The 283,039-nt window shown below is 46.0% G+C and overlaps 16 protein-coding genes and 1 pseudogene across 20 annotated transcripts in view; 2 read left to right on the plus strand and 15 right to left on the minus strand.

Moving 5' to 3' along the window:
* Positions 1–4,526: 4,526 nt before the first annotated feature.
* On the minus strand, positions 4,527–5,700 carry LOC133128241 (putative apolipoprotein(a)-like protein 2). The gene is made up of 4 exons (XM_061241620.1): positions 5,694–5,700; positions 5,463–5,625; positions 5,088–5,212; positions 4,527–4,927 (listed from the first exon to the last, which is right to left on the minus strand). The coding sequence occupies exons 1-4, from the start codon at positions 5,698–5,700 to the stop codon at positions 4,827–4,829; spliced, it is 396 nt and encodes a 131-aa protein (XP_061097604.1). The 3' UTR covers positions 4,527–4,826.
* Positions 5,701–6,079: 379 nt separating this feature from the next.
* LOC133128242 (apolipoprotein(a)-like) lies at positions 6,080–11,253 on the minus strand (the record flags this gene model as incomplete). The annotated part of the gene is made up of 11 exons (XM_061241621.1): positions 6,080–6,218; positions 6,469–6,631; positions 7,105–7,229; positions 7,480–7,642; positions 8,132–8,235; positions 8,486–8,648; positions 9,122–9,246; positions 9,497–9,659; positions 10,128–10,252; positions 10,503–10,665; positions 11,139–11,253. Coding segments are annotated over 11 exons (1,548 nt in total), but the record flags the coding sequence as incomplete, so codon positions are not given.
* A 9,533-nt stretch (positions 11,254–20,786) lies between these two features.
* On the minus strand, positions 20,787–31,192 carry LOC133128158 (plasminogen-like). The gene is made up of 13 exons (XM_061241481.1): positions 31,108–31,192; positions 27,523–27,685; positions 27,148–27,272; positions 26,514–26,676; positions 26,136–26,263; positions 25,505–25,667; positions 25,130–25,254; positions 24,848–24,962; positions 24,217–24,288; positions 23,346–23,486; positions 22,740–22,846; positions 21,959–22,104; positions 20,787–21,157 (listed from the first exon to the last, which is right to left on the minus strand). The coding sequence occupies exons 1-13, from the start codon at positions 31,181–31,183 to the stop codon at positions 20,993–20,995; spliced, it is 1,689 nt and encodes a 562-aa protein (XP_061097465.1). The 5' UTR covers positions 31,184–31,192; the 3' UTR covers positions 20,787–20,992.
* A 6,276-nt stretch (positions 31,193–37,468) lies between these two features.
* LOC133128243 (apolipoprotein(a)-like) lies at positions 37,469–47,623 on the minus strand. The gene is made up of 18 exons (XM_061241622.1): positions 47,481–47,623; positions 47,103–47,230; positions 46,476–46,638; positions 46,101–46,225; positions 45,470–45,623; positions 45,095–45,219; positions 44,459–44,621; positions 44,084–44,208; positions 43,453–43,615; positions 43,078–43,202; positions 42,444–42,606; positions 42,069–42,193; positions 41,787–41,901; positions 41,058–41,129; positions 39,882–40,022; positions 39,290–39,396; positions 38,524–38,669; positions 37,469–37,711 (listed from the first exon to the last, which is right to left on the minus strand). Exons 1-18 carry the CDS (start codon positions 47,621–47,623, stop codon positions 37,547–37,549), a joined length of 2,448 nt encoding a protein of 815 aa, XP_061097606.1. The 3' UTR covers positions 37,469–37,546.
* Positions 47,624–48,491: 868 nt separating this feature from the next.
* On the minus strand, positions 48,492–56,530 carry LOC133128244 (apolipoprotein(a)-like). The gene is made up of 17 exons (XM_061241623.1): positions 56,449–56,530; positions 55,813–55,975; positions 55,589–55,713; positions 54,953–55,106; positions 54,729–54,853; positions 54,093–54,255; positions 53,866–53,993; positions 53,233–53,386; positions 53,009–53,133; positions 52,373–52,535; positions 52,149–52,273; positions 51,513–51,675; positions 51,138–51,262; positions 50,512–50,670; positions 49,502–49,664; positions 49,127–49,251; positions 48,492–48,658 (listed from the first exon to the last, which is right to left on the minus strand). Exons 1-17 carry the CDS (start codon positions 56,528–56,530, stop codon positions 48,492–48,494), a joined length of 2,409 nt encoding a protein of 802 aa, XP_061097607.1.
* A 138-nt stretch (positions 56,531–56,668) lies between these two features.
* Positions 56,669–59,970, minus strand: LOC133128245 (plasminogen-like). Its single transcript, XM_061241624.1, has 8 exons — positions 59,889–59,970; positions 59,253–59,415; positions 59,029–59,153; positions 58,393–58,546; positions 58,169–58,293; positions 57,533–57,686; positions 57,309–57,433; positions 56,669–56,835 (listed from the first exon to the last, which is right to left on the minus strand). The coding sequence occupies exons 1-8, from the start codon at positions 59,968–59,970 to the stop codon at positions 56,669–56,671; spliced, it is 1,095 nt and encodes a 364-aa protein (XP_061097608.1).
* A 138-nt stretch (positions 59,971–60,108) lies between these two features.
* LOC133128246 (apolipoprotein(a)-like) lies at positions 60,109–102,328 on the minus strand. Its single transcript, XM_061241625.1, has 46 exons — positions 102,216–102,328; positions 98,685–98,847; positions 98,310–98,434; positions 97,674–97,836; positions 97,296–97,423; positions 96,663–96,825; positions 96,288–96,412; positions 95,421–95,583; positions 95,046–95,170; positions 94,412–94,574; positions 94,037–94,161; positions 93,403–93,565; positions 93,028–93,152; positions 92,746–92,860; positions 92,115–92,186; positions 91,277–91,417; positions 90,669–90,775; positions 90,020–90,165; positions 89,055–89,214; positions 79,802–79,964; positions 79,428–79,552; positions 72,302–72,464; positions 71,927–72,051; positions 71,292–71,454; positions 71,068–71,192; positions 70,432–70,594; positions 70,208–70,332; positions 68,713–68,875; positions 68,489–68,613; positions 67,853–68,006; positions 67,629–67,753; positions 66,993–67,155; positions 66,766–66,893; positions 66,133–66,286; positions 65,909–66,033; positions 65,273–65,435; positions 65,049–65,173; positions 64,413–64,566; positions 64,189–64,313; positions 63,553–63,715; positions 63,329–63,453; positions 62,693–62,855; positions 62,469–62,593; positions 61,833–61,986; positions 61,609–61,733; positions 60,109–60,275 (listed from the first exon to the last, which is right to left on the minus strand). The coding sequence occupies exons 1-46, from the start codon at positions 102,259–102,261 to the stop codon at positions 60,109–60,111; spliced, it is 6,396 nt and encodes a 2,131-aa protein (XP_061097609.1). The 5' UTR covers positions 102,262–102,328.
* A 7,103-nt stretch (positions 102,329–109,431) lies between these two features.
* LOC133129559 (12-(S)-hydroxy-5,8,10,14-eicosatetraenoic acid receptor-like) lies at positions 109,432–111,408 on the minus strand. Its single transcript, XM_061243731.1, has one exon. The coding sequence runs from the start codon at positions 111,141–111,143 to the stop codon at positions 110,169–110,171; it is 975 nt and encodes a 324-aa protein (XP_061099715.1). The 5' UTR covers positions 111,144–111,408; the 3' UTR covers positions 109,432–110,168.
* A 1,686-nt stretch (positions 111,409–113,094) lies between these two features.
* LOC133129617 (12-(S)-hydroxy-5,8,10,14-eicosatetraenoic acid receptor-like) lies at positions 113,095–115,987 on the minus strand. The gene has a single exon (XM_061243827.1). It carries the CDS (start codon positions 115,905–115,907, stop codon positions 114,957–114,959), a length of 951 nt encoding a protein of 316 aa, XP_061099811.1. The 5' UTR covers positions 115,908–115,987; the 3' UTR covers positions 113,095–114,956.
* Positions 115,988–118,910: 2,923 nt separating this feature from the next.
* On the minus strand, positions 118,911–120,415 carry LOC133129317 (12-(S)-hydroxy-5,8,10,14-eicosatetraenoic acid receptor-like). The gene has a single exon (XM_061243306.1). It carries the CDS (start codon positions 120,263–120,265, stop codon positions 119,234–119,236), a length of 1,032 nt encoding a protein of 343 aa, XP_061099290.1. The 5' UTR covers positions 120,266–120,415; the 3' UTR covers positions 118,911–119,233.
* A 577-nt stretch (positions 120,416–120,992) lies between these two features.
* si:ch211-140l13.3 (centromere protein J) lies at positions 120,993–132,109 on the plus strand. The gene is made up of 17 exons (XM_061241626.1): positions 120,993–121,002; positions 122,172–122,313; positions 122,497–122,596; positions 123,401–124,580; positions 124,720–124,846; positions 125,424–125,541; positions 126,265–126,480; positions 126,910–127,047; positions 128,250–128,393; positions 129,580–129,610; positions 129,752–129,846; positions 130,023–130,145; positions 130,578–130,643; positions 131,004–131,144; positions 131,224–131,308; positions 131,428–131,548; positions 131,655–132,109. The coding sequence occupies exons 1-17, from the start codon at positions 120,993–120,995 to the stop codon at positions 131,842–131,844; spliced, it is 3,027 nt and encodes a 1,008-aa protein (XP_061097610.1). The 3' UTR covers positions 131,845–132,109.
* Positions 132,110–132,978: 869 nt separating this feature from the next.
* On the minus strand, positions 132,979–137,501 carry ttll2 (tubulin tyrosine ligase-like family, member 2). Its single transcript, XM_061243886.1, has 2 exons — positions 137,484–137,501; positions 132,979–135,814 (listed from the first exon to the last, which is right to left on the minus strand). Exon 2 carries the CDS (start codon positions 135,789–135,791, stop codon positions 133,950–133,952), a length of 1,842 nt encoding a protein of 613 aa, XP_061099870.1. The 5' UTR covers positions 135,792–135,814; positions 137,484–137,501; the 3' UTR covers positions 132,979–133,949.
* Positions 137,502–143,906: 6,405 nt separating this feature from the next.
* Positions 143,907–150,952, minus strand: LOC133129169 (protein unc-93 homolog A-like). Of its 4 annotated transcripts, XM_061243059.1 has the most exons (9): positions 150,758–150,880; positions 150,362–150,548; positions 149,895–150,076; positions 149,082–149,311; positions 148,796–148,918; positions 147,703–147,914; positions 147,104–147,239; positions 144,870–145,001; positions 143,907–144,749 (listed from the first exon to the last, which is right to left on the minus strand). In XM_061243059.1, the coding sequence occupies exons 3-9, from the start codon at positions 150,050–150,052 to the stop codon at positions 144,541–144,543; spliced, it is 1,200 nt and encodes a 399-aa protein (XP_061099043.1). In that variant the 5' UTR covers positions 150,053–150,076; positions 150,362–150,548; positions 150,758–150,880; the 3' UTR covers positions 143,907–144,540. The 4 variants fall into 4 exon arrangements, with proteins under 4 accessions (XP_061099043.1, XP_061099042.1, XP_061099044.1 ...); XM_061243058.1 differs by lacking the exon at positions 150,362–150,548 and having other exon boundaries at positions 150,758–150,952; XM_061243060.1 differs by lacking the exons at positions 143,907–144,749; positions 144,870–145,001; positions 150,362–150,548 and adding exons at positions 145,008–146,482; positions 146,958–147,007 and having other exon boundaries at positions 150,758–150,952.
* A 690-nt stretch (positions 150,953–151,642) lies between these two features.
* On the minus strand, positions 151,643–157,741 carry LOC133129581 (protein unc-93 homolog A-like). 2 transcript variants are annotated; one of them, XM_061243769.1, is made up of 8 exons: positions 157,627–157,741; positions 156,772–156,953; positions 155,942–156,171; positions 155,657–155,779; positions 154,598–154,809; positions 153,830–153,965; positions 153,088–153,219; positions 151,643–152,967 (listed from the first exon to the last, which is right to left on the minus strand). In XM_061243769.1, exons 1-8 carry the CDS (start codon positions 157,711–157,713, stop codon positions 152,681–152,683), a joined length of 1,389 nt encoding a protein of 462 aa, XP_061099753.1. In that variant the 5' UTR covers positions 157,714–157,741; the 3' UTR covers positions 151,643–152,680. The 2 variants fall into 2 exon arrangements, with proteins under 2 accessions (XP_061099753.1, XP_061099755.1); XM_061243771.1 differs by lacking the exon at positions 157,627–157,741 and adding an exon at positions 157,243–157,307.
* A 6,812-nt stretch (positions 157,742–164,553) lies between these two features.
* On the minus strand, positions 164,554–170,082 carry LOC133129692 (protein unc-93 homolog A-like; annotated as a pseudogene).
* A 2,830-nt stretch (positions 170,083–172,912) lies between these two features.
* On the minus strand, positions 172,913–179,176 carry LOC133129671 (protein unc-93 homolog A-like). The gene is made up of 8 exons (XM_061243910.1): positions 179,003–179,176; positions 178,137–178,318; positions 177,292–177,521; positions 177,002–177,124; positions 175,909–176,120; positions 175,298–175,433; positions 174,590–174,721; positions 172,913–174,469 (listed from the first exon to the last, which is right to left on the minus strand). Exons 1-8 carry the CDS (start codon positions 179,087–179,089, stop codon positions 174,183–174,185), a joined length of 1,389 nt encoding a protein of 462 aa, XP_061099894.1. The 5' UTR covers positions 179,090–179,176; the 3' UTR covers positions 172,913–174,182.
* Positions 179,177–205,267: 26,091 nt separating this feature from the next.
* LOC133129352 (afadin-like) overlaps positions 205,268–283,039 on the plus strand; it is a 116,172-nt gene continuing 38,400 nt past the window's right edge. Inside the window, 22 exon segments of the mRNA XM_061243369.1 lie at positions 205,268–205,614; positions 251,498–251,693; positions 252,782–252,891; positions 254,840–255,003; positions 255,732–255,892; positions 257,470–257,627; positions 260,361–260,472; positions 260,999–261,145; positions 263,532–263,576; positions 264,574–264,668; positions 265,917–266,176; positions 269,911–269,980; positions 270,481–270,572; positions 271,484–271,545; positions 273,615–273,820; positions 276,380–276,400; positions 278,290–278,435; positions 279,412–279,506; positions 280,205–280,470; positions 280,734–280,877; positions 282,239–282,328; positions 282,330–282,441. Of these exon segments, the coding sequence (XP_061099353.1) occupies positions 205,513–205,614; positions 251,498–251,693; positions 252,782–252,891; positions 254,840–255,003; positions 255,732–255,892; positions 257,470–257,627; positions 260,361–260,472; positions 260,999–261,145; positions 263,532–263,576; positions 264,574–264,668; positions 265,917–266,176; positions 269,911–269,980; positions 270,481–270,572; positions 271,484–271,545; positions 273,615–273,820; positions 276,380–276,400; positions 278,290–278,435; positions 279,412–279,506; positions 280,205–280,470; positions 280,734–280,877; positions 282,239–282,328; positions 282,330–282,441 (2,854 nt within the window). The 5' untranslated portion in view covers positions 205,268–205,512.

Consider the following 283,039-nt stretch of genomic DNA (forward strand, 5'->3'; position numbering starts at 1 on the left):
TGATTTTCCCCGTGCAACAAAATGTTGATGGTTGCCAGTCTGGTGTGTACGTCACATTTGAAGTACATATTATTGCACAGTGAAAATATGTCAGGTATGTCCTTGTTAAGGTTTTTTATTTTTATTTTTATCGCAGGCCTCTTTCTCTCCAGGTTCACCAGCGCCGTGGTCTACCAGTTACCAGTTAATCAACTGCACGTCGCTCTGGATAAGAGCGTCTGCCAAATGCCAATAATGTCTGCCAAATGCCAATAATGTACCAGTACCTCATCATGTGACTGGGAATTCTGGGAGGTAACGTCTACATCAACTTCCTCATCTCTGGATTAGTGGAGTTTCCCGCTGCCTTCCTCATCCTCTTCACCATCGAGCGAGTTGGGCGCCGAATCCCTTTTGCCTCAGCCAACATCGTGTCCGGGCTAGCTTGCTTGATCACTGCTTTTATACCAGAGTGTATGTTGTTTCGGCCTCTGCTGTATTTTTTACTGAATATTTTCTTGAATTAATTGATTTTATTAGATTTGAGATTGTTGCATAAATGTACTTTTATTTCTTTTAAAGGTATGTTCTGGTTTAAAACAGCAGTGGCGTGCGTGGGTCGCCTGGGTATTACCATGGCCTTTGAAATGGTAATGTTTGTGAACACTGAGTTATACCCAACGTTTGTACGGTAAGTGCAAGCGGATCATCGGGTGAAAATAATATTTTATTTATGTTACAAAAATTCGAGGGATTTCTGCCTGACGATTAAATGGTAAATGGTTGGCATTTATATAGTGCCTTTGTCCAAAGTGCTGTACAATCCATGCTTTTTACTCACCCATTCATACACACACTCACGACAATTGGCTGCCTGCTCATCAGGAGCATTTGCAAGTTAGGTGTCTTGCTCGGGGACACTTCGACACACCCAGGGCGGAATCGAACCGGCAACCCTCCAACTGCCAGACGACTGCTCTTACCTCCTGAGCCAATGTCACTTACTCGTACTATGCCCCATATGCATGGGGATGTGAGTCTGTTTTGTTTCCCTCACACGTTCTTCATGCTGCTTCACCTGCAGAAACCTAGGTGTGTCTGTGTGCTCCACGCTGTGCGACATTGGAGGCATCGTTGCGCCTTTCCTCCTCTACAGACTGGCCGTCATCTGGCTGGAGCTGCCGCTCATTATTTTTGGCAAGGAATTGCGACAGCTGTGCACTTTCTGTCTCACTCTATTTACACTGTCAAATATGTGGATGCTAGGTGCATCATCTTTCAAATATACGTTGGCCTTATTCTACCCTAGATCCCAATCTGTGGTTTAGAGCTCCCGACTACATAAAACTCGTAAACATGAATGTTTCTGAGCGTGTGGATGGATCAAATCTATACTTCAGTAGTTTGAGCGTTTAACTTTGAGAAATAAATTAGTTATTTAAAGTTAGGAAAGTTTGACATTCCATATTTAGACCAAATTGAATCCTTAGAGTTGTGTTTAGAGGCTATGGTTCCAGATCACTTATAGTAGATACTTGTGTATTCTGTATGCTGTATGAAATCCTGAATGAAGTGCACTTGGACTAATTTTTTGTTTGTGTCTTAATCAGGTGTGATTGCACTTATTGCTGGGGGATTAGTCCTATTGTTGCCAGAGACCAAGGGAGTACCACTGCCTGAGACAATCGATGATATTGAATTCCCAGACAGGTAAGGCTGTCTTCTGAAAAAATCTCTTTGGAAACGCATATTACATACATATTTCAAAAGGAAAGCACAGACTATTTATTTTGTGTGTAGTGTATAGACGTAAAAACAACAGATTTTTGCTTTTGGTCTGTCAATATGAAGTCACATGAAGTTACAATGAACTGGCATTGGAAATTATTTTTTTAAAGATAGATATGGACTGCAAATGCTCATCCTTCTTCAAATGCCTGAATTGGTTCCTGTTTGTTGCCTTAGGAACAAAGAAAGCCCCCTGAAAAATCAACAGCTGATGAATCTGTTGCCCTCAGATGTGACAACCAATAAGGAAGCCACAATGTGATTTAGTAATTATCCATCCATTATCTGAACCTGCTTATCCTGAACAGGGTCACAGGGGGGCTGGAGCCTATCCCAGCATACATTGGGCTAAAGGCAGGAATACACCCTGGACAGGTCGCCAGTCCATCACAGGGCACACACACCATTCACTCACACACTCATACCTACGGTCAATTTAGACTCTCCAATCAGCCTAACCTGCATGTCTTTGGACTGTGGGAGGAAACCGGAGTACCCGGAAGAAACACGCAGACACAGGGAGAACATGCAAACTCCGCACAGACAGGCCCCGGCCGACGGGGATTCGAACCCAGGACCTCCTTGCTGTGAGGCGGCAGTGCTACCCACTGCACCATCCGTGCCACCATTTAGTAATTATATTCCACTAATAATCGATAGCTGAACTTGCTTTTATAAAATATACTGTATAATATCTTTTATATATATTATTGTAAAATTGTATATTATAGGGGGCGGCACGGATGGTGCAGTGGGTAGCACTGCCGCCTCACAGCAAGGAGGTCCTGGGTTCGAATCCCCGTCGGCCGGGGCCTCTCTGTGCGGAGTTTGCATGTTCTCCCCGTGTCTGCGTGGGTTTCCTCCTGGTACTCCGGTTTCCTCCCACAGTCCAAAGACATGCACGTTACGCTGATTGGAGAGTCTAAATTGCCCGTAGGTATGACTGTGTGAGTGAATGGTGTGTGTGCCCTGCGATAGACTGGCGACCTGTCCAGGGTGTATTCCTGCCTTTCGCCCAATGTATGCTGGGATAGGCTCCAGCCCCCTGCGACCCTGTTCAGGATAAGCGGGTTAAGATAATGGATGGATGGATGGATGTATATTATAGGACCTAAACTAAAGTATCTATCTGTTATTATTATTCATAGTAGTAGTAGTCTTTCTGAATGTGGTAGGGACTACAACTTCCACATTCCCACAGGAAAATTCCGCGACGTCCACCACGAATGACGTCTAACTTGGTTCAGCCAATCCCGTAATGGCGGGAGCAATAAACGGTCCCGTATAAGAGCAAGACACGTTCTTGGGATCTCTCTTCTCTCTTCTGCTTTTTCTGCTTCTTCTCTTCGATGCACCCTTTTTGGCCTTTCGCTTCAGCTCATCTGCTCCGAGATTCCGGACAGAGGCTGAATGCTGCACAGCGCACTACCAGGACTACAGACACACCCAGTTACCTCGCGGTAACTACGTGGCCTATAGTGAGTGGAAATTGTTGTGCGCGGAACGCTACATCAGTTTACCCCAATAAAGCTCAACAACAAAACAGCAACGAACACCTGGAAAAGGACCAGCGGATCAGACGACAACGCGCTGCTAAGACGGGAACACCCCAGCCTGCGCATCCGGACACCATTCACAGCACCTTCGCCGCTTCTACAAGGACAGCATGTCTTTTGGATCCAGCAATGCGTATGCGACTCAGTAAGAAAACAAACATTCAGGCATAGCCAGTGTTTAGTTTAGTCTAAACTGTTTTTGTGAATCTGTGTTTCAATATTTACCATCCTACCATTGTAATGTGTTTGGTTAGCTACATGTATATGTACGTGAATTGATTCGCCGTCTTTTGCGCATATATAGAGTAAAACTACGCAAGTAGTCCCTTCTCACAGCTAACTCTAACTCATTACCACACCCAGAACTCTAGCTTACTCAAGCTAGCTACTCCCACCTTTCCTTTGTTCAAGCGACACGCGCCCACACACACATACACGCCCTAACTTAACCTACTAACCCCCTACTAATTCCCGTTAGTTTATCTGTTATGTGTTTCTTTGTTTGTTTAATAAATATTTTAAACCCCGGTGTCCGTTTTGGAATCGCATTGACATGAGAGCCGAGTTAAAGCAGTCTTTCGAAGAACTTCCAACCTTCAGGTTATCGGTATGTTTAATCATTAATATTGGTTACTTTAATTAATTAAAATACTAAATTTGTGGTTAGATATTTCTGATAAGTCATTTTGAGTGATTACTTTTTGCAGTTCTACTGCTACACAACGTTTAACTGGCGCCCCGATTTCGTAGAGCGTAAAATCCCTGCGTTATTTGGCGGCCCGTGCGAGGACCCTACATAATTTGGAGTCCAGTGTGAGGACCCCTACACTGTGACCATATTTAAAATACTTTTCTCTATTTATTTTCCCATGTGTTTCAAGAGTTTTCTGTTTGAAGGACAACATCTTAAACTTTGTAATAATTTATACTGTTCATACTTATTGTATTTGTAAATGAAAGAATGATAATGAACTATAAAGATGGTGTGTGAGTGAATGGTGTGTCTGCCCTGTGATTGATTGACCCATCCGAGGTGTATTCCTGCCCAATGCATGCTGGTATAGGCTTCAGCACCCCCCAGCATCCTGACCAGGAATAAGTGGGTTGGATAATGGATGGATATAAACATGGTATGGGATAATTATGCAAGCTGTCTTTCATATATAAAGCCTGAAGCTGGAAAAATAAATATCCCACACCCTCAACTTTGTGTTGTCTTTATCTCAATAGACATACCAACCAGTATACTTGGTCATTCCTGGTATACACACTCATTGATCACTTTATTAGGTAGACCTGTGCAGCAGCTTGTTAAAGCAAATATTTAATCCGCCAATTATGTGGCAGCAACTGACTGCATAAACGCATGGAGACGTTAATGTGATTCTTCAGCTTGCGCTGAATTGATTAGTGCAAAATTGTTGGTTTTGCGAGCTTCGATGAAATTGATACCCTTTTGTAGTATTTTGAAGCCAGGCTTTGAACTCCATCTCCCTCTTGTTGTCAGTCATCAGTACAAGGATCAGTACAGGATTCACATCCTCCAACAATTCGGTTAAAGCACTTCCCAGGCTTCACCTTGGCCTGTCCGCACTTCAGACGGGCTGGTTGGTGAACAAGGATGAACAAACTAAAGCACAGTTACCAAACACAGCACCATTACCAAACGACAAAAATTCTGAAGAATCATGGAGATTCATGCGCTACATGTGTCAGACTAGGTTCCTCAGACCAGACTCAGTCCAGCTCGTCAGGGAAGACTACCTGGGACATGCTCATTTCCACAGGTCGGCACCTTGCAGTACTCCCATCGAGTGCCGGGGTCCGTCGTGTAGCACCAAGGCATTCTCTCATTGTCAGGATTTCTGCAGTAATTCGATTTAAGCCCCCTGGAAAAGAATATGTGTTACCATGGATACTGTAGAAAGCTGACTTACAGTTGATTCAACTAAGCAGGGGACAATCCCCCTGGAGCAAATTGAGGTTAAGGGCCTTGCTCAAGGGTCCAGCAGCAGTGCGGATCTAATTGCGGCTACACCGAGGACTGAACCACCAAACTTGCGGGTCCCAGTCACGTACCTTAACCACGACGCTACAGGCCGCCCCTGTGTAAATAAATGCTCATGTGGCAGCACTCACTTGCACGGGTACTTCTCTGGCGTCCTGGAATGCTCGTGTGGATTCTGAGAGGCCCAGAGCTGGCAGGTCTTCCCTGATCCTGTCACGGAGATGGTTCCCCTGTAGGCACTGCCATCCCCGGTGGCACAGGTCAGCTCCTCCACGATCGTGGGAGGTTTAGGGGCTAAAGGCCAGGGGTCAAAGAGTGAAGTGTCAGGCAATTTGTACAACGGATATAACCGTGGATCGAACAGTCCATATTCTTAGTATTGAAAGTATGTGCTCCCCTCTGTTAAACCCGAAACATGCAGTGTTCTAAACCTATAGCTGAAATACAAAACCGAAAAGGTCCTTTTATTCACCAAAGCAGAATGTTTATAAAAGGCATTTATTTTTCCTCAAATTATATGGATGAATATGTTTATTTATTTATTTGGTTGTTTGTATGTTCACTTTATTTTATCTACCAGCTTCCACTAAAGAATAGTAAAAATAAATACTATTTTGGGAAAGCTCCCATTCTTCTATTGATGGGGCAAAGCTGTGATGCCTATTCTGTAGCTCTGTGCTGAGTGGTGTCCATGAAGGAAAAGGCCTTGACTGACTATGGTGGCAGTGAACTCCCAGCCCTGTGCTCGTCAGGGAAGTCTACCTGGGACAGGCTCATTTCCACAGGTCGGCACCTTGCAGTACTCCCATCGAGTGCCGGGGTCCGTCGTGTAGCACCAAGGCATTCTCTCATTGTCAGGATTTCTGCAGTAATTCGATTTAAGCCCCCTGGAAAAGAATATGTGTTACCATGGATACTGTAGAAAGCTGACTTACAGTTGATTCAACTAAGCAGGGGACAATCCCCCTGGAGCAAATTGAGGTTAAGGGCCTTGCTCAAGGGCCCAGCAGCAGTGCGGATCTAATTGCGGCTACACTGAGGACTGAACCACAAAACTTGCGGGTCCCAGTCACGTACCTTAACCACGACGCTACAGGCCGCCCCTGTGTAAATAAATGCTCATGTGGCGGCACTCACTTCCACGGGTAGTTCTCTGGTGTCCTGGAATGCTCGTGTGGATTCTGAGAGGCCCAGAGCTGGCAGGTCTTCCCCGATCTTGTCTCGGAGATGGTTCCCCTGTAGGCACTGCCATCCCTGGTGGCACAGGTCAGCTCCTCCAAGATCGTGGGAGGTTTAGGGGCTAAAGGTCAGGGGTCAAAGAGTGAAGTGTCAGACGATTTGTACCATGGATATAACCGTGGATCGAACAGTCCATATTCTTAGCATTGACTGTTTGTGCTCCCCTCTCTTAAACCCGAAACATGCAGTGTTCTAAGGCTATAGCTGAAATACAAAACCGGAAAGGTCCTTTTATTCACCAAAGCAGAATGTTTATAAAAGGCATTTATTTTTCCTCAAATTATATGGATGAATATGTTTATTTATTTATTTGGTTGTTTGTATGTTCGCTTTATTTTATCTACCAGCTTCCACTGAAGAATAGTAAAGATAAATACTATTTTGGGAAAGCTCCCATTCTTCTATTGGTGGGGCAAAGCTGTGATGACTATTCTGTAGCTCTGAACTGTGCTGAGTGGTGTCCATGCAGGAAAAGGCCTTGGCTGACTATGGTGGCAGTGAACTCCCAGCCCTGTGCTCGTCAGGGAAGTCTACCTGGGACAGGCTCATTTCCACAGGTCGGCACCTTGCAGTACTCCCATCGAGTGCCGGGGTCCGTCGTGTAGCACCAAGGCATTCTCTCATTGTCAGGATTTCTGCAGTAATTCGATTTAAGCCCCCTGGAAAAGAATATGTGTTACCATGGATACTGTAGAAAGCTGACTTACAGTTGATTCAACTAAGCAGGGGACAATCCCCCTGGAGCAAATTGAGGTTAAGGGCCTTGCTCAAGGGTCCAGCAGCAGTGCGGATCTAATTGCGGCTACACCGAGGACTGAACCACCAAACTTGCGGGTCCCAGTCACGTACCTTAACCACGACGCTACAGGCCGCCCCTGTGTAAATAAATGCTCATGTGGCAGCACTCACTTGCACGGGTACTTCTCTGGCGTCCTGGAATGCTCGTGTGGATTCTGAGAGGCCCAGAGCTGGCAGGTCTTCCCTGATCCTGTCACGGAGATGGTTCCCCTGTAGGCACTGCCATCCCCGGTGGCACAGGTCAGCTCCTCCACGATCGTGGGAGGTTTAGGGGCTAAAGGCCAGGGGTCAAAGAGTGAAGTGTCAGGCAATTTGTACAACGGATATAACCGTGGATCGAACAGTCCATATTCTTAGTATTGAAAGTATGTGCTCCCCTCTGTTAAACCCGAAACATGCAGTGTTCTAAACCTATAGCTGAAATACAAAACCGAAAAGGTCCTTTTATTCACCAAAGCAGAATGTTTATAAAAGGCATTTATTTTTCCTCAAATTATATGGATGAATATGTTTATTTATTTATTTGGTTGTTTGTATGTTCACTTTATTTTATCTACCAGCTTCCACTAAAGAATAGTAAAAATAAATACTATTTTGGGAAAGCTCCCATTCTTCTATTGATGGGGCAAAGCTGTGATGCCTATTCTGTAGCTCTGTGCTGAGTGGTGTCCATGAAGGAAAAGGCCTTGACTGACTATGGTGGCAGTGAACTCCCAGCCCTGTGCTCGTCAGGGAAGTCTACCTGGGACAGGCTCATTTCCACAGGTCGGCACCTTGCAGTACTCCCATCGAGTGCCGGGGTCCGTCGTGTAGCACCAAGGCATTCTCTCATTGTCAGGATTTCTGCAGTAATTCGATTTAAGCCCCCTGGAAAAGAATATGTGTTACCATGGATACTGTAGAAAGCTGACTTACAGTTGATTCAACTAAGCAGGGGACAATCCCCCTGGAGCAAATTGAGGTTAAGGGCCTTGCTCAAGGGCCCAGCAGCAGTGCGGATCTAATTGCGGCTACACTGAGGACTGAACCACAAAACTTGCGGGTCCCAGTCACGTACCTTAACCACGACGCTACAGGCCGCCCCTGTGTAAATAAATGCTCATGTGGCGGCACTCACTTCCACGGGTAGTTCTCTGGTGTCCTGGAATGCTCGTGTGGATTCTGAGAGGCCCAGAGCTGGCAGGTCTTCCCCGATCTTGTCTCGGAGATGGTTCCCCTGTAGGCACTGCCATCCCTGGTGGCACAGGTCAGCTCCTCCAAGATCGTGGGAGGTTTAGGGGCTAAAGGTCAGGGGTCAAAGAGTGAAGTGTCAGACGATTTGTACCATGGATATAACCGTGGATCGAACAGTCCATATTCTTAGCATTGACTGTTTGTGCTCCCCTCTCTTAAACCCGAAACATGCAGTGTTCTAAGGCTATAGCTGAAATACAAAACCGGAAAGGTCCTTTTATTCACCAAAGCAGAATGTTTATAAAAGGCATTTATTTTTCCTCAAATTATATGGATGAATATGTTTATTTATTTATTTGGTTGTTTGTATGTTCGCTTTATTTTATCTACCAGCTTCCACTGAAGAATAGTAAAGATAAATACTATTTTGGGAAAGCTCCCATTCTTCTATTGGTGGGGCAAAGCTGTGATGACTATTCTGTAGCTCTGAACTGTGCTGAGTGGTGTCCATGCAGGAAAAGGCCTTGGCTGACTATGGTGGCAGTGAACTCCCAGCCCTGTGCTCGTCAGGGAAGTCTACCTGGGACAGGCTCATTTCCACAGGTCGGCACCTTGCAGTACTCCCATCGAGTGCCGGGGTCCGTCGTGTAGCACCAAGGCATTCTCTCATTGTCAGGATTTCTGCAGTAATTCGATTTAAGCCCCCTGGAAAAGAATATGTGTTACCATGGATACTGTAGAAAGCTGACTTACAGTTGATTCAACTAAGCAGGGGACAATCCCCCTGGAGCAAATTGAGGTTAAGGGCCTTGCTCAAGGGTCCAGCAGCAGTGCGGATCTAATTGCGGCTACACCGAGGACTGAACCACCAAACTTGCGGGTCCCAGTCACGTACCTTAACCACGACGCTACAGGCCGCCCCTGTGTAAATAAATGCTCATGTGGCAGCACTCACTTGCACGGGTACTTCTCTGGCGTCCTGGAATGCTCGTGTGGATTCTGAGAGGCCCAGAGCTGGCAGGTCTTCCCTGATCCTGTCACGGAGATGGTTCCCCTGTAGGCACTGCCATCCCCGGTGGCACAGGTCAGCTCCTCCACGATCGTGGGAGGTTTAGGGGCTAAAGGCCAGGGGTCAAAGAGTGAAGTGTCAGGCAATTTGTACAACGGATATAACCGTGGATCGAACAGTCCATATTCTTAGTATTGAAAGTATGTGCTCCCCTCTGTTAAACCCGAAACATGCAGTGTTCTAAACCTATAGCTGAAATACAAAACCGAAAAGGTCCTTTTATTCACCAAAGCAGAATGTTTATAAAAGGCATTTATTTTTCCTCAAATTATATGGATGAATATGTTTATTTATTTATTTGGTTGTTTGTATGTTCACTTTATTTTATCTACCAGCTTCCACTAAAGAATAGTAAAAATAAATACTATTTTGGGAAAGCTCCCATTCTTCTATTGATGGGGCAAAGCTGTGATGCCTATTCTGTAGCTCTGTGCTGAGTGGTGTCCATGAAGGAAAAGGCCTTGACTGACTATGGTGGCAGTGAACTCCCAGCCCTGTGCTCGTCAGGGAAGTCTACCTGGGACAGGCTCATTTCCACAGGTCGGCACCTTGCAGTACTCCCATCGAGTGCCGGGGTCCGTCGTGTAGCACCAAGGCATTCTCTCATTGTCAGGATTTCTGCAGTAATTCGATTTAAGCCCCCTGGAAAAGAATATGTGTTACCATGGATACTGTAGAAAGCTGACTTACAGTTGATTCAACTAAGCAGGGGACAATCCCCCTGGAGCAAATTGAGGTTAAGGGCCTTGCTCAAGGGCCCAGCAGCAGTGCGGATCTAATTGCGGCTACACTGAGGACTGAACCACAAAACTTGCGGGTCCCAGTCACGTACCTTAACCACGACGCTACAGGCCGCCCCTGTGTAAATAAATGCTCATGTGGCGGCACTCACTTCCACGGGTAGTTCTCTGGTGTCCTGGAATGCTCGTGTGGATTCTGAGAGGCCCAGAGCTGGCAGGTCTTCCCCGATCTTGTCTCGGAGATGGTTCCCCTGTAGGCACTGCCATCCCTGGTGGCACAGGTCAGCTCCTCCAAGATCGTGGGAGGTTTAGGGGCTAAAGGTCAGGGGTCAAAGAGTGAAGTGTCAGACGATTTGTACCATGGATATAACCGTGGATCGAACAGTCCATATTCTTAGCATTGACTGTTTGTGCTCCCCTCTCTTAAACCCGAAACATGCAGTGTTCTAAGGCTATAGCTGAAATACAAAACCGGAAAGGTCCTTTTATTCACCAAAGCAGAATGTTTATAAAAGGCATTTATTTTTCCTCAAATTATATGGATGAATATGTTTATTTATTTATTTGGTTGTTTGTATGTTCGCTTTATTTTATCTACCAGCTTCCACTGAAGAATAGTAAAGATAAATACTATTTTGGGAAAGCTCCCATTCTTCTATTGGTGGGGCAAAGCTGTGATGACTATTCTGTAGCTCTGAACTGTGCTGAGTGGTGTCCATGCAGGAAAAGGCCTTGGCTGACTATGGTGGCAGTGAACTCCCAGCCCTGTGCTCGTCAGGGAAGTCTACCTGGGACAGGCTCATTTCCACAGGTCGGCACCTTGCAGTACTCCCATCGAGTGCCGGGGTCCGTCGTGTAGCACCAAGGCATTCTCTCATTGTCAGGATTTCTGCAGTAATTCGATTTAAGCCCCCTGGAAAAGAATATGTGTTACCATGGATACTGTACAAAGCTGACTTACAGTTGATTCAACTAAGCAGGGGACCTTCCCCCTGGAGCAAATTGAGGTTAAGGGCCTTGCTCAAGGGTCCAGCAGCAGTGCGGATCTAATTGCGGCTACACCGAGGACTGAACCACCAAACTTGCGGGTCCCAGTCACGGACCTTAACCACGACGCTACAGGCCGCCCCTGTGTAAATAAATGCTCATGTGGCAGCACTCACTTGCACGGGTACTTCTCTGGCGTCCTGGAATGCTCGTGTGGATTCTGAGAGGCCCAGAGCTGGCAGGTCTTCCCTGATCCTGTCACGGAGATGGTTCCTCTGTAGGCACTGCCATCCCCGGTGGCACAGGTCAGCTCCTCCACGATCGTGGGAGGGTTAGAGGCTAAAGGTCAGGGGTCAAAGAGTGAAGTGTCAGGCAATTTGTACAACGGATATAACCGTGGATCGAACAGTCCATATTCTTAGTATTGAAAGTATGTGCTCCCCTCTGTTAAACCGGAAACATGCAGTCTTCTAAACCTATATCTGAAATACAAAACCGGAAAAAGTTGAATGCTGCTACATTTGCTCTCAACTGCACATGTTCTCCTCACCACACCGCCTCCTCCACCTCAGTCCTCGTTCTCTGCTGATGACTTTGCAGATCTTTTCGATGAGAAGGCCACAGACATTCTCAGATCCTTTACAACCACCGCCCCCCTCTCTGTGCCCTTCCCCCCCTCTAGGCCCATCCCTTCCTTTTCCACTTTCTCCCCCCTTACAGACTCTGATGTTTCTCAACTCCTGCTCTCCCACCACCCTACAACCTGTGCCCTTGACCCTATCCCCTCTTCTCTTCTCCAGACTATCACACCTGACATTCTCCCATTTGTCACCTGCCTTGTTAACTTCTTCCTGTCTTCTGGCTGTTTTCCAGCGTCCTCCAAGAGGGCCCACATCACCCCGCTCCATCATCCAGAACTACCGCCCGGTATCTCTTCTTCTAAAACCATAGAACGAGCCACTTCTCGTCAACTTTATTCTTTCTTTTCTAACAACAACCTGCTAGACCCCCATCAGTCTGGCTTCAGATCTGGTCACTCGACAGAGACCGCACTCCTCTCCGTCAGTGAATCACTCGAACGAGCAGCCTCACTCTCCTCTGTCCTCATTCTTCTAGATCTCTCTGCAGCCTTCGACTCTGTGGATCACTCCATTCTCCTGTCCGCCCTGTGAGCAACGGGCATCTGTGGCACAGCCCTGGACTGGATTGAGTGCTACCTCTCTGGTCGCTCCTTCCAGGTTGCCTGGGCAGGTACGGTATTGACACCTCGGCCCCTTGCCACAGGAGTTCCCCAGTGCTCAGTCCTTGGGCTCTTTACACTAGTTCCCTTGGCCCTGTTATCACTGCACATGGTCTATCCTACCTCTGCTATGCGGACGATACCCAAATCTCATTCCCACCATCTGATACGCAGGTTTCAGCCCATATCTATGCTTGCCTGAGTGACATCCAGAGCTGGATGGACAACCACCATCTAAAGCTCAACCCAGGCAAGAATTAAATGATATTCATCCTTGCCATTACCTCTCCCCATCTGGATCTCTCCATTTCCCTAGGGGATACCACACTTATGCCATCACCCAGTGCAGGGAACCTCAGCGTGGTGATGGACAGCAGACTGTCCCTCTCCGAGAACATTGCGGCGGTGACCCGGTCATGCAGGTTCTTCCTATACAACATCCGGAGCATCCGCCCCTTTCTCACCCCCTACTCGACCCAGCTCCTGGTCCAAGTGATGGTTCTGTCCTGCCTGGACTACTGCAATTCCCTCTCGGCTGGCCTCCCAACGTCCGCCATCAGACCCCTCCAACTTATCCAGAATGCAGCAGCTCGTCTGGTCTTCAACCTTCCCAAATACTCACATGTCACCCCCCTGCTTACTTCCCTCCACTGGCTACCTGTCATGGCTCACATCAAATTCAAAACATTGGTGCTAGCCTTCCAAGCAGTTAAGGGGTCTTCCCCAGCTTACCTACAAAGAATCATCAAACCCTACACCCCTGCCTGACCTCTTCGTTCAGCCTCCACAGGCCGCTTGGCACCTCCCCCACGCTGAACTTCCACCTCACGCTCACGACTACTGTCTGTTCCCCCGTTGAGGTCAGAACTGTAGAATCTCTTCCCACCTTCAAGCGCAAACTGAAGACGCACCTCTCCCCGTCCCTCCCTACCTCCCTGTGAACCTTAATTGTTGTCTTTCTGTGATTTAATTTTTTGTGTATCAGTATTTTTAGTTTGGCTAGGTAAGCAGTGTTTGGCTAGGTAAGCAGTGTTTGGCTAGTTAAGGGGTTTGGTCATACTTTTGCTTTGTTTGTTTGTTTGTTTGTTTGTTAAAAAAAAAAAAAATTAAAATAGGCCCTGGTCCTTATCTTTGTTGTGCAGGTAGAGGTTGAATTTGTACTTCCCTCTAGGGTCTCTCAGTGCACTTATCCCTGGTTACGGGTATGCACTTTGTTGTACATCGCTCTGGATAAGACTGTCTGCCAAATGCCATTAATGTAATGTAATGTAATATACAGAGCCTGTCCATTTTGTGCCGACTCACCCTTCTTTTCATACAAGACCGTGCCTCTCCTTCTCACCACGCTATTGTCAACAAGGCAAGGGTTTCGTGCGTCATTGCTCCAATGCAGTGCGTATGTCGGAGTACACACGGTTTAATGTGATCTTTCAAATTGTCAACTCATTTAAACTTTTCCCAAAACAAAACAAAACAAAACACAAAAAGGAGTCAAGAGCAGATACCCAGTTGGACATAAATTATACTATGAGGAGAACACTCATAGTATAATTTACACATATTTGTAGCATATATTTATCACTCCAAAAGAGGGCTGTTCAGGAGTCAGAAAAGCAGTCCATGCATACTCCATACACTTTCTGGTCTTGAATATAATCATCCGACCATTAACAAAATTATTGATATAGTTGGTACATACTGGATGCTCATTTTAAACTTCTCATGTCATTATCAAACGAATGGTGATAGATTATGTTGGTCTATAAAAATAAAATGCAAAATGCAGTGCTGAAGTGTTTTCATAATGTCAGCATGAAATTTCACATTTATTGAACACTGGAAACAAAATTTCCAGACTAAATGAAGGGGAGTCTCCATACAAGATTCAAATCCTTTTTTGACTGATATAACAAAACATTCTAGAGCTCTTATTGTTGATTGAGAGAAAAATAACGGTCAAGGGACATGCAAGAAAATGAGTAAATGTGCCGGGAATAATACCTCACATTCTGGAATATTCTTTTTTAGGTTGGTTGTACACACAAATCCACACAAATTAATACATTGATTCAGAATTTAAGGACGCATCCTTCATAATGGAAAGCAACATTCTGAAGCACTTCGTATTTCGATTATTTCAGTTGGGTTACAAAGAGAGAGCTGTCATTGAAACAAGAATAGTCAACACTATTCAACAAATCAATATAAAAATGAGAAATACAAACAAAATTATATTATAATTATAATTTGGCAATTCTTTCACATGTAATTAATGTACATCATATAATGGAGAATGCAATACACATATTGCATAATCAAAGGATAAACATTAAAAAAGTAAGCCATCTTAATGAACAAATTGTCCACAGTGGGTTCAATTGTCATTAGTGCCTTCAAGCCCACTTTGATGTCAGTGTAATTCAGTTTTTTACAGGCCAGAGTGTACTCACCAGCAGATAGGAGGTTGCAGAGTAAGAGACTTATATTGAGTTTCATGTTGTGCCACTGGCAGGCAGGGCAGAGCATACAGCCTTCCTGTACTGTGTTATGTGCTTTTGTTAGTCCAGACAGTCAGGCAAATAACGAGATGGACACCAGTCATCAGTCAATCATTGTCCTAACAAGGACAGAGAGCAGAGGTCAAACTTGGTTTTATAAATGCCCACTGATCCCCCCCAAAAAAGTTCATTTTAGATCCATCACTTATGGTATCTTATCTGTAAGCTAATTGGTGGAGTTTATCACTGTTATACCATGAACACAAATTAAAATACACGAAACACAGGAGTGTGTACATATGTAACCCCCCCCCCCACACACACACACACACACACACACACACATAGCTGAACTTAATTCCTGTAGGAGATTACTCTTGTTATTTCAAATGAATGCCACAATTTGGATTTATAATTTACAATTTAGCAGATTTATTAAATAAATTAACAATTTACGAGAAAAAGATTGTGTTTGTTCTGTGTCTCTTCAACATTGAACGTTTAATATTTAACTGAAAAAGACCAATATCTCCTTTGCTAACACAGCAACATTTATACAATTTACAAAGCAGACTGATCTTGAGTTTTTTTAGTAGAATGTGAGCTAAAATCCTCTGAATTATTTTGGGATAAACTAGAAATATTTTACACAGAGGCATGCTTAAATATTACCAGTTAAAATAATGATTTCAGGATATTTAAAAGTCAAAAACATTTTAAAGACAAGTCAAAGACAAGTCAAATATATGGGTAGGTTGTATAGTGCCAAAGGCTGGGATATCTACAAGCGTAGAATGTACAAAAATGCAGTCCAAAGTTTGGAAAAATGTTCTTAACATCAGAAAGCAAATTAGAGCTATTCCATGTAAAACCAGTAGAGGACCTACTTGCCTAACAGAAGTGCAACTTTAAAACAAGTAGGCCACTGCCATTTCAATAAAATGAGTTTTCAACAAAAAGGGTTAGGTTGTTTGATTGACATGGTACCTTCCAATAATCATTGTTCTTGTTTGGGTAACCAGTAGAATCATACACTGTTGGAGACTATTGTAGCTTAGCAGTGAAAAAAGTCAGCATTTACAGAATGCCCAATAAGTACTTCAACAAAGTTATGAGGCTTCAAGGAAAGCCACTATGTTGTACTTTGGTCCCGGTCCATTGTTGCATTGTAAGTGGTTTGCTGGTGATGAGATCTTTCTGCCAACACTGCAAGGCTCTGTGATTCAAGGCCTACTGATGACGTAATCAAACTGCTCATCAGTGATAATATTTATGGTTAGCAACACATATATGTCACTCAAAAGAAAAACACTGACACAAATGGTCTGTGCTCATTGATTTAAGGTGCTACTCTACAGGAATCATATATTGACACTTCACAGAACAGGACATTTAAATTTTCAGTATTGTTCAGATAGACTTCACTTCAGCAAACTGTAATCTGGAGAAGAATATATGATGCGGTCACATCCGGGAAATGTCCAATCAAGCCTGGAATGTGACTTGGTTCGCAAGTGTAACTGGTACCTATTGGCGCTACTAGACTTATTGTTGCAAAACACTTATGCTATCTGCGTTTCGGATTCCAAAGTATTGCTTGTAATTGGAGAAACTGTAAAAATAACTCAGCCGAAATACGCAACACAGAAATATGCAAAGTTTATAGCAAGGAGAAAGGAATAAAACAGCAGATAATAAATCTGCAATTTCAACAAGCACATGACTCATGAATTGTTTGCAGTTACTGTAACTAATAACGACGGATGAAACACTGTGCGTTCCAGGGCACTGGCGTTTGGAAACTGTGGAAACATGTGCAAGCGATATTTTAATTCAGAATGTTTATATTACTATCGAGTTATTGTAAATATGTTCAGTCGGTATAAATAAGGCTGCAGTTACAACCTCCCGTCATCCCTCGACCCTCCCATCCAAACATTAACAAATAATGTCTGCGGAAATATCGCACGATAAAAGATGCTCAAGACAATGGACTGCCATTATTGTCCCGTCTGAATCAGAACCTCGTTCAGACAGCAGAACCGGGGACATCCAACCCCTGCTGGCTTCTATGGACAATTGTTTGAGAAGCAACGCCAACCCGTATTTTCAGGGCATTTCAGCTTGTGGCATGGAAAACCAGAAGCTTCCAACGGATCCTCAGGAAAGTAATCCCAGCACAAGGCCACTCCCTTTGCCTTATTTAGGCCCCGTGGACCAGGGTCAGCGGGCAAAAGTGGTGGTCAGAGACAGCCCGTCTTTCCAACATACAAGGCTGCAGACAGCACTGCTGCAGGTCAGTAGGGTCAAACAGCGATAGAACTCCTTATAATCAGTAATTGCCACTTTTCGTCTGTAAAATTGTAGCTATAATAGTTCTACACCAAAATGTCATATGACTCTCCCTTTCCTTCAGAGGGGTTGAATATTATTTGTTTTTATATAAAAATGAGTTTCGCTAAGACCTTCTACAGTACCTGCTGTGTATATAAATCAGTGCTGTCCAATCTCATCCTAAAAGGGCCGGCGTAGGTGCAATTGGAATTGGAATTTTTTTTTTCATCGCAGGCCTCTTTCTCTCCAGGTTCACCAGCGCCGTGGTCTACCAGTTACCAGTTAATCAACTGTATGTCGCTCTGGATAAGAGCGTCTGCCAAATGCCAATAATGTCTGCCAAATGCCAATAATGTACCAGGACCTCATCATGTGACTGGGAATTCTGGGAGGTAACGTCTACATCAACTTCCTCATCTCTGGATTAGTGGAGTTTCCCGCTGCCTTCCTCATCCTCTTCACCATCGAGCGAGTTGGGCGCCGAATCCCTTTTGCCTCAGCCAACATCGTGTCCGGGCTAGCTTGCTTGATCACCACTTTTATACCAGAGTGTATGTTGTTTCGTCCTCTGCTGTATTTTTTACTGAATATTTTCTTGAATTAATTGATTTTATTAGATTTTAGATTTTTGCAAAAATGTACTTTTCTTTCATTTCTTTTAAAGGTATGTTCTGGTTCAAAACAGCAGTGGCGTGCTTGGGTCGCCTGGGTATTACCATGGTGGTGTTTGTGAACACTGCGTTTTACCCGACGTTTGTACGGTAAGTGCAAGCGGATCATCGGGTGAAAATAATATTTTATTTATGTTACAAAAATTCGAGGGATTTCTGCCTGACGATTGAATGGTAAATCGTTGGCATTTATATAGTGCCTTTGTCCAAAGTGCTGTACAATCCATGCTTCTTCATACACACACTCGATGATTGGCTGCCAGCTCATCAGGAGCATTTAGGAGTTAGGTGTCTTGCTCAGGGACACTTCAACACACCCAGGGCGGAATCGAACCGGCAACCCTCCGACTGCCAGACGACTGCTCTTACCTCCTGAGCCAATGTCACTTACTCGTACTATGCCCCATATGCATGGGGATGTGAGTCTGTTTTGTTTCCCTCACACGTTCTTCATGCTGCTTCACCTGCAGAAACCTTGGTGTGTCTGTGTGCTCCACGCTGTGCGACATTGGAGGCATCGTTGCGCCTTTCCTCCTCTACAGACTGGCCGTCATCTGGTTGGAGCTGCCGCTCATTATTTTTGGCAAGGAATTGCGACAGCTGTGCACTTTCTGTCTCACTCTATTTACACTGTCAAATATGTGGATGCTAGGTGCATCATCTTTCAAATATACGTTGGCCTTATTCTACCCTAGATCCCAATCTGTGGTTTAGAGCTCCCGACTACATAAAACTCGTAAACATGAATGTTTCTGAGCGTGTGGATGGATCAAATCTATACTTCAGTAGTTTGAGCGTTTAACTTTGAGAAATAAATTAGTTATTTAAAGTTAGGAAAGTTTGACATTCCATATTTAGACCAAATTGAATCCTTAGAGTTGTGTTTAGAGGCTATGGTTCCAGATCACTTATAGTAGATACTTGTGTATTCTGTATGCTGTATGAAATCCTGAATGAAGTGCACTTGGACTAATTTTTTGTTTGTGTCTTAATCAGGTGTGATTGCACTTATTGCTGGGGGATTAGTCCTATTGTTGCCAGAGACCAAGGGAGTACCACTGCCTGAGACAATCGATGATATTGAATTCCCAGACAGGTAAGGCTGTCTTCTGAAAAAATCTCTTTGGAAACGCATATTACATACATATTTCAAAAGGAAAGCACAGACTATTTATTTTGTGTGTAGTGTATAGACGTAAAAACAACAGATTTTTGCTTTTGGTCTGTCAATATGAAGTCACATGAAGTTACAATGAACTGGCATTGGAAATTATTTTTTTAAAGATAGATATGGACTGCAAATGCTCATCCTTCTTCAAATGCCTGAATTGGTTCCTGTTTGTTGCCTTAGGAACAACGAAAGCCCCCTGAAAAATCAACAGCTGATGAATCTGTTGCCCTCAGATGTGACAACCAATAAGGAAGCCACAATGTGATTTAGTAATTATCCATCCATCCATCCATTATCTGAACCTGCTTATCCTGAACAGGGTCACAGGGGGGCTGGAGCCTATCCCAGCATACATTGGGCGAAAGGCAGGAATACACCCTGGACAGGTCGCCAGTCCATCACAGGGCACACACACCATTCACTCACACACTCATACACTCATACCTACGGGCAATTTAGACTCTCCAATCAGTCTAACCTGCATGTCTTTGGACTGTGGGAGGAAACCAGAGTACCCGGAAGAAACACACGCAGACACGGGGTGAACATGCAAACTCCGCACAGAGAGGCCCCGGCTGACGGGGATTCGAACCCAGGACCTCCTTGCTGTGAGGCAGCAGTGCTACCCACTGCACCATCCGTGCCACCTTTTAGTAATTATATTCCACTAATAATCGATAGCAGAACTTGCTTTTATAAAATATACTGTATAATATCTTGTATATATATTATTGTAAAATTGTATATTATAGGACCTAAAGTATCTATCTGTTATTATTATTCATAGTAGTAGTAGTAGTAGTAGTCTTTCTGACTGTGACCATATTTAAAATACTTTTCTCTATTTATTTTCCCATGTGTTTCAAGAGTTTTCTGTTTGAAGGAGAACATCTTAAACTTTGTAATAATTTATACTGTTCATACTTATTGTATTTGTAAATGAAAGATGAAAGAATGATAATGAACTATAAAGATGGTGTGTGAGTGAATGGTGTCTGCCCTGTGATTGATTGACCCATCCAAGGTGTATTCCTGCCCAATGCATGCTGGTATAGGCTTCAGCACCCCCCAGCACCCTGACCAGGAATAAGTGGGTTGGATAATGGATGGATATAAACATGGTATGGGATAATTATGCAAGCTGTCTTTCATATTTAAAGCCTGAAGCTAGAAAAATAAATATCCCACACCCTCAACTTTGTGTTGTCTTTATCTCAATAGACATACCAACATGTATACTTGGTTATTCCTGGTATACACACTCATTGATCACTTTATTAGGTAGACCTGTGCAGCAGCTTGTTAATGCAAATATTTAATTCCCCAATTATGTGGCAGCAACTGACTGCATAAGCGCCTGGAGATGATAATGTGATTCTTCAGCTTGCGCTGAATTTATTCGTGCAAAATTGTTGGTTTTGAGAGCTTCGATGAAATTGATACCCTTTTGTAGTATTTTGAAGCCAGGCTTCGAACTCCATCTCCCTCTTGTTGTCAGTCATCAGTGCAAAAATACAACACAAAGAAAAGAAACCTTTTTTTTCCCAACATTAACCCAACAATGTTGGATCAATTATTTCATTTTATTCACCAGCTTGAATAGATTCAACCTAAAGCATGTATGGTATTGCAGCATGCAGCTCAATGAAGCAGCCTCCAAGGCTTTTCAAATGTATTAATCATTTTTTTTATCACCATTAGAATATTGTATTAAAAAACGACTGATATGAGAATGACGGGGTTATGAATTATTCTTGATCTCTTCTGCTATCCAGTCCACAAATTTTGAGACTCTAGTGTACACCCCCGGCTTCATGGGCTTGGCACAGCCCTCACCCCATGATGTCACTCCCTGTAAGACGAAGGTGTTATCCGAATGGCAGACCAGGGGACCACCGCTGTCACCCTGCAGGAGAAAGCATTACCAGCCATCAGTCGCTGCATCGCTAATGCTAAAGCCTACAAGTGATGAGGACAAACATGGCACTGAAGACAGAAAAAGTCTGTCTTCAGTGTTTTAGTCTTGTGCTGAGGCTTATATTTCTTTTTTTAGTAGAAATGAGCTTCACGTTACTGATTGCCTGATAAGTGAAATTTTCTTAGCATATTGGCAAATCCTGAAATTTATCTCACCTCACTGGCAATGTTTTAGCCAAAATAAATCATAGAAATAAGATTTTAAGTCCAAATATGAGACTAAAATACTTAAGACAGATTTTGGGGTTTCGCAGGGAACGGGTATGCAATAGGAAGCATCAATAATAAGGATTAAACATTGCTGCTCCTTGATCATTAAAGCATTTCTCTATTTTCCCAAATACCCTTCGACCTTGGCAATGTCCACCTGACAAAATGCAACTGGTTTTCAATAGAGGATTGCTTTTTTACATTCAGTTCCAGCAGTTGTAGCTGGAACTTTATTTCACTGTCTATGCTCAAAGCCAAGAGTGAGTCAGCACTGATCTGAAACAGAAAGTGCACGCACGCACAAAATCTCAGCCAGGCACCGAACTGAAACATAGGCTCCACGTTCATAAGGGAGAATACGCAGTACAGTGTGCGGGCTCTTTCATTCTACTCGAGTCAGCAACTATCACCATCATTCTACTGCTATGATAGTTGGTGAAAAACATCTATGCAGTGAAACAAATGGACAGTGAGTTTGAACACGCCACTATAGACGTGTCGCTGTAGTGACCGCGCCCACCTGGCAGGTGTCAGTGCCTCCCTCGATGTACCCCGCGCACATCTCGTGGTCCCTCACTCGTCCGGAGAGGTACGCAGGGCGGTTGCACACTTTGTTTTCGATAACAGGGAGATGGGACTGCTTCAGCACCCCGTCCCCACCAGTGCCTGGGCACAAACCACACACACTTCTGGATGACAGTGTACTATAACGGGTATGGAAATAGCCAAATAACTGAAAGGTTCGATTCCAAAGCTACATTACATTACATTACAGTAATTTAGCAGACACTATTATCCAAAGCCTAGTTCAATAAAGTGCAAATCAAAACCAGGGACAAGGGCATTGAAGAAGGAAAGAAAAGTTCCCAGAGTGATCACTTAGATACAACTTGAACCCTTGAAGATTACTTTCCAACTAGCATACCATGGTTGGGCAGCTAGAATACCTGGAATACTAAAATAATTATACAAAAGTTTTTTTATTACTATAAATAAGTGCTATTATGACCTATGGCATACATATGGTACGCCTGGCTAATTATAGCAGTAAAGAACTTAACCTGAATTGTTTTAGTATTTATCCAGCTGTGTTAATGCTTTGTAAAATAAATGTAAAAAGCTGTGCAAGTCACTGTGGGTAAGAGCACCTGCTGAGTGCCTGTGACGCAATATCTGATTAAAATCAGTCAAAACAAGTTCAGGCCGTTCTGCGCAAATGGAATGATCATTCAAGGCTCATCAATTTTCTCTGGTGCGTCGGAATATGAGATTATAATAATAATGATATTTTATAACTTTACCTCGGGTTACACCCCACCCGGTCGCGTGGCACTCAGCCAAATGCGGCACAATGTAGTCCTTCTCAGGCAAGCAGGCAGGCATCACCATGTCATTTATGATGGCGGGGCTGACACAAAGACAAAATGGCTGCTTTGACCACTTTCACACTGAATGTGTTCATTTTGATATGTGCCACTTTTCCCCCACTAAATAAGTAAGTAAGTAAATAAAGCAGTCCCTGCAAGCCATCATCCTGCTTTACAAGTGGTAAATAGTTACATATTTTTCTGTAATCTTCTTGGCAAATATTTTTATACCGCCATTTGTTGTCTTTTATATTATATGTTTTAATGGACCTTTCTGTCATATTTCTTAGGTAGGGTGGGACTATGTGTATTGATCCTAATGGTATGTAGAGCGAAATGTTTCTGTATCGTATGTCCCATAATATCACAGTTATTTGTTTTGTTTATTAATACTGAATGCACAACCATTCCGTTGTGGGATAATAAAGATTGACTTCACTTTACCTATTTGTTTTAACAGTTGATGGTCATCTACTCAATATCGTGGAGAACTACTCAATATTGGGGAGTACCAAAAACCAAACAAACAGAAAAAGTTACCTGTCTAGTTTGAGCAGCGCAATATCTAAATTTCTGGGTTCCAGAATCAACTTTTTGACGTCTCGTACTTGCTTTGATGCCTCATCGGCTTTCTGTGTGTGTGTTCCAAGATACACCTTGTAGGCAGCTGGATGAGGTGATCTGCAAAAGAATTCCAAACAAGAGTAGCAGACAAGACAAGAGATAATGCAGTAGAGCAGGACCCTGAATCAAAATCCAGCCCTGGGTCTCTCTTCTCTTGGGTATTAAACTGAACAATTAGTGCTACTGATTGGCACCATTCACACCTGACTCCCAGGTAAAGGGAGGGTGGAAAACCAATAGTTTTTGCATTGTGATTTAATGATCCCCGCAACAGTGTATTATGTAAAACCTTACCATATGTCAGTTTCATACTGGTCTTTTTCAGCCACTCTTTTTATATTCCAGTTTAAAACCACTTATTTAATTAAAAAAAACTTTGACATGGATTTGTAAAATTGAGATAAGTGATTAACTGCCACTTATGAATGTCACATTATCGCACTAAAAGGCAATTTTCGAGGTAATTTGCCACATCTTAACCTAATCTGGTTGAGGAGTATTTTGGTCGAGTGTTTGTGGTTAAGGTAACAGTATTTTGGTAGATTGTTTGTGGTTATGGTAACAGTATTTTGGTAGTGTTTGTGGTTATGGTAACAGTATTTTGGTAGAGTGTTTGTGCTTATGGTAACAGTATTTTGGTAGAGTGTTTGTGGTTATGGTAACAGTATTTTGGAAGAGTGTTTGTGCTTATCGGAACATTATTTTGGTAGAGTGTTTGTGGTTATGGTAACAGCAATTTGGTGGAGTGTTTGTGGTTATGGTAACAGGTATTCTCATTCTCACTCACTCCAGGCAATGTGCAGCAGTCACCACCCACTGTGGCTTGATCAGTGTCCCTCCGCAGAGGTAATCGTGGAAGCTGAAACACAAGGTATCCATGGTTACACTGGTAATTCCGTACCAATTTGTTTGTTGAATTTCTTTTCTATATATAAAAATTAGTGGAGGGCCCGCCCTCTATGGAAATGTATGCAATGGGAACCATGGAAACCAATGGAAGAAACAACGGTTGAGTGCAGAGATGTATACTTTGTTTGACAGGCACTTCCGGCAGTGATGCTGAGAGTTTGAGCGGCATAAATACAAGCACCGCTGTCTTTCTTTGCAGTAACTTAAAAACAATGGATGAAAGTACATGTAGTAAAGTGACTGGAAAAAGGAAACCACTCCAACAATCAGAAGGAAAATGTGTGAGGCTGCTTGTCACAGAGAACTATGGGAATTGAAGTGTAGAATAGGCCTGTGATGACCGCCAGTCACCATGGGTGGCCGCTAAATCCACCAAACCAAGGAAATCGTAGATTGCCACTTCAATAACAATTTTATCCTCTAAGTGAGGTGACCAAGGACACAGCCCTATTTAAAAGTGTGGTCACAATGTCGCTGGGAGAGTTGCGTTGGGAGAGTGGTGTGTGTACTTGGTTCGGAGGCTGATTTGCCAGGGCCAGGAGTGGGGCTTGGATTCACATCCTCCAACAATTCGGTTAAAGCACTTCCCAGGCTTCACCTTGGCCTGTCCGCACTTCAGACCGGCTGGTTGGTGAAACATGCATGAGAATGAACAAACCAAAGCACTGTTACCGAACACAGCACCATTACCAAACAACAAAAATTCTGAAGAATCATGGAGATTCATGCGCTCCATGTGTCAGACTAGGTTCCTTAGACCAGACTCAGTGCAGCTCGTCAGGGAAGACTACCTGGGACAGGCTCATTTCCACAGGTCGGCACCCTGCAGTACTCCCATCGAGTGCCGGGGTCCGTCGTGTAGCACCAAGGCATTGTCTCATTGTCAGGATTTCTGCAGTAATTCGATTTAAGCCCCCTGGAAAAGAATATGTGTTACCATGGATACTGTACAAAGCTGACTTACAGTTGATTAAACTAAGCAGGGGACAATCCTCCTGGAGCAAATTGAGGTTAAGGGCCTTGCTCAAGGGCCCAGCAGCAGTGCTCATCTAATTGCGGCTACACTGAGGACTGAACCACGAAACTTTCGGGTCCCAGTCACGTACCTTAACCACGACGCTACAGGCCGCCCCTGTGTAAATAAATGCTCATGTGGCAGCACTCACTTGCACGGGTAGTTCTCTGGTGTCCTGGAATGCTCGTGTGGATTCTGAGAGGCCCAGAGCTGGCAGGTCTTCCCCGATTCTGTCTCGGAGATGGTTCCCCTGTAGGCACTGCCATCCCCGGTGGCACAGGTCAGCTCCTCCATGATCGTGGGAGGTTTAGAGGCTAAAGGTCAGGGGTCAAAGAGTGAAGTGTCAGATGATTTGTACCACGGATATAACCGTGGATCGAACAGTCCATATTCTTAGCATTGAAAGTATGTGCTCCCCTCTGTTAAACCCGAAACATGCAGTGTTCTAAGCCTACAGCTGAAATACAAAACCGGAAAGGTCCTTTATCACCAAAGCAGAATGTTTATAAAAGGCATTTATATTTCCTCAAATTATATGGATGAATATGTTTATTTATTTATTTGCTTGTTTGTATGTTTGCTTTATTTTATCTACCAGCTTCCACTGAAGAATAGTTAAGATAAATACTATTTTGGGAAAGCTCCCATTCTTCTATTGGTGGGGCAAAGCTGTGATGCCTATTCTGGAGCTCTGAACTGTGCTGAGTGGTGTCCATGAAGGAAAAGGCCTTGGCTGACTATGGTGGCAGTGAACTCCCAGCCCTGTGCTCATCAGGGAAGACTACCTGGGACAGGCTCATTTCCACAGGTCGGCACCTTGCAGTACTCCCATCGAGTGCCGGGGTCCGTCGTGTAGCACCAAGGCATTGTCTCATTGTCAGGATTTCTGCAGTAATTCGATTTAAGCCCCCTGGAAAAGAATATGTGTTACCATGGATACTGTAGAATGCTGACTTACAGTTGATTAAACTAAGTAGGGGACAATCCCACAGGAGCAAATTGAGGTTGAGGGCCTTGCTCAAGGGCCCAGCAGCAGTGCTCATCTAATTGCGGCTACACTGAGGACTGAACCACGAAACTTTCGGGTCCCAGTCACGTACCTTAACCACGATGCTACAGGCCGCCCCTGTGTAAATAAATGCTCATGTGGCAGCACTCACTTGCACGGGTAGTTCTCTGGCGTCCTGGAATGCTCGTGTGGATTCTGAGAGGCCCAGAGCTGGCAGGTCTTCCCCGATTCTGTCTCGGAGATGGTTCCCCTGTAGGCACTGCCATCCCCGGTGGCACAGGTCAGCTCCTCCATGATCGTGGGAGGTTTAGAGGCTAAAGGTCAGGGGTCAAAGAGTGAAGTGTCAGATGATTTGTACCATGGATATAACCGTAGATCGAACAGTCCATATTCTTAGCATTGAAAGTATGTGCTCCCCTCTGTTAAACCCGAAACATGCAGTGTTCTAAGCCTACAGCTGAAATATAAAACCGGAAAGGTCCTTTATCACCAAAGCAGAATGTTTATAAAAGGCATTTATATTTCCTCAAATTATATGGATGAATATGTTTATTTATTTATTTGCTTGTTTTTATGTTTGCTTTATTTTATCTACCAGCTTCCACTGAAGAATAGTAAAGATAAATACTATTTTGAGAAAGCTCCCATTCTTCTATTGGTGGGGCAAAGCTGTGATGCCTATTCTGGAGCTCTGAACTGTCCTGAGTGGTGTCCGTGAAGGAAAAGGCCTTGGCTGACTATGGTGGCAGTGAACTCCCAGCCCTGTGCTCATCAGGGAAGACTACCTGGGACAGGCTCATTTCCACAGGTCGGCACCTTGCAGTACTCCCATCGAGTGCCGGGGTCCGTCGTGTAGCACCAAGGCATTCTCTCATTGTCAGGATTTCTGCAGTAATTCGATTTAAGCCCCCTGGAAAAGAATATGTGTTACCATGGATACTGTAGAATGCTGACTTACAGTTGATTAAACTAAGCACGGGGCAATCCTCCTGGAGCAAATTGAGGTTAAGGGCCTTGCTCAAGGGCCCAGCAGCAGTGCGGATCTAATTGCGGCTACACTGAGGACTGAACCACAAAACCTGCGGGTCCCAGTCACGTACCTTAACCACGATGCTACAGGCTGCCCCTGTGTGAATAAATGCTCATGTGGCAGCACTCACTTGCATGGGTAGTTCTCTGGCGTCCTGGAATGCTCGTGTGGATTCTGAGAGGCCCAGAGCTGGCAGGTCTTCCCCGATTCTGTCACGGAGATGGTTCCCCTGTAAGCACTGCCATCCCCGGTGGCACAGGTCAGCTCCTCCACGATCGTGGGAGGTTTAGAGGCTAAAGGTCAGGGGTCAAAGAGTGAAGTGTCAGGCGATTTGTACAACGGATATAACCGTGGATCGAACAGTCCATATTTTCAGCTTTGAATGTATGTGCTCCCCTCTGTTAAACCCGAAACATGCAGTCTTCTAAACCTATATCTGAAATACAAAACCGGAAAAGGTTGAATGCTGCTACATTTGCTCTCAACTGCAGATGGTCTCCTCACCACACCGCTTCCTCCACGTCAGTCCTCCTTCTCTGCTGATGACTTTGCAGATTTCTTCGATGAGAAGGTCACAGATATTCGCAGATCCTTTACAACCACCGCCCCCCTCTCTGTGCCCTTCCCCCCCTCTAGGCCCATCCCTTCCTTTTCCACTTTCTCCCCCCTTACAGACACTGATGTTTCTCAACTCCTGCTCTCCCACTGCCCTACAACCTGTGCCCTTGACCCTATCCCCTCTTCTCTTCTCCATACTATCACACCTGACATTCTCCCATTTGTCACCTCCCTTGTTAACTCCTTCCTGTCTTCTGGCTGTTTTCCAGCATCCTCCAAGAGGGCCCACATCACCCCGCTACTAAAAAAGCCTACTCTGGATCCCTCCATCATCCAGAACTACCGCCCGGTACCTCTTCTTCTAAAACCATAGAACGAGCCGCTTCTAGTCAACTTTATTCTTTCTTTTTTCACAACAACCTGCTAGACCCCCATCAGTCTGGCTTTAGATCTGGTCACTCGACAGAGACCGCACTCCTCTCCGTCAGTGAATCACTCCATACCGCACGAGCAGCCTCACTCTCCTCTGTCCTCATTCTTCTAGATCTCTCTGCTGCCTTCGACACTGTGGATCACTCCATTCTCCTGTCCGCCCTGTCAGCAACGGGCATCTGTGTCACAGCCCTGGACTGGATTGAGTGCTACCTTTCTGGTCGCTCCTTCCAGGTTGCCTGGGCAGGTACGGTATTGACACCTCGGCCCCTTGCCACAGGAGTTCCCCAGTGCTCAGTCCTTGGCCTGCTTCTTTTTTCTCTTTACACTTGTTCCCTTGGCCCTGTTATCACTGCACATCGTCTATCCTACCTCTGCTATGCGGACGATACCCAAATCTCATTCCCATCATCTGACACGCAGGTTTCAGCCCGTATCTATGCTTGCCTGAGTGACATCCAGAGCTGGATGGACAACCACCATCTAAAGCTCAACCCAGGCAAGAATGAAATGATATTCATCCCTACCATTACCTCTCCCCATCTGGATCTCTCCATTTCCCTAGGGGATACCACACTTACGCCATCACCCAGTGCAGGGAACCTCGGCGTGGTGATGGACAGCAGACTGTCCCTCTCCGAGAACATTGCGGCGGTGACCCGGTCATGCAGGTTCTTCCTATACAACATACGGAGAATCCGCCCCTTTCTCACCCCCTACTCTACCCAGCTCCTGGTCCAAGCAATGGTTCTGTCCTGCCTGGACTACTGCAATTCCCTCTCGGCTGGCCTCCCAACGTCCGCCATCAGACCCCTCCAACTTATCCAGAATGCAGCAGCTCGTCTGGTCTTCAACCTTCCCAAATACTCACATGTCACCCCCCTGCTTACTTCCCTCCACTGGCTGCCTGTCATGGCTCGCATCAAATTCAAAACATTGGTGCTAGCCTTCCAAGCAGTTAAGGGGTCTTCCCCAGCTTACACACAAAGAATCATCAAACCCTACACCCCTGCCAGACCTCTTCGTTCAGCCTCCACAGGCCGCTTGGCACCTCCCCCTCGCTGAACTTCCACCTCACGCTCACAACTACTGTCTGTTCTGGCTCCACGGTGGTGGAACGAACTCCCCGTTGAGGTCAGAACTGTAGAATCTCTTCCCACCTTCAAGCGCAAACTGAAGACGCACCTCTTCAAGCAGCACCTCTCCCCGTCCCTCCCTACCTCCCTGTGAACCTTAATTGTTGTCTTTCTGTGATTTACTTTTTTGTGTATCAGTATTTTTAGTTTGGCTAGGTAAGCAGTGTTTGGCTAGTTAAGGGGTTTGGTCATACTTTTGCTTTGTTTGTTTGTTTGTTTGTTTGTTTGTTTGTTTGTTTGTTTGTTAAAAAAAAAAAATTCAAATAGGCCCTGGTCCTTATCTTTGTTGTGCAGGTAGAAGTTGAATTTGTACTTCCCTCTAGGGTCTCTCAGTGCACTTATCCCTGGTTACGGGTATGCACTTTGTTGTACATCGTTCTGGATAAGACTGTCTGCCAAATGCCATTAATGTAATGTAATGTAATGTACAGAGCCTGTCCATTATGTGCCGACTCACCCTTCTTTTCATACAAGACCGTGCCTCTCCTTCTAACCACGCTATTGTCAACAAGGCAAGGGTTTCGTGGGTCATTGCTCCAATGCAGTGCGTATGTCGGAGTACACACGGTTTAATGTGATCTTTCAAATTGTCAACTCATTTAAACTTTTCCCAAAACAAAACAAAACAAAACACAAAAAGGAGTCAAGAGCAGATACCCAGTTGGACATAAATTATACTATGAGGAGAACACTCATAGTATAATTTACACATATTTGTAGCATATATTTATCACTCCAAAAGAGGGCTGTTCAGGAGTCAGAAAAGCAGTCCATGCATACTCCATACACTTTCTGGTCTTGAATATAATCATCCGACCATTAACAAAATTATTGATATAGTTGGTACATACTGGATGCTCATTTTAAACTTCTCATGTCATTATCAAACGAATGGTGATAGATTATGTTGGTCTATAAAAATAAAATGCAAAATGCAGTGCTGAAGTGTTTTCATAATGTCAGCATGAAATTTCACATTTATTGAACCCTGTAAACAAAATTTAAATGAAGGGGAGTCTCCATACAAGATTCAAATCCTTTTTTGACTGATATAGCAAAACATTCTAAAGCTCTTATTGTTGATTGAGAGAAAAATAACGGTCAAGGGACATGAGTAAATATGCCGGGAATAATATCTAACATTCTGGAATATTCTTTTTTAGGTTGGTTGTACACACAAATCCACACAAATTAATACATTGATTCAGAATTTAAGGACGCATCCTTCATAATGGAAAGCAACGTTCTGAAGCACTTCGTATTTCGATTATTTCAGTTGGGTTACAAAGAGAGAGCTGTCATTGAAACAAGAATCGTCAACACTATTCAACAAATCAATATAAAAATGAGAAATACAAACAAAATTATATTATAATTATAATTTGGCAATTCTTTCACATGTAATTAATGTACATCATATAATGGAGAATGCAATACACATATTGCATAATCAAAGGATAAACATTAAAAAAGAAAGCCATCTTAATGAACAAATTGTCCACAGTGGGTTCAATTGTCATTAGTGCCTTCAAGCCCACTTTGATCAGTGTCAGTGTAATTCAGTTTTTTACAGGCCAAAGTGTACTCACCAGCAGATAGGAGGTTGCAGAGTAGGAGACTTATGTAGAGTTTCATGATGTGCCACTGGCAGGCAGGGCAGAGCATACAGCCTTCCTGTTCTGTGTTATGTGCTTTTGTTAGTCAAGACAGTCTGGAAAATAAATAGATGGACACCAGTCATCAGTCAATCATTGTCCTAACAAGGACAGAGAGCAGAGGTCAAACTTGGTTTTATAAATGCCCTTAATTTTAGACCCATCACTTATGGTATCTTATCTGTAAGCTAATTGGTGGAGTTTATCGCTGTTATACCATGAAGACAAATTAAAATAGGAGTGTGTACATATGTGCCCCCCCCCCCCAACCCCCCATACACACAGATATACGCACACACACACACACACACACACACACACACAGCTGAACTTAATTCCTGTAAATACACGAATACATAAAAATCCAAAAACACAGGAGTGTGTACATATGTGCCCCCCCATACACACACACACACACAGCTGAACTTAATTCCTGTAGGAGATTACTCTTGTTATCTCAAATTAATGCTACAATTTGGATTTATAATTTACAATTTAGCAGATTTACTGAATAAATTAATAATTTACGAGAAAAAGATTGCTTGTTCTGTGTCTCAAGTCAACATTGAACATTTAATATTTAACTGAAAAGACTAATATCTCCTTCCAAAACAAGCAATCCTCTACTCTTTGCAGTAAACTCTTGGTGGCATGATGTAGACAGGAGGGATGAAGATTGCTTCGATGTTCAGTCGGTATAAATGAGGCTGCAGTTACAACCTCCCGTCATCCCCCGACCCTCCCACACATTAACAAATAATGTCTGCGGAAATACCGCACGATAAAAGTTGCTCAAGACAATGAACTGCCATTATTGTCCCGTCTGAATCAGAACCTCGTTCAGACAGCAGAACCGGGGACATCCAACCCCTGCTGGCTTCTATGGACAATTGTTTGAGAAGCAACGCCAACCCGTATTTTCAGGGCATTTCAGCTTGTGGCATGGAAAACCAGAAGCTTCCAACGGATCCTCAGGAAAATAATCCCAGCACAAGGCCACTCCCTTTGCCTTATTTAGGCCCCGTGGACCAGTGCCAGTGGCCACAAGTGGTGGTCAGAGACAGCCTGTCTTTCCAACATACAAGGCTGCAGACAGCACTGCTGCAGGTCAGTAGGGTCAAACAGCGATAGAACTCCTTTTAATCAGTAATTGCCACTTTTCGTCTGTAAAATTGTAGCTATAATAGTTCTACACTAAAATGTCATATGACTCTCCCTTTCCTTCAGAGGGGCTGAACATTATTTGTTTTTATATAAAAATGAGTTTCGCTAAGACCTTCTACAGTACCTGCTGTGTATATAAATCAGTGCTGTCCAATCTCATCCTAAAAGGGCCGGCGTAGGTGCAGGTTTTTGTTTTAACCCAGCAGTAACACACCTGCTTATACTAATTAACTAATCGTGGTCTTTAATCAAGACCTTGATGAGTAGAATCAGCTGTCTTAGTCCTGTGCTAAAACAACAACCTGCACGCACAACAACAACCTTTCTGGATAAGATTGGACACCCCTGGCATAAATGATTTATAATCAGCGTCATACACCAGGTGGCAGCAAAACACCGAAATGTCATTTGACTTTTATGTCGCTATTATGTAAAAGCGAGCTTCGCTATACCTGCTCTTCTACCGTACCTGCTGTATATAGACATGACTTTGTAATTAGCGGCATACTCCCTGTTCTTCCATAAATGCTCCTGGAAGGTTTGTCATGCTTGACAAAATTACTCATTACACCTTTCAGATTGTTTGTACTATAAAAATGGTGATGGTTGCCAGTCTGGTGTGTACGTCACATTTGAAGTACATATTATTGCACAGTGAAAATATGTCAGGTATGTCCTTGTTAAGGTTTTTTTTTGTTTTTTTTTATCGCAGGCCTCTTTCTCTCCAGGTTCACCAGCGCCGTGGTCTACCAGTTACCAGTTAATCAACTGTACGTCGCTCTGGATAAGAGCGTCTGCCAAATGCCAATAATGTCTGCCAAATGCCAATAATGTACCAGGACCTCATCATGTGACTGGGAATTCTGGGAGGTAACGTCTACATCAACTTCCTCATCTCTGGATTAGTGGAGTTTTCCGCTGCCTTCCTCATCCTCTTCACCATCGAGCGAGTTGGGCGCCGAATCCCTTTTGCCTCAGCCAACATCGTGTCCGGGCTAGCTTGCTTGATCACCACTTTTATACCAGAGTGTATGTTGTTTCGTCCTCTGCTGTATTTTTTACTGAATATTTTCTTGAATTAATTGATTTTATTAGATTTTAGATTTTTGCAAAAATGTACTTTTCTTTCATTTCTTTTAAAGGTATGTTCTGGTTCAAAACAGCAGTGGCGTGCTTGGGTCGCCTGGGTATTACCATGGTGGTGTTTGTGAACACTGCGTTTTACCCGACGTTTGTACGGTAAGTGCAAGCGGATCATAGGGTGAAAATAATATTTTATTTATGTTACAAAAATTAGAGGGATTTCTGCCTGACGATTGAATGGTAAGTTGTTGGCATTTATATAGTGCATTTATATAGTGCTGTACAATCCATCCTTTGTACTCACCCATTCATACACACACTCACGACAATTGGCTGCCTGCTCATCAGGAGCATTTGGAAGTTAGGTGTCTTGCTCGGGGACACTTCGACACACCCAGGGCGGAATCGAACCGGCAACCCTCCGACTGCCAGACGACTGCTCTTACCTCCTGAGCCAATGTCACTTACTCGTACTATGCCCCATATGCATGGGGATGTGAGTCTGTTTTGTTTCCCTCACACGTTCTTCATGCTGCTTCACCTGCAGAAACCTAGGTGTGTCTGTGTGCTCCACGCTGTGCGACATTGGAGGCATCGTTGCGCCTTTCCTCCTCTACAGACTGGCCGTCATCTGGTTGGAGCTGCCGCTCATTATTTTTGGTAAGGAATTGCGACAGCTGTGCACTTTCTGTCTCACTCTATTTACACTGTCAAATATACGTTGGCCTTATTCTACCCTAGATCCCAATCTGTGGTTTAGAGCTCCCGACTACATAAAACTCGTAAACATGAATGTTTCTGAGCGTGTGGATGGATCAAATCTATACTTCAGTAGTTTGAGCGTTTAACTTTGAGAAATAAATTAGTTATTTAAAGTTAGGAAAGTTTGACATTTCATATTTAGACCAAATTGAATCCTCAGAGTTGTGTTTAGAGGCTATGGTTCCAGATCACGTATAGTAGATACTTGTGTATTCTGTATGCTGTATGAAATCCTGAATGCAATGCACTTGGACTAATTTTTTGTTTGTGTCTTAATCAGGTGTGATTGCACTTATTGCTGGGGGATTAGTCCTATTGTTGCCAGAGACCAAGGGAGTACCACTGCCTGAGACAATCGATGATATTGAATTCCCAGACAGGTAAGGCTTTCTTCTGAAAAACCTCTTTGGAAACGCATATTACATACATATTTCAAAAGGAAAGCACAGACAATTTATTTTGTGTGCAGTGTATACACGTAAAACAGATTTTTGCTCATTGGTCTGTCAATATGAAGTCACATAAAGTTACAATGAACTGGCATTGGAAATTATTTTTTTAAAGATAGATATGGACTGCAAATGCTCATCCTTCTTCAAATGCCTGAATTGGTTCCTGTTTGTTGCCTTAGGAACAAAGAGAGCCCCCTGAAAAATCAACAGCTGATGAATCTGTTGCCCTCAGATGTGACAACCAATAAGGCAGCCACAATGTGATTTAGTAATTATCCATCCATCCATCCATCCATCCATTATCTGAACCTGCTTATCCTGAACAGGGTCACAGGGGGGCTGGAGCCTATCCCAGCATACATTGGGCGAAAGGCAGGAATACACCCTGGACAGGTCGCCAGTCCATCACAGGGCACACACACCATTCACTCACACACTCATACACTCATACACTCATACCTAGACTCTCCAATCAGCCTAACCTGCATGTCTTTGGACTGTGGGAGGAAACCGGAGTACCCGGAAGAAACACACGCAGACACAGGGAGAACACGCAAACTCCGCACAGAGAGGCCCCGGCCGACGGGGATTCGAACCCAGGACCTCCTTGCTGTGAGGCGGCAGTGCTACCCACTGCACCATCCGTGCCGCCATTTAGTAATTATATTCCACTAATAATCGATAGCAGAACTTGCTTTCATAAAATATACTGTATAATATCTTTTATATATATTATTGTAAAATTGTATATTATAGGACCTAAACTAAAGTATCTATCTGTTATTATTATTCATAGTAGTAGTAGTAGTCTTTCTGACTGTGGTAGGGAGTACAACTTCCACAATTCCGCGACGTCCACCACGAATGACGTCTAACTTGGTTCAGCCAATCCCGTAATGGCGGGAGCAATAAACGGTCCCGTATAAGAGCAAGACACGTTCTTGGGATCTCTCTTCTCTCTTCTGCTTTTTCTGCTTCTTCTGCTTCTTCTCTTCGACGCACCCTTTTTGGCCATTCGCTTCAGCTCATCTGCTCCGAGACTCCGGACAGAGGCTGAATGCTGCACAGCGCACTACCAGGACTACGGACACACCCAGTTACCTCGCGGTAACTACGTGGCCTATAGTGAGTGGAAATTGTTGTACGCGGAACGCTACATCAGTTTACCCCAATAAAGCTCAACAACGAAACAGCAACGAACTTTTACACCTGGAAAAGGACCAGCGGATCAGACGACAACGCGCTGCTAAGATGGGAACACCCCAGCCTGCGCATCTCTCCCGGACACCATTCACAGCACCATCGCCGCTTCTACAAGGACAGCATGTCTTTTGGATCCAGCAATGCGTATGCGACTCCGTAAGAAAACAAACATTCAGGCATAGCCAGTGTTTAGTTTAGTCTTAACTGTTTTTGTGAATCTGTGTTTCAATATTTACCATCCTACCATTGTAATGTGTCTGGTTAGCTACATATATATGTACGTGAATTGATTCGCCGTCTTTTGCGCATATATAGAGTAAAACTACGCAAGTAGTCCCTTCTCACAGCTAACTCTAACTCATTACCACACCCAGAACTCTAGCTTACTCAAGCTAGCTACTCCCAACTTTCCTTTGTTCAAGCGACACGCGCGCTCGCGCGCGCCCACACACACACACATACACGCCCTAACTTAACCTACTAACTCCCCCTACTAATTCCCGTTAGTTTATGTTATGTGTTTGTATGTTTGTTTAATAAATATTTTATTAAACCCCGGTGTCCGTTTTGGAATCGCATAGACATGAGAGCCGAGTTAAAGCAGTCTTTCGAAGAACTTCCAACCTTCAGGTTATCGGTATGTTTAATCAGTAATATTGGTTATTTTAATTATTAATTAAAATATTAAATTTGTGGTTAGATATTTCTGATAATAGTAATTTTATGAGACTGATTACTTTTTGCAGTTATACTGCTACACAACGTTTAACTGGCGCCCCGGTTTCGTAGAGAGTAAAATCCCTGCGTTATTTGGCGGCCCGTGCCAGGACCCTACATAATTTGGAGTCCCGTGTGAGGACCCCTACACTGTGACTATATTTAAAATACTTTTCTCTATTTATTTTCCCATGTGTTTCAAGAGTTTTCTGTTTGAAGAACAACATCTTAAACTTTGTAATAATTTATACTATTCATACTTATTGTATTTGTAAATGAAAGATGAAAGAATGATAATGAACTATAAAGATGGTGGTATAGGCTTCAGCACCCTGACCAGGAATAAGTGGGTTGGATAATGGATGGATATAAACATGGTATGGGATAATTATGCAAGCTGTCTTTCATATTTAAAGCCTGAAGCTGGAAAAATAAATATCCCACACCCTCAACTTTGTGTTGTCTTTATCTCAATAGACATACCAACCAGTATACTTGGTCATTCCTGGTATACACACTCATTGATCACTTTATTAGGTAGACCTGTGCAGCAGCTTGTTAATGCAAATATTTAATCCGCCAATTATGTGGCAGCAACTGACTGCATAAACGCATGGAGATGTTAATGTGATTCTTCAGCTTGCGCTGAATTGATTAGTGCAAAATTGTTGGTTTTGCGAGCTTCGATGAAATTGATACCCTTTTGTAGTATTTTGAAGCCAGGCTTTGAACTCCATCTCCCTCTTGTTGTCAGTCATCAGTACAAAAATACAACACAAAGAAACCTTTTTTTTTCCAACATTAACCCAACAATGTTGGATCAATTATTTCATTTTTTTCACCAGCTTGAATAGATTCAACCTAAAGCATGTATGGTATTGCAGCATGTAGCTCAATGAAGCAGCCTCCAAGGCTTTTCAAATGTATTTATAATTTATTTTATCACCATTAGAATATTGTATTAAAAAACGACTGATATGAGAATGACGGGGTTATGAATTATTCTTGATCTCTTCTGCTATCCAGTCCACAAATTTTGAGACTCTAGTGTACACCCCTGGCTTCATGGGCTTGGCACAGTCCTCACCCCATGATGTCACTCCCTGTAAGACGAAGGTGTTATCCGAATGGCAGACCAGGGGACCACCGCTGTCACCCTGCAGGAGAAAGCATTACCAGCCATCAGTCGCTGCATCGCTAATGCTAAAGCCTACAAGTGATGAGGACAAACATGGCAATGAGGACAAACATGGCACTGAAGACAGAAAAAGTCTTCAGTGTTTTAGTCTTGTGCTGAGGCTTATATTTCTTTTTTTAGTAGAAATGAGCTTCACGTTACTGATTGCCTGATAAGTGAAATTTTCTTAGCATATTGGCAAATCCTGAAATTTATCTCACCTCACTGGCAATGTTTTAGCCAAAATAAATCATAGAAATAAGATTTTAAGTCCAAATATAAGACTAAAATACTTAAGACCGATTTTGGGGTTTCGCAGGGAACTAGTATGCAATAGGAAGCATCAATAATAAGGATTAAACATTGCTGCTCCTCGATCATTAAAGCATTTCTCTATTTTCCCAAATAGCCTTCGACCTTGACAATGTCCACCTGACAAAATGCAACTAGTTTTCAATAGAGGATTGCTTTTTTACATTCAGTTCCAGGTGTAGCTGGAACTTTATTTCACTGTCTATGCTCAAAGCCAAGAGTGAGTCAGCACTGATCTGAAACAGAAAGTGCACGCGCGCACAAAATCTCAGCCAGGCACCGAACTGAAACATAGGCTCCACGTTCATAAGGGAGAATACGCAGTACAGTGTGCGGGCTCTTTCATTCTACTCGAGTCAGCAACTATCACCATCATGCTACTGCTATGATAGTTGGCGAAAAACAACTATGCAGTGAAACAAATGGACAGTGAGTTTGAACACGCCACTATAGACGTGTCGCTGTAGTGACCGCGCCCACCTGGCAGCTGTCAGTGCCTCCCTCGATGTACCCCGCGCACATCTCGTGGTCCCTCACTTGTCCGGAGAGGTACGCAGGGCGGTTGCACACTTTGTTTTCGATAACAGGGAGACGGGACTGCTTCAGCACCCCGTCCCCACCAGTGCCTGGGCATAAACCACACACACTTCTGGATGACAGTGTACTATAACAGGTATGGAAATAACTGAAAGGTTCGATTCCAAAGTAATTTAGCAGACGCTATTATCCAAAGCCCAAGTCCAAAGTCCAATAAAGTGCAAACCAAAACCAGGGACAAGTGCGTTGAAGATCCTAGAGGAAAGTAAAGTTCCCAGAGTGATCACATAGATACAACTTGAACCCCTGAAGATTACTTTCCAACTAGCATACCATGGTTGGGCAGCTAGAATACCTGGAATACTAAAATAATTATACAAATGTTTTTTTATTGCTAGACATAAGTGCTATTATGACCTATGGCATACATATGGTGCGCCTGGCTAATTATAGCAGTAAACAACTTAACCTGAATTGTTTTAGTATTTATCCAGCTGTGTTGATGCTTTGTAAAATAAATGTAAAAAGCTGTGCTAGTCACTGTGGGTAAGAGCACCTGCTGAGTGCCTGTGACGCAATATCTGATTAAAATCAGTCAAAACAAGTTCAGGCCGTTCTGCGCAAGTGGAATGATCATTCAAGGCTCATCACTTTTCTCTGGTGCGTCGGAATATGAGATTATAATAATAATGATATTTTATAACTTTACCTCGGGTTTCACCCCACCCGGTCGCGTGGCACTCAGCCAAATGCGGCACAATGTAGTCCTTCTCAGGCAAGCAGGCAGGCATCACCATGTCATTTATGATGGCGGGGCTGACACAACGACAAAATGGCTGCTTTGACCACTTTCACACTGAATGTGTTCATTTTGATATGTGCCACTTTTCCCCCACTGTAAATAAAGCAGTCCCTGCAAGCCATCATCCTGCTTTACAAGTGGTAAATAGTTACATTTTTTTCTGTAATCTTCTTGGCAAATATTTTTATACCGCCATTTGTTGTGTTTTATATTATTTGTTTTAATGGACCTTTCTGTCATATTTCTTAGGTAGGGTGGGACTATGTGTATTGATCCTTATAGTATGTAGAGCTAAATTTTTCTGTATCGTATGTCCCATAATATCACAGTTATTTGTTTTGTTTATTAATACTGAATGCACAACCATTCCGTTGTGGGATAATAAAGATTGACTTGACTTTACCTATTTGTTTTAACAGTTGATGGTCATCTACTCAATATCGGGGAGTACTACTCAATATCGGGGAGTACCAAAAACCAAACAAACAGAAAAAGTTACCTGTCTAGTTTGAGCAGCGCAATATCTAAATTTCTGGGTTCCAGAATCAACTTTTTGACGTCTCGTACTTGCTTTGATGCCTCATTGGCTTTCTGTGTGTGTGTTCCAAGATACACCTTGTAGGCTGCTGGATGAGGTGATCTGCAAAAGAATTCCAAACAAGAGTAGCAGACAAGACAAGAGATAATGCAGTAGAGCAGGACCCTGAATCAAAATCCAGCCCTGGGTCTCTCTTCTCTTGGGTATTAAACTGAACAATTAGTGCTACTGATTGGCGCCATTCACACCTGACTCCCAGGTAAAGGGAGGGTGGAAAACCAACAGTTTTTGGACTGTGATTTAATGATCCCCGCAACAGTGTATTATGTAAAACCTTACCATATGTCAGTTTCATACTGGTCTTTTTCAGCCACTCTTTTTATATTCCAGTTTAAAACCACTTATTTAATTTAAAAAAACTTTGACATGGATTTGTAAAATTGAGATGAGTGATTAACTGCCACTTATGAATGTCACATTATCGCACTAAAAGGCAATTTTCCAGGCAACTTGCCACATCTTAACCTAATCTGGTTTGAGGAGTATTTTGGTCGAGTGTTTGTGGTTATGGTAACAGTATTTTGGTAGATTGTTTGTGGTTATGGGAACAGTATTTTGGTAGTGTTTGTGGTTATGGTAACAGTATTTTGGTAGCATGTTTGTGGTTATGGTAACAGTATTTTGGTAGAGTGTTTGTGCTTAGGCGGCACGGATGGTGCAGTGGGTAGCACTGCCGCCTCACAGCAAGGAGGTCCTGGGTTCGAATCCCCGTCGGCCGGGGCCTCTCTGTGTGGAGTTTGCATGTTCTCCCTGTGTCTGCGTGGGTTTCCTCCGGGTACTCCAGTTTCCTCCCACAGTCCAAAGACATGCAGGTTAGGCTGATTGGAGAGTCTAAATTGCCCGTAGGTATGAGTGTGTGAATGAATGGTGTGTGTGTGCGCCCTGCGATGGACTGGCGACCTGTCCAGGGTGTATTCCTGCCTTTCGCTCAATGTATGCTGGGATAGGCTCCAGCTCCCCTGCGACCCTGTTCAGGATAAGCGGGTTCAGATAATGGATGGATGTTTGTGCTTATGGTAACAGTATTTTGGAAGAGTGTTTGTGCTTATCGGAACAGGTATTCTCATTCTCACTCACTCCAGGCAATGTGCAGCAGTCACCACCCACTGTGGCTTGATCAGTGTCCCTCCGCAGAAGTGCTGGTGGGAGCTGAAACACAAGGTATCCATGGTTATGTACCAATTTGTTTGTTCACATTAAAGTGGCAATCATATGATTTCTTCAGATGAGCAAATAGCATATTTCAGACATATTCCCACTGACATTTATCTAGCAATGACCATTGAGACCATTTGCTTAGTTGAATTTCTTTTCTTTATATAAAAATTAGTGGAGGGCCCGCCCTGTATGGAAATGTAGGCAATGGGAACCATGGAAACCAATTGAAGAAACAACGGTTGAGTGCAGAGATGTAGACTTTGTTTGACAGGCACTTCCGGCAGTGATGCTGAGAGTTTGAGCGGCATAAATACAAGCACCGCTGTATTTATTTGCAGTAACATTAAAACAATGGATGAAAGTACATGTAGTAAAGTGACTGGAAAAAGGAAACCACTCCAACAATCAGAAGGAAAATGTGTGAGGCTGCTTGTCACAGAGAACAATGGAAATTGAAGTGTAGAATAGGCCTGTGATGACCGCCAGTCACCATGGGTGGCCGCTAAATCCACCAAACCAAGGAAATCGTAGATTGCCACTTCAATAACAATTTTATCCTCTAAGTGAAGTGACCAAGGACACAGCCCTATTTAAAAGTGTGGTCACAATGTCGCTGGGAGAGTTGCGTTGGGAGAGTGGTGTGTGTACTTGGTTCGGAGGCTGATTTGCCAGGGCCAGGAGTGGGGCTTGGATTCACATCCTCCAACAATTTGGTTAAAGCACTTCCCGGGCTTCACCTTGGCCTGTCCGCACTTCAGACCGGCTGGTTGGTGAAACATGCGTAAGGATGAACAAACCAAAGCACAGTTACCAAACACAGCACCGTTACCAAAAGACAAAAAGTCTGAAGAATCATGGAGATTCATGCTCTACATGTGTCAGACTAGGTTCCTCAGACCAGACTCAGTCCAGCTCGTCAGGGAAGACTACCTGGGACAGGCTCATTTCCACAGGTCGGCACCCTGCAGTACTCCCATCGAGTGCCGGGGTCCGTCGTGTAGCACCAAGGCATTGTCTCATTGTCAGGATTTCTGCAGTAATTCGATTTAAGCCCCCTGGAAAAGAATATGTGTTACCATGGATACTGTAGAAAGCTGACTTACAGTTGATTCAACTAAGCAGGGGACAATCCCCCTAGAGCAAATTGAGGTTAAGGGCCTTGCTCAAGGGTCCAGCAGCAGTGCGGATCTAATTGCGGCTACACCGAGGACTGAACCACGAAACTTGCGGGTCCCAGTCACGTACCTTAACCACGACGCTACAGGCCGCCCCTGTGTAAATAAATGCTCATGTGGCAGCACTCACTTGCACGGGTAGTTCTCTGGCGTCCTGGAATGCTCGTGTGGATTCTGAGAGGCCCAGAGCTGGCAGGTCTTCCCCGATTCTGTCTCGGAGATGGGTCCCCTGTAGGCACTGCCATCCCCGGTGGCACAGGTCAGCTCCTCCATGATCGTGGGAGGTTTAGAGGCTAAAGGTCAGGGGTCAAAGAGTGGAGTGTCAGATGATTTGTACCACGGATATAACCGTGGATCGAACAGTCCATATTCTTAGCATTGAAAGTATGTGCTCCCCTCTGTTAAACCCGAAACATGCAGTGTTCTAAGCCTACAGCTGAAATACAAAACCGAAAAGGTCCTTTATCACCAAAGCAGAATGTTTATAAAAGGCATTTATTTTTCCTCAAATTATATGGATGAAAATGTTTATTTATTTATTTGGTTGTTTGTATGTTTGCTTTATTTTATCTACCAGCTTCCACTGAAGAATAGTTAAGATAAATACTATTTTGGGAAAGCTCCCATTCTTCTATTGGTGGGGCAAAGCTGTGATGCCTATTCTGGAGCTCTGAACTGTGCTGAGTGGTGTCCATGAAGGAAAAGGCCTTGGCTGACTATGGTGGCAGTGAACTCCCAGCCCTGTGCTCGTCAGGGAAGACTACCTGGGACAGGCTCATTTCCACAGGTCGGCACCTTGCAGTACTCCCATCGAGTGCCGGGGTCCGTCGTGTAGCACCAAGGCATTTTCTCATTGTCAGGATTTCTGCAGTAATTCGATTTAAGCCCCCTGGAAAATAATATGTGTTACCATGGATACTGTACAAAGCTGAATTACAGTTGATTAAACTAAGCAGGGGACAATCCCCCTGGAGCAAATTGAGGTTAAGGGCCTTGCTCAAGGGTCCAGCAGCAGTGCGGATCTAATTGCGGCTACACCGAGGACTGAACCACCAAACTTGCGGGTCCCAGTCACGTACCTTAACCACGACGCTACAGGCCGCCCCTGTGTAAATAAATGCTCATGTGGCAGCACTCACTTGCACGGGTAGTTCTCTGGCGTCCTGGAATGCTCGTGTGGATTCTGAGAGGCCCAGAGCTGGCAGGTCTTCCCTGATCCTGTCACGGAGATGGTTCCCCTGTAGGCACTGCCATCCCCGGTGGCACAGGTCAGCTCCTCCACGATTGTGGGAGGTTTAGGGGCTAAAGGCCAGGGGTCAAAGAGTGAAGTGTCAGGCAATTTGTACAACGGATATAACCGTGGATCGAACAGTCCATATTCTTAGTATTGAAAGTATGTGCTCCCCTCTGTTAAATCCGAAACATGCAGTGTTCTAAACCTATAGCTGAAATACAAAACCGGAAAGGTCCTTTTATTCACCAAAGCAGAATGTTTATAAAAGGCATTTATTTTTCCTCAAATTATATGGATGAATATGTTTATTTATTTATTTGGTTGTTTGTATGTTCGCTTTATTTTATCTACCAGCTTCCACTGAAGAATAGTAAAAATAAATACTATTTTGGGAAAGCTCCCATTCTTCTATTGGTGGGGAAAAGCTGTGATGCCTATTCTGTAGCTCTGTGCTGAGTGGTGTCCATGAAGGAAAAGGCCTTAACTGACTATGGTGGCAGTGAACTCCCAGCCCTGTGCTCGTCAGGGAAGTCTACCTGGGACAGGCTCATTTCCACAAGTCGGCACCTTGCAGTACTCCCATCGAGTGCCGGGGTCCGTCGTGTAGCACCAAGGCATTCTCTCATTGTCAGGATTTCTGCAGTAATTCGATTTAAGCCCCCTGGAAAAGAATATGTGTTACCATGGATACTGTACAAAGCTGACTTACAGTTGATTCAACTAAGCAGGGGACAATCCCCCTAGAGCAAATTGAGGTTAAGGGCCTTGCTCAAGGGCCCAGCAGCAGTGCGGATCTAATTGCGGCTACACTGAGGACTGAACCACGAAACTTGCGGGTCCCAGTCACGTACCTTAACCACGACGCTACAGGCCACCCCTGTGTAAATAAATGCTCATGTGGCAGCACTCACTTCCACGGGTACTTCTCTGGCGTCCTGGAATGCTCGTGTGGATTCTGAGAGGCCCAGAGCTGGCAGGTCTTCCCCGATCTTGTCTCGGAGATGGTTCCTCTGTAGGCACTGCCATCCCCGGTGGCACAGGTCGGTTCCTCCAAGATCGTGGGAGGTTTAGGGGCTAAAGGTCAGGGGTCAAAGAGTGAAGTGTCACACGATTAGTACCACGGATATAACCGTGGATCGAACAGTCCATATTCTTAGCATTGACTGTATGTGCTCCCCTCTCTTAAACCCGAAACATGCAGTGTTCTAAGGCTATAGCTGAAATACAAAACCGGAAAGGTCCTTTTATTCACCAAAGCAGAATGTTTAAAAAAGGCATTTATTTTTCCTCAAATTATATGGATGAAAATGTTTATTTATTTATTTGGTTGTTTGTATGTTCGCTTTATTTTATCTACCAGCTTCCACTAAAGAATAGTAAAAATAAATACTATTTTGGGAAAGCTCCCATTCTTCTTTTGGTGGGGCAAAGCTGTGATGTCTATTCTGTAGCTCTGAACTGTGCTGAGTGGTGTCCATGAAGGAAAAGGCCTTGGCTGACTATGGTGGCAGTGAACTCCCAGCCCTGTGCTCGTCAGGGAAGACTACCTGGGACAGGCTCATTTCCACAGGTCGGCACCTTGCAGTACTCCCATCGAGTGCCGGGGTCCGTCGTGTAGCACCAAGGCATTTTCTCATTGTCAGGATTTCTGCAATAATTCGATGTAAGCCCCCTGGAAAAGAATATGTGTTACCATGGATACTGTACAAAGCTGAATTACAGTTGATTAAACTAAGCAGGGGACCTTCTCCCTGGAGCAAATTGAGGTTAAGGTCCTTGCTCAAGGGTCCAGCAGCAGTGCGGATCTAATTGCGGCTACACCGAGGACTGAACCACCAAACTTGCGGGTCCCAGTCACGTACCTTAACCACGACGCTACAGGCCGCCCCTGTGTAAATAAATGCTCATGTGGCAGCACTCACTTCCACGGGTAATTCTCTGGAGTCCTGGAATGCTCGTGTGGATTCTGAGAGGCCCAGAGCTGGCAGGTCTTCCCCGATCTTGTCTCGGAGATGGTTCCTCTGTAGGCACTGCCATCCCCGGTGGCACAGGTCAACTCCTCCAAGATCGTGGGAGCTTCAGAGGCTAAAGGTCAGGGGTCAAAGAGTGAAGTTTCAGAAGATTTGTACCACGGATATAACCGTGGATCGACCAGTCCATATTCTTATCATTGAAAGTATGTGTTCCCCTCTGTCAAACCCGAAACATGGAGTGTTCTAAGCCTATAGCTGAAATACAAAACCGGAAAGGTCCGTTTATTCACCATAGCAGAATGTGTATAAAAGGCATTTATTTTTCCTCAAATTATATGGATGAATATGTTTATTTATTTATTTGCTTGTTTGTATGTTTGCTTTATTTTATCTACCAGCTTCCACTAAAGAATAGTAAAAATAAATACTATTTTGGGAAAGCTCCCATTCTTCTATTGGTGGGGCAAAGCTGTGATGCCTATTCTGTAGCTCTGTGCTGAGTGGTGTCCATGAAGGAAAAGGCCTTGGCTGACTATGGTGGCAGTGAACTCCCAGCCCTGTGCTCGTCAGGGAAGACTACCTGGGACAGGCTCATTTCCACAGGTCGGCACCTTGCAGTACTCCCATCGAGTGCCGGGGTCCGTCGTGTAGCACCAAGGCATTTTCTCATTGTCAGGATTTCTGCAATAATTCGATGTAAGCCCCCTGGAAAAGAATATGTGTTACCATGGATACTGTACAAAGCTGAATTACAGTTGATTAAACTAAGCAGGGGACCTTCCCCCTGGAGCAGAATGAGGTTAAGGTCCTTGCTCAAGGGTCCAGCAGCAGTGCGGATCTAATTGCGGCTACACCGAGGACTGAACCACCAAACTTGCGGGTCCCAGTCACGTACCTTAACCACGACGCTACAGGCCGCCCCTGTGTAAATAAATGCTCATGTGGCAGCACTCACTTGCACGGGTACTTCTCTGGCGTCCTGGAATGCTCGTGTGGATTCTGAGAGGCCCAGAGCTGGCAGGTCTTCCCTGATCCTGTCACGGAGATGGTTCCCCTGTAGGCACTGCCATCCCCGGTGGCACAGGTCAGCTCCTCCACGATTGTGGGAGGTTTAGGGGCTAAAGGCCAGGGGTCAAAGAGTGAAGTGTCAGGCAATTTGTACAATGGATATAACCGTGGATCGAACAGTCCATATTCTTAGTATTGAAAGTATGTGCTCCCCTCTGTTAAACCCGAAACATGCAGTGTTCTAAACCTATAGCTGAAATACAAAACCGAAAAGGTCCTTTTATTCACCAAAGCAGAATGTTTATAAAAGGCATTTATTTCTCCTCAAATTATATGGATGAATATGTTCATTTATTTCTTTGGTTGTTTGTATGTTCGCTTTATTTTACCTACCAGCTTCCACTAAAGAATAGTAAAAATAAATACTATTTTGGGAAAGCTCCCATTCTTCTATTGGTGGGGAAAAGCTGTGATGCCTATTCTGTAGCTCGTGCTGAGTGGTGTCCATGAAGGAAAAGGCCTTGGCTGAATATGGTGGCAGTGAACTCCCAGCCCTGTGCTCGTCAGGGAAGACTACCTGGGACAGGCTCATTTCCACAGGTCGGCACCTTGCAGTACTCCCATCGAGTGCCGGGGTCCGTCGTGTAGCACCAAGGCATTCTCTCATTGTCAGGATTTCTGCAGTAATTAGATTTAAGCCCCCTGGAAAATAATATGTGTTACCATGGATACTGTACAAAGCTGACTTACAGTTGATTAAACTAAGCAGGGGACAATCCCCCTGGAGCAGAATGAGGTTAAGGGCCTTGCTCAAGGGCCCAGCAGCAGTGCGGATCTAATTGCGGCTACACCGAGGACTGAACCACCAAACTTGCGGGTCCCAGTCACGTACCTTAACCACGATGCTACAGGCCGCCCCTGTGTAAATAAATGCTCATGTGGCAGCACTCACTTGCACGGGTACTTCCATGGCGTCCTGGAATGCTCGTGTGGATTCTGAGAGGCCCAGAGCTGGCAGGTCTTCCCCGATTCTGTCTCAGAGATGGTTCCCCTGTAGGCACTGCCATCCCCGGTGGCACAGGTCAGCTCCTCCATGATCGTGGGAGGTTTAGAGGCTAAAGGTCAGGGGTCAAAGAGTGAAGTGTCAGACGATTTGTACCACGGATATAACCGTGGATCGAACAGTCCATATTCTTAGCATTGACTGTATGTGCTCCCCTCTATTAAACCCGAAACATGCAGTGTTCTAAGGCTATAGCTGAAATACAAAACCGGAAAGGTCCTTTTATTCACCAAAGCCGAATGTTTATAAAAGGCATTTATTTTTCCTCAAATTATATGGATGAATATGTTTATTTATTTATTTATTTGGTTGTTTGTATGTTCGCTTTATTTTATCTACCAGCTTCCACTGAAGAATAGTAAAGATAAATACTATTTTGGGAAAGCTCCCATTCTTCTATTGGTGGGGCAAAGCTGTGATGCCTTTTCAGGAGCTCTGAACTGTGCTGAGTGGTGTCCATGAAGGAAAAGGCCTTGGCTGACTATGGTGGCAGTGAACTCCCAGCCCTGTGCTCGTCAGGGAAGACTACCTGGGACAGGCTCATTTCCACAGGTCGGCACCTTGCAGTACTCCCATCGAGTGCCGGGGTCCGTCGTGTAGCACCAAGGCATTCTCTCATTGTCAGGATTTCTGCAGTAATTCGATGTAAGCCCCCTGGAAAAGAATATGTGTTACCATGGATACTGTACAAAGCTGAATTACAGTTGATTCAACTAAGCAGGGGACAATCCCCCTAGAGCAAATTGAGGTTAAGGGCCTTGCTCAAGGGCCCAGCAGCAGTGCGGATCTAATTGCGGCTACACTGAGGACTGAACCACGAAACTTGCGGGTCCCAGTCACGTACCTTAACCACGACGCTACAGGCCACCCCTGTGTAAATAAATGCTCATGTGGCAGTACTCACTTCCACGGGTACTTCTCTGGCATCCTGGAATGCTCGTGTGGATTCTGAGAGGCCCAGAGCTGGCAGGTCTTCCCCGATCTTGTCTCGGAGATGGTTCCCCTGTAGGCACTGCCATCCCCGGTGGCACAGGTCGGCTCCTCCAAGATCGTGGGAGGTTTAGGGGCTAAAGGTCAGGGGTCAAAGAGTGAAGTGTCAGACGATTAGTACCATGGATATAACCGTGGATCGAACAGTCCATATTCTTAGCATTGACTGTATGTGCTCCCCTCTCTTAAACCCGAAACCTGCAGTGTTCTAAGGCTATAGCTGAAATACAAAACCGGAAAGGTCCTTTTATTCACCAAAGCAGAATGTTTAAAAAAGGCATTTATTTTTCCTCAAATTATTTGGATGAATATGTTTATTTATTTATTTGGTTGTTTGTATGTTCGCTTTATTTTATCTACCAGCTTCCACTAAAGAATAGTAAAAATAAATACTATTTTGGGAAAGCTCCCATTCTTCTATTGGTGGGGCAAAGCTGTGATGCCTATTCTGTAGCTCTGTGCTGAGTGGTGTCCATGAAGGAAAAGGCCTTGGCTGACTATGGTGGCAGTGAACTCCCAGCCCTGTGCTCGTCAGGGAAGACTACCTGGGACAGGCTCATTTCCACAGGTCGGCACCTTGCAGTACTCCCATCGAGTGCCGGGGTCCGTCGTGTAGCACCAAGGCATTTTCTCATTGTCAGGATTTCTGCAATAATTCGATGTAAGCCCCCTGGAAAAGAATATGTGTTACGATGGATACTGTACAAAGCTGACTTACAGTTGATTAAACTAAGCAGGGGACAATCCCCCTGGAGCAAATTGAGGTTAAGGTCCTTGCTCAAGGGTCCAGCAGCAGTGCGGATCTAATTGCGGCTACACCGAGGACTGAACCACCAAACTTGCGGGTCCCAGTCACGTACCTTAACCACGACGCTACAGGCCACCCCTGTGTAAATAAATGCTCATGTGGCAGTACTCACTTCCACGGGTACTTCTCTGGCATCCTGGAATGCTCGTGTGGATTCTGAGAGGCCCAGAGCTGGCAGGTCTTCCCCGATCTTGTCTCGGAGATGGTTCCCCTGTAGGCACTGCCATCCCCGGTGGCACAGGTCGGCTCCTCCAAGATCGTGGGAGGTTTAGGGGCTAAAGGTCAGGGGTCAAAGAGTGAAGTGTCAGACGATTAGTACCATGGATATAACCGTGGATCGAACAGTCCATATTCTTAGCATTGACTGTATGTGCTCCCCTCTCTTAAACCCGAAACCTGCAGTGTTCTAAGGCTATAGCTGAAATACAAAACCGGAAAGGTCCTATTATTCACCAAAGCAGAATGTTTAAAAAAGGCATTTATTTTTCCTCAAATTATTTGGATGAATATGTTTATTTATTTATTTGGTTGTTTGTATGTTCGCTTTATTTTATCTACCAGCTTCCACTAAAGAATAGTAAAAATAAATACTATTTTGGGAAAGCTCCCATTCTTCTATTGGTGGGGCAAAGCTGTGATGCCTATTCTGTAGCTCTGTGCTGAGTGGTGTCCATGAAGGAAAAGGCCTTGGCTGACTATGGTGGCAGTGAACTCCCAGCCCTGTGCTCGTCAGGGAAGACTACCTGGGACAGGCTCATTTCCACAGGTCGGCACCTTGCAGTACTCCCATCGAGTGCCGGGGTCCGTCGTGTAGCACCAAGGCATTTTCTCATTGTCAGGATTTCTGCAATAATTCGATGTAAGCCCCCTGGAAAAGAATATGTGTTACCATGGATACTGTACAAAGCTGAATTACAGTTGATTAAACTAAGCAGGGGACAATCCCCCTAGAGCAAATTGAGGTTAAGGTCCTTGCTCAAGGGTCCAGCAGCAGTGCGGATCTAATTGCGGCTACACCGAGGACTGAACCACCAAACTTGCGGGTCCCAGTCACGTACCTTAACCACGACGCTACAGGCTGCCCCTGTGTAAATAAATGCTCATGTGGCAGCACTCACTTGCACGGGTACTTCTCTGGCGTCCTGGAATGCTCGTGTGGATTCTGAGAGGCCCAGAGCTGGCAGGTCTTCCCTGATCCTGTCACGGAGATGGTTCCCCTGTAGGCACTGCCATCCCCGGTGGCACAGGTCAGCTCCTCCACGATTGTGGGAGGTTTAGGGGCTAAAGGCCAGGGGTCAAAGAGTGAAGTGTCAGGCAATTTGTACAATGGATATAACCGTGGATCGAACAGTCCATATTCTTAGTATTGAAAGTATGTGCTCCCCTCTGTTAAACCCGAAACATGCAGTGTTCTAAACCTATAGCTGAAATACAAAACCGAAAAGGTCCTTTTATTCACCAAAGCAGAATGTTTATAAAAGGCATTTATTTCTCCTCAAATTATATGGATGAATATGTTCATTTATTTCTTTGGTTGTTTGTATGTTCGCTTTATTTTATCTACCAGCTTCCACTAAAGAATAGTAAAAATAAATACTATTTTGGGAAAGCTCCCATTCTTCTATTGGTGGGGAAAAGCTGTGATGCCTATTCTGTAGCTCGTGCTGAGTGGTGTCCATGAAGGAAAAGGCCTTGGCTGAATATGGTGGCAGTGAACTCCCAGCCCTGTGCTCGTCAGGGAAGACTACCTGGGACAGGCTCATTTCCACAGGTCGGCACCTTGCAGTACTCCCATCGAGTGCCGGGGTCCGTCGTGTAGCACCAAGGCATTCTCTCATTGTCAGGATTTCTGCAGTAATTAGATTTAAGCCCCCTGGAAAAGAATATGTGTTACCATGGATACTGTACAAAGCTGACTTACAGTTGATTAAACTAAGCAGGGGACAATCCCCCTGGAGCAGAATGAGGTTAAGGGCCTTGCTCAAGGGCCCAGCAGCAGTGCGGATCTAATTGCGGCTACACCGAGGACTGAACCACCAAACTTGCGGGTCCCAGTCACGTACCTTAACCACGATGCTACAGGCCGCCCCTGTGTAAATAAATGCTCATGTGGCAGCACTCACTTGCACGGGTACTTCTCTGGCGTCCTGGAATGCTCGTGTGGATTCTGAGAGGCCCAGAGCTGGCAGGTCTTCCCCGATTCTGTCTCAGAGATGGTTCCCCTGTAGGCACTGCCATCCCCGGTGGCACAGGTCAGCTCCTCCATGATCGTGGGAGGTTTAGAGGCTAAAGGTCAGGGGTCAAAGAGTGAAGTGTCAGACGATTTGTACCACGGATATAACCGTGGATCGAACAGTCCATATTCTTAGCATTGACTGTATGTGCTCCCCTCTCTTAAACCCGAAACATGCAGTGTTCTAAGGCTATAGCTGAAATACAAAACCGGAAAGGTCCTTTTATTCACCAAAGCCGAATGTTTATAAAAGGCATTTATTTTTCCTCAAATTATATGGATGAATATGTTTATTTATTTATTTGGTTGTTTGTATGTTCGCTTTATTTTATCTACCAGCTTCCACTGAAGAATAGTAAAGATAAATACTATTTTGGGAAAGCTCCCATTCTTCTATTGGTGGGGCAAAGCTGTGATGCCTATTCTGGAGCTCTGAACTGTGCTGAGTGGTGTCCATGAAGGAAAAGGCCTTGGCTGACTATGGTGGCAGTGAACTCCCAGCCCTGTGCTCATCAGGGAAGACTACCTGGGACAGGCTCATTTCCACAGGTCGGCAACCTGCAGTACTCCCATCGAGTGCCGGGGTCCGTCGTGTAGCACCAAGGCATTCTCTCATTGTCAGGATTTCTGCAGTAATTCGATGTAAGCCCCCTGGAAAAGAATATGTGCTAGCATGGATACTGTAGAAAGCTGACTTACAGTTGTTTAAACCGCCCCTGTGTAATGAAATGCTCCTGTAGCAGCACTCACTTCCACGGGTAGTTCTCTGGCGTCCTGGAATGCTTGTGGGGATTCTGAGAGTCCCAGACCTGGCAGGTCTTCCCCGATTCTGTCTCGGAGATGGTTCCCCTGTAGGCACTGCCATCCCCGGTGGCACAGGTCAGCTCCTCCATGATCGTGGGAGGTTTAGAGGCTAAAGGTCAGGGGTCAAAGAGTGAAGTGTCAGACGATTTGTACCACGGATATAACCGTGGATCGAACAGTCCATATTCTTAGCATTGACTGTATGTGCTCCCCTCTCTTAAACCCGAAACATGCAGTGTTCTAAGGCTATAGCTGAAATACAAAACCGGAAAGGTCCTTTTATTCACCAAAGCCGAATGTTTATAAAAGGCATTTATTTTTCCTCAAATTATATGGATGAATATGTTTATTTATTTATTTGGTTGTTTGTATGTTCGCTTTATTTTATCTACCAGCTTCCACTGAAGAATAGTAAAGATAAATACTATTTTGGGAAAGCTCCCATTCTTCTATTGGTGGGGCAAAGCTGTGATGCCTATTCTGGAGCTCTGAACTGTGCTGAGTGGTGTCCATGAAGGAAAAGGCCTTGGCTGACTATGGTGGCAGTGAACTCCCAGCCCTGTGCTCATCAGGGAAGACTACCTGGGACAGGCTCATTTCCACAGGTCGGCAACCTGCAGTACTCCCATCGAGTGCCGGGGTCCGTCGTGTAGCACCAAGGCATTCTCTCATTGTCAGGATTTCTGCAGTAATTCGATGTAAGCCCCCTGGAAAAGAATATGTGCTAGCAAGGATACTGTAGAAAGCTGATTTACAGTTGTTTAAACCGCCCCTGTGTAATGAAATGCTCCTGTAGCAGCACTCACTTCCACGGGTAGTTCTCTGGCGTCCTGGAATGCTTGTGGGGATTCTGAGAGGCCCAGAGCTGGCAGGTCTTCCCCGATTCTGTCTCGGAGATGGTTCCCCTGTAGGCACTGCCATCCCCGGTGGCACAGGTCAACTCCTCCAAGATCGTGGGAGCTTCAGAGGCTAAAGGTCAGGGGTCAAAGAGTGAAGTGTCAGAAGATTTGTACCACGGATATAACCGTGGATCGACCAGTCCATATTCTTATCATTGAAAGTATGTGTTCCCCTCTTTCAAACCCGAAACATGCAGTGTTCTAAGCCTATAGCTGAAATACAAAACCGGAAAGGTCCGTTTATTCACCATAGCAGAATGTGTATAAAAGGCATTTATTTTCCCTCAAATTATATGGATGAATATGTTTATTTATTTATTTGCTTGTTTGTATGTTTGCTTTATTTTATCTACCAGCTTCCACTGAAGAATAGTTCAGATAAATACAATTTTGGGAAAGCTCCCATTCTTCTATTGGTGGGGCAAAGCTGTGATGCCTTTTCAGGAGCTCTGAACTGTGCTGAGTGGTGTCCATGAAGGAAAAAGCCTTGGCTGACTATGGTGGCAGTGAACTCCCAGCCCTGTGCCCGTCAGGGAAGACTACCTGGGACAGGCTCATTTCCACAGGTCGGCAACTTGCAGTACTCCCATCGAGTGCCGGGGTCCGTCGTGTAGCACCAAGCCATTCTCTCATTGTCAGGATTTCTGCAGTAATTCGATGTAAGCCCCCTGGAAAAGAATATGTGTTACCATGGATACTGTAGAAAGGTGACTTACAGTTGTTTAAACCACCCCTTTGTAAATAAATGTTCATGTAGCAGCACTCACTTCCACGGGTAGTTCTCTGGCGTCCTGGAATGCTTGTGGGGATTCTGAGAGGCCCAGAGCTGGCAGGTCTTCCAGGATTCTGTCTCGGAGATGGTTCCCCTGTAGGCACTGCCATCCCCGGTGGCACAGGTAAACTCCTCCAAGATCGTGGGAGCTTCAGAGGCTAAAGGTCAGGGGTCAAAGAGTGAAGTGTCAGAAGATTTGTACCACGGATATAACCGTGGATCGACCAGTCCATATTCTTATCATTGAAAGTATGTGTTCCCCTCTGTCAAACCCGAAACATGGAGTGTTCTAAGCCTATAGCTGAAATACAAAACCGGAAAGGTCCGTTTATTCACCATAGCAGAATGTGTATAAAAGGCATTTATTTTTCCTCAAATTATATGGATGAATATGTTTATTTATTTATTTGCTTGTTTGTATGTTTGCTTTATTTTATCTACCAGCTTCCACTGAAGAATAGTTCAGATAAATACAATTTTGGGAAAGCTCCCATTCTTCTATTGGTGGGGCAAAGCTGTGATGCCTTTTCAGGAGCTCTGAACTGTGCTGAGTGGTGTCCAGGAAGGAAAAGGCCTTGGCTGACTACGGTGGCAATGAACTCCTAGCCCTGTGCTCATCAGGGAAGACTACCTGGGACAGGCTCATTTCCACAGGTCGGCAACTTGCAGTACTCCCATCGAGTGCCGGGGTCCGTCGTGTAGCACCAAGGCATTCTCTCATTGTCAGGATTTCTGCAGTAATTCGATGTAAGCCCCCTGGAAAAGAATATGTGTTACCATGGATACTGTAGAAAGCTGACTTACAGTTGTTTAAACCACCCCTGTGTAAATAAATGTGCATGTAGCAGCACTCACTTCCACGGGTAGTTCTCTGGCGTCCTGGAATGCTTGTGGGGATTCTGAGAGGCCCAGAGCTGGCAGGTCTTCCCCGATTCTGTCTCGGAGATGGTTCCCCTGTAGGCACTGCCATCCTCGGTGGCACAGGTCAACTCCTCCAAGATCGTGGGAGCTTCAGAGGCTAAAGGTCAGGGGTCAAAGAGTGAAGTGTCAGAAGATTTGTACCACGGATATAACCGTGGATCGACCAGTCCGTATTCTTATCATTGAAAGTATGTGTTCCCCTCTGTCAAACCCGAAACATGGAGTGTTCTAAGCCTATACCTGAAATACAAAACCGGAAAGGTCCGTTTATTCACCATAGCAGAATGTGTATAAAAGGCATTTATTTTTCCTCAAATTATATGGATGAATCTGTTTATTTATTTATTTGCTTGTTTGTATGTTTGCTTTATTTTATCTACCAGCTTCCACTGAAGAATAGTTCAGATAAATACAATTTTGGGAAAGCTCCCATTCTTCTATTGGTGGGGCAAAGCTGTGATGCCTTTTCAGGAGCTCTGAACTGTGCTGAGTGGTGTCCAGGAAGGAAAAGGCCTTGGCTGACTACGGTGGCAATTAACTCCTAGCCCTGTGCTCATCAGGTAAGACTACCTGGGACAGGCTCATTTCCACAGGTCGGCAACTTGCAGTACTCCCATCGAGTGCCGGGGTCCGTTGTGTAGCACCAAGGCATTCTCTCATTGTCAGGATTTCTGCAGTAATTCGATGTAAGCCCCCTGGAAAAGAATATGTGTTACCATGGATACTGCAGAAAGCTGACTTACAGTTGTTTAAACCACCCCTGTGTAAATAAATGTGCATGTAGCAGCACTCACTTCCACGGGTAGTTCTCTGGCGTCCTGGAATGCTTGTGGGGATTCTGAGAGGCCCAGAGCTGGCAGGTCTTCCCCGATTCTGTCTCGGAGATGGTTCCCCTGTAGGCACTGCCATCCTCGGTGGCACAGGTCAACTCCTCCAAGATCGTGGGAGCTTCAGAGGCTAAAGGTCAGGGGTCAAAGAGTGAAGTGTCAGAAGATTTGTACCACGGATATAACCGTGGATCGACCAGTCCGTATTCTTATCATTGAAAGTATGTGTTCCCCTCTGTCAAACCCGAAACATGGAGTGTTCTAAGCCTATACCTGAAATACAAAACCGGAAAGGTCCGTTTATTCACCATAGCAGAATGTGTATAAAAGGCATTTATTTTTCCTCAAATTATATGGATGAATCTGTTTATTTATTTATTTGCTTGTTTGTATGTTTGCTTTATTTTATCTACCAGCTTCCACTGAAGAATAGTTCAGATAAATACAATTTTGGGAAAGCTCCCATTCTTCTATTGGTGGGGCAAAGCTGTGATGCCTTTTCAGGAGCTCTGAACTGTGCTGAGTGGTGTCCAGGAAGGAAAAGGCCTTGGCTGACTACGGTGGCAATTAACTCCTAGCCCTGTGCTCATCAGGTAAGACTACCTGGGACAGGCTCATTTCCACAGGTCGGCAACTTGCAGTACTCCCATCGAGTGCCGGGGTCCGTTGTGTAGCACCAAGGCATTCTCTCATTGTCAGGATTTCTGCAGTAATTCGATGTAAGCCCCCTGGAAAAGAATATGTGTTACCATGGATACTGCAGAAAGCTGACTTACAGTTGTTTAAACCGCCCCTGTGTAATGAAATGCTCATGTAGCAGCACTCACTTCCACGGGTAGTTCTCTGTTGTCCTGGAATGCTCGTGTGGATTCTGAGAGGCCCAGAGCTGGCAGGTCTTCCCCGATTCTGTCTCGGAGATGGTTCCCCTGTAGCCACTGCCATCCCCGGTGGCACAGGTCAACTCCTCCAAGATTGTGGGAGGTTCAGTGGCTAAAGGTCAGGGGTCAAAGAGTGAAGTGTCAGAAGATTTGTACCACGGATATAACCGTGGATCGACCAGTTCGTATTCTTATCATTGAAAGTATGTGTTCCCCTCTGTTAAACCCGAAACATGGAGTGTTCTAAGCCTATAGCTGAAATACAAAACCGGAACGGTCCGTTTATTCACCATAGCAGAATGTGTATAAAAGGCATTTATTTTTCCTCAAATTATATGGATGAATATGTTTATTTATTTATTTGCTTGTTTGTATGTTTGCTTTATTTTATCTACCAGCTTCCACTGAAGAATAGTTCAGATAAATACAATTTTGGGAAAGCTCCCATTCTTCTATTGGTGGGGCAAAGCTGTGATGCCTTTTCAGGAGCTCTGAACTGTGCTGAGTGGTGTCCAGGAAGGAAAAGGCCTTGGCTGACTATGGTGGCAATGAACTCCTAGCCCTGTGCTCATCAGGGAAGACTACCTGGGACAGGCTCATTTCCACAGGTCGGCAACTTGCAGTACTCCCATCGAGTGCCGGGGTCCGTCGTGTAGCACCAAGGCATTCTCTCATTGTCAGGATTTCTGCAGTAATTCGATGTAAGCCCCCTGGAAAAGAATATGTGTTACCATGGATACTGTAGAAAGCTGACTTACAGTTGTTTAAACCGCCCCTGTGTAATGAAATGCTCATGTAGCAGCACTCACTTCCACGGGTAGTTCTCTGGTGTCCTGGAATGCTCGTGTGGATTCTGAGAGGCCCAGAGCTGGCAGGTCTTCCCCGATTCTGTCTCGGAGATGGTTCCCCTGTAGCCACTGCCATCCCCGGTGGCACAGGTCAACTCCTCCAAGATTGTGGGAGCTTCAGTGGCTAAAGGTCAGGGGTCAAAGAGTGAAGTGTCAGAAGATTTGTACCACGGATATAACCGTGGATCGACCAGTCCATATTCTTATCATTGAAAGTATGTGTTCCCCTCTGTTAAACCCGAAACATGGAGTGTTCTAAACCTACAGCTGAAATACAAAACCGGAAAGGTCCGTTTATTCACCATAGCAGAATGTGTATAAAAGGCATTTATTTTTCCTCAAATTATCTGGGTGAATATGTTTATTTACTTAATTGCTTGTTTGTATGTTTGCTTTATTTTATCTACCAGCTTCCACTGAAGAATAGTTCAGATAAATACAATTTTGGGAAAGCTCCCATTCTTCTATTGGTGGGGCAAAGCTGTGATGCCTTTTCAGGAGCTCTGAACTGTGCTGAGTGGTGTCCATGAAGGAAAAAGCCTTGGCTGACTATGGTGGCAGTGAACTCCCAGCCCTGTGCCCGTCAGGGAAGACTACCTGGGACAGGCTCATTTCCACAGGTCGGCAACTTGCAGTACTCCCATCGAGTGCCGGGGTCCGTCGTGTAGCACCAAGCCATTCTCTCATTGTCAGGATTTCTGCAGTAATTCGATGTAAGCCCCCTGGAAAAGAATATGTGTTACCATGGATACTGTAGAAAGCTGACTTACAGTTGTTTAAACCACCCCTGTGTAAATAAATGTTCATGTAGCAGCACTCACTTCCACGGGTAGTTCTCTGGCGTCCTGGAATGCTTGTGGGGATTCTGAGAGGCCCAGAGCTGGCAGGTCTTCCAGGATTCTGTCTCGGAGATGGTTCCCCTGTAGGCACTGCCATCCCCGGTGGCACAGGTCAACTCCTCCAAGATCGTGGGAGCTTCAGAGGCTAAAGGTCAGGGGTCAAAGAGTGAAGTGTCAGAAGATTTGTACCACGGATATAACCGTGGATCGACCAGTCCATATTCTTATCATTGAAAGTATGTGTTCCCCTCTGTCAAACCCGAAACAGGGAGTGTTCTAAGCCTATAGCTGAAATACAAAACCGGAAAGGTCCGTTTATTCACCATAGCAGAATGTGTATAAAAGGCATTTATTTTTCCTCAAATTATATGGATGAATATGTTTATTTACTTAATTGCTTGTTTGTATGTTTGCTTTATTTTATCTACCAGCTTCCACTGAAGAATAGTTCAGATAAATACAATTTTGGGAAAGCTCCCATTCTTCTATTGGTGGGGCAAAGCTGTGATGCCTTTTCAGGAGCTCTGAACTGTGCTGAGTGGTGTCCATGAAGGAAAAGGCCTTGGCTGACTATGGTGGCAGTGAACTCCCAGCCCTGTGCTCGTCAGGGAAGACTACCTGGGACAGGCTCATTTCCACAGGTCGGCAACTTGCAGTACTCCCATCGAGTGCCGGGATCCGTCGTGTAGCACCAAGCCATTCTCTCATTGTCAGGATTTCTGCAGTAATTCGATGTAAGCCCCCTGGAAAAGAATATGTGTTACCATGGATACTGTAGAAAGCTGACTTACAGTTGTTTAAACCACCCCTGTGTAAATAAATGTTCATGTAGCAGCACTCACTTCCACGGGTAGTTCTCTGGCGTCCTGGAATGCTTGTGGGGATTCTGAGAGGCCCAGAGCTGGCAGGTCTTCCTTGATTCTGTCTCGGAGATGGTTCCCCTGTAGGCACTGCCATCCTCGGTGGCACAGGTCAACTCCTCCAAGATCGTGGGAGCTTCAGAGGCTAAAGGTCAGGGGTCAAAGAGTGAAGTGTCAGAAGATTTGTACCACGGATATAACCGCGGATCGACCAGTCCATATTCTTATCATTGAAAGTATGTGTTCCCCTCTGTTAAACCCGAAACATGGAGTGTTCTAAACCTATAGGTGAAATACAAAACCGGAAAGGTCCGTTTATTCACCATAGCAGAATGTGTATAAAAGGCATTTATTTTTCCTCAAATTATATGGATGAATATGTTTATTTACTTAATTGCTTGTTTGTATGTTTGCTTTATTTTATCTACCAGCTTCCACTGAAGAATAGTTCAGATAAATACAATTTTGGGAAAGCTCCCATTCTTCTATTGGTGGGGCAAAGCTGTGATGCCTTTTCAGGAGCTCTGAACTGTGCTGAGTGGTGTCCATGAAGGAAAAGGCCTTGGCTGACTATGGTGGCAGTGAACTCCCAGCCCTGTGCTCGTCAGGGAAGACTACCTGGGACAGGCTCATTTCCACAGGTCGGTAACTTGCAGTACTCCCATCGAGTGCCGGGGTCCGTCGTGTAGCACCAAGCCATTCTCTCATTGTCAGGATTTCTGCAGTAATTCGATGTAAGCCCCCTGGAAAAGAATATGTGTTACCATGGATACTGTAGAAAGCTGACTTACAGTTGTTTAAACCACCCCTGTGTAAATAAATGTTCATGTGGCAGCACTCACTTCCACGGGTAATTCTCTGGAGTCCTGGAATGCTCGTGTGGATTCTGAGAGGCCCAGAGCTGGCAGGTCTTCCCCGATTCTGTCTCGGAGATGGTTCCCCTGTAGGCACTGCCATCCCCGGTGGCACAGGTCAACTCCTCCAAGATCGTGGGAGCTTCAGAGGCTAAAGGTCAGGGGTCAAAGAGTGAAGTGTCAGACGATTTGTACCACGGATATAACCGTGGATCGAACAGTCCATATTGTCAGCATTGAAAGTATGTGCTCCCCTCTGTTAAACCCGAAACATGCAATGTTCTAAGCCTATAGCTGAAATACAAAACCGGAAAGGTCTGTTTATTCCCCATAGCAGAATGTGTATAAAAGGCATTTATTTTTCCTCAAATTATATGGATGAATATGTTTATTTATTTATTTGCTTGTTTGTCTGTTTACTTTATTTTATCTACCAGCATCCACTGAAGAATAGTTAAGATAAATACTATTTTGGGAAAGCTCCCATTCTTCTATTGGTGGGGCAAAGCTGTGATGCCTATTCTGTAGCTCTGAACTGTGCTGAGTGGTGTCCATGAAGGAAAAGGCCTTGGCTGACTATGGTGGCAATGACCTCCCAGCCCTGTGCTCATCAGGGAAGACTACCTGGGACAGGCTCATTTCCACAGGTCGGCAACCTGCAGTACTCCCATCGAGTACCGGGGTCCGTCGTGTAGCACCAAGGCATTCTCTCATTGTCAGGATTTCTGCAGTAATTCGATGTAAGCCCCCTGGAAAAGAATATGTGTTAGCATGGATACTGTAGAAAGCTGACTTACAGTTGTTTAAACCGCCCCTGTGTAATGAAATGCTCATGTAGCAGCACTCACTTCCACGGGTAGTTTTCTGGCGTCCTGGAATGCTTGTGGGGATTCTGAGAGGCCCAGAGCTGGCAGGTCTTCCCCGATTCTGTCTCGGAGATGGTTCCCCTGTAGGCACTGCCATCCCCGGTGGCACAGGTCAACTCCTCCAAGATCGTGGGAGGTTCAGAGGCTAAAGGTCAGGGGTAGAAGAGTGAAGTGTCAGAAGATTTGTACCACGGATATAACCGTGGATCGAACAGTCCATATTGTCAGCATTGAAAGTATTTGCTCCCCTCTGTTAAACCCGAAACATGCAGTGTTCTAAGCCTATAGCTGAAATACAAAACCGGAAAGGTCTGTTTATTCCCCATAGCAGAATGTGTATAAAAGGCATTTATTTTTCCTCTAATTATATGGATGAATATGTTTATTTATTTATTTGCTTGTTTGTCTGTTTACTTTATTTCATCTACCAGCATCCACTGAAGAATAGTTAAGATAAATACAATTTTGGGAAAGCTCCCATTCTTCTATTGGTGGGGCAAAGCTGTGATGCCTTTTCAGGAGCTCTGAACTGTGCTGAGTGGTGTCCATGAAGGAAAAGGCCTTGGCTGACTACGGTGGCAATTAACTCCTAGCCCTGTGCTCATCAGGGAAGACTACCTGGGACAGGCTCATTTCCACAGGTCGGCAACTTGCAGTACTCCCATCGAGTGCCGGGGTCCGTCGTGTAGCACCAAGGCATTCTCTCATTGTCAGGATTTCTGCAGTAATTCGATGTAAGCCCCCTGGAAAAGAATATGTGTTACCATGGATACTGTAGAAAGCTGACTTACAGTTGTTTAACCCGCCCCTGTGTAATGAAATGCTCATGTAGCAGCACTCACTTCCACGGGTAGTTCTCTGGTGTCCTGGAATGCTCGTGTGGATTCTGAGAGGCCCAGAGCTGGCAGGTCTTCCCCGATTCTGTCTCGGAGATGGTTCCCCTGTAGCCACTGCCATCCCCGGTGGCACAGGTCAACTCCTCCAAGATTGTGGGAGCTTCAGAGGCTAAAGGTCAGGGGTCAAAGAGTGAAGTGTCAGAAGATTTGTACCACGGATATAACCGTGGATCGACCAGTCCATATTCTTATCATTGAAAGTATGTGTTCCCCTCTGTTAAACCCGAAACATGGAGTGTTCTAAACCTATAGCTGAAATACAAAACCGGAAAGGTCCGTTTATTCACCATAGCAGAATGTGTATAAAAGGCATTTATTTTTCCTCAAATTATATGGATGAATATGTTTATTTACTTATTTGCTTGTTTGTATGTTTGCTTTATTTTATCTACCAGCTTCCACTGAAGAATAGTTCAGATAAATACAATTTTGGTAAAGCTCCCATTCTTCTATTGGTGGGGCAAAGCTGTGATGCCTTTTCTGGAGCTCTGAACTGTGCTGAGTGGTGTCCATGAAGGAAAAGGCCTTGGCTGACTATGGTGGCAGTGAACTCCCAGCCCTGTGCTCGTCAGGGAAGACTACCTGGGACAGGCTCATTTCCACAGGTCGGTAACTTGCAGTACTCCCATCGAGTGCCGGGGTCCGTCGTGTAGCACCAAGCCATTCTCTCATTGTCAGGATTTCTGCAGTAATTCGATGTAAGCCCCCTGGAAAAGAATATGTGTTACCATGGATACTGTAGAAAGCTGACTTACAGTTGTTTAAACCACCCCTGTGTAAATAAATGTTCATGTGGCAGCACTCACTTCCACGGGTAATTCTCTGGAGTCCTGGAATGCTCGTGTGGATTCTGAGAGGCCCAGAGCTGGCAGGTCTTGCCCGATTCTGTCTCGGAGATGGTTCCCCTGTAGGCACTGCCATCCCCGGTGGCACAGGTCAACTCCTCCAAGATTGTGGGAGCTTCAGAGGCTAAAGGTCAGGGGTCAAAGAGTGAAATGTCAGAAGATTTGTACCACGGATATAACCGTGGATCGACCAGTCCCTATTCTTATCATTGAGAGTATGTGTTCCCCTCTGTTAAACCCGAAACATGGAGTGTTCTAAACCTATAGCTGAAATACAAAACCGGAAAGGTCCGTTTATTCACCACAGCAGAATGTGTATAAAAGGCATTTATTTTTCCTCAAATTATATGGATGAATATGTTTATTTATTTATTTGCTTGTTTGTCTGTTTACTTTATTTTATCTACCAGCTTCCACTGAAGAATAGTTAAGATAAATCCTATTTTGGGAAAGCTCCCATTCTTCTATTGGTGGGGCAAATCTGTGATGCCTATTCTGGGGCTCTGAACTGTGCTGAGTGGTGTCCATGGAGGAAAAGGCCTTGGCTGACTATGGTGGCAGTGAACTCCCAGCCCTGTGCTCGTCAGGGAAGACTACCTGGGACAGGCTCATTTCCACAGGTCGGCAACTTGCAGTACTCCCATCGAGTGCCGGGGTCCGTCGTGTAGCACCAAGCCATTCTCTCATTGTCAGGATTTCTGCAGTAATTCGATGTAAGCCCCCTGGAAAAGAATATGTGTTACCATGGATACTGTAGAAAGCTGACTTACAGTTGTTTAAACCACCCCTGTGTAAATAAATGTTCATGTGGCAGCACTCACTTCCACGGGTAATTCTCTGGAGTCCTGGAATGCTCGTGTGGATTCTGAGAGGCCCAGAGCTGGCAGGTCTTCCCCGATTCTGTCTCGGAGATGGTTCCCCTGTAGGCACTGCCATCCCCGGTGGCACAGGTCAACTCCTCCAAGATCGTGGGAGGTTCAGAGGCTAAAGGTCAGGGGTCAAAGAGTGAAGTGTCAGAAGATTTGTAACATGGATATAACCGTGGATCAACCAGTCCATATTCTAAGCATTGAAAGTATGTGCTCCCCTCTGTTAAACCCGAAACATGCAGTGTTCTAAGCGTATAGCTGAAATACAAAACCGGAATGGTCCGTTTATTCACCATAGCAGAATGTGTATAAAAGGCATTTATTTTTCCTCAAATTATATGGATGAATATGTTTATTTATTTATTTGCTTGTTTGTATGTTTGCTTTATTTTATCTACCAGCTTCCACTGAAGAATAGTTCAGATAAATACAATTTTGGGAAAGCTTCCATTCTTCTATTGGTGGGGCAAAGCTGTGATGCCTTTTCAGGAGCTCTGAACTGTGCTGAGTGGTGTCCATGAAGGAAAAGGCCTTGGCTGACTATGGTGGCAGTGAACTCCCAGCCCTGTGCTCGTCAGGGAAGACTACCTGGGACAGGCTCATTTCCACAGGTCGGCAACTTGCAGTACTCCCATCGAGTGCCGGGATCCGTCGTGTAGCACCAAGCCATTCTCTCATTGTCAGGATTTCTGCAGTAATTCGATGTAAGCCCCCTGGAAAAGAATATGTGTTACCATGGATACTGTAGAAAGCTGACTTACAGTTGTTTAAACCACCCCTGTGTAAATAAATGTTCATGTAGCAGCACTCACTTCCACGGGTAGTTCTCTGGCGTCCTGGAATGCTTGTGGGGATTCTGAGAGGCCCAGAGCTGGCAGGTCTTCCTTGATTCTGTCTCGGAGATGGTTCCCCTGTAGGCACTGCCATCCTCGGTGGCACAGGTCAACTCCTCCAAGATCGTGGGAGCTTCAGAGGCTAAAGGTCAGGGGTCAAAGAGTGAAGTGTCAGAAGATTTGTACCACGGATATAACCGTGGATCGACCAGTCCATATTCTTATCATTGAAAGTATGTGTTCCCCTCTGTCAAACCCGAAACATGGAGTGTTCTAAGCCTATAGCTGAAATACAAAACCGGAAAGGTCCGTTTATTCACCATAGCAGAATGTGTATAAAAGGCATTTATTTTTCCTCAAATTATATGGATGAATATGTTTATTTATTTATTTGCTTGTTTGTATGTTTGCTTTATTTTATCTACCAGCTTCCACTGAAGAATAGTTCAGATAAATACAATTTTGGGAAAGCTCCCATTCTTCTATTGGTGGGGCAAAGCTGTGATGCCTTTTCAGGAGCTCTGAACTGTGCTGAGTGGTGTCCATGAAGGAAAAGGCCTTGGCTGACTACGGTGGCAATTAACTCCTAGCCCTGTGTTCATCAGGGAAGACTACCTGGGACAGGCTCATTTCCACAGGTCGGCAACTTGCAGTACTCCCATCGAGTGCCGGGGTCCGTCGTGTAGCACCAAGGCATTCTCTCATTGTCAGGATTTCTGCAGTAATTCGATGTAAGCCCCCTGGAAAAGAATATGTATTACCATGGATACTGTAGAAAGCTGACTTACAGTTGTTTAAACCGCCCCTGTGTAATGAAATGCTCATGTAGCAGCACTCACTTCCACGGGTAGTTCTCTGGTGTCCTGGAATGCTCGTGTGGATTCTGAGAGGCCCAGAGCTGGCAGGTCTTCCCCGATTCTGTCTCGGAGATGGTTCCCCTGTAGCCACTGCCATCCCCGGTGGCACAGGTCAACTCCTCCAAGATTGTGGGAGCTTCAGTGGCTAAAGGTCAGGGGTCAAAGAGTGAAGTGTCAGAAGATTTGTACCACGGATATAACCGCGGATCGACCAGTCCATATTCTTATCATTGAAAGTATGTGTTCCCCTCTGTCAAACCCGAAACATGGAGTGTTCTAAGCCTATAGCTGAAATACAAAACCGGAAAGGTCCGTTTATTCACCATAGCAGAATGTGTATAAAAGGCATTTATTTTTCCTCAAATTATATGGATGAATATGTTTATTTATTTATTTGCTTGTTTGTATGTTTGCTTTATTTTATCTACCAGCTTCCACTGAAGAATAGTTCAGATAAATACAATTTTGGGAAAGCTCCCATTCTTCTATTGGTGGGGCAAAGCTGTGATGCCTTTTCAGGAGCTCTGAACTGTGCTGAGTGGTGTCCATGAAGGAAAAGGCCTTGGCTGACTACGGTGGCAATTAACTCCTAGCCCTGTGTTCATCAGGGAAGACTACCTGGGACAGGCTCATTTCCACAGGTCGGCAACTTGCAGTACTCCCATCGAGTGCCGGGGTCCGTCGTGTAGCACCAAGGCATTCTCTCATTGTCAGGATTTCTGCAGTAATTCGATGTAAGCCCCCTGGAAAAGAATATGTATTACCATGGATACTGTAGAAAGCTGACTTACAGTTGTTTAAACCGCCCCTGTGTAATGAAATGCTCATGTAGCAGCACTCACTTCCACGGGTAGTTCTCTGGTGTCCTGGAATGCTCGTGTGGATTCTGAGAGGCCCAGAGCTGGCAGGTCTTCCCCGATTCTGTCTCGGAGATGGTTCCCCTGTAGCCACTGCCATCCCCGGTGGCACAGGTCAACTCCTCCAAGATTGTGGGAGCTTCAGTGGCTAAAGGTCAGGGGTCAAAGAGTGAAGTGTCAGAAGATTTGTACCACGGATATAACCGCGGATCGACCAGTCCATATTCTTATCATTGAAAGTATGTGTTCCCCTCTGTTAAACCCGAAACATGGAGTGTTCTAAACCTATAGGTGAAATACAAAACCGGAAAGGTCCGTTTATTCACCATAGCAGAATGTGTATAAAAGGCATTTATTTTTCCTCAAATTATATGGATGAATATGTTTATTTACTTAATTGCTTGTTTGTATGTTTGCTTTATTTTATCTACCAGCTTCCACTGAAGAATAGTTCAGATAAATACAATTTTAGGAAAGCTCCCATTCTTCTATTGGTGGGGCAAAGCTGTGATGCCTTTTCAGGAGCTCTGAACTGTGCTGAGTGGTGTCCATGAAGGAAAAGGCCTTGGCTGACTATGGTGGCAGTGAACTCCCAGCCCTGTGCTCGTCAGGGAAGACTACCTGGGACAGGCTCATTTCCACAGGTCGGTAACTTGCAGTACTCCCATCGAGTGCCGGGGTCCGTCGTGTAGCACCAAGCCATTCTCTCATTGTCAGGATTTCTGCAGTAATTCGATGTAAGCCCCCTGGAAAAGAATATGTGTTACCATGGATACTGTAGAAAGCTGACTTACAGTTGTTTAAACCGCCCCTGTGTAAATAAATGTTCATGTGGCAGCACTCACTTCCACGGGTAATTCTCTGGAGTCCTGGAATGCTCGTGTGGATTCTGAGAGGCCCAGAGCTGGCAGGTCTTCCCCGATTCTGTCTCGGAGATGGTTCCCCTGTAGGCACTGCCATCCCCGGTGGCACAGGTCAACTCCTCCAAGATCGTGGGAGGTTCAGAGGCTAAAGGTCAGGGGTCAAAGAGTGAAGTGTCAGACGATTTGTACCACGGATATAACCGTGGATCGAACAGTCCATATTGTCAGCATTGAAAGTATGTGCTCCCCTCTGTTAAACCCGAAACATGCAATGTTCTAAGCCTATAGCTGAAATACAAAACCGGAAAGGTCTGTTTATTCCCCATAGCAGAATGTGTATAAAAGGCATTTATTTTTCCTCAAATTATATGGATGAATATGTTTATTTATTTATTTGCTTGTTTGTCTGTTTACTTTATTTTATCTACCAGCATCCACTGAAGAATAGTTAAGATAAATACTATTTTGGGAAAGCTCCCATTCTTCTATTGGTGGGGTAAAGCTGTGATGCCTATTCTGTAGCTCTGAACTGTGCTGAGTGGTGTCCATGAAGGAAAAGGCCTTGGCTGACTATGGTGGCAATGACCTCCCAGCCCTGTGCTCATCAGGGAAGACTACCTGGGACAGGCTCATTTCCACAGGTCGGCAACCTGCAGTACTCCCATCGAGTACCGGGGTCCGTCGTGTAGCACCAAGGCATTCTCTCATTGTCAGGATTTCTGCAGTAATTCGATGTAAGCCCCCTGGAAAAGAATATGTGTTAGCATGGATACTGTAGAAAGCTGACTTACAGTTGTTTAAACCGCCCCTGTGTAATGAAATGCTCATGTAGCAGCACTCACTTCCACGGGTAGTTCTCTGGCGTCCTGGAATGCTTGTGGGGATTCTGAGAGGCCCAGAGCTGGCAGGTCTTCCCCGATTCTGTCTCGGAGATGGTTCCCCTGTAGGCACTGCCATCCCCGGTGGCACAGGTCAACTCCTCCAAGATTGTGGGAGCTTCAGAGGCTAAAGGTCAGGGGTCAAAGAGTGAAGTGTCAGAAGATTTGTACCACGGATATAACCGTGGATCGACCAGTCCATATTCTTATCATTGAAAGTATGTGTTCCCCTCTGTTAAACCCGAAACATGGAGTGTTCTAAACCTATAGCTGAAATACAAAACCGGAAAGGTCCGTTTATTCACCATAGCAGAATGTGTATAAAAGGCATTTATTTTTCCTCAAATTATATGGATGAATATGTTTATTTACTTATTTGCTTGTTTGTATGTTTGCTTTATTTTATCTACCAGCTTCCACTGAAGAATAGTTCAGATAAATACAATTTTGGTAAAGCTCCCATTCTTCTATTGGTGGGGCAAAGCTGTGATGCCTTTTCTGGAGCTCTGAACTGTGCTGAGTGGTGTCCATGAAGGAAAAGGCCTTGGCTGACTATGGTGGCAGTGAACTCCCAGCCCTGTGCTCGTCAGGGAAGACTACCTGGGACAGGCTCATTTCCACAGGTCGGTAACTTGCAGTACTCCCATCGAGTGCCGGGGTCCGTCGTGTAGCACCAAGCCATTCTCTCATTGTCAGGATTTCTGCAGTAATTCGATGTAAGCCCCCTGGAAAAGAATATGTGTTACCATGGATACTGTAGAAAGCTGACTTACAGTTGTTTAAACCACCCCTGTGTAAATAAATGTTCATGTGGCAGCACTCACTTCCACGGGTAATTCTCTGGAGTCCTGGAATGCTCGTGTGGATTCTGAGAGGCCCAGAGCTGGCAGGTCTTGCCCGATTCTGTCTCGGAGATGGTTCCCCTGTAGGCACTGCCATCCCCGGTGGCACAGGTCAACTCCTCCAAGATTGTGGGAGCTTCAGAGGCTAAAGGTCAGGGGTCAAAGAGGGAAATGTCAGAAGATTTGTACCACGGATATAACCGTGGATCGACCAGTCCCTATTCTTATCATTGAGAGTATGTGTTCCCCTCTGTTAAACCCGAAACATGGAGTGTTCTAAACCTATAGCTGAAATACAAAACCGGAAAGGTCCGTTTATTCACCACAGCAGAATGTGTATAAAAGGCATTTATTTTTCCTCAAATTATATGGATGAATATGTTTATTTATTTATTTGCTTGTTTGTCTGTTTACTTTATTTTATCTACCAGCTTCCACTGAAGAATAGTTCAGATAAATCCTATTTTGGGAAAGCTCCCATTCTTCTATTGGTGGGGCAAATCTGTGATGCCTATTCTGGGGCCCTGAACTGTGCTGAGTGGTGTCCATGGAGGAAAAGGCCTTGGCTGACTATGGTGGCAGTGAACTCCCAGCCCTGTGCTCGTCAGGGAAGACTACCTGGGACAGGCTCATTTCCACAGGTCGGCAACTTGCAGTACTCCCATCGAGTGCCGGGGTCCGTCGTGTAGCACCAAGCCATTCTCTCATTGTCAGGATTTCTGCAGTAATTCGATGTAAGCCCCCTGGAAAAGAATATGTGTTACCATGGATACTGTAGAAAGCTGACTTACAGTTGTTTAAACCACCCCTGTGTAAATAAATGTTCATGTGGCAGCACTCACTTCCACGGGTAATTCTCTGGAGTCCTGGAATGCTCGTGTGGATTCTGAGAGGCCCAGAGCTGGCAGGTCTTCCCCGATTCTGTCTCGGAGATGGTTCCCCTGTAGGCACTGCCATCCCCGGTGGCACAGATCAACTCCTCCAAGATCGTGGGAGGTTCAGAGGCTAAAGGTCAGGGGTCAAAGAGTGAAGTGTCAGAAGATTTGCACCATGGATATAACCGTGGATCAACCAGTCCATATTCTAAGCATTGAAAGTATGTGCTCCCCTCTGTTAAACCCGAAACATGCAGTGTTCTAAGCGTATAGCTGAAATACAAAACCGGAATGGTCCGTTTATTCACCATAGCAGAATGTGTATAAAAGGCATTTATTTTTCGTCAAATTATCTGCATGAAGATGTTTTTTATTTATTTGCTTGTTTGTATCTTTGCTTTATTTTATCTACCAGCTTCCACTGAAGAATAGTTAAGATAAATACTATTTTGGGAAAGCTCCCATTCTTCAATTGGTGGGGCAAAGCTGTGATGCCTATTCTGGAGCTCTGAACTGTGCTGAGTGGTGTCCATGAAGGAAAAGGCCTTGGCTGACTATGGTGGCAGTGAACTCCCAGCCCTTTGCTCGTCAGGGAAGACTACCTGGGACAGACTCATTTCCACAGGTTGGCAACTGGCAGTACTCCCATCGAGTGCCGGGGTCCGTCGTGTAGCACCAAGCCATTCTCTCATTGTCAGGATTTCTGCAGTAATTCGATGTAAGCCCCCTGGAAGAGAATATGTGTTACCATGAATACTGTAGAAAGCTGACTTACAGTTGTTTAAACCGCCCCTGTGTAAATAAATGTTCATGTGGCAGCACTCACTTCCACGGGTAATTCTCTGGAGTCCTGGAATGCTCGTGTGGATTCTGAGAGGCCCAGAGCTGGCAGGTCTTCCCCGATTCTGTCTCGGAGATGGTTCCCCTGTAGGCACTGCCATCCCCGGTGGCACAGGTCAACTCCTCCAAGATCGTGGGAGGTTCAGACGCTGAAGGTCAGGGGTCAAAGAGTGAAGTGTCAGACGATTTGTACCACGGATATAACCGTGGATTGAACAGTCCATATTCTTAGCATTGAAAGTATGTGCTCCCCTCTGTTAAACCCGAAACATGCAGTGTTCTAAGCCTATAGCTGAAATACAAAACCGGAAAGGTCCGTTTATTCACCAAATCAGAATATGTATAAAAGGCATTTATTTTTCCTCAAATGATATGGATGAATATGTTTATTTATTTATTTGCTTGTTTGTATGTTTGCTTTATTTTATCTACCAGCTTCCACTGAAGAATAGTTAAGATAAATACAATTTTGGGAAAGCTCCCATTCTTCTATTGGTGGAGCAAAGCTGTGATGCCTATTCTGGAGCTCTGAACTGTGCTGAGTGGTGTCCATGAAGGAAAAGGCCTTGGCTGACTATGGTGGCAGTGAACTCCCAGCCCTGTGCTCATCAGGGAAGACTACCTGGGATTGGCTCATTTCCACAGGTTGGCAACTTGCAGTACTCCCATCGAGTGCCGGGGTCCGTCGTGTAGCACCAAGGCATTCTCTCATTGTCAGGATTTCTGCAGTAATTCGATGTAAGCCCCCTGGAAAAGAATATGTGTTACCATGGATACTGTAGAAAGCTGACTTACAGTTGTTTAAACCGCCCCTGTGTAATGAAATGCTCATGTGGCAGCACTCACTTCCACGGGTAGTTCTCTGGCGTCCTGGAATGCTCGTGTGGATTCTGAGAGGCCCAGAGCTGGCAGGTCTTCCCCGATTCTGTCTCGGAGATGGTTCCCCTGTAGGCACTGCCATCCCCGGTGGCACAGGTCAACTCCTCCAAGATCGTGGGAGGTTCAGAGGCTAAAGGTCAGGGGTCAAAGAGTGAAGTGTCAGAAGATTTGTACCATGGATATAAACGTGGATCGACCAGTCCATATTCTTAGCATTGACAGTATGTGCTCCCCTCTGTTAAACTCGAAACATGCAATGTTCTAAGCCTATAGCTGAAATACAAAACCAGAAAGGTCCTTTTATTCACCAAAGCAGAATGTGTATAAAAGGCATTTATTTTTCCTCAAATTATATGGATGAATATGTTTATTTATTTATTTGGTGGTTGTATGTTTGCTTTATTTTATCTACCAGCTTCCACTGAAGAATAGTTAAGATAAATACAATTTTGGGAAAGCTCCCATTCTTCTATTGGTGGGGCAAAGCTGTGATGCCTATTCTGTAGCTCTGAACTGTGCTGAGTGGTGTCCATGAAGGAAGAGGCCTTGGCTGACTCTGGTGGCAGTAAACTCCCAGTCCTGTGCTCGTCAGGGAAGACTACCTGGGACAGGCTCATTTCCACAGGTCGGCAACTTGCAGTACTCCCATCGAGTGCCGGGGTCCGTCGTGTAGCACCAAGGCATTCTCTCATTGTCAGGATTTCTGCAGTAATTCGATTTAAGCCCCCTGGAAAAGAATATGTGTTACCATGGATACTGTAGAAAGCTGACTTACAGTTGATTAAACTAAGTAGGGGACAATCCCCCTGGAGCAAATTGAGGTTAAGGGCCTTGCTCAAGGGTCCAGTAGCAGTGCGGATGTAATTGCGGCTACACCGAGGACTGAACCACCTAACTTGCGGGTCCCAGTCACGTACCTTAGCCACGACGCTACAGGCCGCCCCTGTGTAAATAAATGCTCATGTGGCAGCACTCACTTGCACGCGTAGTTCTCTGGCGTCCTGGAATGCTTGTGTGGATTCTGAGAGGCCCAGAGCTGGCAGGTCTTCCCCGATTCTGTCACGGAGATGGTTCCCCTGTAGGTACTTCCATCCCCGCAGGCACAGGTCAGCTCCTCCACGATCGTGGGAGGTTCAGAGGCTAAAGGTCAGGGATCAAAGAGTGAAGTGTCAGACGATTTGTACCACGGATATAACCTTGGATCGAACAGTCCATATTCTTAGCATTGAAAGCATGTGCTCCCCTCTTTTAAACTCGAAAAACATGCAGTGTTCTAAGGCTATAGCTGAAATACAAAACCGGAAAGGTTGTCACGTTTCAGGTCTGTCTCACCATGTTTTATGTTGATTTATGTTTATTCATGTTGTCTTAGTCATGTAGTGTCTTATCATGTATTATGTTAGTCTAGGTTCGTCATGTTGTTTAGTTTATTTCTTGTTACGATTTACTTTCTCGTCTTGTCTAGTTATGTTTCGTTACGATTATATTACCTTGTTATGTTGAATGGTTATCGTCTTAGTTTCGTTTTGTATTATGTTTTGATTTATGTTTATTGTTACGTTAACTGGTCGTTGTTTATGCATACACTTTTACATGTTTTTCCGCAAACCTTGCGTTCCGCCTTTTCTCTCTCTCTCTCGTTCTGTCCTTCACTCCCCTAATGTTTCTATTTGTCTATTTACTAAAACTACTAACGCTAGATCAGGATTGGGTAGAAACTAACAAGACTAATCATGTGTTCATGTTACCTTACGTTTCTCGTGCATGTCATTTACTAATTTACTAATGCTAGGGCAGGATAGGTTTATTACTAACGATTACTAATCTCCTTGTTAAACTTGTCATCCTTCGCACCTGTTTTCCATTTCCTTGCTACGCTCTAACTAATTGTCTACACCTGTCTACACCTGCATTTATAGCCCAGTCGCGCAACTGCTCACTGCGAAATTGTCTGCCTCTGTTTTTTCACGCAACTCTTGAGCATTATTTACTGTTTGATTACACGTTACGATCCACGCCTGTTTACTGACCATCGATTATTGATTTCTGTTTTGTGACCTTCGTTTTGTTTCTCGACTACGTCCCCGCCTACCGTTTTTGTACTTTTGCCCCGCTGATTGTTTCATGGTTTCGACTCCCGCTTCGCCCACGACTACGCCTCTGCCTGCCGTCCGCCTGTTCATCTGCCCCGCTGACAGCTCTCCTGCTACCGGACCTCCCTGCACGCCTACCGACTACGAGATTGCCTCTTCCCTCGGCACCGTGCTTTTTGTTTGTTTTGTATTTGTTTGGCTGGATCTACGTGTATGGACTTTGCTTGTGTTGACTACTCTCCAGGGATTCATCCCGAATAAAGCCCTGAGGGGTCTTTATATTACTATTGTTTCTGAGTCGTGCATTTTGGGTCCAACCCCCACGCACCCGTCTCAGAACAATTTCGCCAAAATGGACCCTGCTGACTCTACTGCCATGTTCCCCGCCCTCCAGGAACAAGGAGCCATCGTCCGGCAGCATTCACAAGGAATCTCCGAACTTCACCTGGAGATTCGTGAACTGTGTGCGGAGATGAGGAGGCTTGCCGTCGCGGTCCTACCACAACCACGGGAGGAGCCTTCCCACCCACCCACATCCCCAGCGCTCAACCCCACGGGAACCTGCCAATTCCGAGAGCCCCAACAACCCCCTCCGGAGAGGTTTGGTGGAGAACCTGAGAGGTGCAAGGCTTTCCTTCTACAATGCGACTTCGTGTTCAGGCAACAGCCCCAGACCTACAACAGCGACGACCGTCGGATTGGCTATGTGATGGGGCTACTCAAGGGGAGGGCGTTGGACTGGGCTACGGCGGTGTGGTCCGGGGATTCATTCCCTCCTCTTTACCCAGTCTTCGCCGATGAGATTCGGAAGGTCTTCCAACACGCATCCAGCGACCAGGAGCCATCCCAGAGACTGATTGCTCTGCGCCAAGGACGGAAGACCGCGGCAGACCACTCCATCGACTTCCGCACCCTCGCGGCGGCTACTAGCTGGAACGATGCGGCGTTGGCAAATCTCTTCCTGGCCAGCCTGAGTGAGACGCTCCAGGACGAGTTGGCGCGACTGGACCCCATCACCCAGTTCGACCAGCTCGTGCACACCACGATCCGCCTGGACAACCGTGCCAGACAACGTCGGTCGGAGAGACCGATCCTTCCTGGCAACCATTACCCCAGGCAGGGGCCAAGTCCTCGACTGGAGGAGCAGCAGTCTGAGGGATCCGAACCCATGGACCTGTCCCGGGCCGGTACAAGGATCTCTACTGAGGAACGAGCACGCCGCAGAACCACTGGTTCGTGCTTCTACTGTGGGAGGCCGGGTCACACCCAGGCTCGGTGCTCCTTCAAGACCAGGAGACCAGTGGAGGTGAGAGCTGTCGACAGACATGAGGGGTCTGACAGAGACAACCATCGTCCCACGCTCACGCCAATCTCATTGACGAAGTTTTGGTGTCTGAACTGAACATCCCCACCCTCCCTCTACCCCACCCTGAGAACGCGCGGTCGCTGGATGGAAGGACCTTCTGCCACATGACACAAATCACCATTCCCTTACAACTGATCATTTCTGGGAACCATCGGGAGATGATCCAGTTCCGCGTCATCCAGTCCCCTAATGACCAACTCATCTTGGGATTACCCTGGCTCCAGAAACACAACCCCACGATCAACTGGAGTTCTAACCAAGTGCAAGCATGGGATCCGAAGTGCCATCTGTCCTGCTTGCGTTCCGCCCCACCACCAGCAGAGGGAGTGCCAGCTCTACCACAGACTCCCAAACCCTCCCTGGAGAGGGTCCCCTCTCCTTACCATGACCTGGGAACAGTGTTTTCCAAGACACAAGCTCAGTCTTTGCCGCCTCATCGACCGTACGACTGCGCCATCGAGCTCCTCCCTGGTTCGTCACTTCCCTCAAGTCGCCTATACAACGTCTCCAGACCAGAGAGGGAGGCGATGGAGAAATACATCCGTGACTGCCTGGCTAACGGACTAATTCGCCCTTCTTCCTCTCCCGTCGGTGCGGGATTCTTCTTTGTTCAGAAGAAGGATGGCTCCCTACGCCCGTGCATCGACTACAGGGAGCTGAACAACATCACGGTGAGGAACAAGTATCCTCTGCCCCTGATGGACTCCGCGTTCCACCCACTTCACGAGGCCACCATCTTCACCAAGTTGGATCTCCGCAACGCTTACCACCTGGTCCGTATCCGCGAGGGCGATGAATGGAAGACCGCCTTCAACACCTCTCTCGGACACTTCGAATACCTGGTCATGCCATTCGGCCTCACCAATGCTCCTGCTGTGTTCCAGGCCCTGGTGAATGATGTTCTTCGGGACTTGTTGGGTCGCCATGTGTTCGTCTACCTGGATGACATCTTAATCTACTCCTCCAATGCCAAGGATCATGAATACCACGTCAGGCAAGTCCTACAGAGACTCCTGGAGAACAGACTATTCGTCAAGGCGGAGAAGTGCGTCTTCCACTCCGACACAGTTGAGTTCCTGGGGTTTATCCTTGAGAGGGGACGGATCAGGGCGGATCCCAAGAAGATTCTGGCAGTTACCAACTGGCCCACACCCACCTCACGTAAGCAGCTCCAACGCTTCTTGGGATTCGCCAACTTCTACCGAAGGTTCATTAGATCCTATAGTCAAGTGGTCTCTTCTCTAACCAAACTCACGTCCCCTGCGGTGCCATTCCGGTGGAGCTCCGAAGCTGAGACGGCCTTCACCAAGGTCAAGAGACTGTTCTCTTCCGCTCCCATCCTGGTACACCCCGACCCCACCCGCCAGTTTGTGGTCGAGACGGATGCTTCCGACACAGGGGTGGGAGCAGTGCTCTCTCAGGTGGCGGCCGCTGACAACCGACTACACCCCTGCGCCTTCTTCTCCAAGAAGCTGTCCCCGGCGGAGAGGAACTATGACGTTGGGAACCGAGAGCTGCTAGCAGTCAAACTGGCGTTGGAGGAGTGGAGACATTGGCTGGAGGGGTCCGAGAAGCCGTTCATCGTTTGGACCGACCACAAGAACCTGGCATACCTCCAGACAGCCAAGAGGCTGAACTCCCGACAGGCCAGATGGGCACTGTTCTTCGGGAGGTTCAACTTCTCTCTCACCTACCGCCCGGGTTCTAAGAACGTTAAGCCTGACGCCCTTTCTCGCCAGTTTAACACCTGTCCTGAGCGTGAGGTTCCAGAGAACATCCTTCCGGCCTCCTGCACCGTTGGGTCCGTCACCTGGAAGATCGAGTCGGTGATCCAGAGGGCTCTACGGGATGAACCCGATCCTAGGCCCAACCCCGGATTACGCCTATACGTTCCCGCAGCCGCTCGGACACAGGTGCTGCAATGGGCCCATTCATCCCTCCTTTCCTGCCACCCCGGCTTTACCCGCACCTTGGCGGTGCTGAAGAGGAGATTCTGGTGGAGCTCCATGATCCCTGACACCAGGCGCTTCATCAAGGCATGTACCACCTGTGCCAGAAGCAAGGCCTCCCACCAAGCCCCTGCTGGTTTACTCCAACCTCTGCCTGTGCCCAGCCGACCCTGGAGCCACATCGGCGTGGACTTTGTTACCGGACTTCCCCCTTCCGAAGGTAACACCACCATCCTCACTGTGGTGGACCGATTCAGCAAAGCGGCACACTTCATCCCCCTGGCTGGATTGCCCACCGCCCAAGAGACCGCAGAGGTTCTGGTGAGAGAAGTATTCCGCATTCACGGACTTCCCTCGGACATCGTTTCTGACCGCGGCCCCCAATTCATCTCCCAAGTTTGGAAGGCATTCTGCGTGGCCCTCGGGGCCACAGCTAGCCTCTCTTCGGGCTACCACCCTCAGTCCAATGGCCAAACGGAGAGGGCCAATCAGGACCTGGGGGCCGCTCTACGCTGCGTATTGGCAAAGAATCCAGCCGGCTGGAGCAAGATGCTAACCTGCGTGGAATACGCACACAACACCTTACCCTGCGCCGCCACCGGGAAATCACCTTTTGAGGTCTCCCTGGGCTACCAACCTCCACTGTTCCCTGACCAAGAAGCCGAGATCGCTGTTCCCTCCCTCGCCATCCACATGAAACGGTGCGCCAAGGTTTGGAGGGATGCCAAGGCCGCGCTGCTAAGCACGGCAGACCGCAATCGGCGTTTTGCTGATCGCCACCGCACTCCAGCTCCAGTCTACAAACCAAGTGACTCCGTCTGGCTGTCCACTAAGGACATTCCCCTCCAAGCCACCTCTCACAAGCTACAACCCCGCTTTATTGGTCCCTTTAAAATCCACAGAATCATCAACCCTTCCTCTGTTAAACTGTCACTCCCTGCTTCCCTTAAGATTCACCCCACATTCCATGTTTCATGTATTAAGCCCGTATCCTCTCACCCCATATGTCCCCCGGATCCCCCACCACCTCCCCCCCGCATTATTGACAACCACCCCGCATTCACGGTTAAGAAACTCTTGAACATTCGTAAGAGAGGCCGTGGGGTGCAATACTTGGTTGACTGGGAGGGCTATGGCCCTGAGGAGCGTTCCTGGGTCGCTCCCAGTCTCATTCTGGACAAATCGCTCATCAGAGACTTCCATCGTGACCACCCTGATAAATTCCAAGGACCGCCAGGAGTCGGTCGTTAAGGGGGGGGTCCTGTCACGTTTCAGGTCTGTCTCACCATGTTTTATGTTGATTTATGTTTATTCATGTTGTCTTAGTCATGTAGTGTCTTATCATGTATTATGTTAGTCTAGGTTCGTCATGTTGTTTAGTTTATTTCTTGTTACGATTTACTTTCTCGTCTTGTCTAGTTATGTTTCGTTACGATTATATTACCTTGTTATGTTGAATGGTTATCGTCTTAGTTTCGTTTTGTATTATGTTTTGATTTATGTTTATTGTTACGTTAACTGGTCGTTGTTTATGCATACACTTTTACATGTTTTTCCGCAAACCTTGCGTTCCGCCTTTTCTCTCTCTCTCTCGTTCTGTCCTTCACTCCCCTAATGTTTCTATTTGTCTATTTACTAAAACTACTAACGCTAGATCAGGATTGGGTAGAAACTAACAAGACTAATCATGTGTTCATGTTACCTTACGTTTCTCGTGCATGTCATTTACTAATTTACTAATGCTAGGGCAGGATAGGTTTATTACTAACGATTACTAATCTCCTTGTTAAACTTGTCATCCATCGCACCTGTTTTCCATTTCCTTGCTACGCTCTAACTAATTGTCTACACCTGTCTACACCTGCATTTATAGCCCAGTCGCGCAACTGCTCACTGCGAAATTGTCTGCCTCTGTTTTTTCACGCAACTCTTGAGCATTATTTACTGTTTGATTACACGTTACGATCCACGCCTGTTTACTGACCATCGATTATTGATTTCTGTTTTGTGACCTTCGTTTTGTTTCTCGACTACGTCCCCGCCTACCGTTTTTGTACTTTTGCCCCGCTGATTGTTTCATGGTTTCGACTCCCGCTTCGCCCACGACTACGCCTCTGCCTGCCGTCCGCCTGTTCATCTGCCCCGCTGACAGCTCTCCTGCTACCGGACCTCCCTGCACGCCTACCGACTACGAGATTGCCTCTTCCCTCGGCACCGTGCTTTTTGTTTGTTTTGTATTTGTTTGGCTGGATCTACGTGTATGGACTTTGCTTGTGTTGACTACTCTCCAGGGATTCGTCCCGATTAAAGCCCTGAGGGGTCTTTATATTACTATTGTTTCTGAGTCGTGCATTTTGGGTCCAACCCCCACGCACCCGTCTCAAAGGTCCTTTTATTCACCAAAGCAGAATGTTTATAAAAGGCATTTATTTTTCCTCTAATTATATGGATGAATATGTTTATTTATTTATTTTCTTGTTTGTATGTTTGCTTTATTTTATCTACCAGCTTCCACTGAAGAATAGTTAAGATAAATACTATTTTGGGAAAGCTCCCATTCTTCTATTGGTGGGGCAAAGCTGTGATGACTATTCTGTAGCTCTGAACTGCGCTGAGTGGTGTCCATGAAGGAACAGGCCTTGGCTGACTATGGTGGCAGTGAACTCCCAGTCCTGTGCTCGTCTGGGAAGACTACCTGGGACAGGCTCATTTCCACAGGTCGGCAACTTGCAGTACTCCCATCGAGTGCCGGGGTCCGTCGTGTAGCACCAAGGCATTCTCTCATTGTCAGGATTTCTGCAGTAATTCGATTTAAGCCCCCTGGAAAAGAATATGTGTTACCATGGATACTGTACAAAGCTGACTGACAGTTGATTAAACTAAGTAGGGGACAATTCCTCGGTGAAAATTGAGGTTAAGGGCCTTGCTCTAGGGCCCAGCAGCAGTGCGGATCTCATTGCGGCTACACCGAGGACTGAACCACCTAACTTGCGGGTCCCAGTCACATACCTTAACCACGACGCTACAGGCCGCCCCTGTGTAAATAAATGCTCATGTGGCAGCACTCACTTGCACGGGTAGTTCTCTGGTGTCCTGGAATGCTCGTGTGGATCCTGAGAGGCCCAGAGCTGGCAGGTCTTCCCCGATTCTGTCTTGGAGATGGTTCCCCTGTAGGTACTGCCATCCCCGCAGGCACAGGTCAGCTCCTCCACGATCGTGGGAGGTTCAGAGGCTAAAGGTCAGGGGTCAAAGAGTGAAGTGTCAGACGATTTGTACTACGGATATAACCGTGGATCGAACAGTCCATATTCTTAGCATTGAAAGTATGTGCTCCCCTCTGTTAAACCCGAAACATGCAGTGTTCTAAGCCTATATCTGAAATACAAAACCGGAAAAAGTCAAATGCTGCTACATTTGCTCTATGGACAGGAGATGGTCAGGAGGGTGTATCACAAAGCAGGATTACTGAGTTAACTGGATAAATTCACTGAGTAAAACCAGAAACCCTTCCAAAACCGGAACACGGACTGAAGTACCTTCCCTCCGTCTCACTTAATAATCCCGCTGTGTGATATATATCCCCCAGGTCAGGAAGTCTTTGACTCATTTTACAAACATGCTGTCATTTTGAGAGATTTTTTTCACGAATGTAAATGTTGAGTTGTTTATTTAATCTGTTTCATCTCTTCAGTTTATTTACGGACATGTGCTGGACGTCAAACTGTCAATTTTAGGGAGGTTATATAATTATCCAGAACATTTAGCTTGTTAGATTCAACATCCATCCACAAAAACAATACCATTACATACCTGTTTTTTTACCAGTGAAACGAACATAAATCTCTCAATATATCTTTCCTTGTATTGCATTGTAATGCTTCTCTACCAAAGTTACACTATGTATCTGCGTATATGAAGCCCTTGATTAAATTGATAAATTGGTATGAACATCTCACTAGATGTGGTATAAATCCATCAGCCATATAGTATCATATCTCATTTGTAGGGGAAATGTATTCTGGTGAATTTCTGCATGTAAAATCACAATCCACTCTAATAAAGTTATGGTGTATGGTACATACAATCATTAAAGACAACGTATATATGTGGGATAAACTATCGTGAGTTCATACCACATTTTAACAACAGGTCTAAACAGGAAGTGAAATTCAAAGCAGTTTTTGACAGGACAAAGTCATGGGGTGGCCATATGCCCAGGGACTAGTGGGGTCTTTCTTATCTGTGATGAAACACAAAAGCACATATTTGCCTGTTACACAAGGCAAAGTACTGCATTGAACACACCGGGGTGTTTCGTACAGTTCGGTAAAGTAAAGTTGTAATTGTTATTTTGAACAGCAGAGCTTAGGGCTGGAGCTAGTTTGTTTTTATCGCTGTGTTAATCACTGAAACTGGAACCCCTCCAACCTCAGCTACCCCCTGCTGACTATGGAACTACAAGTTTGCCACTCGGAAGGCTGACTTCATCCCTACATATGCCTCCCTCCAGTCCCTACAATTCCTTGCCCTAACTTGAGACCTGGATCACACCTGACAACACCGCCACTCCCGCTGCCCTCTCATCCTCCTTCTCCTTCTCTCACACTCCCCGGCCTTCCGGCCGTGGCGGTGGTACTGGTCTTTTGAATTCCATTCTGTTGCAGTATCCTACCCTACTAACCTTTTTATTGCAGTTATCTATCGTCCTCCAGGGCCCCTGGGAATCTTCCTTGATGAGCTAGACACCCCTCTCAGCTCCTTCCCTGAGGATGGCACCCCACTGATTCTCCTCTGAGATTTCAACATCCACCTTGAAGCCTCCCAGGCTGCTGCCTTCCTACCAGTACTCCACTCCTTTGGCCAGGGAACCTCGGCGTGGTGATGGACAGCAGACTGTCCCTCTCCGAGAACATTGCGGCGGTGACCCGGTCATGCAGGTTCTTCCTATACAACATACGGAGAATCCGCCCCTTTCTCACCCCCTACTCTACCCAGCTCCTGGTCCAAGCAATGGTTCTGTCCCACCTGGACTACTGCAATTCCCTCTTGGCTGGCCTCCCAGCGTCCACCATCAGACCCCTCCAACTTGCAGCATGCAGCAGCTCGTCTGGTCTTCAACCTTCCCAAATACTCACATGTCACCCCCTGCTTACTTCCCTCCACTGGCTGCCTGTCATGGCTCACATCAAATTCAAAACACTGGTGCTAGCATTCCAAGCAGTTAAGGGGTCTTCCCCAGCTTACTTACAAAAAATCATCAAACCCTACACCCCTGCCAGACCTCTTCGTTCAGCCTCCACAGGCCACTTGGCACCTCCCCCTCTCCGAACTTCCACCTCACGCTCACGACTATTGTCTGTTCTGGCTCCACGGTGGTGGAACGAACTCCCCGTTGAGGTCAGAACTGTAGAATCTCTCCCCACCTTCAAGAGCAAACTGAAGACGCACCTCTTCAAGCAGTCCCTCCCTACCTCCCTGTGAACCTTAATTGTTGTCTTTCTGTGAGTAACTTTTTTGTGTATCAGTATTTTTAGTTTGGCTAGGCAAGCAGTGTTTGGCTAGTTAAGGGGTTTGGTCATACTTTTGCTTTGTTTGTTTGTTTGTTTGTTTAAAAAAAAAAAATTCAAATAGCAGGTAGCAGTTGAATTTGTACTTCCCTCTAGGGTCTCTCAGCGCACTTATCCCTGGTTACGAGTATGCACTTTGTTGTACATCAAGTACAACAAGACCCCTCCATTCTGCCACTTTGTGCCGTCTGGCGCCTCCTCCTCGCCACACCTGCACCTCACGCTAACGAATGCTGTCTGTCCTGGTCCCACGGTGGTGGAATGACCTCCCGGTGGATGTCAGAACGGCAGAGTCTCTGACCTCCTTCAAGCGCAGACTGAAGACCCATCTCTTCAGGCTACACTTTTCCCTCCCCAACTCACCACCATGATTAGCCTTAGACTGTAATGACACTGTATAGATTGTATAGATATTGTTACTTGTATAGGTATTGTTGTTTTTTTTATTGGCTGTTGTATTGTTGTATTCTAGCTGCAATTGTGGTATGCTAGTTTGAAAGTTGATTGTACTCTTAAAGGGTTCTGATTTTCTGTATGTTTACACTAGGACTCGGAACTGTACTGTCCTCTCAGGTCCTCTTTGCACTTGTTCTTGTGTTTAATTTGCACTTTGTTGTACGTCACTCTGGATAAGAGCGTCTGCTAAATGCCATGTAATGTAATGTAATGTAATGTTCAGATCCTGTCCATTTTGTGCCGACTCACCCTTCTTTTCATACAAGACCATGCCTCTCCTCACCACGCTATTGTCAACAATGCAAGGGTTGCGTGGGTTATTGCTGAAATGCAGTGCGTATGTTGGAGCACACAAAGTTTAATGTCATCTTTCAAATAGTCAACTAATTTAAACTTTCCCCAAAACAAAACAAAACACAAAAAGGAGCCAAGAGCAGATACCCAGTTGGACATAAATTATACTATGAGGAGAACACTCATAGTATAATTTACAAATATTTGAAGCATATATTTATCACTCCAAAAGAGGGCTGTTCAGGAGCCAGAAAAGCAGTCCATGCATGCTCCATACACTTACTGGTCTTGAATATAATCATCCAACCATTAACAATATTATTGATATAGTTGGCACATACTGGATTCTCATGTCATTATCAAATGAATGGTGATAGATTATGTTTGTTTTTTTCGATAAAAGTAAAATGCAGTGCTGGAGGTTTTCATAATTTCAGCATGAAATGTCACATTTATTGAACACTGTAAACCAAATTTCCAGACTAAATGAAGGGGAGTCTCCATACAAGATTCAAATCCTTTTTTGACTGATATAGAAAAACATTCTAAAGCTATTATTGTTGATTGAGATATAACGGTCAAGGGATATGCAGGAAAATGAGTAAATGTGCCGGGAATAATACCTAACATTCACCACAAATTATTACATTGATTCAGAATTGAAGGACGCATCCTTAGTAATGGAAAGCAACGTTCTGAAGCACTATTTCGATTATTTCAGTTGGGTTACAAAGAGAGAGCTGTCATTGAAACAAGAATAGTCAACACTATTCGACAAATCAATATAAAAATGAGAAATACAAACAAAATAATATTATAATTCTAATTTGGCAATTCTTTCACATGTAATTGATGTACATCATATAATGGAGAATGCAATACACATATTGCATAATCAAAGGATAAACATCAAAAAAGTAAGCCATCTTAATGAACAAATTGTCCACAGTGGGTTCAATTGTCATTAGTGCCTTCAAGCCCACTTTGATATCAGTGTAATTAGATTTTTTACAGGCCAAAGTATACTCACCAGCAGATAGGAGGTTGCAGAGCAGGAGACTTATATTGAGTTTCATGATGTGCCACTGGCAGGCAGGGCAGAGCATACAGCCTTCCTGTACTGTGTTATGTGCTTTTGTTAGTCAACAGTCAGGCAAATAAAGAGATGGACACCAGTCATAAGTCAATCATTGTCCTAACAAGGACAGAGAGCAGAGGTCAAACTTGGTTTTATAAATGCCCTTAATTTTAGACCCATCACTTATGGTATCTTATCTGTAAGCTAATTGGTGGAGTTTATCACTGTTATACCATGAAGACAAATTCAAATACACAAAAATCCGAAAACACAGGAGTGTGTACATATGTGCCCCCCCCATACACACACACACACACACACACATAGCTGAACTTAATTCCTGTAGGAGATTACTCTTGTGATCTCAAATTAATGCTACAATTTGGATTTATAATTTACAATTTAGCAGATTTACTAAATAAATTAACAATTTACTAGAAAAAGATTGTGTTTGTTCTGTGTCTCAAGTCAACATTGAATGTTTAATATTTAACTGAAAAAGACCAATATCTCCTTTGCTAACACAGCAACATTTATACAATTTACAAAGCAGACTGATCTTGAGTTTTTTTAGTAGAATGCGAGCTAAAATCCTCTGAATTATTTTGTGATAAACTAGAAATATTTTACACAGAGGCATACTTAAATATTACCAGTTAAAATAATGATTTGAGGATATTCCATCCATCCATCCATCCATCATCACCCGCTTATCTGGAGTTGGGTCGTGGAGGCAGTAGGCAAAGCTGGGTATTCCAGGCGTCCCTCTCCCCAGCAACGCATTCTAGCCCCTCCTGGGGGATCCCGAGGCGTTCCCAGGCCAGGAGAGATATATAATCTCTCCAGCGGGCTCTGGGTCTACCTCGGGGTCTCCGCCCAGTTGGACGAGCCTGGAAAACCTCCAAAGGGAGGCGCCCGGGAGGCATCCTGATCAGATGCCCGAACCACCTCAATTGGCTCCTTTCGACGCGAAGGAGCAGCGGCTCTACTCCGAGCTCCCTCCGGATGTCCGAGCTCCTCACCCTATCTCTAAGGCTGAGCCCGGCCACCCTACGGAGGAAGCTCATTTCGGCCGCTTGTATACGCAATCTTGTTCTTTCGGTCACTACCCAAAGCTCGTGACCATAGGTGTGGGTTGGGACGTAGATCGACCAGTAAATCTCTTCACCACGACGGTCCGGTGCAACTCCCGCATTACTGCTGACGCTGCACCGATCCACCTGTCGATCTCACGCTCCCTTCTACCCTCACTCGTGAACAAGACCCCGAGATACTTGAACTCCTTCACTTGGGGCAAAGACTTGTTCCCAACCCGGAGGGAGCAATCCACCGTTTTCCGGCAGAGAACCATGGCCTCGGACTTGGAGGTGCTGACTCTCATCCCGGCCGCTTCACACTCGGCTGCAAACCGCTCCAGTGCATGCTGAAGGTCCGATGAGGCCAGCAGAACCACATCATCCGCAAAAAGCAGAGATGCGATTCTGAGGTCACCAAACTGGACACTCTCCTCACCTCGGCTGCGCCTTGAGATCCTGTCCATGAATACCACAAAGAGGACCGGTGACAAGGGGCAACCTTGGCGGAGTCCAGCACCCACAGGAAATGTGCTTGACTTTGTGCTGAGAATGCGGACACAGCTCTCACTTTGGTTATATAGGGGTCGGATGGCTCGTAACAACGGCCCCGGTACCCTATACTCCCGCAGTACACCCCACAGGGTTCCCCGGGGGACACGGTCGAAAGCCTTCTCCAAGTCCACAAAGCACATGTGGACTGGATAGGCAAACTCCCATGACCCCGCCAGCAACCCTGCCAAGGTAAAGAGCTGGTCCACTGTTCCACGACCAGGACGGAAGCCACATTGCTCCTCCTGAATCCGAGATTCGACCGTTGGTCGGAGCCTCCTTTCCAGCACCCTAGTGTAAGCTTTCCCAGGGAGGCTGAGGAGTGTGATACCCCGATAATTGGGTCACACCCTCCGGGCCCCCTGCTTGAAAATGGGGACGACCACCCCGGTCTGCCACTCTGCAGGTACTGTCCCCGACCTCCACGCGACACTGAAGAGGCGTGTCAGCCAAGACAGCCCAACAATGTCAAGAGCTTTCAGCATCTCAGGGCGAATCTCATCCACATCCGGCGCCTTGCCACTGAGGAGCTTTTTGACTACCTCAGCAACTTCCGCCAGGGATATAGGTGCAGATTCCCCCGAGTCTTCAGGCTCAGCCTCTTCCACAGAGGACGTGTTGTTTGGATTCAGGAGCTCCTCGAAGTGCTCTTTCCACCGCCTGACAATATCCCCAGTCTGGGTCAGCAGTTCTCCTCCCCTGCTGAAAACAGCCTGAGACAAGCCCCGCTTTCCCTTTCTGAGTCGTCGGATGGTTTGCCAGAACTTCCTCGAGGCCAACCGAAAGTCCTTCTCCATAGCCTCCCCAAACTCCTCCGGGTTTTTGCTTCAGCGACTGTCGAAGCCGCAGCCCTTCTGGCCACCCGGTACCTGTCTGCTGCTTCAGGGGACCCCCGGGCCAGCCAAGCCCGAAAGGCCTCCTTCTTCAGCTTGACGGCTTCCCTCACCGCTGGTGTCCACCAGCGGGTTCTTGGGTTGCCGCCCCGGCAGGCACGGATGACCTTCTGGCCACAGCTCCTGCTTGCCGCCTCTGCAATGGAGGCTTTGAACATGGCCCACTCGGACTCCATGTCCCCAGCTTCCCCCCGGGATGCATGAGAAGTTCCTCCGGAGGTGGGAGTTGAAGACCTCACGAACAGGGGCCTCCGCCATACGTTCCCAGTTCACCCTCACTACACGTTTGGGTTTACCGGGTCTGTCCGGCAGCCTCCCCAGCCACTTGATCCAACTCACCACCAGGTGGTGATCAGTTGACAGCTCTGCTCCTCTCTTCACCCAAGTGTCCAAGACATACGGCCGCAGGTCTGATGATACGACGATCATCGATCTTTGGCCTAAGGTGCTCTGGTACCAAGTACACTTATGAGCTACCCGATGCTCGAACATGGTGTTTGTTATCGACAATCCATGACCAGCACAGAAGTCCAATAACAAAACACCGCTTGGGTTCAGATCAGGCAGGCCATTCCTCCCAATCACCCCCCTCCAGGTTTCTCTGTCATTGCCCACGTGAGCATTGAATTCGCCCAGCAGAACTATAGAGTCTCCAGGTGGCACCCTTCCCAGGATGCTGCCCAGTGACTCCAAGAAGGCCGGATACTCTGAACTGCCGTTTGCTGCATAAGCACAAATGACAGTAAGAGCTTTCCCCCCAGCGACATGTAGTCACAGAGAGGCGACCCTCTCGTTCCCCAGGTGGAACTCCAACACAGTGGCGCTCAGCCGGTGGCTTGTGAGTATCCCCACACCACACCCGCCAGAAGCTTCCGCCGGATCCTCAGGAAGGTAATCCCAGCACAAGGCCACTCCCTTTGCCTTATTTAGGCCCCATGGACCAGGGTCAGCGGCCACAAGTGGTGGTCAGAGACAGCCCGTCTTTCCAACATACAAGGCTGCAGACAGCACTGGACCATTATCTGAACCTGCTTATCCTGAACAGGGTCACAGGGGGGCTGGAGCCAATCCCAGCATACATTGGGCGAAAGGCAGGAATACACCCTGGACAGGTCGCCAGTCCATCACAGGGCACACACACCATTCTTTGGACTGTGGGAGGAAACCGGAGTACCCGGAAGAAACACACGCAGACATGGGGTGAACATGCAAACTCCGCACAGAGAGGCCCCGGCCGACGGGGATTCGAACCCAGGACCTCCTTGCTGTGAGGCGGCAGTGCTACCCACTGCACCATCCGTGCCACCTTTTAGTAATTATATTCCACTAATAATCGATAGCAGAACTTGCTTTTATAAAATATACTGTATAATATCTTTTATATATATTATTGTAAAATTGTATATTATAGGACCTAAACTAAAGTATCTATCTGTTATTATTATTCATAGTAGTAGTAGTAGTAGTAGTAGTAGTCTTTCTGACTGTGACCATATTTAAAATACTTTTCTCTATTTATTTTCCCATGTGTTTCAAGAGTTTTCTGTTTGAAGGACAACATCTTAAACTTTGTAATAATTTATACTGTTCATACTTATTGTATTTGTAAATGAAAGATGAAAGAATGATAATGAACTATAAAGATGGTGTGTGAGTGAATGGTGTGTCTGCCCTGTGATTGATTGACCCATCCAAGGTGTATTCCTGCCCAATGCATGCTGGTATAGGCTTCAGCACCCCCCAGCACCCTGACCAGGAATAAGTGGGTTGGATAATGGATGGATATAAACATGGTATGGGATAATTATGCAAGCTGTCTTTCATATTTAAAGCCTGAAGCTAGAAAAATAAATATCCCACACCCTCAACTTTGTGTTGTCTTTATCTCAATAGACATACCAACATGTATACTTGGTCATTCCTGGTATACACACTCATTGATCACTTTATTAGGTAGACCTGTGCAGCAGCTTGTTAATGCAAATATTTAATTCCCCAATTATGTGGCAGCAACTGACTGCATAAGCGCCTGGAGATGATAATGTGATTCTTCAGCTTGCGCTGAATTTATTTGTGCAAAATTGTTGGTTTTGCAAGCTTCGATGAAATTGATACCCTTTTGTAGTATTTTGAAGCCAGGCTTTGAACTCCATCTCCCTCTTGTTGTCAGTCATCAGTGCAAAAATACAACACAAAGAAAAGAAACCTTTTTTTTCCCAACATTAACCCAACAATGTTGGATCAATTATTTCATTTTATTCACCAGCTTGAATAGATTCAACCTAAAGCATGTATGGTATTGCAGCATGCAAAAAGCCTCCAAGGCTTTTCAAATGTATTTATCATTTTTTTTATCACCATTAGAATATTGTATTAAAAAACGACTGATATGAGAATGACGGGGTTATGAATTATTCTTGATCTCTTCTGCTATCCAGTCCACAAATTTTGAGACTCTAGTGTACACCCCCGGCTTCATGGGCTTGGCACAGCCCTTACCCCATGATGTCACTCCCTGTAAGACGAAGGTGTTATCCGAATGGCAGACCAGGGGACCACCGCTGTCACCCTGCAGGAGAAAGCATTACCAGCCATCAGTCGCTGCATCGCTAATGCTAAAGCCTACGAGTGATGAGGACAAACATGGCAATGAGGACAGAAAGACAGAAAAAGTCTTCAGTGTTTTAGTCTTGTGCTGAGGCTTATATTTCTTTTTTTAGTAGAAATGAGCTTCACGTTACTGATTGCCTGATAAGTGAAATTTTCTTAGCATATTGGCAAATCCTGAAATTTATCTCACCTCACTGGCAATGTTTTAGCCAAAATAAATCATAGAAATAAGATTTTAAGTCCAAATATGAGACTAAAATACTTAAGACCGATTTTGGGGTTTCGCAGGGAACGGGTATGCAATAGGAAGCATCAATAATAAGGATTAAACATTGCTGCTCCTTGATCATTAAAGCATTTCTCTATTTTCCCAAATACCCTTCGACCTTGACAATGTCCACCTGACAAAATGCAACTGGTTTTCAATAGAGGATTGCTTTTTTACATTCAGTTCCAGCAGTTGTAGCTGGAACTTTATTTCACTGTCTATGCTCAAAGCCAAGAGTGAGTCAGCACTGATCTGAAACAGAAAGTGCACGCACGCACAAAATCTCAGCCAGGCACCGAACTGAAACATAGGCTCCACGTTCATAAGGGAGAATACGCAGTACAGTGTGCGGGCTCTTTCATTCTACTCGAGTCAGCAACTATCACCATCATGCTACTGCTATGATAGTTGGTGAAAAACATCTATGCAGTGAAACAAATGGACAGTGAGTTTGAACACGCCACTATAGACGTGTCGCTGTAGTGACCGCGCCCACCTGGCAGGTGTCAGTGCCTCCCTCGATGTACCCCGCGCACATCTCATGGTCCCTCACTCGTCCGGAGAGGTACGCAGGGCGGTTGCACACTTTGTTTTCGATAACAGGGAGACGGGACTGCTTCAGCACCCCGTCCCCACCAGTGCCTGGGCACAAACCACACACACTTCTGGATGACAGTGTACTATAACGGGTATGGAAATAGCCAAATAACTGAAAGGTTCGATTCCAAAGCTACATTACATTACATTACAGTCATTTAGCAGACACTATTATCCAAAGCCCAGTTCAATAAAGTGCAAATCAAAACCAGGGACAAGGGCATTGAAGAAGGAAAGTAAAGTTCCCAGAGTGATCACATAGATACAACTTGAACCCTTGAAGATTACTTTCCAACTAGCATACCATGGTTGGGCAGCTAGAATACCTGGAATACTAAAATAATTATACAAAAATTTTTTTATTACTATAAATAAGTGCTATTATGACCTATGGCATACATATGGTACGCCTGGCTAATTATAGCAGTAAAGAACTTAACCTGAATTGTTTTAGTATTTATCCAGCTGTGTTAATGCTTTGTAAAATAAATGTAAAAAGCTGTGCTAGTCACTGTGGGTAATAATAATTAATAATTTTATAACTTTACCTTGGGTTTCACCCCACCCGGTCGCGTGGCACTCAGCCAAATGCGGCACAATGTAGTCCTTCTCAGGCAAGCAGGCAGGCATCACCATGTCATTTATGATGGCGGGGCTGACACAACGACAAAATGGCTGCTTTGATCACTTTCACACTGAATGTGTTCATTTTGATATGTGCCACTTTTCCCCCACTGTAAATAAAGCAGTCCCTGCAAGCCATCATCCTGCTTTACAAGTGGTAAATAGTTACATATTTTTCTGTAATCTTCTTGGCAAATATTTAATATTATATTAAATATTATACCGCCATTTGTAGTGTTTTATATTATTTGTTTTAATGGACCTTTCTGTCATATTTCTTAGGTAGGGTGGGACTATGTGTATTGATCCTTATGGTATGTAGAGCGAAATGTTTCTGTATCATATGTCCCATAATATCACAGTTATTTGTTTTGTTTATTAATACTGAATGCACAACCATTCCGTTGTGGGATAATAAAGATTGACTTGACTTTACCTATTTGTTTTAACAGTTGATGGTCATCTACTCAATATCGGGGAGTACTACTCAATATCGGGGAGTACCAAAAACCAAACAAACAGAAAAAGTTACCTGTCTAGTTTGAGCAGCGCAATATCTAAATTTCTGGGTTCCAGAATCAACTTTTTGACGTCTCGTACTTGCTTTGATGCCTCATTGGCTTTCTGTGTGTGTGTTCCAAGATACACCTTGTAGGCAGCTGGATGAGGTGATCTGCAAAAGAATTCCAAACAAGAGTAGCAGACAAGACAAGAGATAATGCAGTAGAGCAGGACCCTGAATCAAAATCCAGCCCTGGGTCTCTCTTCTCTTGGGTATTAAACTGAACAATTAGTGCTACTGATTGGCACCATTCACACCTGACTCCCAGGTAAAGGGAGGGTGGAAAACCAACAGTTTTTGCACTGTGATTTAATGATCCCCGCAACAGTGTATTATGTAAAACCTTGCCATATGTCAGTTTCATACTGGTCTTTTTCAGCCACTCTTTTTATATTCCAGTGTAAAACCACTTATTTAATTAAAAAAAACTTTGACATGGATTTGTAAAATTGAGATGAGTGATTAACTGCCACTTTTGAATGTCACATTATCGCACTAAAAGGCAATTTTCGAGGCAATTTGCCACATCTTAACCTAATCTGGTTTGAGGAGTATTTTGGTCGAGTGTTTGTGGTTATGGTAACAGTATTTTGGTAGATTGTTTGTGGTTATGGTAACAGTATTTTGGTAGTGTTTGTGGTTATGGTAACAGTATTTTGGTAGCGTGTTTGTGGTTATGGTAACAGTATTTTGGTAGAGTGTTTGTGCTTATGGTAACAGTATTTTGGTAGAGTGTTTGTGGTTATGGTAACAGCATTTTGGTGGAGTGTTTGTGGTTATGGTAACAGGTATTCTCATTCTCACTCACTCCAGGCAATGTGCAGCAGTCACCACCCACTGTGGCTTGATCAGTGTCCCTCCGCAGAAGTGCTGGTGGGAGCTGAAACACAAGGTATCCATGGTTACACTGGTAATTCCGTACCAATTTGTTTGTTGAATTTCTTTTCTATATATAAAAATTAGTGGAGGGCCCGCCCTCTATGGAAATGTATGCAATGGGAACCATGGAAACCAATGGAAGAAACAACGGTTGAGTGCAGAGATGTATACTTTGTTTGACAGGCACTTCCGGCAGTGATGCTGAGAGTTTGAGCGGCATAAATACAAGCACCGCTGTCTTTCTTTGCAGTAACTTAAAAACAATGGATGAAAGTACATGTAGTAAAGTGACTGGAAAAAGGAAACCACTCCAATAATCAGAAGGAAAATGTGTGAGGCTGCTGGTCACAGAGAACTAGGGGAATTGAAGTGTAGAATAGGCCTGTGATGACCGCCAGTCACCATGGGTGGCCGCTAAATCCACCAAACCAAGGAAATCGTAGATTGCCACTTCAATAACAATTTTATCCTCTAAGTGAGGTGACCAAGGACACAGCCCTATTTAAAAGTGTGGTCACAATGTCGCTGGGAGAGTTGCGTTGGGAGAGTGGTGTGTGTACTTGGTTCGGAGGCTGATTTGCCAGGGCCAGGAGTGGGGCTTGGATTCACATCCTCCAACAATTCGGTTAAAGCACTTCCCAGGCTTCACCTTGGCCTGTCCGCACTTCAGACCGGCTGGTTGGTGAAACATGCATGAGGATGAACAAACCAAAGCACTGTTACCAAACACAGCACCATTACCAAACAACAAAAATTCTGAAGAATCATGGAGATTCATGCGCTCCATGTGTCAGACTAGGTTCCTTAGACCAGACTCAGTCCAGCTCGTCAGGGAAGACTACCTGGGACAGGCTCATTTCCACAGGTCGGCACCCTGCAATACTCCCATCGAGTGCCGGGGTCCGTCGTGTAGCACCAAGGCATTGTCTCATTGTCAGGATTTCTGCAGTAATTCGATTTAAGCCCCCTGGAAAAGAATATGTGTTACCATGGATACTGTACAAAGCTGACTTACAGTTGATTCAACTAAGCAGGGGACAATCCTCCTGGAGCAAATTGAGGTTAAGGGCCTTGCTCAAGGGCCCAGCAGCAGTGCTCATCTAATTGCGGCTACACTGAGGACTGAACCACCAAACTTGCGGGTCCCAGTCACGTACCTTAACCACGACGCTACAGGCCGCCCCTGTGTAAATAAATGCTCATGTGGCAGCACTCACTTGCACGGGTAGTTCTCTGGTGTCCTGGAATGCTCGTGTGGATTCTGAGAGGCCCAGAGCTGGCAGGTCTTCCCCGATTCTGTCTCGGAGATGGTTCCCCTGTAGGCACTGCCATCCCCGGTGGCACAGGTCAGCTCCTCCATGATCGTGGGAGGTTTAGAGGCTAAAGGTCAGGGGTCAAAGAGTGAAGTGTCAGATGATTTGTACCACGGATATAACCGTGGATCGAACAGTCCATATTCTTAGCATTGAAAGTATGTGCTCCCCTCTGTTAAACCCGAAACATGCAGTGTTCTAAGCCTACAGCTGAAATACAAAACCGGAAAGGTCCTTTATCACCAAAGCAGAATGTTTATAAAAGGCATTTATATTTCCTCAAATTATATGGATGAATATGTTTATTTATTTATTTGCTTGTTTGTATGTTTGCTTTATTTTATCTACCAGCTTCCACTGAAGAATAGTTAAGATAAATACTATTTTGGGAAAGCTCCCATTCTTCGATTGGTGGGGCAAAGCTGTGATGCCTATTCTGGAGCTCTGAACTGTGCTGAGTGGTGTCCATGAAGGAAAAGGCCTTGGCTGACTATGGTGGCAGTGAACTCCCAGCCCTGTGCTCATCAGGGAAGACTACCTGGGACAGGCTCATTTCCACAGGACGGCACCTTGCAGTACTCCCATCGAGTGCCGGGGTCCGTCGTGTAGCACCAAGGCATTGTCTCATTGTCAGGATTTCTGCAGTAATTTGATTTAAGCCCCCTGGAAAAGAATATGTGTTACCATGGATACTGTAGAATGCTGACTTACAGTTGATTAAACTAAGTAGGGGACAATCCCCCAGGAGCAAATTGAGGTTGAGGGCCTTGCTCAAGGGCCCAGCAGCAGTGCTCATCTAATTGCGGCTACACTGAGGACTGAACCACGAAACTTGCGGGTCCCAGTCACGTACCTTAACCACGATGCTACAGGCCGCCCCTGTGTAAATAAATGCTCATGTGGCAGCACTCACTTGCACGGGTAGTTCTCTGGTGTCCTGGAATGCTCGTGTGGATTCTGAGAGGCCCAGAGCTGGCAGGTCTTCCCCGATTCTGTCTCGGAGATGGTTCCCCTGTAGGCACTGCCATCCCCGGTGGCACAGGTCAGCTCCTCCATGATCGTGGGAGGTTTAGAGGCTAAAGGTCAGGGGTCAAAGAGTGAAGTGTCAGACGATTTGTACCACGGATATAACCGTAGATCGAACAGTCCATATTCTTAGCATTGAAAGTATGTGCTCCCCTCTGTTAAACCCGAAACATGCAGTGTTCTAAGCCTACAGCTGAAATACAAAACCGGAAAGGTCCTTTATCACCAAAGCAGAATGTTTATAAAAGGCATTTATATTTCCTCAAATTATATGGATGAATATGTTTATTTATTTATTTGCTTGTTTGTATGTTTGCTTTATTTTATCTACCAGCTTCCACTGAAGAATAGTTAAGATAAATACTATTTTGGGAAAGCTCCCATTCTTCTATTGGTGGGGAAAAGCTGTGATGCCTATTCTGGAGCTCTGAACTGTGCTGAGTGGTGTCCATAAAGGAAAAGGCCTTGGCTGACTATGGTGGCAGTGAACTCCCAGCCCTGTGCTCATCAGGGAAGACTACCTGGGACAGGCTCATTTCCACAGGTCGGCACCTTGCAGTACTCCCATCGAGTGCCGGGGTCCGTCGTGTAGCACCAAGGCATTGTCTCATTGTCAGGATTTCTGCAGTAATTCGATTTAAGCCCCCTGGAAAAGAATATGTGTTACCATGGATACTGTAGAATGCTGACTTACAGTTGATTAAACTAAGCAAGGGGCAATCCTCCTGGAGCAAATTGAGGTTAAGGGCCTTGCTCAAGGGCCCAGCAGCAGTGCGGATCTAATTGCGGCTACACTGAGGACTGAACCACAAAACTTGCGGGTCCCAGTCACGTACCTTAACCACGATGCTACAGGCTGCCCCTGTGTGAATAAATGCTCATGTGGCAGCACTCACTTGCACGGGTAGTTCTCTGGCGTCCTGGAATGCTCGTGTGGATCCTGAGAGGCCCAGAGCTGGCAGGTCTTCCCCGATTCTGTCTCGGAGATGGTTCCCCTGTAGGCGCTGCCATCCCCGGTGGCACAGGTCAGCTCCTCCACGATCGTGGGAGGGTTAGAGGCTAAAGGTCAGGGGTCAAAGAGTGAAGTGTCAGACGATTTGTAGTACGGATATAACCGTGGATCGAACAGTCCATATTCTTAGCATTGAATGTATGTGCTCCCCTCTGTTAAACCTGAAACATGCAGTGTTCTAAGCCTATAGCTGAAATACAAAACCGGAAAGGTCCTTTTATCACCAAAGCAGAATGTTTATAAAAGGCATTTATTTTTCCTCAAATTATATGGATGAATATATTTCTTTATTTATTTGGTTGTTTTATGTTCGCTTTTGTACCACGGATATGACCGTGGATCGAACAGTCCATATTCTTTGCATTGACTGTATGTGCTCCCCTCTCTTAAACCCAAAACATGCAGTGTTCTAAGGCTATAGCTGAAATACAAAGCCGGAAAGGTCCTTTTATTCACCAAAGCAGAATGTTTATAAAAGCCATTTATTTTTCCTCAAATTATATGGATGAATATGTTTATTTATTTATTTGGTTGTTTGTATGTTCGCTTTATTTTATCTACCAGCTTCCACTAAAGAATAGTAAAAATAAATACTATTTTGGGAAAGCTCCCATTCTTCTATTGGTGGGGCAAAGCTGTGATGACTATTCTGTAGCTCTGAACTGTGCTGAGTGGTGTCCATGAAGGAAAAGGCCTTGACTGACTATGGTGGCAGTGAACTCCCAGCCATGTGCTCGTTTGGGAAGACTACCTGGGACAGGCTCATTTCCACAGGTCGGCACCTTGCAGTACTCCCATCGAGTGCCGGGGTCCATCGTGTAGCACCAAGGCATTCTCTCATTGTCAGGATTTCTGCAGTAATTCGATTTAAGCCCCCTGGAAAAGAATATGTGTTACCATGGATACTGTACAAAGCTGACTTACAGTTGATTAAACTAAGCAGGGGACAATCCCCCTGGAGCAGAATGAGGTTAAGGGCCTTGCTCAAGGGCCCAGCAGCAGTGCAGATCTAATTGCGGCTACACCGAGGACTGAACCACCAAACTTGTGGGTCCCAGTCACGTACCTTAACCACGACGCTACAGGCCGCCCCTGGGTAAATAAATGCTCATGTGGCAGCACTCACTTGCACGGGTAGTTCTCTGGCGTCCTGGAATGCTCGTGTGGATTCTGAGAGGCCCAGAGCTGGCAGGTCTTCCCCGATTCTGTCTCGGAGATGGTTCCCCTGTAGGCACTGCCATCCCCGGTGGCACAGGTCAGCTCCTCCACGATCGTGGGAGGGTTAGAGGCTAAAGGTCAGGGGTCAAAGAGTGAAGTGTCAGACGATTTGTACCACGGATATAACCGTGGATCGAACAGTCCATATTCTTAGCATTGAAAGTATGTGCTCCCCTCTGTTGAACCCGAAACATGCAGTGTTCTAAACCTATAGCTGAAATACAAAACCGGAAAGGTCCTTTTATTCACCAAAGCAGAATGTTTATAAAAGGCATTTATTTTTCCTCAAATTATATGGATGATTATGTTTATTTATTCATTTGGTTGTTTGTATTTTGGCTTTATATTATCTACCAGCTTCCACTGAAGAATAGTTAAGATAAATACTATTTTGGGAAAGCTCCCATTCTTCTATTGGTGGGGAAAAGCTGTGATGCCTATTCTGGAGCTCTGAACTGTGCTGAGTGGTGTCCATGAAGGAAAAAGCCTTGGCTGACTATGGTGGCAGTGAACTCCCAGCCCTGTGCTCATCAGGGAAGACTACCTGGGACAGGCTCATTTCCACAGGTCGGCACCTTGCAGTACTCCCATCGAGTGCCGGGGTCCGTCGTGTAGCACCAAGGCATTGTCTCATTGTCAGGATTTCTGCAGTAATTTGATTTAAGCCCCCTGGAAAAGAATATGTGTTACCATGGAAACTGTAGAAAGCTGACTTACAGTTGATTAAACTAACCAGGGAACAATCCCCCTGGAGCAGAATGAGGTTAAGGGCCTTGCTCAAGGGCCCAGCAGCAGTGCAGATCTAATTGCGGCTACACCCAAAACTGAACCACCAAACTTGTGGGTCCCAGTCACGTACCTTAACCACGACGCTACAGGCCGCCCCTGTGTAAATAAATGCTCATGTGGCAGCACTCACTTGCACGGGTAGTTCTCTGGCGTCCTGGAATGCTCGTGTGGATTCTGAGAGGCCCAGAGCTGGCAGGTCTTCCCCGATTCTGTCTCGGAGATGGTTCCCCTGTAGGCACTGCCATCCCCGGTGGCACAGGTCAGCTCCTCCACGATCGTGGGAGGGTTAGAGGCTAAAGGTCAGGGGTCAAAGAGTGAAGTGTCAGACGATTTGCACCACCGATATAACCGTGGATCGAACAGTCCATATTCTTAGCATTGAAAGTATGTGCTCCCCTCTGTTGAACCCGAAACATGCAGTGTTCTAAACCTATAGCTGAAATACAAAACCGGAAAGGTCCTTTTATTCACCAAAGCAGAATGTTTATAAAAGGCATTTATTTTTCCTCAAATTATATGGATGATTATGTTTATTTATTTATTTGGTTGTTTGTATTTTGGCTTTATTTTATCTACTAGCTTCCACTGAAGAATAGTTAAGATAAATACTATTTTGGGAAAGCTCCCATTCTTCTATTGGTGGGGAAAAGCTGTGATGCCTATTCTGGAGCTCTGAACTGTGCTGAGTGGTGTCCATAAAGGAAAAGGCCTTGGCTGACTATGGTGGCAGTGAACTCCCAGCCCTGTGCTCATCAGGGAAGACTACCTGGGACAGGCTCATTTCCACAGGTCGGCACCTTGCAGTACTCCCATCGAGTGCCGGGGTCCGTCGTGTAGCACCAAGGCATTGTCTCATTGTCAGGATTTCTGCAGTAATTCGATTTAAGCCCCCTGGAAAAGAATATGTGTTACCATGGATACTGTAGAAAGCTGACTTACAGTTGATTCAACTAAGCAGGGGACAATCCCCCTGGAGCAAATTGAGGTTAAGGGCCTTGCTCAAGGGCCCAGCAGCAGTGCGGATCTAATTGCGGCTACACTGAGGACTGAACCACAAAACTTGCGGGTCCCAGTCACGTACCTTAACCACGATGCTACAGGCCGCCCCTGTGTAAATAAATGCTCATGTGGCAGCACTCACTTGCATGGGTAGTTCTCTGGCGTCCTGGAATGCTTGTGTGGATTCTGAGAGGCCCAGAGCTGGCAGGTCTTCCCTGATCCTGTCACGGAGATGGTTCCCCTGTAGGCACTGCCATCCCCGGTGGCACAGGTCAGCTCCTCCACGATCGTGGGAGGTTTAGAGGCTAAAGGTCAGGGGTCAAAGAGTGAAGTGTCAGGCGATTTGTACAACGGATATAACCGTGGATCGAACAGTCCATATTTTTAGCTTTGAATGTATGTGCTCCCCTCTGTTAAACCCGAAACATGCAGTCTTCTAAACCTATATCTGAAATACAAAACCGGAAAAAGTTGAATGCTGCTACATTTGCTCTCAACTGCAGATGGTCTCCTCACCACACCGCCTCCTCCACCTCAGTCCTCCTTCTCTGCTGATGACTTTGCAGATTTTTTCGATGAGAAGGTCACAGACATTTGCAGATCCTTTACAACCACCGCCCCCCTCTCTGTGCCCTTCCTCCCCTCTAGGCCCATCCCTTCCTTTTCCACTTTCTCCCCCCTTACAGACACCCTATCCCCTCTTCTCTTCTCCATACTATCACACCTGACATTCTCCCATTTGTCACCTCCCTTGTTAACTCCTTCCTGTCTTCTGGCTGTTTTCCAGCATCCTCCAAGAGGGCCCACATCACCCCGCTACTAAAAAAGCCTACTCTGGATCCCTCCATCATCCAGAACTACCGCCCAGTACCTCTTCTTCTAAAACCATAGAATGAGCCGCTTCTAGTCAACTTTATTCTTTCTTTTCTAACAACAACCTGCTAGACCCCCATCAGTCTGGCTTTAGATCTGGTCACTCGACAGAGACCGCACTCCTCTCCGTCAGTGAATCACTCCATACCGCACGAGCAGCCTCACTCTCCTCTGTCCTCATTCTTCTAGATCTCTCTGCTGCCTTCGACACTGTGGATCACTCCATTCTCCTGTCCGCCCTGTCAGCAACGGGCATCTGTGTCACAGCCCTGGACTGGATTGAGTGCTACCTTTCTGGTCGCTCCTTCCAGGTTGCCTGGGCAGGTACGGTATTGATACCTCGGCCCCTTGCCACAGGAGTTCCCCAGTGCTCAGTCCTTGGCCTGCTTCTTTTTTCTCTTTACACTTGTTCCCTTGGCCCTGTTATCACTGCACATCGTCTATCCTACCTCTGCTATGCGGACGATACCCAAATCTCATTCCCATCATCTGACACGCAGGTTTCAGCCCATATCTATGCTTGCCTGAGTGACATCCAGAGCTGGATGGACAACCACCATCTAAAGCTCAACCCAGGCAAGAATGAAATGATATTCATCCCTACCATTACCTCTCCCCATCTGGATCTCTCCATTTCCCTAGGGGATACCACACTTACGCCATCACCCAGTGCAGGGAACCTCGGCGTGGTGATGGACAGCAGACTGTCCCTCTCCGAGAACATTGCGGCGGTGACCCGGTCATGCAGGTTCTTCCTATACAACATACGGAGAATCCGCCCCTTTCTCACCCCCTACTCTACCCAGCTCCTGGTCCAAGCAATGGTTCTGTCCTGCCTGGACTACTGCAATTCCCTCTCGGCTGGCCTCCCAACGTCCGCCATCAGACCCCTCCAACTTATCCAGAATGCAGCAGCTCGTCTGGTCTTCAACCTTCCCAAATACTCACATGTCACCCCCCTGCTTACTTCCCTCCACTGGCTGCCTGTCATGGCTCGCATCAAATTCAAAACATTGGTGCTAGCCTTCCAAGCAGTTAAGGGGTCTTCCCCAGCTTACACACAAAGAATCATCAAACCCTACACCCCTGCCAGACCTCTTCGTTCAGCCTCCACAGGCCGCTTGGCACCTCCCCCTCGCTGAACTTCCACCTCACGCTCACAACTACTGTCTGTTCTGGCTCCACGGTGGTGGAATGAACTCCTCGTTGAGGTCAGAACTGTAGAATCTCTTCCCACCTTCAAGCGCAAACTGAAGACGCACCTCTTCAAGCAGCACCTCTCCCCATCCCTCCCTACCTCCCTGTGAACCTTAATTGTTGTCTTTCTGTGATTTACTTTTTTGTGTATCAGTATTTTTAGTTTGGCTAGGTAAGCAGTGTTTGGCTAGTTAAGGGGTTTGGTCATACTTTTGCTTTGTTTGTCTGTTTGTTTGTTTGTTTGTTTGTTTGTTTAAAAAAATTTTTTTCAAATAGGCCCTGGTCCTTATCTTTGTTGTGCAGGTAGAAGTTGAATTTGTACTTCCCTCTAGGGTCTCTCAGTGCACTTATCCCTGGTTACGGGTATGTACTTTGTTGTACATCGCTCTGGATAAGACTGTCTGCCAAATGCCATTAATGTAATGTAATGTAATGTACAGAGCCTGTCCATTATGTGCCGACTCACCTTTCTTTTCATACAAGACCGTGCCTCTCCTTCTAACCACGCTATTGTCAACAAGGCAACAAGGCAAGGGTTTCGTGGGTCATTGCTCCAATGCAGTGTGTATGTCGGAGTACACGCGGTTTAATGTGATCTTTCAAATTGTCAACTCATTTAAACTTTTCCCAAAACAAAACAAAACTAAACACAAAAAGGAGTCAAGAGCAGATACCCAGTTGGACATAAATTATACTACTCATAGTATAATTTACACATATTTGTAGCATATATTTATCACTCCAAAAGAGGGCTGTTCAGGAGTCAGAAAAGCAGTCCATGCATACTCCATACACTTTCTGGTCTTGAATATAATCATCCGACCATTAACAAAATTATTGATATAGTTGGTACATACTGGATGCTCATTTTAAACTTCTCATGTCATTATCAAACGAATGGTGATAGATTATGTTGGTCTATAAAAATAAAATGCAAAATGCAGTGCTGAAGTGTTTTCATAATGTCAGCATGAAATTTCACATTTATTGAACACTGTAAACAAAATTTCCAGACTAAATGAAGGGGAGTCTCCATACAAGATTCAAATCCTTTTTTGACTGATATAACAAAACATTCTAGAGCTCTTATTGTTGATTGAGAGAAAAATAACGGTCAAGGGACATGCAGGAAAATGAGTAAATGTGCCGGGAATAATACCTAACATTCTGGAATATTCTTTTTTAGGTTGGTTGTACACACAAATCCACACAAATTAATACATTGATTCAGAATTTAAGGACGCATCCTTCATAATGGAAAGCACTTCTGAAGCACTTCGTATTTCGATTATTTCAGTTGGGTTACAAAGAGAGAGCTGTCATTGAAACAAGAATAGTCAACACTATTCAACAAATCAATATAAAAATGAGAAATACAAACAAAATTATATTATAATTATAATTTGGCAATTCTTTCACATGTAATTAATGTACATCATATAATGGAGAATGCAATACACATATTGCATAATCAAAGGATAAACATTAAAAAAGTAAGCCATCTTAATTAATTTGTCCACAGTGGGTTCAATTGTCATTAGTGCCTTCAAGCCCACTTTGATGTCAGTGTAATTAGATTCTTTACAGGCCAAAGTGTACTCACCAGCAGATAGGAGGTTGCAGAGTAGGAGACTTATGTAGAGTTTCATGATGTGCCACTGGCAGGCAGGGCAGAGCTTACAGCCTTCCTGTACTGTGTTATGTGCTTTTGTTAGTCCAGACAGTCAGGCAAATAAGGAGATGGACACCAGTCATCAGTCAATCATTGTCCTAACAAGGACAGAGAGCAGAGGTCAAACTTGGTTTTATAAATGCCCTTAATTTTAGACCCATCACTTATGGTATCTTATCTGTAAGCTAATTGGTGGAGTTTATCACTGTTATACCATGAACACAAATTAAAATACACACAAATCCGACAACACAGGAGTGTGTACATATGTGCCCCCCCCCATACACACACACACACACAGCTGAACTTAATTCCTGTAGGAGATTACTCTTGTTATCTCAAATTAATGCTACAATTTGGATTTATAATTTACAATTCAGCAGATTTACTAAATAAATGAACAATTTACTAGAAAAAGATTGTTTGTTCTGTGTCTCAAGTCAACATTGAACGTTTAATATTTAACTGAAAAGACTAATATCTCCTTTGCTAACACAGCAACATTATACAATTTACAAAGCAGACTGATCTTGAGTTTTTTTTAGTAGAATGTGAGCTAAAATCCTCTGAATTATTTTGTGATAAACTAGAAATATTTTACACAGAGGCGTACTTAAATATTACCAATTAAAATAATGATTTCAGGATATTTAAAAGTCAAAAACATTTTAAAGACAAGTCAAAGACAAGTCAAATATATGGGCAGGTTGTATAGTGCCAAAGGCTGGGAAATCTACAAGTGTAGAATGTACAAAAATGCAGTCCAAAGTTTGGAAAAATGTTCTTAACATCAGAAAGCAAATTAGAGCTATTCCATGTAAAACCAGTAGAGGACCTACTTGCCTAACAGAAGTGCAACTTTAAAACAAGTAGGCCACTGCCATTTCAATAAAATGAGTTTTCAACAAAAAGGGTTAGGTTGTTTGATTGACATGGTACCTTCCAATAATCATTGTTCTTGTTTGGGTAACCAGTAGAATCATACACTGTTGGAGACTATTGTAGCTTAGCAGTGAAAAAAGTCAGCATTTACAGAATGCCCAATAAGTACTTCAACAAAGTTATGAGGCTTTAAGGAAAGCCACTATGTTGTACTTTGGTCCCGGTCCATTGTTGCATTGTAAGTGGTTTGCTGGTGATGAGATCTTTCTGCCAACACTGCAAGGCTCTGTGATTCAAGGCCTACTGATGACGTAATCAAACTGCTCATCAGTGATAATATTTATGGTTAGCAACACATATATGTCACTCAAAAGAAAAACACTGACACAAATGGTCTGTGCTCATTGATTTAAGGTGCTACTCTACAGGAATCATATATTGACACTTCACCAAACAGGACATTTACATTTTCTATCTTGTTCAGATAGACTTCACTTCAGCAAACTGTAATCTGGAGAAGAATATACAGTCAGGTCCATAAATATTGGGACATCGACACAATTCTCATCTTTTTGGCTCTATACACCACCACAATGGATTTGAAATGAAACAAACTGCAGACTTTCAGCTTTAATTTGAGGGTATTTTCATCCAAATCAGGTGAACAGTGTAGGAATTACGACAGTTTGTATCTGTGCCTCCCACTTTTTAAGGGACCAAAAGTAATGGGACAAACTACCAATCATAAATCAAACTTTCACTTTTTAATATTTGGTTGCAAATCCTTTGCAGTCAATTACAGCCTGAAGACTGGAAGGCATAGACATCACCAGATGCTGGGTTTCATCCCTGGTAATGCTCTGCCAGGCCTCTACTGCAACTGTCTTCAGTTCCTGCTTGTTCTTGGGACATTTTCCCTTCAGTTTTTCACTGTTATACCATGAAGACAAATTAAAATACACGAAAATCCGACAACACAGGAGTGTGTACATATGTGCCCCCCCCCCCATACACACAGATACACACACACACACACACAGCTGAACTTAATTCCTGTAAATACACGAATACACAAAAATCCGAAAACACAGGAGTGTGTACATATGTGCCTCCCACTTTTTAAGGGACCAAAAGTAATGGGACAAACTACCAATCATAAATCAAACTTTCACTTTTTAATACTTGGTTGCAAATCCTTTGCAGTCAATTACAGCCTGAAGTCTGGAACGCATAGACATCACCAGATGCTGGGTTTCATCCCTGGTGATGCTCTGCCAGGCCTCTACTGCAACTGTCTTCAGTTTCTGCTTGTTCTTGGGGCATTTTCCCTTCAGTTTAGTCTTCAGCAAGTTAAATGCACGTTCAATCGGATTCAGGTCAGGTGATTGACTTTGCCTTAAAAAACTCTTTGGTTGCTTTCGCAGTATGCTTCGGGTCATTGTCCATCTGCACTGTGAAGTGCCGTCCAATGAGTTCTGAAGCATTTGGCTGAATATGAGCAGATAATATTGCCCGAAACACTTCAGAATTCATCCTGCTGCTTTTGTCAGCAGTCACATCATCAATAAATACAAGGGAACCAGTTCCATTGGCAGCCATACATGCCCACGCCATGACACTACCACCACCATGCTTCACTGATGAGGTGGTATGTTTTGGATCATGAGCAGTTCCTTTCCTTCTCCATACTCTTCTCTTCCCATCATTCTAGTACAAGTTGATCTTTGTCTCATCTGTCCATAGGATGTTGTTCCAGAACTGTAAAGGCTTTTTTAGAGGCAAACTCTAATCTGGTCTTCCTGTTTTTGAGGCTCACCAATGGTTTACATCTTGTGGTGAACCCTCTGTATTCACTCTGGTGAAGTTTTCTCTTGATTGTTGACTTTGACACACATACACCTACCTCCTGGAGTTCTTGATCTGGCCAACTGTTGTGAAGGGGTTTTTCTTCAACAGGGAAATAATTCTTCTGTCATCCACCACAGTTGTTTTCCGCGGTCTTCCGGGTCTTTTGGTGTTGCTGAGCTCACCGGTGCGTTCTTTCTTTTTAAGAATGTTCCAAACAGTTGATTTGGCCTAATATTTTTGCTATCTCTCTGATGGGTTTGTTTTGATTTTTCAGCCTAATGATGGTTTGCTTCACTGATAGTGACAGCCCCTTGGATCTCATATTGAGAGTTGAAAGCAACAGATTCCAAATGCAAATAGCACACTTGAAATGAACTCTAGACCTTTTATCTGCTCCTTGTAAATGAGATAATGAGGGAATAACACACACCAGGCCATGGAACTGCTGAGCAGCCAATTGTCCCATTACTTTTGGTCCCTTAAAAAGTGGGAGGCACATATACAATTCCTACACCGTTCACCTGATTTGGATGTAAATACCCTCAAATTAAAGCTGAAAGTCTGCAGTTAAAGCATATCTTGTTCGTTTCATTTCAAATCCATTGCGGTGGTGGATAGAGCCAAAAATAGGAGAATTGTGTCGATGTCCCAATATTTATGGACCTGACTGTATGCTGCGGTCACATCCGGGAAATGTCCGATCAAGCCTGGAATGTGATTTGGTTCGCAAGTGTGATGCCGCCTAAACTGGTACCTATTGGCGCTACTAGACTTATTGTTGCAAAACACTTATGCTATCTGCGTTTCAGATTCCAAAGTATTGCGTGTAATTTGAGAAACTTTAAAAATAACTCCGCCGATGATACACCACTCAGAAATATACAAAGTTTATAGCAAGGAGAAAGTAATAAAACAGCAGATAATAAATCTGCAATTTTAACAAGCACATGACTCATGAATTGTTTGCAGTTACTGTAACTAATAACGACGGATGAAACGCTGTGCGTTCCAGGGCACTGGCGTTTGGAAACTGTGGAAACATGTAAACATGAACTAATAATTCGGTAATCCGTTAAGCGAAATGCAAAGGTAAGGCTTGTTCTGCAAGCGATATTTTAATTCAGCATGTTTATATTACTATCGAATTATTGTAAATAACACAAATAGGCCACGCTTATTTAAACAAATATTCAGGCACTTTAGCGACCAAGATGATAATTCACAGTTAGCTACAATCAACCGTGTATTCCGTAAGTAGCCTTTTATTCTATTAATTATTAATATTATTATACAGTAACCTTGGTATTGTTGCAGTCGCATTGCACGATTTCAATGTGGTTCTGTGTGTGAAAACTTGGAACATAAACAAGCAATTAACTAAAAGACAAGTTTTTAGTTAAATAATTGTGTATGTTGCAAGAATGTCACAAATTATTGCAACATACTCTGTGTCAAAATTCAAGTTCGATATTTTGTGTGTCGACTTCCAAAACAAGCAAGCCTCTACTCTTTGCAGTAAACTCTTGGTGGCATGATGTAGACAGGAGGGATGAAGATTGCTTCGATGTTCAGTCGGCATAAATGAGGCTGCAGTTACAACCTCCCGTCATCCCCCGACCCTCCCATCCACACATTAACAAATAATGTCTGCGGAAATACCGCACGATAAAAGTTGCTCAAGACAATGGACTGCCATTATTGTCCCGTCTGAATCAGAACCTCGTTCGGACAGCAGAATCGGGGACATCCAACCCCTGCTGGCTTCTATGGACAATTGTTTGAGAAGCAACGCCAGCCCGTATTTTCAGGGCATTTCAGCTTGTGGCATGGAAAACCAGAAGCTTCCACCGGATCCTCAGGAAAGTAATCCCAGCACAAGGCCACTCCCTTTGCCTTATTTAGGCCCCGTGGACCAGGGTCAGCGGACACAAGTGGTGGTCAGAGACAGCCCGTCTTTCCAACATACAAGGCTGCAGACAGCACTGCTGCAGGTCAGTAGGGTCAAACAGCGATAGAACTCCTTTTAATCAGTAATTGCCACTTTTCGTCTGTAAAATTGTAGCTATAATAGTTCTACACCAAAATGTCATATGACTCTCCCTTTCCTTCAGAGGGGCTGAATATTATTTGCTTTTATATAAAAGTGAGTTTTGCTAAGACCTTCTACAGTACCTGCTGTGTGCATAAATCAGTGGTGTCCAATCTTATCCTAAAAGGGCCGGCGTGGGTGCAGGTTTTTGTTTTAACCCAGCAGTAACACACCTGATTATACTAATTAACTAATTGTGGTCTTTAATCAAGACTTTGATGAGTAGAATCAGCTGTCTTAGTCCTGTGCTAAAACAACAACCTGCACACACAACAACAACCTTTCTGGATAAGATTGGACACCCCTGGCATAAATTATTTTATAATCAGCGTCATACACCAGGTGGCAGCAAAACACCGAAATGTCCTATGACTTGCTATTATGTAAAAGCGGGCTTCACTATGCCTGCTCTTCTACCGTACCTGCTGTATATAGACATGAGATTGCAATCAGCGGCATACTCCCTGTTCTTCCATAAATGCCATTAACTCTCCGGGAAAGTTTGTCACGCTTGACAAAATTACTAATTACACCTTTTCGATTGTTTGTCCTATAAAAATGGATTTGCCCCGTTCAACAAAATGTTGACGGTAGCCAGCCTGGTGTGTACGTCACATTTGAAGTACATATTATTGCACAGTGAAAATATGTCAGCTATGTCCTTGTTACCGTTGATCCCTGGGGCCTTGTACACATTAATCAACATTGTCAGTTTCCACATCAATGTAAATGTGCCAGAGTTAGCTAATTAGCTAATTTTCATCTGTAGTCCCTAACCTGCATGTCTTTGGACTATGCTTCTTTCTTTTTCTTTCTCTCCTTTTATTTTTTGTTTTGGTGCAGAGCTCCGGGCAACAGGACCTGTTGGTGCAGCAGCATGTAGACCTTCTCCAAAGAGTGGTCCAGGAACAGAACAGACTTCTCACTCTGATGAATCCAGGTGAGTTCTGTTTAGTTACAGTGCAGTAAGTTGATGCAATCATTGCATATCTGTGATATCTTATAATGCCCGACATAACTATGTATACTTATACTTCAATTTGAAATGAGAAATGAGATCACACCCATCTCCTTCGGATTTCACGCTGCCATTGTCGATGCGTTTTGAAATCAGGAAGTAAAACTGGTTTGTTAGGTTACTGGATGATTGGAAGGAAGAACACAGTCTGTCCAAACACTCGAGCCTTGCTGAGAATATTACTGAGAATATTTTGTAATAGACCTGTGGTGTGGGAAGTCTGCAGCCTGCAATAAGGAAACGTTTTGAAGAAATGCAATGGAATGTGTTGTTATTTGTGTTACTGTCACCATGTCTGCATGCCTTTATGCATTTAGTTGCAGTGCTACTGCTACTTTGGGTAGTGTGATAATCTAAATCTGAGTTAAAGTGCTAAATAAATTAGTCATTGAAGTTGGAAACCAAGATGATTGCGATAATGCCAGATCATGCTATCAACAAGACCTTTCAGTTCGTGAGTTGGGTTTGGTGGTCAGGCTGATGAGAGACGGATAAAGTGTTGCATATCACTCCATGATTGATAGATATGATGTCACCCAGCTTAATGTCACGGTGTTTGCAAAGTAAATATCCGCTGTCCAGGTTGTCTTTTATCTTCACTGTATGAACAGTATTACATTACATTACATTATTGGCATTTGGCAGACGCTCTTATCCAGAGCGACGTACAGTTGATTAGACTAAGCAGGAGACAATCCTCCCCCAGAGCAACGCAGGGTTAAGGGTCTTGCTCAAGGGCCCAACGGCTGTGCGGATGGAAGGTGGAAGGTACATGACCGTAGTCATACGAGAGAATAGAGAATACCCACACACTATAAAACATAAATTATTAGCCCTGAAATGTATTTCCTGTTAAACTCCCCCAGTGCTCCCCCAATATGGAGTTATGTCACAGCTTCAATTTTGATACCTCATAGCAAAAAGGCCATATTAGTTATTTAGGCCCACTAAACCACTGAGCAGGCCACATTGTTATATGTGTGTATGTGAGTTACCATGATGTGCCTTTACTTTACTACAGTTCATGAACATATTAAAGCAGGATTTAATAAAGGTCGTGCAAAATGTATAGGCTAAGTTCCAGCGAAACGAACGCTTCTTATTAATTCATTGCTATAGACAGTGGTTTGCGTGTGCAAAAGCATGTGCTAAAACCAGTCAACCTAGCCCTCGGCTACCTATATTTTGGAAATTAAATTATGAAATTGTTTATCTGCCATCACACACTACTTTTTAGGACGTCAGGTATCTTCTGTAAAGTTGCTGACAGTAGATGTTACAGACCAGCATGCTACTGTTTCTTTCTTGATGTTATGTTACTTTATTGATGTACAGTAAAATACTTTGTTCTAGAAACAAGCTTTAAAGTCATATATTTTCATGAATTTGTTTGCCCAAAGAATGCCTTCCGATGAATATATTTGTCATGAAATGCTGTGCATTGATTTTATCATGTAATAAGATCATATAAAAAAGTATACAAAACTGATCTAAAATCTCAAGTGAGTTAATTTACTTGTACTTTACTCTCAATTAACTGTAGCAAAACAGTTCCGTACCAATGTTCAATGAAAATAAACATAAAATGAGGAAATACATACAGCATTTGAAACAATGTAAGATATAAATGTAGCACATTGTTCCAGCTCAAAAAGTACAAGTTCCAGAAAGTCCAAAGAGTGACATTCCTTTGTCTAGCTCCTTGCACAGTGTGTTTCTGCTGTCGGCGATTAGGGTTTTGGGTTTTGGGTTTTTTCTTGGGCAGCAGAAATGGGCAGATGTTTGATATGTACAGTTTCTTGAAACGTGCACTGTAGAAGCAGTACACCAGAGGGTCCAGCAGACAGTCCATGTAGGAGAAGACCATGAGCCTGTTTAATATTTGAATAGCTGCCGTTTCTTTGTCGAACATATCTTGGACTCCGAAAAAACATGCGTTTTACATCCATAATTTTGATACACACAAAATTACATTACTTACATTACAACTGGATTGTATAAGATTATTTTGTCTTATTGTATTTGTGCATTTTGGTGTATTCCCTGATCACAGTCTACTACTGTCTCTTTGTTGTCCCTCGTCTTTGCTTGCTAAGAAAGGAAAGAATTTGGTGATATATAATTCTTTGAAGTTTGTGCAGCTGAAGCAGTACACCAATGGGTCCAACAGACAGTCCAAGTAGGAGAAGACCATGAGTCCGTCATATACTTGAACAGCTATTTCTTCTTTGGAAAAGTCATTGACTCTGAAGATCAGCACCACCATTCTGGATATAGTACACGGCAAGAAGCAGATGGAGAAAACCAGCACAACTGAGGTGACCAGAAACACGGCCCTGCGAAGCTTGGTCCTGTCCCCCACAGTCTTCCTCTTCAGCCTCTGTACAACCTGCACGGTGCAGAAGACCAGGATGAAGAAAGGGATGAGAATCTGCGTAAAGAACACAACCTCCCTCAAAGTGTCGGTGATATTGTCCTCCTCGCCTTCTCGATTGAGGCTGTTGCAGCACTCAAAGGTCTTGAGCATAGTGGGAATGGTGAGGGGGAGCAGGAGCAACCAGATGAGGACCGAAATGTGAGGTGATCTCTTCAGGGCTTTGAGGAAGTTCTTCTTTTGCGGGTGAACCACGTTGAAGTAGCGGTCGACGGAGATGACGGTCAGGAAGGCGATGCTGGCCCCTCGGTTGAGGAACAGCATGAAGAGCATCGCCTTGCAGACGAACCCATTCTTGCTGCGCCGCTCACCCATCTGAAAGTGGTAGGCTTTCACAGGCAGGCAGATTAGCAGAAGTACGTCGGCCACGACCAGGTTGAACAGGAAGACCGTGTTGCTGTTGGACTTCCAGAACTTGAGCTTGAAGATGAAGAGGTAGAGAACGGTGAGATTGAGGGGCAGAGCCAAAATAAACTCCACTATCATCACGGAGGAGTAGAAGATGTACAAATGCTTGTTCTCCGCTGTGCAGTTGGGTTCAATATGGGTCCCCATGCTGGCGATCATTTCTTTGAGGAGCTGTGTCATATCCAGAAGCAGAAAATACAGCCGTCTTCAGTCAGTTAACACAGGCTTGTGATCTTTAGAAGGGCATGCAGCTGGTTGCAGTGCGGTTTGTTGATGCAATCGTTGCATATCCGTGACAACTTATAATGGCCAAGATAACTATGTATACTTATACTTTAATTTTAAATGAGAAATGAGATCATGCCCATCTCATTAGCATTTCACGCTGTCATTTTAAATGCGTTTTTTAAATTGACCTTGCTGATCAGGAAGCAAAACTGGTTTGTTAGGTTACCGGATGATTGAAAGCACGAACACAGTCTGTCCAAACAAAGATCTGAAATTACTGAGAATATGTTGTAATAGACCTGTGGTGTGGGAAGTCACTATTTCTCAGGGTTATGAAATCAGTTTATTGCTTCATTAAATAAATATGTCACACTTCTCTGGGACCCGCAATAAGGACACCTCTGTACTGTATTGAGAACGTTTAATGGAAAGCCTCCACACAAAAAAAGAGTATGTAAACACATTGTGTGGAAATGTGTGTCGTGTAACGTTTCCAGTTAATATACATATACCTTTAGTTTCTATATCTTGGGAAAAGCTACTGCAAAGCTCATTTAAAAGCTTCATCTTCATGCTTTTCTGTAGAATATGTTGCAATACTGTCAAGAAATTAAAGAATTTCATCACATTTACTGATTCTCTGAGTATTTACATGATACTTTATACCATTATCCTACATCTGGGGATGGCTGTTTGGGTTAACTTACAGTATCTACACTCAGTGAGCACTTTATTAGGTATTTATTAGACTTATTGGTCATTTGCTGCTGTAGCTTATTCACTTGGTTTGACGCGTTGTGTGTTCAGAGATGCTCTTCTGCATATCACCGCTGTAATGTGTTGTTATTTGCGTTACTGTCACCATGTCTGCATGCCTTTATGCATTTAGTTGCAGTGCTACTGCTACTTTGGGTAGTGTGATAATCTAAATCTGAGTTCAAGCGAGCTAAATAAATTACTCATTGGAGTTGGAAACCAAGATGATTGCGATAATGCCAGATCACGCTATCAACAAGACCTTTCAGTTCGTGAGTTGGGTTTGGTGGTCAGGCTGATGAGAGACAGATAAAGTGCTGCATATCACACCATGATTGATAGATATGCTGTCACCCAGCTTAATGTCACGGTGTTTGCAAAGTAAATATCTGCTGTCCAGGTTGTCTTATCTTCACTGGATGAAAAACAGTAAATAAAGTTAGAGTGGAAGGTACATGAACATAGTCACACGAGAGAATAGAGAATATCCACATACTAGAAAACATAAATTATTAGCCCTGGAGTTTATTTCTTGTTAAACTCCCCCAGTGCTCCCCCAGTATGGCGCTATGTCACAGCTTCAATTCTGATACCTCATAGCAAAAAAAAAGGCTAAATAAGTATATTCTACTGTGTACTCGGCATACATCCCACAACATCACATTAGATAATATGTAAAAGTACTTCAGTATAGGGCACATTAGTTATTTAGGCCCACTAAACCACTGAGCAGACCACATTGTTGTATGTGTGTATGGGAGTTACCATGACATGCCTTTACTTTTCTAGAGTTCATAAACATATTAAAGCTGGATTTACAGTTGTGTTCAAATAAATAGAGTATGTTAATGAAGTGCAAATATTTTTTAATAGCTTTTTTTTCAAAATTTCTAATGTTGTGGAAACATTACACATTCAATTCCAAATCAAAGCATTAGCTACAGTTAGCAAAAAAAAGGAATATTAATCTGTTTTTTTTTTTAAATGGCAGTGTCAACATTTTTCTCTTCTAACTCTCTTCAAACTGCATAAATTGCAGACATTTTTCAAGATTTAACTTCACTTTAAATTACTGAACTAATATTTAGTTGCATAACCATTGTTTTTGATAACTGCTGCGCATCTGTGTTGCATTGAGTCAACCAAATTCTGGTACCTAGAAATAGGCATTTCAGCCCAGGATGAATAAACTACACTCACCAGTTCCTGTGAATTTTTGGGTTTTACTTCAGAAACTGCATTTTTAATCACCCCACAAGTTTTCAATGGGGTTGAGGTCAGGGGATTGAGCTGACCACTCCAATACTTCAATCATTTTTGTCTGGAACCAAGATGTTGCTTGCTTACTCATGCGTTTGCAGTCTTTGTCTTTGTAAAACACCAATTTCAGGGACATTTCCTCTTTGGCATACGGCAGCATAAGCTCTTCAAGTATTTTGATGCATTCCAACTGATCCATGATCCCTGGTATACAAACCCAACACCGTAGTATGAAAAACATCCCCATACCATGATTTTTGCGCCACCATGCTTCACTGTCTTCACAGTGTACTGTGGCTTGAATTCAGTACCCAAGGGTCATCTGATGTACTGTCAACGACCACTAGACCCGAAAAGAACGATTTTACTCTCCACAGAATGTTATGCCATTTCTCTTTGGGCCAATTGATGTGTTCTTTGGCAAATTTTAATCGATCCTGCACATGCCCTTTTTTCAACAATGGTGCTTTACGGGCGCTTCTTGCTGATAGCTTAGCTTCGATCAAATGTTTTCTGACAAATGTTTTCTGACAGCACTTGCAGGTAATTGTAGATCATCTTTGATCTTTCTGGAGCTGATGAATGGCTGAATCTTTGCCATTCTGACTATTCTTTCATCCGTTTTAACAGTAGTTGCTCATTTTCTTCCGCTTGTTTCTGGTTTTTGTTGCCATTTTAAAGCATTTCAGATCATTTTAGCTGAGCATCCTATAATTTGCTGCACATCTTTACACGGTTTCCCCTCTCCAATCAAGTTTGTAATCAAATGTTGATTCCTCTGAAAAAGGTTTGGAATGGCCCATTTTACTTAGCAATTAAGAAGGAAATATATTTTATAACAATGTGTGAAACATTTACTTCCCTTCTACCTTAATAAAGGACAATTGATGACACCTGTTTTTTCACAGAATGAATTAATTCTCTAATTAAACTCCACACTGCTATGATTTTGAACAGGCCCCTTTCAATGAATAACTCAATTACTCAGAACAAGCAGCATGCATGCCATGACAGTTGGGTCTCTTGTTTTTCTATTACACTACTACATCTACAAGTAAAGTATTTGCCATGCAGAAATATCACTACTACTAATAACAGTGGCTACTGGTTACTGATGTTGTACTGCTATTTTCTTGAACACAATTGTAATAAAGATTGTGCGAAACATATCGGCTAAGTTCCAGCGACACCAATGCTTATTAATTCATTGGTATAGATAGTGGTTTGTGTGTGCAAAAGCATGTGCTAAAACTAGTCAACCTGGCCCTCGGCTACCTACATTTTAGAAATTAAATTATGAAATTGTTTATCTGCCATCACACACTACTTTTTAGGAGGTCAGGTGTCTTCTGTATAGTTGCTGAACGTAGATGTTACAGACCAGCATGCTACTGTTTCTTTCTTGAGGTTATGTTACTTTCTTGATGTACAGTAAAACACTTTGTTCTAGAAACAAGCTTTAAAATGATATATTTTCATGAATATGTTTGCCCAGAGAATGCCTTTCAATTAATATACTTGTGCATTGAGTATTTTATCATGTAATAAGATCATATAAAAAGTGAGAGTTAACTTACTTTTACTTTACTCTTAGTTAACAGTAGCAAAACAGTTCCATACCAATGTTCAATGGAAATAAACATAAAATGAGGGAATACATACAGCATTTGAAACAATGTAAGATATAAATTTAGCACACTGTTCCAGCTCAAAAAGTTCCAGAAATTCCAAAGAGTGACATTCCTTTGTCTAGCTCCTTTCACAGTGTGTTTCTGCTGTCTGCGATGTCTCAGGTTTGGGTTTTTTCTTGGGCAGCAGAAATGGGCAGATGTTTGATATGTACAGTTTCTTGAAACGTGCACTGCAGAAGCAGTACACCAGAGGGTCCAGCAGACAGTCCATGTAGGAGAAGACCATGAGCCCGTCGAATACTTGAACGGCTGTCGTTTCTTCGTCAAACATTTCTTGGACTCTGAAGATCAGTAGCACCATTCTAGATATGGCGCACGGCAAGAAGCAGAAGGAAAAAACCAGCACAACTGAGGTGACCAGAAACACAGCCCTGCGAAGCTTGGTCCTGTCCCCCACAGTCTTCCTCTTCAGCCTCCGTACAACCTGCACGGTGCAGAAGACCAGGATAAAGAAAGGGATGAGAATCTGCGTGAAGAACACGACCTCCCTCAAAGTGTCGGTGAAATTGTCCTCCTCGCCTCGATTGTGGCTGTTGCAGCACTCAAAGGCCTTGAGCATTGTGGGAATGGTGAGGGGGAGCAGGAGCAACCAGATGAGGACCGAAATGTGAGGTGATCTCTTCAGGGCTTTGAGGAAGTTCTTCTTTTGCGGGTGAACCACGTTGAAGTAGCGGTCGACGGAGATGACGGTCAGGAAGGCGATGCTGGCCCCTCGGTTGAGGAACAGCATGAAGAGCATCGCCTTGCAGACCATGTTCTCTTTGCTCCGTCTCAAGCCTTGTTTGTAGGCAGCCAATTTCACTGGCAAACAGATCAGAAGCAGTAAGTCTGCCAGAACAAGGTTAAGCAGGAAGACATCATTGCCTCTCCAGAACCTGAATTTAAAGATTAATATGTACAGAACAGTTATGTTCAATGGCAGAGCTAGTACAAACTCCAGAATCATGATAGAGGAGAAAAATTGATATAGTGAATGATTTTCTATCGTGCAGTTCTGCGTTAATTCCATCTCAGAATACCGTGCTGATCCTTATTTACAAAAGTATTGATATTTTTTTAAACTCTTTCCAGTTTGCAGCTTAAGGCTTATAAACTATGGTGGAAAGTGTGGGGAACTCCTGTTTGGTGAGCTATCTTATATGACAGGAACAGGAAACCAAAGGGAGTGGCTACATACTGTAAAATGTTTGTGCGTGTGTGTGTGTGTGTGTGTGTGCGCGTATGTATAGATAATAAAGTAGCATATGTATTAAAATATAGATGCTACTCTGAACCAAATGTAAAAACAAGCTGTATTGTGTCAGTTGTGTATCACATTACATATTTGTACTTTCTTGACACAATAAAACACAAATACAAAAATAAAATGCAAAACCAAAAAGCCCAGGTACTGATACAACATAGCAAACAAAAACTAAGCTTGCAGTTCTGCAACACAAAAAAAATTGAAAAAAGCAAAAAGATTACTGATAAACATACTGATTCTTTGGGATTGTATTCTTGGTGTAAATGTCTTAGAAATCCTTCATTGCCCAGAAAACTGGGCCAATCAAAAACATACACTCAGTGAGCACTTTATTAGGTATTTATGATAATTGTTTTGCTGCTGTAGCCTATCCACTTCAAGGTTTGACGCATTCAGAGATGCTCTTCTGCATACCACTGTTGTAATGTGTGGTTATTTGTGTTACTGTCACCTTCCTGTCTGGCCCTTCTGCTCTGACCTCTCTCATTAACAACATGTTTCTGCCTGCAGAACCGCTGCTCACTGGAGGTTTTTGTTTTCTCACACAATTCTCTCCATAATCAGCAGTTTCTGAGATGTCTGTTGTGTTTGTTAAATGGACAGACTCAAGATGTATTTGCTGTATAGCAGAATACTGTATTGCACTCGGGCATTTGTTTATGCAAAAATATTTGGTTAGAAACATCTCACCAATCACATAAAATTATTCTAATAAATCAGGTGATTAACAAGGACAATATAGCTCATGCAGTTAAGTTCATATATGGTGTTAGAAGTGTGCCACCATCCTCAAATTTGCATATGTTGAAGATTGACTCAAGATCACCTTTCATGAAAGGAATTGTTAAGTATAGGTATAAGACCTCAGTGGCTGGGGTGCTCTGCAAGGGACAAGTCATTTTCATGACTACTTATTGCTGTACTATGTTCTATAACATGTTAATCATAAAAAGAAAATGCTATCTTGTTTTTGGAGTTGAAAATTAATTCAATGAAATAAAAAAAATAGAACTTGTGATTACATTCTGACTACTTAGTAGGTGATTACTTGCATTTACTTTCCTTATGTATTGGGGCTTTTTGAGGGAAAAAGTTACCCCTTATGGGACAAAGTCATTTATAAATTTTTACTTTTTAAAAAAAGGTCAAAGGTTAAACTTGAAAACATGCAGTGTTGAATTGATTTTAAGGTCTAAAAAAAACATACAAATAGATTTTCTTAAGTGCTATTTCATAATGTGTACCATAAAGGCTTAAGGATAACGGGATACCCCATACCTAGGCTATTAGTACCTGAGTGCAATTAACCTTACCCATGTAACATGCTGCAATATATTGTACACATGGAGACTTGTAAAAAATATATACAATGTTAAATATATTTCACTTTTTAAAATATATTTATTAAAGAAATTCATATACAGTATATACAGTATCTATAAGTATGTATTGCAATATCTAAAATTTGCAGTAATTTGTGCATTTGCCCATGTTTTGTAACATGTTGCAGCATCTTGATTAATGTTGCTTCTTTCAATATGTAGTATTGCCAGTGTATTTCATCTCCAAAAAGCAAGTGTGTAAAACTTTACTGAGCAGTGAATCTGTGCGGCTGTGTTCATATTTTCGTACATTATTAATTCATGTTAAGAACTACATTAGTTAATGCCAATTCATATTGGAATGAACGAAAACTGTTAATATATTTGTCAATGTTAATAATCATCTGGCTTGCTAATGTATAAATATAAATGTCATTATACATTAGTTGGTAGATAACAAATACACTAACAGATGAAACATTAATCTCATTCTTAATTCATGTATTTGCACATGAATTCATTAATTTTAACAACTGCAATAGTTAATGCCAATCCATGTAACTTATTGTAAAGTGTCACCGGCAATAGCAACAGAAAAGAGGAGATACTATTATGGTAGTCTTTGGCTAATGTTGTGAATGGTTCCTGCTTCTCTTTGCCCACAGGACTGATGTTAACACCAGCACTCTCAGCACCGTGGGCGGGTCTGGCAGCTCCACTGGTTCCTGCGGGGGATGCAGTCGCTGTAGGGGGTGATAATCCAAATTCCAAAGCGGGTGTTGCCACTTCCCCGAACTCTGCTGCCCCCCTTTCATCTGGGGCTGGGTATCGCCCCGAGGCAGAGCAAGGCGGCCCTGTTCCGACAGGTCGCCGCTCGGGTAAAAACCTCCACCGACTGCTTAATGAGCTGTGAGCGAAGCATCGCACTGTGAAGCAGTTCAGCAGATATTTAAGCACATATTACAGTCTCTTTCCATTGATCATGTCTCATACATATTAATACAAGAATCCTGTCAAAAGTAGAAAAAAGGAAAACATCGTAATGAATCTTCAGTGGGAATGTCGGCACGCCTACTTCCTTGCTGTGTGAAAAATTCCTTCTGAATCCACCCACAATGTCCGGGTATAATTTAAAGGTCACTGATTAGGAATCCGCGGATTAATTAGTATTGTGGAACAGGCTGACATCATCGGTCACAGGAGGGAAGGTGAATCACAGTGAGTGTGCCAGTATCAGACTAATGTGTCACATTGACAAACATTACTCCCCGCAGTGTTTATGTGAAACAGCTGATTCGCTCTGAAACAACAGACAAGAGTGTCTGGACAAGAAGTGGAATCAGTACAATTCATATAGATTCACTTAAGTCCTGACACCAAGGATAATAAGAAATGTTAAAAAAAAAGAAAAGAAAAAAGATGAATGACTGTTCACTGCAAAAAAAAAACTTTTTTTTGCTAAATAAGACAAATATTTGACTAATTTTAAGATTTACCAATGGTGTAAGAAAATGTCACTTGAAACAAGCTAATATTTTCTACTTGGGAGAAAGCGATAAGAATTTGTCTCAACACTTGTTAAGACAAACATCTTTTACAGTGCTGCCATCTGTACTTTGTTTTCCAGCAGAGTATTGTTCATGGTATGTTTTTACCTTGGAGATGTATATGCTATAAAATAAGGTTAAAATTTATGTAGTCATTCAGCAACATTAAAAAAACATCCATCATTTCAATACACACAAAATTACTTACATTACAACTGGATTATATAACATTATTTTGTCTTATTGTATTTGTGCGTTTTGGAGTAGGAGTGTTCCCGGATGACAGTGTACTATTGTCTGTTTGTCCCTCGTCTTTGCTTGCTAAGAAAGGAAAGAATTTGGCGATATATAATTTTTTGAAGTTTGTGCTGCAGAAGCAGTACACCAATGGGTCCATCAAACAGTCCAAGTAGGAGAAGACCATGAGTCCGTCATATACTTGAACAGCTATTTCTTCTTTGGAAAAGTCATTGACTCTGATGATCAGCAGTACCATTCTGGATATAGTACACGGCAAGAAGCAGATGGAAAAAACCAGCACAACTGAGGTGACCAGAAACACGGCCCTGCGAAGCTTGGTCCTGTCCCCCACAGTCTTCCTCTTCAGCCTCTGTACAACCTGCACGGTGCAGAAGACCAGGATGAAGAAAGGGATGAGAATCTGCGTAAAGAACACAACCTCCCTCAAAGTGTCGGTGATATTGTCCTCCTCGCCTTCTCGATTGAGGCTGTTGCAGCACTCAAAGGTCTTGAGCATAGTGGGAATGGTGAGGGGGAGCAGGAGCAACCAGATGAGGACCGAAATGCGCGGTGATCTCTTCAGGGCTTTGAGGAAGTTCTTCTTTTGCGGGTGAACCACGTTGAAGTAGCGGTCGACGGAGATGACGGTCAGGAAGGCGATGCTGGCCCCTCGGTTGAGGAACAGCATGAAGAGCATTGCTTTGCAGACGAACCCATTCTCGCTGCGCCGCTCACCCCTCTGAAAGTGGTAGGCTTTCACAGGCAGGCAGATTAGCAGAAGTACGTCGGCAACAACCAGGTTGAACAGGAAGACCGTGTTGCTGTTGGACTTCCAGAACTTGAGCTTGAAGATGAAGAGGTAGAGAACGGTGAGATTGAGGGGCAGAGCCAAAATGAACTCCACTATCATCACGGAGGAGTAGAAGATATACAAATGCTTGTTCTCCGCTGTGCAGTTGGGTTCAATGTGGATCCCCATGCTGCCGTTCGTTTCTTTGAGGAGCTGTCTCATATCCAGAAGCAGAAAATACAGCCGTCTTCAGTCAGTTAACACAGGCTTGTGATCTTTAGAAGGGCATGCAGCAAGAGAAGAAACATTGGAGGTGTGACGCCGTTTGCAAACTGCTTTCTACTGAGAGCCGGAGCTGCTCTAAGGGTAATAAATGACTCACAGCCGTCAGAGTGAATTGTTCAGACTTGTTGGCTGAGTACCTCCCATGCCTGGAGAGGCAAGCTGCCACAAGCTGGGGAGATAAGCAGCCAATCCTGTGAAACTCCTCCAGAAAAACACGATTACTCACCACAGCGGTCTGACTTCATTCCACCTCCGTTAAGCCAGGTTTCACTCATTCTTCCTTGTATTTTATGGGAAACAGACGCTCAGCCATTAATCACTATGCAATACTAAGCGGGTCATATTTAAGACATAATGGTTTTTCCCACATTTAACAACATTCACATGCTGAATGCAAGGCAAGTTCAGGATATGGTGTCAGTTGACTGAAGGTCAGATCCTATCACCCAGCTGCTGGAATGTGAGAAACGTCAGTGCCGCAGGGCATAGGGCATTTGGCTATTGCCTTGGCCAGGGTATGGGAGGGTTTGGTTGGTTAAGGGTCCAGGTTTGTCATGTTAAAGCTGCATGCGAAGGGTCTTCCTTTTACTCCACTCTGTGCTGTAGCTTGCGGTGTGAAGAAGTGTTGGAATGCGGCTTGGGTTGCAGACAATTGGGACTTTCCATGGGGCAGAGTCAGAGGACTTTCCACGGGTGGGAATTGGATATGTACACCCCCGTATTTGGCGCCAAATTTATAAATGCAGTGTCTCCTTGGAATAGCTTAAAACCATAAAAATGAGCTTTCCAGGTTTTATGGTTATTTTATTTTTTTTAATACTATGTTTAGTGTAATACCCAAAGCGCTGTCATCACAGTTGAGGAATTAATAAAGAAATGGGGCTGAAGTTTAGGCTCTTTGTTCTTCCCCCGGGAAACCTCGGCCTGTCCTGACAAGCTGCAGTAGATTCTCTGATTGGTGAGAGAATGTCAAAAAGCCACACGGAGGGCTTGATCTTCATCAAGTAATCCAAAGATTTTGGGCAAATTCTCTCTAAAGTTGTTTTTTGCTGACTGCAGGACTGAGATCTAATAATACACTAGCGTGACTGCAGGCATTGCGGCCTTTTGATTTGAAATTTTTGAGCGAGATAAAAGTTTTATGGAGTGGAAAACTCCCCTCATGTTCTTCATATTGATTAGATCAGACAAAATGTACTTTAAAGTTGTCATGAAAAATTCCTCTTGTTCTTGATAGTTATTTTTTATTGAATTCACTATGAGAAATCACTATGGGCATGAATGCATTACATTCTTAATTTCTGTGTCGTTTTTGTTTTTGTTTATTTTTATTTTTTATTTGGATGACATTGTTTCAACATTTCAAAGTATTTTCAATTCAAATGACAAATAGCGTGACCATGGTATTATTCCCGGGAATTACTTTTGGTGATTTCATCTTTAATATTTAACTTTGCCCAAATGATGATTAGAATTTTCGTTCCGGGCCATGTTCAGCCCTGCCCCAACATGGTCACAAAAATTATTTTGACATAATGATTGTTTCACAGCATGTTTGCTTACTGGCTTGTCTAAATGTGTGTTCAGGACTTTTAGTTGAGAACAGGTCATAAGCCCCGCCCAAGGTGGCCGCCAAAGGTGTTTTGCATACGTGCATAACCACTCGTGGCATGGCCTCAGCTGTGCAGAAACTCGTTTGCTGTTTCACAGTCCCTGGTCATGCACAATGGCTTGATTGCTCATTGTTATTCACAGGTAATATCCTGTGTTTTTTGTTACGTAGTTCCAGAGAAGATCTGTCTCATGGTTTTGCTGGAACCTCAAGTTATATCCTGTGTTTTAGACGAGGCAGATCCAGAGAAGGATGAGGAAGATGTCAGAAACCTCTCTCCTATCAAAGAGGAGGGCGTGGAGCAGGGGGAGGACGTCTGTCCCGTCACCCCATTTGGGATACGAAGAAGGCCTTCAGCAAACCCAGAAGAGAGGTTTGAATCTGCCAGTTACAAACTCCAACTAGTGACATGGTTTTTTTAATGCATTTTTCATTTCAGTTTCAGTTCATTGTCTGAGTCAGAGCTAAATGTCCTGTTCTTACCCAAGAAATGAGTCATTTGTCAGACAAATTTTTTTGTCTCTTTGTATTAAGAGATTTGCGTCTACATTTTTAGACCCATTCGACCAGCAGTTGGAGTGCGGCAGAAGACTTTTGAGGAATTTGTTGAGGAGCAGCTGAAAGCAGATGAAGACATTCTGCAAAAAGAAAATCAGGTATCCAAAAGGCTGAAGAGAAAACTGTAGAATTTTTAAGTTAAATATATTCCTCCATACGATTGTCAGTAGAAAAATACATGCAGGTACGTCTTTGTTTCAAATAGATAGTTTAATATAGTAGTGGTCAGATTAGAATGAATAGAAACCATACCATTTATGAGTGCTTGTTTCATTGCAGTGTGTATAATCTGTTAATCTGATCATACACAACAATGACATCTAAATCATAAATATGTTTATACCATATTACTAGTGGTTCTGTTCCCCAAGAACAGATCAACAAATGAGGGAGAATGTCAACACTTATACCCTGTCCCTCAATGGAGACAGTGGAACAAACAGCCATTGTCATACATTAAAACACATCACAGGAGTGGGGAGGGGGGTGATTAGATCTGGTGAGGGGGGTAAAGTGATTAGGTCTGGTGGGGAGGTAAAACAATGTGTGGGGAAAGGGGTTGAGGGAGGGGGTAGAGGATATAACAGAGAGGTACTGATCAAAGACGTACATTTCACAGGATTGGGGGCTAGACAGGGTTGTAGATTGACCAAACAAAGTGAGATGCTTCGGGGGGGGTTGGCTGTAGCAGACTTGCCTCCCATGTTTTCCAACAAATTCATTTCCCTCCATTACTGTTCCTAGCAAATAACTCCAGCCCTGACCTAACCAGTGTGCCCCCAAATCATCTTCATTCCGTTTTTAATGGGGGGGGGGGGGTAGGGGGGCGTCATGGGTCAGGTACCCACCTACATTCTGACTCATTCCAAGGCCAGTGTGACAATAATCTCTTCCTTTTGCAGGAAAAGAAGGAGGTGCAAGCGCTGGAAAATAAGTATTTCCTGAGAAAAGGAGAAGGAATGTTCCGGGAGAAAAGTGGAGACAGCTTTCTGAGGGGACGGAGGAGAGCATCCCTTGCCCCACCCCCTAGGAGAGGGAGTTTTTCCGGCAGGCCGAGGCGCCTGTCGGCACCCTGCCTGCAACACGAGGAGGTGATGGTGGACAGAGGCCCCCCTCCCTGCAGCCCGGCTGCACGGATGACCCAGGGGGAGGCCGCAGGGTCGAGCAAACAAGCCGAAGCCAACCTCGAACCTCGACCGGAGAGAGAGGTCAAACTGGAGGTAGCGCCACGAAGCAGTTCTACAGAAAGCGTTGTTCTGAACTGTAGTGTAGCAGAGGCGACGACTCCTAAAAAAATACCCAAGGACACGGTGTTACACCGGCACCTGTGTGTGGCTGAAAGAGACTGCACCGGCGCTACCCAAAGGCAAGGGGGCGCAGATGAGTCTCAGAGGTCGCGGTTTGACCTTTCTGAAAGGGAGTGGGTTTCCTCTGGGGGCCAGCATCATCCTCACCTCAGCCCAATTGGACCGAGCGTGGGCTTCAAAAAAGTAAACGACCTCATTGTCAGGGTTTCTGCAGGGCCGAGCCTGGCCACAGGGGGCGGCGATGAGACGAGTCAGTTCCGAGGCGGTTGGGAAGGGCGGGGCCAGGCCACGGTGGCCAACGGGGGTCCTGCGCAGTCCCCGCCCTCGAGTAGCTCCGGCAGCGAGGCAGACCCAACCCGCGGCCCACGCCAGCTGGCCGCCATCCAGGCCCCGCCCACGCCGGGATACAAGGACCAGAACCTGGACCTGTCCGACGACGACTACGCCAGCGATGCCCCGAGCGAGGGGGACGGGCCCCGGGGCCCCGCCGGCCCTCACGCCCTCCTCCAGAAGCTCCTCAGCAGCAGCAGCTCCAGCTCCAGCAGCGACGAAGAGATCGGGGCCTTACGCGGGCTGCCACGCCCTAGGGATTCTGGGAAAGCGGGCGCGGAGAGAAGAGCCCGCCTGCGGCAGCCCGCTGCCCGACATGGCGCCAAGGTGGCGCCGAGGCCCCCTTCCACATCGAGTCTGTTCCCCGCCGCAAAAACCCAAATCAAAGAACCGGCCCGCAGCAGGCACATTGATAGGTCGCTGGGTTCGGGGGAAAGCCAGTGCGGTGAGTTCACATGAGTTCAGATTGGACACTATCCTTTCATGGAGGAGTAATTGACACTTATTTTAACGGCTGTCAATATGTGTGTAATTATGACATCTCACTGAAAAGGCCTTCATGTTAACTGTTCACTATTGTGCAGGAAATGAACCCGGGTTCATGTTGAGACATGAGAAGGATTCTATCCTGAAGTCAAACGCAGGAATGGACCATGATTCAGGGCTGGACAAAATGAAAGAAGAACAAAAAAATACCTTGCTGTTTCTCAGGTGAACCTGTACTGTTACGAAACTAATAACAAATTCATTTGAATGGAAATGTCTAGTTAAATATTTACCAGCATTTAGCTTGATTGAAATGCCGTATGCGGTACACGCCTAGTACTTCCTCACTGTCAGTGAAGCATACACAGTCAACATTGCAAAAGAAGTAAAATTACATAACAGAGAAAACACAGAGCCAGCAAAAGCAGCTCCTGAAGCGTGTTCAATAGACTGACATTGAATGAGCACAGCGACATGTAAAAACATAGTAATTGCGGTATATATTTACTGTTCCAGACCCAGTGTTTGCAATGTGTGTACTAGGTTTTCTTTGCCTTTTTATTATTAACAAAAAGGTAGCTCGTTGTTTTTTGTAAATAGATCTCATTTGACATAATGCTTTATTTTTGTAATATCATACAATAGACTGTATTTCACAGTTCAAAATAGGTTAATCCTATGCTCATGTAAATGCATATTTGCGGTTCAGGTGACTGATGGAGAAATTACATAGCAGGCAGCTACAAGAAAAGAGGAATTTTCTGTTAAACTTAACTAATTGCATGTTATTGGTTTTAAGCAGGGAGAAAATTGATAGATTTGAATACAAAAAAAGAGATGACCTCAGTGAACGTGAACACACAAGCAGTGAAAGTCAGGTCTCGAGGAATGAGCAAGTAACCCCTAATATGGATTTACAGGTACTGTAAATGTGTAATATACTGTATATCATTGTCGGCAAATGTTATAAATACGCTTATCTATTATTTAAAGCCGTGAAACTGAATATGCATGGCTGCTGCAACTGAACAATATTGACAAACCTTGAATATAATTTGGTTGTATTTTGTGTCCCAAATGCATGTTAAAATAAGCACTTGATCTGACCACATTTAATTTTACATGGTCCATTCTTTTTACAGCCATTTTTTTTCTCTCCATTTTGGGTTTGGCCTATCCCAGTGGGATTACTGCTGTGTCACACATGTAACACAAGAATACTGCAGCTGAAGCTCATGTGTTTGCATGCAGGCCAGTGAACTGCCTGTTTAACACTTTAACAGTTAAACAGTTAGCCCTGCGGGAGAGACGTGCTGATTGAAGTGTACATTAGCTCTCTCCATTACCATGACAACGGGGGAAACCCACCTGACAAGTGAAAATAAGACCAATTGCATTCCAGCGCTGCAGACCCTTCGGTCATAGTGAGATAACTCCAGGTTCATACATGCCATTGCAGGGACTGGTTTGTAGAGTATGTGTGATGTGTTTACCAATTTGTCCATTTAGGAGCCATTCAGTGTAACCTGATATTCAAGTCATGTCTGTTGTGCAATAAAAAAAATTAGTCAATGCCGTATTAGTACAGTGTGTACGTTTTACACTGAGTGTTTATCGGTACGTTGCACTACCGTGTGCCCCAGGAGCTGAGGCTGCAGATGCAGGCTCTGCAGGAGCAGTTCAAACAGAGGGAGACCCACTGGCAACAGACGCACCAGCGACTGCAGAACCAGATGGAGGCCCTGAGCAGAGAGAACGCAGACCTGAAAAGAGAGAGCAGTGTTTCTAGAACACACCGCCAAGAGGCCGGGAGGGCTAATGACATGCCGCCCAGGCCTCACAGCAGAACAGAGACTGTGGTGAGGAAACATTTAGCAATAATAATTATTAAAATAAATGGACACAGTTACCGTCCTCTTCATTTCAATGTCAGAATTTGCACCAATGTGATAAATGTGCTGTTTCACAGCCACATTATGCACATCACCCCTGTGGAAAGTATGTCATTGTTTTGGATTCAAATACTACACTCAGTGTTACTGAGGTTGTCTGGTGTATTGAAATACTCTCACCTTCTGCTCCTCTTTGATGGCTCAACTGCACCAGGCAAGATCAATTGAGCCCAGAAAAGTATTGGAATCTAAATCTAGTACGTATTTGTCCCGGGTCTGTACAAGTATAAACATGGTAAATGACATCAGAGGGTCATCACAGGATTACAGAAGTGAAGAACATGGATCGCACATTCAGTAAATGCTGTTAAACCTATTCGCTTGCTGTGTATTGAGGTGTCTGAGGCCATAGTGTCGGGCACCTCTCCGGTGAAGAGGGAGGAGAGGCCTTCCAGCCGGTCCGGTCGCAGCTGTACTCCTGTTGGAAGACAGCTGCGTGTCGACAGTTCACCGGCAGCGAGAACCGAGGGCCAGGTACCGTGCACTATGCCCATCATTCAACACTTAATTTTACAATGAAGATTAAGAGCCCATGGCAGCCCCAGTCTTAATCAGATCCTTGCTGTTTTTATGTTGTGTAAAATTATAAATATTCATCAAAATAGAAAGACACTTATTCTTTTTTTTAATTATATTTTTTATTCAACATCGCATGGGATACAAAGGAGAGAGAGAAAGAAAACTTCCCACTAACAATAACACTTCACTCCCTGTGTAAGCGAGTGTAAGACACTCTAATCTTATGTAATTGTTCATCAATAAACGTTTTTGCTAAGAAATAAATCTGTTCTGGAAAGTCAACTAACAGCCTCGTCAAGGAAACTATGAACTGAAACAGCCCCCATTTTGTGCAGCTCAGCGACTGAAGGTACAAAAATTATATAGAGATAAGAAACTAGGTCACAGACCACAGATTTTGTCTTTGTGTTGCTACTTACTGTGTTAGGGCATGTTCAGTTGGAATGCACCTATGCAGTTCTGGCATTGTACAATCATTTAAAGCTGGGTTTCTCAAACTTGTGCAACTGCTAAAGACAAAGTGCTGACCTTACGCCTCATAGTTTTGGACCCGTAACTGACAGGCTAAAGAAAACACAGCTGTCTGTTTGACTCCTCAGAGATGTGGTACATTCACTTAATATGGCACAAGAGCCCCTCTCAGTGCCTGTACTAGCCAACTACATACAAATAAAAAGTACATACTGTAGTGCAAAGTAGGAAAGTAGTAGGAAAATCAGCACCATGTAGCAAAAGGACATGTTCAGTTAATAATTATGTAATCAACATGAACTGTTACATTTGAATTCATGGAAATCTGATTCGGGGGGTAGACTGTATAAGTCCTTTAATATAGTGGTGTCTAACTAAATAACCAGGGGGCCATAGTGTTTGGGTTTTTGTGGTTTCATTCCATTCAGCCGCCAAGCTGTAATGATTATTTAGCCACATCAATGACCTAAAGTAACCATTGGTGTTGAGAACACTGACTGTGTTCGAGACCACATACTAGCATACTACTTGGACTGCCTTTCACCTGAGTAGTGTGCGGTTTCCAAAACCCCCCCTGAAAAGCAGCAGATACTCCGGCCCTCCGGTACTGCAGTTTGACACCTGTGCTTTACATAAATCCTGCTGTGTATTGTGGGAACTCTTGGGAACTCTGCGCTGTCGTGCAGAGGAGAGAGCGAAGCGGATCGGTGGGATCGGCGTCCAGGGTTTTGTCTGACAAAGTTCTGCCCGCTCCCCGCCCCAGAAGCTCCACGCCAGCATTCAACAGACCTCCCATCCACAAGAGGGCGGTACCCATCACCACTAACTCAGTAGGAAGCCTTTCATATTCTTTAAAAAAAGAAGATTACTTTTCAATCATTAGTTTAAGTTAGATGTGGAATTGTATTTTTCTTTCAGGGGGCTTTCATGGAAATTCCTTGTATTTCCATATTTCATTTCCCAAATGAAATTCATATTACATTGTTACAGCCATTCCTATTTACATTATTTGCTCAAACTTAATTTGCTTTCATAAATTGAAATTGTATCAGCAGACAATGCATGCATCTCACTTCATTCGTGCCCCTGTTAGAATAGGATGTTACAGTAACAGTTGGCTATAACTGTATGAGGTCTGAAATGCCATCCATCGGCCAGCTTTCTAGGCTAAATTAATTTGCATTGAGTTGGTCAAGTATGGATGTGTTCTGTTGGGCTGTTCAAGCACCCACTAATAATTTATAATAGTTAACTGTCAGCTTTCTGGGTAAAGGTCAATATTATTTATTCATTAGACAGCATTGCCATCTACACGGATAAGTGTTCAAATCTGATTTCACTTTTTCATTGTCTACCTCATTTCATATTTATGAGATTTTGAAAGCAGGTTCAATAATACATAGAACAAGTTGTGTGTCCGAATCCTATAATGTCTGCTCAGATCCCCTTTAAAGCTGTATGAGAATAATCAGATAGAGGTGAAGTCATAGGGATCACGGCAGCAGAAAAATGATAAACATTCCTTTTCATTTTCATCCTTTTGGGTCATAGGTTTAGCTGAGATGTCTAATGTTTTCTTCTTTATTTAGATGAGATCAGAGAGTACTTTTAAATGCTGTGCTCTTCTTTGAAATTAAGTAAATCCATAAGAAATAAATGTGAAGTATTACATAGTAATATGTAATACTTCTATTATTACATAGTAATACTTCTGTAAAAATTTATGTTTTCTGTGCCTCCTGCATCTTGTTACTGTTCTCCTTTTCTGCACTAGAATCAAGATGTTATAGTGGTGCCGGATTTTATAGAGTCTATGGATGTATCAACCTTTACCCCTTGAAGTTAAGGTGTAAGCTCACAAATGATGTGATTAAAATTTTCTGAAATTAACATTCTGATGGAACAATCATTCTGGTAATTGAAAGCAAAAGGGTTGTTGAACACAGGCTTAAAATTAGAGTTTTTTTGTTTTTTTTCTGTTTTTCATCGATGGCTCACTTCAATTCAAATGCTCAGAGGACAAAGGGAATTTCATCTTCTTCCACAAGTAAGTGCTATTACATTGACTTGTTGTGGTGGTAAAAATATATGAACATATAAACATATACTGCAGTATGTATAAATATAAAAAAATATCATTCATAGTTTCCATGACTTCCCTGGATGAAACAGCCTTTTCCCAAAACAGGACCGCAATCCTCCAATTCCAGAAGCTCTGAGGAACCTGAGAAACCCAACCACCCTGAGAAACCCACCTCCAGACACAGCAGCCATGATGAAAGGGTATTTACCCACTGCAATATGAGCAAGCTGCCATTTCATCCTGTACATTAGCCTGGGCCAGCATAAGCGAGACAGAAGGTTACAAGTAAAAAGTTCATTTTGTCAGCCATTTTAGCTGTCTAGACTTCAGGGGAATGGGGGTGCTGTATGAGTCTGAGCTGTTGTAATTGGTCCAGGGTGAGTCCAGGAGAGGGGAACACCCACCCACACTGAGGGCTGAGGGGGGCCAGAGCTCCGCGCCCAGCGGGAGACGCACACCCACAGCTTGGACAGGCTCGTCCACAGGGCCTGAGCACAGGGTAACCACACCTCACTCCTCCTCAAACTCCACCACATCGCCCATTCACCCTCACTCCAGCTGCCATATCCACTCCGTATCAAGTTGTTTGGACGTATTATTACAATATGTTTTTAGAACCTTTACAGACAGAAATATACACTTTAAGACTACACAGTAAAATATTAATTGTGTTAAATCAACAGTTTATTTGAGTCCACTATGGCCAGAGTTGAATTAACTCTAGACATTTTACGATGTGTTCAGCTTCAAACAGGTAAGTGAAAGTAAGGAAAAGAAAGATGTCTTTCAGTTTGTTATCGCACTGCGAGAAGGCTAAAAACCACTTAGTGAAGTGGACACAGAATAATCACTCTTGATGTGACTTTGGTGCCAAAGCCTCAGTGTTTGGCCACAGCATGATTGGAGACACACTGCCTTTGCACTCATTCAGGAAACCAGACACGATCCAGGTGTACTGAGGAGGTTGAGGGAGGAAATACGTTATCCAGATGGCAAGGTAGGAAACGCTAGAACCCAGATGCAGGAATGCACCTGTTAGCTGTGCTTCTGTAATGTCATCCACAGCATTTCACATTATTAACAAGAACACTGTATGTAAGGTGTGATATAATATGTCAATTGTTAACTGTTACACAAGTCTTGAGTTTCTGTGGAAGTACTTTTACTGTTCTTTCTTCATCGTCTTAGCATGCAACTAGATCATTAAAATAGCCTGCAGGAATCCTTACAATTTTCCAAGGAACTGAACACGCCCTGAAATATGCATTCACGTGGCTTGCCGTGTATTATTTTCCTGTGTAATCACGTGTCTAAAATACATTCACTGTAAACCCACTGTCACTGGGCGCCACAACAGATAGAACGGCTTCTCCAAAATGGCCGCCGCGTCGTCATATTCCGTAATGGAACGAAGAAGGAGATCTCCGCCGACGGGAAGTCGATCACAGTCACATTCTTCAACGGTGACATCAAGCAGGTTGTGGCTGAGGGGAAAGAGGTAGGCCAGACGTTCTCGGCACCCCCGTTTTCATGGGATCGGATGTTTAAGTAACTTCTGCATATTTTTTAAACAATAGGTTTACTATTACGCTGACGCACAGGCAACACACACCACGTACCCGGATGGTCTCCAGGTCCTAAAATTTCCAAACAATCAGATTGGTAAGAGTTGCAGATGCTTTGAAATGGTCCTGATCTCTATCAGTGTCTTAAGGGAGTGCATATCCATAATGAACTTCCAGTGTTTAAATCATGGGCAAGCTTTTATGTGTTTCCTCCAGAGAAACATCACCCCGATGGCACAAGTGAGATCATTTTCCCAGATCAGACCATCAAGTGTGTCTACCCCGACGGTCGCCAGGAGAGCATCTTTCCAGACGGAACCGTGGTGAAGCTCGCCAGGCAAGATCAACCCTGACATCATAAATTCAACTGTAACCGTAGCTGTGATTGTGGGGAGTGGCTTTTCACCGCCTCATAATCTTCTGCATGTGTGTGCAATCTGTAGGAATGGGGAAAAGACTATGGAGTTCTGCAATGGACAACGAGAGATCCATACTTCACAATACAAGAGGAGAGAGTATCCAGATGGAACCAGCAAGACGGTCTACTCAAATGGACGACAGGAGACCAAGTATTCCTCAGGAAGGGTACGCATTAAGGACAAAGATGGCGCAGTGATCATGGACAAGAACTAAGTTCATGGACATCGGTTTTGACGGCCATTGCATGCATGTTTATTCGATTGAACAATCTGAGAGTCTGTTTTAATTTACTGTATTTTTTTCATAAATATGTATAGTGTAGCGTATGTTAGTACTTTTAGCTGTAAATCTCTGTGTTTATGTAAATTAAAATGGTGAAAATGGCACAATAATTATGGACAAGCACTAAGTCAATGTGCTTGCAGTTTTTGTATTTGTATGGTGAATTTGTATGAATTGTTTTTCAGAAATATTTGTATTTTGCAAATTATATGTATTTTGCATATGTGTTTATGCTAATTAAAATAATTCTAATGGTACGTTTTATCTAGTTCTTAATAATGATGAATATAATAAAATACGGCTGTATTTTAACCATGAATATGGAATATCCTGGCTTTTATGAGCACGCATGATCATAAATGAGTTTGCTGCAGTTAAATCTCACTTATGGTATATCAGTATAGTGCTGAATTCTCTATTTCCAACAGGGAGTTAAACTGAGGGATAACTGGGGAGATAAGAGAAGAATATGCCTTGATTAAAAACCTATGTGGGGTGTCCTTGACCACTATGTCAACAGGAACCTAATGAAGCATGAATACCATATTATTTATGAGATCCTCACCTTTCTCTTGCCTCTCATGGTAGATTGGCATGCACCTTGTGAGCATCTAATCTGCGTATGACGCCTGTGTGCAGTCTCTGCTTTCACTATGTGAGATAAGCATTTCAAATATGCTTTCACTCATGCAACACATATGTTTTAGCCACTGTGAATAATACAATAGCTGCTGCTAATAGTACTAGAATTAATGATAGACGTTCGCAGGAATGAGAATGTGTCACAGTCCTTGTACAAAGGAATCTCCTGGCTCAACCTAAACAACTTTTCAGTGGTTCCCTCTTAAACTCAGTTTTGTAGAGTAATAATCTTAAATATCCATCAAATGAAGTGTAGTCACTGTTTAAACCTCTGTGTTCATGTTTGAGGTCAAAAGGCAGAGGTGTGGTATGTTGACTACAATGTGGATACAATACGTCTCAGAACCCCATACTAAACAAAGGGCAAAGTACATTTTACCCTGCCATAGCTGTACAGTATGAAGCATGCAACATATGATGATATAGATTTGTAAAGAGGTTTATTAAAACATGATTAAGATTTTGTCATTTGTTTTAGAACTTTCAAAGGTACTGTGTATCTTATTGTCTCTTAAAGCCTGATTTATACTTTGTCACACAACCCTTTTGACGAGTGTCATATGACAGAAATGAAGGCGTTGCAAGATGTTTTGCACTTTGGCAAAAAGCCTGCAGGGAGGGTTCTGTTGTCTACGGTAACGAGGCGCTAATCTGCTAAAGTTTACATTCGTGAAATTTTTAATAATAAAATAATAATCATTTTAAAAATGACATGAACGGGAAAAAAGATGATAGTCCATCTGTCCCATAAACCAAACAAGGGAAAAAGAGAGTGAATATGTTCTAGCCTAATTAAACAGATGCTTTACATGCTGGATGAAGCAACTTTTTTTACAATGTTGGCTGACCAGTTCAATTGATTTAATTAATCGCATATTTCCCTGCATCCTACTTACAATGCTTATTATTTATATTCCAACAGTTCAACAACACCAGTCAAAACCAAAATAATGAAGTGGAGCAAAAACCTGCTGACAATGAATTTCAGTGATCCATCTGGCTGTCCGATCACACTGCCAGACATTATTACATTACATTATTTCCATTTGGCAGACGCTCTTATCCAGAGCGACGTACAGTTGATTAGACCAAGCAGGAGACAATCCTCCCCTGGAGCAATGCAGGGTTAAGGGCCTTGCTCAAGGGCCCAACGGCTGTGCGGATCTTATTGTGGCTACACTGGGATTTGAACCCCTGACCTTGCCTGTCCCATTTACCTTAACCACTACGCTACAGGCCGCCCAGACAAAGTATGATGCTGTCTATGACATAAAAAAATTGTAGAGGTGACAACACAGAACAGTGTTGTGTGATACTTATCGAAAGGGTCATGCAACAGTACAAATCAGACCTTTTCGAAGGTTTCTGGAAAGCACAGTTCTAGTGGCACCCAATCACCTCGTGGGGCAACACTCACTAAGCAGCGGTGGGTTCCTCGGCCCCCAAAACAGTGCTCCAAACCTGTCCTTCTCCATGCACCTGTCCTGGCTGCCTACTGTCTTTCGCTTCACCACGTGGCTGCGTGGGGAGGCAAACCAGCTGGTAATTCTGTGAACCTCCTGCACCGCGGTCTTCACGTCCAGCTTGTTCTGCGAGGCCTTGAGAGTGGCCTCGTTGAAGGGGAACGTAAGTATGAAGTCGCCTACGCGGGGCAGGGGCTTGCGCTTTTCCTTAGTCGCGCGGTCCCACGTGTAGGGTTGAGGCATGTATTTCTGAATCCGAATGGTAGGCAGCCTCCACAAGCCCAGCGGCGAGGGCTGCTTGACGGTGTCGAGTGGAGCCAGCGCTCCGTTTCCAAAGAAGGCTTCCGAGTCTGTGGGCTCAGTGCACGGAACAGGCTCTGATGTTCGTGAGATCAGAGGGTGTGTCCTTCTGTCCCCCTCTACCCTGGCTGCCTTTGTCTTTGGGCGGGGTTTGAGTTGGGGTGCATAAGATGGGCGGGAGGAAAGGGTGCCATTTTCCCAGGCAGATCCTATTTGCCTCGTCTCAACTAATAGGAGTTCTTTGGAATTGGAGCGCCCCGGACTCTCGCCATGCTGGGCGACAAAGTCGGACTCGCATTCACCTTGGTCATCAGGATGTGACTCGTTCACAAACCTGGGAAACAGCTGCACAGGGGAAAATGATGGCTGCGTACACCGATGGCTAAAATGGGAAAGCTGCCGGTACCGCTGCCTCAAGTAGGCTCTTTGTCGAAGGCTATCCACCTTCCTGTAGGCCATCAAATCAATGAGGTCATTGAGAAGTCCCTTCTTCACTGTCACATCTGCCGGGCAGTCAAGGGACAGGGCGGGGCTGTAGTTCACCTCAAGGAGCCATGGCTTGAAGTTGGCATCGATTAGAATGTCAAAGCCAAAGAGCTCAACGCAGTTCGGACTGCGGGGAATGGAAGGTGCGATGGTCAACAATGTAAGGGTAACTATGCTGTTGATCCTTTGCCACAGGAGGAGCTCATCAATGCCTTGGTTGCGTAGAAAGCAGCGGAATTTACTCATTGTCCACTTACACCCCTGACCAACTTGCTCTTTGTCTCTGGTGTAGAACGGCCCAAATTTGTTTATACTGGTGTTGGTCAGATGAGCATAAAGGTTGTCCAAGGAAGTTAGGTCATACTTCTCTGTTGCAAACCGCACCAGACCCTCTTGGTGAATGTAGATAGTGAGAGGGTGAAAACTCTTCACGCATACATAGATACGAAGGTCAAACTTATACCCTGAGATCAGCAGCGGGTTGGTCACGTACCTCTGTACGATGACCGACGAGTCGTATGTCAAGTCTTTAATGTCCTCAAAAATAAATATGCCCCTTCCCCTGGACAGATCCACGGGCTTGCAAATCCAGTACCCCGGTCTCCCTCGTTTTCCCAGCCGATGACTGGTGTATTCCGCCAGGAACCTCGTGTAGTCATTTGGGAGGATGTAAGCGGTGGGACTGAAGTCGTAAGGAGTAGCACCAAAAGTGCCTTTCATCCTCTTCAGGTTCCTGGCTAGACAGTCCTTACGTGTTATGCCCCCCGTCTTCGGGTAGTGGTTGAGCCTCTGCCAGGGCAAAACGGTTTCGTAGTCTGCGCCCCGGAAAGTGGAGGCACGCCAGTGAAGGTTCCAGTCGCCCTCCTCCTGCTCCTGTTGGTCGAACTCCACCCAGCCCCGCTCCAACAGCACCTCCCTGACCAGGTCGGGACCGCCGCCTTGTAGCCGGAACACCAGGGGCTCTCCGCCGCACACCCCTGCTGCCATGTCCCAAGCTACCAATTCGACACCTTTGGGGAAAAATAGGGTCATATTGTGGTTTAAAATATAAATCAAGAACTGGGGCCCGTTTCACAAATCAGGATTAATGAGTTAATCGTATACTGCACTCAGTAAAACCCGGAACCCCCCCCCAAATCTGGAAGATTGACTGAAGTTTTACTTTTTGCAGTTATGCAGCTAACTCGGTAATCCTGCTTTGTGGAACAGGGCTCTGGAACATATGGATTGCAAACAACAGACATTATCTGATGCTACCTACTTTCATCTACCTCAATGGCCTTGCCTGCTTTTTCCAGCTTGTTACTTTAATTGAACTTATACCCTGGAATGATTACCAAGTTTAAAAAATGTATCTACAATATTATCTTCTTTGCGTCTTAAAAATATTGTTTAGTTCTAAATTGTTCTTAATGGTAAATATCAATAACAGTAATTGGAAATGAATTAATGTTTAATAGATTATTCATGTAATGCATTTCAAAAACTAGTTACTATATATGTACTTATGTTTCGACCTATGCAATCCAAAATTATAATGGGGAGTAATAAAAAAAATGTGCCAATGATAGCATTTTTTAAAATAAAAAAAGGTTATTATTTCCCCACCACTAAACTTCCGAAAATAAAAGTAGGCATGATATGATGCTGGTCACCGAGCAATCTGTTGTCGCCAAGGCAATTATTAACCATGCAATATACATTTATGCCTTGTTCAGTAGTACCTGGTCCATTGATGCTGGGCTTTTTAAATACTTTTTTCACCTCCGAAGGGAACAGTACAGCCTACAAAACAATACTGTTATGACGCGTGTTAAGGTAACTTAATAGCCCTAATGATAAGTTAATACACTTGTCAAACTGTCAAACTCTGATTGTATGTGCACTACGCGTTGTTGTCAGTGCAACTGAAAACACAGGTGTTAGTGCTATTGACTTTCCTTCAACTCCCCTGATACCCTGACCACCTACTAACCGCAGTATTTTGTGAGCTGAGAATCAGACAGTTAAATCTGTGTTCTGAGTGGTTTTGAGCCATTGAGCTTCAAAGATTCCAAAGTGAATGGGCTCCATGCAAATGTGACCTTTTAAATTGAGTTTTTTTTCTTACTTTTAAATCGTATTTCTGTATAAAACTTCACACCTATATTTAGTGCCCTATAAACAATATTTACACATTCATGACACTAACTCATTTTTGTCAGTTAGAGCCTTCTAATTCCAAGCTCATGATTGTATAATACTATTTTCATTACTTCTCATTTAATTTATTACTTTGCAAACAGGCGTTTAGACAGACTGCTACGAAGAACTTGAAATAGGCATTTATAGTAAATTAATACACTAGTCTCAGATGTTTAACATTGGCCACCCTTGGTAACACATACCTTTGATATACTGATTGAATGATTATTCATACATTCATTCACTTACACAGAGAAATATAAACTGAACACAAAGGAACACAAATGATAACAATAATAACAACACTAGTAATAACAACAACAACAACAATGTTAAAATCATAATATTTTAAAGAAGGCCTGCATATCCTGCAAGAATAAAACCTGATACCATGAAGAAGAAACAGTTTGCTTGTACCTGTGCAGGTTGTATGTGTATGTGACTGTCTATATCTGTGGTCTCAGTTTTACATGCTGTGCAATCTGAACCACTTACCTGGCCTGGACGTCTTGTTCTGAGGTTTAATCGCAGCTGTGAGTCTCTTCTCTCAAGTTTCAGACAGTTTTTTTTCTCCAGGTCAGACGGGTTTTTATCTGCCAATCGCTGGGGTTCTTGTTGCTAGGATACCCACCACGAGGACAACTAGTGCCTCTGGATGAGAATAGATAACTTGACATCATTTTTGTAGGTTGTAACATTGATCACAGTATGTCAAATCTGTACATTTAGGTAAAATAATTAATTCCTGATTAACTAGGGCTATTTGGGAACAAGGTTGTTTGTATGTCCTTTGTATTCCAAAGTGACCAAACTCAAGTTTTAACCTACTTCTTTACTGGGCTGACATGCTCATGAGGTAAGAGCGGGCTGGCAGTCGGAAGGTAACCAGTTTAATCCATCCGTGTGTCAATGAGCAAGACACCTAACCCTGAATTTCTCCCAACGAGCTGGTCGGTGCATTGCATTGGCAGCCTATCGCCGTTTGTGTGTGTGTGTGTGTGTGTGTGTGTGTGTGTGTGTGTGTGCGAAAGGGTAAATAAGAGCCATTCATTGTAAAGCGCTATATAAATGCAGTTTATTACCTCTTGACACAGTATCACTGCCTGAAAGACGCTGAAAGGAATCCCAGCCGCATCCCGTCGTGAATAGTTGGTAAACGCTGCCTCCGTCTGGTCATAAGACCAACATACTATGGGTGCTGGATTTAAAACAAGCAGCTTTTATAATGATGCTGTTGGTAATACCTTATGGGCTCCGGCTGTCTGAGACAGCCTTTTATCCAAATTATATATCCTATCCAAATATTTTGCACAAAATGCGAATTGCAGAAATCAAAATGTCAAAATTGTTTCACCGAACCTCCTAAAGCTATGAAGTCCACCGTAATTGCTTTCAGTTTCTTTATCAGCGTGTAAGCCATGTAACGTTTGGTACAACATAACTGGAAGTTCCTTTGTAATACAGAATCATCATGTGTTAAGATCTGTTGCAGTACCTCCACCTTTACCACCAGTTCAATGGCCAATGTGGGTCGAGCTTCTTGCAGTTACACTAGAGCTCCCATAGATGGCGCAATTGGGGTGCAGAAATGAACAAAGTTGTTTTGAAATGACCTTTTCTAGTACTTTAGACAGGAATGGGAGGTTCGAAATGGGCCTGTAGTTGGACAAATCATTCGCATCTAAGTTTGGCTTCTTAAGAAGTGGTTTGATGACTCCAGTTTAAGAGTCTGTGGAATGTGTCCAGATGCTAAAGAAGCATTGACAATATGTAGTGGTGCTCCAATCACTGGTAGTAGCTCCTTCAAAAGCTTTGTTGGGATAGGGTCTAGAAGACAGGTAGAAGATTTTGAAGAATTAACTATGGTATTAAATTCAATGAGCTCTACTGGAGTAAAAGAGTTCAGATAGGCCATCGGTCGTTCCGAGGATTGTGCATCTATGTGTTGAGTGGATGGAAGGACAGACCCTATAGGAGGGGTGGCAGAAGAACTTTGAATCTTGTCCCTGATTTTTAAAATTTTGTCATCAAAGAAATTCATGAAATCATTGCTACTAAACGATATTGAGACACAGGGATCAACATGATTCTTAGTCAATCTGGCAACAGTTTTAAACAGGTGCCTAGGATTGTTTCTATTTTCATCAATTAAGGTAGAGAAATATGATGAACGTGCTGTGGAGAGGGCATGTTTATAGGTTAGTAGGCTGTCTTTCCAGGCATGGAGGAATACCTGCAATTTTGTAGAGCGCCATTTGTGCTCAAGTTGATGTGAAGCTTGCTTGAGAGCACGAGTATGGTCGTTGTACCAAGATGCTAATTTCTTATGGCCAGCTTTTCTTTTCTTAAGAGGTGCGATAGTATCCAGGGTTCTGCAAAGTATGTTATTTATGTTGTCAGTCAGCTGATCAATTGAGTTAATGCTAGTTGTGTATGCATTTTGGCTGGAGCCAAGGAAATCCCCACAGTGCACAAACGAGTCTGGGAGCTCATTAATAAAAGCATTTGCAGTCCTGGAGGAAAGCTAGGATCTGGTGACACATGAAAAACTTGTGAGATTTGAAAAGCAATTAAATAATGGTCTGATAAGACAGGATTATTAGGCATGACTGCTATGTTTGCTATTTCTGTGTCATAAGTTAAGACCAGATCGAGAGTATGGTTATGGGAATGTGTGGACTGCTTTTTTGTCCGGATGAGCAAAACTGAGAACAAGCACTTCAGAAAAGTTAAAATCAAAGCCAGATTTCAAAGTAGCAAGGAGATTAGGCATTATATACAGCAGCAACACCTCCTCCACGACCTGTCAGACGGGGAATGTGACTATAATGTAACCGGGAGGGGTGGATTCATTTAGGGCAATATACTTACATTTAAGCCAAGTTTCAGTTAAACATAGGATTTCAATTTGATGATCAGTAATTAACTCATTTACAAGACTTGCTTTAGGAGCTAGTGATCTGATATTAATCAATCCCATTTTTAGCTCAGTTTGGTTAGCCACATTATAATTTGAATGACAGGGTCTGATTTTTTTTAGATTAGCCATACAAACACCCTTGATGGGTTTTTTTGCAAGACTTAATTTAGGTCGGGGCACAGCCACTATCTCAATAGTCTGAAACCTGGGCAGCAGTTCTTGGGAACAAGCAGAAATCTGTGTAAGACAGAATTTTCGAAAATTTACGATTACCCTTAGCCAGCACTTTTAAATTTGCCTCGATGTCGGTCGCCCCAGCCCCAGGAATACATTGCACTATAGTCGCTGGTGTCGCTAAAGTCACATTTCTTAAAATAGAGACGCCAATTACCAGAGTTTTTTCAAAAGGTTTCACAGCCGGTGCGTTGCTGAGGGGGGAGAACCTGTTGGAAACGTGAATGGGCTGTTGGTGCACTGGTGGCTTAAGTTTTCGACTACGTTCCCGAACTGTAATCCACCCGCCTTGCTGCAAAGGCTCTGCCAGGGTACTACCTGGAGACAGACTAACTTGTGCATCCGGAACCGAGAAGGATTCTATGACCTTTTCACTATCTCGAAGTTCGTATAAGGTACGGGTGAGAGTTCTTCTCCGTTAGCCTAGCATTTTACCTACACTTATCACAGGTAAAGTTATCATGAACTGCGGAGGAGAAACAGGTAAACATATCGCACACAGAGCAGGAGACAGCTCAAGAAGGAGAGGGAAGGCCAGGGTGAGAGATGGGCGATACCGGCGAGCCGAAAACCACACACACACACACTTTCAAAAATCCTACTTTTGAAAGTCATAAAATAGGATTTATGGCATGTGCTTTACATTACATTATTGGCATTTGGCAGACGCTCTTATCCAGAGCGACGTACAGTTGATTAGACTAAGCAGGAGACAATCCTCCCCTGGACCAATGCAGGGTTATGGGCCTTGCTCAAGGGCCCAACAGCTGTGCTGATCTTATGGTGGCTACACTGGGATTAGAACCACCGTCCTTGCGTGTCCCAGTATGTCCCAGTAATTTACCTTAACCACTACGCTACAGGCTGCCCCTAGTTTCTCATTAACATTGTAAAACCCCACACTAACCCAACGACGGAATTTAGCGAGGGCTGAAGGTATCAGCACGCTTGTCCTTCTGGTGTTGCTGAAAGAATATTAGTAGGGTTAAATATTAGTGGCCCCTATGCGGAGAGTCAGCCAATAAATAAACCACGATACAAAGACAGTAGTACCACTCTGCCTTCCGCTCTTTACTAATTCGGGCTGACCATGAACCTCCACAATAGGGCCAATACATTCACCTTCATTTTATCTGACTCCATCTGGAATAATAATGTACTTATCGGAACAGTCCTCTGCTGGTTCCGCCGCAAAAAACATATTCCTCATTATTTTAATTTATAAACACTCTTAATGTAAACAGGGATGATGTATCTTTCAAAATATACCAGATTTATTATAAGTATGACTTCAAATAATTTTAAATACAATTTGATGTGTGTAACAGGCTTGACAAAACACACTTGTGCATGTTGTGCATGTATTTTAAGAAAATAAATAAATAAGTAAGATAGCCTGAGATGGCACCACATATTTTTCTGACAGGTAAGGGTCTACTTAATCCAAATAAATCCTTAAACACAACAAAAACAATACTTTGAAAATCTGATTTTCAAAATGGCACGTTTTCGTAGAATGACCCAAATCATAACAAAGGACACACACCAGTTTAAGGAGTAACAAAATAGAATTGAATAATACAAGAGATAACAAACACAAAAAATGGGTAATAAGGTGTGTAGAGCTATGTGTCATGTATTTAATGTATGTGCATAAAATGAAAAAATGAATGTGAATGGATACGTGTAAAAGCAAATGTAAATGTTAGTCAGGCAAACAAAGTACTTGTCAGCATGGGAGGAAGCAAGCCCCAACTGCAGGAATGGCAGGTGTTTTAAGCACAAAGCCTCCGGCCGCAGGTGCACCTTGTTAACCTGATGACCCTCCTGTTCCTCAGCCAGCCACTTGAAAGATAAGCAAAAAGAAAAACCAGAAACGGACACGAGAAGGCCGTCACAATGTAAATTAAGTAATTATTTTAATTCTTATGTTACTTGTTCCTGTCTTAATGACATCCTATATTTTATTGCATGGTCAGGGGCTGGACCCAGTATTGGTCTGCTTGATCAAACAAGTCTGCAACTTATCAGCACTCACTTGAGTTATTGTACTATAAGATAATTATTAATGACTCATAGTGTCTCATTTGGTGTTTATTAAAAGTAGAAGCCAGAATTATCATAGAAATGGAGCTTCTAGTACATCAGTGAATACTATGTACATAACTGCACATACTTCACATTAACAGCAGTTTATGATATACTACTTTTTTACATTTATCTTTGCAACCATAAATCTTAGTCTCACTTGTCTGAGTGATAATTACAGCATGACTCCCTATTTCCAAGCAACAGTTACAATATCCCAGAACCAGTAAATTGGAAACTGGATATCTGCCAAAATTATGCTCCCTGCAGTAAAACTCTATGACTCTCACTTGCTGCTGTTGTTCATCTCACTCCGTCACACAAAAACGCAGGAGAACACACAACCTTCTGCATATACCTCCTGCCATGCATGCTTCATATTTCCGGTCATATTCCATACGGCACTGTGTAAAGTTTGATCAGTCAGGTGTTCCCCTAAAGATTCATACATAAGATCTTTGCTAATTTGTTGTGCACTACATTGTACATCCAAATATACAAACCAATTCATGTATGTAACAGTTAATGCCCTCCTGTGTCTGGTAAAATGTTTATGTGCACAGCAAGTTCATTCTTTTGGATACATTTTATAATCCATGCTAGAGGACTATGAATAGCCTGACATGTTACATTACATTAGAGTGTCATTTAGTAGACAATCCAGCAATGTACAATGAAGTGCAAATCATAACCAGAGCATAGTTATGACAAATAGTGCCACTGATTTGGAAAATATTGCTTTTGTCATTTTTCCATCTGATTAGTAGAGGTGGAGAAATACAAGTTCTCCCCGGTATTTTGTTCCAATCACCTGGATGTGTTCATTAGCCCAACTCTACAGCCTAGTAGTATAGGTAGACCTAATTAGTGGAATCAGCTGCCTGAGTTAATGGGTGGAAGAAACACATGGCAGGACTTTTACTTTCTGACCCATGGATTTTCCACCTCGTCTGAGCAGCCGTGTCAGATGCCCAGGTTGTGTGATTTCTTACCCTGCATTCCTACCTGCCCTGAATGGGAAGCACATGAAATGATGAAGGGCACTGGCTGCTGAAGAAAATGGGGTCTATTTTTTCACCTCAGGTGAAGGTTGCAAGTTGCATTGACACGGTTGCACTGCCTCTCCAGGAGGATATAAAGGATTGCTGTAAATAACACTTTTTAGCACAGTTCTGGCTCTGTCAGCAAGCAGAAATAAAGACCCTCATAATTGGATCTAGTGTGAAGTGTTTTCCTCACTATTACAAGACAAGGGTGGATTTTTTTTTTCTCAGGCCAATAGTTACAAAAAAGATACAAACACCATACATATTATACAAAACATTTTTTTAAATAATACCAGTTTTAATAATTCATTTCTTTGTATTAATAAAAGTAAAAACCTATGAGAACAATAGAAATAGAAATATTTATGTGCGAAACAGGAAGACACAGTTGACAACAAGAGTGGCATTCAATGCTTGCGTTTCTCCATCCAAAATAAAAACTCCAAACTAACACAAAACAGCCTTATGGTATTGGTGTTGCTAAGATACTAAGGTTTCATTCCCAAATCAGGAAGGTGAACCTCCAGATGTACATCACTGTCAGGAGTTAGATGCACATAAAACTTTTTATACCTGCTAGAAGCACGTAGGTGTTAGGATACCAAAGGGCACAGCCAAGTTGGAATGTAGTTTGCCATTTTAATGTTTTTTTTTTTTTTTTTTTTCAGATTTTACCATTTTTCTCCCAATTTGGTAGCCAACTGTACCCCATCTAATCCAATGAGTGTAAGCTGGGGGATACACCACCCACACCTTAACACTCCCCCAAAGGGATCTGGCAAACCGGGAACAACGCGCCTTCGTCAAGCCGTCTCGTCTCATGCCTGTGACCATGATGTCGAGGTGCTCGGAGTGCTGTTGTGCGTGCTGATCCACTAAGACCCTCCCTCTGGAGCAGCAAGCATGAATCGAACCATGGTGTGCAACAGCAACGAACTGCAACCGCAAGTCCGCTGTATCTTAGCCTGTTGCACCACTACAGCTCTATTCCATTGATTCCTACCATAATTGTCTGATATACCGTTTATTGAGGTCTTTTTCCCAGTAATGGTACATTGGTACACAAGTCTCACTGGCTTATGATATGCATATTACATTATGGACATCAGAATTACTGCAACATCATTTAAACCTGTGAATGAAGTATTGGATAAACATGGAATTTTCAAAATATCTGAATCCCTGAACTCTACCTGACAGTAGATACAGGCAATTAGTGCAAGACACAGTGCCATGGTTTGACCTGCCAGTAACACATCGAAGGCTAGGGGGTAGGGTTCTTGTGTTCCTCCCACTCCAGCCATGCATAGAGCACCATAGAGATAATCAGCACTGCGATCAGAACGTAGAGCTTTGTGTTCAGACAGATGAAGTTGCTGCAAGCGAAGGCGATCATGAACCCCATCGACTCCCATATTCGATAGCTGGAAAACGCTGCCTCCTTCTGCTGCAGGAATAGAACCCCATAGAGAGCTAAAGTTTGGGGGAGAAAAGGAAAGCGATGTTACTTCAACCCCAGATGACGTCTCCTCACAGTGTCACATATGGTAGGCAGGACATTATTTTGCAGGAAGTTCAGAGGAGGAAACTTGCCATTGGTTTGTGTCTGCCACACTGCGTCCGCCATCCCCCAGAGAGCCGGAAACACGAAGAACACTGGCAGCTGGTCTGGGTGGGGCCTCCAGTACAACAGGGCGATGATGCAGGAGAAGTTTAACACCGAGGCTGCAGGAGGAACACACATCCATTTTGAAAGCTCCATTTTGACTACATGACCTGTGAACGTAGCTATTCCAAAAAAAAAACATTACACAGCCATGTCAATATCAAAGAGATATGATGAGTGGTAGGCACAGTCTTAGAGGGGGAAACATCCATGATGAAAGGTAGTTGAATGGGAAATAAAGGAAGGAATGTTGTTAATTTAATGTAATTGCATGTCTGGTTTTGGTTATGTGTGCATATTACACCAGGAATTGCCTAGAGCAGGGGTCCTCAATCTTATCTAGAAAGGGTCGGTTTGGGTTAAGCCTTTAGTTCCAACTGAGCAGTACCACAACTGATTCTACTAATCACTGTAATACCCCACGCTAACCCAACGACGGAATTTAGCGAGGGCTGAAGGTATCAGCGTGCTCGTCCTTCTGGTGTTGCTGAAAGAATACTAATAGGGTTAAAAATTAGTGGCCCCTATGCAGACAGTCTAGATCAGCCAATAAACAAACCACGATACAAAGGCAGTAGTACCACTCTGCCTTCCGCTCTTTACTGGCCTGGGCTGACCCAGAATCTCCACAATAGGGCCAATATATTCACCTTCGTTTATCTGACTCCATTTTAGAATAATAATTTAGATTAGTTGTCCACATTTAGTGGATGTCGTATTTATAATTTTGACTTGATCGCTATAGGAATCCTGTTCTGAGATTTACTCTCCGAACAGTCCTCTGCTGGTACCACCGCATGTCACATCGCGCGTAATGTGCACGTCTCACAAACTGACTAGCTATCTGTAGTCATCAGAGGTCGCAGGAATAGCTACTCTTCGGTATATCTGTTTACAGCCTAGGGACCCAAGCAGACCATCCTAGCTACGGCTGTGCTCGATATGAATGAACTACCATGCGGAGGCGAGGGATTTACCAACATAGGTCTACGGGTACTATACGCCATGATACATTAAGTGGAAATATTCATCCTCCCTAGACCAGTTCGAGGGGGTAAACCAAGCATTCCCTGTATAACTTTGAGTGTCAGTAAGCGAAACCACACAGATCACGTTTTAACAATTTATTTTACCAGGCAGGTTACATACACGTAATTACATACTAGTTTCAAATAAAAAAACATTACAATGGAAACCAAATTACGGAGTCTTAAAAGTCATACCTGGTTATAAAAGCTACATACGGGAGTCTGGCTACAGACACCCTGTACGTAGAAATTACGTGCACGGAGTGCAAGGGAGGCTGATTGCATTCTCCCAGATTGCTTAGTTTGCTGTCCTTAAATCCAAAATCTGGCCTTTGATGTTAACCCTAAAAATGGGTCACCCATCTGTAATTTGGAGCCACGCCTCCCCAGGAAGCGCAGGGGGGTTGAGGCACATGGCTTTCACTGGGGCAGAGCTCCACACAGTTTCTCCCTGGTTGGTTATGATGTCCTGGGTTTGCTGTTGCAGAAATAAAACCATTGCACCAGTCGCACTGAAACAATCAGAATAATACCAAACATTAATATTATCTAAACTGACTTTGTCATGAAACAGCCAATGCTGTACACATCATTTAGTGACTGAGTAAAGAGGGTGAGAGCAATAAAGGGGGGTTCGAAGGGAATAATGGGCCCAACAGGCCGTGCCCTCTGAAACCTTTCCGTGCCGTAAAGGATGTTGCCCCGTCGTAACGAGTTTTACGGCTGGAGGCCTGAGTCTTCCCCCACAGGCTCCTGCCCATATGGGTGCGGAGATAGTGGGGGTTAATGGTGCATGCTCCTGAGTTAAATTACTTTACAGCCACATATTCCACAATACCAGAGGAAGCCAGCAAGCTGACCAGCCCTGAGTGATAATGCCAGATTTCCAGCCTTACATCACCCACTTGAGGCCCTTGAATAGTAGAATCAGATGTGTTACTGCTCAGTTGGCACAAAGGCCTGCGCCCACACCAGACCACACCACACCTTTGTGGATAAGATTGGAGACCCCTGGCCGAGAGTTTGTCTCGTAGTGCCTGAAAAGCAACAGAACAGGGAAACTGTGTGTCTTCTACTAATACATCTTCTTTTGATTGTATAACTGATTCATATAACCAGTGAATGTTTCTTACCAAAGGCAAACAGAACCACTCTCCCCGTGTATTTGGCCAGCCTCCCGAAAACTAAGGAGCAGATGGAATTGGTGGCGCCAAAGCATATCATCGCGTATCCCACGATGTGTATGCCCAGGGCACAGGTCACGTAGTACTGCAGGAGCACAGCGCACAGATCATGGGAAACCACAGCCATTTCAACGGGCGAGACTGTCCCAACCCTCCAGTGATGAAATGTGCATGTATTTTGTTCTTAGATCTGTTCATGTTTTTAATGATTATGCTCTCTAGCTCTCTTTCTCTCACTTCCACCCTCTCTCTCTTCCACTCCCCTTCCTTCTCCCTCTCTAGCTGTCTTTCCCTCTCTTCTAACCCTAACCCTAACCCTCTCTTTCTCACTCACTCTCTAGCTCTCTCTCTCTGTCTTGCACACACACGAGGAGTCTCTTTCTCTCTCCCCCTCTCTCTCTAGCTCTCTCTCTCTTACACACACACACACACAAACACACACACACAAAGAGCCTCTTTCTCTCTCTTCCCTCTCTCTCTCTCTCTCTCTCTCTCTCTCTTACACACACTCACACACACACACACTGGAGCAGGCTGTTTCCCCTCACCTTGGTGTAGTCCCCTGAGAGGAAGCCCTGCTCAAGCCCGCTGTACATGGTGAGGGGGATGAGGAGAAGCTGCCTCCGGTCTCGGAGGTGTTTGAAGGTGGCCAGGAAGGTGCTGCAGAAGGGCTCCCTGTTCCCCCTGAACTCGCGAGCCGAGTCCCTGTCGATGTTATCCAGGAACACAGCCACCAGAATCATGGCCAGAATCCCCACGCCTGTGGAGACACATGCACAACGAGTTTTCTGACTCTCCTGAGGTCTGTGTCTGAAATGACCATTAAATGTTCAGTATGTAATAACATGTAGCTGATACTTTTATCAAAAGCAACTTACAGTTGATTAGACGAAGCTGAGGACAACCCCCCTGAAGCAATACAGGGTTAAGGGCTTTGCTCAAGAGCCCAACAGCTTTGCAGATCTTACCGTGGCTACACCGGGGCTTGAACCACCAACCTTCCAGGTCCCTGTCATGTACCTTAGCCACTAGGCTGCATGCTGCCAAATGTTGGTAAACCAGATTGTACAGAGGACACCCAGAGCCACAGACGGGGGGGAACAACTGGGAAATGTAATCCCAGGCCAAGGCCTGAGGGGTGCCCAGGATGAGGGGTGCAACTATTTTTAACGATTTACAAAAATATATTTTGTTCTGGGCCTGAGGATTCATAGCTGATGCCTTGAGGACAGCTGAACTTAAACGGCGAGATTGCTCAGCAGAACATGTGCACGACAAGTCATCATTAACATCTGAAAAATGACAGCTGGGGTTATGGGGTAATCATATTGCTGTACTATGAACTTTGCCCTTTGAGAACATCACATTTAGCTTTTCTCTGCTTTAAAGTTACACATTCTCCTGTACTGTGCACTTGCCGGAGCTCAAGATCCTTAAGAGAGTTAGTCACGTGGTTGTTCTGTTATAAGTGCTAAAAATGGGCCTCATGGAAGAAGCACTCTTACCAACAGATTTGCTCTTAAATCACTTGTGATTTACAAGAACTTCAGCGGAATTCAGAGGAAAATTTCATTGTCGATACCATCAAAATCCTGTAGATATCCTATACATAGAAGGTAGAAATGTACAGTATATGCTTACCTATATAGCAGCCGACTAGTATGTGAACCAGCTTTTGCTCTGGCCTGGGTGCTTCCCCTCCACTAATATTCTGGGTGCAGATACCAGCCCCACAGTATACCAGGTTCTCCTCTGGAATATCGGCTTGTTTTAAATTACAGAGAAAGAAAGAAAAACAGAGTTTGTGACAGAGCTGATGGTCAGACATGTAAAGAGAAACACATTGCGCAATGATTATTTTATCAGTGCTGTTGCAAGCCGGCTAGACTTTACATTGATTCGGTCCGTGCATTTTCCTTTATTTTACCGATGTTTGTATCTTGGCCGAATATTAGTGAGGACATGAGGTTCCCACACACTGCAGAGGACTGGAATATCAGGAAGAAGATTCCAAAGTATAGGTTGATCACATCCTGGCCCTTGGAGTTGTCCTTTTCCGCATGCTGGTTCCCACTTATGGTGAGGTAAGTGCACTTTGCGGACCACAGAGGGGAGCCCCCTAGCCCCAGGATGAAGGAGGTCGGGATCAGGGTACCCCTGGAGAAACAAGGTTAAGGAGATGATGCCTCACAGTCCAATAGTAATCCATTCATTGCTCATACAGCAAACTATTACGTTTAGAGGCAATCTGCATTTAGATTGTTTCGACTTTTGTGTACAGCGTTACTGAAAATGATTTATTATTGGTGTATTAAACCATGGATTATCTCTGAGAATTAAAATGTCGCTAGGGATAATGATTTTATCTTCAAACCGTGACACTGTTGACAATATTCATTGAAGATTTTTGAGTAGAGACTTATGATGCTGGGGTGAAGTGACACACATTTCAGCTTTGCTACAATAATTTGGTATGGTACTTGTATTTTACTCAGATAAATTATGCTCACTCCCTCTGGTATCTGGAGGAACTAGACTTGAGTTAAAAACACTGAAAATGTAGTGGTGCATAATGTGTTTCAGTCTGTACTGTGTGGGTAGGTCTGATTGACTGATTGATTTCTTCAGATTTCTTTATTTTGTTTATCAACTCTTTATCAACACAGTGATATGATCCAATGTGTGCAAAAAATATGTGCGAGTTGGATCGCGAATGTAGCGCAACTCTTGTATGTTTTACCATCCTGGGTAGAGGTTCCCAAAAGAATAGGCTAGATAGCAGGCCATGGAGACCACAATGGTCCATTTGCAGCCAAGGTTTTTAATTATAATGGGCGGCAGGAACATCGAGGACAGGATGATGGACGCGTAGATGACACTCAGAGAGGCCACACCCATCCCTTCTGCCAAATTTAGGCTGCTCTGTATTAGGAAACACAAATACAAAATGGCTACCCTGCTGAAAGAAAACTGCTTTTGAAACAGCTGGCAGCAATTCAGACCAGCTCTGGTTGACATGGTTTGACCAGCTCAAGTTATATTTTGAAACAGTTGGTAGCACTAGCTGGTTGGCCAGCTCATACCCAACCAGGCCAATTTATGATCAGCTTGGCCAGCTCAATTTTCTAGATGATTTTACAGCAGGGTAATTATAGGTCTAAAATGTAATTTAAAATTAGAAGATGCATTTACTGCCAAAATACCTACCTCTCCTGTATATCCAACAGAATTCAATTTGTTTTGAATTGTTCACTATGAACTTGAATGCATTTGCTTGCAGACTTTCGGACTAAAATCAGAAATGCGCTCTGTCGCAAAAGATTCAACTGAGACAACCATTTTTGTGTGGTCTCTGTTCTGCCATTTCACTGGAAATCCTTGCATGAGTGCTCAACTGTCAGAACATCAAAACACATCAAACCACATCAAACCACACTTCTGTTCAGTTCAAATGCCCAAACAAACTTTGACAAAAAACACACTATCAAATCAGATGTGTGTTTCACTGAAGTAGAGTACATTTGATCGCTCAAACTCACAAAACTCTTTACATTTTTGATAAGGTGATATTTCACATAAACAACAATATAAAGAGTTAATTACCTGTAAACTCTGGAGTCCCAAATAGGCGGTAAACAGTGATAAAAATCCAAAAGACACAACCAGGACATTTTTCAGGTTTCGGCTCATTTTGACTACACAAATCTGTCAAGTCTTCAAGTCAAAAGGAACTTATTCCACAACGTAAATTTCATACGACAGACACAATCTCCTGTGGGTACGTGCGACTGGACCCTGATAAAGTAGCAAGTGGTAGGGAGGAGTTTCCCGTCGTCAATAGTTAGTAAACGCTGCCTCCGTCTGGTCATAAGACCAACATGCTATCGGTGCTGGATTTAAAACAAGCAGCTTTTATAATGATGCTGTTGGTAATACCTTATGGGCTCTGGCTGTCTGAGACAGCCTTTTATCCATATTATATATCCTATCCAAATATTTTGCACAAAATGCGAATTGCAGAAATCGAAATGTTTTGTTTACATTACATTATTGGCATTTGGCAGATGCTCAGGTTGCAAGTTGTATTGACACGGTTGCACAGCCTCTCCAGGAGGATATAAAGGATTGCTGTAAATAACACTTTTTAGCACAGTTCTGGCTCTGTCAGCAAGCATACTCTCTGCAGAAATAAAGACCCTCATAATTGGATCTAGTGTGAAGTGTTATCCTGACTGGATGGCCTCACTATTACAAGACAAGAGTGGATTTTTCTTCTCAGCTCAATAGTTACAAAAAAGATACAAACACCATACGTATTATACAAATTTTTTTTTTTAATAATTCCAGTTTTAATAATTAATTTCTTTGTATTGAAAAAAGTAAAAACAGGAAGACAAAGTTCACAACAAAAGTGGCATTCAATGCTTGTGTTTCTCCATCCAAAATAAAAAGTCCAAGCTAACACAAAACATTCTGTCAGCCTTATAGTATTGGTGTCGCTTAGATACTAAGGTTTCATTCCCAAATCAGGAAGGTGAACTTCCAGATGTACATCAGTGTCAGGAGTTAGACGCACATAAAACTTTTAATACCAGCTAGAAGCACGTAGGTGTTAGGACACCAAAGGGCACAGCCAAGTTGGAATGTAGTTTGCCATTGAACAATTTATTTTTTTCAGATTTTTGGTAGCCAATTGTACCCCATCTAATCCAATTCGGGTAAGCTGGGGGATACACCGCCCACACCTTAACCCTCGGCGGCCCAAAGGGATCTGGCAAACCGGGAGCAACGCACCTTCGTCAAGCCGTCTCGTCTCATGCTTGTGACCTTGATGCCGAGGTGCCTGGGGTGCTGTTGTGTGTGCTGATCCTCTAAGACCCTCCCTCAGGAGCAGCGAGCCAATTTTGCCGCTCCACGAGAGCTGGCCAAACAAAGGACCATGAATTTTTCCCAGTAATGGTACATTGTTTGTGCAAGTCTCACTGGCTTATGATATGCATATTACATTATGGACCTCAGAATAACTGCAACATCATTTAAACCTGTGAATGCAATATTAACATGGAATTTGCAAAATGTCTGAATCCCTGTACTCTATCTGACTGTAGATACAGGCAATTAGTGCAAGACACAGTGCCATGGTTTGACCTGCCAGTAACACATCGAAGGCTAGATTTAATTAAGGTCTGAGCACATGCCAAGCAGTTTTGCAATATACTGCCGTGCCATGGGCCCATGGCCAATGAAATTGACAGAAACTTTTTTTTTTCTGGAGAGAACACTTTTTACAGATGCTGAAACATACAGTAAATCTTCACTTTGAAGTCTACACTGGAATGAAGCACAAGTATTTTTGGGACACGTTTTAGTTTTTTCGACTGTGAAGCCAAAATACTACACGTAAGGACTGGGCCTTGGACATAAGCTTAGATTGTGTTATAAAAATGTAAAAATAGCGGTGACGTGGAAAGGTAGGGCTATTGTATTTCTGGCAGACTCGTCACTGTCTGTCCAGCAGCCAGTTTTCTACAGTTTGGTTTCAGCTTTAACCACTGTCGTCGGTGAAATCAAGTCCTCTTTTTTATCTGCATGGCTGGACTCCACCCCTGGGGTAGGGTTCTTGTGTTCCTCCCACTCCAGCCATGCATAGAGCACCATAGAGAGAATCAGCACTGCGATCAGAACGTAGAGCTTTGTGTTCAGACAGATGAAGTTGCTGTAAGCGAAGGCGATCATGAACCCCACCGACTCCCACATTCGATAGTTGGCAAACGCTGCCTCCTTCTGCTGCGGGAATAGAACCCCATAGAGAGCTAAAGTTTGGGGGAGAAAAGGAAAGCGATGTTACTTCAACCCCAGATAACGTTTCCTCACAGTGTCGCATATGGTAGGCAGGACATTATTTTGCAGGAAGTTCAGAGGAGGAAACTTGCCATTGGTTTGTGTCTGCCACACTGCGTCCGCCATCCCCCAGAGAGCCGGAAACACGAAGAACACTGGCAGCTGGTCTGGGTGGGGCCTCCAGTACAACAGGCCGATGATGCAGGAGAAGTTTAACACCGAGGCTGCAGGAGGAACACACATCCATTTTGAAAAATCCATTTTGACTACATGACCTGTGTACGTCGCTATTCCAAAAAAAAAAAAAAACATTACACAGCCAGGTCAATATCAAAGAGATATGATGAGTGGTAGGCACAGTCTTAGAGGGGAAAATATCCATGATGAAAGGTAGTTGAATGGGAAATAAAGGAAGAAATATTCTCCTGTTAATTTAATGTAATTGCATGTCTGGTTTTGGTTATGGACTGGTTTTGGTTATGTGTACATATTACACCAGGAATTGCCTAGAGCAGGGGTCCTCAATCTTATCTAGAAAGGGTTGGTGTGGGTTTAGCCTTTAGTTCCAACTGAGCAGTACCACAACTGATTCTACTAATCACCCACTTGAGGCCCTTGAATAGTAGAATCAGATGTGTTACTGCTCAGTTGGCACAAAGGCCTGCACCCACACCAGACCACACCACACCTTTGTGGATAAGATTGCAGACCCCTGGCCGAGAGTTTGTCTCATAGTGCCTGAAAAGCAACAGAACAGGGAAACTGTGTGTCTTCTACTAATGCATCTTCTTTTGATTGTATAACTGATTCATATAACCAGTGAATGTTTCTTACCAAAGACAAACAGAGCCACTCTCCCTGTGTATTTGGCCAGCCTCCCGAAAACGAAGGAGCAGATGGAATTGGTGGCGCCAAAGCATATCATCGCGTATCCCACAATGTGTATGCCCAGGGCACAGGTCACGTAGTACTGCATGAGCACAGCACACAGATCATGGGAAACCACAGCCATTTCAAGGGGCGAGACTGTCCCAACCCTCCAGTGATGAAATGTGCAGGTATTATGTTCTTAGATCTGTTCATGTTTTTAATGATTATGCTCTCTAGCTCTCTTTCGCTCACCTCCACCCTCTCTCTCCTCCACTCCCCTTCCTTCTCCCTCTCTAGCTCTCTTTCCCTCTCTTCTAACCCTAACCCTAACCCTCTCTTTCTCACTCACTCTCTAGCTCTCTCTCTCTGTCTTATACACACACAAGGAGCCTCTTTCTCTCTCCCCCTCTCTCTCTAGCTCGCTCTCTCTTACACACACACACACAAACACACACACACAAGGAGCCTCTTTCTCTCTCCCCCTCTCTCTCTAGCTCGCTCTCTCTTACACACACACACAAACACACATGGAGCCTCTTTCCCTCTCTCCCCCTCTCTGTATTTCTCTCACTCTCACTCTCTCTCTAGCTCTCTCTCTCTTACACACACACACAAGGAGCCGCTTTCTCTCTCTTCCCTCTCTCTCTGTCTCTCTCTTCCGTCTCTCTCTCTCTCTCTCTCTCTCTTACACACACTCACACACACACACACACTGGAGCTGTTTCCCCTCACCTTGGTGTAGTCCCCTGAGAGGAAGCCCTGCTCAAACCCGCTGTACATGGTGAGGGGGATGAGGAGAAGCTGCCTCCGGTCTCGGAGGTGTTTGAAGGTGGCCAGGAAGGTGCTGCAGAAGGGCTCCCTGTTCCCCCTGAACTCGCGAGCCGAGTCCCTGTCGATGTTATCCAGGAACACAGCCACCAGAATCATGGCCAGAATCCCCACACCTGTGGAGACACATGCACAATGAGTTTTCTGACTCTCCTGAGGTCTGTGTCTGAAATGACCATTAAATGTTCAGTATGTAATGACATTTAGCTGATGCTTTTATCAAAAGCGACTTACAGTTGATTAGACGAAGCTGAGGACAACCCCCCCTGAGTCAATACAGGGTAAGGGCTTTGCTCAAGAGCCCAACAGCTTTGCAGATCTTATCGCGGCTACACCGGGGCTTGAACCACCAACCTTCCAGTTCCCTGTCATGTACCTTAGCCACTAGGCTGCATGGTGCCAAATGTTGGTAAACCAGATTGTACAGAGGACACCCAGAGCCACAGACAGGGGGGAACAACTGGGACATTTAATCCCAGGCCTAGACCTGAGGGGTGCCCAGGATGAGGGGTGCAACTATTTTTAACAAAAATATATTTTGTCCTGGGCCTAAGGGTTCATAGCTGCTGCCTTGAGGACAGCTGAACTTAAACGACGAGGTTACTCAGCAGAACATATGCACGACAAGTCATCATTAACGTCTGAAAAATGACAGCTGGGGTTATGGGGTAATCATATTGCTGTACTATGAACTTTGCTCTTTGAGAACATCACATTTAGCTTTTCTCTGCTTTAAAGTTACACATTCTCCTGTACTGTGATGTGATGTTAAGAGAGTTAGTCACGTGGCTGTTCTTTTATAAGTGCTAAAAATGGGCCTCATGCAAGAAGCACTCGTACCAACAGATTTGCACTTAAATCACTTGTGATTTACAAGAACTTCAGAGGAATTTATTGTCGATCCCATCAAAATACTGTAGATATCCTATACATAGAAGGTAGAAATGTACAGTATATGCTTACCTATATAGCAGCCGACTAGTATGTGAACCAGCTTTTGCTCTGGCCTGGGTGCTTCCCCTCCACTAATATTCTGGGTGCAGATACCAGCCCCACAGTATACCAGGTTCTCCTCTGGAATATCGGCTTGTTTTAAACAGAAAGAAAGAAAAACGGAGTTTGTGACAGAGCTGATGGTCAGACATCTTATGAGAAACACATTGCGCAATGATTATTTTATCAGTGCTGTTTAAAGCAAGCCGGCTTGACTTTACATTGATTCGGTCCATGCATTTTCCTTTATTTTACCGATGTTTGTATCTTGGCTGAATATTAGTGAGGACATGAGGTTCCCCCACACTGCAGAGGACTGGAATATCAGGAAGAAGATTCCAAAGTATAGGTTGATTACATCCTGGCCCTTGGAGTTGTCCTTTTCCGCTTGCTGGTTCCCACTTATGGTGAGGTAAGTGCACTTTGCGGACCACAGAGGGGAGCCGCCTAGCCCCAGGATGAAGGAGGTCGGGATCAGGGTACCCCTGGAGAAACAAGGTTAAGGAGATGATGCCTCACAGTCCCCTGGTGTTTTCCAATAGCAATCCATTCATTACTCATACAGCAAACTATTACGTTTAGAGGCAATCTGCGTTTAGATTGTTTCGACTTTTGTGTACAGCGTGACTGAAAATGATGTATTGTTGGTGTATTAAACCATGGATTATCTCTGAGAATTAAAATATGTCGCTGAGGATAATGATTTTATCTTCAAACCGTGACACTGTTGACGATATTCATTGAGGATTTTTGAGTTGTGACTGATGATGCTGGGGTGAAGTCACACACTGTAAAATTAATGTCATTTCAGCTTTGCTACAATAATTTGGTATGGTACATAACTTGTATTTTACTCAGATAAATTTTGCTTGTATCTGGAGGAACTGGACTTGAGTTAAAAACACTGAAAATGTAGTTGTGCATAATGTGATTCACGCAGTACTGAGTGGGTAGGACTGATCAATTTCTTCATATTTCTTCATTTTGTTTATCAACTCGTTATCAACACAGTGATATGATCCAATGTGTGCAAAAGAAAATTGCGAGTTGGATCGTGAATGTAGCGCAACTCTTGTATGTTTTACCATCCTGGGTAGAGGTTCCCAAATGAATAGGCTACATAGCAAGCCATGGAGACCACAATGGTCCATTTGCAGCCAAGGTTTTTAATCATAATGGGCGGCAGGAACATCGAGGACAGGATGATGGACGCGTAGATGACACTCAGAGAGGCCACACCCATCCCTTCTGCAGAATTTAGGCTGCTCTGTATTAGGAAACACAAATACAAAATGGCTACCCTGCTGAAAGAAAACTGCTTTTGAAACAGCTGGCAGCTGGTTGATCAATTCAGACCAGCTCTGGTCGACATGGTTTGCTCAAGTTATATTTTGAAACAGTTGGTAGCACTAGCTGGTTGGCCAGCTCATACCCAGCTGGGCCAACTTATGATCAGCTTGGCCAGCTCAATTTTCAAGATGATTTTACAGCAGGGTAATTATAGGTCTAAAATGTAATTTAAAATTAGAAGATCCGTTTACTGCCAAAATACCTACTTTTCCTGTATATCCAACAGAATTCAGAATTCTTCAATTGTTCACTATGAACTTGAATGCATTTGCTTGCAGACTTTCGGACTGAAATCAGAAATGCGCTCTGTTGCAAAAGATTCAACTGAGACAACCATTTTTGTGTGGTCTCTGTTCTGCCATTTCACTGGAAATCCTTGCGTGAGTGCTCCACTGTCAGAACATCAAAACACATCAAACACACTTCTGTTCAGTTCAAATGCCCAAACAAACTTTGACAAAAAACACACGATCAAATCAGATGTGTGTTTAACTGAAGTAGAGTACATTTGATCACTCAAACTCACAAAACTCTTTCAATTTTTGGTGAGGTGTTATGTCACATAAACAAAAATATAAAGAGTTAATTACCTGTAAACTCTGGAGTCCCCCATAGGCGGTAAACAGTGATAAAAATCCAAAAGACACGACCAGGACATTTTTCAGGTTTCGGCTCATTTTGACTACACAAATCTGTCAAGTCTTCAAGTCAAAAGGAACTTATTCCACAACCTATTCGGCTGTAAATTTCATACGACAGACACTATCTCCTGTGGGTACATGCATCTGGACCCTGATAAAGTAGCAAGTGGTAGGGAGGAGTTTCCCGTCGTCAATAGTTGGTAAACGCTGCCTCCATCTGGTCATAAGACCAACATGCGATAGCGTAAGTCTTGTTGTGACATGCTCTTTATTCCTATTTGGGGTGACATGGCTCAGGCACTAAGAGCAGTCGTCGGAGGGTTGCCGGTTCGATCCCCCGCCCGGGCTGTGTCAAAGTGCCCCTCAGCAAGACACCTAACCCCCAAATGCTCCTGACGAGCTGGTCGGCGCCTTGCATGGCAGCCAATCGCCGTTGGTGTGTGAGTGTGTGTATGAATAGGTGAATGAGAAGCATCAATTGTACAGCGCTTTGGATAAAGGCACTCTATAAATGCCAACCATTTACCATTCTATTCAAAGCGCCTAGTGCTTTTTATGGTTCCACCAAAAGTCATAAAATAGGATTCATGGCATGTGCTTTAGTTTCTCATTAACATTTATCTAGATTTATTTTCAATAAGTACTTCCTGTGCCGGAGATGCCCTGGGTACAGAGGCTGGCCACTGGTAGGGGACCTGAGTTAAGACCCTGCTAATTTTGTCAGGGTTGGGAGGTAGTACCAGTTGTGGTAACCAGGGGCCATCAGGGGTTTATAATTTTCACCTGGTCCTCATTTGTGCCAGGGGAGCCTACCTCCTGTGGGTATTTAAAGCTCTCACTGGCAATCAGTTGGCGCTTTGGTGTCAACTGTTCGCTCTTGTACCAAGCTGGTAAGCACGCGGTAGACTCGGTGTGTATTTGAGTCAGGTATCATTCTGGTTCGGGTTTCTGTCACGTTCTTAAGAAAAGGTAAGAAAGGTGTTCAGTTTGCTAGTGCTGTGTGCACTGCTGACGCCTTCCTAAAGGTTCTTTGTTTTGTTTTGATTTTATTTCTAGCTCGTGTGAGCTAGACGTTGTCCCTGGTATTTGTATTTTAGTTTGTTTTTTTACTGAGCTGCGTCTCAAGGTTCTTTATTTTGCTTGCCTTGTGTTTTATACTAGGTTGTACTTTTATTTTTGTCCCCGGTCTGGGGTTTGCAGTGCTTGCCTTTTCGCACTCATTTTGGTTGGGTTGTTCGCCCTGGTTTTTAAGGGTTGCTTTATTTTCCTATAGCCGTTTTTTGGGCTGTTTCTTTTATTTGGTCGGAGTTGTCTCTGACTTATTTTCTATTTCCTTTACCTCCCGGGATTTTGTGCCGAACTTGTTCGCGTGTCTGCTTATAAGGGATTACCCGTAGTCACTCGTGGCTCTCCGCCAGTCCCCGACATTATAAATTTACTTGTGAGCACAATTTAAAGCACTATAGTTATAATGCACTATTGACATGTTCATATATGACTAACTACCTGAACCATATAATTTTCTCTGTCTTACACTTATTGCTTTGCTTTCTACCTGTCTACAGTCTTTTTCAGTCATTTTATGTCAGGTGTAACAAAACAGTAGCCCTGTAAACATTGTGCTGACTTACTGAAGTCCCTATCAGTAATTCCTTTAATTCTTATGTTACATGTTCCTGTCTTAATGACATACTATATTCTATTGCATGATCAGGGGCTGGACCCAGGATTGGTCTGCTTGATCAAACAAGTCTGCAACTTATCTGCACTCACTTGAGATATTGTACTGTAAGATAATTATTAATGACTCATAGTGTCTCATTTGGTGTTATCATAGCCAGAATTATCATAGAAATGGAGCCTGTAGTACATGAGTGAATAGCCTACTATGTACATGCACATACTGCACATTAACAGCAGTTTATGATATACTACTTTTTTACATTTATCTTTGCAACCATAAATCTTAGTCTCACTTGTCTGAGTGATAGATACAACATGACTCCCTATTTCCAAGCAACAGTTATAATATCCCAGCACCTGTCATTTTGAAGCAGTAAATTGGAAACTGGATATCTGCCAGAATTATGCTCCCTGCAGTAAAACTCTATGACTCCCACTTGCTGCTGTTGTTCATCTCACTCCGTCACACAAAAACGCAGGAGAACACACAACCTTCTGCATATACCACCTGCCATACATGCTTCATATTTCCGGCCATATTCCATACGGCACTGTGTAAAGTTTGATCAGTCAGGTGTTCCCCTAAAGATTCATACATAAGATCTTTGCTAATTTGTTGTGCACTACATGTTATCCAAGTATACAAACCAATTAATGTCTGTAACAGTTAATGCCCTCCTGTGTCTGGTAAAATGTTTATGTGCACAGCAAGTTCATTCTTTTGGATACGTTTGATAATCCATGCTAGAGGACTATGAATAGCCTGACATGTTACATTACATTAGAGTGTCATTTAGTAGACAATCCAGCAATGTACAATGAAGTGCAAATCATAACCAAAGCATATTTATGACAAATAGTGCCACTGATATTTTTCCATCTGATTAGTAGAGGTGGAGAAATACAAGTTCTCCCCAGTATTTTGTTCCAATCACCTGGATGTGATTAGCCCAACTCTACAGCCTAGTAGTATAGGTAGACCTAATTATTGGAATCAGCTGCCTGAGTTAATGGGTGGAAGAAACACATGGCAGGACTTTTACTTTCTGACCCATGGATTTTCCACCTCGTCTGAGCAGCCGTGTCAGATGCCCAGGTTGTGTGATTTCTTACCCTGCATTCCTACCTGCCCTGAATGGGAAGCACATGAAATGATGAAGGGCACTGGCTGCTGAAGAAAATGGGGTCTATTTTTCCACCTCAGGTGAAGGTTGCAAGTTGTATTGACAAGGTTGCACAGCCTCTCCAGGAGGATATAAAGGATTGCTGTAAATAACACTTTTTAGCACAGTTCTCAGGGAGAAAAACAACCCCCGCAGGTGTCCAGTGACAGCAGATGCCATTGCTTCCCAGCTCCTGAAAAATGGTTGTGTTCTGTCTATTGTTTGCAGGTTCAATATATCCGATGACTCCAAACCAAGTTTACTTATTACTCAACTTGACTTTATTGTAACTACCATTTGTATTGTATTACCATTTACATGTCACTCGTCCGGCATTCATATCACCACTGACATTAAGTTTACATCACACTCTAGTCAACCAATCACAAGAGGGAATAATACAACCTTCCTAGAAACTCAATGATAAAATATTGACACAAATTAACACAAATACACCACAGGTTGCTTCCCTGATGCTGACAGAAACGTCACACGATTGACCTCGTGTGAGGTATCGTCTCTCTCCAGGGCAGCCAACGTCGATGCTAACCTCTCAGGAGACTTCACAGTAGCCAAACTAAGTGCAGCAATCAACAAACTGAAGCCGGGCAAGTCACCAGGTCGAGACAATATCCACCCAGAGTTTGTCATACACCAAAGTGAAAGAACATCTTACTGGCTACGCTTGTTCTTCTCATCATGCTTCCGGAGGTCCAAGCTCCCAAAGACCTGGCGCCATGCTTCCGTCATAGCCTTGCCAAAGCCGAACAAACCCGCCGAAGACCCGAAGTCCTACAGGCCCATCTCTCTGCTCTGTGTCCCATATAAGATCCTGGAGAGGCTGATTTACAGCCGCATCCAGCCAGTGGTGGACCCACAACTCCCACCGGAACAAGCCGGCTTCTGCCGAGGCAGGTCAACAGTGGATCAGGTAACGCTACTCACTCAGGACATCTAGGACAGCTTTCAGGATAACGAAAAAGCTGGAGTAGCATTCCTGGACCTGACAGCCGCCTATGACACCGTGTGGCACCGTGGACTACATCTGAAACTGTTGAGGACAATCCCGGACCGGCACATGGTGAGGTTCATCATGGAGATGCTATCGAACCGTAGCTTCATCCTACAGACCAGCGATGGCCAGACCAGCAGGCTCAGAAAGTTGAAGAACGGTGTCCCGCAAGGCTCCGTCCTCTCACCAATGTTGTTCAACATATACATTCACGATCTGCCGGATACAACATCTACCAAGTATGGCTATGCTGACGACTTGGCCATCATGCTTCGAGGCCCAACATGGAAGGCGATGGAAGATGGCCTCAACCGAGACATGGGCATCCTGGCAGACTACCTCCAGAAGTGGCACCTTCAGCTCAGCATGGGCAAGACAGTGTCTGCAGCTTACCACCTTAACAATCGGGAAGCAAGAAGGGAACTGGACGTGCATGTTGGCAACAACCGCCTGGAGTTCCAGCAAGCCCCCAAGTACCTCGGCGTATGCTTGGACCGGACACTGTCCTACAAGCAACACCTGGATGAAGTGAAGGCCAAGACAACAGCAAGGGTCTCGCTCATCCGCCGCCTGGCGGGTTCGACTTGGGGAGCTTCCCCCCAGACCCTACACATATCCACGCAAGCCCTGGTCTTACCCGTAGCAGAATACTGCGCCCCAGCCTGGAGCAGAAGTCCACATGTGAACAAGGTAGATAATGTCATCAACAGCGCCCTCTGTATAGTTACTGGTTGTCTGAAACCCACCCCTGTGTCCTACCTGCCAGTCCTAGCTGGAATCGCCCCAGCCAGTCTCCGACGGGATGCGGCTACCCTCGCCCTGACAAGAAAGGCCCAGAAGCACGACTGGCACATCCTACACAAAGCCACAACAACACCAGCACCACCATGCATGCTACAGTCTATCCCTGAGGACTTGTCCAGAGACGCCTGGCTGGCAGCATCCTGGAAACAGACGTGGGAGACGGCTGGGCCCTCCCGCATCCAACGATACATCCGGGACCCAGGAGGCAGTGTAAAAGGAGAAGACATACCACGCCATCTATGGACCTCACTGAACCGTCTGCGCTCTGGCGTCGGACGCTTCAAGTCATCTCTGAAGAAGTGGGGCCTATCGGACAGTGCGGCATGTGAGCGTGGCGAGCCTGAACAGACTGCCGAGCATATAATCACCGGCTGCCCCCTATACAGCCCACCCTCAGAAGCTGGCCTTTTCGACTTAGGACCGGAGACGAGGGCGTGGCTGCATGACACTGAGTTGGCCATCTGACGATATACGAAAGAAGAAGAAGCACAGTTCTGGCTCTGTCAGCAAGCATACTCTCTGCAGAAATAAAGACCTGATAATTGGATCTAGTGTGAAGTGTTTTCCTGACTGGATGACCTCACTATTACAAGACAAGGGTGGATTTTTCTTCCCAATAGTTTCTTCCCAATAGTTACAAAAAAGATACAAACACCATACATATTATACTATTTTTTTAAATTAATAATTCCAGTTTTAATAATTAATTTCTTTGTATTGATAAAAGTAAAAACTTAAGAACAGAATTGAGACGGGTGCGTGGGGGTTGGACCCAAAATGCAGAACGACTCAGAAACAATAGTTATATAAAGACCCCTCAGGGCTTTATTCGGGACGAATCCCAGGAGCGTAGTCAAAACAAGCAAAGTCCATACACGTAGATCCAGCCAAACAAATAGTAAACAAACAAAAAGCACGGTGCCGAGGGAAGAGGCAAACTCGTAGTCGGTAGACGTGCGGGGAGGTCCTGTAGCAGGAGAGCTGTCAGCGGGGCAGATGAACAGGCGGACGGCAGGCAGAGGCGTAGTCGTGGGCGAAGTGGGAGTCGAAACCATGAAACAATCAGCGAAGCAAAAGTACAAAACGGTAGGCGAGGACGTGGTCAAAAACAAACAGTGGTCAACAAAACAGAAATCAATGGACAATGGTCGGTAACAGGCTTGGATCGTAACGTGTAATCAAAACAGTAAATAATGCTCAAGAGTTGCGTGGTAAACAGAGGCAGACAATTTCGCGAAGAACAGTTGCGCGACTGGGCTATAAATGCGGGTGTAGACAGGTGTAGACAATTAGTTAGAGCGTAGCAAGGAAATGGAAAACAGGTGCGATGGATGACAAGTTTAACAAGGTGATTAGTAATCGTTAGTAATACACCTATCCTGCCCTAGCATTAGTAAATTAGTAAATGACATGCACGAGATACGTAAGGTAACATGAACACATGATTAGTTTGTTAGTTTCTACCCAATCCTGATCTAGCGTTAGTAGTTTTAGTAAATAGACAAATGGAAACAATTAGGGAGTGAATGACAGAAAGAGAGAGAGAGAAAAGACGGAACGCAAGGTTTGCGGAAAGACATGTAAAAGTGTATGCATAAACAACGACCAGTTAATGTAACAATAAACATAAATCAAAACATAACACAAAGCGAAACTAAGACGATAACCACTCAACATAACAAGGTAATATAATCGTACGAAACATAACTAGACATGACAAGAAAATAAATCGTACGAAACATAACTAAACAACATGACGAACCTAGACTAACATAATACATGATAAGACACTACGTGACTAAGACAACATGAATAAACATAAAACATGGCGAGACAGACCTGAAACGTGACAAGAATAGAAATAGAAATATTTATGTGCGAAACAGGAAGACAAAGTTCACAACAAGAGTGGCATTCAATGCTTGTGTTTCTCCATCCAAAATAAAAACTCCAAGCTAACACAAAACATTCTGTCAGCCTTATGGTATTGGTGTTGCTAAGATACTAAGGTTTCATTCCCAAATCAGGAAGGTGAACTTCCAGATGTACATCACTGTCAGGAGTTAGATGCACATAAAACTTTTTATACCTGCTAGAAGCACGTAGGTGTTAGGACACCAAAGGGCACAGCCAAGTTGGAATGTAGTTTGCCATTGAACTTTTTCAATTTTTCCCCAAATTTGGTAGCCAATTGTACCCCATCAAATCCAATTAGTGTAAGCTGGGGGATACACCGCCCAAATCTTAACCCTCGGCGGCCCAAAGGGATCTGGCAAACCGGGAACAACACGCCTTCGTCAAGCCGTCTCGTCTCATGCCTGTGACCATGATGCCGGGCTGCGCAACAGCAACAAACTGCAATCGCAAGTCCACTGTATCTCCGCTGACCTGCCAGTAACACATCGAAGGCTAGGGGGTAGGGTTCTTGTGTTCCTCCCACTCCAGCCATGCATAGAGCACCATAGAGAGAATCAGCACTGCGAGCAGAATGTAGAGCTTTGTGTTCAGACAGATGAAGTTGCTGTAAGCGAAGGCGATCACAAACCCCACCGACTCCCACATTCGATAGTTGGCAAACGTTGCCTCCTTTTGCTGCGGGAATAGAACCCCATAGAGAGCTAAAGTTTGGGGGAGAAAAGGAAAGCGACGTTACTTCAACCCCAAATAACGTTTCCTCACAGTGTCGCATATGGTAGGCAGGACATTATTTTGCAGGAAGTTCAGAGGACACACCGATGGCGATTGGCTGCCATGCAAGGCCCCGACCAGCTCGTCAGGAGCATTTGGGGGTTAGGTGTCTTGCTCAGGGACACTTCGACACAGCCTGGGCGGGGGATCAAACCGGCCACCCTCTAACTGCCAGACAACTGCTCTTACTGCCTGAGCCATCCCCCAGAGAGCCGGAACCACGAAGGACACTGGCAGCTGGTCTGGGTGGGGCCTCCAGCCCAGCAGGGTGATGATGCAGGAGAAGTTTAACACCGAGGCTGCAGGAGGAACATCGAATTTGACTACATGACCTGTTCCAAAAAACAAACATTACACAGCCATGTCAATATCAAAGAGATATGATGAGTGGTAGGCACAGTCTTAGAGGGGGAAACATCCATGATGAAAAGTAGTTGAACGGGAAATAAAGGAAGAAATGTTAATTTAATTGCATGTCTGGTTTTTGCATATTACACCAGGAATTGCCTAGAACAGGGGTCCTCAATCTTATCTAGAAAGGGTTGGTGTTGGTTTAGCCTTTAGTTCCAACTGAGCAGTACCACAACTGATTCTACTAATCACCCACTTGAGGCCCTTGAATAGTAGAATCAGATGTGTTACTGCTCAGTTGGCACAAAGGCCTGCACCCACACCAGACCACACCACACCTTTGTGGATAAGATTGGAGACCCCTGGCCGAGAGTTTGTCTCATAGTGCCTGAAAAGCAACAGAACAGGGAAACTGTGTGTCTTCTACTAATGCATCTTCTTTTGATTGTATAACTGATTCATATAACCAGTGAATGTTTCTTACCAAAGACAAACAGAGCCACTCTCCCTGTGTATTTGGCCAGCCTCCCGAAAACGAAGGAGCAGATGGAATTGGTGGCGCCAAAGCATATCATCGCGTATCCCACAATGTGTATGCCCAGGGCACAGGTCACGTAGTACTGCATGAGCACAGCACACAGATCATGGGAAACCACAGCCATTTCAAGGGGCGAGACTGTCCCAACCCTCCAGTGATGAAATGTGCATGTATTTCGTTCTTAGATCTGTTCATGTTTTTAATGATTATGCTCTCTAGCTCTCTTTCTCTCACCTCCACCCTCTCTCTCTTCCACTCCCCTTCCTTCTCCCTCTCTAGCTCTCTTTCCCTCTCTTCTAACCCTAACCCTCTCTTTTTCACTCACTCTCTAGCTCTCTCTCTGTCTTACACACACATGAGGAGCCTCTTTCTCTCTCTTCCCTCTCTCTCTCTCTCTCTTACACACACTCACACACACACACACTGGAGCTGTTTGCCCTCACCTTGGTGTAGTCCCCTGAGAGGAAGCCCTGCTCAAGCCCGCTGTACATGGTGAGGGGGATGAGGAGAAGCTGCCTCCGGTCTCAGAGGTGTTTGAAGGTGGCCAGGAAGGTGCTGCAGAAGGGCTCCCTGTTCCCCCTGAACTCGCAAGCCGAGTCTCTGTGGATGTTATCCAGGAACACAGCCACCAGAATCATGGCCAGAACCCCCACGCCTGTGGAGACACATGCACAACAAGTTTTCTGACTCTCCTGAGGTCTGTGTCTGAAATGACCATTAAATGTACAGTATGTAATGACATTTAGTTGATACTTTTATCAAAAGCAACTTACAGTTGATTAGACGAAGCTGAGGACAACCCCCCTGAAGCATTACAGGGTTAAGGGCTTTACTCAAGAGCCCAACAGCTTTGCAGATCTTATCGTGGCTACGCCGGGGCTTGAACCACCAACCTTCCAGGTCCCTGTCATGTACCTTAGCCACTAGGCTGCATGCTGCCAAATGTTGGTAAACCAGATTGTACAGAGGACACCCAGAGCCACAGACAGGAGGGAACACCTGGGAAATGTAATCATTACATTACATTACATTAATAGCATTTGGCAGACGCTCTTATCCAGAGCGACGTACAACAAAGTGCATACCTATAACCAGGGATAAATGCGCTGAAAGACCCTAGAGGGAAGTACAATATCAAGTGCTACCTGTACAACAAAGATAAGGACCAGGGCCTTTTTTTTTTTTTTTTTTTTTAATGAACAAATAAACAAACAACAAAGCAAAAGTGACCAAACTTAACAATCCAAATACTGCTTACCGAGCCAACTAAAAATACCGATACAAAGACAACAATTAAGGTTCACAGGGAGGTAGGGAGGGACGGGGAGAGGTGCCGCTTGAAGAGGTGCATCTTCAGTTTGCGCTTGAAGTTGGGGAGAGATTCTACAGTTCTGACCTCTATAGGGAGTTCGTTCCACCACCGTGGAGCCAGAACAGACAGTAGTCGTGAGCGTGAGGTGGAGGTTCAGAGAGGGGGAGGTGCCAAGCGGCATGTGGAGGCTGAACAAAGAGGTCTGGCAGGGGTGTAGGGTCTGATGATTTTTTGTAGGTAAGCTGGGGAAGACGCCTTAACTGCTTGGAAGGCTAGCACCAATGTTTTGAATTTCATGCAAGCCATGACAGGCAGCCAGTGGAGGGAAGTAAGCAGGGAGATGATGTGTGAGTATTTGGGAAGGTTGAAGACCAGACGTGCTGCTGCATTCTGGATAAGTTGGAGGGGTCTGATGGCGGACGCTGGGAGGCCAGCCAAGAGGGAATTGCAGTAGTCCAGGCGGGACAGAACCATTGCTTGGACCAGGAGCTGGGTCGAGTAGGGGGTGAGAAAGGGACGGATTCTCCGTATGTTGTATAGGAAGAACCTGCATGACCGGGTCAACGCTTCAATGTTCTCGGAAAGGGACAGTTTGCTGTCCATCACCACGCCGAGGTTCCTTGCACTGGGTGATGGCGTGAGTGTGGAATCCCTGAGGGAAATGGAGAGATCCAGATGGGGAGAGGTATTAGCAGGGATGAATATCATTTCAGTCTTACCTGGGTTGAGCTTTAGATGGTGGTTGTCCATCCAGCTCTGGATGTCACTCAGGCAAGCAGAGATATGGGCTGAAACTTCATCAGTATCAGAAGGTGGGAACGAGATGAAGAGTTGGGTATCGTCCACATACCCAACTCTTGGCCTGGGATTACCCCTCATCCTGGTAATCCCAGGCGAGGCCTGGAGGGGTGCCCAGGATGAGGGGTGCAACTATTTTTAACGAGTTACAAAAATATATTTTGTTCTGGGCCTGAGGATTCATAGCTGCTGCCTTGAGGACAGCTGAACTTAAACGGCGAGGTTACGCAGCAGAACATGTGCATGACAAGTCATCATTAACGTCTGAAATGTACAGTATATGCTTACCTATATAGCAGCCGACTAGTATGTGAACCAGCTTTTGCTCTGGCCTGGGTGCTTCCCCTCCACTAATATTCTTGGTGCAGATACCAGCCCCACAGTATACCAGGTTCTCCTCTGGAATATCGGCTTGTTTTAAATTACAGAGAAAGAAAGAAAAACGGAGTTTGTGACAGAGCTGATGGTCAGACATCTTAAGAGAAACACATCGCGCAATGATTATTTTATCAGTGCTGTTTAAAGCAAGCCGGCTTGACTTTACATTGATTCGGTCCGTGCATTTTCCTTTATTTTACCGATGTTTGTATCTTGGCCGAATATTAGCAAGGACATGAGGTTCCCCCACACTGCAGAGGACTGGAATATCAGGAAGAAGATTCCAAAGTATAGGTTGATCACATCCTGGCCCTTGGAGTTGTCCTTTTCCGCTTGCTGGTTCCCACTTATGGTGAGGTAAGTGCACTTTGCGGACCACAGAGGGGAGCCCCCTAGCCCCAGGATGAAGGAGGTCGGGATCAGGGTACCCCTGGAGAAACAAGGTTAAGGAGATGATGCCTCACAGTCCCCTGGTGTGTTCCAATAGCAATCCATTCATTACTCATACAGCAAACTATTACGTTTAGAGGCAATCTGCGTTTAGATTGTTTCGACTTTTGTGTACTTTTGTAATATGATTCAGGCAGTACTGTGTGGGTAGGTCTGATTCACTGATCGATTCAGATTTCTTTATTTTGTTTATCAATTCTTTATCAACACAGTGATATGATCCAATGTGTGCAAAAAATATGTGCAAGTTGGATTGTGAATGCAGCGCAACTCTTGTATGTTTTACCATCCTTGGTAGAGGTTCCCAAACGAATAGGCTACATAGCAGGCCATGGAGACTCCAATGGTCCATTTAATTATAATGAGCGGCAGGAACATCGAGGACAGGATGATAGACGCGTAGATGACACTCAGAGAGGCCACACCCATCCCACCCCCAATTTAGGCTGCTCTGTATTAGGAAACACAAATACAAAATGGCTACCCTGCTGAAAGAAAACTGCTTTTGAAACAGCTGGCAGCTGGTTGACCAATTCAGACCAGCTCTGGTCGACATGGTTTGACCAGCTCAAGTTATATTTTGAAACAGTTGGTAGCACTAGCTGGTTGGCCAGCTCATACCCAACCAGGCCAACTTATGATCAGCTTGGCCAGCTCAATTTTCAAGATGATTTTACAGCAGGGTAATTATAGGTCTAAAATGTAATTTAAAATTAGAAGATGCGTTTACTGCCAAAATACCTGCCTCTCCTGTATATCCAACAGAATTCAATTTGTTTTGAATTGTTCACTATGAACTTGAATGCATTTGCTTGCAGACTTTCGGACTGAAATCAGAAATGCGCTCTGTTGCAAAAGATTCAACTGAGACAACCATTTTTGTGTGGTCTCTGTTCTGCCATTTCACTGGAAATCCTTGCATGAGTGCTCAACTGTCAGAACATCAAAACACATCAAACCACATCAAACCACACTTCTGTTCAGTTCAAATCCCCAAACAAACTTTGACAAAAAACACACTATTAAATCAGATGTGTGTTTAACTGAAGTAGAGTACATTTGATCTCTCAAACTCAAATTTTTTTTTCAATTTTTGGTAAGGTGATATTTGACATAAACAACAATATAAAGAGTTAATTACCTGTAAACTCTGGAGTCCCCCATAGGCGGTAAACAGTGATAAAAATCCAAAAGAGACAACCAGGACATTTTTCAGGTTTCGGCTCATTTTGACTACACAAATCTGTCAAGTCTTCAAGTCAAAAGGAACTTATTCCACAACGTAAATTTCATACGACAGACACAATCTCCTGTGGGAACGTGCGTCTGGACCCTGATAAAGTAGCAAGTGGTAGGGAGGAATTTCCCGTCGTCAATAGTTGGTAAATGCTGCCTCCATCTGGTCATAAGACCAACATGCTATGGGTGCTGGATTTAAAACAAGCAGCTTTTATAATGATGCTGTTGGTAATACCTTATGGGCTCTGGCTGTCTGAGACAGCCTTTTATCCAAATTATATATTCTATCCAAATATTTTGCACAAAATGCGAATCACAGAAATCAAAATGTTAATTGTTTCACCGAACCTCCTAAAGCTATGAAGGCCACCGTAATTGCTTTCAGTTTCTTTATCAGCATGTAAGCCGTGTAACGTTTGGTACAACATAACTGGAAGTTCCTTTGTAATACAGAATCATCATGTGTTAAGATCTGTTGCTGTACCTCCACCTTTACCACCAGTTCAATGGCCAGAAACAGGACAACTGAGTCTATGCGGGTCGAGCTTCTTGCAGTTACACTAGAGCTCCCATAGGTGGCGCAATGCCCCCTCAGGCCCACAGCGCTAACCTGTGGCTGCACAAACATGTGACGCGTGAGTGCGACGGGTGACAAGGAGATAGAAACATTCCGTAGCGTAAGTCTTGTTGTGACAAAGCGCCTAGTGCTTTTTATGGTTCCACCAAAAGTCATAAAATAGGATTTATGGCATGTGCTTTAGTTTCTCATTAACATTTATCTAGATTTATTTTCCATAAGTATTTCCTGTGCCGGAGATGCCCTGGGTACAGAGGCTGGCCACTGGTAGGGGACCTGAGTTAAGACCCTGTAAATTTACTAAAGAGCACAATTTAAAGCACAATTGTTATAATGCACTATTGACATGTTCATATATGACTAACTACCTAAAGCCAGTGTATAGTGTTTCGTTTTTGTGTGACAAAGGCATGAAGTCAACAACAAATTTGTTTCTAGTACAAATATAATGATAAACAAAATATCATTTTCTCTGTCTTACACTTATTGCTTTGCTTTCTACCTGTCTACTGTCTTTTTTCAGTCATTTTATGTCAGTTGTAACAAAACAGTAGCCCTCTAAACATTGTGCTGACTTACTGAAGTCCCTATCAGTAATTATTTTAATTCTTATGTTACTTGTTCCTGTCTTAATGACATACTATATTTTATTGCATGGTCAGGGGCTGGACCCAGTATTGGTCTGCTTGATCAAACAAGTCTGCAACTTATCAGCACTCACTTGAGTTATTGTACTATAAGATAATTATTAATGACTCATAGTGTCTCATTTGTTGTTTATTAAAAGTAGAAGCCAGAATTATCATAGAAATGGAGCCTCTAGAATGTCAGTGAATACTATGTACATAACTGCACATACTTCACATTAACAGCAGTTTATGATATACTACTTTTGTACATTTATCTTTGCAACCATAAATCTTAGTCTCACTTGTCTGAGTGATAAATACAGCATGACTCCCTATTTCCAAGCAACAGTTATAATATCCCAGCACCTGTCATTTTGAAACAGTAAATTGGAAACTGGATATCCGCCAAAATTATGCTCCCTGCAGTAAAACTCTATGACTCCCACTTTCTGCTGTTGTTCATCTCACTCCGTCACACAAAAACGCAGGAGAACACACAACCTTCTGCATATACCGCCTGCCATACATGCTTCATATTTCCGGCCATATTCTATACGGTAATGTGTAAAGTTTGATCAGTCAGGTGTTCCCCTAAAGATTCATACATAAGATCTTTGCTAATTTGTTGTGCACTACATATCCAAGTATACAAACCAATGAATGTATGTAGCAGTTAATTCCCTCCTGTGTCTGGTAACATGTTTATGTGCACAGCAAGTTCATTCTTTTGGATACGTTTGATAATCCATGCTAGAGGACTATGAATAGCCTGACATGTTACATTACATTAGTGTCATTTAGTAGCCACACTCATCCAGCAATGTACAATGATGTGCAAATCATAGCCAAAGCATATTTACGACAAATAGTGCCACTGATTTGGAAAATATTGCTTTTGTCATTTTTCCATCTGATTAGTAGAGGTGAAGAAATACAAGTTCTCCCCAGAATTTTGTTCCAATCACCTGGACGTGTTCATTAGCACAACTCTACAGCCTAGTAGTATAGGTAGACCTAATTAGTGGAATCAGCTGCCTGAGTTAATGGGTGGAAGAAACACATGGCAGGACTTTTACTTTCTGACCCATGGATTTTCCACCTCGGCCGTTGTCTGAGCAGCCATGTCAGATGCCCAGGTTGTGTGATTTCTTACCCTGTACTCCTACCTGCACATGAAATGATGAAGGGCACTGGCTGCTGAAGCAAACAGGGTCTATTTTTCCACCTCAGGTGAAGATTGCGAGTTGTATTGACAAAGCCTCTCCAGGATTATATAAAGGATTGCTGTAAATAACACTTTTTAGTACAGTTCTGGCTCTGTCAGCAAGCATACTCTCTGCAGAAATAAAAACCCTCATAATTGGATCTAGTGTGAAGTGTCTTCCTGACTGGATTCCTGACACTATTACAAGACAAGGGTGGATTTTTCTTCTCAGCCCCATAGTTACAAAGATACAAACACCATACGTATTATACAAAAAAATATTTTAATAATTCCAGTTTTAATAATTAATTTCTTTGTATTGATAAAAGTAAAAACTTATCAGAACAATAGAAATAGAAATATTTATGTGCAAAACAGGAGAACAAAGTTCACAACAAAAGTGGCATTCAATGCTTGTGTTTGTCCATCCAAAATAAAAAGTCCAAGCTAACACAAAACATTCGGTCAGCCTTATGGTATTGGTGTTGCTAAGATACTAAGGTTTCATTCCCAAATCAGGAAGGTGAACTTCCAGATGTACATCACTGTCAGAAGTTAGATGCACATAAAAGTTTTTATACCTGCTAGAAGCACGTAGGAGTTAGGACACCAAAGGGCACAGCCAAGTTGGAATATAGTTTGCCGTTTAACTTTTTGTTCTTTTTTTTCAGAATTTTCCCTTTTTCTCCCAATTTGGTAGCCAATTGTACCCCATCTAATCAAATTAGTGTAAACTGGGGGATACACCGACCCCAACCCTCAGCGGCCCGAAGGTATCTGGCAAACCGGAAACAACGCGCCTTCGTCAAGCCATCTCATCTCATGCCTGTGACCATGATGCCGAGGTGCCCGGGGTGCTGTTGTGCGTGCTGATCCACTAAGACCCTCCCTCTGGAGCGGCGAGCCAATTATGCCGCTCCACGAGAGCCGGCCAGACTTCGCTTTTGGCAGGACCATGAATCGAACCCCGGTCCTCGGTGTGCAACTGCAATGAACTGCAACCGCAAGTCCGCTGCATCTTAGCCTGTTGCGCCACCACGGCTCTATTCCATTGATTCCCACCATAATTGTCTGATATACCGTTTATTAAGGTTCCTGAGGTCTTTTTCCCAGTAATGGTACTTTGTTTGTGCAAGTCTCACTGGCTTATTATATGCATATTACATTATGGACATCAGAATAACTGCAACATAATTTAAACCTGTGAATGAAGTATTGGATAAACATGGAATTTTCAAAATGTCTGAATCCCTGTACTCTATCTGACTGTAGATACAGGCAATTAGTGCAAGACACAGTGCCATGGTTTGACCTGCCAGTAACACATCGAAGGCTAGATTTAATTAAGGTCTTAGCACATGTCAAGCAGTTTTGCAATATAGTGCCGTGTCATGGGCCCATGAAACTTATTTTTTCTGGAGATAACACTTTTTACAGATGCTGAAACATACAGTAAATTGTTCCTTTGAAGTCTACACTGGAATGATTGAAGTATTTTTGGGAAGTTTTAGTTTTTTCGACTGTGAAGCTGAAATACTACACGTAGTGGACTGGGCCTTGGACATAAGCTGAGATCGTGTTATAAAAATGTAAAAATAGCGGTGACGTGGAAAGGTAGGGCTTTTGTATTTCTGGCAGACTCGTCACTGTCTGTCCAGCAGCCTGTTCTGTAGTCTGTTCTACAGTTTGGTTTCAGCTTTAACCACTGTCGTCGGTGAATTCAAGTCCTCTTTTTTATCTGCGTGGCTGAACTCCACCCCTGGGGTAGGGTTCTTGTGTTCCTCCCACTCCACCCATCCGTAGAGCACCATAGAGAGAATCAGCACTGCGATGAGAACGTAGAGCTTTGTGTTCAGACAGATGAAGTTGCTGTAAGCGAAGGCGATCACGAACCCCACCGACTCCCACATTCGATAGTTGGCAAACGCTGCCTCCTTCTGCTGCGAAAATAGAACCCCATAGAGAGCTAAAGTTTGGGGCAGAAAAGGAAAGCGATGTTACTTCAACCCCAGATAACGTTTCCTCACAGTGTCGCATATGGTAGGCAGGACATTATTTTGCAGGAAGTTCAGAGGAGGAAACTTGCCATTGGTTTGTGTCTGCCACACTGCGTCCCCCATCCCCCAGAGAGCCGGAAACACGAAGAACACTGGCAGCTGGTCTGGGTGGGGCCTCCAGTACAGCAGGGCGATGATGCAGGAGAAGTTTAACACTGAGGCTGCAGGAGGAACACACATCCATTTTGAAAGCTCCATTTTGACTACATGACCTGTGTACGTCGCTATTCCAAAAAAAAAACATTACACAGCCATGTCAATATCAAAGAGATATGATGAGTGGTAGGCACAGTCTTAGAGGGGGTAACATCCATGATGAAAGGTAGTTGAATGGGAAATAAAGGAAGAAATGTTGTCCTGTTAATTTAATGTAATTGCATGTCTGGTTTTTGCATATTACACCAGGAATTGTCAAGAGTAGTCCTCAATCTTATCTAGAAAGGGTTGGTGTGGGTTTAGCCTTTAGTTTCAACTGAGCAGTACCACAACTGATTCTACTAATCACCCACTTGAGGCCCTTGAATAGTAGAATCAGATGTGTTACTGCTCAGTTGGCACAAAGGCCTGCACCCACACCAGACCACACCACACCTTTGTGGATAAGATTGGAGACCCCTGGCCGAGAGTTTGTCTCATAGTGCCTGAAAAGCAACAGAACAGGGAAACTGTGTGTCTTCTACTAATGCATCTTCTTTTGATTGTATAACTGATTCATATAACCAGTGAATGTTTCTTACCAAAGGCAAACAGAACCACTCTCCCTGTGTATTTGGCCAGCCTCCCAAAAACGAAGGAGCAGATGGAATTGGTGGCGCCAAAGCATATCATCGCATATCCCACGATGTGTATGCCCAGGGCACAGGTCACGTAGTACTGCAGGAGCACAGCGCACAGATCATGGGAAACCACAGCCATTTCAAGGGGCGAGACTGTCCCAACCCTCCAGTGATGAAATGTGCATGTATTATGTTCTTAGATCTGTTCATGTTTTTCATGATTATGCTCTCTAGCTCTCTTTCTCTCACCTCCACCCTCTCTCTCTTCCACTCCCCTTCCTTCTCCCTCTTTAGCTCTCTTTCCCTCTCTTCTAACCCTAACCCTAACCCTCTCTTTCTCACTCACTCTCTAGCTCTCTCTCTCTGTCTTACACACACACCAGGAGCCTCTTTCTCTCTCCCCCTCTCTCTCTAGCTCTCTCTCTCTTACACACACACACACACAAGGAGCCTCTTTCTCTCTCTTCCCTCTCTCCCTGTCTCTCTCTTCCCTCTCTCTCTCTCTCTCTCTCTCTCTCTCTCTTACACACACTCACACACACACACACCCTGGAGCAGGAGTTTCCCCTCACCTTGGTGTAGTCCCCTGAGAGGAAGGCCTGCTCAAACCCGCTGTACATGGTGAGGGGGATGAGGAGAAGCTGCCTCCGGTCTCGGAGGTGTTTGAAGGTGGCCAGGAAGGTGCTGCAGAAGGGCTCCCTGTTCCCCCTGAACTCGCGAGCCGAGTCCCTGTCGATGTTATCCAGGAACACAGCCACCAGAATCATGGCCAGAATCCCCACGCCTGTGGAGACACATGCACAACGAGTTTTCTGACTCTCCTGAAGTCGGTGTCTGAAATGACCATTAAATGTTCAGTATGTAATGACATTTAGCTGATGCTTTTATCAAAAGCGACTTACAGTTGAAGCTAGGACAACCCCCCCCCCCCCCGACAACCCCCCCCCCCCCGAAGCAATACAGGGTTATGGGCTTTGCTCAAGAGCCCAACAGCTTTGCAGATCTTATCGCGGCTACACCGGGGTTGAACCACCAACCTTCCAGGTCCCTGTCATGTACCTTAGCAACTAGGCTGCATGCTGCCAAATGTTGGTAAACCAGATTGTACAGAGGACACCCAGAGCCACAGACAGGGGGGAACAACTGGGTCATTTAATCCCAGGCATAGACCTGAGGGGTGCCCAGGATGAGGGGTGCAACTATTTTTAACAAGTTACTAAAATCTATTTTGTACTGGGCCTGAGGATTCATAGCTGCTGCCTTAACAGCTGAACTTAAACGGCGAGATTGCTCAGCAGAACATGTGCACGACAAGTCATCATTAACATCTGAAAAGTGACAGCTGGGGTTATGGGGTAATCATATTGCTGTACTATGGACTTTGCCCTTTGAGAACATCACATTTAGCTTTTCTCTGCTTTAAAGTTACACATTCTCCTGTACTGTGTGCTTGCCGGAGCTCAAGATCCTTAAGAGAGTTAGTCACGTGGTTATTTTAAAAATGGGCCTTGTGGAAGAAGCACTCGTACCAACAGATTTGCTCTTCAATCACTTGTGATTTACAAGAATTTCAGAGGAATTCAGAGGAAATTTTCATTGTCGATACAATCAAAATACAGTAGATGTCCTATGCATCAAAGGTAGAAACGTACAGTATATGCTTACCTATATAGCAGCCGACTAGTATGTGAACCAGCTTTTGCTCTGGCCTGGGTGTTTCCCCTCCACTAATATTCTGGGTACAGATACCAGCCCCACAGTATACCAGGTTCTCCTCTGGAATATCGGCTTGTTTTAAATTACAGAGAAAGAAAGAAAAACAGAGTTTGTGACAGAGCTGATGGTCAGACATCTTAAGAGAAACACATTGCGCAATGATTATTTTATCAGTGCTGTTTAAAGCAAGCCGGCTTGACTTTACATTGATTCGGTCCGTGCATTTTCCTTTATTTTACCGATGTTTGTATCTTGGCCGAATATTAGCGAGGACATGAGGTTCCCCCACACTGCAGAGGACTGGAATATCAGGAAGAAGATTCCAAAGTATAGGTTGATCACATCCTGGCCCTTGGAGTTGTCCTTTTCCGCTTGCTGGTTCCCACTTATGGTGAGGTAAGTGCACTTTGCGGACCACAGAGGGGAGCCCCCTAGCCCCAGGATGAAGGAGGTTGGGATCAGGGTACCCCTGGAGAAACAAGGTTAAGGAGATGATGCCTCACAGTCCCCTGGTGTGTTCCAATATCAATCCATTCATTACTCATACAGCAAACTATTAAGTTTAGAGGCAATCTGCATTTAGATTGTTTTGACGTTTTGTGTACAGTGTGACTGAAAATGATATATTGTTGGTGTATTAAACCATGGATTATCTCTGAGAATTAAAATATGTCGCTGGGGATAATGATTTTATCTTCAAACCGTGACACTGTTGATGATATTCATTGAGGATTTTTGATTTTTGATGATGCTGGGGTGAAGTCACGCACTGTAAAATTAATGTCATTTCAGCTTTGCTACAATAATTTGGTATGGTACATAACTTTTATTTTACTCAGATAAATTATACTCACTCCCTCTTGGATCTGGAGGAACTGGACTTGAGTTAAAAACACTGAAAATGTAGTTGTGCATAATGTGATTCAGGCAGTACTGTGTGGGTAGGTCTGATTGACTCATCGATTTCTTCATATTTCTTCATTTTGTTTATCAACTCTTTATCAACACAGTGATATGATCCAATGTGTGCAAAAAATATGTGCTAGTTGGATCGTGAATGTAGCGCAACTCTTGTATGTTTTACCATCCTGGGTAGAGGTTCCCAAATGAATAGGCTACATAGCAGGCCATGGAGACCACAATGGTCCATTTGCAGCCAAGGTTTTTAATCATAATGGGCGGCAGGAACATCGAGGACAGGATGATGGACGCGTAGATGACACTCAGAGAGGCCACACCCATCCCTTCTGCAGAATTTAGGCTGCTCTGTATTAGGAAACACAAATACAAAATGGCTACCCTTCTGAAAGAAAACTGCTTTTGAAACAGCTGGCAGCTGGTTGACCAATTCAGACCAGCTCTGGTCGACATGGTTTGACCAGCTCAAGTTATATTTTGAAACAGTTGGTAGCACTAGCTGGCTGGCCAGCTCATACCCTGCTAGGCCAACTCATGATCAGCTTGGCCAGCTCAATTTTCAAGATGATTTTACAGCAGGGTAATTATAGGTCTAAAATGTAATTTCAAATTAGAAGATGCGTTTACTGCCAAAATACCTACTTCTCCTGTATATCCAACATAATTCACTTTGTTTTGAATTGTTCACTATGAACTTGAATGCATTTGCTTGCAGACTTTCGGACTGAAATCAGAAATGCGCTCTGTTGCAAAAGATTCAACTGAGACAACCATTTTTGTGTGGTCTCTGTTCTGCCATTTTTGACTGGAAATCCTTGCATGAGTGCTCAACTGTCAGAACATCAAAACACATCAAACACACTTCCGTTCAGTTCAAATGCCCAAACAAACTTTGACAAAAAACACACTATCAAATCAGATGTATGTTTAACTGAAGTAGAGTACATTTTATCTCTCAAACTCCCAAAACTCTTTCAATTTTTGGTAAGGTGCTATTTCACATAATCAACAACAATATAAAGAGTTAATTACCTGTAAACTCTGGAGTCCCCCATAGGCGGTAAACAGTGATAAAAATCCAAAAGACACAACCAGGACATTTTTCAGGTTTCGGCTCATTTTGACTACACAAATCTGTCAAGTCTTCAAGTCAAAAGATAGTTATTCCACGACGTATTCGGCTGTAAATTTCATACGACAGACACAATCTCCTGTGAGTAATGCGTCTGGACCCTGATAAAGTAGCAAGTGGTAGGGAGGAGTTTTGTTTGGGCTGGGTAAAGTTCATTCCATGTTATGGTAAAACATGTTGGTCCTTATCCAGCAGTGCAAAGAAAGTCAATTTGTAAAATGTTCCTTGTTTACCATTTTCCCCTCCGAGACCGGAGTGCCGGTCACTCATCATATCTCTTTGATGTTGATAAGGCTGGGTAATATAATTTATGAACTTTATTTCCTTATTTGTATTTTTATTTTGTATTTCTTTTTCTTTTTTCATGTCTTTGCTTCTATTGTATCTGTATTGGTGTTTACACAGGGCTCATCTGAAAATGAGTGATCCCCTGTATAAATAAAGTAAAACAAAAATAAAAAATAACAAATGCTTGATAGCCAGATAACTTTTCATGTCCCTCTTAAAATCCATAGTCAAGAAGAAAAAACTTTCACTGAAGCCAAGTCATGTTTATTCATTTTGAATTCAACAACTCGGTATAGCTAAGGTCAAGACATTCCAGCATATTCAAACCTCATGTCAGACATGTCTGGAAATCAGCATTATCACAGTTGCTTGCTAGCTTTAGCCCAGGAGAATGGTGTTCAATGTGACTGACAGCAAATCATTTGAGTCACAAAGTGCACTATATATCTCTTTATACAGTTCATGTATAAAGAGTCTCATAAATCACCTTCAGGAACTTTCTTTTTTTTAATGGAGAACATGGATGTAAAAGGCATCCATCTGAGTAAAAACACCCTTCAAACAACCTTTGGCTAACATCAGAGTTTCCGGTGGATGTCTGTACTTGTCTGCGCTCCAAATTAAGAAGCAAACGCCACAACGGATTAACATGCTGATTCCTCATTGTAAGTAGGAGGACAGAGGGATAGTTTGTCAAATTGTCAAATTATATGATTGGTGCTTTCAAAAACAGGGTCAGTAGAATAATCAAATTGATGCAAAAGAACATAGTTAAATATTCACATTTTTCCAGTTCCACAATCTGTGGGGTGCATGTTGCCATGGTGCCTATGCTATAAATATGACTCTTGGTAATCTGATACAAGATATGCTGCACAATCCAGAGCATTTCTAATCTGAGCGGTTATTTATTAAGCCTTGGGAAATGACATGCTGGAAAAATTCTGGCTGTGACCTACTGTGACAATAAAAGATAGACTATAGTCTATCCAGTGCTTAAGAGGCACACAGTATTGTAATGAAATGCAGAAAATGATGACATAGCAATAGTGTGGTGTATTTATCTTGTCAGTACATTGGAGCAACGTGGCAGTATAATAAATTGTATATTACTTAATTATGGGCACCTGCTATGATGGACACACCTAATCTTGAGACGGATTTTGACACCTCAGCTTGAATCAAGATAGATATACAGCATCTCTCTATATACAGTACATCTTTATTCTTCAAATGTCATTTTAAAATCTATAAAGCCTGATAAAAAAACCTTACAAACACGTCCCTAACAGAGTAAAGAAATGTTTTTGCCATGACAATAGTTGCTAGGACGACGATGTGCTCCTTAGTGATTTGCTCATAGCACATGTAAGATAGCAGACCTACTTATGAGGGAGAGATTATTTTTATATCCATTATCTCTGACCTTACCGTGGTCTCTGTCATCCGTCAGTAATGCAGGGAGGCTACTTTACCTCAGTTACCCTGTAGCTACAAACACAGCAGCATAAATGTACGTCACCATTCGCGAGGTATAGATTAAATCGCTAATAAATAATGACTACGCTAATGACTGTAGCCTATGGCTACAGGGACGCAAAAAGAGGCTAATTACGGTGGTCATCATTAGTGCAATGTCACTGTATATGGCTCACAGAACAGATAAAACCGGGCACACAGAGTTATCAAATAATGCATCTGTGACAATTCTCCTCTGCACAAACCGCCAGTGACACTGAACCCTCTGATAAGATTTATGGCTGGATAAAATGCTCGCAATGAAGGCCCGTGCATGTGTGTGCACAGCACAAAATATTTGAATCATCTTTACAATGTTTTATCTGTTGTGTTTGTCCTCACTATGATATGAGTGGAATGTCAAGGAAAACCATATAAACTTGCTCCTCCATCCTGTTGTTCTATCTTCATCATCAACCACACCCTACTCCCTCCACCCTCCGCCCACCCCCAATGGTTTTGCAGTCATCATAAACAGAACTTCAGTTGCTGAGATGGCTGGTTCCTGAAGAATCACAAGGCCAACAAGCAGGTCCAACATGGCAGACCATGCCCATGTGCAATTTCGACTGTGTAAGCCAAGCTTTTTAAGCACCATTTGAATGTTTATAGACTTTTATAGACTTTCATCTGTACTTCCCCTTTAGATAACATAGCAACTAAAGCTGAATCCATTCAGTTGACATGAGTATCACTTTATTAAAGAACCATATAACGTTTGTTAAGGAAAACACAATATACGTTCCCATAACTAGATATTTAAATTATATTGTTGACATCCAAAAAAGAACTGGTACAGTTTTATGACGTTTTTTACTAACAAGACCAGCAGAGGGCGATAAACTCCTTGTACCAATCTATGCCTCAGGAAATGTCAGAATCGTGAATCAGTTAACATTAATTCATTTCCGTAATTTTAAAGTAGATTTTGAAAAATCTTAGTCAATTCTTTTTTGTGTCTCAGACAAATGCACTGACCCATAAACCTGACAATTTTTATAATCTCTCGAACACTGGCAGGAGAGATTCAATATCAAATTGGGAAAGGGACTAGTTCACACTGAGGAGACCTGGTTGTCCATAGGCATAGCCAAGGAGCCGACTGAAGCTGGGCCAACATACGCCCATACTGTACCACTCATACGTCTGAACAGACAATCTCTAGCCTGAACGACAACATCGTGTTGACTGCTTCCTGGTCAGTAACTATGGCAGCAGCACTAACCCCACCCCCATCTTTGTGGACCAATGGAAGTACCTGAGTTTGCACCAAGTGCCATGGACACCATAAAGTAGCATAGCAGGTTTATTCAGTTACTGTCCAGTGAAGAAGCGGGACAAATGTAAGAACAGACAATGCTCTGATCTTAATATGCTCAAACACCCCTTCCAATGTTCAACCATCTTATTCTATCTATTGGTATGATGCCAGCTTGCATGTGTAACACAGTGGCAAGGCCTAAAATAACTGATATAATTGGCTCAAAGTCAGTTTTACTTTTTTTTTTTACAATTGTTAACAAGAATTTGTGAATACTGAGTTTCAAAACTCTACATATAATTCTCTACACCAACATGCATCCCCTGGCATAACAGTTTCAGTTAGTTTTGAGATATAGTATGCAGACATTTGCAAATCAGGAGGTAGAAATATACAGTTTTTTTGGTGGTTGACCCTGAGTGAGGAATTAATTCGAGATTGTTCAGAATGTTCATTAATCTCAATATCGAAAAATGCTATAAACCAAGCTTTCAAACATTCCAAAGACTGTAAAATCCTCTTCAACATTTCTGTGTTGTGCAGGAAGGCAGCTCAAGTCAAATTTATATGCTGGAAAATGTGTATATTTTGTCTGAGAAATTATGACTGAGGAATAGCAATGTGTGTATGTCCAAATTAATCTGTGGGAACAATAGATTCCACATTCTCCGATTGCCTCCACAAGTCCGCGGCCGGGCTCTTTGGTATCCCCTTGAATACATTTGAATCCATTAACAGGGCGAGGAATTTGTGTTGTGCCAGTGTAAGATGGCTCCTCATCATGCGTGCAGGCGTCCAATGAGCAGTGTCCGCAAGCTGCCGGACACACCCCCCCGTTCCCCCTTGGATGAAGTTGTGCAGATTCATGCATTGTGTCATCGTGAGTGTGTTGCTGCTCTTTCGTCACGTGAAGACGCCAGTTTCTCCCAGCACAATGGCAGGAGCCCCCCCCCCCCTGTTTTAATCTGAAACCCGACTCAAATGTTTGTCTTTTTTACATTTAAACGGCGCCAAGGTGGTGGGACTAGCTGTATATTCATTTTGCAAGACTGACTGGGACTCCAATTTTCTTTCAGCAGGGACTCCAGAAATTCCATTTTGAAAATGTTTTCTTCGAAGGATTCGTTCATTTTTAAAGACAGCATCTTAATGACTTCCCTGAGGGAAGAGAGAGGGAGGGGGAGGGTTGGTTGTGAGCATGAACTGGGATTTTTGTAATGGAAATAAGGAGACATATTGGAAAATATATTGGAATGCCAAAAGGATTTAGATAGCATTCATCGTTCCTATAAATTGCAATATATTTCCCAGAGCAGAAGGGATATTAAATTCTGTTTTCTGAGAATTGCCCTGGGACATTAGATGAGTTACTGAATCGCAGTGGCAGGACTGTAGTGGGTCTGCAGAGCCTCTCATATACCAGTCAGCAGGTGAATGACTGTGGCCTTTCCTATACTAGGGGACCCAGAGCTAGAATTATTTTGTAGCTCCTGGCCTTAACCTTCAGGAAGAATTCATAACAGTTATTACAGATCCTGCGATAATTTAAAAACCTAAAGGCTGCCTTGTTCTTATTTCCCAAACAGTCATGTGTGGCTGGGGAGCCACCCATGGGTTAGACCCAAAAATTACGCTCTCTCATTTTAGCAGGAAAGGGTACTTACCTAAAATCTAATTAGACAACACGTTTTCTCTTGTCTTATATCATTGCCTCTGCCTACATCTGTTAATGCTTTAGGTGCACTCAGTGGTTTTAAAGCAGATTAAAGCGCTTTTGTCTGTTGGATGTAACTGGAAGGAGCAGCTTTGGGAATGACTGGGCCCGCCCTGACAGCTTGACTGGCTGAACCGGCATCTGCAATAGTTGGAGACGCTCTCTATAAACGGTGAGAAGGTGAAAGGAGGCAGTCGCGGCCACAGAGCCGTGTGTGTTCAGCTCTCGTCTTTACACATTTCCAGAGCAGGGGAAAACACAGTGCAGCCAGCAGTGCACAGGCTTGTTGTCACACACCTGTATAAGCCGATTGGTGAAGAGAGCACTGTGCAAGTCCCTATCTTCTTATTTCTCTTAAATATGTTGAGATGCTCTTGTCATATACACAAGGACCCCTCAGCATTGTTTTGAGTACCAGGGGCCCCAAACTCCAGCCTGGCTTCAGTTAAAGGATCTTACAAGGCTTACATTGTCCATTACACTAATTCTCTGTGTTCATCTACCCCCCTCAGCACATGGCCCACCCCATTCTCAGCACTCTCCGGTCCAGAGTGCCTGGTATCTCAGTGCTGTAACCCCCACTCCTCGCCTCATACTGCCACACAAACCTGCAGGCCACTCACCATACTCTCCTTTTGGCGAACAGGGCTGTTTTTACCCACACAACCCACTGTGGTTATATGACTGTTAGTGGAATAAGGTTTCATGTGTGTTTAAAATTCATTAATTTGGACAAGGGCACCAAATTCTTAATATCTATCAAAGGAAATAGTCAGACAGTTAAATGTAAAATTATTTGCTATTGCTTTGGCCCAGAGTTTTGCCCCCAAGCTTATTCTTAAACTGTGAAGATATAGGCTCTCAGAATAAAATAACAAAGAGGGATGTTTATACAGAGCTGCACTGAGGAATATTTTGTTCTACATCCTACATTGTCGAGATCCCTGAGCCGGACCCAGCTTTTGCGTATATCCCACATGACAATAAAATAAGATGTAGAACAGGCAGTCTGCCCATAATGAGGGTTCATGGCTTCTCCCCCTGGGCTGGAACTAGGATCCGATGCGAGGCTGCTCCTTGATGTGGTTCGCATCTGGGCCTGCTCTGCGTGAGACACGCTCTTTCGGCACACGCCTGGGGACCGCCAGGCTCCCCGAGCAGCCGGGACCGCCAGTCCAAACACAGAGGCACTCCCCGGCCCCTCTCCCCCCCGAATCCACCCCCTCAAAATCACACAGAGGTCAGACAGAGGTCATCTCTCCAGAGTGTCCAAGACTCTTCCTGTTGTTCCAAACCCTTGAGATGGAGTGAACTGGGAGGGACTATTCAGTGTATTATCATTGTCAGCAATTATTGTTTTCTAGAAACAAAAAGCCAAAGATTCTGCTCTCTCACAATCTCTTCATTAAAGTGAGCCCCACATCAGTGAGTCTGTTATGGAGATTGATTTTCAGCTAACTGCAGACACATAACTGTGTGCGCCATTAATATTTCAGCGTTATACGGTCTAGATGTGCACACTGTAGCCACACCAGATGAGGGCACTGTTGTACACAGAGTTGTAAGAATTGGACTGACATGAAACAGCAAGCTTTTTCTGAAGCTTCCAGTTTTTTCAGAATTGCCTGTTAAGTTCAGACCAAATACACATAGTATACCATATCATGAAGCTTAAATATTTTTTAAATTACCTAATTTGCTATCTATACTTATAAAAAAAACTGATATAATGTTTCTAAAATCAAAAAATCAGTTTCAAATTTTTTCTATTTCACATGATTTTCAGCTAAACAGAGAGGCATCACGTGTTATCTCCAGCCACGTTGAAGGCGCATCCATTACGGGCATATGTCTGTGTGGTGGTGATGTATGCAAAAATATAAAAATAAGAAGGACTCTGAGAGTTGCTGTGGAAGCCAGGCCTGTTTTCCTTTTCCGACCTCCTGCGCTTTCCCAAAATCCCCTCTGGAATTCCAGACATGGAGCAGCAGTCTAATCCCTCGGGAGGCCTAAACACTTTCGCCCAGGCTCCAGAAAGAGAGGGACAATCCTCATAAAGGGATGGGGGATCAGTATACCCCATCAGCGCCCACCCCTGGCACTCTCTAATGGATGGGCATTCAGACACTGCGTAAGAAGCAACCAAGAGGTCAGACTCCGTACTTGATATGCAAAGTCCCTGTATTTTGTTTCTAAAGTTTAATCACTGTAACTAATCATTCACATTATTCCTGGTAGTACTTTGAGAAATTATATTAATTTATTTGGGTATGTGGGAGATATTAACCTCTATATTAACATCGAGGCAGTTACTTGTGAGAAGTTGTACAACATCCATTTATCCAATAATGCGTTATGGTGTGCACTGGTATTGTAAGATAGAATCTTTATATACGTGATATTATTGTGAACATTTTCGCTTAAGTGTTACCTCTGTAGAAAAGTCACATTTTGCTGAACTTTGAAAATGACTTGTTTCTCTTCACTCGATATCTACACCCTCATTTTTCTGGGGAATATTACAGTTTTTTTACGATCTCAATACCGCATTAACTAGAGAGTACAACATTATTTACTACTTCAAAGATTGACATACAATTGTGCATCTAATTAATGCACCTGAAGAAAGCTAGTACTGGCACTTTGGTGGAATGATATTTTGAGACATGTTTGCAGAGTTTTGGTTGTATTTGGTGCGTTTTGAGCATGAAATGAACTGTTGTGCCTGGCTATGTCTTGGTGCGGAGAGTATGAAGAGGAAAAGTGACCTCAGTATTGAAAAATGGTTGTTAGCAATTGTAAATAGTTAAGTGGTTTGATTTTATTTCAGTTTTGTCTTTAATTGGCCCAGTTTTTGTGCATGGTGAAGGATTTTATAGATATTCACAGAATTTTCTAATTACCAGCTGGGTCCACAATGGCTGGTATTGGGGCTTTCTGGGATTTGTGGTCTCGCTAGAAATGTAGTTGCTAAGCAGCTTGAACAGTGACCATTGCCTACATTCCAAATCTACCCGGTTCCTTGTTAAATTTGCATTCAATTCAGTTTTCTGCCATTCACTTTCCAGAACATTTTTCCTCTTGAAATTCTTTGGCTTTGTGTTTTTTTTTACCCATCTGAGTGCTCAGCAAAATAACATGTTTTGCATTTTCATGTGGAGGGCTGACCACATTATGAATGTGTAATGTTCATCACAACCATGACCACCAGTGCTCTTACTCTGGATCTGAAAAACCACAAGAATGACACAGAGATCAAGAATGCCTGATAGATGACTTTGAGGAAAGCCAACCCCTTCTGTTCCACCGCAAATATGTCATCGTCCTTACTAAGAGACAGTATCGGAGGCACTGGACATCCCTGCAGCGATGTGGGTGTGGGCCCACTGAACATGTTGACTAGTGGGGTGGGCTGTTTGAGCGGCCTGGTGGCCCCACAGATTACACAGCTGTAGGTGAACTCATTCGTTTTCTCTGTTTGATTTCTGTGTGTGTGTGTGTGTGTGTGTGCGTGTGTGTGTGTGTGTGTATGTGTGCATGTGTATGGGTGTGTGCCTGCTTATGTGCATGTGGGTCTGTGTGCGTGGTGTGTGAGCATGTGTGTGTGCGGGAGTTTGTGTGTGTGCAGGTGTGCATGCTTGTGTGAGTATGTGTGTGTTCCTGCTTGTGTGCGTATGTGTTTGTGCCTGCTTGTGTGCATATATGTGTGTGCCTGCTTGTGTGCGTATGTGTGTGTTCCTGCTCGTGTGTGTATGTGTGTGTGCCTGCTTGCTTGCGAATGTGTGTACCTGCTCACGCGTGTGTGTGTGTGTGTGTGTGGTGTGTGTATGTTTCGGTGTGTGTGTGCGCATGATTGCATGCGTGTGTGTGTCTGAGTTTGTGCGTGTGTGTGTGGGTGTGCCTGCTTGCGTGCGTGTGTGTGTGTGTGCCTGCTTGCGTGCGTGTGTGTGTGTGCCTGCTTGCGCGCACGCACGCGCATGAGTGTGTGTGTACAAGAGCGAGCGTGTTTTTCCTGCTGATAGTGGCTGGTGACAGGCGTGAGTCACTCTCAGACGGTCCATTGTTAGCCGTTTGCTGATGTCGCTGTGGATCTGTGTGGCATCCTCAGCTGCTACCCCAGCACAATGCACAATGGCTGATAGATGCTGACATCCCACAAAAATGTCTTTATTTAGCAAAACCAACACAGACCTCTGACATGCATGTGTCTGGGTAAAAGAGGCGAAAGTAGAAAGTGTGTGGGGGGGGTGGGGGGGGGGGGCTCTAGGGTTAAGAGAGGAGAGGATCACTATTCCTGAAATCAGATCTGTCTTTCTGAGAGCAAAAACTACTGTGACTGCATAGCATGTTAGGCAAATGCATATTCAAAAAAAGTGGGAGTGAACGATTTGCGCGGACTCTTTATCAGTTATTTTAGTCACGTTTTGCATAATGCTACACAGAAAAAGGAATAGAACTCAGAGAGAGAGAGAAAGAGAGAGAGACCTTTTGAACCATTTTTCTGAGAGCATATTCAAACAGTCCATTATCAGCCTATAAGCTAGCATCAGAGATAAATATCACTATATGAACACAAGCTTCCATTGAAGAGACATTCTTTGAAATATTATCACTCCCACAACATAGAATGTGAATATTAAGTATAACTCTCTTGCCAAAAGCAGTAATAGATACTAAAAGTATATACTATTTTTGGAAAGACATTCTAAAATGTTCTAAATATTTTTAAAAAAACTTTTAAAAAGGGGGCATTTTATTGTATACCTTCCATGTCCAGTGACAGCATTTGAAATTGCGTGGGGAGGCAGACTCGTTCCGTTCCCCTGAATAACGCCACTGAGGCCTGGTGGCCCACAGCCCGAGACCAGTGGGAGGATAGGCCTGCCCGCTCACCCACTGGTGCATGTCTGTTTCTGCCCAGAAACATGCCCTTCAAGACAACCGCCTCCCCGACCTCTCCACTCAATTACCAATAACCAGACCTGAGGAGGGGGAGGGTTTGGGGGCTGGGGGGTTAGGGGGTTGGGTCTTTTGGGGGTTTTGGGGTTTTGGGGTTGGGGGATTTGGAGGTTGGGGGGATTTGGCGGTTGGGGGGTTGGCGGTTGTGGGGTTTTGGCGGTTGGGGGTTTTGGCGGTTGGGGGGTTTGGCAGTTGGGGGGTGCAGAGACGGAATGACCCCGACGCTGAGTCAGTGCATGCTGAAGTCATCCCTTTCACAAAGCAGAGTGCAGAGACTGTATTAACGCAGAGCGCAGAGACTGTATTAACGCAGAGCGCAGAGACTGTATTAACGCAGAGCGCACAGACTGTATTAAAGCAGAGCGCACAGACTGTATTAACGCAGAGCGCACAGACTGTATTAACGCAGACCGCACAGACTGTATTAACACAGAGCGCAGAGACTGTATTAAAGCAGAGCGCAGAGACTGTATTAACGCAGAGCGCACAGACTGTATTAAAGCAGAGCGCAGAGACTGTATTAAAGCAGAGCGCACAGACTGTATTAACGCAGAGCGCACAGACTGTATTAACGCAGAGCGCAGAGACTGTATTAAAGCAGAGCGCGCAGACTATTAACGCAGAGCGCAGAGACTGTATTAACACAGAGCGCACAGACTGTATCAACGCAGAGCGCACAGACTGTATTAACGCAGAGCGCAGAGACTGTATTAAAGCAGAGCGCAGAGACTGTATTAAAGCAGAGCGCAGAGACTGTATTAACGCAGAGCGCAGAGACTGTATTAACGCAGAGCGCAGAGACTGTATTAACACAGAGCGCACAGACTGTATTAAAGCAGAGCGCGCAGACTATTAACGCAGAGCGCAGAGACTGTATTAAAGCAGAGCGCACAGACTGTATTAACGCAGAGCGCAGAGACTGCATTAACCACCCCGCGGGTGGCGGTGTGACAGAATGAATCCCCCAGGAATGGGCTTGGTCAGACTTATTTCCCAGCATTCATGAATCACTGCAGTAAGCACCGCGGACTTTGTGTACATAGCTCACGTACTGTTTCCTTTGGGCTCCATTTTAAAAACACGCGCCTTTATTTTTCAAACAGACTTCAAAAGTAACACGAGTTCATAATAAGAAATGCGTGTAAGATAAATTCAAAGTGAGGGTGGGGAAGGTTTATTTTTTCAGGACGCTGTTGAATGTAGGTGTCCTGCTAGGGTGGAGCAGCTAACCGCTGGTTGTGGAGAAGAAGAGAAGAGGCCATTTTGAAAGAGAGACAGACGGGCATCTGTGTAGGAGGTGTTAATGGTGGGTTCGCCTATCCGGTGCCAGGAAGGGAGCGAGATGACAGGGTCAGAGAGAGAGAGGGAGAGCGTCTGAAGGTGAAACTGCCATGAATAATGCAGCTCTTCTTTTGTCTCCCATTCCTCTCCAGCTCCACAGAGCACTGCAGCCCTGACAGGCGTATTCTGGTGCTGTCTAAGAAACGCAATGGCTCTCTCGCACTGGCAACTCGCTCTTCAAAACGGGCTTTTAATTAGACGGGCAAATGAGAGCCGACACTAGGAGGAGAGGACTGTGGGAAACGTATCTTTCACGAGACTCCCTTTTCTTCGCCTTGCCTCTGTTTATCCCAGCCGCAATGTGGCACGTCCTTGACTCAGCAAAGGAAACTTAAGCGTTATTGTTCGCCTTGCATTTCTTAAAAGTTCATCTCAGGATCTACCAAACTCCTAATGTCGTGCAAGAAACTATTAGAAGTCAGTGTATGACTGTGCTGTACCGATATCAATGCTGAGGGCAGTGTGGTAGGCCACCCAGCTCACTAAACACAACCATCGCAAGCCAAATGAGGAGCTCCTATTGACAGTAATTAGGGGCCTAAAATGCTTATTGCAAGTGAAAATGCTCAGGAATATTTTAATCGTACATTTTGTGTACCTTTTATCTGTATGACTCGTTTGATATTCTTACCAAACGATTTTTACTTCATTAATGTGTCCAGTGATATGAGTACAAATGAGGAAACAAGTTGTGGGCGGTGTCTTCCCAGGGAACTCTGGGATGGTCCATTCTACTAAACCATTCTTGTGTATGCAAATGTAGATTTCTATGAATAAGTATTTAACATGTTTCTAGTAATTTGGTTATGACGGGTGAACCGAAAGCGGAATCTCATTCACACTGACATAAGAACTCTAATGCTAATCGAGCATTCGCTAATACATTTTATACATTTTATACACATTATTTCTGTAGTTAGGAATGTGAGGTGTTGCTCTGCATGGGTCTGTTATGTAAGGCATGTGGAAACTGAGAGGCATAAACTAAAAAGGAAGCATGTGTGCAGTCCCTGAAAACAAAATGTCACCACCTGAGAATGTCTTCGTTAATGCAGCAGCGATGTTGAGGCCGTTGTTTTAACATAATTACATGTAATGATTTCATTTTTCCCACAACGGAGATGTTTTCACCATTACCTGACATCAGGCTGGCCATAAAAGAATCAGCCTTAATGAAGCAGTGGTGAGGGAGGGGGTGACTGAGGCTACGTGCTAGCTAGCGGGCGAACGCTAGCCTGGAACATTAGCCTGTCCTTTGGGCCATGACCCAGGGGAGGACGGACTGTGGGAGCCCCACTGAAGGCTCTGGGAAGCCTGGGAAACCAGGGGGAACCGGGCCCTCGACACAATGGGCCCCTCCGCTGCATTCACAAGGAGCCTCAGTGTGACTCCCGGCCCAGGGTCAAATATATACTCAAAGTATTTTCCATACATTCAAATACTTTTTCTGAAATTATTTGAAATACAGCATTTACAAATAATCAGTATTTCAAATACAAAATGTATTTGTGCAGATTTGTGCAGATTTTTTTGTAAAATGTAAAACATAATGAAAATGTAATGATAAAGAAATGTTGTTATTTATTTATTGTAATATTAATATTAATATAAGCCCAAGACTTTATTATATATATGTAAATTCTTTTGTATGTGTTAGTATAAAAGAACACATTTGAGATTTCCAAATATTCATTTTCCCAAAGATTTAATTTTTACAGAGACAATTTTGTATTTAATTTTAAAAAGTAACATATAACTGTAAGCAATTGACTACTTTTTACATAAAAACTTGATCAAGGCTGTCTGAGATCAGAAGCCAACCAAAGTCTGCAGAAGAACTGTGACAAGTTCTCCAACATGTTTGGAACAACCTCCCTGCTGATTGTCCCTGCTGAGAACTGCAGGACAGCGTTGGCCATCTCAGAGAAGTGATGCAGTTTTAACGCCGAAGGGTGGTCACAAAAAATATTGATTTGATTCAGTTTTTAACTATTCTGCCAAATTACTAAAATGTAATGTAAAATGTATAGTACATTTATTTAGGACCTTTCATTGAATATTTTTTAAAGAATCTTATCTGTACAGAATGTTATATAGGTGGCTTGCACTTTTGCACAGTACTGAATGTGCCGTATATTCCGATTCTGGAACAATCTGAAGTAAACAGACACATCAATGAAAAACATACAGCGCCTTTGCAGAGGTGTGTCAGCGTGCTTTAAACGAACCGTCGCACGCTTCTGTCTGACAGACCTCCATTACTCTGAAATGGTGCAGGTGTAGGCATAAAAGCCTTTGTTGTGTGCCATTCCTGTCCTCATCTCCACTCGTGCATCTGGCAGTAGGAGTACGCAGGCAGATTTAAGTTTTTTCAGAGACTCTATGATCACCAGATGTGCATCATGGCCTGACCACGTATGAAAACCTATCAACCCAGATCAATCAGGCCCTGCTCCCAGCCAAACGTATCATTTCTGTCTGTCATGCAATGTGACGCACATCTCCCTTTGCTGTGTGGGGAAACTGCAGTAGGGCTACCAGGAGACATGCCGGAGATGCAATTTAAATGCATTTAAACATTTAACAACATACGTATATCTGGGAACACTATATAAGCTTTTTGCATCATTAAAAAGTTAATACTTTACTGCAGTGGCTTAATACTGGTATGTCTCTGGATGACCACATCCTGCATTTCTGACTGATGGCTGTCAGAACCACACGCCCACAAGGGAAGTCTCTTATTATTTATGAAAACAACAAAATAACAAATGGTGAGGTTGCCATGTCGGGACTTGTTGATGTTGACTTGAATGTTGGTGTGACTTAATTGCAGAAACATGTGCCTTTTCAGGTTCTCTTTTACAACACCTCCATTTGCTCAGCAGTTTTCTCCACCAATTTGCATTGCATTCTGACCTCAGCCTTCAACTGTTCATAGTTTTGTTTTTTCAGCGGGCTCCCTGATACATGTCTCCCGGCTTGACGTCAGCAGCCCAGACTCAGAAATGTCAATGGCGACAGTTTGATTGTTGGTCTCCCCGCGTCAGGCTCTTACTGCACTGGGAAAGTGAGATTGGGCCTAAACCAATGTGATAGGATATACACTGTCTCTTAACAAGCATTTTAGTCTTGAAATAAGACTTAACATCTTTTTTTTCCACTCTCAAGTAGAAAATATTAGCTTGTTTTAAGTTACTGTTTGCTTGACAAGTGAAATATTCTCACCCCATTGGCAAATCATGAAATAAGTCAAACTCGTGTCATTGGCTGTTTTTTTGTCTCATTTAGCAAAAAAAAAAGGTAATTGAAATAAGATTTTAAGTCTCAATATAAGACTAAGACACTTGTTAAGACTGACTTAGTTTCGGGAGTTTTTTGCAGTGTAATGAGCCCATCCGGGCGTCTGACGAGGGCCGAGGCTGAACGAGGTGAATCCCACTCAGTGCCAAGCGATCGCCACGGAAACGGCGCTCCGTGCCAGGGAACATCCTCCTGGAGGGGGGGTGGGCACGGCCGGTGGTCGTCAGTCGTTCCCGTCTTCGTTCAGTCAGCGGAGAGAAAAGGGCTCTTCAGAACAGACGCTTCTCCTTGAGTCCACCTCCGGGTCAGCGAGCATGAGCCACGCTGCGGTCCCCCTCCGAACCGCACTGATATCAGGCACAGCTGTGCTGGGGGCTGGGGTAGCCTGGAGCCAACCAATGCAATCTGCTGAGGTCGGAAAACACCGCTTCATTCCAGGATCCATTTTCAAGGGCTTAAGGAAAACAGATTGTCTCCCTCCCGAAAAAATACTCTGTCCAAAATTCTGACGAGAGGGGTCTCGACCGAATGAATCTTTAACACGCTATCCCTCGATCGTAACGCTGAAATAGCTCGGCTGAATTATTGCCTATCTGCTTTGAAGTCTGACAGCTGATTGGCTTTGCCTTCAGAGGGCACACCTCACATCAGTTACAAAACAGCAGAACAGAAGTCTCTCAGGTCTCTCAGTCTGCTTGGCTAATAAGGTCCACCCAAAGATGTCGGGATATGGGAAGTGCTTTATTTACTAAGCATTTAACCAGGGGTGGAGGGGCTAGGCAATCGGAAATGTAATGGTGCCACATGGTTAACAAGCCTACAATGACTGACAGTGCAAATGTGTTTGAACTTAAGCATGGAATTACATTGATTTTGGTCATGTATCCCCAGTGGACTTTTTAGTAATAATATCCCAATGTCTTTTATTTATAATACATTTGGTGTCAAACATGGGGCTGAGTGAGTGTAATTCCGACCCAAATCTGGAATGGGCGATCGTTCAATGTGGATGGTGCATGAACCCCGCTGCCGTTTCTCTGGCCTGAGATTTTGATGCAATGCACACTTTTCCGGTCGGAGATGACAAACCAGAGGGTGTCTGGGTCACATTAGATGCTGTAGGCCCCTGTCTATTTGTGTTTCTCTATTTGTGTCACATTTGAAGGTGTTAATGAGCCGTGGTATGCTAGCCAGAACAGTCTGTCAGTCTTGCATCCAGGGCGCTGGAAATAATCTTGTAATTGGCTGTTTGTGTAAAATTCTACCTGCCTCTGACCTCTTTTATCAATTTTTTTTTGATCTTTGCGAAAGGAGTGAAGGAGCTGTTCTGTTTATGACACCTGGCTAATCGGCTGTGTTTGGTATAACGGCTCCTGCATCAGGTTAGTCAGCAAGAAAAAGAGCAAGTGGCAGAACTGATGGGCTTAATCACAATTGATTTGTACTGAAAACATATGCAACAAATGGGTCAAAAACACATAAACAGCTGCGTGTTCATGATATTTTCAGGCTTTGTATAAATGTTTTCAAAATATCTCTTGTAAAATTATGAATAATATGTAAAGGCAATATGCTAAAAAAATTTTAAAGTGAAAATACATCTTCACAATATAAACACAGAAAGGGAACTATTCATGTTCCATGTTCATATTTGCCTCTTATATTATTGAATTTCCTTTTATTGCACTGTAATTGTGTAATGATCCCAAATATGATGTAGTGCTCCAAATGCTGCCCCTACCTTGTCTGAGCATGTAGCCGGAGGTCTTTCGGCTTTGTAAAGTATAAATAGCTGTCTACAGTTATCTGCAGTCCTGAAACAGAACTCCATTGCCAGACACAATGTGCTATTATGTCATTGTCATGACATCCATTTCCTTTAGTGATACAATACACACCATTCATTTTTTTTCAGCAACAGCCTGTGTCACAGTGAAACCAATTCCAGTTTTTCCTTCACTTGATTTTGAATTTGATAAGTGGTTTCGCATTGACCAAAATTATACCATAAATGAAATTAAGGTTTGGCTATTTTTCAATGATGAGCGGAATGTTGCCAAGCCAAACAAAGAAAAAAATATATACTGCATGTTTATTTTAATGGATGGTAGGAGTGTTCATGTGATTAACCTCTTCCCTGGCCTGGAGTAATAGCAGTTAATGAACAATGACCAGGAATTTCCTGAAGGATTTTGAAGATTTTCAAGTACCAAGGAAAAATTCTGTCCTGGAACAGCTCTCAGAAGTACACGTTTTCATCGATTACGTAGAAAAGTGGCAGCTGCTGGCTGAAAACACTGAGGAGGTAGGAGGAAAACCAACCCACCACCATACAGATCTCACGCATCAATTATATATGCTAAATATATTTCACCAAATGTTTTTTTTAATGTGTCCTGTAAACCATTTTCTTTTATCACCGTCTACAAAGCATGTTACAGGCAATAGTCTCTCTCATGCTTTAGAATTTTGTAAACTTGAGATCTATGCCATGGGCCTATAACAGGGCTAATCAAATCTGGCCCTTGAATCCAAATCCAGCCCTAGTTTTATTTTTTCCTGAGTAAATAACTGAACAATTAGTGCTACAGACTGTCTTCACACCTGACTCCCAGGTAAAGAGAGGGTGGAAAGGCAGCAGTTCTCAGCCTTTGAGGACCTCATGGCCAAAGCACCTGCGGTGAAGTTGAGGTGAGTCCGATCAGAACTGTGGTAGTGGGATTTTTCAGGTTCCTGTTTAATGGGCCACGCCCACGGCTACATACCACTGCCCAGCCCTTCACTAGCAGACTCATTCCCTCTCCTGCTGCTGTAACACACAGTGTCTTTCCACTGGGGCTTTCTTCTTCTCTGGTGTCCTGCCTGGAAGCAGTTCTCCTCAACCACATACACTGCTCAACCCCCTCCACATATAGATTCTGCAGAGAGAAGCGTGTGGGAGTAGAAACAGGGGTGTCCGCTAATTAGTCTCTTCGGGTTTCTGATATATTGCTTACAGATGGTAGGGACGGCTCAGCGACACAAAACAAAGATGTTCCCTCTTTTTATTGTTTCGTTCTGTTTTTTACCCTTCTTCGGTTCCTCGACGTGATAGGTATAATTCGTCCACGCTCACTTTTGGCCGCTGGATATTTCTCCTCAGCCTGAGGCTCTTCAATGGCACTATTTTTCTGAATCTTCAATGCCCGTCTCTGTCACCATCGGATGCCCTCGTTAGCCGTATGGCGGGTCGTCCTTGCGGGAGCTTGGGTGGAGGATGAACGCGGTTCTCCTCACACACCGCAGTGGTTCTGTTCTCCGTCTCTGCTGACAGGCGGTGGGGTCAGGCCTGCCGCGGAGAGGATGAGGTCCCGCTTCAGTGCTTTCCAATTGCACACCTACAGCGCTAAACTTCTCCATTGAAAACACATGTAGGTATAAATAAGAAATGACTATCAGGGCTAGAGGAAAGATCAGTAGATTTGAAAAAGGTTATTAGGATCAGAATGTGCGTGTGTGTGTGTGTGTGTGTGTGTGTGTGTGTGTGTAACTCGGTGGGTGTGTGTGTGTGTATGTGTGAGCATGTGTCGATATCTGCCCTTGCAGATTTATTATAACTAGGAAAAAAGCGTTTGCTCCTTTGGGAAATAACTTGTGAGCTAGGTTTCAAGATTTAATATCTGCAAGATTAATGAACTAAAGTGGAGCTAGTCCTTTTATGTTGGATTACATAAAGAAACAAAAAGAAAATGCCCACAACATGTCCCTCTGGGAGAAATATTATTCAAGAGCTTTTGAAGCAAATTGGCACAGTCATGATGGAAAAGCTCTTGGGGAATACTGGTTCAACTGATTGTTATATGTGATTATATTGTGCATTTCTGTTCTGAATATCTTCAGGAGAATGTCATTAGAATGTCATGATATATCATCAATAAATATTTAACCTGCATTGCCAAAATTGTGTAATTTTGATGGTGGGCAAAATAACACTTAGGCTAAATCCGCTGACATGCTAGTCCCAAAACAGCATCTGCTGACTGTCTATTGCTATGCCCTGTGTCCTGGACATTCAGCCCCATCACAGCAAAGCAGATTGGAACTTTTGGCAGACTCATTATCCGGGAGGGTAAAACAATCCGAGAGTTTTGATTGAGGATATGACAGCACCTTCCAACCTGGGATTGCAATTGAGAGCTGTTGTCCAGAGGCCTGTACTCTAGACCACTAGATTGCATTATTTTCTGAAAATGAAGCAACAGAGACAGCCGATTCAATTGACAGCACTACGCACACACGGTCGTACAGTCTGGACATACTCGCTGGACGGGCCTGTCAAACCATCACTTCTAATAAATCACATCACATGACCACTGACTGGCCCGTCCACCGTCCCCCCTCCTGCCTAACATGCCACAGAGCGGAGACATAATTGCCTGGCGAGGGAGTTCAGGCGGTTCTCTGTTTACTGAACGGTAGCAGCAATGGGGTTGGGCTTGTCCTGCAAACCAGCTGAAACCAATCCTTGGGGAAATTGGAAATACCTTCAGCCCTCTTGCTTCTGCCAAGAGTTCTGTGTCAGGGGAGAGACTAGTTACAAGGCTCTGTGTGTATACAACAGTCACAACAACAACAATCAGTCACAACAATCAGTGACAGAGAACATGTAAGATTCGTTTTGACTTACCGGGAGTGAATATTAAGTAAATGTAATATATTAATATTAAATATAGCTGGGCAGCCTGTGGCCTCCTGACTATGGTACATGACTTGGACCCCAAAGGTCAGTTGTTCAGTATAGCCAAGATAAGATCTGCACAGTTGATGGGCCCTTGAGCAAGGGCCTTAACCCCGCATTACTCAAGGAAAGAATGTCCCCTGCTCAGTCTAATCAACTGTAAGTCGGTTCAGATATAGAGCATCAGATAAACGACAAATAATTATTATATTATTCTGTGTTTAACCAATGAACAATAGAAAAAAGTATACAAACAAACGATAATGGAAGAGGAATCGTGTGACTCTTTTCTGCTCATTTTGCATTAGAAGAAGACAGGAGGACCAACTCTCCTTGCGCAGAAACACCACACCCAACGCTGTCGGCAATATGCTGCCTCTTATCAGGCTTTGTTAGCAGCTTGGCAGCTCCACAGCATGGATTTCCTCTTTGTGCTCCTTGATTGATGCCCGACGGTCTGCGCTGGTGCCAGTGAGATAATCCGTACCAGGCGATGTCGGGGTGACAGCAGGAAATCTCGCATCCCCCCTTCATCAGGCCTGCTCCCATTAGCCTAGCCTCCCATTACTCTAAAGGTGCTCTCCACACGTATCATCTGACCTCATTTCCCTCTGGCTGAGTGGACTAGCATAAACATTACACATGCGTGACACTGCGGAGAATACAGAACACCAACTGCTTCCTCCTCATTTTTCATCATTTGTGATGACAAGGCCACCTGCTGATTCGCAGGAAGGTGGGGTGGTCGAAAAAAAAAAAAGTAAGCCCATTCTTTAGCCCCCACGATTATTGCCTGAAATAGTTTGTGTATGTAGCTGAAGAGAAAAGTCAAAATAAGAAACAGCATTGCTTTGTGTTAATATCGTAGAATTCTGTATTAAACATGGTTTATGATCTCAAGCCAGATTCAGGAAGTACTAAACTATTGTAATATTGTGCTGAACTTCCATGCAACCTCCCAACAATTTGCAAGGCTGATGTTTTGATATATAATTGTCTTTCTGTCTCTGTTTCTGTTTGTGCCACACTGGGTAGGCTATCCATACTGAAAGATATGTCTTGCAGGCTCTGGTGCCAGTGTGCCTGCTGGCAAAAAAAATGTTTTTGGCCTTTTTTGATCTTATCTTGATTGGAATACAATTAGTATAGTGGTAGAATAGCGACTGGGAGTGAGAGATTAGGAACTACTCAAGTATTTCCTAATCTCTAATAAACCCAGGGTGCATTTCATACAATTCTGACAAATATTCTTTCTGTAAATAGGCAAATATTTTCCACAAAGATTGGAATTGTGTTGTTTTCCCCTAACAAGACCAAAATGCTGACAAATTCTTGTATTCTGTTCATTAATATCAGAAATGTGATTGACCATTTAGTGATTTCCTGGGTTATTGAGCATGACACTGGTGTGCTCGTTAAAATTACTCTTTTATACAATACAGTTACAAAATAGTTGTTTCAGATTTGTTTTGTGACTAATCACACAGCGTTTCTCTGTGGCTACAGAGCAGAAGCAGAAGTTAAAACCACAGCAGGAAACCATTTTACCGAAGCACTATACCACTTCCTGTTTGGGGTTATGCTTCGCTCATCTCTGCCTCCGCCTCTGTGACCAGAGCCTTTTCTCAATTTGTCTCATTCTGTTTCCCATGTCATTCAGATAGGAAATTGAGAATGTACTGTCATTTATTTGAATTTATGTTGGGTCCTGCGAAGGATACACAAAACAACAAATGTAATTATTTAAGGCATGGGGTAGGGTCAATGCTCTGAGACTATAGATAATTATCGGGGGTAATTCCTGCAAATGTACAAAAATACCAAAGAAGGCTTAAAAAAAAAGTATAGAAGAGAGCGTGACCCTGAACAGGGAACCCTGCACATGAAACCTGGAAAAACCAAACCCTTCCTGTGTTCAATAAAATAATAAAGCATTTCAGCACAGGATAGACTTAGGAGACAATTCCCTTCAGGCCCAAAACCGCAATTTCCATTTTCATCAAACGCCAGACACTCTCATCAGCTGCTCTCACACACCGTTGCCTTGGAGACTGACCAAGCATCACTAAACAAAGATCTGCGTGCTGCTGCTGCCATGTAAGTTTATGTTACACCCATCTGTCCTGCCAAACATATGTGCTCAATATGTACAATCTGGGAACCTGTCTTGTCTGATCATCTCAGGTTCTGCTCCTGTTCATTTTTTTTTAAGCTTACCATAGAATGAATATGACAGCTAGATTAGACTGAGCAAAAACATACAAATGCCTGTGCCAATCTTCCCCAGCATGTCATATTCCACCAAATGATAAAAGATTTCTCCTGGCTTCACTCCAGACCCATTAGGTCGCAAATATAGCATGATTGAAAACGCTCTCCTAAATTTGTGCAATCATTGGCACTCCTGCTTTTCTAAGACCGAGTGCTGCTTTAAACACTTGGCTTACTGTCATTAGTAATGACTGAAGCAAGCCCATAGATTTCCAGTGCATTACAGTTGAATACGCATAATCAAAGCTGAAGCCATGCTTACAACGACCTGGCATCCCCCCCTTATTTCTGCCTTATTTCCACATGGTGAAGTGGGTCTCCACTTAAAATAATTGGGCCTCGTTCAGTTCATGTGGGCGCTGGCAAACTAACATGTAGGAAAATGTCACCTATACAGTACATGGAAGCAGGTCGAAACACAGGATTAAGCATTCATAACACCGAATGTCACATAATTACAATACCTCTCTTTCTCTCTCTCTCTCTCTCTATCTGCGTATATATTGTCTCTATGTGAGAACTCAAGTAAAATGCATCCAATAAAATATGACTTCCTTTCGTTTCAAAATAAAGAATACCCAAATAAATCAATGAATACAAATGTAAAAATAGTGTAGAAATAGAACCACAAATTGATGCATAAATCATTTGATACATTGATTGATTCATTCTTTCATGTGTCTATTCATTTGTTCATTATTCATCATTTATCCATTATTCATTTTAATTTCTTGTGTATATTATGCTGACATTAAATACATGTCAATCAGCACCCCAGTAGGCATTTGGCATTTACTATTGGCCGACCAGGCCAGTGATGGTGGATCATATCGTGGCTGATGACTCATTCACTAGTAGTGAATACTGTACATCATATATTTTTTTAAAGCCATGCCATTATTTTCCTGCCTGAAGTAGGGCATAAAGAAAATCTCCGTATTTGGAATGATAAGCTTATGTACGTAAGTTACAGTATTTATATATAAGCTGAACACGTTAGTCCTGAAAAATACAACCAATGTAGTTATTTTCTATTTTCTCTTGAGCATCTGTCTTAATACGAACGCTTGATGTAATTATTTGTGCTCTGTGCCAAAGGCCGCAACCATAAATGTCTGTACTGCAGTAACTCCCCCACACTCCACCCATACCATGGCAACACACACAACACCAGTGCCTGGGTTCGCGTTGGCATGGGAGTGAGCTGCAACTTGAAGTAACACTACTTGTTTAGGTACGCAGCATAATGTAACATGCTCTTGCTCATGTGTCTTGGTCTAGTCTCCGGACCTGTTTCTTACACACTGGCCAAAGAAGGGCCCAGCTTGCCATTTTGGCTTGGTGTATGTCAATACGTATACCAGAACTATACCAGTCTTATACATTACAGGGTTACCAGATATTCAGTTTCTCTCAGGACAGCCCAGTAGCTGCCTCGTGCTGACTTCTTGATTTGTCCCACATTTAATGAGTACATTAGATAGTTGAATTATTAATACAAAAACTATCAGTTGATTCAGGTGTGTGCTGGGCTCTGTTAGGATTGTTAGCTCATTAGTAGATAAAGACTAACCCAACCCATAGCTGTATATAGAAGTAGTTGAAAAGCAGTAGGTTTGACAGAAAGGCATTTATGTGAGACTTTGTGAAAGCATAATTGAAACTGGTAGTATGTGCTCATGCACGGTTTCTTGTTTGACTGTAATCTGTTCTGTGTCTGGCTGCTCTTAATCTATCATCTACTTGGTTGAGTTTTGTTTTTTTTTTGTTGAGTTTTGATGTGTGGAGCATCGCGACCAGCCTGCTGACAAGGAGGTAAATATGGTGCTGAGGATTTATTAGTGCTCCTGTGTCAGTGGCTTCACTGCCATTTAATCATTGAATCCATGTTCTGCCAGCGGAAATATTTATACATCTCTGCCTGGACATCTCAGCTGGGCCTGCTCCAAATCTGTGTCACTGACGTGACGTAAAACAGAATGAATTGGAAGAGGTTCTGAGAGAAGATTCAAAAGACAGTGACAGAGTGTAAATATAGCAAGGTTGTGACATTGAATATATTGCCTGCTTCAAGGGCACTCTTTGATTTTTGCTCTTCTAGGTGACTCTGATATCTGATGTCCCACGGAAGGCCTTGAGGTGAGGCCTAAGCTTGACAACTACACTGCAGCCCTTCCTTTTAATTACATTTCTCCAGCATCAAGTTGCTACTGGGAATGCATTCGAGGAAGTCCGGATCATTTCTCTAACCTTGGGCGAGGTGAACATTTATTTGGTAGACTGATCTCAAATGTGAAATTCAGCATGTCCGTGAGAGGTTGTCTCTCCGGAGATTAAATTCATTCGACACTGTATTTTCACACCAAGTAGCAAAACTTGCCTCTGAAACACTTTTTCCAGACTGGCTGTGACCCAGGGATTGCTTACTCTGATAAAGCAAGGTTCCCTCAACCACTGGAACCAGGGATATGTGATCACTCATGTCACTAGTGTTGTAAGGTGATGTACAATACATTCATGGGTCTGGCCTTGAGGGGGGGCTTCATGCTTCCAGAGACTGGAATGAGGTTAGCTTTTCCAGGTGTGCTTTTTGTGAACAGCTTGCCTGATCTAGAATAACAGACCATTAGGCACCCTTATGTCATAAAGGGCTTCAGTCAAGTTGTACCAGTGGTCATATGCAATCTGTGAAATCACAGATGTACAGCTACAATCCCAATATTCAATGAATGAAATATTAGTAGTTATTACCTGTTCTTTGCCAGTGTAGTATTGCATCTTTATCATTTGTAAAGAAAATTAGCATGCTCTTAGGCTTATAACCCCTGGTTCATTTATTATATGGACATCACAGAAACCATGAATGTTACAGAGACACAATAACAAAGAGAATTTACAGGCAAGGTACAGCCAAGAATAGAACATATTCCGATGTTCAAAGAGAATTTACAGAGAAGGTACAGCCAAGAATAGGAGATATTCTGCTGTTCTATTCCCAAACCATATACTGTAATAGAAAATTGCCCTTGCCAAATTTCCAGAGTATTTTTATATGTTTACTTTGCATTTTGCACATTTTTCAACACCTGGACAACAGCACTTTAACAGCTTGTCTTATATCTCTACCATCTTGGCCCATAGTCCAGTTCAGGCACTGTGCTACACTGCTCATGCCCAACAGGAAACATCTGGAATGTGTGATTCACAATGATCCGTATCTTGTCCCTGTTACATTGCTATCTATGCAGTCACAGAGGGATCCCCCTAATAAATGAGTAATTACTAATATGCTATATTAAAAATAGTGAACAAATGGAGAAAAAAAAAAGTAAAGTGGAATAATCAGACAAACTGCAACCAATATGCAGAGTGAATTAGGAACAGCATATGATCTCAATAGCACATACCTTAATATGAATAGATATGATTCATTTTGACTGATATGACACCGTAGTGACAGAAAGCATACTCAGATGACAGCAAAATGGCTTCAGTGTTCAGCTGTTTGGAAATAGGTATAGTGTAGAGTCCTGTGGAGGCCATTTTCTCCTTTGCCAGGGCGTGGCTCCATGATGTCAGGGGCAGAAACTGCATCAGTGTCCATGGGGGAGACTGTCTGCCCCATTGAATAGACTGCTGTACAGAGCTGCACATCTAGGCTTCTCTGGTCTAACGTGATGCTCTCTGACTGTGCAATGCCTCATCGGCGAATGAGCATGGTGCCAGTATATAGACGGTCCAAGTAACTGTACGGTGCACAGTCATTTGAGACAATGCACAGCTCATGTCAGGTTCAATCACTAGCAACAAAGCTGTGTACAGGCAGATGGTGACTTTGCTTGGTGATACCGTCTACAGCATACCCCAATGCTGCAATAGATTGGCCTGGTTCAAATGGAATCAGCCGGTTCATGCTTTTGCTTGAGTGCAAACTATGTCGATTTAGATAAATGTGGCTCAAAACACTGTCCGTATATGTGTACAAATGAATGTAACATGGAAGCATTTCAGTGATGTGTAGGCCCTTCTTTTTATGGCAAACCTTTAACCCATAATTGCTTTCTACAGATGTTTCAAGTTTAATGATTGGCATGTGTATATAGGTACATTTTACAGCTAGGATATTAGAGCTTAGCTGGAACTCGCTCCAGGTGGCCGTGCAGTGTGTGTTCCCTCAGAGCAAGTTTCCTCGTCCAGATATCAAGCCTCTGTCCCGTTGGTAATGTTTGTCTAGGGCAGTGATTACATAGCTGAGGCAGTGTGACAAATAACACATGTCTGTGCAAAGCAGTCATCTCAAGATAGAAGAGGGGGTCAGAAGGAAGGGACAAGCATTCATTTCCTTGGATTTATTTAGCTGTAAGACAGTTTCAAATGAAGATTGATCACTACAATTAGAAAATAGATGAAGGACTTATTGTCTTATTGATTTTAAAGGAATCATCCTTCTTTTGTTAAACACTGGAAATGAATGCAAATGAATTATGTATTTAATAATACAAAGACACGCACTTTGTTACTCCAAACATTTAAATACATTACGTTAGCATGCAACATTTGACACTATGGTGTTATGCAATACAATTAGAAATTACAAATACATCAAATTAATACAAAATATAAATTGTTTATATGAAATGCACGAAAGAATTTTGCACGTTCCCGTATGAGGGCAATTAATTTGTTAAACGCGCAGTCCAGAGGGACTGGTATGGACTGGCAAGCATTGCTGTGCGGATGCACGGTGAATTGTAAGAGGGGCGGGAACGCGCGCTGAGCCACACGAACAGCGCTTCCCGGGGAGAGAGAGCGATAAGAGAGAAACGAGAGCCGCAGAAGGGAACACGGAAACACGTTAGGAGCGGTTACCGAGCAAGGTGTATTGGTAACTACGAAAGATACTGACTCCGTAGACCCGTTTCACAACCCCAAATATTGGGTGCACACGTTTTTTTTTTATTTTATAGTGGTCGGACCGGACGTCTTTATTGCGGACAAAAGGATTTTTTTCCTCGTAGAATACCATTCAGGATTGAGAATGTCGGGGACCAGGGAGGAAGAACGGCGGAAACTAGCCGACATCATTAACCACTGGAACGCCAACCGGCTCGACCTGTTCGAGATCAGCCAGCCCACTGAGGTGAGTCCGTGGACCTTCCGGGACCTACAGGCCGCAACGGGATATGCCCGAAATCCCTGTGGGAAGTGAACGGGTAAAAAGAGGCCGACTCTCTTTGAATAATCTGACTGATTGACTAGCTAGCTAACCGGCAGTGGATCTAGCTAGCTAGCCTAGCTAACGTTAATAACGTTACCTGTAGCTAGAGCAAGCTAGCCAAATAGCTTCGTTAATCGGTTGGTGTTTTGTGTAGGCTAGCAGTGCTGAAAGGCAGCTCGGTTTGATTTGAGATCTTAGTTCGCGTGCCGGCTAACCCTTTACCCATTACTAGCTAATACCAGTTTACCCTAGCTAGCTGTGTGACTAGCTTGCCAGTGAGACAAGTGAATGCAATTATAGGGACTCAGTTCCAGGCGCAATTTTGAGTGAAATTTTCTAGACAAGGCCTTCAATATAGCCACGCCATATTTTTAATTACGAAAAAAATATAAAAAGCTAACCTATGTGTCGGTTTAGCTAGCCTAACTAGCCAGCAATGTCGCTGTATAGCTAGCTTGTTCTGAGGTGAAGCTTGCGGCCGTAACGTACCCAGCTTGGGTTTGCTAAGGTAACGCTATCTAGCTTGTCACGTTGGGCAGATAGAGAAATTGTGGCGTTTACTGATTATCAGGAGGTCATGCAGCACGACCGTTACTCGGTTTTACAAGTGTCTTCAGCGACTAAGGACCGTTGACGTTAACCAACTAGTTAGCGTTAGGCAGTTGGTTAACTGCGCTACGCGTGAGCCGTGATCTAGCCAGTCAGATTTCCAGATTTGTGGCGACCGTTAATAATTTTCCAGAGGTTAGGGAAGAAATTGTCAGGTTTCCGCACAACTAGCTGACTTTAGCTGGGTCAGTGAATTATAGGATTAACGTTAACCAGAAAGGGGGGCTATATGGAAATGTGTTAAAAAACGTTTCTGTTTTAAATTACTGTGGTTGTCTGGATTAAATTGTGTCCACAGAAATTGGTTGAATGTCTGTGCGATGGGAGTGAGACTGGTGTTACTTACTGCTTACAAAAAAAACAGGATTGCTGGAGAGTTTTTGGGCGCGCATTAATTAAAGGGGGAGGTGGTGAGTATAAAAGGGGGTCGTTGTGGCGGGGCGGCTCTCAAATGACTACTGCAGTTTGCATAGCGGAATGCTCTGACCCCCTGACATTTCGCTGAACGGCCTACATAATTTACTGAATTGGAATTTTATATGAGATTTGCAAACCAGTTTTTGTGCGCCTTTGTTTTAAAATGGGCATGCGTGAAATGCTACGCCATTGTAAATTTACCTAAATGTCAAGGCAGTGAAGTGTAAACATTTTACTCTAACTGCTGCAGATAAGAAGACGACCTCAAATGAGTACTTCCATCAGATTAGATTAGATTACGTTTGGCTGTTTTAGTACAGTGTATAGCTAATCTGAAATGTATTCCCTAAATCATGGTTAATGGTGATGTAATGGTTAATGGATTGGGTTTATAACCGATCGATTGCGGGTGGTGGGTTTTTGTATTCGGTTTTGCGGTATTACCCCTAAGTAATTGGCTGTATTGTTTGCGTATCGTGCATGTCTTGTACCACTAGGTAAGCAGTGTAAATTGGCATATTCCACCCTTATTGCTTTACAGAATTCAGAGGTGGGCAAGATCTTACGAAGAAACTAAACTCTTGGCCTCACCAGTCGTGACTACCATTAGAATCGAGTGTTCACTGGAGGTTTTTTCAGGGAGACACAAGTCATGTGACCACAATCATGATTGATATAATAGTTCTGTGTGAATATGAAGTTTGGGAGCTTAACTGAAAACATTTACCTCTCCTGAACCCTAGATCCATACAAATATTTGGTCACAACCAAGACATTAACTGATTTGTTAATCTCTGGATAATCCATAGTGAGATTTTGCCAGTTAGTTATCTTTTCCCCCCATTTTAGCCTGGCTGAAACCTTCTGCTTTCTGGAAGTGCCAACACGTCAGATTGTTAGTGGTAATTACTTTAGTGAAACTGTGTTGGTACCGAAAGCACCACACTGCATTTACCCAGCCTGATTAAAGGCTATTTTTCAGGGGAAAGTCTACTAATTTTCACAGTAAAAAGTCAATACGTTGCCTATTTTTTTAAATTAATGATACGGTGCAAACTGTGTTTTCAGATATATGCTCCGAGGCGGTTTGGCAGTTTAGGCCCCCCTCACCCCCTCCCCCGTCAACATCTGAAGGAATGTTCCGGTCTCTCTCTAGCACTTGTGAAGCGTCAGTCCTCAAAGTGTTGACTAAAAAGTGATTTCTAAAAAGGCCTTTAGTCTGCGTTTCCCTCAGTCGATGAACTACTATCATGTGGTCTAAGAATCATCTTTAGCATAAATAAATCCCTTATTTATGCTAATATATTGTAATGATGCTTGGTTTGTCAATACCTTGTTTGTTCAGAAAATACAATGTATGCTCCATTGTTAACTGGAACTTGGTCCAAGAAAGATACAAAGAACTTAAGATAAGGCATTGCTGTGGTGGTGGAGATTTATTATCCTGGTTCTCTAATTAGGAAAATGCATGTTTGTGGCCTGTGTTTCTCTAGAGAAGCTTTTGGGTGATGTGAAATATATAATTAACAAAACGGTGAATTAGTCACATGTCATAGGTGCTGTTTTTCCATGTTTTAAAAAATATATAATGATGTAATGATTCCTGTGAATCCTTTGTTTGAAACCACAGATAAATGCTTAAAATATGAACAACTAGTTGTATCTGCTGACAGAGACACTCCCTCTTTTTACTGGACTTCAGCCAAATACCAGAGATTTAAAGGCCTAAAACAAGCCAAACAGCATTTTTGTTTCCAATAGGTCATCGATCCTCATTAACTGAGTGGCCGTTGTAGGGAAGGGAAACTTGTGTGACGGCTACAAATTTAGCATGCCGTCCTTGAGTTTTTTGAAGTTGCCAAGTTGGAAGGGTTGTTTGGCCTGTGAGAGAGAAATTGCCGTTCCTCTTAACATCTGTACTAGCCAGCTATATTCATGCTGCTATGGCCTAACATTTCACTCAATTCCCTAGGATTTGTGTTAAGAATATTTATTTCATTAAAATAATATTCACTATTATATCTTCAAAGAGCTGTCCTGTCGAGTACTTTGTGCTTTTGGACACAAGCTTGATGATTGAAGTCTGAAATGAGTCTCTTTTCTGACAACACTGACAATATTTTAATTGGTGTTGGGCACACCAGGGGGGCACAGTTTGTGCCACAAATGAATGTAGCAGGTCTCGAGCTATGGAAACCTGCCACAAAGCACTTTGACCGAGCTTACGATGACCACTCCAGTTCTATTCAGAATTTACTTTGTGGTCTGCTGACATGTAGTTGCAGGCTAGTGGAGTGTGACATTTTGTAAAGTTTTGCCGTTTGGGAACATGCAAGCTTTAACTTTAAAAATAAAAATAAATACGGACATGATCAAAACGCAGCTGAAATGGCACGTCTGCTAGAATAAGTGCTCTTATCTCAGTGAGGGGGGGGGGGGGGGAAGGGCAAACAAGTTGTAGTAGTTGAAGTTTTCTTTCGCTTACCGACACCATAGCAAAACAAAAAACTAGCCCCCCCCCCCCAAAGGTTGATTTAAGGCCTGGTTGAGTGTTTAACTTGTGAAGCTTTAAGAGCAGAGTCAGCGGGCCTGAGCTGCCCCAGTGCTAATGGAGCCCACCCCCTCCGCCAGGCCCCCTGCGGTAAAAAGGTTATCTGCTCGCCAGCAGGTGGACGTTATCATTCTGGTCCCTGAAGGGTATGTGAGGGGGGGGGGGGGGGGGGGGGGGCTGTTACTGTCCCACTCACCCATCATTCACCAACAACCCGTTCTGCTGCTATGCTGTTTACTGACATGGCGGAAGGAGAATCTCTCGAACACTGGCTGAGGCACACGGTAACGTCCTTCGGTTCCTGCGGGTGTTAGCCTGCATCCTGGGGAAATTGAGGGATGATAAAAGCAGGATAAGTGTAAGGCTATTGTGATCCAACTTCACTTGTAGATAAAACGGAGAGTGCCTCCACCAATCACAGTCTATGCTGGTAGCGACAATGGAACAAAGCTGGCAGTGATTGGTGGAATGCAGGTTCAAACTTCAGCTGGGGTGTTCCTGTACTCTTGACTACCAGAATTGCTTCAATAAAAATATTAGTAGAAATGTTTTTATTATGTAAAAACAAAAGGCGAGTTTCTATGGGAAAGAGCGTTTCCGGGAAGCTGAAGCATGAAGCATGATGTAATGGTGTTATTGTGAACGTCCTGGCTACACAATTGGTGGAGCTGCTCTCTGCTCTCTCTAAGTAAGGCGACATCACGCCTTAACTTATCCCTGCTTTATTTTCCTGGGTGATGCCTATACTTTCTAAGAACTCTTGCAGCGGGCTGAGGGGTGGTTCCTCTGCCGGTAAACCCACACTGCCATCGATTTCTCCATTCATGCCAGTCATGGAATTGGCAGCAGTGCTCGCCCCGGGTACTCCGAACCTTAGAATAGGCATCGCTTGCTGTTATTGGAATACAGCTGATTTTGTTTTCTTGGCAGTTACCACTCACAATACAGACGGGGCTAATCTATTTTCAGGTAGACTGTCGTTAAGGAAGTAGTGTGGCCTAGTGAGTCTTAACCGCGCTGCATAAGGAGCTCCAGCTTCAGACGCCTTACTAGCTGAGTCGCTATACCATCACCTTATTTCCTTCTCCCCTCAGAAATGCTTTCACTCATAATTCATTCTCCATTCTTTTCTACAGTGTGGTTTTAGCTGCCAAACGTGGGGAACGTTTAAACTAAAAACAAAGAATAGGTCCTTAGAGTGCAGGTGTGTACGTATTTCCATATGTACATTTTTTGCAAAAAATTTTTAAGGTGTGGTTTGTGAATCATAGAGTGTAAGGTTTACACTAAAGCATGTGAACACTGTAAACACGCACAGAATGAGTCATGTTTGCTGTTGCAGCAGACGTATGTTTAGGTGTCACTGTGGATTATTGGCTGAAGTATTCCTTCTGGTTGTGTTGAAAATGTGGGATCCAGGGGACAAGAGTGCCATCATTGAAAATATATATTTTTAGATGGTTACCCTTGCCAGTGGCCGTCATGCACCATAAAGCTTTGTTAAAAGTGTGCTTGTTGATGCGTTGAATCAAGTTTTGCTTTTTGCTTTTTATTTTTTAAATAAACGCACTTCTGTGGTATTACATCTGCCCCTTTACGGGTTAGCCAACAAAAGAAAACAACCTCTGCCCTGTCCTCCAATTTGGTCTGAAATTAAAAAAGATCATGGCCGTGGAATCGACTCCAGTTGTGCAGAAATCAGGAACCGTTTTTGGCTCTGTGTTCATCAAACATTTATTTTACCCGGTGGTCTTCTGCGGAATGTTTTCTTGTAGGACTTCCCACCCAGTGGTGGTTACTGAAAGCACTGACTCTCCCAACATGGGGTAACGGACCGTTGTGTTTCACAAGAGGACAGGACCCATACTATTAAACTGTTGAAGAAAGGGCTGGGGGGGGCTGTTATTTAAACACCAATCGCTTGTCAGCCACTTCATGAGAGACAATTAAACTTAAGGTCTTTAACTTGAGCTGAACAAAACATTTGCATTTGTTTTCTTTTTCTACTGCCAAACCAAAAATGAGATTTTTCAAAGGAGCTTGCTCTGGGAATATGTGCTCCCATGCACTAGCTAAGCTCAAGATCAAAGATTGGGAAAGGGCTTTGGCAGGCAAGTGTGCTCTTCCTGTACACCAGGCCTGCTGGGCTAGCCTGGTTAACCCACCTGTGTGTCTCTGGCTCTGCCGAGGAACGTCCAGAGATTTCCCCCCAACAGCCAGGACAAGAACGGGTCACAACCCGGGGAGGGGGAGAGGGAAAGGTGGGGGGAAAAAAGAAAAATAGAAGGGGAAAGAGGAAGGGAGAAGGAGTGGGTGAGGGGGAGATACTACACCGGAACTGCAGATCCACTGCAGACGGACTGCTTGCTTTCGCAGCTTGGCAGATGTGATTCTCGGGAAAGACAAGTTATTAGATCTTGTCACGTTGTCTTCTCCTGTCTCTCGGTCTCCTCTTCCTCTCACATCTTCTTCCTCAGAATCAGTACACAGTGCACACATGCACATGCTCCTTTACTCCCTGGTAGTACATGTATAGGCTACGGCGAGCAGGTGTGGTTAGCCCACAGCCGCTAATTGCAGTAACCCAATGAGACCTAATCTGGAGCCATTGGGTCTCTGCACACTGCTCTATCCTCTACCCACTTCACAGCCATTTTGTCAGAGGTGCTCTACTCTCACGCTTGGCCCTCCCCCTCCCCCCTCCGGGTTCTTCTACACATGCCTGGCTCGATTAAGGTCATTTTCCCTTTTCAAAAGGATCCTTTTGGAAACTGCGAGGCTGTTGTTTTCGAAGGGAAACATTTCAGCAATGGTGTCTGGCTCTTCTCTGAATCCACAGCTGCGGTTATTGTTGGTACGAATGCCACAGCTCTCGGCACTGTCCTGCTGCAGTCCAGGTGGGCTGCCTCTGGCTTCCTGTCTGGCAGACGGCTTTTCCTGTCGGGGGATAATAGGAGGTGGTCTGTGATTTCTGGGGGGGGGAGGAAATGGAGGCAAGCTCTGGGTGGGGCAGAGTTTCCATTTTGTCACCTTTGACCTGAACAGACGCTCTCAAACTGGGGGGGTGGAGCTGGGTCCTGACAAAAGTTGCTGTATGTGTCTCACTTTACCTGGACATTCACACCCGTAAAAAGACATTAACCAGTTATGTGAACAGGCTATATGTTAATAAGCGGCAAGTCTCAAAAGGTTGGAGTTCATTTTCTGTCATGCTGCGTTTTTATTCGGAAATATCCGGAAGTTTCTCCTCTGGCAGCTGCCATTCTTTGGAGTTGCGACTCCCCTGGCATCCTTTGCCTGTGGCTGATGCACGTTTGCATGTAATCGCATCTGCTCGCCGATGAAGACGCAGCGAGCGTCCTGTTTCACTGTGTGGCCGGCCATGCGTTTCCAAAGCTCTGGACTCTGTGAAAGTCTTCCATACTCCCTAAGAGACCGCCTTTGGGAAGTTCAGCAGACACTGTGAACTTGTGGAGCTGTCTGACTGGAGCCGTGTTTTTTAATTCATCCACCGTGTATCAGGTTATGCATGTATCATAAATCGGTAAATGACTAAATTCTGTAATGTGGGATCTACTGTGGATGATGTGTGCATATTGTGTGTGTGTGTGTGTGTGTGTGTGGGGGCATTGATCCTGCTGCATATTTTGTGTAATATTTCAGCCAGGTATTGCTGGCCACATTCAGACAAACGGGCAGCTCTCACTAAAATATTAACTATCACTTCCAGCAATTGCTGCCTTCAGCATGCTGTACGACGTGGCAAAAAAAAAAAAAAATGTGCGAGACTGCACAAGAAGTGAAAAAGCAAAAATGTGACCTTCTGGGACTTCATTAGCATTTTGTGCAAGAAGCTATTTAAGTTACTTGGTTCCTCAGTTCGTCAGTTTTATCTTGCTTTTTAATGCATTTAATTTGCCACACACTTGGATGAAGGCACTCAGTTGCTTTCTCTCTGCCTCTGATCCAGTTGTTTTGGGTGGAACTGCACTCTGACCGGCCCCAGAACTACACAAGCACCCCTTTGTTATCGTAGACGGAAAGGGGAGGAGGCGACCAATGGATCCCTTCTAATTCGGGGAGGCCAGCGCTCGTCCCTGGCCTTGGCCTGTCAGGGCCCATTAATCTCCAGGGAGGCCCAAACGGTCACTCTAGGTTGTGGGTGCCCGGACTCCACTCCCATTCGTGGCCCAAAAGCGCTCCACAACCGGCTCATTGGCTGTCCCGCCTGTCAGTCAAGTCCAGGTCCGGGTCTAGTGTGTGAGGTCACTCATGACAGGGTGGGAAATTAATGCCAGCCACCAGCCTAAAGCTGGTAAATGCTATGTGTAACCACCCATCACTTGGAGGTCCTGTTCTATTCTAAATGTCTCTGCTAAAACGGTGAAGTTGGCTGGTGAACTTCTGCGACTGTGGGCAGTGGGTGAAACAGTTAGTTTCCTGCCTTGCCTCATGACCCAGATAAGAAGATGCCAAGGCTTGCTGACGACTTGAATCGACATCAACGACGGCGTGTCCCTCTCTATCTAGCTCTCTATCAAGATCAAAATGTTTTATTTCGCCCGAAATGTGTTTTGGCTGGCCCCATCAGGCCCATTGTCACAGGGCTTTTTCAAATGTGGGAAAAGGGAACGATCGTGTTGCTCAGTCTGCTTAGCAAAGGGAAATTCAACTCTCACACCCACCCCTGTTCCGTTTCACTTCCTGAGAAAGGCTTGTTTTGCGTGCAGAGTTCCTCCATGCTCGGACCCCGCCAACTATTTTGTGGTCTTTCACACGTTGGAAAGTGCTTTTTTCATGTTTTTGTGTTTTTGTTTTGTGCTCACTCAGCGCCCTGGTGGCGGGGGCTGGCGTGTGGAATGTCTTGGGTCAGTGCGGAGCGCTTTTGGTTCCCCGCATGTTTACCCGGCAGTTTAAGAGCCTGCTCCCTGGGGACGGAGAGGATTCCCCACCCAGAGCCCAGAATTAGCATTTGTTTGTAGGCTGAGGGGCGGAAACCCGCTTCAGCTTGAAGTCCTGGGCTGTGCGCTTCAGCTTGAAGTCCTGGGCTGTGCGCTTCAGCTTGAAGTCCTGGGCTGTGCGCTTCAGCTTGAAGTCCTGGGCTGTGCGCTTCAGCTTGAAGTCCTGGGCTGTGCGCTTCAGCTTGAAGTCCTGGGCTGTGCGCTTCAGCTTGAAGTCCTGGGCTGTGCGCTTCAGCTTGAAGTCCTGGGCTGTGCGCTTCAGCTTGAAGTCCTGGGCTGTGCGCTTCAGCTTGAAGTCCTGGGCTGTGCGCTTCAGCTTGAAGTCCTGGGCTGTGCGCTTCAGCTTGAAGTCCTGGGCTGTGCGCTTCAGCTTGAAGTCCTGGGCCGTGCGCTTCAGCTTGAAGTCCTGGGCCGTGCGCTTCAGCTTGAAGTCCTGGGCCCTGCGCTTCAGCTTGAAGTCCTGGGCCCTGCGCTTCAGCTTGAAGTCCTGGGCCCTGCGCTTCAGCTTGAAGTCCTGGGCCCTGCGCTTCAGCTTGAAGTCCTGGGCCGTGCGCTTCAGCTTGAAGTCCTGGGCCCTGCGCTTCAGCTTGAAGTCCTGGGCCGTGCGCTTCAGCTTGAAGTCCTGGGCCCTGCGCTTCAGCTTGAAGTCCTGGGCCCTGCGCTTCAGCTCGAAGTCCTGGGCTCTCTGTCCATTTTCCTGCTTCCTCATTCTGCGTGTGTTTCTTATCGCCTGGAGTGAAAAAATGACGGCACGTATCTGAAAGTGCAGTAGCCCAGACCCCCCCCTCCCGGACCTGCAAACAAATATAGCTGTACTTTGCTGTCTGTTTCTTTTTACTGCAAGTTTAGTGCTGGGCACATTACCCAGAATGATGTTGGAAGGCATTTGGCTTCTCTCCACCAGTTTGAACAACGAGTGCTTCAGACAGAGTGCCCCACGTATAATACGCACTCGCAAATCCCTGAACTATAAAGTTGATTAAGTCATCTCGCTTGTGTGCCCACATAAGATGCACGCAGTACAGTGGAATGCTGAAATATTTTGGATTGGGGGTTGGGGCTCCACCCTTCGGTCACCACATACTATCTCTGCCTTCTTTTGTGTTGAGGCCACATTGTGGATTCCTGGCATAGCCAGTGAGTAGTAGTGTGTGTAGAGTCCAGCTCATTGCCCTGGTGTCCCACACCCTGGCACTGAAGCACACAGCCCCTTTCCCTGCTGCCTTTATCCTGCCGAAACCTCCTTTGTGTTCTCCTCCATCCGAGTTTCGCGGCTCTCATGTTCGCTTGTTGTTCTTGTCTGGATGTTTTTTTGTTTTTTTGTTTTGCGTCTCAGTTTTGGTTTCCACAGGAATAATGCTCCATTGTGCGGCGGTTTTGCTTCATGCGCTCCTCGAGGAATGTTGCATCTCGTAATGTGGATGTTTGCTGAGGGAAAGGGCTCGAGCAGCACGTTCTGTCCACTTTGCCCGTTTTCTTGGCTTAATAACCGCTGTGTAAGTTTGTGCATATAAGTATAATGCATCTTCACTTGCAACAAATTTTATTTATTTTATTTTTTTCCCCCGGAGTGCCAGAAACCTCCCTAGAATTTAGTTCAGTTCATCAGTTGATGAAAAGGTTGCAGGTTCAATTCCCTGCTGGGGCACTGCCATTCTAACCATTCTGCCAGTATTGTAATGTAATGTAGAACTCTCCATTGGTAGGAAATACGGAGAGGAGCTACCCTGCTACAGTGTTTGCTACTTATTTATGAACCTTTCTTATCCATGGAGCTCAGCATTACATCTTGCGCATGTGCGGTGTCACAATGCCGCACGCTAAAGCGTGTCGCCTTCGGGAGAGGGGCCACACCCAAACTTCTGCCCAGCCGAAATCTGTGCGGCAGGAAAGGCTCTCCGAAACGTGGGTGCATGTAGGGGGAGGAGAGGGGTGTTTGTGTTGGACGGTGAAGATAAGCAGACCCATCCTGTTCGGGGGGGGGGTATAGGGGGGAGGGAGAAAGAGACGAAGCGGGGTGGGAGATAACGGAGGAATGAGAGGAGAGTTGGGCTCCAGCGGAAAGACTCCCAGCCGTGATAAAGCCCCTTGGCGTCCTGACCCAGTCCAGGGTGAGGAGAGTGTGTGGAGCATGTTGTCTCTGGTCCAGGGAGAGGAGCAGAGAGAGCATGAGGCTTGCCAAACCGAGGGTTCAGGTCACAATGCCCCAGTCGCTCAACACAGCGTTTAACTTTAACTGAGCACCTTTGGGATACCAAAGTGCACGTAGCCAGTCTGATGGTATGAACTCTCCTTTTTGTGGAGAAGCTCACTGTCTGATCTGTACAACCGCACATTAAATGTCTGCAAAGGTGAATTGGTCTGCCTTAGTTCAGTGGGTGAGTTAAACTGCTTGGAATGTTCACTTCTGTCGGGGGGTTTCAGTGCTGTACACTCAGTTATTGACTTGAGCCCTGTTCCAGTCAGGAGTAGGCCTTTTAGATCCTGCAGACGAGCATTGTGGAACATCTGCTGCTTGTCTCCTCAGTCTCCTCTGGCTCCTCTTCCATAAGCCTTTGACCCTTGGCCCTCCTGTTATAGCAGAGGTGCGGTGTGGTCTGAGTGCTTTGGTGGGTTTCTGGCTGGACGGCCCACGCCGAGGCCCCAAACGGCACCCTCCGGGACCCCGAAACGGTTCGGCCTCCGGGCGACGTGCGTCCCGGAGACTCTTCTCGCTTCCAAGCACAACACAGCCCTCCGCCTGTTTGTTGCTCCAGATCCGTGCGCCCTGCCCAGAAACGCCTTCGGACGCACGGGCCGGCCGTTCCTCGCCCAGATGTTGTTTTGCTTTCGGGATCCGCAGACGGCGTCTCGGGCAGCGGTGCGGTCCGTGCAGGCGGGCCGCGGGAGTCTGGTGCGTCGGCAGGCCCCGACGCGGAGCTGGAGCAGATGTCCGCGGAGTCGTTCGGAGCGGTCCTGGGTGCGGCCGGATCGGGGGCGAGGATGCGGTCGGGACCTCAGACGTCTCCCCGGGGGCCTGGTGTCGGCTGCTGGGCTGCTGGGCCGTCGCGCGGTGTGCGGTCGCGGTGGGCGGCTGTGGGCTAGGTGCAGACCCGACCGAACCTCGGCACAAGCGCTCGTTTGGGAGAAATGAGTTCCATATGAAGCCCTGCTCCCTGGCTCTCGTAAAAGCAGGGCCTGGGTGGGACGGCTTTTTTGCGCAACTAGCCAATGGCGAGAAAAAATGTGGGAGTGGAGCGTTGACTCAAGGGAGACTCCTCTACTCGATTTGTTTTCATATCTGTTTTGTTAAGATCTTGCTAGAAGGAAAGGAATTGTGGCGCCGTCATTGTGACTTCTCTTCTGTTGCTGTTCAAAAATGGAAGTTTACAGTGCACTGTGCACTGTCAAAGTCTGATCTTTTCAACCCCTCGAACTGCATTTTCTTGCTCTCGCACTTCACTTCATATTTTATTCATGTTTAAATGAATCCGCAAATAAATTATTTTAATCTAATGCAGTCTCGGTTTTGGCTGAGGTGCCACAGTTGGATTCCAGTAAGATTTTTTTGATAAAACACTTGTCTAAACAAGTTATATTATCGCTGAAAGAGTTGTATGCTTTATGAGAGACACTTGATGGTGTTGCCTGTGTAAAACGCACAACACTTTAGTCCTCGGCTGCCATAACTGAGAGAACTGAACATTCGGGTGACTTGACCTGGTACTTTTGCTCACTGAGAGTTATGAATTTGAGTTTTGAGTTGTCTCCGGTGTCTGTGAAGCTATTGCTGAGCTACGCCTGGGCTCCCGTGGCCGCAAGCACAAAGGCCGGTAGAAGTCTAAAATTCAGACTGAAGGTGGTGTCACGGTCCGTGTGGTAAGGCCGCTCCCTGCCGGTTCCCTTGGTTGCCGTCTCCTCCGCAGTTTTTTCGTCATCGATAATTGGATAAAGCACGTCTGTGTATTTATCCATCGCCCCCCCCCCCCCCCACCAAAGTCATTCCAAGACGGCGCCCTGCCGTGTAATTCCGGGGGGGCTTCTACAGAGTCGCCGAAACAGCGGGACTGTCGGAGGCGATCGACGAGGTCAGCCGGACCGGCTGAGGACCGTTTTCCCACCCGCGACCAGCCAGCAGGGAAACGTTTGTCTCACTTACATTCCTTTCACATGGTGCACGGTTTCCAGCTTCTGGTACAAGCACTTGGGCACTGAGTCATTATTGCTGTGCATCAAATTTAAAATGAGGTCATTTGCATGGCTGAATGCAGATTTGCATGTTGGATAAATCTGCGCTTTTTCGCAAGATACTTCCGTCGCGTTGACTCTGGAAAAAATCCCTCTGGCCTTAAAAGGACAGAGAAATTGAATTGGAGAAAAGGAAGTGTCCTCACTATTAGGTTAGGGCAGCGACGTCTCATTGAGAAAGCACCTTTTGTGTGGCGGAGCTGGCCCGGCCGTACAGTGCGGTGAAAGGAGTGTTTGTGCGTGCTAGCCGCCGCCGGTCCTGGCCATTAAAGAGGACTGAATGATGTCCCGGCGGAACAATCGCGGGCCTGTGCTCGGCCCGGGGCTGCTCCCGTCTCGGGCCTTTTTTAATGGCCGCAGACAACGACACAGAGTAATTTGGGGGGGGTGGTGAGATGGCAAAAACAACCCCCTTTGTTTTCATTAGCGGCCATTACGGTGCATGTCCGTGTGTGGGGGTGCAGGATTGATGCCGGCCACGACGTACGGGCTCGCCAATTCGTCTAGCTGCCACGTGTGGCCTGTCCCGGTCAGGGTCAGGATGGAGTCCTGAAGTGCTCCGTCTATAGGCTCGGTGCTGGAGTTTGGAAGCCCGTGCTGTGTTGTTCTCCAGTGAAGGCTGAGACCCTACAGGCTGGGCCCACGGTGGAGTGCGAGTGCAAATGTGCCCGTGTTTACAACAACTTTGAGTTGCATTAGTGCGTCACAGAAATCCAGGCTTGCACAGGTAACTGGCGGTTACCAGCAGGACACGCTCCTCTCCTCTGATTGGTGCTTGCCCTCTTGTAGCACTGCGAAGCCTGTGGGGGGGGGAGGGGGGCCGTGTGATTGGACGAGAGCCCGCTCTCCAGCTGCAGGGCCGTTCGTGTGCACAGCTGGCTCAGCGCCCGCCTCAGAGGCAGAATCCAGCCGTCATCCGGCCGTCTCTGGGCAGCTGTCACGTCCAATTTTCCTGCACGTTTATTACCGATACCGGGGCGTACTGTCAGAAAGAGATTCTGAAGGGATCCCATCTGCCCGTTTGCTGTAATAAATTGAACGCGTGATTTGTGACACTCAAGACTGTGATGAATGACATGCGTGTCTATATCCAGCTCGCTAGGGAAGTGGGAGTGGTGGGTTTTTGAGGGTTTTTCTGCTATTGAGGCAACAGGGTATCTGCAATACAGATCATCGCGGAAATCTATATTCTTTAGCTAGGTCTGCCTCCCCAGGGCTCGGCACTAAAAAAAAATTCCATGTTGAAACATTTAGGAGCACACCAATGCATCCAAATTAGATGTGCTAAATTATTTTTCCAGTTTCTCAGCACTGTAGTACCCAGCTTCCAGAAAATGCACAGTTTCTTTTTCCTTTATAGAAACCTGCTTTCCAAAAAATGTCTACTTTACAACATGATGCCTGCATTACTATGGTAGGTCGTGTGCATCAGGGCTCCCCAACCCTCTTCTGTCCTGTCGGTTTTCATTTCAACCTTAATTTGGCACCTCCATTTCTACTACTTAGCAACTCAGGCAGATATCTAGCTTTTCAATGAGGTGTGGTTTCTCATGGTTGAAGACCTACAAGATGGTACATCTCCAGGAACAGGGTTAGGTAGTCCTGATGTACACATCCTACCGTTGTAATTTATACCATTCATCTAAAAAGTGTTGTAATGTATATCAACATTTTTGTAATGCACATTTGTACATAGAGAAATGCTCGCCAGTCGTTGCGATGTGGTCTACGTCTCCCCAGGCTGTGTGATGCGGCCCTGGCTGCAGGAGGGGAGGCTCTCTCCTCTGGCCTGGCTGCGTTCTGCCCTCCAGATCAGGTTTGGTAACAGCGATATCCCAGGCGTCTCAGGTGTCAAGGAGGTAAAAGGTTCCTGGGCGATTCGCAGGCAGTTAAAAATCTCGAAGCGCTTAAGCAGTTGGTTTTGCTGGAGCGGCGGGGCCATCTCTCAGCCGTGGATTTACGACCTGTCCTCGCCAAAGCCCCTTTCTCATTACGCCCGCTGTCCCTGTGCAGAGGCTTCAGGCCCGGTGTAAATCACTCTTCCGCCAGGCAGAGGCAGAGCTAGTGCGCCATGGCCACCGGCCTCCGGGAAACAATGTGCCTGTATGTGGCTAACCTTGATCTGGGAGTTCATCAAGTCCTGTCGTTGAATTTAAGTGCTACCTATCCCCCCACCCGATTGTTGCCTGACCGGTTGTTTGTCCCCAAGGCTCTGCTCCTGGGCATGAAATGAAAGTTTAAAAAAAAAATTTTTTATACCCATTAGCCACAGTGCTTATGGATTCTAAAACTCACCAGCTATTTTGGCTTTTCATCAACCACATTACTTTTTATATCAGGACAGCCTGGGTAGTTAACTACCAGTACATCCACCTCCGGTGCACCGTAAGGTCGCCCTGACCATGGCTCTGCATTCAACTCGGTAGTTTCTAACTGCCAACTTTGTGGTTGTTGCTTACCATGTCCTAAGAATTGAATTGTTCTGAATGACCTTTTGTTATACTGTGCATAAATAAAACACTTTGACTTTGACTATTGTGGACAATCCTACCCGTGACAATAACATTTTTCTCCAGCGTTTGGCTGCTGGCAGGTGATAAGTTCATACCCTGCTCTGCTCCCTGTTGTCGGGGGGGCCCCCCATCCCCTCCTGAGGCTGATCCTCCACGCCCAGGTACCTGCCTGACCGGGATGAAGACCGCCTGGGAGAGAACGTATGTGGTCACAGTCCTCCTTCCCAGCAAGACTCCTCTCTCAGCGGGCGTGGTGGAGTGTTTACTCCGATAGGCAACGAAAGTGGTTCAACTGGAACGACCCAGGATGTTACTTCACCGCCGATTGTGTCGATGCTGAGACAATTACACGGCCGTGCGATTGGTTAGCAGAGGCAGGGGGGAAAGGCACACCCCCCCGTATCGAGACTCCCTGAAAGCGTTTCTCGTCGGCCTGCTTTCCCCGTGAGGTCACCCCTGCGTTCCGCCTCGAAAATATTGACTTTGAAAAGAGACTCCCTCCCCGGACTGCGCCTCTCCTCGAACGGTCACGCCTAAAACGCGCTCCGTACAGGAGGTCACGTTAATTACACAAGCGCGGAGGAGATGACGACGCGCGTCTGGAATCCATTTGCAGGGGAGAACGCCGAACCGGAGCCTTATCAGATTATCCGTCATCGGCCCCAGAACACTTCTCAGACTGCCTGCGGGCTCCTGCATTAATGAATAACCCCTTTTGTGAGCGCCGTCGGGAGTCCGGCAGGTCTGTCGGGCGAAGGCTGCGGGCCTCCTCCGGTTTGACCGATCGCCGCGGCGTTCCCGCCGGAAGCCCCCATTCCCGTGTGCCGTCCTGCAGAATTCCCCCTCCCCGGCTCAACCTGGCCCAGGCCTCTGTTCGACACCGAGGCCCCGCGTGGCCTTCAAAACGACGCAATGTGCCTTGTGGGTAAGGCGCACGCAAGGGACGGCAAACATCCATGCATCATTTAGAATTCCCAGAACTTAGCGGCCGCATTCCGATCAAAGTGACAAAGGAAGTGAAATTACATTTAAATGATGGATCCTTTTTTTTTTTTCGTGTTGTTTTTGGATCCCGTTCAAAATGCGAAGACTCGTTCTGCAAGTTTAGCCTTTGCGGTGTTTCTTCTCCAGATTGACTTGGCTCTACTTGGCGCTCTGTAATTTGTATTGGTGGGGAGGTGGGGAGCTTTAGCACGCAGCCCTGTTTGATTTACAGTGGAATGTCTTTGAGTGAAGGGGAAGGATTAGTCTTGTTTTTTGATCTGGCTGTTATTCCTGTGGTGCAGCAGGAGCCAGTCAATCAGACCCCACCGCCTCGGGACGTCCCGTCTGCGTGTCCCTGCAGGCTCCTCTCAGTATTGGTTTCTGAAGCGGTTCGTTCAGAAATGTGCTGCTTGGCATTTTAATAAAGGCCTAAATGCACCCCTGGACTTTCTGATTTATTTCCAGGGTTCACCGGGGCCCGGATGTTGAGTCAATATCGTGCCACAAAGCCCCCAGACTTCGCCGGGAGCCCTGTGATCTTGCGTTGGCGTTGTGTAATGGGGGCGTCCGCTGCCCACCCCGTGGTTTTAGAACTTGCTCTTCCACCCCCCTACCTGCAGTTCTGTCTCATTATTATTATTATTATCATTATTATCTGGGAGCAGGGAGGGTACATGGGTTGGACGTCTGATACCCGTTGCTCCTGGGTAACATCTGCGCATTCTCATGCGGGGAATTCCCATTTTTAAAAGAGAGATTTTCCTGCTCCTCCTCTCCTCTGCAGCACAATGACTGGAAGGCTATTTCAGAAGGGGTGAGTACGTCTGGAGGTAGGGGGCTCTGCGGGGTTGTCCGTAAACACGGAGTGCTGCGGGGAGTCTATTTCACCCTCTCCACCCAGGCCCCCTGAACTTTGACCTTTGACCCCCCTTGGCCGTTTTCAGCGATTCGGCAGCTTTCCTCGGCTGGTCTGTTTTCTGTACCTCGCAGCTCGGCCGACGCATGGATAACAGACGCCCATGTGGAAGGTGTTTCGCGGCGGGCTAATCTCACTCTGATAGCCGCGGGCCTCCGGGGTCGTGACCGGCGGCTAGGGAATGTCTGCCCCGGGACGCAGACCCCACGCCGCGGGCCTGCCGTCTTGGCCCTGACCCCAGGCCCGGCTGCTGCGTCTACCTTATTAGGTTAGAGCGTCCAATTTGTATTTAACTCCCCATAACAATTTAATCTACATCATGTTAGTTCTGCCTAATGATGTAGGCCTACGTTTAGATAAGCGTCTGCTGTTTTTGGTGCTGCCCGTCGGTCACTGTTATGCCCCTGACGGCTTGTCGCTCTGGGGCTCTCGGTAAGGCAGATCATGGGGCAGAACAGGGATAATTGTGGATAATTCATGCTTGGATGGTCCATCTGAAAATGCCTTTGTTCTGTGTGGTCGTGTTGGCAGTGGTTTTGCGGTCCGTCTTGCATGTGACTGGTTTCAACCAGCTTTTTCTTTTTTTGTCCCACATGCTGGTTTCTCCGGCCTTATCTCAAGCTGACCACAGCCTGTTTGGTTAATCATGTCAGGTGATTTACAGAGGTTCAAATAGCTCCTAATGACTGAGGACCAACATTACACCAATTGGACACAGTAGTGCCGGCCTGCGGCACCCGCAGGGTTGGTGGTTCTAATCCCGGTGTAGCCACAGTAAGATCCACACAGCCCTTGGGCCCTTGAGCAAGGCCCTTAACCCTGCATTGCTCCAGGGTAGGATTGTCTCCTGCTTTGTCTAATCAAAGTCGCTTTGGATAAAAGCGTCAGCCAAATGACATGTAGTAGTAATAATAATAATAATAGTGATCGTTCTCGATTCATGCGTAATTCTGATGCCGATGTTTTGAGTCGGACCAGCGCAGAGGTGTCTGAAAGGCTCCCGTTAGTGCCCGCGGCTCCTCTGATAGAGGCTCGCGCTGATGGCTTTAGCAGACTTTCGGGACCTCTCCGCAGGCCCACTTGCAGAGCACTTGCCCCCCCCCGCACCCCCCGGCAGGCGGAAAGCTGTTTGTCGGCCCGAGCCAGTGACACGGCGGAACGAGCGGGTCCCTGCGGTCTCCTTCAGCAGCGCTGACCCGCGCGTGATTGATGGAGTGCCTGAAGAGGGGGGGAGGAGAGGGGTCTCTAACCTTCAGAGAACTGTGTTTAAAAGCCTTCCGTCCATTACCGTGGCCTCTCCTCCGCCGTGCAGAACATGCTGCAATACACTGAAATAATGCGCGCACTTCAGAAATTACAGCACTGCACCATATCCACATACATGATTAGCACTTTCTCTGATTTTGCTATGTGTGTGTGTACAGTATATGTGCATATATTTTGAATGTACATTGCTGTGAAATGTATGCATTGTATTTTCCAAAGAGAATCCGCATACAATAAATATATATATATTTTTTTACGTTTCCTTAAGGGAATTAACAACCCGCCAGCCCACTGTAACTCTGTCTCTGCTTGCTCCCTATGAGAGCAAGCGCTACACAAATCCCTGAAATGTCTATCTTCATTTTCTGTTTTTAAATCCTAATTCCCCCCCTTTCCTGTTTGCTGAAAGCCACCCAGGTCCTCTGAGGAAACGATACGGCGTAAATATCCGTGTCTGTTTACCTGCAGGTTTGGAATACCTCAAGGAAATGGATTTTAAACTGTTTAAAAGTCCGATTTGAGATGCGCCCTGCTGGGCATTGTACCGGTCAGACGCACATCTCAGAAGCGAGCGCTGTTTGACGTGGCCTCGCTTTGCGCTGCAAGTTCAGGGCTCAGGACTTGTTTGTCGTGGCCGGCGAGAAGCGGCGTCTCCGAATGACTGCAAAATGACAGCGTCTGAGAAAATGGAGGCTGCCGCTGCCTCTCCTCTCAGGCTGCTGAATAATTAGAGCTCTGCCCGGCGCTAATTGTGGAGGTGAGATCAGCGAGCTCGCCACGTGATGCGGAAAGATCTAGAAAAAGTTTCACTCCAGCACCAGAATTGCTGGGTATGACCGTCTTTATTTATTTATTTTTGTCCTGCTTTTTTATGTTGCAGCAGCACTCCTACTTAATTTAGGCATGGAAGGCAACGAAGGCTCACGATTTTCAGCTCGTGTGCAGAAGTACAGAGACCGTTTCTCCCTGCGCATCTCGAAGCAGCAGCTGTAGCTAGTCTGTCTGTGGAGCACATCGAGTGAAGCTATGAGTATGAGTACGGAACATTCCGTTTTTTTAAATTTAATTCTTTAATAACATGTCTGGGAGAGAGACCGAGAGAAATGGAATGAGCAAGAGACGGGGAGGGGGGAAGAGATGGTGAGAGATGGAGTGGGAGGACGCGTGAGGGAGAGGGAGTTTGAGAGAGACGAAGAGAGAGCGAGGAGGGAGAGGCAGAGGAACACCAGGGCTGACGTCACCCAATCGCGGCTCTGACGAATCGTACCCATTAGACTTGAGCGCTGATTAACTGCTGAACCCCCCCCCCCCCCCCCGGCCACGGTGACCTGCTGTGAGCCGGTGGGGGGTCAGAGAGTTGGCCCCTTCGAGCATTTCTCTCCCGTTTTCCTCCACTGGATGCATTTTAATCATCCCAGACTCCCTGTTTGTAGGATTATGGTGATCAATGCGGCGTGGCTGGGAAGAATGGGAGGAAGTGATGTCACCATTGGTTCTTATCCCCCCCCCAAATTAATTATGATTTTGAAACGGCCATGACCTGAGCAGGTGACCTGTGTCATGTGTGGGAAATGAACTGTGAGCAGGTCTGAGGCCCCGCCCGACAGCTTTCCTTTGGAGTTTCCCTGCTGATGAGCTCTGTTTAGCCTGTGGCATTTTCGTGTGTGTGTGTGTGTGTGTGTGTGTGTGTGTGTGTGTGTGTGTGTGTGTGTGTGTGTGTGTGTGTGTGTGTGTGTGTGTGTGTGTGTGTGTGTGTGTGTGTGTGTGTGTGTGTGTGTGTGTGTGTGTGTGTGTGTGTACGCACGCACAGGGTGGGAGAGGCCTCTCTTAATGAATATACGCAGCCAATGTTAATTAGCTTGTTAGCTATCACTGCACTAGTTTTTGCACTGGCTGAAAAATGTACACTTCCACTCTTTTAATTAGAGTTTTTGGGAGGTCTTTTTTTAATTTTGTGTTTTGTGACAAACAAAATAAGCAATTTACTTTCCGAAATATGGAACTGAATACAAATGGGACCTGTCTTGTGGCTTTGTTTCGATCTGTTTTTTCTTCTTCTCCATTTTGTTTTATTATTTCTAAATTAACTGGGATGTACTATGCATTTAACTGAGCCAACCTAATCTGTTCGTATGACAGAATTGCGTAGCTAAATGTTGCTACCCTGTATAGTGTCCTTATGCGAAGTGAGTGATTTGGGCTGTGCTTGTTTTCTTTACTTACTCAGTACAAATGCATTGTTTGGCTGGCCCTTTGAGCTGCAAATACGCTGATGAAGGCACAATCGTAACGCTGGGCCGGGGACAGATATGTCACACAGAGACCTGCATTGTTCTGTGTGAAAGTGGGTCAAAGCCAGTCACTGGTTACAGGGCCCTGTAACGTGGGTAAATACACACCGTCCTTATAAGGCAGTGTTCGCTGGCTGTGTGGACGGTCGGTGGTGAGCGGGTGCCGGTTGGGTTTTAGCCTAACCTTGGATTCCTGTGGGCCTGGAGAGTTTATCTGTGGGTAAATGTTTACACCCTCCGCCCCCTGGCCTCATGGGTACTGGAAAGTAACGGCAGCGAATTCCACGGGGGCAGAGGCCGGTCTCGAAGTTTGAATTTGTCGGGCAGGTGCTAATGGAACGGGGACTTCAGCAGACTGCCGGGAACCCTGTGAGACTGGCTTGTTGTCTGAGCTGAGATTGGAGGCGGGATTAAGCGTCACACCGCTCTGTCTGAGAGGGTCCTCATGAGCACAGTAGAATTAGAAATGTCATTATCTGTTCTTCAATGAATTGGGCGAGGGAAAAGGTGCAATACCTTACTCGTGTTCCTTACTTGTACATAGTGTGTCACCTCTCTCTCTCACACACACACACACACGCGCACACACACGTGCAGACACACATACACACAAACAAACACACTTGCATTCACTCATGCTCAGTCACTCGGTCTTATGCACAGATACACACACACACACACATTCACTCTCTCTCGCACATTCACACTCGCTCAATCTGTCACAGGCACACACACACACACACACACTTGTGCTGAATCACTCTGTCTCTCTCTCTCTCACACACACACACACACACACACACACACACACACACACTCTAGTAATACTCTGAGGAGTGGGCTGGAGCCCTTTTAGCGAGCGGCCCTCTGTGAGACTCGGGCGGGGGCGGCGGCGCTGTCGTTAGCGGCAGGCTGTCACCGCGGCGCGCGACTCCGCTGTGATTCAGCTTCGTCACGCCGCTCCCGGCCAATCGGAGCGGCCGCTGTCCCCCGCGCTTGGGGCCTGTCCTCAGCTGCCTCCGCGCGACCGGCTGCGAGCGAGACGCAGAGAGGCAGGCCCGCCGCGAAGAACTGACAGGCTGGCGCTTCGGCCGCCAAACTCCTGCTGCAAGCCTGGTGAGGCCTCCGATGCCTCCGGTGTGCTTACCGGGGTTTGCGTCCATCGCCGTACCTGCTCTGTGGGGACTAGAGGCTCCAGTGTCTCCTGTATGGCGACTGAGACTTGCCTCTTGTTCAGAAATGGCCAGCCCGGTCCTGGAGAGCTGTTGTTACTGTGCACTTCATTGATCAGTTAAAGCAGTTGATTACAATGTAAACTCACTCCACGTGGTTTCTAAAGTGGCTGGGTTGCTGTTTTTCTCTTCCTCTTACGGGAGAGTGGCCATGACTCCTCGTCTGTGGCCAATCTGGCCAATGAGGCCGGATTGTGGTTCCTCTGTAGTGGGGATCCGATTCTGCTCTGCTCCCAGTAGTCGGAGCATTGAGCGCCACACAGGGAGTCTGCCCACGGTACCATGCTGTGGCCATGGAGAGAGTCCAAATTCAGTAAGGGTAGGAGTCATTCTTTCAAGATTAAGTAGTCATTGTTGATAAAAGTACTCCCTAAAAATTCTTATGTACTTGTTCCAGTTTGGCATGTTTTAGGTGATCAAAAGAGTTGTTTTGGGTGCAGGCATAAAGGACATATGAGGGTCTGTTATCATAAAAATATCCCGACCGTTTCACTCCAGCTGCACTCGTGAAACCCCTCCATTTTAAGACGATGCTTCGGTGGGATTTGATGCACAGGCCAACGGGAAGCAGGGTCGTTGCTGTAAAGCCAGCGGTTGGCTGTCGGGGACCCCCTTTTGGGGCCGGATGAAGATGTCACCCCGGTGACAGGGGGGGTAGTGTGCCCATCTGTAATCCCTGGGGGTGCTGGCACACGGGGGGCGGGGGGGGGGGGGGCTCTCCGCGGGTGGTGGCCGGAGCTGGTGCAGCAGTCCCCCTAATTAAACACATTAGCGCTGAGGGGGTGTTAGCACTGACAGGGATAATCAAAATCGCCATAAACCCCTGCAGCCCTCGTAACCAGAAGGCATTAACGTCAAGGCCGTGAATACTAGGCTTCGGGTTGTAATTCAGCATCTATTTTTCATGCCAAACAAGATTTTTACACAGAATTTGCTGTGTCGTCAATTTGGAAGCGGGGAAGAAAACCCCGGTCTGAAAAGTGAAGGTTTTTCCGTTTCTAATTGGGCCCTCACTCACTCGCTTCTTCAAGTGAACGAGCTAAACCGCTGAACCTAAGATGAACCTTGAGACCGACTGCAGTCCAGCGGGAATGTGCGGAGCTGGATGGGGATTCTGCCGCCGTCCAATCACAGAGCAGACGAGGCTTCAGTTGGCGTTCTGGCAGAAAAGCCCGCCGCAGCACGCCTGATGGAACTCCTAAGGAAAGATGAATGACGCATGTTTCTGTCTTCTACTCTTTAATGCGCTTTCCTCAGTCCTTTGGGCCTGGGAAACGCTGCGCTTGAAGTGAGAATTGACGCTTGAGGACTGAGAGTGCATTCGTCACAGGTCATCTGAACTTGGGTCCTGGAGACTGTGATGTCACTGTAATCTCGTAGTGGCGGAGAAAGTGGGCCTTACGCCTTGCGTACCGCATCCCTGCTTTCTAGTGATTCATCTGTGTGAGATATACTCTGAGGGGCTATCAACAGAAGATTAAAGCCGTCTAGTGCAGGGAGATTCTTGTCAATGCTGGAGATCCCAAGTGTTTCACTGCCAGGTTTGGTAGTTTTGGAAGAGGGAAGAACCTGAAGTGCCGGTCACTGTCCGATCTGGCAGGATGACTCGTCACACTGGTGAAACCTTAAATTCCTCTCGCACAACCTCACCGTCCCGCCCCTGCGCCCCGCCGCAGAGGGTCCCGGGCCAGGGCGCGGGCTCTTTATTTTCTGTCTGGGATCAAAGCCCCGTTGCTTGTTTTTTCGGAGGCCCGTGCCTCAGCGGCTGCAGCCCTCGGCCCTGCAGTCTGTTTTGTTTTAATGAAAGGAGGATCTGGGGTTGGCTCAGCGCTGTCGGATGGTGACGTGAGCTGGGTTATCCACCCTGACCGCCCCAGCGCCCGCGCTCCTCTGCGAAAGCCATTACGGGCTTGGGTTTCGTCAGATCCTCTCCGGAACATTCCTCCAGCGCTCCCGTCCCAGCCTGGTACAGGGAGTAGGGGGAGGGTTACGTTGTCTTGTGATACAACAGTCCGTTGGGTTTTGAGATGGTACAGGCATCTGGGGCAAAGGAGTCCGTGTCTGTGTCTGTGTGTCTGTGTCCCTGTCTGTCAGTCTGTCTCTGTGTCTGTGTGTGTCCGCGGGTGCGTCTGTCAGTGTGTTTGTCCTTGTGCCTGTCTGTGTGTACGCAGCACAGTCTCTCCTGTGCTCCCCTGGTAATTTGAGCTCCTGTGGAAATGACAGAGGAGAATGGACGCGGCATCATATAATCCCAGTTTTTACCCAGTGACAAATTATACCCCCGTTCTTAATCTCTGTCAACAAAGACCAGCCCGTATCACCGTTACACCCACACAAAGGTTTCCACTGGCTGCTTTGGAAACGGTCTTCTCCTCTGAATTACACTGCTGTTTGGGTGTTTCATAGTATAAATTTTAATCCCATAATTGAACTCCCCCCCCCCCCCCCCCCCCCCCCCCCCCTCGGATCTGGACTAACCGATGGTACGTGTCGCCCGTCCCGTCGCTGTGATGTCATCCGTCAGTTTGGAGAGAGGGGGAGGCTCGGCGCCTCTGGGATTTGATCCCGGATTAGGGGCCGCGTCACTGCACTGGAAAGCAGCGCTTCGTCAGCGGAAGCTGCCTGGCGGCCAGCGCTGCTGCTTTCATTACCTTCCTAGATCCCTGCTCAGATCGCTCTTTACTCCCCTTCCCCGCAATTCTGTTTAAAATACACGAAGGCAAAAGAAATTCCCCAGGCGCCCGAATATTCAAATGCCCTTTCTTTGCAATTCCATTTGCACCCGAAATTACACGAGATTTAATTTTCTGCGTGGACCTGCCATTTTAAATATGGAGCTTTCCTCTATGAGAAGAGCTGCTTGGAACTTCTTCCCTTTTGATTTTATCCTGTTTGAAGTCTCGGTTATCCTTACTCTGATGGTAGGGAATTATGAACGGCCTGCTAATCAGTACCAATCAAAATCTTAAAGACTTTAGCGTAGCATGAGTATAATCTGGACCAGTGCCCGATTGGTGCAGAGATTCTCGCAGAGGCCTGTCTGGAGGGACTAAGTGCTTGTGTGGCCTCGGTGTGATGTCACCCCAACCTCCCTGAAAAGCCCGGGCCAGCGGCTTTTGTGTGTGTGTGTGTGTGTGTGTGTGTGTGTGTGTGTGTGTGTGCGCCTGTTTGTATATTTTTGTGTGTGTTGCTTTTGGAACTGTGAGCAGTGGCAGCAGTGGTTTCCAGGTTTCAGTGGTCAGGGTAGTTTAATCATTAACAGAAAGTGCAAACGCCCTTCAACAGAAAAAAAAAAAAAAAAATCCTTATTTTTGTGTGCATAGTTATGTTGCTTATGCTTGGGAAAATGCCTCCACATTCATGCAGCATATTTCTGAAGAAAGAAGCCTTTTAATGGTTAACGTGAGCGTTTTGCATGAAACGCGTTTCTATGGGAACCCTTTTTTTAAACTTAATTACACTCTTAAAAATAGAAATGCAGCAGAACCTTTGATCCCCTAAGCTGTCTTAATATGTATACACCTACTGTGTTATACTGTGAAAGAAAATGATGTAATGATAAAACTTCATGGTTGATGGAATTTTATAACTAAAAAGAAGCATAACTGTCTTCAGAGCTTGCTGTTGTGTTACCTAATTGGATGTCAGGTGGTCTTGTGCACTGTATAATTTTTGCTGCGGCTTCTTTGTAAAATCCAGTTTCTGGTTTCAGCCAGAAGTGAGGCACTGCATTAATATGCATACTGTTGGCTGTAGAACAAGCACGTTTAATTCTTTATATAGGATTATGTAAAGGTACAGTAATGTACCTCTTAAATGTCATAGAAACATGGAATGTGCATTGCTTTAAACCATTTTGGGATTAAAAATACCAGTGGCCAGGAAATGCAGTTATCTCCTATTCATTAACATTTAGCTGTACGCACTCTCGACAAGAGAAGCCCTGAACACAGAGAATGTCTGTGTCAGTGTAAAGTTATGCTGTGTAAGCGTTTCATCAAGGTAAAACTGGGTTAATGGTGAGCTCAGTAATGCTGGGTATTTGCCTGTGGATGGTAAAGACCTGGCCCTCTGGATCCGCACACATTCCTGCCATGCCTCCGCAGTCTCTCGGCGCTGATACGGGCCGAGATCGATCGCCGCCCTCGTAAAGCAGGGCCGCACGCATTCCTCCTTATCTCCAAACCTGTAATTGCATTAGATTGATTTCCCCACTGCGGCCATTTTGTGTCTAATGGACGGGCCCGCGGAGCCTTCTGGTTACCTTCAGCGCGGATTACGGGACCGCTTTATTGGTTCGCGCTGCCGTTCGTCCTCGTCTCCGCGGGGTGAAGGCGCGGTCAGGTGAAAAACGGTAGCCCGGACTCCGTTTTCTCCCGCGGACCGCCCTGCCAAACGGCCGTCTGCTTGTGCCGCTTCCCCAAGAGGCCTGATGCTTTGAGTCTGGAAACCTGAGACGGGTCAGGTGCTTTGGCAATGAGGAGAGGGAAGCTCTTTCTCTCTCTTCGCGGTTCGGTTCGTTGCCTGCGTTACGGCGTGACGGACCGGGGGAGAGGGGGATGTGCACTCGGGGGGTCGACGGACGTGAAGCAGGCAGGGGGGAGCGTTCAGTCAGAGAGCACGAGTCTGCCAGCTATCGATTTCCTACCCCGCTGCGCCCCAGGGTCGCATAGTTCAGCATGGACGTATGACCCCCCCCTGCCTGCGGTGCACAAGTTATGTGTTCCCTGGGACAAAGGTCAGAGTGCCACAGTATTTATTATGTTCAAAGTCAAAGAGGAATGCGTTTTATGCAGCACCCTTCATTAAGAGTGACTGCGTACGGCTGTGTCTGCGTGCATGGACTTTAACTTCCAGTGATAATGTGCCATTTAATTCGGATGTTTGATTTCATTAAATTTTCTTTCATTTATTTAACAGGGACAATGCAGGTCAATAATATTGCTGGAAGTTAGCGAGTTAGCCAGGAAGGCTTATTTTCATCTGTAGTCCTTGGGCTAAGCATGTTTTCCCTGTGGGAGGAAACCGGAGTTCCTGGAGGAACCCCACACAAGAGGACCTGGGCCCGCTGGGACTCAAACCCAGAACCTCCTCCTTGCGAGGCAGCTGTGCCAACCACTGTTTGTCTTCCTGTGGTGGGTTACCTTGTTTCACACTGCAGGCCGGTTTACAGGGAAGCTGCACTCGCGCCTGTTCACTGCCAGCATGTTACAGCCTTCTCTCTCTGGCTCGGCCTGCTCCCTAAAGCCTGTCCTGCCTTCTACACATCCAGGGTACCTTTCCTCCCTCTGACTGGATGGTAGCTGCTTTTGAGAGCGAGTGGACTAATAGCGACAGGTTGGCTAACTAGGTAGCTTAGCAACATAGCTACTGTAGAATAACTTCATGTCATGTTGTATACCTCCTGTCCCGCAGGTGTCTGAATCAGGGAATACCACTTCCTTGTAGACTCCTCCCGTTCTGGGAGTATTACCATCATCTTGCTACAGAGGTGGTTTGCTTCCGTATACGTAAATAAAATCGAGACCAACGGCATTCATTCGCAGCAAGTGTGATCTTTGGTAAATATACACAACGCAGAGAAAGGGAACTAATTAAAGTTCCACAACCAATAGTTTGATATAAATAAATAAGAAAATTAAAAATGGCAGTGAAGAGGTAGGCGCACCTCATCCTTGATTAGCTGAGCTGTGAACCCGTGGTTGGACCTACCGTTTCCTGTCTTGGAGGACCAGTAGTTACTGAGTGATGGAAAGTACCCTGGGCTCTCTACATCATAGGAGTGTGAGATGAGGACTATGCATGGTAGATAATTTTACTGCATACTCACTCTTAGCCTAGGAGCCCATTCCCCCCCACTATGACTGAACTAGCCGGAGGTCAGGAGACAGGCAGCTGTGGCACATTCCACCACACACAACGTAACGTCTTTATTGCCTTTAATAGACAGCAGCATCAATCTAACTGGCTGTAAAATAAATCTCTCCGTATTACAACAAGTATGGGGCATTCCCCTAAAGAGAGACCGTTCCTACCGAGCCTTGTGTTTGTGTAGACTGCAGCGGTGAAGTTATTAAAGCACTTACTTCACAAAGATATAATCTTGTATAAGCTGTTAGGACTGCAAAGATACACACGCACGCACACACGCACTCTCTATCCCTTTCACACGCGCACATTCGCATGCGCACGAATGTTCACTATAGCTATCTATAGCCTAAAAAGGCGTTCTTGCTCACCTTAAAGAAAATGTATTTTAAAGATCTATTTATTTATAGGAAATTATTTGAAGATGCACCCTGACAGAGCACCGCTAGCTTCCGCGATATGACTAATGTAGACATTTCTGAAACTGATATTTCGGGGTGCGGGGAGGGCGGGATGTTTTTGAAGGGCTGGGAGTCAATTTAACCGATGTCAAATGAGGATCCATGTCGCCGTGTGAGAAGGATATTATTCAGAGGGGAACGGAAAACTGACAGACGTTTTATTTGATCGAATTACACGCCCACCGGTACCCGATGGCATGTGTGTGGCATGGAAATTACTATAAACACAGTCAATACAATTTAGTTAATTTTATGGAATGTATACTTTGACATGTTCATACTGTATGGCTATGAAGAATTGACTGCATTTGAGGAAAAACATCAATTTGATTTCTGAATGGAAGACGCAGGGTGCACATTTGGGTTTGCTGGTCTTGACGGTGAGGGTGTGTAGCCGGGGCGTTATGGGCCAGCTTGGGGGCCTGAAGCAGGATGAATAATTCAGTGGGCAGGCTCGCTGTCTCGCGCTCTCAGGTGATTGCTGTAGGACACAGAGGTGTACAGAGTGTGGGTGTGGGCGGGTGGGGGTGACCCAGGAAGCCCAGGACTGAGGGGAGAGGGTGTGGGACGGTGTGTTTTTTATAGTAACGCAGAAACGTCCTGGGTCAGGAGCTACAGTGGAGCAATGACCAGAGCCTGGACAGGAGAGGGGAACATGTAGTGATTTCTACCTGCCTCTCTCTCGCGCAAGCGCGCACACACACACACACACACACACACACACGCATAGACACACACGCTAACCCATACACACACACACACACACACACACGCATAGACACACACGCTAACCCATACACACACACACACACACACACACAGCTGCAATGGCCAGGTCTGCACTGAAACTCTTGCCTCTGTGCCTTCTCTCGCCCATGGACGCTAAGGGATGTTGACTTTCTGAAACTTAACGATCCTCTGCACTTTCTCACACCGTGTGAACTATGTGCTTCTCTGGAACCAAGGTCTTTTGCAAGGTTTGATACATTGCCATTGTACTGTCAATTGTCAATTCACCCAAGCTATTCAGCACACACAGTCGCATACTGTTTATTGTTCTTTTACTGCCTGGACCATATTCCCATATCTTTCATTGTGCATTTTTGTCAAGTGGAATTAGTCTTCCCGCCTTTTCGATGTGAATTCTGCCAGATATTCTCTGGCTTGTGTCTGGCAGCCTAACCCTTCTACAGACTGCTGGCCTTACTGGTGGAGCACTTTCAACACTTTCTCAAACCCACACAAAACTCTTTGATATGCATATTTGAGTGAATACCTATTCCGCAATACTAACGAAACATTCCAGACTAAAACATGAAACCTAGTTTGACTCACTTGCTGGAATTCAATAACATTCATTGTCATTATGATTAAGATAAGATACTTTAGTTAACCCCATGGGGTAATTTGTCTTCTGCATTTGACCAATTCTAGTTACTTAGGAGCAGTGGGCAGCTACAGTGCAGTGCCCTGGGACCAACTCTCTCTGAGGCCAGTGCTCTGGTCAAGGGCAATGGCAGGAGCTCGCCTAACCTGACATGCATGTCTAAGTTAATGGTAAGTGTTTGTGTGCTCTGGAGTGATCGGCACACGCTAACACGGCCAAGGCACGCATGCTCATGGCGTGAACAGCGTCCCAATTAGCAGGTGTGCTCCTAAATCATTTTTACAGTTGGCGCACGTCAACTTTCAGGTGCAACTGCTCCTAGAAAGGGAGCGACTGTAGAGCCCTGCCTTGCTGCAGGTGCGTTGTGCGTCTCCCCCGTCTGCCGGCTGCAGATTCGACTCGACCGGCGGTCACCTTGCGTTACGGGCCGAGCTCCTGACGGCTCGGAGCGTTCGCGCCTGAAACTCGGGACACGCGGCCGCTGAGTCACCCGTCACCTTCAGCGGCCGACGCCCCGGTGTCGCCGTGAGTCACCGTCACGTGACCGCCCCCGCGACGCCGCTGTCGCCCGGCCGCTCCCCTGCCAAAACAATCAGTGCGGAAAAAGCCGACCCGCAGTGCTTCGCGACAGGAAGGCGGAACGGGTCGGACCGGAATCGGAGTGAGGCTCCGGTTTGAAATGTGAGGTTTCCTCCGGGGGGCAGCAGCACGACTCTTTCTCAGCCTCTGAGGCGCGCCAAGCGGGCACCGCCTCCGTTTCTGCTGCAAGTGCGGAGACGGAAAGGCTGCGATACTGCGAGGGTTGGCCAAAGGGCAGGACCTCCAGCGAACGGAGGCTTAGCATGCTGTACGTGTGTGTGTGTGTACAGTGGCCCTCATGGCAACAGAGAAGAAAAAGAAGGGACTTGGGCGTACAAATCCGTACGGAGATCTGGTTTCTGCCCCGAGTCGGGTTTCAGGCCTGGGTGTCCATGTCCCCCAGTCAGGGTGGAGGGTCTCGCCCGCTGTCGGCCAATGGGAGCCCGCGAGCTTACCTGCGGTAACCCGACACCCCCTCTTCCTGCTCAGGGGACGGAACGTGCGCGCGCGCTGCTGTTCGTCAGTGTTGCCGTGTGTTCCGCACAAGCCTCTGCGGACCCAGCCATCGTCCCCGGGAAGGGAAACGGCGAACAGCTGGTTATTAAGCCGCACACGGGCGCCACTTTTACAGGAAATCTGCCGTGACGGGGCAGGACAGCTCAACGCGCCGGGCAAGTGCGGGCAGGGTTCACAACAGACCCGACTTTTGCCATTGTCTATATATAGCCAGTGGTACGGATGACCGGCTATCTTGAAAAATAGGTTACGATGCTTCCCAGCTATGAGTGGTGTGCGCAAGCTGTTGAGTCAGAGTATCAGTCTGGAAATAAAATTCTTAAATGATTGATTACCATGAAAGCTTTCTCTGAAAATATGAATTCTTTTTTTTTTATTTTTTTATTTTTTTATTTTTTTTGCCGGCTGTTTTGTGCACCCCACCCAACTCTAAAGGCGGCTATCTGATTCTGAGGTCATATTAGCACAATGCAAAATCTCACCCTCTTCCGGTAACTGGAAATACCAACTCGGTTGTGGAGCAGAACATGACCCTCTGAGAACTATGACAAGCAGCTGTTTATGTGGTGTGTGATTTCCAGTGATCCCAGTCTGATAAAGCTGAACATCCTGGGATGGTTTTTCTTGGCCAGGAGGAGGAACGGGGTATTGGCTCTCCCAACTGGTGTCACAGCCCATACGGGGGAAGACATATATTTTTCTTGGAAGTGGAGTGTTTGCAGTGGAGTTTGGGGTTCCTCGCTGGCTTCAGAACGACTGCTGGTCTCTGAATATTAGAGCCTTTGTGAATGCGTTGCTGTTTACTTTTATGAGAGGTTACTGCTTGGTCGCTGTTGCCAGAGAGCTGCGGTGTTGGATGTTACCCACCCCCCCGCCCCGCCCCAGGCTGGGTTAGATGTTGTGAGTAGAGGTCGTAAAAACATATACATTAGAGGGGAAAACCCTCAGGGCGGGGGAGCAGGGGGTACAGGAGTGGGTGGTTGCCCTCCCTGTGCGCCACTTTTTAATGAGACTGAGTGGAAATTGAGGTTTCCTGCAGGCAATCAAAAGGTCAAGTGTGAAGCTTCCTCCTAAACTACCAAACTGCTTCCAGACCCTGGGCCCTCCCCCACCTTCCTCCTCCTCCTCCTCCTCCCACCACCTGCACATTCACCGAATTCCACCGTGCCCAAATAAACGGCCGGACACCGGATTGGGACCCAGTGAAATGCTAACTGAGATATAACTGATCATGCACCCCACAGAGATGGAAGTTATGCTCTATGTGTATTGTCGTGCAAGACGTGCTGGGTCTTGGTAGATAATGAATTGAAGGCAGCTGTTGGCGGTTTCGAACCCGTACACCCACCTGCTTCTTATAAGCCCAAAATTAGCCGAAACTACTGTGCAGCTGAAGTGTTGTATCCCTTTCTGCATTCAATTTGTATGATCCTAAGACAAATCCATTCTCACAGCGTTGCTGCCATATGCTATAACATTGATTAACCGTTCCTGTAACATTGGGGGGGACATTTTGTGCTTGCTGGGTCAGCCCTGTGCATGGAGGAGGCCGTACTTTCCGGGTTGGTTTCAGAGAGACGAGGCGCCGGTCTATTGTAATTCCCCTTCAGTGGGGAAGGACACGGGCGTGCGCGGATTCGACGGCGGCGCGTCCTCCCGGGGCCCCGGGGGCTTAGCGGAGGGCCCCGCACGGGGGGGCTCGTCCGGGATGAAATACTGCTGACGACGGCTCACACCGCTCCCGCGGTCCTAATAACGGCGAGACCCTCCGAGACCTCTCCCATCCCCGCTGACACGCTGCCCTGATGGATCTGGTTCTGGGGCGCGCCGGCGCACTTTAATAACCGCCGCCCTGACGGGCTGTCCTCCAGAGCGCCTCGAGGTCACACCCCCCCGGGAGAGATGCTGACTGCGTCTTTCCGCAGAAAGTGTCTCTATCTGCTCCTCGGAGAAGACCGTGTGTCTGAATTGGGTTTGGAGGGTTTAAAAAAAAATAGTTTTTTTTTTTTTTGAAGTAAGTTAGAAATGAATAAATCTTAAAAATAGAATTTCTTTGCGGGAGACTGTGTTAGTCATCTGAGTAGCTGGAGGTAGGCTTTGTCGGGGTGTAACCGATATGCGCTGATACACATACAGCATTTGTCTTGCCTATCTGTGTCATGTACTCACACGCGCACACACACGCATGCAGTCATGCACATGCACATACACACACACACACACACACACACACACATATGTGCAGACACACACACACGCAGTCACATACACATGCAGTCACACACATACACATACACACACACACACACACACACACACATGTGCAGACACACACGCAGTCACATACATGTACTCACACACACACACACATGCAGTCACACACACACACACACACACACACACACACATACACACACACACACACACACTCACACGCACATGCACACACACATGCAGTCATGCACATACACACACACACACACACACACACACATGTGCAGACACACACACGCAGTCACATACATATACACACACACACATGCAGTCACACATAACGTGGTAGTTTGAAGGTACAGTGAAGGGCACAGACTCGGGACGTGGAGGTGAGAATCCGTCAGGATCACGGGGCCACGTCTTCCCCAGAGGACAGCGAGAGATGTCCTGGCCGCAGGCATGTAATTCAGAACTGTCCTCACACTGTATGTATATATGAACGTGTGTGTGGCGCCACACACTGTGTCCAGCAGCGTCTCTGCAGTGCTGTTCCTCTCCTCCCTCTCTGCTGAAGCTGCAGGCGAGCGTGGCACGGTGAAATAGCACCAAACCCAGATGGGAAGTGGAGTTGTGGGCGGTGACGCTAAATCTTTCTGAAACATTTCAGAGTTTAATTATAACTCCTTTAATCATGCTTTACAGGCTGGTAAGTGGTGATCTCCAGGCGGTAAGAGAGAATTATACTGTGACTTACAGCCTCTGGTCCTTACTCCTCTGTGTGTCTGTGTGTCTGTGTGTCTGTGTGTCTGTGTGTCTGTGTGTCTGTGTGTCTGTGTGTCTGTGTGTCTGTGTGTGTGTTCCCCTGTGAGTTTGTGCACATGCATTTGTGTGTGTATGTGGTGTGTGCACGCATGTGTTTATGCATACGCGTGTGTCCGTCTCTATGTCTGTATGTGTGTGCGTGTGTATACATGTGGTGTGTGTGTGTTATGTTTGTGCACTCCCCTGTGTGTGTGTGTGTGTGTGTGTGTGTGTGTGTGTGTGTGTGTGTGTGTGTGTGTACACATGTGGTATGGGTGTGTGTGCACTTCCCTGTGTGTGTGTGTATGTGTGTGTGTGTGTGTGTACACGTACACGTGTGGTATGGGTGTGTGCGCACTCCCCTATGTGTGTGTGCGTGCACACTAATCCCCACAGAGCCCGGTCTCCTCTGCCTGTGAGAGTATGGGAACAGAAGTGCTGATGTGTAGAGCCCTGCTGTGTGTGCAGAATGTCTAAATGAGCATATTTATCCCTGCCTGATGAGATGCAAAACCCAAGAAAGCTCTTCACTCTCCCCTCTAGAAGAGCCGAGAAGAGCATACAAGCTTCGTCCTTAGTGTGGGCAAGCACAAGTCCAGGCTGTGCTTTATGGGAGGGGAGGGGTTGCGAGTGCGAGTGTTTTACAGTGGCTTCCTCGCACACTTCCCAAACCCCATTCAAATTCAAAAAAGCTTTATTGGCATGGCGGATATAGCACTGCTTTGCCAAAGCAATCTGGGTACATTGTTTATGAAGGGGGGGGGGGGGACAGAAAAGGGGAAACTCCCGTACAATGTGGCCCTTTGAATAATAGATAAAGGTTGAGCGTAATGGTAACATGATTATTTAAATCTTGCAGCGACAGCTGCTCCCTGTTCTTGTGGCCGTGGTGGTTGGGTAGGGTCTGGACTATCAGTATTGCACAAGGCAGAGAGGCTAATTTTCCAGCAGGACGGTGAGAACACCCTCCCTAAAATGGCTATTTTTAGCGCATTATTGCGGTTTAGCTCCCGTAGACCACCCTGCGTGAGTGCATGGCTGCGTCAGAGAAGGCGTGGCCACGCCCGCCGTCGATGAATAGGAGCGGCTTGTTCCATGGTCGTCGTGACTAATAAGCGCATCGTAAATCAAGAACATCCAGTCATTCACCGTCAGCCTGATGATCATTTCTTGCTCGAAGGTCACCAGAGGCTACAAAAAGGACACTATCTTTGCAACTTTCACATATTTACATTTCGTAACATTTGCTTAGCGGCGTATCAGCTGAGCCAGTATCCACCTCCCTTCGCGTTCCCGCTAGCACAAATGTCCTCACGATGTCAGTGGAATGTGTAGTCCGTGTTACAACATCGGCACTTGCACGGCGGCAGCGTTGTGAGGACATTTTGTGTTAACTAGGACGGGGCTGTCCTGCCCAGTGTTTGCAGGTCGATTGGCAGACCCTTCGCTTTGTCTCGGGGCTGGCGTTCGCCCCGCTTTATTGCCCCGTCGACGGCGGCTCCTTCGCCGCTGTGTGTTTAAGCGTCTCCGTGGAAACGGCCGCTGGCCGCGCGGCGCGGAGGCCCCGGTCCGCTGCGAGGCTCTTCAGGGTGACCCGCATTCCTGCGCTCGCTCTTGTGTGAAACGTGGGCCTTGGGAACCCGCCGGTTATTACTCTTTAAACCCTCTGCCCCGCTGCTTTGTGTGCCGGAATGTGTGCGCTCCCCCCCCCCCCCCCCAACCCCGAAACTACAGGCCCTGTCCCTGCCGAGGGAGGGGGGGGGGAGGGGTGCATGCGGCGGGCAACAAGTGTTCCCTCTTGAATGAAGGCTTTGTCTGGCCTGCCCAGCCCCCAGCTGACTCCCCTTGTGTCGGGGAGGGGACTGTGTACGGAGTTTCGGCTGCTGCTAGCGTGGAGTCTCTTGGGGAAAAACAGTTGGGGTTTTTTTTTTTTTTTTTTTTTTTTTTTTTCATTTTTGCATAGCGACACACTTGTCTTCACTGAGACAGATCCTGACAGCTGATTTGCTGATGATCCTGACAGGCTTAAAGACCGTACTGCAGGATCATTTTGTTTCCTCTTTCTTCCAGTCACTTACCTGGCCGAACCGGTTTGCTGATTTAAAACCCGGAATAGGTTTGACCTCGGTGAACTTATGGGTTTGATGTAAAGAGGATTCATTTCTGCATGATATGTGCTAAAGGTGCCTCCTGTTGAAAGGTTTTTGGCGTTTTGCTACCTTTGCATAATTAAGGATAGGCTTGATTAGGAAATGTTGGTCTACATTGGGTTGTTTGGTTGTCTGGCTCTTTTCATACATTTGTTTAGTGCTTTTCTTACACTTTACATGCAGCTTAAAGTGCTTATCGAGGTCTTGGAAGTGAACCTGAGCGAAAGGGAGGAACACAGTGTGCCTGAGAAACCGTCACCGGGGATGTGTTTGAGTCACTGTTGACTGAGCCTCCACGTTTGGATAATTACTCTCACACGATATGGGCTCCCATGTTTATGGTGTTAACGCCGACTCAGGTTGTATGTTACGCAAGCAACAGCCCTGCTGCGTTATAAATAATCCTGTGGACGGGAGACTGATGCATTGTGGGAGATGGGGGCTCAGCTGCCCGGCCTGTCGACGGCCTCCCTGACCGAGGGGGGACATCTGTTCCCGGCTGTCCCTTCGCCCCGTAGACGCACAGGAAAGAAGACCGCCAACCCTCGCGAGAGGTTCGCGTTTAGCCGAGAGCATCCCGGGGTTTTTTAACGGGGAAACCTTTGCCACCGCGTAATGGCATGGCGGCACCTGTCTCTAGCAAAGAGTCCCGGGGTTTTTTAACGGGGAAACCTTTGCCACCGCGTAATGGCATGGCGGCACCTGTCTCTAGCAAAGAGTCCCGGGGTTTTTTAACGGGGAAACCTTTGCCACCGCGTAATGGCATGGTGGCACCTGAGAGAGACTGGTCCCCGGGCGGTGTCTCCCTCAGCGGTCCCCGGGGCCGCTTCATCACTGTCTGCAGGGCCGGCGCATCGCCGGTTCATCTCAGGCAGCGATAATGAGGCGCGCCGATAAGCCAAGTCTGCCCATTAGCTCCTGAAAACAGGGCTGTAATCGCTGGCTGCTGACAGCTCCCGCACAGCCCGACTGTTCCCTCCTCTCCTTCTTCTCCTCCTCCTCTCCTCTCCTCTCACTCCGGTCCCTCTTAACGTGAGCCAGCTCCTTGGCTCCGCCCCTGCGAACACCCGGCCCGAATCGAGTGCAGAGGCACGTGATTGGATCTTTGCCACGGTGGGGCAGGAGGGGTTTGCTCGGCCCAAGAATCGATTCGAGGAGGAGGATGTCTTGCTAAAAGCCGCAGATTAAGAATTCAGTCCACGGCTTTCTTCCCATGTGGAATCCAGACTTTTAATTTAACTTCACCCCCGTCCCCTCCCCTCTTTCATTTTGGCAAGGAGGGAACACTGCAAAATGAGATGGGGTGGACTTCCCAAACACAAGGAGAGGCTCGCACACCCCACTCCAAACACCGCTCAGCCGGATGTGGATGGTGTGTTACTAGTCCGTTTAACCCCTTTAAGGTGTCCCATCGTGAATATGTGATGATAATGTTCCTAACCGAAGATGCTGACGTAACCATCACTACTGGCATTTGAAAGCAACAGAGTTCTAGAACACTGACTTCGACCTTTGAACATTCCAAAGAATACCTCCTCTTCAAATGTTCTCTCTCAACGTTGCCGCAATGTAGCGGCAATGTTATAACCTTGAGGAAGCATTCCAGTAGCGTTGTGAGAACATTTTGTCTTGGTGCCTCTGGAGGAGCACTGGGGCCCACACCTCCTGTTGCGCCCCTCAGTCTGAGCCCCAGACTCCAGACCCTAATCCCCAGGGAGCACAAACACACTTAATCAGATTTGCCTGTTTACTCCGGGGCCGGGTGGGAAGTGCGGGATCCCGGTTCTTGCGTCAGCCCGCGGCGGTGTTTACGCGGTGCTGGAGGTCGGCGTGGTCGAGCTGCGGTCAGATGTTTCCGGGTTCTTCCGCCGCTCAGGGCAGCGGTTGCAGCAGCAGCAGCTGCTGAGGCGGTCGGAGTGGAGAAGCGGAACCACGCCAAACATGCAGCGACCTGACAGATGGACCCTCCGCACGGGGTGTGTTCAGCCACACAGGACAGAGCTGCTCAGTCCCAGTACAGAGTATTTACAGACACACACGCATATGCACATATACACACAGACATGTGCACACACATGCACATGTACACAAGCAAGCGCACACACAGCAATTATTGTTGCCCTCATGGGCAGATGATTCATTGTCGGGGTGGTATTGGCAGGAAGAGGGCAGGTGGTATGGGGGTGTGTTGAGTGTGGATCATCGGACAGGGAGGTGGGCAGAGCCTGTGATTGAGTGGGGAGAAGCCTGATTTTAATGGCTTAAGAGATTCTCACAATGATTAACTGTGTTTAATTAGTCCGTGATCCCAGTACCCTCGCATTCGGTGAGTAATGAGATTATGGAAACGTAGCATATGGAGGTGGACAGAGTGTCCTGTGAGTGTGAGTTCAGTGCACATTTTAAATCTGTTTGAGGGAGAACGTTGCTAGAACAAGGCCGTGTTCCAGCGCAGTTGTCTGAGTGAAGGTGATGGAGTGCACTGGGAGCCCTGGTGTAGGTGTAGACCCGGCCGCTGCGTGTTCAACCTCTATCTGCGCATGTGTGAGATGTTAAGCGTCTCCTCTTTGGGAGCGTTTGCAGTAGATTTGGGGGGTGCGTGCGTGTGTAGGAGCTTTTGTCTGTGTCTGTGTCTGTGTCTGTGTCTGTGTCTGTGTCTGTGTCTGTGTCTGTGTCTGTGTCTGTGTCTGTGTCTGTGTCTGTAGGAGATGGACCCAGGGCTACAGCGCGTTCATAGCCGGCAGATACCCGGCCGTGTGCCTCTATTTTGGGCGGCTGACTCGGGGCGAAACTCGGGCGTCATTGTCAGTCACATGGTCAGACTGCCAGACTCGCTTTAATCCACAGGCTCCCCGCCCGTTAAACAAAGCCACAAAGCCGTGAAGGAATGATACTTTAACACGCACTTGGAAAGTACCAGAGTGTCTTCCTTCTTCATAAAGACAAGCGTTCTACGGCACAAAAGCCATTGAACAGAGTAGTCATTCCCTCCCTCCACAACGCCAGGAGGGTTTCAGTGGGGGGGGGTGTGGTGATGTCACTACGGCTGCTGCTTTAGCAATGCAGAAGTGTGTGTGTGAGTCAGAGACAAGGGTATTGGGCATTGTGGCTAACCTTTCTGACGGTTTTAATCCCACCGCCACCCTCCTGGGAAGCATAAAGCCTGGTCTGATTTCCCAGGGGTTGCTTGGGAGCCGAACGGCATCTCTCTAAACCCCTCTCCCCGGAGCCTGCATCAGACGGCCGGGCCCTTGACCCGCACGACCTCGGGGACACATTTGGGGACGCGCCGGCCCCCGACTTTCAAATCAACCGAGTCATATCCCCGCGTTCCGGTTTAATTGAGTTTGATTAATTCGTCCTCCGAGCTCGGTTACCTCCGAGCGAGGCACGTTCATATCGACGTGATGATCTGTGAAACGGGCTCTGGGGAACGTCGCCTTGCGTGACGACGGTCCGCGGCGAGTAAACGCGGCAGGTTTAACGCGCTGTCGATCGGGAAGGCAAACGCCGGAGCGAACTCCAGAAATGAGGTTTGCCTCACCGTCGGTGAGACGGAGAGGCGAACGAGGCCGGTTTGGTTTCGGGGAGAAACGGGTTCAGGCAGAGTTTAGCATTAATCATCGCTAATCTTGGCGTCTTCCGCATCTCACAGTGTGGGAGCACTAGTGGTGTGTTTGCCTTCCGTGTCCTGGTACAGCACCTGGGGAAAGGCTGATTAAGTGTTATGGTGCATTAGCATTAGCTGCCTTGTACAGCACGGAGGGATAGGCTAATGCAGTGTTGAGGTCCATTAGCTGCCTTGTACAGCATAGATGGAAGGGCTAATGATGTGCTCTGGGCATTAGCATTAGCTGCGGGATAGGCTAATTAAGGTACTTAAACAGTCTTATTGTAAGAGCAATAAGGGTTGGCATGGCACGTAACGTGATGCCGTGGTCCTCTTTCCGGCCTGATCAGAACATGGCCTCCCGCAATGCTCTGTGCCTGACCAGGTTGCCCAGCTTCCCGCGTATTGGGGTTTTGTCGGTGCGGACTTGCTTTCCCAGAATGCCGTGCTTTGTTCGCTCAGAGACTGTTGGAGCAGAAGCGAGGGTCTTACCTGTTCCTGACCAAATAGCCGCTAGAGTTAAACCGCTGGGTGCAGCACTGGATAAACAGCAGGTGCTTCAGCCGGAGGCTGACCCCAGGCCTCTATTTACACTGCCCGCTGTCTCAGAATGTGTCCCGTGCCAAAAACATCATCCGCCGTTGCACCTTGCACTTTTAAGCGAGGCCCGCACTTGGTGTACAGAAACGGTCTCTTGCATCTCCCCACACTGTTGTGGATTTTGTTTACCTGTGGGCAGCTGATGTCATTTGCTTCGCATGCCCCTATCTTTCTGATCTCCATCTGTTTGGAGTAGTCACAGATTCCCTGAGCTGGACTTTTGGCAAAGGTTTCTGAGACGTCAGCCAACGGTGCTGTGGGATGCCCTACATCGGGGCTGCCCAGCCCTGTTCCTGGAGATGTCGGTTTTCGCTTCAACCTGGAAAAAAAGCACAGCTCATTCAACAGCTAAAGATCTCATTGAGCTGCTAATTAGCTGAATCAGGTGAGCCATATTAAGATTGGAATGTAAGCCTACAGGACCGTAGATCTCCAGGAACAGGGCTCTGTCGATAGCACGGTTGTCTAAGCAAATATGTCCTGAGTTTGAATCCCAACTTGGGCCTTTCTATGTGCATGTTTGCGTGTTCTCCCCGTGCCTGTGTGGGTTTTCTCTGGGTTCTCCGGGTTCCTCTCACAGTCCAATCCAAAGGCCTGCAGGTTAGGCTACTGGGGGGGGCAATGAACAGGGCTTTGCTGGAAACGAGTATGTGTGCTCAACCGACCCACCCTGTACAAATGGAGGTTAAATTGTAAAATTGAATTTAGGCCCAGGTGGTGGGTGGAGGGGTCCAGGTCAGAGGAGCGTGTTCGAGGGGGAGGCCCAGTATCCGCAGGGCCGGTCTGTTCCAGGGAGGTGGAGGAATGCGCTCGTTCCGCCAAGCCTCTCCTCTGAGCGCTTGCAGCTGGAGGTTCGGGGAGGGGGACGGGGTGGGAGGACGTGCGGAGGCCAGGGGCCATCCCCGGTCAGACCGCGTCCCGCCGTTTGTTTACAGCCGGCCGTGTTCACAGGCTTTAAGGGCCCTGTTTAGAGAGTCTGTCACTGGCTCTTCACTGCGTAAACTCTGTCGTGTGGGTTTGAGTGGCTGTATTAGGGGAGGGCTGCATTGTGTGGCGAAGGCCCCGGAAGGGCTCGGTCTGTGCCTGTAGATCCTCACCAAGAGCTTCGCTTTGTGCCATCGTTTCCTGGATAGAGCTGCTGAGACCAAGTCCAAGCTAATGACCGGGAGTCTCATCAAAGTGTTTGAAACTGTCACTCTCAATGGCAGTAATTGATATTCATATGCATGTTTTTAAGTGCTTTCTTGTCCCATCTTTCACTGTCACTACGAGAATGTATTCGTATGCCTGTGTATGTACACGTGCGTCTCATATACATGCATACATATGTACGTACATGCATACAGTATGTGCCTTGTATGCGCTTGTGTGTCTGTTGCTAAGGGTGGCAGTAGGCTGTGACAGTGAGGAGGTGATGTCATTCACAGCACTTCCTGCTCATGCAAAGCAGAGTCACCGCCCCTCCCTGGCCCTGCTCCAGCTGCAGTCTGTGCTCCCTCTCTTAACCCTTCCCAGGCCTCCTCCAGTCTGCGCTCCCTCTCTTAACCCTTCCCAGCCCTGCTCCAGCTACACCCTGCGTTTCCTCTGTTAACCCTCCCCAGCCCTGATCCAGCTGCACCCTGTGTTTCCGCTGTTACCCTTCTCAGCCCTGCTCCAGCCTGTGTTTCCACTGTTAACCCTCCCCAGCCCTGCTCCCGCCTGCGTTTCCTCTGTTAACCCTCCCCAGCCCTCCTCCCGCCTGTGTTTCCTCTGTTAACCCTCCCCAGCCCTCCTCCCGCCTGTGTTTCCTCTGTTAACCCTCCCCAGCCCTGCTCCGGCTGCACCCTGTGCTCCCTCTCTTAACCCTCCCCCTCCTCCCCCAGGCCTGGGCTGGCAGCACAGGGACAGAGCGCATGAGGGGTCAGTCCGTGCAGGCAGCTTTCAGGGGGGCGGTTCAGTGTGGGTCACCTTGGCCTGGGTGCGTCCCAATACTGGAAACAATGTATCCTCCTTTCCTCCACTCGTCTTCTCCCCCCACTCTTCCGGACTGGAGACGGGGTGGTAGTGGAGCGAAGGAGGATACATTGTTTCCAGTATTGGCACGCACTCCTTGCGTAGGAGTAAAGTGTGCAAGCAGTAGGTCTGGCAAGCATGCTGTATACGGATCTTGAGTCGAATATTTAATGCAGAGTTTGTGCATTTATGGAAATGAACCGATGCTTACATTAGCTAGCTAAAATAAATTAAGAGTCAAAAGTAAATCTTTAGCCGACTGCTTTTTGGCTTTGCTTCGTGCTGAACAGTGGCAGTGGTAGTATTGTAGTGAGCGTTTGTCAGTGGAATGCAGAAGTACCTTATCCTGTCAGTTTTTTGGCTGTTTTTGAAGTACTTCGAGGCAGTACCACTGTCTTTAGTTTTGAAGGGCTTCTACTCTGTTCTGGTCTTTCTTGGTTTTCGCTTGGAGCCCAGTGCGGTCTGCTGAAATGTTCATTTCAATCGATGTTTTCATCATTGTGGTTTAATTAGGCCGTCAGTCCTGCGGGCCTCGTGCCACGCCCCCCTGCAGCCTCCGTGTCCTCTGGGCTCAGGAGCACGCAGTCGTGCGGCTGGTCACATGACCCTGTCGGCGGGGCGATTCTGGCACATGGGCTGGTCACATGACCCTGTCGCCGGGGCGATTCTGGTCACATGACCCTGTCGCCAGGGCGATTCTGGCACATGTGCTGGTCTGACCTCTGCAGCTGCTCTGGGGGAGGCTCCTGCCATTACTGCTGATTGGAGAGGAGGAGAGCTGCTCGGGCAGGGTGCCGGAGACGCAGCGTGCTCTCTCTCTTTCCCTCTCTCTCTTTCCCTTTCTCTCTCTCTCTCTCTCTAGCTCTCTCCCTCTCTCTAGCTTTTACTCTCTCTTCCCCTTTCCTTTGCTCTCGCTCTCTCCCCCTCTCTGAAGACAACCTAAGCACGCACATGACTACCCGCATGCTAAACGTTTGACCGCTGGCGTGTTGCCACACGTGTTCCCGCGCCTCGTCGCGTTCGTGCCGCCGTGCGTCCTCCCCGACGCCGCGCCGTGCCTGCGGGGAGAGGCTGCCCGTGCGTGTAATCACCGCGTCTGTCCCTGGACTCCTCGCCTTCGGGCTGGGACACGGCCTAAACCAGCCGCCTTAACGTCCCGGCCCGTGTCGGGCCTGTAAAACACACAGCGCCGCTCCCCTTTGTGGAGCCGGACGTTAATAATGTCCTCCGCACAGCGGTGGGGCTGTAACGAGCGTCTCCCTTTCACAGCGCTTTACAGCGGGGGAAGCTGGGACATTGTGCCGAACGGCCCTGTTCAGACTCCGTACACCGTGTTCCCCGCAGGTCTGTTTACACTCCAGTTAATGTTTCTGAGATTACTAATAGGCCTTTATCCCCGCCACCCCAGCGCTAGTGCAGCACGAGCAGCCAGTGTGTTCTCCGCAGTGGGCTGCGAAGTATCCCTGCCCCCCGGTGGTGGGCCACGGTACTGCACCCCAGCACGGCCAATAAAAAAAACTACTACATTTGTAATGTGCTGATCTCTGAAAGATAAACTGTGCGGTCCCTTAATAAAAAAATTAAGTCAATGTTTTTTTGAAAACTCCCATTTTAACTGCAAACAGATTTCCTTTACATTGCGCACTCGTGTCGTGTGTAGTTGGGAAGGTGCCGGCCCACTCCGCAGGACCTGTACCGTAGATGGTAGTTATTTATGATGTGGAATTTGGCATGTTCTAGTTTGTGAGCGCGTATATGGCTCGGCAGGGACTCGTGCCGGTGTCTTCCGTAAGGAGCAGCGGGCCTGTAATGTTTGAGCCGTCAGACGCTTTTTCCGCCGTCTCTCTTTAACGTCTCCCCGGGCGCACCTTGGGCTCTCGCAGCCCGGCACCATGCGAGCTTTCCAAAAACCCTCGCTGACGACTGACGTGCTTGTGCTCCTCGGTGGAGGAATGTGCAGTGTGTTCGCCAGGGTAGAGGGGCCATTTGAAACCAGTGTGCACCGGAGGTGGAAGGCCTTAATCCTCAAACGGCTCCTGGATTTATTTGGTTTGTTTTCGCTGCCGTTGCTGTGCTGTAATGGAGAATGGGAGTGATCGTATAGGGTTGCCGTATGTATGTATGTGTGCGTGTCTGTGTCTGTGTCTGTGTCTCTGTGTCTGTGTCTGTGTGTGTCTGTGTCTCCTGTCTGTCTGTCTGTCTGTCTGTCTGTCTGTCTGTCTGTCTGTCTGTCTGTCTGTCTGTCTGTCTGTCTGTCTGTCTGTCTGTCTGTCTGTCTGTCTGTCTGTCTGTCTGTCTGTCTGTCTGTCTGTCTGGGTCAAGGTTCAGAGGTCGGGGCTCATGGGGGCTGGGACTGTCTGATGCAGGTACCTGCTAGATGCCCCTGCAGGATTCACAGACATTCCTGTATCCACAGTGAGGTGTGTGCTTGACTTTTTATCCCACAGGTGGGCAATTATGTCCACAGCAATGTCAGACAAACAAGCACATTTCAGAAATTGAATGTGTGTATACTGTGTGTATACTGTGTGTGTGTGTGTGTGTGTGTGTGTACTTTGTATATACTGTGTGTGTGTACGGTGCGTGTATACCAGTATACTGTGTGTGTGTGTGTGTGTGTGTGTGTGTGTGTACCAGTATACTGTGTGTGTGTGTGTGTGTATACTGTGTGTATACCAGTGTACCGTGTGTGTATACTGTGTGTATACCAGTGTACTGTGTGTGTACTGTGTGTATACTGTGTGTATACCGTGTGTATACCAGTGTACTGTGTGTATACTGTGTGTACGGTATGTGTGTATACCAGTGTACGGTGTGTGTGTAGGCAGGGGGAGCAGAGTGAAAACCTGAGCTTCAGTGCTTTAGGCCTTGCGTCCCAGGACACCAATCATGGGTCACTTAAGTTCAGCTCTTATTACGGAGAGATTCATTTGGACATTGTGGGCTGAACGTTTCACCCAGCAGTATCTGTGCTTACTGATTACTTGTGCGTGCACACACACACACCCAATAACTGCAGGAAGTGGCTCTCGTGTACAGAGGAAACACACGGTGACCCCTGACATCCATTGTTCTCCTTGGCTCTCTCACTCATTACTCCTGGCTACAGCCAATCCCCACCCTCCCTGCTGGCCCAGCAGCCAATCACATGGCGGTGATGTCACTGTCCCAGGGTGGTGTTGGCTGTGGCTGTTGATATGCTGAAAGTCTTGATGGTGTGTGTGGTGGCCTGGGATGTGTGCAGAACTGGGTCCACCCTGCTGATCCCAGACCAGTTACCAGCCACAACCACAGTGCCCCCCCCCCCCCCAGACCTTCCCTGCTGATCCCAGATCAGTCACTCTCCTAGTGATGAGATCTCTAGTGTCTCAGTGTTTCCCATATGTAGGCTTAACTTGGGCCAGCTGCCTAGGTACATTTGGAGACCTATTTTCAAAAAGCAAAACTCAAAAGTTTGCAGAATAATAGCCACAAATCACCTTCAGCATAGTTCTGTTGTCGGCTGTTGGTGGTAGCCCTCCATTTTCTCCTACTGAATTATATCTTTTTTTATTTTTATCAAGGGAATAGGCCAAGCAATAACAGCTGTGACTCCTGTGAGGTCATTTTTGTGTGTGATGCAGGGAACTCACGGCGTCCATTTTGTCTCCTCTCCCGCAGGACCTGGAGTTCCACGGCGTCATGCGCTTCTACTTCCAGGACCGCATGGCGGGGAACTTCGCCACCAAGTGCATCCGCGTGTCCAGCACCGCCACCACACAGGACGTCATCGAGACCCTCGCCGAGAAGTTCCGGCCCGACATGAGGATGCTGTCCTCGCCCAAGTACTCCCTGTACGAGGTGCACGTCAGCGGGGGTGAGTCCGCCCGGACGGTTTGGGGAGACCTCCCCAGCTGGGCCGCGGTTTGCACCGATACGGACGACACAACCGGATATTTACCCGAGCCAGCATTGTTAAACTGTTCCGCTGTAGGGGGGCTAATCTAGATCTCGGGTGAGGCTGCCCAGCCCTGTTCTTGCAGATAGGTTTTCATCTCAACCCTGATTCGGCACACCTGACTCTATTAATTAGCTACTACAGCTACTAATTGGATCTCTAGTTGTTGAATGAGGTGCACTTTGTTAAGGTTGGTGTGAAAACCTACAGTACAAGGACAGTAGATCTCCAGGAACAGGGTTGGACAGCACTGGACTGGGATATACCACTCTATTTGAGTACATGGTTCAATTCAGAATGCCTTCATGCCGCAGGGTTAAATTGCTGCTGCTGCACCAAATGACCAGTTAATGCATCCCTCCGCCCCATGGAGGCTGGGGTTCAGCTGCTCTTAAGGCCGCTCTCCCACAGAGCTGGGTCTCCGCAGAATCCGGCCGGAGGATCTCCCGGCTCCAGCTCGCTCCCTTTGATCCGGGGCCCGGAGATCAGGGCCTCTCCTTTCTTCTTCCCGGCTGGAACGACGGCTTTACGAGATTCCCTCCGTTAGCCGCAAAGGCGCGCTAATGTGTGTCGGCTCGCGTTTGTCAGAACGCTAAGCCCCTTTTCATCAAAGCCGCCAGCGAACAGGCCCATTATTTCCCTCCAAAAACTCCCTCTGCACCCCTGATATATGTACTCTCATTCTAAGCGCAAAGACCCCCATCTGTTTGATTTAATATACTGTGAACCCAAAGTGTGAGGGCTAGCTCCTGTATTTCACACTGCAAAACTGGTTCCTACACACTCTAAATCAAAATTAAGCTGTTCTTACACACTGTGGAAAAAGCTCTTCCTATGCCCTGCTTCCTCCCAGAGTGTTGCAGGGCTGTGGGAGCAGTCATCACCCTCTCGCGCTCCAGTTTGCCTGTGCCGCGTGTCAAGATGGGCGGATCACAGGGTTTACGGCGGCCATTACGGCTCCTACACGCTGTAGGTTAACTGGCGTGCTCTCCCCTCTCTGGCAGAAGAACGCAAGCTGGACCTGGACGAGAAGCCGCTGGTGGTGCAGCTGAACTGGAACAAGGACGACCGGGAGGGCCGCTTCGTGCTGAAGAACGAGAACGACATCGTACCCAAGGTGCGCCCGCCCCCCCCCCCGGCCCCCGTTTCCCTCGAGCCTGCCCCCACCGGGGGCCCCCTTCAGTCACCTGAACCTCGTCTGTACCCTGACAATCATTCAAGTTGTAAACCCTACAGAAACCCTCTCAGTCTACAATTTTCAGGTTGACACATCGAAATTAAATCTGCTTTTTATACTGACTACTGCAGTTTATGTAACATGTGCAGTGTCTAATCACTGATGTCAATGAAAAGAAAGTATATTGTTCATAGTGAGTGTTCCTTTTATGTGCCATCGTGAAACCCAACTCTCAAGCTTCTCTTTAGCACCTGTGATTTAAAGGGCTCTAAACTCTCTGCCTCCCTCACTGGGGTTCAAAGGCAGGGGAGCTGCTTGTGAGTTTCCGGTTGGCTGGCTGAAAGCTCTTTTGCCCCCCCCCCCCCCCCCCCCCCCCCCCCCCCCCTCCCCATCCCTGAAGGGGGGGGACCGTAAAACACCGGCTTGTCACGACTTAACCCCCCGCGTGGTCTGCAGGCCTCACCCTACGCCTTATCGACTCTGGAAACACCTCCAGGTTTATTTGTTTAGCCCTAGCCCTGCGGGGGGGGACAGCTCTGAAAGGGTTTAGCGCACCCGGGGTTCCCAGCATGCCGTGCGCCAGGCCCCCAGAGTGCCGCTGGTTTGCTGTGAAACCGCAGGAATGTGGAGAGCGAGCCTCTGGCCCTGGGAGAGATGCTCTTTATAGCCCGGGCAAGTGCTGCCCTGCAATATCAGCTACAGGGTTTTATTTTTAACGCTTTAAGGTGTGAGGTCACTAATTTGTGATTTAGATATTATTCAATTATTATTATTATTATTAGATAAATATGTGGTTGGATTATGTTCTTAAGACGAAAACATGAGCACCACACACTTAAATACTGAGTATACGGAGATTATTAGAATATGTTATCAATGTTTTGGTCTTCATCTGGGCAATTAGGTCTTTGTTACAAATGTGCCATTAAAAAGAAAGTGCTCATTTTTTCCTCTTAACTACCGGCCTATGACCACCAGGACCTTGTATTGAATTGCATATGTACATACATTACTTTATTTTTATAGATTATGTTATTGACTGAACATTCTAGTGCTGATGTAACCAGTGCAACTGGTAATTGTAAGCAGTGGTGAAAAACCCTTCCAGAAAAACCTGCTCGACAAAGGGTCAGAGGGAGTATTTTGATCACCAGGCATGACTGCTCTATGTAGCACGGTGACTGTTCCCCGTTAAAATGTCCCTGTCTGGCCAGAATAGGATTTTCCCGCCTTTTCTGTGGCACTAATGAAGTTAAGGGTAATGAGGTTGGGCAGCTGCAGGAGGCTGTTGAAAGGTAATAACTCCCCGTGTTGGTATTCAGGATGTTTTCGTGTTTGCGGTCTCTGACCCTGCCGTTTCCTTCTCGGTCACCTGATACCGCAGATCCGCTAGCTGCCCGGCGCTGTGGCTGTTCCTCTTTAGCGCTGAAGCTGCTATGTTACGGGTTCTGTAGCCAGCAGCTTAATGTGTCCAGTGCTGTCGGAAGGCGTGTGGTTAGCACACGCTGATGATCTTCTGGGCCAGTGTCGTAGAAATATGACCCCAAGGAAAACTGACCCTGAGGGTCATGGTTCTATAAAGTAAAACAACCACCTGGTCATTTTTTTTTTTTGTAAAAAAAAAAAACACACACACAAATGCACACAAATGCACAAATGCACAAAATGGAAATGTCTTATACAGGTATTGTATTGTAGGATTTTGGGATTGGAGTCAGGTTTCTATTGCATGACCCATGTATTGTAATGGAGTTTTTTTGGGATTTCGTACTGGATTTTCCATAGCATAAAAATCATTGGGATTTTGCACTTGAATACTCGTTATCAGTGGAGTCTCTGTGTCCGTAATGTGGCGGCGGCCGTAACCCCGCCCCTCCTGCCTCTGCAGAAGATCCAGAGCAACGGGCCCGAGAAACAGGAGAAGGAGGGCGTGATCCAGAACTTCAAGAGGACCCTCTCCAAGAAGGAGAAGAAGAAGGAGAAGAAGAGGGAGAAGGAGGCCTCCGCCCGCATACCCGACGGAGACGAGCAGACGCTGGGCAGAGAGGACGGGTACGGACCTGCCGCTCCTCTCGGCCTGTCCTGCAGGGGGCGCCGGTGTCTCCGCCTGCATTGCGCTAAAGCGTTTTTACTGTCTGTCCTTTCCTCCAGTGCCAAGTTCTGCTTCTCACTTCTGCTACTTGAGTCGGGGGGATGGTACCCGAACGGTATTCCCCACACGTCGCTAACACGCCGTAAAAAGATCAGCACGGCGTAACATTTTTATTACTCTTTCCACACTCGTCCATGCGTTTGGCATGAAAGCGAGGAAGGGAATGTGTTGACGGGTCAGAGAACCATTTTACATTAGTCATTTGGTAGATGTTCCTATCCACAGCGATGAACAATAAAGTGCTAATCAGAACCATACCACCAGTAGCATACCACGGTTGGCAGCTAGAATACCTCGAATACTAAAATAATTCCAAAACATTTTTTTTTTTAGGTGGGTTGGGTGGATGGGGGGGACCCCTTAGGGGGATTCTGTAAAGCAGGGCTCCACAGTCGTATCCAGAGAGGGCCGCTGTGGGTGCTGGCTTCTGTCGAATCACACCTTCACAGGCCTTAGCAAACACTCTTGTGATTGATAGCTGTAATGGCTTCATTGAAACCCAAGCCCTTACTGGATAAGATTGAGGACCTCTGAAGGATGGAGGTTTGAGGACCCAGGGGAGGCAGCGGCTGAGCCCCCCAGGGTTACATCCTGTGTTTAACGCCTTCTCCCATCCCTGCCCCCGCAGGGAGAACTCACGGCTGGCAGCGGAGGTGTACAAGGACATGCCCGAGACCAGCTTCACGCGCACCATCTCCAACCCGGAGGTGGTGATGAAGAGGAGGAGGCAGCAGAAGCTGGAGAAGAGGATGCAGGAGTTCCGCAGCAACGACGGGCGGCCCGACTCGGGTAAGCGGCCATTTTGAAACGCCCCCTCTCCGTCGCGGCGGTTTGGTTGCCGTGGTCATTCTGCTGATGAGGTCTGAGACCCAGAACGTTTCAAAGCACTTTTTAATTCTGAAAAGATTACATTACACTACAGTTTGCCCTTGATATTTCTGACTTTGTTTGGTCAGAGCTAAAATGTGGGGGTGCAGTGCCCCCAAGTTCTGGCCCTGTTCCACCATACAGAGTCCCACGAGGATAATGACCGCCTGAGGGCTCAGGACCACCCCAGCAAACGGCCCTGAATGTGACCCGTGTGATCTGCCGCGGACATTCTCTTTGTGGCTTTGTGTCTTCTGGAGAGGGGAATGAGGCCGCTCGCATAAAACGGGCCGTTGGAGTGGTCATTTCAGTCCAGGCAGCGCAGAATGAAAAGAAATGAAGATCACACTGGTTGCGGCAGCCATTACGGCTCTCAGCCATTGTGTCTGTCGGCCATTACGGCTCACGGGGAGACTTGTCAGGCAAGCTGGCTTCAATCGCTAGTGAAAATATCCCATATCCCACATGGCTGTGAAAGCCCACTCAAAGTTGCTCATCAAATTTTCCTCTCTCGCATGAATGAAACGGCATGCGAAACCGCAGTTAAATTTAGACCTCGTTCACACGCTTTCGCTGGCGGTTTCTTTCACGTATGCTGCCGGCGGTGTGAGTCACTGCGTGTGGCAGATGGCGAAACGACTCTGCGGCTAGCGTCTGCGCACTCCGCTAGCTTCGGACGGAGTGTGTGATGTAGGTTTCTGGCGCTGTGTGCGGTTACTCATCCCAGGCGGAGAGTAGAAAGGAAGCACTGACACACAGAGTTTGGAGTGCGTTGCCTGTTGACGTGTGCTGGTCTGTACCTTTTAGGAAGTTGGGCTGGGGCTAGCAGAAGTCCAGGTCTCCAACAGCTCCTTTCATTGGGCTAACGCCCAGTTGCTATGCAGAAAAAAAAACAGAAAGCAGAAGACTCTTCTTCACATTCATTGAATGGCTCTTCAGTTCGAACTTCTGCCTTTGGTCTCCATTGGTCACTTTTGTGGACTACGTGACGAATTGCCGCACAAAACCGGTCTAATCCTGTTCATAATTCTGCCTGCTCAGGCACCTTATACTTCCACAGACAAGCCTGTTTGAGGGGGGGGGGGTCTGTAACAATATGTGAGTGGCTCCTTGAGGGTGCTGAAGATAAGTACCTATAACTTCTGGGAGAAATGCAAAGCTTTGAGTTCCAGTGAAAGTGGCCCTGGCACATTGCATGTTAATACACATGCCTGTTCATTGCATTTCAACTTCATAATGATAATGGAAAATAACAGCAAATGTAACAAGTGAATGGTGATGGCCGACAATTTGAGATGTACTTCCTTTGGCAGTGTAGATGTACAGATCTAACCTGAGTGGTGGAACGCGTTAGTTCAGTTTGGTTAGGACACAGTGGACAAAGTAGTAGTGTTTCCTTGTACTGCCACAGGGAAGTGTGCTATGAAGCTAATTATTCATTACCAAAGCAGCAACACCCTTTTTGTCTCTCTCTCTCCCTCTCCCTCTTTCTCTCTTAGGAGGGACACTGAGGATTTATGCCGACAGCCTGAAACCCAACATCCCCTACAAAACCATCCTGCTCTCCACCACCGACATGGCCGACTTTGCCGTGGGAGAGGCCCTGGAGAAGTACGGTCTGGAGAAGGAGAACCCCCGGGACTACTGCATAGCCAGGGTACGAGTAGCCTGCACTATGCACAATCTCAGGCTTGCAACAGGCAATGGGCGCCCAAACTACCAGCCCTAGAGAGCAATAGGACCCAGTTCTCAGCCAACTACCCCCCACCCCATTCCCCTCCAAACCTGGGCAAGGCCGGCCCCCGCTATCATGTCTGGCCACAGCCGGCCATGCACTTGAACAGTGCCTTGAGAGGAGCATCAGCTTTTATAGTGTACTGAATCACCAGTCAGCTTCACCAGGGAGAGCTTGAAGGTCACCTTCCATTGTGCACAGCGTTCCCAGGGTGAGACTTGCCAAAGTGTCTTTCGAGGCAGGCTATTTTCAACTCCGCGGGGCGTCTTTGTGACCGGCGCTTTTTAACTTGATTTAAAGTTTCTGCATCATCAAGCTCCTCGTTTTCCCCTCCACCTCCTCCTAAATGGCCCGTACGGGGCCGCCCTTCTGGGACGCTGTGTGCCGGCGGTCCGCGGCGCGCTCGAAGCCGCCCGCTGGATTAAAGCAGGGGTTTGACATTTGGAGGAGGTCTTTGTTTGAGAGTAATTGAATTGCGTTTCTCCAAAGTGCCGTGCCAGCAGACACAGCGCGGTGTGCAGTGGAGGAGGGGGGTGGGAGGCTCCGTTAATCTCCCCCCCCCCCCCCCCCGTCGCTGCGTGACAAACATCTCCCCGCTAAAAGCACCGACCTTCGCCGGGCCAACGCCTCTTATTGCTTTTGCCTGACAGCCCCGGTCACAGCCAATCGCATTACGAGCCCTTCAGACTGGAGACGGCACCCCTTCGCCCTCCGCTCTCTCTCTCTGGGACCTTTCCTTCTGCCCCTCTTATGCATCTCGGTCATTAATAATGCCGCATGTAAAGGTGTCTGTCCAAAGGCAGGGGGCATCGGCCCAAACGCGCACGCTCCCAAACACATGGTGGCAGCCGGTGGCTAAGGTGCTTGACCTGGGACCTGGAAAGTTTGTGGTTCAAGCCCCACTGTAGCCACAATAAGGTTGGTGCAGCTGTTGGGCCCTAGAGCAAGGCCCTTAACCCCACATTGCTCAGGGATGATTAGCCCCTGCCTAGTCTAATCAACTGTTAGACGCTTTGGAAAAAAGCGTTTGCTAAATATGTCTATAATATATTGTAATATAACACACACTCTTCCTGCGGTCTTGACTCTTTTGACTGGAAAATGTCACGCAGAATGTCCGTTGAGTGTTATTGTGGTTGAATAGCTGGGCTTCAAAGCGAAAGCTTACTGGTTCATTTCCTATCTGGGGCGCCACTGTGCCGATCGTAGCCTAGCAGCATGAGGACATGTGCATGTTATGTAAAACCCCATCCTCGTGACTGCTGAAGAGGTTCTGGTCTGATACCGGTAGGCGAATGAAAGATGAAAGCTCTTTCTCTGCGAATGGCAGGTTGAAGTTTTGGCTTATGCAGCCCGTTAATGAAAGACATCCTCGGGGCCAGGACTCTACTCTAACAATTTTTAGAGTAGAGTCCTTGTGCTCCTAACTGGAAGATTTAAGAGCACACTAATGCATCACAATTAGTAGACAATTAGTAGTAGCTCCAAAATGATTTTTTTCAGTTACACAAATCAATTTTCCAGAGCAAATGCTTCTGAAATGGGAGCGTGGTTGAGCCGTGTCTCGGGTGTCGGTTACAGGGCGTTGGTGAGCGCAGACCCCAGGGAGCGGAGGCACCAGCTGCTGTACGAGCCGTTTGGTCTGAGCATCGCTCCGGAGTGAAGTCGGCCATTAAACACTGCTCCATTTGCAGCTTTGGCTGTGTAACCGTCTAAAATACTCCCTGAAGAGCCTGCTGTACAGCGGGCCTAATTAATCCGTTAGTCAGGTGATTTCTTAACGGTCAGAGCCTGTTCTGTGTTAGACCCTATAAGCTCTGTGTCCTAATCAGACTCATTATGGCCTCTCGGTTGTTGGATTGGACTTTTGAGGTTGATTTGTGCTGGATGTCATCTTCTGAAGCTGAATTGTGCTGGATTGTGGTCGGGTGAGGTTGATTTGTGCTGAATGAGGTCTGTTCAGGTTGAGTTGTTCTGGATTGTGGTCTGCTGAGGCTGATTCGCACTGGATGTGTTCTGCTGAGGCTGAAATGTGCTGATTGTGTTCGTGCTGAGGCTGAATGTGCTGAATGTTGGCGTGCTGAGGCTGAAATGAGGTGAATGTGGTCGTGCTGAGGCTGAAATGAGCTGAATGTTGGCTTGCTGAGGCTGAAATGAGGTGAATGTGGTCGTGCTGAGGCTGAAATGAGCTGAATGTTGGCTTGCTGAGGCTGAAATGAGGTGAGTGTGGTCGTGCTGAGGCTGAAATGAGCTGAATGTGGTCGTGCTGAGGCTGAAATGAGCTGAATGTGGTTGTGCTGAGGCTGAAATGAGCTGAATGTGGTCGTGCTGAGGCTGAAATGAGCTGAATGTGGTCGTGCTGAGGCTGAAATGAGCTGAATGTGGTCGTGCTGAGGCTGACATGAGCTGAATGTGGTCATGCTGAGGCTGAAATGAGCTGAATGTGGTCGTGCTGAGGCTGAAATGAGCTGAATGTGGTCGTGCTGAGGCTGAAATGAGGTGAATGTGGTCGTGCTGAGGCTGAAATGAGCTGAATGTGGTCGTGCTGAGGCTGAAATGAGCTGAATGTGGTCGTGCTGAGGCTGACATGAGCTGAATGTGGTCGTGCTGAGGCTGAAATGAGCTGAATGTGGTCGTGCTCTCCCCTGCTCCCAGGTGGTGCTGCCCCCAGGGTCCCAGCAGTCCGATGACAAGGCGGGGAAGGAGACCATCCTGGAAGACACAGAGTGCCCCCTGCAGATCTTCAGAGACTGGCCCAGCGATAAAGGTACAGTGTGAGGTTCCCAAAGGGCAGGCCATGAGGACGTGTCCCGCCCAGGAACCTTTTCGATCCGTTCTCAACCCTGGTCCTGGAGTGCCCCCATGGTGCTCTCCTGTTCATTTTGCTCAGCGCTTGAGTAACCGATTAAGCGGTTAAGGCATCTCCCCTAGTTACTCGGGTCAGGCATTTAACCCGGTCAGCTCTCTAGCTTTCCAGTACCCGAACGGAGGACCCCTGAATTAGATTGTGTCCTGGAGTCACTCCAAAAGCCCCACACTTGCCTGGTACAGGTTGAGTTGTGCTTGCCTAATGGAAACACCGTTCCCTTATGCCGTGTGTTATAGGAATTTAATGATTGCATCAGTGTGAGTCTGAATCTGAGCTTTTTGCCTTACTTTTAATCAGATGCAAGGTTTTCTCTGTGTGCTCTGAGGATTAAATGAGGCTTTTTAAAATGAGGTGCCTGTCCACACTGCCCTCTGCTGGTGGCTGTGGGTATCTCCTCCTGAGCAGTGTGATGTTATTCTTCCAGGGGCCCTCGTGTTTCAGCTGAAGAAGCGGCCCCCAGACTACGTCCCAAAGAAAGGCCGCAAGCCTGAGGACCGGGGCTCCCGGGGAAAGTCCTTGGAGGGCATCCTGCCCCCGGAGAAAATGCCCTACCTGGTGGAGCTCAGCCCAGGTGCGTGTGGCCAGAGGCAAATAAACACACAAAATAATGCACGCACACGCACACACACACACATACACACACACACGCACACACACGCACACATACACACACACACGCATACACACGCACACACACACGCACACACACGCGCACACACACACACGCGCGCACACACACACACACACACACACACACACACACACACACACACACACACACACACGAAGGTGCACGCACGTGCTCCAGCATGCGCACACACACGCTCCAGCATATGCACACATACACATACACGCACGCACGCACGCACGCACGCACGCACGCACGCACGCACGCACGCACGCACGCACATGTTCCAGCATGCGCACACACACACACGTTCCAGCATATGCACTCATACACACACGCTCCAGCATATGCACTCATACACACACGCTCCAGCATACGCACACATTCATATACAGGCGCATAGAAGCATGTGTACATAAAATACATTATGCACATGCAGGTATATGTCAAGTATGCATGCGTGCTGATATATAGACAAGTACACACAAATGTGCTTATATATAAGCACACATGCAAAGGTCGAAACACGCATACACACACACACGCATTCAGGTGTATACGGTAACGCTGTCTGTATAGGTTAGTGTAGGGCAGTCTCTAGAAGGTACTCTGGGGTCTGCACTTCAGAGCAGTGAGTGCACATCAGGCCAGTGACCTCACACGGGGCCATTCTCTGGCGGTGCCGTCTCAGATGAGCTGCGTGTGAACCGCAGTCTGATTGCGCACTGACATTCACGCCGCAGTCTAGACTGGCGGAGTGCTAAATGAGTTAGGCCTCTGGAACTGCCTAATGTCTTTCTGAGTTTCCTGCCGTATCCATTTCAAAGGTGAGTGACCCAATAATGCCCTGCCTCCCACAGACCAGCCTGATTTAAAGGGACAGCTTGTAACTCCGATCACCGCGCGCAAGATCAAAATGTGTTTTCCGCAGTTTCCGGTGTCTCCAGTCTTTAGGAGGCAGAAGAACGCTCCGGCAGCCATTCCGTTGCATGATTGTGGTGTTGCTCCGGCACCATGCCGGCTCTAACTGCCGCTTGCCACTGACCCTTCTCCCTTGCCAGTGTGCTGCCCTCTCTGATGCCCATGTACTAACCCTGCCCCCCCACTGTGCCTTAACCGCCCTCTGATAAGGAGCAGAATCAATACAGATCCAGTCAGGAAGTGGACAGCACTCACTGCAGTTAGCTGTTGTTCTTGTGCAGAGGCCTATATAGGCCTGTGGTTAGACAAGGTGTACTGTAAGTGTGCATGCTTGTGTTTTAGGATGTGTGTATGTGGGTGTATGTATGTGCTTGTGTGTGTATGTAGGTGCTTGTGTTTTAGGATGTGTGTATGTAGGTGCTTGTGTTTTAGGATGTGTCTATGTGGGTGCTTGTGTTTGAGGATGTGGGTGCTTGTGTTTGAGGATGTGTGTATGTGGGTGCTTGTGTTTGAGGGTGTGTGAGGCTATGAGGACTCCGGGGAAGGATGCCCTGTGCATTAGGCAGGTCTGTTTTGGAGGGAGGGCTGCTTGACTGGCTTCAGTGAGGCATGAGTGAGCAGGGCTGGCCTGCTGCCCTGGGAGCGGCTGGCTCCGACTCAGATGTCTGTGCAGCAGCCAGTGGGAGGAGACTGCGCTCACCCGCAGCCTCTGATTGGTCAGACCGTTGTAGCAAAGGTGCTGAGTCACTGTCGTGCTTATTCAGTCAGCTTCCCCATCGATGGCATTTGCAAGGGCTGCTAGCTAGCTAGCTGTTGTCGTAGTGGCAGGTTAGATAAGCAACTCAGTTTTTATGCTAATGCTGTAACAGCGCTACTCAACTCAACATCCCGTGGGCCTCAGTGGCTGCACGACACCACCTGATTTCACTAATGAACTTGTTACGTGTACCAAGGAGCTAAAATAATTGCTGAAATCTGGTGGTTTAGTTCATGGTCAGAGCAAATGCCTGCAGCCCGCAGGATGTGGAGTTGAGTAGCCCTGTGCTATAACATGGATAGTTTTTGCAGGACCATTGTGCTGTACACAGTTCCTCATGGTGTCTTTGCAAATTTGTCAGCAAGTGTTAAGACCAAGCTGTGATCGACTGGCTCGGGATGTCCCGAGCTGTTTCAGGGCGTACGCGTCTCTCTGCGGCCGGGGCGGGGTGGTTTCAGGGCGAGGGGGGGGGGGGGGGTCCCGGCCGGGGCAGTAGTACCGGCGCGTGTCCTGCAGGGCGCCCTCCTCCTCCCGCTGCGTTTTTCACGCTGTGCTGTCTCTTCTCTCTCTCCCGCGCCCCCGCTCCTCTCTGTCCCGCTCACCTGTCCGCTCCTCCCGGCTCCTCTGCATGTCTCCTCCCGCCGCGCGCAGGGAGGGGGAATCACTGTGCCTACTACGCCTATCGGCCCCACGAAGGTAACCGCGCCCCGCCCTCCACTCTGCCCCTCCAGCACTCTCCTATGTCCCCCTGCTTGGGCTCCTCTTTGGGTTTCTGTTTGGGTTTCTGTTTGGGTTGATGCAAAAAATGCTATATGCTAGTTAATGCTAATATTAATGCTAATATTGAATGGCATTAATATCAATGCTAGTTAATGCTAATATTACATTAGCTGAGGCTTTTAGACAAAGAGACTTCCAGTTGATTAGATTAAGCCCCCGCCCTCCTTGGAGCAATGTGGGGTTAAGGGCCCAACAGCTGCACTGATCTTATTGTGGCGACACAGGGCCAAACTGCCTACCTTCCTGGTCCCAGTCATGTAGCATAGCCACTAGGATACAGATCACCCCAGGTCGATAGAATGTAGCTTTGGTACCTAGTGCCCTCCTGTCCCAAACTTACCCTGAAAATGGACTCGCTTAGGGGACAGACGGGTTGTATACAATTGGCTGTAATGTTTCCCAAATGAAATATAAGTTTTGTTTATTTTTTTTCTTCTTCCACTCTTTTCACCCCTGTTTGCCTGTCTGTGCTTATTAGTGTAGGCTTTCTGCTTACTGTAATTAATCCATACTTAATAAATTAGCATTTTTCTGCCGCTTAAAAATCAAGCAACAATGGATGAACTGCAGCTGTTGGCAATAATTTACCCCATTATTGTCCTCTGGCTTTCCTACCCAGTTTCACGGTCCTTACCTAGGTTTCGTAGCAGTTAGCGGTAGTTTTAACGGTAGTTATTTTAAGTTTGGTTTCAGCCTTCATTTTCTGTTCATATTTTTATAGCAAGCACCTCCATGACCTCTAGTAAGAAACTCCTGTCAGTTGTGACACATTATTTTAAGCAGGCTGTAGACCGCTCTTTAAATGAAGTGTTTATTTTGGTGAGTAAGGCCAGTTTCACCCTGCCTGTGGTATGGTGACGGGGCCCATCACCGCAGTCTCCTTGGTGACCGTTGGTTTCCCGGTGTCCCGCAGACGGTTCAGACTCCCGGGACAAACCAAAGCTGTACCGGCTCCAGCACAGCATCACAGAGGTGGGCTCGGACACCACGGACGAAGGCTCCATACAGGTGAGCGGCCTGCCGTGTGTCTGTCTGCGCGACTACACGATTATGTCTGCATGTGTCTGTCTGCGTGTGTCTGTGCATGTCTGTCTGTCAGTGTGTCTGTGTGTGTGTCTGTGTGTGTGTCTGCGTGTGTGTCTGCCTGTGTGGGTCTGCCTGCCTGTGTGGGTCTGCCTGCCTTTGTGTGTGTCTGATCATGGCTGCGCATGTCTGTCTGAGTATGTCTCTGTCGGTCTGCACACGGCTGTCTACATGTTTCTGCACAAGTCTGTCTGAGTCTGTCTGTCTGTTGGTCTGCACACGGCTGTCTACATGTTTCTGCACAAGTCTGTCTGAGTGTCTGTCTGTTGGTCTGCACACAGCTGCCAAATATCCTTGGCTCCACGTGCCAACTTTAGATAGATTTTTTTTGTTTTGGCCATGCACTTAGAATTGTTGTGCGCGGATTGCAAGTCCAGGCCTCTCCAAGAACAGAGCAAAACAAGCTGCTTGAAACTCATTCATCGTGGGCAGGCTGTCAGTCTGGAGAAGGGCCCGATTTTACACCCCTGAATGTCTGCTATGAGAGACTGTAAACAGACTGACTCACCCATTCTAATGTGCGAAAACTGACATGTGTATGGAAATTGGTGATGAGTGGGTACTAGGTCTAAGCCTCTATGTCACCACTAACAGAAATATTTGGGGCCCTAGATTATTGTGTTTGGCTGTGATCTCTCAGACTTAATTGACTAAAGACTAAAAAATAGTATGTTAAGAAAAATGACTCACGATGACCACCCAAGGTCATTCTGTTTGGTGAGGAAAGTTGAATTGTGTGTGTGCAAGTATCCTAAAGGCATGCAAGTACTTATAACAGGTATCATTTTTGAATGGTGAGGACATTAGTGGGTTGAAGTGTTAAAAGCCTACTCAGTAACTCGCCCACTCACTTGTCAGGCAAGGTATGGAAAGAATAGTTTGCTAACTATTTGCCAGATTAACCATGCCGAACCTCATACCTCAGATGTACTTGACATTGCCACAGTAGCCTTATGCAAACTGCAACAGTGACAACGTCTCAGTCTCATAGTTCAGTGTTGAAGCAAAGTTGCTGCCCAGGCTACTAAGACGCCAGCGCTAAGACATTCAATTCTATGTCAACCACGATCCACCAAGGTTCTGTTTATTTTCAAAAGCGGCTGAATGTCCTGTGGAAGTGAATGGGCCTGCAGCGAATGTAAAATGGCCGCCCCGCGTGTCCCGTTCCTGCAGCTGTTCGGGCCGGGGATCCTCCCGCACCACTGCGACCTGATGCAGGCGGACGGCGTGGTGACGGTGACGCCGGCGAGCTACGAGGCCGAGACCTTCGTGGACGGCCAGCGCGTGTCGGACACCACCGCCCTGCGCAGCGGCTCCACGCTGCAGTTCGGCGCCTCCCACGTCTTCAAGTTCGTGGACCCCACCTACGACCACGGCTTGGCCAAGAGGGGCGTGGAGGGGGGCCCCATGGTCAAGGGCCGCCACAAATCAGGGTAATGATCGTCGTTCGCTATTTTACTGACACTTTTACCCAAAGCCACTTACAGTTGATTTGACTGAGCAGGGGACAATCCCCCCTGGAGCAATGTGGGGTTGAGGGCTGTGTGGATCTTACTGTGGCTACACCAGGGCTTGAACAGCTATGATGGACCTACTTATTGGTGCCTTTTTCAAATGGCAAATGGATACAATGCACCCTCAGAAATAAAGGTACATTTTTGTTCTTTAAGGAACAAAATTACTCAAATGTACCCTGAAGGTACAATGATGTTTTATTTCAGAACTACTAAGGTACTTCAAGCAAGGAAAGATGCAATTGAATTATGTATTGCTGGCTAGGGGTACAGTTTTATCTACCTATAGGGTACCTCCCCAGTGACAAGCATTTGTATGTTTATTTGGCACTTTTCGAACACTTTTGGAAAGCGTGATGCTGCTCTGTACAAGGCTTTCTGCTTTTTTGTGCCTTTTTGCCATCTAGTGGTAACACCAAGGTACTGCATATAATATTACAACTCAACGTTCTCTTCCTGCCATGTAGTGGCAGTTATAGCATTGACAGAACATTCCAGTAATGTTGTTAGCTTGCTGTAAGTGAGAATGTGCAACTCTCTTCCCTCTAGAGAAGTTGCATGTGAAGGCCAACCAGAAGCGCTTCAGTTACTCAATTGTTCATTAATTACAGACCCCCCCCCCCCCCCAAAAAAAAAAACAACAAAAAAAAACAGCTGGATTTGAATTGGAGGGCCAGACTTGATCGCTGTTGTTGGTCCTCAGCAGTTCTCCTGATGTTGAAGGTCTGGTCTTGCTCCTGTAATTCCTTGCGCAGCCAGCAGGTGGCTCTGGTGTCCAGCACCCTCAGGGGAAAAGCCTTAGAGTGGACGGCGAGGTCAGGAAATGGAGACTGTCTGTAATCAGGGCCCTGACCCCCCCAGGGCCATTAGCCTCAGGATGCTTCCCTCATCTGAAGCTGGGTGCTGAATGGACTCAGAAAGGCTACGGTAGCACGTGCGCGCTAAAACTCGCTATGCACAGCGCCCGGAAGCGGCCCAGGTGCTTCCTGTTTTGGAAAACCGCCGTGCCGATGCATTATACCTTGGCGCTTGATACCTTGGCTTTGCTCCTGTTCTCTGGTTGGATGTGGAGGACGTTGAGGTTGAGTTGATGTGAGGATTTGGCTCAGTACTCACTTATTTCCTGGAGTGCATTAGAATGACAGGCCTCCTGTACTGGTCGCTCTCCCCACGTCAGCTCGTGAAAATCACTTCCCTCATGGAAAATATTGAGCGCCTTGCTACCCAGCCCTAATGCATTCCTGGCTCCCATATCAGGGATTTAGGGAAACTTCCTCCATCTGTCACAGTTAACGGGAGAGGGTCCCGGAGACTGTATGGGACGGGACGGCGAGCGGGACGGGACGTCCCAGCAGGGGGAGCTCATGACGTGCGAGGCTGTAGGCTGGGCTGGGCTGGGCTGGGCTGGGCGGGGGGCGTGGGGGGGTAGAGGGAGGGGGGGAGGTGATGTGCGAGGCTGTGGGCTGGGCTGGGCTGGGCGGGGGGCGTGGGGGGGTAGAGGGAGGGGGGGAGGTGATGTGCGAGGCTGTGGGCTGGGCTGGGCTGGGGCGTGGGGGGGTACAGGGAGGGGGGGAGGTGATGGCAGGCCAGCGGGCAACGGGAGGGTGGCAGTATAATCTGATGAGCGCCGTGTCGCTGTGTCACTGGGGATCGACGAGTTGGGAGGCAGGGCACTGACGCTGCGCTCTCCTCTGGTCAGACGGTAGCCGCGCGCGGCTAACACACTCGGTGAGTTACCGCTACATCCGCTACATCCCCCACACCTCCGCCGCATTGCTCTGCACCGGGTCAGTCCCGTCAGGGAAACTTCCAATGAAGCAGCAGTATGCGTGGCTGTTAGTTTGGGAGAACGTGGAATGGTTTTCCGGGATATGCCGGTTACCTTCCTCTGGGAAGTGTCGGATCCAGCATCTCTGTTCGGGCGTGTCGGGATGTTGGAGCTCGGAGCCCGTCGGGTGTGCCTACGCTTGCTGGGCATGTTCGGAAGCGCTGGGGGTAAGACTTTTTGGGAATGTGGGATTTGCCGGATCTGGGCGGGAACGTCGGCTTGACTAAGTGAATTATCCCAGACACAGTAATTTGCTTCATTGTTTATGGCTCTGGCAGAGATTTGATTAAACGGTTGAAACCTGCTAAATTCGTGCCGATCGCTTTAATTTCAGGAGTGTAGCGCTCTGTGGAAGTCCTTAATCCAGCCTAAATTCCCTGCCCGGAGCAGGAGGGGATTACGGTGGTGCTCCGTGCTGAAATGATGGGGTCGTGGGGGTCTGGGTCTGAGGGAGCTCTGCTGGGATGAGAAAGCGTTCTGCGCTCGCCACTCAGGCATGGGGAGCTCCATGCACATTCCGTGGGAATTTTGGGGAAAAACGGGAATGTTCAGACTTCACGGATTACGGCTGAGCTGTCGGCTAAATCGCTCGCTTGGCTGACTGTCTGAATGGAAACTGAGCCACAGTGATTCACGTCGCTGTCCTGAGGGGGACTGGCTTCAGTTTCAGTTCAGTTCTTACGCCGTGTGCAGCGCCTTTTTACGGCCGTCTGTTTCCAGACAGCTCTGTCTGCACCAGAGGTAACCGACCCTGTTCCTGGAGAGCCATCGTCCTGTAGCCGCTCATTTCAGCCTGAATTTGGCACACCCGACTCTACTATTTAGCAGTTTATAGCAGATCTCCAGCTGTTGAATGAGGTGTGCTGTGCTAGGGCTGGAGTGAAAAACCTACAGGACCGTAATCTCCTCCAGGAACAGGGCTGATTACACAGCTGGACTGAAACATCCTGAACCGACTGTCTCCATCCTCACCTCATTTACCAAACACTAGCATCTCCCTCGTTCAGTAATAATTTCTTATTTTGGACGGAAGACTCACCGACCAGAGAGCGGAAATGTCTTCAGGGATGTGGACTATAAGGCGGTTAATTAAGAATTTAAACCCAAGAGCCTTTTCACCTCCGTGGCTCGGACCTTCTGTTCTTTCTCTAAGAATCTGTTTCTGTTCTAGATTAAAGCACCATGTAGCTTGGGCTGCATTAAGGGCTTACCTCGCATATGTTTTTACGGGTAAAAGATAAGCTGGAACCGCCACCTTCCCGGGTTTTTGCGAGCGTTTGAACTGGAGGCAGGGTTGAGTGTCGAATGTATGGACGCGCTGTTTGTGTAAATGTCTTGTCACGCAGTGCATTAACTCTGGCTGTTAACCCGGCTGGCAATATGTCAGGCACAGTGCTTCACTGTACCGCGCGTCTCTGAACACGTCATTGCATTTTGTCATTAACGTTCTTCTCCTTATTGGATTAAAATGTGGGCACTGGCCTGTTTTATTTATAGATGGCGTGGGTGAAAAAGTGCTCTACTGGTAACTGAGGGAGGTGGGGGGGGGGGTCATTGAGCTTGTGTGTGACGGTGTGCCGATCGATAAGATTCAGAGATGGGACCGAATCTCAGCTTGTGGGACCCATCTCGACTGGTCCTCATTTTCTCTCCCTCATACACTCTCCCTCTCTCCCTCGCTCACTCTCTCTCACTCTCCCTCTCTCTCCCTCTCTCACTCTCACTCTCACTCTCTCTCTCCCTCGACCACACTATTACACTCTCAATTTATATATACACACACGCACGCACACACACACTCACGTGCTCTCTCTCTGGCTTGCAGGAACATCCCTGAGACGACCTTCGACCTTCACGGTGACATCCACAGTGGGTCTGCTCTCCCCACAAGCAAGGTAGCCGCGCCCCCCTCCGTACCTGCCGTGTTTGGCCATGTTGCGCTGTGGTGCGTCGCTCGCTCCCAGTGTGGTCTTATCAGACCGTTACCTGGCAACTTGCTGTTTGACTTTCCAAATGTGTTTATTGTGCATGTGCGTGGGCGCATATGGCATCAGTGCTGCCTGCGCTGTGTGTGTGTGTGTGTGTGTGTGTGTGTGTGTGTGTGTGTGTGTGTGTGTGTGTGTGTGTGTGTGTGTGTGTGTGTGTGTGTGTGTGTGTGTACACTTTGAGTCATGCAATGTGTGTGTGTGTGTACATAGTCAGCACTGCCTGCAGTGTGTACATTTCTGTGTGTGTGTGTGTGTGTGTGTGTGTGTGTGTGTGTACATAGAGCCTGCATTGTGTGTGTTTCTGTGCACACGCCTGTGTGAGAGTAGCTGCTTCCTGCTGAGCAGGTCTGTGCGTGCGTTGGCTGGTGTGTGACGTGGGGCGCTCTGCTCTCTCTCCCGTGCCGCAGAGCTCAGGGAAGCTGGAAATGGAACGCTCAGGTAACCCCAGCGAGAGAGGCATGGTGAAGCCCATGATCCGAGGAGAGCAGCAGGATGGAAGGTGAGCACTGGCCTGGGCAACACACCTGGACAACTCACTGATTTATTCAACTGATTTATTCAATAACCCTTAGAAGAGTGAATGTCTTTCTTTCAGAACTCTCAGCATCGGTGTTCTAGAACTCCATTGCTTTCAGTTACCAGTGGGGATTATGACATCAGCATTAGAATGTTCAGAATGTTAAGAATGTTCTAGTCATATATTTGTGAGCATATACCTTAAAGGGTTAGTACAGAGCACAGATTTTGATCCTTACCCGAACTAACACATTCTTTACCATCATTTAATGCCTAGCACAGGCTAACCATTGCATTTTTTTATAATTCCATTCGATTTTATACCTAATAATACTTTTATACACTCACTGTAAGACGAATACATTCATGAACTCCTAATGGTAATTCATGAAACTGAAACTCGCACACTACCCTGCCTCTCCAGGTCTAATCACTTAATGGCTGAATCAGCCTCAGGTGATTAACTCCTGCTCCCAGTTCCCATGTCAGTGTCTCTGAGCGAGATGTTCACTTCACTACAGTCTCTTTCCGGAACAGTCTGTGTAGCCAGGCAGGCGGGCTGTGTGAGAGTGTGCGATGAGTCCCCCTTAAATACGGTGGCGATAGAATACCAGGAGTCACCGGAGAGCCCGGCCTCCACGGGACACCCGATCGGGAGGAGGGAGGCGGGGCCGAGAGAGAAACCAGAGCTCCTGCACAAAGGGCCCCTCATGAATAATCCAGGGGCCAGGGGCCAGGCATGGGGTGCGCGGGCGGGCAGGGATGCAGGCAGAGGGCCGGGATGCTGTACTGTGGGGCCCCTGTGCGGCCCCTGGAGCGCTGCGCCTCTGTCGACAGCGGGGTGAACGACTCCTACGCCGCCTGGGTCACCCAGAGACTCCTCTCTCCCCCCAGGTCCCAGGAAAGCCTGAGCCCCGAACTGACGCTGCCGGCCAGCATCGAGTTCCGGGAGAACTGTGAGTATCGCTTCGTGCTCTGGCCTTCTGCCTTCTGGTGGGTTAGCCTAGCCTTCCTCTGTGTCCTTCTGCCTTTAGGAGGGTTGGCCTAGCCTTCCCTTGTGTCCTTCTGCCTTTAGGAGGGTTAGCCTAGCCTTCCCTTGTGTCCTTCTGCCTTTAGGAGGGTTAGCCTAGCCTTCCTCTGTGTCCTTCTGCCTTTAGGAGGGTTAGCCTAGCCTTAGTCTGTGTACTTCTCCCTTTAGGAACTTTAGCCTTCGTCTGTGTGCTTCTGCCTTTAAGGGGGTAGCTTTCCTCTGTGTACTTATGCCTTTAAGGGGGTTAAACTTAGCATGACTGTATGTGCTTCTGCCTTTTGGTGGGTTGGCTTCGTCCTCCTCTATGTACTTCAGTTTTAAGAGAGTTAGCCTAGCCTACCTCTTTGTACTGCAACCTTCACTTTTAAAGGGTTAGCCTAGCCTTCCTCTGTCAGAGGTGGAAATGGTTAGCATCAGTGGTGGAAAGTCCAGGGGTCAGAAAGTGGAAGTCCTGCCATGACGTTTCCTCCACCTACAAACTGAGCTGGCTGAAGAATTTTCTGCTCTTTAATGGGGGGTTTACTGCTGACCTCTGTCTCTGTTACCTGCTAAGTTTTTTGCATCATCCGTTGCTGCACGTTTGATTATCACCAGTACATTTTCAGATTTTTACCGAGGCTTTTATGTTTTTACTGCGCTCGGCTTGGTCTTCTAGCGCTCGCCGTTTGTCTTGTCCTGTTTGCATCTGTGGCTAAAGATCGATTTGCTGTGACTGGGATCAGCAGGGGAGCTGCGTTGTTTTTACAGCACAGAGAAGCGTGTAAGTCCCCCCCACACTGGAGAGGTCAGCGGATGGAAATTATCGACGCGCTGGCTTCAGTCCCACGGCTTTGCGGCCGCCGCAGGAGGCCGGCGAAGCGTGTAATTCATCGGGCCGCAAATGGACCTTCTCTGATCCTGCCGCCTTCACCCTGCGCGCAGTACCGCAGCTCCGCACTAGTGGGCGACGGCGAGCCTTCGGCGAAGCAGGCGGGCTGCAGCGAAGCGTTCGTGCGGATAATTCGGCGGCCGTCTCCGGTTCGGCACGAACGCGACTCTCGCACCGGCTGAACACGGCCGCCGCGGTTTAACAGAGCCGCTCAGTTCAGAGGCATTTCTGTTTGTTGTTCCTCCGTTTTTTTCCTTCCCCCTTTGTATATTTGAAGTGGAACGAGATCACGCGTCTGTCCGGCGAGCAGAACCCTTTGATTTCCAATGGAGGGTTCTTTCTCACAATGTACTCCAAACAAGCCCAGCTGGGCTCAGGAAGGGGAGCGGGGACAATGTTATCGGCCGTCCCGCCTGACTCCTGTCCGTGCCGTGGGGTTCTGACCCCCGAGTGAACCCCGCTCTCTGTTTGTTGAGAAGGTTAATCCCCTCCTGCTGCTCAAAACGAAACGGTCCCCCACCTCACGTAACATTACATCACGTTTCATTAAAGTTATTTAGCTGACGCTTCGAACCGAAGTGCTTTACGTTTGATTCTAAGCAGGGGCCAATCGCCCCTGGAGTAATATGGGGTTAAGGGCCTTGCTCAAGGGCCCAACAGATGCACTGGTCTTATTGGGGCTACACTGTAGCTTGGACCACCTCCCTTCCAGGTCCCAGTCAAGCCACTAGCCAATAGGCTACCTCCGTCTGATCTCCCAGTCAAGCACCTTAGCCAGTAGCCAATAGGCTACCTCTGTCTCATCTCCCAGTCAAGCACCTTAGCCAGTAGCCAATAGGCTACCTCTGTCTGATCTCCCAGTCAAGCACCTTAGCCACTAGCCAATAGGCTACCTCTGTCTGATCTCCCAGTCAAGCACCTTAGCCACTAGCCTATAGGCTACCTCAGTCTGATTTCTCAGTCAAGCACCTTAGCTACTAGCCTATAGGCTACCTCAGTCTGATCTCCCAGTCAAGCACCTTAGCTACTAGCCTATAGGCTACCTCTGTCTGATCTCCCAGTCAAGCACCTTAGCCACTAGCCTATAGGCTACTTCAGTCTGACCCTTTGCCTCCCCCCCCACACAGCTGAAGATGCCTTCCTGTCCGCCATCATCAACTACACCAACAGCTCCACGGTGCACTTTAAGCTGTCCCCCACCTACGTCCTGTACATGACCTGCCGCTACGTGCTCTCCAGCCACTACCGGCCGGACATGAGCCCCTCCGAGCGCACGCACAAGGTCTTTGCCATCGTCAACAAGATGGTGAGCATGATGGAAGGAGTCATCCAGGTGAGTGTTTCTTCCGCCGTCACCGTGGTCCATCACGGTCCCCTGTGTCCCCTTCCTGTTCCGATAACCCCCCGCCACAGTCCGAATCGTGGCCAGACCCCCCTGCCTTTACAGAAGTGTGGAGGTCTTAGATGAGGTAATTTTTTTTTGGTGCCCCGTGCCAGTTCAAACTCTTTTGGCCGCCACCCCTTTGCACATATTTTTGACCCTCATCGTGGACACCATAGCAAAAGGGGAGAAAATTAATTCGCAACGAACACGTTGATTTTCGTGTATGAAACGGACGATCCTCCAGTGATTATTCTGAAAACGTTTTTCTCGGCACTGCAAGTGTACCAAGTTTCTAAAATTTTACACAACGACCACCCTCTCATGCTAAATTCATGCTTAATAGTTCATGTTTTTCTGTTCTTGTCCTGTGTGACTACCCCTCTGCAGTGTCCGTTTGACCCCCTTGGCATTGACATCCGTTAAACATCCCTTCAGACTGTCCAAGACCCCTTAGAAATCGCTAATTTATAGACGCCACCTCAGCTGCCACTCCCATAACTACACTGTCTTTACAAGCGCTACACGATACTTCCCTTTGTAAGCTTTGATGAAGGTTTCATTCGCGTGTTGTTTTTAATGAGCTAAATTGAGCCTTGCGGCAGCAGGTGTGTTCATTAGCACATGCCACTGCAGGCGGCCCCTGCGCGGCGGTGACGGCGTTGGCTTTCATTTTAGCGCTTCCTGTGCGAAGTGCGGCTGTTCCTCGTCTCTGCGCGTTCCCCCAGGTTTGGGCTGCGAAAGAACACGTTACCGCTGTCGTCTGTGTGTCATCCTTTCAAGTGAAATCGTTTGAAGTTGAGTGTTAAATGTGCTCCCGGCTCCCGTTTTGCACCTTGTGTCGAGTGATTAAAAATGACACAACATAGGATTTTCTTTTTGGAATCGGTTTTGCTGCTTCGAATGCTACAATAGGCATCATATAGACGGCTAGACCAATAGAACATACGAGGACACTTGGACATTAGTTGCACACAGTACATATGAAATCATTCAAACGGTACAGTACATGCATAGTGCTAACAATGGAAACAGAAGTAGCATTGCTTATTGGTGGGATCAAGGCAGCAAGTAACAAGCTATATGGCCGTTTTTACCTGCCATCCCTGATATCAGTTAGGGTAGTTGATGCACATAAGTGTTTAGTAAGGGAACCTGGCATCTTTGGATACATCTCTTCCTGCAAGTCAATATTCGGCTTGTGTAAAAATGTAATTAAAAAAATAAAATAAAATAAAAGATTATCGTCTGTCTTCACTGTCTGCCAGGTTAGCTGAAAATCCCCTTTAGTATTGCGCCTCCCTCAATGAAACCCTGTGCTGAAAGTGTCTCCGCAAAATCCAGATTAAAGTCCTAAAATCCATTTAAAAGTGAATTTAATCCCAACTGATTCAATTTTGGAAATCCCAGCCCTAAGCCCTTGTCATCTCGTATTTAGTGTTTTGGGCTGCGAATGCTGACTTGATTAAATCTGGGCCAGGTGATTGTTGGCATAAATGCAGCTTTTCCAAATGCTTCTAGGTGAAGAACCATTCGAGCACTGTTCTCGTCGTTCACCTTTCACTGTTATCAAAGCCTGTTCCTTGTGCACGTCACCGGGTAGCTAACGAGGTTGGGATGTCGCCCCCTGGCTGTGGCCTCCAGAACAACATCCGGCCTCAACTCAACAATTGCCTTGGCCACACATTAAAAGCGCAATACCGCCCATTGGGTGTCCCACCTGTCATTTCCTGCCATGTGACACAGAGCCAACTTTAGGTAGCGATGGGAGAGTGATGGCGGATTTATGCTTCGCCGATAGTGTCGTACGACAAAAGTGTCTGCAGGCCGAGCTCTGTCTGACAACGTTTTGCATTTATAGTTCAGCGATAGTGCACATTGTTACTATAGCAACCAGCTTCTCCACAAACAGGGTCCATTTTGCATGCTAGCTGTGTAAACAAAACATTTATATTCATGAAAACATGTAGCCTAGTAATTAGTAAACCAGTATCTTCGCCATGGCAACCTTTTATCTTCGTTTCAGTCAACCAATCACAGTTGCACGACACTTCTGACGGGCGCCTGTGACCTTACAAAAATCTGCAGGTGCACAACACCCGTGGACAGCCGTCGAATGTCGGCTTGACAAATTTGTCAAACCTGTCAGATTTGAATAGTTTTTTTTGTCCGCGGACATGTCGCAGACACGGCGAAGCATAGATCAGCCCTAAGCCTTCAGTAACCCCATAATGGGCGGAGCCTCCGTGTGCATTGGTTCAAATCCATGTCTGTCACTGGTAGTGCAAGTTGGCTCCACCCACGTTTGTGGTTGGAAGTGACACTCCCCCGTTGCCAGCTGCAGACTGGCACTTCGCTGGCCCGCGTTTTGCAGGGCGGGAGGAGGAGGAGGAGGAGGAGTCTGTGTGATATGTGTGTTTACATGCCTGTGAACCCCTGTCCATGGTGTGGCCGTTGACAGTCTCTCTCTCTGTCCTGTCGGATGTCGTTTCTCTGACCCCTTCTCTGTAGGAGACTGCGGAAGGTGACCAGGTAGGACCCACACACTGCTGGGAATCCCCTCTTCTCCCCCGGCTCAGTCAGCTTTGCTCCGTTTTTCTCCATGCTGCTTTTTCCATAACTGAAAACCAAAACCCAAAACCAAAACCACACAAACCCCCCTCCCCCCACCCCTCTCCTCAAACAGCTGGACTTCAACAGAATGCTCATAACCCTCATCAGCAACTCGGACCATGCGATACTAAACAAAAGCCAAACCAACCAACCAAAAACAAAAACCTCCTCTCTTATTAATTATGGCATTTAATTATGGCATTCCATGTGACTTACGCTTACTGCACTTCAGTGTGTGGATGAGAGACAACCCCGAGTTCTTTTGCTTAATTATTTTTTTTTTGTTTTTAATTTCCAGTTTTTGGTTTCTTTTAATCGTGTCTGTGGTTCATGTCGTTCTTTTTGGATGCGTTCTGTGGCCGAAGGGGGGTGTTGTCCTTGCGGGGATAGACCGGCACGGATTGCACACGGCTCAGCTCGGAGGCGAGAGCTTTTTTTTTTTAAGGAGCTGGAACGTGTGAATCCGTTATCCGCGTTTGTTGCATCGGGGGAAACATTAACACGGTAACAACCAGACACTGCTCCCTCAAAAAGCCCCCTGCCCTCCCCACGACGATCACAATTGGGCTTTTGTCTGCCAGGTTTGGGGAACTGGCCCTGGAATTAGTCAAATCAAACGGGGGTCAAATTGAAGCAGACAGGCTGGACTGGATCAGTGCATGTCCTACTAATGAACTGCATGTCAGTGCTTAGCGGCCTGTGCAGACCTGCTGCTCATTCTGGGGGCTTGTTCTGTTGACCTGCGCTAATTCACGAGAGCCTGTTTTAATGCTCTTGGTCTTCAGGGTCAGTTAGCCCAGGCCCTGTTCTCTCCTGTGGGTGTGTTGTGTTAGCGGCTGCGTAGCTGGTTAGCGCGGGCTAGCCCACTCTGCGCTCCCCCCCGCTGACCCCCCCTCCACACAGCTGTGAGAGTTGGCCTGCCTGGGTGGGGGTGTTGCCGGGAGACCGTGTCTGGTTGTGGGGGCTGGGGGCTGGGAGGTGGGGGTTGGGGGGAAAGGGGGCGAAGGGAAGGGGTGAAACGGGGTTAGGGTGCGCAAGTCTATCCCTGGAGTGCTGCTGCTACTGGCTGTGAGTCCCTCTGGCTCTGTCCCAACCTACCTCTCCATCTCTTTCACACTCTCACTCTATCTTTTTCGTTCTCTTATCTCTCACTCTCCCTCTCTCTCTATTCTCCCTCCCGCTTTCCTTTCCCCATCTCCCTCTGTATCTCTCTACCCCCCTCTCTCCCACATCTCTCTCCCACATCTCTCTCCATCTCTCCCTCTCTTCCTCCATCTCTCTCCCCTCTCCCTCTCTTCCTCCATCTCTCTCCCCTCTCCCGCTCTTCCTCATCTCTCCCCTTTCCCTCTCTTTCTCCATCTCTATCCCCTCTCCCTCTATTGCTCCATCTCTCTCCCCTCTCCTGCTCTTCCTCCATCTCTCTCCCCTCTCCCTCTATTCCTCTATTCCTCCATCTCTCCCCCTCCCTCTCTTCCTCCATCTCTCCCCCTCCCTCTCTTCCTCCATCTCTCTCCCCTCTTCTCCTCCATCTCTCCCTCTCTTCCTCATCTCTCCCCTCTCTCCCTCTATTCCTCTATTCCTCCATCTCTCTCCCCTCTCCCGCTCTTCCTCCATCTCTCTCCCCTCTCCCGCTCTTCCTCCATCTCTCTCCCCTCTCCCTCTATTCCTCCATCTCTCTCCCCTCTCCCTCTATTCCTCCATCTCTCTCCCCTCTCCCTCTATTCCTCCTTCTCTCTAACCCTGTCCCTCTCCTCTCCTTCTCCCTCTCTCACACTGACCCTGTCCCTCCTCTCCTCTCTCTCTTACAGAAGCAGAAGAACATCGCTGGGGCTCTGGCCTTCTGGATGGCCAACGCCTCGGAGCTGCTCAACTTCATCAAGCAGGACCGGGACCTGAGCCGCCTCACACTGGACGCTCAGGATGTGCAGGCCCACCTGGTGCAGCTGGCCTTCAAGTGGGTCCCTGCAGTGTCCACTGCCCTACGGCAGAGCTGACCAGCCCTGGTCCTGCAGTTCTACCCATCCCTGTTCCCGGAGCTCAACCCATCCCTGTTCCTGGAGCTCTACCCGTAACACAGCACACCTTATTCAGCAGCTCTTTGAGCTGCTATCCGGTGTGCCAAATTTGGGTTGGAGTGAAAACCTGCAGGACGCTAGATCTCCAGGAACAGGGTTGGGCAACACTGCCCGACTACAACTCCATGTAACAGAGAGGACTTCACTCAGGAGACATAAAGAACAAGACAGGATTTAACTTTTGTCTTCTGCTTTTAAGAACACGTTTACTTTGAAACGGTACTGAATGAACAGGCCTGTGTCAGTAAACATAGACATATTTCTTGGAATCGGGTTTTGTTATCAAAATGATCACACCCAAGACATTAGCTTATCTCCTCCCCCGCGTTTCAACAGTAACGAGTAGACTAATTTCCATTTTGCAAATCATTCATGCGTGTGAACGCCATACAGACATTGGAGATAATGTAAACTTGGTTGTCCTTAGAGTTTCTGTTGTTGGTGTTTGTGGAGCCATTGTGTGCTGTGAGAAGGGCGGGGGGCTGTTTCTGAATGTGTGGAATGTTCTGGAATTGGCTTTTATTCCTGAGGATGAGGGCTGAAAGTAGTGAGGAGAGAAGGAGTGTGTGGGTGGAAACGCTGGAAACGTCTCTACAGAAACACAGTGATTTCACAGCCGCTGGGGCCCCTAAAACACCCCACCCCCCACCCCACGTCCCTCCAGCCACTGGGATAATCAGCTGAGCTGAGACTGAGCGCCCAGAAATACACACGCTCATGCACGCGTACAGATTGTGTGTGTGTGTGTGTGTGTGTGTGTGTGTGTGTGTGTGTGTGTGTGTGTGTGTGTGTGTGTGCAGGAGTGTAGGAGTGTGCTAGTGTGCACGTGGCGCTCACCTGCCCTGTGCCCTGCAGGTTCCTGGTGCACTGCCTGCAGTCGGACCTGAATAACTACATGCCCGCCTTCCTGGACGACCCGGAGGAGCAGAACCCCCAGAGGCCCAAAATAGGTGATCTGATCCTGTGACGCTGTGCTGACCCCAACTGGCTTCATCCCCTGTCTCACAGCCTGAACTCTGAAAACAAATGGTCTGATGTCTTGATGTGCATTTCTAGCCCCCTAGTGGGAGGTTGCAGTATATGCTCAGAGCTGTGTGTCTAATGGTGGACCCAGCTGACATTACATTACATTACATTATTGGCATTTGGCAGACGCTCTTATCCAGAGCGACGTACAGTTGATGAGACTAAGCAGGAGACAATCCTCCGCTGGAGCAATGCAGGGTTAAGGGCCTTGCTCAAGGGCCCAACGGCTTTGTGGCTACACCGGGATTAGAACCACCAACCATGCGCGTCCCAGTCCTTTACCTTAACCACAACGCTACAGGCCGCCCTGTAGTTTGACAGAAAACAATAATGCATCCATTTGGCTGAAACGAATTGTAGAGGAATGAGGCTACAACAAAAAGCATCATCCCATATGGTTTTTGTCCCTCTGAGTTTGACTCTACACAATGATCATGTCCCTATGAATTTGACTCTGTCCATTTTGTCCCTCTGAGCTTAACTGTACACAGTGATCATGTCCCTATGGGTTCGACTCTGTACACTGTGTCCCTCTGAGTTTGACTCTACACAGTGATCATGTCCCTATGAGTTTGACTCTGTACACTGTGTCCCTCTGAGTAACCGTCTCCGTCCCCCACAGAGGACGTTCTGCACACGCTCACCGGTGCCATGTCCCTGCTGCGCCGTTGCCGGGTGAACGCGGCGCTCACCATCCAGCTGTTCTCCCAGCTCTTCCACTTCATCAACATGTGGCTGTTCAACAAGCTGGTGACGGAGGCCGACTCCGGCCTGTGCTCTCACTACTGGGGAGCCATCTTGCGCCAGCAGCTCAGCCACATCGAGGCCTGGGCCGAGAAACAGGGCCTGGAGCTGGCCGCTGACTGCCACCTGAGCCGCATCGTACAGGTGTGTGTGTGTGTGTGTGTGTGTGTGTGTGTGTGAGTGAGAGTGTGTGTGTGTGTGTGTGAGAGTGTGTGTGTGTGTGAGAGAGCGCGTGTGTGAGAGAGGAGCTGGCTGCTGACTGTCATCTGAGCTGCATTGTATGTGTGAGTGGGCCTGGAGCTGGCCGCAAGTTCAGAATGTCTGTAGTTTTCTGGCTCCAAGTTTTATGGGGAAGCTGGGTATGTCTGGAGCCTCATCAGTCCTGCTTTCTGATTGGTCTCTCTCAGGCAACAACCCTGCTGACCATGGACAAGTACTCCATGCAGGACGTCCCGAACATCAACAACACTTGCTTCAAGCTCAACTCCCTGCAGCTCCACGCGCTGATGGCCAACTACCACTGCGCCCCTGACGAGCCTTACATTCCCCCCGTGAGTTCACTACACTTCCCATCAGCCTTTGCCCTCTTTTCATCCAGATTTCACTTCCTGTTTTGTTTTTTTGTTTTTATTCTTTTGGAAAAGGTACAAAAGAGTTCCAATATGAAGTAGGTATTGTTTGAATCATAAAAAAGAACATTCCACTACTCCACCTTTTCAGGACTTTTTGTTCTGTTTTTTTTTTTTTTTTGTTCCGTTTTTGTTTCAAACTTGTTTATGTTTAAAAAGTGCACTCATGACCCCAGGGAGGGACAGAGTCAGAGTGTACCTGACCTGTACCGCGAACGGAAGCTGAGCTCTGGACCCGAGCGAGGTTTCTTCCCTGTTCTTCAGACCGTGCTGTCTGTGCGTGGGGAGGGCGTACTGACCGCGCGCTGAACCGCCCGTCTCTCTGTGAGGAATGAGAGCACTCTCCTCTCTGCAGCGGAGACGTCGGCCCGGCCCTCTTCTCGCCCGTAAATCATGAGCGCGAAAGTGCGCCAGGGCAGAACGCTGAAGAGATTTCAGCTCTGAGCTGCAGCACAGAGGGGAGAAGGGCTGACTGTTTCAGCTCTGAGTCCCAGCACAGAGGCAGAAGAGCTGACTGTGTTTCAGCTCTGAGTCCCAGCACAGAGGCAGAAGAGCTGACTGTGTTTCAGCTCTGAGTCCCAGCACAGAGGCAGAAGAGCTGACTGTGTTTCAGCTCTGAGTCCCAGCACAGAGGCAGAAGAGCTGACTGTGTTTCAGCTCTGAGTCCCAGCACAGAGGCAGAAGAGCTGACTGTGTTTCAGCTCTGAGACTCAGCACAGAGGGCAGAATGCTGACAGGAGTCTGGCTGATGCTGGGCAGAAATAATGGCCGTCTCAAACTGACCCGGTCACCACCTCCGCCTCCTACGGGCCTGACCCCATCTCCACCCTGCTGCGGTCTGACCACATCCCCTGTTTTTCTCTCATTCTTTCTCTCCCTACGTCCCCCTCTCTTTCACACATACTCTTCCCCCTCTCTTACACACGCAAACTTTCTCCCCTCTTTCTCCCCCCTCCTCTCTCCACCTCTCTCCCCCCCCCCTCCCTCCTCTCTCTCCCTCCCCCTCTCTCTCTCTCCCTCTCTCTCTCTCTCTCTCTCCTCCCCTTCCTCTCTCTCTCCCTCCCCTCCTCTCCCTCCCCCCCTCCTCTCTCTCTCCCCTCCTCTCTCCCTCCCCCCCCCTCCTCTCTCTCCCCTCACCCCTCATCCTCTCTCCCCCCCTCCTTCTCCCTCTCTCTCTCTCTCCCCCCCCTCCTCTCCCTCTCTCTCTCTCTCTCCCCCTCCTCTCTCTCCCTCCCCCCTCCTCCTCTCCCCCCCTCCTCTCCCTCTCTCCCCTCCTCTCTCAGGAGCTGATAGAGCACGTGGTGGCGGTGGCGGAGAACACGGCGGATGAGCTGGCGCGCAGCGACGGGCGGGAGGTGCAGCTGGAGGAGGACCCCCGACCTGCAGCTGCCCTTCCTGCTGCCCGAGGTCGGCTACTCCTGCGACGTGGTGCGCAACATTCCCAAACGGCTTCCAGGAGTTCCTGGACCCCGCTGCTGCCAGAGAAGTGCGTCCCCCCTGACCTCCGACGTGTTCCCACAGCGTTCCCGCAGCGTTCTGACAGCGTTCCTACAGCTTTCCCACTGCGTTCTCACAGCTTTCCCACAGCGTTCTACAGCGTTCCCACAGCGTTCTCACAGCATTCCCACAGCGTTTTCACAGTGTTCTCAGTGTTTGCGTTTTATATGGAATTACATTACATTTAGCTGACGCTTTTATTATTACTACACTTCATGTAGTTATATAGGTTGTTGGACTATGAACATATGTCTAGTACCCAAGATAGATGGCCCAAGTATGTAACTACCCATACCAAGACGTTACAGTATTGATAAATACAAATTCAAAAGTCCTAGGTTAAGGTGAAATAAAAGGGATATAGGGGTAACGAATGTTCTCTGAAGTTTTGTGTGGCCTGAATTTGTTTAGCGGGCTGGCGGTGGAATTTGGCCAAAGTCAACACAATCTGAACATTGTCAAAGTCACACAGGGTCTGTTTGCTCATGTCATCACAGTGTGCTTGTGACAGAGCATGGGTGCTCCTGGAACTGCAGTCCTGGTTTGACCCAGTGTGGAGATTACAGAGGGAGAGAATAGTGGTCTCT

Source organism: Conger conger, chromosome 5, assembly GCF_963514075.1.
Source record: "Conger conger chromosome 5, fConCon1.1, whole genome shotgun sequence".
In the NCBI taxonomy this organism is placed as follows: Eukaryota; Metazoa; Chordata; class Actinopteri; order Anguilliformes; family Congridae; genus Conger; species Conger conger.

Excerpts from the sequence above, each read along its gene's own strand:
- LOC133128241 (XM_061241620.1), bottom strand. Across the intron at positions 5,213-5,462 it reads CCAGAGAAGTACCCGTGCAA|GGGGCTTAAATCGAATTACT; the intron begins GTGAGTGCTGCC and ends ATTCTTTTCCAG. Across the intron at positions 4,928-5,087 it reads TGGAAATGAGCATGTCCCAG|CCCGTCTGAAGTGCGGACAG; the intron begins GTAGTCTTCCCT and ends TTCACCAACCAG.
- LOC133128158 (XM_061241481.1), bottom strand. The coding sequence starts at position 31,183 with ATGCTCTGCCCTGCCTGCCAGTGGCACATCATGAAACTCTACATAAGT. Across the intron at positions 26,264-26,513 it reads CCAGAGAACTACCCGTGCAA|GGGGCTTAAATCGAATTACT; the intron begins GTGAGTGCTGCC and ends ATTCTTTTCCAG. Across the intron at positions 22,105-22,739 it reads CGGGTGGGGTGTAACCCGAG|GCACTGGTGGGGACGGGGTG; the intron begins GTAAAGTTATAA and ends GTTTGTGCCCAG.
- LOC133128243 (XM_061241622.1), bottom strand. The coding sequence starts at position 47,623 with ATGGAGGAGCTGACCTGTGCCACCGGGGATGGCAGTGCCTACAGGGGA. Across the intron at positions 42,194-42,443 it reads CCAGAGAACTACCCGTGCAA|GGGGCTTAAATCGAATTACT; the intron begins GTGAGTGCTGCC and ends ATTCTTTTCCAG. Across the intron at positions 40,023-41,057 it reads ACTGCTGCACATTGCCTGGA|ATCACCTCATCCAGCAGCCT; the intron begins GTGAGTGAGAAT and ends ATTCTTTTGCAG.
- LOC133128244 (XM_061241623.1), bottom strand. The coding sequence starts at position 56,530 with ATGCCTTGGTGCTACACAACGGACCCCGGCACTCGATGGGAGTACTGC. Across the intron at positions 51,263-51,512 it reads CCAGAGAAGTACCCGTGCAA|GGGGCTTAAATCTAATTACT; the intron begins GTGAGTGCTGCC and ends ATTCTTTTCCAG. Across the intron at positions 49,665-50,511 it reads GACGCCAGAGAAGTACCCGT|CCCCTAAACCTCCCACGATC; the intron begins GCAAGTGAGTGC and ends CCTGACCTTTAG.
- LOC133128245 (XM_061241624.1), bottom strand. The coding sequence starts at position 59,970 with ATGGCTTGGTGCTACACGACGGACCCCGGCACTCGATGGGAGTACTGC. Across the intron at positions 59,154-59,252 it reads CCAGAGAACTACCCGTGGAA|GGGGCTTACATCGAATTACT; the intron begins GTGAGTGCTGCT and ends ATTCTTTTCCAG. Across the intron at positions 57,434-57,532 it reads CCAGAGAACTACCCGTGGAA|GGGGCTTACATCGAATTACT; the intron begins GTGAGTGCTGCT and ends ATTCTTTTCCAG.
- LOC133128246 (XM_061241625.1), bottom strand. The coding sequence starts at position 102,261 with ATGAAACTCTACATAAGTCTCCTACTCTGCAACCTCCTATCTGCTG. Across the intron at positions 89,215-90,019 it reads GAGGCACTGACACCTGCCAG|GGTGACAGCGGTGGTCCCCT; the intron begins GTGGGCGCGGTC and ends TTTCTCCTGCAG. Across the intron at positions 79,553-79,801 it reads CCAGAGAACTACCCGTGCAA|GGGGCTTAAATCGAATTACT; the intron begins GTGAGTGCTGCC and ends ATTCTTTTCCAG.
- LOC133129559 (XM_061243731.1), bottom strand. The coding sequence starts at position 111,143 with ATGACACAGCTCCTCAAAGAAATGATCGCCAGCATGGGGACCCATATT.
- LOC133129617 (XM_061243827.1), bottom strand. The coding sequence starts at position 115,907 with ATGGAATTAACGCAGAACTGCACGATAGAAAATCATTCACTATATCAA.
- LOC133129317 (XM_061243306.1), bottom strand. The coding sequence starts at position 120,265 with ATGAGACAGCTCCTCAAAGAAACGAACGGCAGCATGGGGATCCACATT.
- si:ch211-140l13.3 (XM_061241626.1), top strand. Across the intron at positions 129,847-130,022 it reads ACAGCAGCCATGATGAAAGG|GGTGAGTCCAGGAGAGGGGA; the intron begins GTATTTACCCAC and ends TAATTGGTCCAG. Across the intron at positions 131,549-131,654 it reads ACCGTGGTGAAGCTCGCCAG|GAATGGGGAAAAGACTATGG; the intron begins GCAAGATCAACC and ends TGCAATCTGTAG.
- ttll2 (XM_061243886.1), bottom strand. The coding sequence starts at position 135,791 with ATGGCAGCAGGGGTGTGCGGCGGAGAGCCCCTGGTGTTCCGGCTACAA.
- LOC133129169 (XM_061243058.1), bottom strand. The coding sequence starts at position 150,844 with ATGAGCCGAAACCTGAAAAATGTCCTGGTTGTGTCTTTTGGATTTTTA. Across the intron at positions 148,919-149,081 it reads CGGCCAAGATACAAACATCG|CCGATATTCCAGAGGAGAAC; the intron begins GTAAAATAAAGG and ends ATTTAAAACAAG. Across the intron at positions 147,240-147,702 it reads TCTCAGGGGACTACACCAAG|TACTACGTGACCTGTGCCCT; the intron begins GTGAGGGGAAAC and ends GTGCTCCTGCAG.
- LOC133129581 (XM_061243769.1), bottom strand. The coding sequence starts at position 157,713 with ATGAGCCGAAACCTGAAAAATGTCCTGGTCGTGTCTTTTGGATTTTTA. Across the intron at positions 156,172-156,771 it reads GGGAACCTCTACCCAGGATG|GGGTACCCTGATCCCGACCT; the intron begins GTAAAACATACA and ends TTGTTTCTCCAG. Across the intron at positions 152,968-153,087 it reads GTGGCAGACACAAACCAATG|CTCTCTATGGGGTTCTATTC; the intron begins GCAAGTTTCCTC and ends CCCAAACTTTAG.
- LOC133129671 (XM_061243910.1), bottom strand. The coding sequence starts at position 179,089 with ATGAGCCGAAACCTGAAAAATGTCCTGGTTGTGTCTTTTGGATTTTTA. Across the intron at positions 177,522-178,136 it reads GGGAACCTCTACCCAGGATG|GGGTACCCTGATCCCAACCT; the intron begins GTAAAACATACA and ends TTGTTTCTCCAG. Across the intron at positions 177,125-177,291 it reads CGGCCAAGATACAAACATCG|CCGATATTCCAGAGGAGAAC; the intron begins GTAAAATAAAGG and ends ATTTAAAACAAG.